Raw genomic sequence first — 288,358 nt, 5'->3', positions numbered from 1 at the left:
TGTGTATGGCTGTGCTTGTGCAGAGTCTCATTTAACTGCCCTTTAAAAGGCTGTGATGGCACACTTCTCACCAACGTGGGAAAAAGAAAAAAATAAACGTGAGGAAGAAAAAAAATTGACAGGGTAGTGGAGCTCTCACTTAATGAAGCTGTGCTGAATAAAATTCTCCGTGTGTTTGGTTTGTGTGAAGATTTGGTGGATGTGTTGTATAGCATACAGTCACTATGGTGATAAACTTTGCATGACACAAGCATGACATGACTCCTGCTGGCCCTGCACCACTCTGGTGTGTTTCAGGACACACAACTACCACTACTACAAGCTGTGACTTACACAGTATTAGGTCAAAATGTCTCAAAGTCTTGTAATTGTACTAACTAGACAGGCGGAGGTAACATTAAAAGAAATCTTTTTGCCACTCAAAAGTATTTAGGCCACAGGCTCCTGGTGTAAATGTCAATCTGAGGAGCCTGCTGGAGTTCAGCAGGTCTTGTTGCCCTTTTCAAGGTTTATATTCATTCTGCAAGATGAGGCACATGAAAGGGAACAAAACTAAGTACTTAGGTCAAATCATGACATAATACTAGGAAACAAGAGACTGTATAATACATCTAATACAGACAAATAAAAAAAAAAAACAAGGATAAAAACAACAGTGAAATGTGAAATACACCAATTAGGCAAAACATTACGACCACCTTCCTAATATTGTGTAGATCTTCCTTGTGTCTTCAAAGCAGTTGCGACTCATCAGAGAATGGACATGGGCCTTCTGAGGGTGTCCCGTGGTGTCTGGTAACAGGACGTTGTTAGTGGGAGGCTTTTAACTCCTATGGGTGGAGGGGGAGGGACCTCTGTCGATCTGGCAGTACATTCCACATCCACTTGTTAGATTTGGGATGTAGTGAATTCGGAGGGGCCAGGTCAACACCTTGAGCTGTTTTTCATGTTTTTTGAGTTGTTCCTAACTATTTTTGTGCGCGTGTCTGGCTGCGTTCTGCTGGGGTGAAGGTGCCTGGTCCGACCTAGGTGGGTGGTGCATAACATCCACATGAAAACCAGGTCCAATAGTTTCCCAGCAGAAAGCTGTACTGTCATAAGATGGTCAGTGTTAATTACTTTTCGTGTTGTGGTCATGATGTTGTGCTTGATTGATGAATCACTGACTACTGATAAATACATTCATAAATACTCACGTAAAAAGGGCACTTCACATGAAGGAGAGTCTTTAATCAGTCAATGAGAGTTTCAAAGGTTTGGTATATTTGGCATATGTACCACAGACAGATAAAGAAACAACTCAAGAGTAAAGCGTGAATATACAATGACACTAAAGACAAAATCTGCTCCCGATTAAAAGCAAAATGAGGCCAGTTGTCACTGGCCAATACTGAGAATGACCCACAGTCAACAATATACTAGACTTCGTTTAGCTTTTGCTGTGGCCCCTCTCTTGTTTTCTTTGCTGTTGTTGGGTTTGGGGTTGGAGGGGGACAAGTTCTCTCGGGGCACTAAAATGGCTGTTCATGCAGTGTTTACAGTGGCCTCAGAATCAGAACGACAAATGACACTGTCAGGGACACATCTATGCGGGATGAAGAGGAGGAGAAGCTTTAAATGTTCACCATTGAACACCTTCAATGGCTGGTAATACAAGAGGCGGGGCTGCACCTATTAAAATATGTGCCTGAATCAATAAGAGGCATAATTAGAGTTGTTAGAGCAAATTATAACATGGCTATTATGTGGCTGTACAATGTTGCTCCGTAAACTGTTATTACAGGGGGAGAAGCTTTGTGTGTGTGGCTGGGTGTTTGGTTGTGTGTGTGTGTGTGTTTGTGTGTGTGTTGATAGAGTGAGGATTTGGAAAGTCGGTTACAGATGGAGGATTAGATGTGATAGTTGCCTCCTTCTACTGTAATTACCACTCCCTTTATTGACAGACTGCTCACTTTTCTCTTGCTTTTGTCTAAACTACAATTTCCTCCATTGTACAGTAGTAATTTTGAAGTGTATTTCTGCAGTAGCTGTGCCTTTTTCACAGTTTGAAATTGTTGCTATGCTCACCTCAGATGAAGAGCAGGCTGCAACATCAACCACACACACACCATTGAGTCTTTAAACATTCACTCTGTGTATGTTTTATGAAGACACATGCTGGGAGGATAACGTCATTCCTATGTAAAACATATTTCTTGACATATTCTCAATTACTGACTGACCTCCTTGGGGATTTTCCAGACTGTTACTAGGGGGAAACCTTATGTTTTCAATTCATTTATTAATTTTGAATAAACACTTGCATCACAGCAAGGATGGAGCTTATCGGAGCTCTGGGCAAGAGGTGGGGTACACCTTAGACAGGTCGCCTGTCTATCACAAGGTACACGTTGTTCAAGCCTTTATGTTTTCAAGGTATGCTTAAAGTTTATCCAACCGATTTGTTTCAACTGGTTACATGGATAAAAATAACTGGGTGCCATCTGTGTAGCATTGGGAATTTATGCAGTGTTCCCTAATAATACTGTCTAAGGGACATCTGTATAAGATGAAGTGTACTGGAAGTGATGGCATAGCATGGCCATCACTTCCAGGACTTGTTCTTCTTTATCCTGAAGATAGTTCTTAATGACCTTGGCTGTGTGTTTGGGGCCTTTGTCCTGCTGCTGAATAAGTTTGGGGCCAATCATACACGTCCGTGATGGTATTGCATGATGGATAAGTATCTGCCTGTATTTGTCAGCATTGAGGGCCATTAATCCTGACCAAATCCACCAACTCCATTTGCAGAGATGCAGCCCCAAACGTGCAAGGAACCTCCACCATGCTTCACTGTTGTCTGCAGACACTCATTATTGTACCGCTCTCCAGCCCTTTGGCAAACAAACTGCCTTCAGTTACAGCCAAATGACTCATCAGTCCAGAGCACCTGCTGCCATTTTCTACACCCCAGTTCCTGTTTTTGTGCACAGTTGAGTCACTTGGCCTTGTTTCCATGTCAGAGGTGTGGATTTTTGGCTGCAAGTTTTCCAGGAAGGCCCCCTCTGGCTTCTCCTGACAGTAGATGGGTGTACCAGGGTCCCACTGGTTTCTGCCAGTTCTAAACTGATGGCACTGCTGGACATCTTCCAGTTTCTTAGGAGGAAATAAGCTTGTGATGTGTTTTTCATCTGGTGCACTAGGTTTCCTTGGCCAACCACTACGTCTATGATCCTACAAAATCCCAGACTTTGTACAAGTGTACCTATAAGGACTGATGCTGATTTGAAGGCAAAGGCTAGTAACACCAAATAAAGAATTTTGTAAATTGATAAAACAAACAAAAACAATCATTATTTATATTTTTGAAAGCATTCTTAGTTGACAGCATTTTTTCCACACCTCAAGTTTTTCCTTGCCACTCTCACTGTAGTTCTTGCTCTGGGGGTTTCAGGCTGTTCACTGTTGTATTGTTATTGACACTATATAATTTAAATTGACTAGGACTGTAGAACTCAGGTGGTGGTTTTGTTAAATGTGTGTTCTGCAAGTGAAAAGTTTTACTTTTCAGTGTTGACTTATCAAATTCTCACAGTTCCCCAACATAGCCAAGCAACAGCATTCCTGAATCCCATTATGATGCAGGACAACATGGGGCATAATTGTAGAGTGCTCACTGACAGAAATCAATTTGATACGTGGTAATGGCCAGAGTCCTCCATTGGAGAGTGCTCTCTTTGACTGGTATGGTGTTCTATCAGGTACAGAGCAAAGTTGAAACAATTACAGTAATCTGCGTGTGGAGTGATGGTCCTTTACGTGGAGTGGAGCTGAGGTGAGTGGTGTTCAGTGGTTATCAGTCTGCCGTGACAATGAGAGCCAGAAAAGCAAGCAAGGGAACGTTTGGAGTATATGATGGGATGACAATGCTTAACAAGGACATAGGGTATTGATTGAGAAGACTGTCAAAGACTGAAATGTTTGCTCTTATCAAAAATTTAGTAGACAGTAAAATCCAGGATGAGGACACAGGATAATATTAGTTTTTCTTTGCTTTGCATTAAACGTTACACCAATGGTCAACAACATTTGGCCCTACTAACTGCTAAGACCAAGGTAACTACGACAAGGGCCAAGTCATTAGACAAAGATGAATGACTTCAATTAGGAGTCAAGTGGTTAGATCAAAATGTTAAAATAAGACTGATTATTATTTTTTATTTGTTATTTTTGCTTTCAAATATTCACCCCTTGATTTGTGGCCGGTAAAAGTAAGAACACATTCCTTTGGTTTGAGGAGGAACAGACCACGCATCAGGGCTTTTGGTGGATGTGCTGGAACGAAGTCCGATCAAACTGTGCATCATAATGTGTGACATAAAGGACAAATCAATGGTAAGTTATGGAGTTACTTCGTACTTTTACTAATGTAATGAACAATGTACAGCTTCTGTTTTCATTACCCATACTGACTGCCTGTGATCAAATATATGATTCATTAGGCTTCTGCTGCACAGAAATGGGAATGCAAATATGGCTTTTATACCAACTACTATATTGGTACTCAAACCACCTTTCATTCACAGTGACAAATATACCCATAAGTTCACACAAGCCCGCACATATCTGGGGGCAACCCGAGATTCAGTGTGTTTCTCATTTGGCATATGGCCGATGTACAGAGGATCAAACTGCTAACACTGTAGTTTGTGGACATTACACCCAGCTACATAAATATAGCAACCAAAACGTGAAACATGAAAGATAAACTGAAAAGCCTGTTGTAAGTTCTCATCTCCTACTACCACCACTTATCCTCACTGGGGTCATGGGGGTTGCGAGCCTATCCCAGCTGTCATCGGGCAAGAGTACACCCAGGACGGGGTCGCCAGTCTATCGATACCCACACAGACACAGGTACATGCAAACTCCACCCACAATGGACCGACTTGAACCCAGACGTTCTTGCTGGGAGGCATCACTGCTAACCACCGAGCCTCTGTGCTGCCCTGTTGTAAGTTCTAAATGTGTTAAATACGTGAATTCATGGTATAAGAACACTGGTAATGTATGGTATGAAAGGGTTAAAATACACAATAGCCTTTGGTATAATAGGGTCTTGGAGTTAAAAGGTTCCCGCAGGGGGTAAGCATCTACAAGAGCGCTTAACAACCATAATACACAGTTTGGAACCAGTAATGTAAAAAGAGATTAAAATGCTTTCAAAAGGGTGTTACTCTTTTTCTGCTTCTTAATGTAGCTGCGATAAGACGTTCTGTTATTTGCCAATAAGTAAATCTGTTATTTTGAGACCGACTGCACATGTCTTCACCCACACACTGAAGGGGTACCCCTGCATTTTTCCCCATTCCACTTAATTTCAGTGTGTGTCTGTGTAATATCTTTGTCAAGTAGAAATAACTGTGTGCCCACTTGCTAGCCGAGTAGCAAAAGTACTTATCTGATGAGTTTAATATTGTCACGCTATTATCTCATGACTTTTTTTTTCTCCATATTGTAGGCTGTTGTTTTGGCACCAGAAAAGTAGTTGTGACCATATTCCTGACTGTTGGGAGTGTATTTATGTAATACTTTTAAAGGTTTTTTGCGCAGGATTGTGTCTAAACACCACGTAACTTCTAGTTCAGTACAAGCTCTTACCTGGTGCATACCATCAAGTTTAATATTGTCATGCCATTTACATGCATTTAATTTTTTTTAAAAGGTGTTCATCAAAAAAAAAAGGTATTCTGCTCACTCTCATGATCATTTTCCCCATTTTCAGTCATGTAACACACATACTACTCATTTTCTGCTTCTTGCTTGCCTGTCTCTGCTTCTTTCCTGAAAACTATATCATACTCAGCACATCAAGGCTCAGCACATATAGGATAAACAATGCCACTGTCAAACCCATCACTTGGCTGTGTCCCCAAATCAATTCCTCACACTCTTCCCGGATTAGCCATGGATGACTTAATTGATTCAGCACAGTCAAGTGATCTTCAAACAAACAGGCTCTCCCAACTTGAAAAGGGAGTGACAGCCACAAAACCTGAACTCTCTGTAAATGACAAATCATTCCTGCAGGCGACACGTTATTCTTAACAATGGCGGCTGGCGGTTGCTGCTGGAAAGATATCTCCCGCCTGTCCTACATTTCTATAGGCTACTGCATAAAATAAGCATAGCGCGAAGCAGAACCCGCAACGGATCACTCGTGCCATTCACTAATCGAGAAGTTCTGAAGATCCATTTCTGCGATAACGGATATGCCTCGCGGCCGGCCCGTGGACCTGAGCTGTTGCAGAGAGTGAGACATAGTCTTTTCAGAGGTTTTTCTGACTTTGCTTTTATACTGGAGATTAATCTTGCCTTAGAGTGGTAGGATAACAGACACACTGATCAGTAATAGCTCTGCCGTGGCTCAGTTAAGGAGGAACTGCTTTCAGTGGACTTCGTTGTGCCAATTCCTGGGGAAACAGTGCTCACATAATGATTCACAGTAATCATGACTTATTCGTTGGAATATTTCTCAGCACACATTCAGCATATTTAGCGTGTGGATAATGATACTTTGATATAATCACATGTCTGGGTATCACTGCGTTGCCAAAATCAAGTTACATTTCCAATTACCCCCACAAAATGTAAAACTTCCATCAAATGGCTTTGACAGAGTCATAGGGAGAGAGTGATATGTATCCACAGCTTTGTAGAACCTCATCAGACAGGAAGCAAGGGAGTGTTTACTGCTCTGCCAGGAGGATGTGCTAGGACAGGTTTGTCCCACAGCAGGCAGAATGAGGAGCCAAATATCATAGCTAGGTGGAAGAAGGATAAGATGATGTGTGGTTTGGAGTAAACAGCAATGGAAATAGAGTTAAAGTATACTTAGACACAAATACTCCTACTTTTCACAAGTAGTCAGTAGGGGAATATTTAAAGACAGTTAAATGCATTTTTTAATAGACTAGTATCAGTTATATCATGTTTTTTCTAAAACACTTGAAAATCTGTGACCGAAAGGATTCTAAAATTTCAGCTCCGATTTACAGGCAGTATTATGGTTCAATAAAGATTTTCCGACCTCCACACAAAGTTTTGGGGAAAGATGGCCTAATTGTTATTAATGAATCAAAATGAACACACTCAAGGGAGCCCAGATAGTTGTTAGTTGTATTTAGGGAGGATCTCCAGTTCGATTTCCATCCAAATGCACCTTTTGCTGCAAGTCAATACCTTTTCCTCTCTCTCTCTCTCTTTGGCATTTTCTCTCCGAGTCTTTCAGAAATATTTCACCAACGCAAGCTACAAAAAATTACTTTTACACCTGCGTACTTACACAGCTGTATGTCATCAGTTACGTTATCATGTACAGCATGCATTGCCTTCAAGCCGCTGACATGTCAGTGCTGTCACTGTTAAACATAGGCCTTCACTTCAGTCACACTTCCTTTCTGGACTCTTCCCCACACAGGCAGTAGTTTACAGGTTCAGTCGGGTTTGAACAGGTAACAGGGTTAAATATGTTTTAACATTTTGTGGTACCGCACTGTGTGTATGTGGGTTCATTATACTATTGTCACTGCTTCATATAATGTTTAAGTGCTGCAAAAACTTTGGAGTAGGGATGAGTGGTATGACCAAAAATATATATTGTGGTATTTTCTCGGTAAAATCTGATGGATTTTTTTTTTTTTTTCCCCATGCATAATTACATATTCACAACATTTCCTACTGGTTGAGAGAGGAATTAATGCAGCACATTGACTAACCAATCCCACACTAGCACACTAGTAGTAAAACTGGTTTGCATGTTCTTTTGTTAGCACTGCCTGCTGATATGGAAATCTGGGAACATTTACAGTCAGAAGATAAAAACCGAAAAAACAAAAAAAGAACTAAATGTTATCAATATGAAATGAAGAAACTGGGACAATTACAGTTTCATTTATTTTGACATATTTATTCATACTTAAAAATATTTAAACTGCTATGTCTGTAATGTCAATAGCAGGGCGACTGGCTACCGTAATAATTGTAGTTCATGGGCAACATTTTTTTCTCATTCATAAAAACGCTAAAATTGGGGACACTTTCGGGGACAGCTATAGCCGGGGGACAGTTCTGCCACTTTTTATTTTCGGACCTTTCCATCTTCACGACGTCTCACAGTGACTCATTCGCAGAAACGCTGAAAATGGTCCGGTCTGAAACAGTGTCTCTGCACAGGGTACCGAACGCTGTGAAATTAAATACACCAGTATATTAAAAATTCACATTAAAAAAAGAAAGTATTCGGTGTGGACCAGTATACCGCCCAGCCCTAGTTTGGAGCAGAGCCAATAAACTGCTAACCCTCTGGTTCATGGACAGACCGCTCTACCAAATAAACCATAGCTGTCCCAGTCCATGACGCCTTCAACTATAACTAGGCATGGGGAGCACGAATAATCGGTGTGCACGTGAATACGTATTCTGCTCTGAAGTCTATTTTTAGCTGTGTTTTTGGAAACTGTCTCAGAGGTGGAAGTGGAAATATGAAGTGGTAATTCATTTACATGTTGATGTGACAGCCAGTGGTGGCAGTGTGCTGGGCTGCTGGACTGCCCTGGTCATACATGTAAGTGCAAAGGACACAGCATTGTATTACATGAAATAACTGAACAGTGTGAGCTTTGAAAATACAGATGTTACATCAGCAGTGTTGTATTGCATTACGCAAGATTGTTCAGGTGTACCTAATAAAGTGTCGGAACGACAGAATGCGCGGGGCTGTTTATGTGACCACTTGGTTGCACCATGGGGAATGTATTTTGTTTTAGCTTCATCTATACTATACAACAAAAGTGAGGGTGTCTTCATCACCGACTGCATGAACTGAGATCGTTCTTTTCAAATCTGTCCCTCGTAAGTACCTCAACTTAATTGAATTGTAATACTAGGAGAGAATACCATTCCCCCCGTTCTTTTTAATATGGCAACATAGTCTGAGCAAATACATTATAATCTTTACAGAGAGGGCAACATTTTGTGCAATTTCAGCTCTCTCAGAGAATACAGCATTACATATTGTGAACATAAATAGCCTTTAAAGAAACATTTCCTTAAATATGAAGGCATTTTATGTGCGAGGTAGTTGACAGTACAAAAAAATACTAATTTAATGTATGATGAAGTCTGAGAAGTAACCTCATACAGTATTTTTTCCATTAATAGAACAGGAGATATTCCTATGGATGTTGTTTAGTACAGCCCGCTATTCCAAGTACATATTTATCACAAGACAAGTTCTATGCTAAAAGAACGCTCATCAAGTTGCTGAATTAAGAGACAAGAGCGTATGAATGAGCCTGACAGTGAGAAAAAAAGGCTTTATAGAAAATTGTGAGAAAAAAAAAATGAGGTAGGGAGATGGAGGTAGAGAGGTGAGACCATCAACATCGGTGGAGAAATAGAGTGAGCTAAGGTGCGGGGGGCTGGTGATGAAGAGGAAGGTGGTGGGGTTTAGTGTGAAAGGGGTTAATAGCAAAGTGGAGGCTCAGAGCTGATCGAAATGCAGAGCGTGTCCCCCCAGCCCTGTGCTCAGTGATGAGTTGGAGCTGAGATCTGGCGCCCGCTATAAAGGAGCTCATTGAAAATAATTCAGAGTGACGGCTGTGCAGGAAGGGAAACATGGGAGGAGGGGGGCGGTGGTAGTGGTATTGGGGAGGGAGGGAGGGAGGAAAGGGAGTGGGGGTGGAAGGTGGGGACGGAGGGAGGAGGTGGTGTAGCTATGAAGGGAGCTAGATCAAAAAGTGTAGAGATGGAAGGAGAGGTGCAGACTGACAGACGAGGGGGAGATGAGCATGGCACAGTTGATAAGGTGAGAGGGGTCAGCATTGGGGAAAGTAAAAATAACAATGAGTGTGTAGTGAAAATGGAGTTGTGTGTGTAAAGAAGTGTGCGACAACACAGGGAATGAATTATACAGGACTGAACACTAGACTTAATTTAAAAATCAAGAACACCGCCACCTTACAATGTGGAAGGATTTGACAGAAGGAACAATACAAAGACTCACGCGGTGGGCTGTTTGATGGTTGGCTGCGGGCGATTGTAAAGATTCCCATGTTTTTCAATGTCACTGGACAAGTAAAAATGACAGCTGCCGGTTTTATTTCGGAACTGCTTTTCAAACGAGTTCTAGAATCTGTACATCTATGTTATCAACACTGGAATTCATTGAAGAGGAGCTAGTGAAACATCAAGCATCATCATGAATGGACTGCACCCAAGACAAGGAAGGTGAGAATATACCGACACGCTCAGGGAAAATTCACTGATAACTCTTACCAGATGTGAATGTTGCCACATCTGGGATAGGCGCTAACCTTGCACAGATAGTAGCCCAGTAGAATTGGGCAAGAGGTGATCTGGAGAATTTCTACAGTATCTATCAAAAAATTGGACACACTTTCTTATTCAGTGGTTTTCCTGCATTGTTGATTAATAATGCAGGCGTCAACATAAAGGAATACATACAGAATTGTGTTGTTAAAAAAAAGTGTTAAACAAAGCAAAATATGTTTTATATTTTACATCTTTCAAACTTGCCACCTTTTGGTTTGATGACAGGTTTGCTAATCGTTGGTGTTCTCTAAAATGGTTTTCAACTAACAGATGTGCCTTGTCAAGAGTTAATTGGTGGAATTTCTTGGCTTCTCGTCGTCTTGTGTAGATGTAGGGTTGGTTTACAATACAGGTGAATGGTCCTCTCACGGCACAAACCGCTCAACTAAGTAAAGAGAAATAACAGTCCATCTTTACGACTTTAAGACATGAAGGTCAGTCAATACATAACTTCATTCAAAGGGCTTTAAATGTATTGACAGCAGCTCAGATTGTGGTAGACACATTAAGAGGAGCCTGAGGAAATCAGGACTTTATGCGAAAAGTGCGGCAAAGTAGCCACTACTAAGGAAGAAAAATCGACAACAAGGACAAAGAATGGACATCAGACCAGTGGAAATCTGCACTTTGGTCTGATCATTTTGACTCTAACATGGTTTCAAGCCCAAAGCTAAAACCAAACAAAGCTTCCTCAGTCAACATTTTGGCCCACGTGCCAAAGTCTCTGTTCAAATGGAGGCTCCTACACATCAGTACAGTGCTAAAGGTAGCGCAAGTCGCCACCTAACTGTGGCTGTTTGACCACTGCCGTCAACACACAGAGATGAGACGAAGAGGTTATACCCTAGCTGTTGGGTTAAAGTTTACATTGTAGCATCAGCGTGAGGAGGAGAAATTACTAGTCTCAGAAATGAAAGAAATTAGAATAGAAAAAAGGGGGTCAGACAGCGTGTAGGTTGGGGGGAGCTTGAGGTGTAAGTCGTGACCTCCTCTCAGTGGTCTTACTATATTAATGTGGACCTTTCCGAGACCTCTATTAAACTGTGCAAAGCTCATCTAGAGGGGCAGGCACATCTTTTCCGCTAAAGCCACTGTGTTAAGCACACAGGGAGCCTGCGGAGAGGCAGGCGGGGGGTTAATGGGACTTGAAGCACGGCAGGGGGCTGAGATGAAGATGGAATGGGATGGGTGAGGCATGGAGATGGAGGGTACAGCGGTGCGTCAGACCACAGCAACACCCAGCTGGGACTTCAACCACTGTTCCAGAACTGTGGGCCCTCCATAGGCGTAAGGGGTGCCATGTGTCTGTGTTATTGTTTTTATTATTGTTGCTGTTATTATTGTTGGTAATAGTATATCTATTACTGCGTATGCTCAATAGTCTATTCCGACTATCTTCAGGCAAAAGGCAGGGTACACCCTGGACACGGCCGTCACACAAAGGAGGAAAAGTACTCACACTGACATGCCTGACTTAAGTCTTTTCTGCATATATACACTTTTGTGTCATTTATGAGCCATTGTTTATACAGTTCTTATTGTTCTTTGCGTGTTTATGTATCTTTACTACCTCTTCACCTCTTTTCTTTTAGCTGTCTGGTCCGATAAAAGGCCAGAAACCACATGTTAATATACCCATCCCCACACTTTAAGGTGTGTTCTGGCTGCTATATACAGTATGTGTGTAGGGGTATGTGATTGGTTGGCCTGATGCAACATGATGAAGCTGGTCTCTGAGACAACGGTTTGGATTTAACTTGACTTCATACGTTATTTAAAATGTCCTTGATGAAGGCCACAAGTCAAAACACGCTGGTCTAACAAAGTGGTCCCATTTACTACAAGTGCTGCTTGAGTCTTTCTATAATTTATTTTCCTTCTCCACGTCCTCCACGTGACGTCGTGGCAGAAATACTTTCTCTTTTTTCGACAGAACATGCAAACTCCACACAGAAAGTCTCCAGATGACTGGATGAGAATTAAGAGAATGTGTACACGTGTTGGCCAGTTAAGTGAAATACTTAAGAGATGATAAAGCAGTAAGTTTACCGACTTCCATATACTGCTTCTCATTTAATGAGAGTGAATGTGTCACATCCTCTCCTCGCTGCAGCCGTTGACAGGTAGGCCACTCATCAGTGATCCACAGCGACCCCAGTCAGTTCGCAGGTATGTCTGCGTTCATTCAGCTGCACGCACTTTAGCACCTCTGACAAATGAACCCTTTTTACTGTGTGTAAACTGCAAATGCATACATAAAAGGATTCGAGACTCATGAAAACACATATTTATAATTCAGCGTACAGTGGTGCATTCCCCGGTCAATAGAAGCGCCATACGGACACTAACACAAAGCATGCACACCAACCAAATAGATAGTTGAGCCTCAGTTCACCACTCGGGCCACTTTCTCAACACCACCTTGTCTATGATGAGATATCGAGCTGGGGCTTCACACTGCACTCTGATTTATAAAAGACCATCTCGGAGCACGCCGGCTTGCTGTGTAGTTCACTTGCAGCCTTTCAACTTTGAGAGGCGAGGGGAATTGGAGAGGGGCGGCTGTGTTAAAAGAAGTGCTTGGAAGTTTACAGACAAATTTGAACTTGGAAGAAAATCTGATTAATTTGAGAATAAGTTTAAAAAAAAAATCATATCAAACCGCCTTGAATATGCTAACAAGAAACAGATGAAGGGGGATGGAGGTTGCATTAGAACCAACCTCCACACACCCCCCGCGCCCCATCTTCAAGTGGAATCACATCACAGCAGTGGGCTTTTTTTTCAATAGCCGATCAATTTAGAGCTGCTTGGAACATTGTGGTAAACATCGGGAGTCATTTTCTGGCATATTAATGTTTACATCCAATCAGCAGGATGTGGGGGCGGCCTAATTAACTCAATCAGCTGTAGGAATGCGCCAGCAAACAAGAGCCCCACCTAGGGACCGCAGACAATTGATCACTTCAACCAACTCTCCACTCAATTGTTTCTTGACAGCACTTCAGAGCACCTGAATTAGTGAGGGTGCATGTGGTGATTAAAAAAGACAGTTTTTCTTTCTTTCCTTGCTTCTCATAAGCACGTTTGAAAGAGATACTGCCAGCATCACAATCTAAGTTTGTCGAAGGAAGGAAAAGAAAAAAAAAAAAAAAAAAAGTTGGTGGGAAGGGGCAGCAGCAAGCAGCGCAATAATCCTTTCAGTTATTCCACCAAGCGGTTTAATTACAACTGGAAGAACACAAATGATGTAACTGAACATGTTCTCCATTTTGGAGAAATGATTTCTTTCTTTGGCATGAAATTGATCAGGAATTGATTTGGGATGGGATGTGAAGGTGGGATGTGGATGATTGCCGACTATCCGTGAGTTACACCCAATCAGCCCTATCAGCTTCTCTCATGTAACAGAGCCAGAAAGTAGTCTGTGTGCGTGTGGTCTAGTTGGGGGGGGAGGTTGCAATAAAAGGCCAAGACAAAAAAAAATAAGTCCGAACCCAAACACAATAATAAAAACCATGTCGTTATCTTCTATGTTCCCGACAGCCACTCTGCCTCTGCCCATTTCTCTGTCTTGCTCTCTCGCATCTTTTTTTTTTTTTTTTTTTTTTATAAACTAGCCTTGCTACCTTTCCTTACCACCCTCCCAGCATATGAAAAATCAGCAAATAAAAAGTTACATTAACCCCACAATGACCTTTCCCACGTAATACACTGCAGCCTGATGGGCTAACCCGGGAGCTTCATCGAAAAGCTGTCATTCTCTGCTATCCCAAGCACTGCCTGGGGAACATTTACCGGATAATTAATATATTAAATGCATGAAAAATAGTTACACAGGGGCCCCTTTGTCAGCTCTTCCGCCGCATGGGGGAAGAGGGATACAGCCTGTGAACCATCAATATACAAGCATCCTACTTCAATGGGCCATCATAAAAACTGCTCATAATTTTATGGCTTCATTCACGGCCCCCGCTGTAAAGGAAGGCCATATTTTCTCGTAATTCACTGGAGCTCACCGTGGCTTTTTTATGATTTGGCGGTTTTAAGCGGACGCTGCCGCTGCAATTATGGAGGTGCTCCTGGCCCCGGCGTGAAGGACGGGCAGGGGTCAGCGGTGAGCAGAGGCGTGACGGCGGAAACACACACAGACTCACACACACACACACACACATACACACAAGCACCACCTTTAGCTTTCTGCACCTCGGAGCTGATGGCGTGCAGCTGTCACAGTGCCAGCCAGCCCACTTGTCGTCCGCTCGGTCATTAAGAGCTCAAATCAGACACCGTGGATGAGCTGGTTTCTGAGATCTTCTTTTGACTGTAAGATACGAGCCTTGACCTGTCTGCGCGTGGCCTCTCCTCACTTCGCTGAAGTGTTATCGAGCCAGGCGGTTTTGCTGATTTATCCATCCACAGGTTAATTCTTTCTTCATGCCGATACACTGAAGCTGAAACAGTTTCAGTTTACTCTGAAGCACGGGTTGCATTATTGACGATACAAAGTCCACGTGCTTTCCTTTTGGGTTCCTTCCAGAAAGTACCACAAGTCTGTGAGAAAGGTCCCGTATCCCTTTGAACTTGTTCCCTTGAGAACATCAAAGCCTGCCAGATTGCCGACCGCCTCATTCAGCTGTTCTTCGGAGTTGGAATCCTAAAGGAAATCATCGCTGACCAGGGCACCAAATGCACTTCAAGTTTGCTGAAAGGAGCATGCGGTTTGCTGGAAACTCAAGGCGCAAACACCAGTTGTTGTGGCTGGGCTGGGGAACTTTTTGAAGGACTCAGATTGTCAGATTGGGACCAGTTGCTTCGAGTCGTGCAACAATCAACTGGACTCTCGGTTTTCCAGCTGCTATGTCATCATGGAATAATATATCCAGTGGATGTCCTTAAGGGAGAACTGTACAATGCCACCGGAGAAGTGAGGTGTGTTGCAAGTCCTCATGGTGAAAGAGCTCTTCAGTCTGAAGCTAGGTTATACACACCTTCGTGAACATGATATCAGTCTTTGATTTCCAGAGCAAAAAGCTAATTAGGGACATGATACTGCTGTGTATTGGTATTTGGTATTTGTATGTATTGGTTTTGGGTAGTGGTTCAGGAACTCAATGTTACGTCTGTCATTTACTTTACTTGAATTTAACATCTATGATAAATGTGATCCTTTATTGTTATGGAAAAGTTAAACTGAAAAACTTCTTCTGGAATGAAATCATCCTTCATGTATGTTTGTGCCTAAATTGTCTCCTTTGGGTTACAGGTGTAGTGTGGTGGGACTTTTTGTGAATTCACCAGTCTTTGTAACAGCTGGACACAGTTCATGCTGCTTACCACAAGGACCAAAATAATTGTGATTCCTACATCTTTCCCCCAAAACACTCACATTAGATCAGGGGTCTTCGCCAGCGTTTTTCAGGCCAAGGACCCCCAAACTGATGGAGTGATAAAGTAGGGATCCCCTACTTACTGTATGTGCTCTATATTAAACTAGCTATTGATAAATAATTACAATTATTATTGTGTTGCGGTAATTAATAAGCTATTTAAATAATACACTGGTTTAAACGTATATATTTTTTATTGAGTTAAAACTGTCAATTTGTTAATTAGTTTCTGACAATTTTATATATGTAAAATTATTTTCTGAACAGTTTTCTAACTTTAAACATAGCTAAGGACTAACAATCTAAAAAATGTGTATTTAAAGAAATTTTAATTTGTGCGGGGAAAATTAATAAAAATAGATACAGAAAAATGTCTAATGAACCAAAAGTTTTGTGACCCCCCTGCAGTACCTCCCCCTGTTGAAGACCTATGCGATAAGGCTATTACAGTTAGCATCAGTTTCACATATCTGTGAGGTGCAACACTGAGTGAACCCAGCATCTTGTGTGACTCTCTTGTGCAACAATATCAGGAGCTGAACATTTCCAGAACTGCAGATCAGTCTTTTGAGCTTGGAGGAATTTTAGCCTGTTTCTCAGCATAGAACGGCTTCAGACGTTAGTTTCCTCACATAAACCGCTTGCTTTAGTAGTCCTTCCACAATATTTCTATTGGACTTTGACTTGGCCATTACAAAACACTAATTTTGTTCTTTATCCATTCTCTAATAGAACGACTTATGTTCTTGGGGTCGTTGTCTTGCCGCATGACCCAGTTTCTCTTCAGATTCAGCTCACAGACAGACAGTATATTATATATATATATACACACACACATATATATATATAAATAAATGTCTCTAATCGCTGAAGTAATTACCAAAATATTTGTCTGCATTTCATGAGCTGTATTGTTCTTCTTGCAATCTGGCACATGAGAGACACCCTAGCACAAACTGATCTATATGATATATGATGATACATATCTATATCATCATCATATTGCACTTAACAAAGAAACAACTGCTTTAGTTTTACCGGTTGTACTGAGGCAGCTGGAATTGTATTCATTTATTGCTGTTCCTTTTATGATGCGGCGAAAAGGAAGCCTTCTGATTGTACCATTGATGGGCCGAGGTAGGCAATAGCTCCGTGCCAACACTTGGATACCAACCTGATACAAATCTTTAATGTGTTCAGTGCAACACTTTAGTGTTGATTTTATGTTCTGAGTATTGAGACCTTGGATCTACTGAACAAGAAACAAGTAGTTGGCTCATTCAGTACGTGTAAACTGGATGCAGTGGAAAAACAAGAGGGATTTTACAGCACTTTCTAAAACAGGTTGAACAGAGATCGTACAATAAATTAGCTCTCACTTATCTTCTACATGACTAGTATTCTATCAAATATGACAGAATGCAGAATCAGGTGATTCTCTCTCTGTTTGGAATGAAAAAAAAATATCGTATTTGATTTCTGAAAACCTTGAGTTCATTATGTATGAACAATGCACACATGCTCCATTTCTCTGTTGTCTGGTTTTTGTGTGATTAAACAGCAGTATCCTATTTACATGGGAAATTAACTTGAGACCGTGTGATGGCTATTATCCTCCTGCAGACACATGAACAAACACCCACACACAGTGCGGCGCACAGACCAGGGGGCGTACATGCGCGCAGACACATAGACGAGCATATGTTTGCTGGCATGGAGTGCAAATACACACAGTATGCTTGTGCACGGAGCACATATTTGCACATTCTTATTGGGAATTGACAGACAAATTCACCCCCGTGTCATATAAAAACTATATATGCATATTGCCTGGCATGTGTTCCCATGCCTATGAATATGTGCGTGCTATCTAATTATCACAGCTATGATTAGCTGATTTCCTCCATGTACAGTAAAAAAAAAAAAAAAAAAACAGACTTTTAAAGTTAATGTGTAACATTATATCAACGGGAAAATAAACTGTACAGTCAATACTGGAGGATGTATAAGCTCTTCTTACTGATTTGTGAATCCAAAGAACACAGACAGATAACCATGTTAATACCTCTGAAAGTCTCTGTTCCATCCTACATACATACTCACGCCTGCGTGCCTATTTGTTAGCAAGAAATATACCCTAAGACCTAGACGTTGATAATAGTCCTATTCATTAAATATTGCTCTTGTCAAAAGATTGCTGCAGGTAGAGGGCATTTCATTTCTGATGAAATGCAACCCTGAAGAAAAAGACAAAGATCCTGAAGGAAACTGCATTAATTTTCTGGAGAAAATGCCCCCGATTCCACCAAATGACATTCTGTACCTCTAGCATTTTATAATGTGACACAAATGGCATTGAGGTACAATTTAATGCGAAAATACTGAGTCAGTAGAGCTTTCCATTGATTCACCGAGGGAAAATCACCAGAGTGGAAGGTCAAGCTAAAACTCAAGTGCTGCTTTTTTTATTTAAACATGTTCACCCAGAAGTAATGTATAACCCTAATAACAAAGGAATGTTAAATGTAGCGGCTCGCTACAATGAGTGACTGGCAGTTAGGTGCCACACCGTTCGCAGGCGGATCTATATACACAGAAATTGCGTAAAGATCTTCAGCTAAAGATCTGCAAGTCTGGGAAGAATGTAGCTTGATTCAAATATTCCATAAATAGTGCAAAAACAACAATATTGGAATCTGCTTGAAAACATCTACAATGTATTGTTACTTAGTTTTTTAATTATGCAATGTAACTCTCAATTGATTTTTTTTTCAATGAATCCAAATGAAAGAACATGATCAGCCACAACAATACAACCACTGACAGTCACCCACACTCCTCGATCGCCAGCAGGATGCAGCCTGACACAGACACACACACACAAAAACAGTTTAGAAACAACTCACAAAACTGATCCACACAGGCTCCTCCCCTCAGCCCCCAGGACCCAAATGCCCCCACTAACAGCATCCTGTTACCAGACACCACAGGACACCCTCTGAAGGCCCATGCCCATAGTTTTGGAGGCACAAAGGAGAGCTACACGGTATTAATTATTGGTCATAATGTTACGCCCGATTGGTGTATGTGTACATCTATATAATGAACCATGAATCGTATGTCCCTGGTATCCTATAGTATTGTTAAGCTCATGGTTACCTAGAGTCCCGCTAATTTGCCATTTTTTGCCACAAGTGAAATCTTTCACCACAAAATTTTTTGTATGCAAGATGATGTATTTGAATCCAGACAAATATCACTTTTCAGAGTGTGCTTGTTTGTAAAGTCACAGTCTGCTTCATACACCACTGAGACAATTTAATGAAGCAGTGTGGCATTTATGCAATCAAACAAAGCAAATCAAAATTCATTTTGTTGTTAATGAGAACATTTAGTGACACAAATTGAGCAATGTTGCCAGTTTGATTTAGTTTGAGGGCTTGCTGGAGTGCAGACCAGTTTACTTGCCTTTCAGGTCTTACCAGTCCTGCCTTTACATTAGTAAAGATCTGATACAGCAACCAACCAGTGTTTTTAGTCTATTAAGATTAATCCTAATTTGTAAATTGCATGGCAATTTCATTCAGTTCTCCCATTTAGGCCTGGATACGATTTGCCTCTGGCATCCCTCAATCCTCTTCACTTTGCACAAGGGAACCACATGTATATACTCTCAATTCAAAGAGGAAGAGGAGGGGAGGAAGGAAGGAATGGAGAAAAAAAAAAAAAACGTCTGTCGTAGCCAAACTGGGGAGCCAGCGTTGGGAGTGTACAATATGGAGTATAGGTGATCCTGTAGAGCTCACACTAAGCAAGCTTAATCCTGTTGACTAAGAATGGGCACAGGGAGCCATGCCAGGCAGCATTGAGCTGTGGGTGTATGGAACGATGACAAGGGAATTACTCGACATGGCAAGGGTGGTCCTCCAAAGCACGAGCGGCGGCTGCTGCTGGCTGCCAGTGGGCACCAGCACTGGGACAGGCTTACCAGCTGGCTGGTTCAATGCCACACATATCCCATTCTCACTACTTAGAAGAGCTACAGGCCAAGGCTTTCATGACTTGTACGCATGGGGAATTTGAACCGTACATACATCTGCAATGTATGACATCAGTGGTAATATCACATCCTCTGATAGAATCTACCTGTATGTTGTGAATGCCGTCTGATATTGGGATATGTCTGATGTTATGAGTTCCCAGAACTCCACAGAACAACTTACTAAGTATCTAACACAGGTGACTGACCTAACCATGCTTCACCTTCTGGTCTCCCATATGTTGCCCAGTCCATTGTTCCCATTTTGCTCCCATTTTTTATTTAATTAACACGACACATCCGTTTTATTACAATCTCATTCTCACACAAAGATTTGACATCCAGCTTGCAGCTGTATGATGCAAAATTAAAGGTTTAGTGAGAAAGAAGGGTGGTATGCCGTGTGAAAAGACAAGTGAGATTCTGTCAGATTGCAGTTTAATAAAACATACTCCTCCTCCTTCCTCCTTCCTTGTAGGCCCTTCCAAGAAACACTTTGCATTTGATTTTTTGGGTAAGGTCATGGTGGTTACAAAGAATCTACAATGTAAACTTGGGATTGTGGTCACCTTGACCCGCTATCCTCAAAAGCCTCATACTAGATGTTTCTGCATAAGCAAAAAGCCTGTCTTAAAACTAGTGTCTCAGGACAACATTGGACCTAAATATGGCGTTAAAGCCACAAGTTCAGTGGGTGTCATTTGGTTTGTAGCTAATTAATAAAAACACATCATTTGGTTGATGAAAGTGATGGAAAGTGCTGAATATCTTCCCTTGAATATGCTAATATTTCCGAAATTAAACTGACATGCAGCAAACTGGCGGTGAACGTTGTTATAAATAGCTGTGACTGTTGTTTCATGAATTTCACAAACCTCTTGCTATCCCCCTTAAGAGACGATTGCTAAGGTGGAATCGGTTTGAAGAGCAGAACGGAGCTGGAATCAATGGTGTCCAGTGACAATGTTAATGTTTTTTAATACCCCAGAATCTGAATGGCTTTCAGATACCATATTCTTCAAGAACAACCATCTCTGAATGGTAAGAAGCATGATTGGCAGAGTACATGCCCTAATTCAACGTTCACTCGCGCTCTGAAGGTCAGGCTTTAACGGCTTTAACAGAAAAATCCTATGGAAATGTGCCGACCTGTTGAAATCTCTCACTTCAGATTAGCGCTGTCTAACCGATTAGTACATTCTCATACACTCTGAGCCATGAGGAGCAGAGACGACGCCACTTAAAAGCTACATTGTTCTGCAGAGTGAACATGTCAATCCTAATTCCTTTTGCTGCGGTTAACAGCCCATCAGCAAACTGGCAGTTGCAGATTGAACACTACTTGAGTCTTAGTCCTGAGCTGAGATCTTCTCGAGGCATTACACCAGGGTGTCATCCTCTAATACTGTGATCTAGATTGAGGGAGAATACACAAAAGGCAGATATTGGTCACACTGTCAGTGCTCTTGTAGGGCTACACCGCCTCCACCCCCGCCCCCGCCCCAAGCTCCTGTACCTCTTCACCCTTAAACGTCTGAATACGAGCCGGTTAATCAGCCTCGCTTAAGGTTAGCCAGGTGATGCAGACGACGCCTTCCCCTGTGACCGCCACAAAGCGGCCTACGCTCGGTCCTACGGCGGGAGCAACGAGATGGGAGGGACTCCTCGGGGGGCACTAAGAAGACATCACTTCCACCCCTCCATTAAATCATCTCTCCCTCCTCGATTCCATCAGAGGAGGCTCTTCTTTATGAGCTGTGTCCTGATGGGCCAGCAGACTGTCGGCTAAAGGCCAGCCGTGCCACTTGGGTGCCTCCTGAAGAGCAGGGCAGCGGAGGGGGCAGTAAGTGGTGCAAGCACATGTTCCCAATACACACATTATGAGACGCACACACCGTTCGGCCAAAACATCCATTGGAGGAATTCCCTTAAACTGTTTAAACTGTATGATGTACGCTTGCGTGTGCAATTAGAAGGGCTATAAAGACTTGGTTTTATGTCAACCCCTTCCAGACACAAATGTTATTTGATGGGAAAAATTTGCATTTTGATTGCTCACATTCAAATGCTAACAATTTGAAAAAATATTTTTGTTTGCACATAAGATAACGCAAAGATGCAATGTCAGATTTTATTTTTTTTATCATGACATTACGGTTTCTGCAAATTATAGTTTGCTCTCCTCTAACTCACTCTAGCATGCACCAACTCCACTAACCCAACGTAGGGAATACATAGGGCAGTTTGATATGTAAACAATATCAAATAACATGCATAACACACATGTGCAACACAGGTAACAAGTGTTGCTAAAGTTTTTCCAAAGTGTGTCCAGAATTTTCTGCAGGATGCTTAAATCTAGAGTTATTGTGACTGGGGGGTTCAGACGTCAAGCTCAGGCTAATATTTTTATAACTTTCATCACCTGCTTTACATTTAAACACATTTAAATTCATCAGTTGTTTAGATGCTAATGGCTGAAATATGAAATATGATGCTTGTAGCATGTTGTTCAAATATTGTTGAAGTTGTCTTCAAGAAAATTAGGAATATTATATGTATAATTAGCAACCTGTGAAAATATGAATCAGTTGATTGTACAAGAGAATCAAGTGTCAAAAGGATATTTATTAAGAACTATATACATGATGTGTCCGTAGAAACGTTTCAATAAAAAAGTGGGGGGTGGGGGGTGGTGGGATGGGGTGAGGGGTTGTTATGGCCAAAATGTGACAGTTTACACATTACACATCACACGCAGATAAAAAGCAACATTAGCGTTCACCTGTTGTCCTTTTAAAGAACAACTTTCCTGTTTTAAACTATTCGCTGTCCTTATCTCTTTTTTTAGTCTCCATCTGTCTTGGAATTTAATTTAATTTAATACATATTCTAATGTAAATCATTTTAATGATTACTTCACTTTAGAAGTTCTCTTTTTATTAACTAATTAAACAGTGAAATCTAGATTAGTCACTGTCTAACTATATTATTTTATTATTATGTCTGACTCCATGATTCAACACTATTGCTGCAAGGTTCAGTGTTTCACCACCAGGTGACTTAGGCTTAACTCAAAGCTGTGACTCTTAGTCATTAATGACTGTCATTAATACTTAAGACTCTTCACATTACATCGCTTTAAATATTTAAAGATGTAAACAAAAAAAATAATAAGCAACAGCTTCACAAATCCTCTCTACATGTTACACTGGGCTCAACTAAGAAGTGGTCACTGCTAAAGGCGCCTTGCCTGAAACCAGAGGGAGTGTAGTCTGTCACTAGAACTTAAGGCTACGACGATAAAAGTGTGCCTGTAAAATGTTGTGTATGCGAGCGATGAACGCACGTGTGTGTGTGTGTTTGTTCACTTGCGTGCACGTGTGCTTGCGCGCATGGGGCAACCCCGGGCCGAGCAGCTGTGAGCAGATGTCAGTGTAAGTGAGCGAGGGACTTGGGAGAGAGAGAGAAACGTAGCTGGGCCAGCCCTCTAATTTACGCATGAGTGGCGCTGCACCACTGATATTTACATTTAAATTGATGTTTCAGATACTTAATTAAAGACGAGGACTGGGCTCTTCTGGTCGGCGGCACCCTCTTCCTCATCTTCCTCCTCCTCGGCAGAGTGCACAGACTGCTCACTGGAACCCACAGCACTTCCCTGAGCCCTGTCAACAATATTTCACTGGAGGCCAGTTAGTGACAATACACCCTGTTTTTCTTTTTTTTTTTTCTTTTTTTTTTGCATCTATGGTAATTTTCTGGGTGCATTATTGAATACACAATGCCCCCTGGTGGTTTGTGATCCCTGGTCCATATGCACACACAATGCAGCTCCTCCTCCTGCCCTGCGGTTTATAAATAACGGCAGCAGTAGGACAAAGTATCAGACACACATGAATTGGGCAGTTGTTGCCGGGGCTCAAGCTGGGAAAGGGTCTCTTGCTTCTGCTATCAAACCATAAACTCCATGTGCCACACAGGTGCATATACATGGAAGAGGGAGGAGTCGCATGAAACCTTTGCAAAATTAGAATCAAAAATATGTCTGTTTTATTAGCTTTACGAGATGCAAATTACAACTTTATTCGACTATTAAATTGTCTGCTTTTTAAACTCATGTTTTCTTCAGAATTATGGATTTTCAGAGCAAAAGAAAACTTAAAACTATAGTGAAAGCAGGACGCAGTTACACATCCTGCAGAGATGTGCGACTCCATCGAAGACTGTAGGCCCAAAACTCTCCTTTTAGGTTTGCTTCATCTCGGGTTCTCAACCTGCAAAATACTCCACTGTGATTGATAGTCGTTCACTTTGTCTGTATGCAGTTTCAATCTCAGCACAAAGTGAGCCGTGCTTGATCATTAAAACCTGCAGCCTGCTCCACTTTCTACAGCAGCAGAGTTTACGGGCCCTTAAGACAAGACAGTGAGCTGGAGGACGCTAAAGCGCGAGGTAATTCTCTGTGGGTTCGTGACTGTGAGTGACGCATCACATGACACGCGGCTTTTAACGTGAAATTTGTTACTATTACAGGAGTAAATTCTTAACAAATCCACCTGTTCCCAGTGCGCCTCCTCATCTTTCAAGAGGATTTCAGTTGATTTGTCACGCAAGATGCAAGTCAACCCGTGCTCTTATTTTGATCCACAAATCAGGCAAACCCAAGCCCGGTCCTGGGCGGCGCGAGAGCAACACCGCTCTGTGTTAACAGGGTCTCAAATTAGGCCAAAGTCTTAATGCAGTGGCACTCCAGCCCTGATGAACCGTACTCCCAGCATGCTCAGCTGTCCTCGCCGGGGCCCTCAGATGGGCTGCCTGACTGCCCACAGGCCAACTCCTCTCCACCACTTGCTCCCAAACAGCCTTTTAATAGGTTTTAAAAGAGGGTTATTAACATCACCTGCTAATTATGTTAAGGACCTAATTAGGGAATGAGAAAAAAGGCCTTTTTGTCTAATTAGGTTTTCTTTCTAAGTATACTGATAACCAAGGGAATGCTGAGATCTCTGTAGAAATGAGAGTGCAATGAGCCAGTGAGAGGATGCTTCAGAATAAGAGTTAACCCTTTCATCAGAGCCTTGACTCTATTAACAGGCCACTGGCGGAGTGTAATTACCACCCAAATCGTTTATTTGGGACATGTTTATCTGGAGTGGGAGTCTGCATCATTTAGCGCATTATAAACTCAATAGTAGCTTCATTAGCGATTACAGTCAGTGGGTGGTATTACCTGCCTGATAGTCGACCGCAGCCTGATGGTATCAGCTCCCACCGCTGAATTACAAGGCAGGGACCTAATTTTTCAGCCTACGCTGCTCGATCCTCGCTGTTTCCTCCACTCAAGCGCTACCCGCCCGGTGCACTGCCAACAGCACTCGACTGGGCCTTCAGCCGCAACATGGGAATGGGAAGAGACAACATACAATGGCTTAATCACAAAAACAGGAACAGGAGATGCTGGAGCAGGTAGGGGAGTGCGCGTTAGAGGGATGAAGCGATATTCCTGGTTGATCAAAGTTGGTGACACTGCGGCGGTGTCTCAGTAAATCTCTAACAGGCAGACATTTGATAGTTTAAATAAATTGCTTTAGAGGCTACGTCATCCCCGCCTTATTCAGTGTGAATGAGAATGCGCAGCAACAAAGAAGCACCTTAAAAGTGGAGACGGTGGCGCCATAGTGCTAGTACGAAGGTGGATTTGTGAAGTGTGATGCAGATTTTTTTATTTTCTATTCCGAAAGTTTGAACCCAACGACATCTATCCAACAAAATTAGGAAGTGGGAATTGAGCACGGAAAGCGCGTAATGTTCTGAATGTTGGATAAAGTTAACATTGACGGTGAAATTAATGAGCTATAGTACACTGTTATGGTGGCATACCTCCCACCTTCATGTTTCCTTTGGTAGGCCCAGTGAATACTTACAGTGCAGTGTCATGCACATTCTCAATAACTCAATAAAATACTGCCAAGTCTCAACACACGGTTTCACTATATGAATATGTGCTATACACTTCTCATGCTATAACATGATACCAAAATGAGGGTAATTGTTTTCTACCATGCCAGCAACAGCAGCAGATCTATTACACAGAGGAAAAGCACAACCTCTGTACACTTAAGAGGATCAAATAATTTCTAGAGAAAGATTACAACCTGGATACAAGAAATAGAAACCTATGCTTCTTATTTGTTGAGGACTTTATCCAAAAATCATCAGACTTCAGTAGCGAGGTTTCTGCGTGCGTCCAAGAAGGTCTTCGATTTGAGCTTCCATTCAGACAGTCTTCCTGTTTTAGTTTTCCTGTCGACATTCTGCCTCAAATCCTTACATGCCTCATCATTCTGCATGTTGTTTTTTATGACGTGTGCTTTTGTATACTGGGAAAAAGATGATACCAAACTGATTTTAAGCTTAAAAAAAAAAACATTTACTGAGAAACTATTTCATGTTATTTGTGTTTAATTATACCATTTAAATTGAAAAAGAACAATTAAAACTTGCAAGATAAAGTATGTGCCACCGTAGCAGCAAATAATGATTTTTTTAAATAACAAAAGTTGCTATCGCTTGATGTTCAAGAAAATTCACCAGTCTGATTTACGGGAACTGCGGCTATGTAGGCCTTTGTCAGAAAACAGAAAGAATGGGTGGAAAAAGAGATTTGTTTGAATTCGAATTACATGATGAATGATCATTTGAATTATATCAGACATTGAAATGGTAAAGGTTACCATAGCTCTAACACTAACTCTTCCCTTTACCTACTTTACTCTGACCCCAGTTCTAACTTTAACTGCAGATTTCTAACCTTTCTGGCCCCCTAACCTTTAATTTTTTGCATGTGATATGATAATGATAAAAATCACCAAAAATATAGAACACACACACACACACACACATATATATATAATTCCAAAGCTCGTTGTAAATCAGCTTGACCAGTATCCCAGTAACTGACACTATAGCCTCCACTGCAGCCTCTTTCAACTTGAATTATCAAATAAGTGCTAAGGTGATGGTGGTTAGAAAAAAATTTAAAAAAAACCCCAGCTCATTAGGAGGGACCCATCAGCTGGAGGCTGGTCAGATAGACACAGAAAAAAAAGAGAAAAGAGAGGAGAGGAAGAGAAGAGATAAAGTTGAATGCCACATAAGTAAGTTACAATTACTAAATTGTCTGCAATACAACCAAATACACAGTAAGTAACCACACATAATGTCATGTGTCAGCTACGTGTCACCAAAATTGCATAGCATGAAAAAACTAAACTCCAATGACAAAGTTTCTGTCTTTATCAACTCTATTACCGGTGACATTGGCATAAATTCCCTATTCAACAGCCGAGAGCAAAGTCAGGGGTTAGACATCACAAGAGTTTGTCACGGCAGCCGACGCCTGCTGTCATTAAAGGTCAGCACATCATCCTTTGCGGGTGCCACGACAGCCAATAGTACAATATAATTTAACAATGAGGAGATGGAGGTAAAGATAGGAGGGTAACGAGTAATGAAAATGAGCCGGTGAGACGCCTCCGGCCGCTCTGCAACCGGAGTCAAGAGTTGGGAACGAGCGGCAGTGCTTCCTGTGTGATTACATGTTTAATTTACTTCACATCTCAAAAATTGTCTGCTATGACAGAGCCAATTTACAGTGATCCCCGTGCGAGTGTCGGGCAAACGAAAGGAAGACTGCAATGAAAACTGCTCTCCAGAGCATCTAATGGAATCTGAATGAACCCCCGAGCCAGCGGGTCCGGGAGTGCAGACAGCCCCCGCTATTAGAGCCGAGGACCCGCTTTACCCCAACAACCCTCGCCTCGGCCCGTGTGTTATTATCACTTCACTCTCCCAGGGTGAAACGGCGCCAGGCTGAATAGAAGGGGGGGAAAACGGCGCAGAAAAGGGGAGGTTACTCCAACTTAGACCTGCGTACTGTGACATTTGCTAGATCCAGCTTGGGTGGGGGGAGGGCGGCGAAATAGCAGCTTTCTAAATTGGACAGTGTGTCGGACACTGTGTTTAAACTGATAGCTGATCACCAGGCCGGCCCTGACGTCCAATCTCAATTCCAAACAGACAAGTAAAGCATGGACATTGCACATGGTAAGTATCTATCTGCCTGTCATTTTAAAGGCAGGTATAAAAGAAAAATCCATCTGTGGGGAAAAAAAAGAAATAAATAACATTATTCAGATGATTTTAATGTACCACTTCTTGGGGGAAATTTCAGGTCAAATTGCAGAGCTGCCGTCGAAGGCTTGTGCTCTTATCTCAAAGTCATAAACATATTGTCTTAGAAAAGGTCTGCCTTCCACCAAATTCAATCCGAGCAGAAAATTAAAGACTACCATCAGAGCAGCGGCAATACATATGTTAATTCCATGTGGCTTAAACAAACAGGAAACATTCAAATTGAGCCCAATTCAACTTCAGCCACTTCAGTTTACAAATACAGCATGTGATCAGTGCTGCTTTTTTTTTCATTTTCAAACTCGCCAAACTGTGAGAAAGTAATGATCGAGAATTATTTTTTTAAAGAAGTTAAATCTGTTGTTTTTCATAGAAATAAACAGAATTAAGTTAAAGCTAACGTGGAAAGTAACAGTGTTATTCCAAGCAGGCTATTAGAATCCAATGTGCATTTCCCAAAAAAATAAATAAAAAGTAGCCCAAATAATATACTTTAACATGTCAGTATGTATAAAGCATCCTAGGGCGACTCTAAATGTCAAGACTTGCAGACCGATAGACCAAACACTTGTGGGGAAGTTTCCTATAATAAAACTGCAACGATTCTCAGTCTACACAATATAATTAAGGCTTCACAATGTTATTCTGTAATTCGTAGTAATGTGAAGGTGATGAAGCAAAAGAAAGGGATAATAGGAGGAAACAGAAAAAGAGCAGAAAGTTTATATTATGATGACTTTTTTTTCCATTTTGAAAAATGGTTTGCTTTAGTAAGGTGGTTTTGCACACACACAAGTCTAGGACAACTTTGTTATAGTCTGCAGTTACACAGCCAAAGGACGGTTTACATCCAACTCATAGGCAAAAAATTACAAGTGCTGCTAATGAGAGGACCCTGTGCTAAATCTAGTATCACAAACCAGTAAACATAATAAAACTGTATAGGTTTCTGTAACTGTCTCATTCTTAATACCACTGAAGACATCCCTTCCTCGTAAAGATTTGTATGTTGTCGAGTTGATGCTGAAAAATAGGCCTCGCCAGGTCAGTGTAGACGGCACAGCAGCGTTCTTACAAAGCTGCACTCTGTTCATCCACTGTGTTCTCCCCTTTGTTTTTCCCCGGATAGTGTTTTTGCTGAGGCGCAGTGACTGAAAGTGAGAGTTTAATGCTAACGAAGTCTGCAAGAGTCACAAACCTGCAAGTCGGGGTGGAGGGAGTTCGGGTGCAGTCACACGGACGAGGAAAAAAACTTAACTGGCTAAAGGTGACACACAGATACAGTATTAAACCAAATCCAGCTGAGTAAAATGTGCAGTTACTCCAGCGCTGACCATAAAATCTAACTTCACCATAAATTATTTATTATAAATATTATTAGTAATACACACAAAATTACTAATTACATAGTAAAAGTGTACACTTATGCATACTTTAAAGCACTATAATAAAAATATGTAGCAGTATATACGTAAATCAGCATATTTTAAGCTACATTTTGACCATAGGGCTGATAATCTCTGAGGATGATTTGATTTTTATTGTCAGACACAAAGCCCTAAATTTGGTTTTATATAGTGAGACATGTATTTAGTCTGTCCTGTTGTTGTCATGTGCGCTACTGGCGTCCCCGTGACAGCGCGACGCCAGAGCTCTCCTTCCTGGACGTGCTGTGAAACCAGCCCGAACGCATTTCTATCTGTCCCATGGAGCCATACTTCACAGAAAACAAAGCCCATTCCCATGGGGGGTGTTGCAGACAGGGTGCTGGGTGTTTACTGTTTGCCGCGGAGAGACAAGATGAATTTGACAGCTAATGTAAAAATAACAGACAATCATAAATCAGGGAAGCAGGCGTTGTGAGTCGATGATGAGAGTTAATCAATACAGGCCTGACTTTGCCATTGTGCGAAATGGCACTCCATTTATTACAGGGGAGACTTGGAGGAGAAACATTATTCATATTAGAGTATGCACACGCTGTGAGGAGAGGGAGAGGGAGAGGGCTGCAGGAGGGAGCTGCTTAGTCATTGCGCTGGTAGGAGAAAAAAAAAAAAAAAGGGGCCTGCACTCGGAGCAAGGGTCGACCCCAAAATGAGAAATTACTTACCTCAACCTCATTCAGTATAAAACACAAACCGTTCCACGCGGCGGGTCACTAGCTGCACCATGTAAGCCCTCAAAACAACTAAGGCAGGAAGGTTAGCGGAACATTGTGATAAAATTGTGATAAAAATACCAACCACTGTCAAGATGGTCGAACGTAGGATCCTTTACAGAGAAACAAAGTTCTGTTCCCCATCGTGAATCGATCTTAACTCTTATAACGAGAAAAGTCATTCGTCTTTAATGCAAACTTTAAGTTAATAAAGTGGAACTTAAAATGAAGTGAATATTAATAAAAACTACGGAAATAAAAACTACTTTAGTGGAAAAAAAAGTGAACTGGAGCAATCATGACTCTAAAACTAACTAAGATAAATATACAGAGAATGTCTTTAGTTTAGTTTTAGACCAGGATGTTGGAACAGCTGTATTCACAAAAAAATGTGTTAAAATACTGATTGTAAACTTTTTAAATCTTCCACCTGGCAGCCATGATAAACACCAACAAAAAAAAAAATTACACTGAGTATGGAAGAAAGAAACGAGCGGGAAAAAAAAAAAACATCCTGGAAACCGAAATATTAAATTAAATACAAATAAAAGCAAACAAAATATACTAAATGATAACACCTCTGCATACTGCACATGGTTCACCGCGAGGCGTTATGGCAACAAAACGTTACGCAAGTGTCGGCATCTGCCGCCCCCACCCGCACCCCTCCACACACCTTTAACAGCACATTCGGGATATTTGCAGTAGTCTTGCTCTTTTGGAGTGTCGAAGCAAATGTAGAGTTAGGAACAGGAGATTACAGACAGCTCTCTGGCACACGGGCTGATTTGAGTGGCTGTGGCTGGCCTCCTCTGGGGAAATCGGGCCTTAGGAGTGGGGCTTCTGATTTACTCCAGGCTCTGGCATGTCTCACTGATGAGCTCCAGGCAGCCCGGGCCCCATGTGGGGATTGGCTCCGACCAATATGTTCCCTTCCACTCAAAAGGACAGGACTAATGTGTTAGAACCCAGGCCCCGGCGCCCCCTCGACTCCCCTCAGCAAACCCCCCTTCCACCTTCATTTAAACCTCTCTCTATCTTACCTGACTCTCCTGCTCTCCCATTGCTTCTCCTTCATATCAGAGCCTCTCTATCTGTCGCCACCTCTCTCCGCCTCACTCATATCAGGACCTCTTTTCCCATCTCCTCTTCTCGCCTTTTCCTCTCCCTCATCCCTCTCTGTTGCTGCATCCTGGTGCTGCAGTCATTTTTCCTCACCTGAGGCTCATTCCTAGGTCTGGGGGAATGTATGGCTTTATTTGTATGGTGCCTGCATTTTATTGGATTCCTATTGCTTTGCAACAGAGGTACCACATTCCAAATTCATCAAGGGCAAGTTTAATTCAAAATTCATGAAGTGGGCATCCGTCAAGGTGCCGGCTCCAATGTGCTCTGTGTGTTCTCCGGGTGCCTCCCCTACGCACTGGAGACCATTCGTAACTCCAGTCCCATTTCCTCTCTGATTAGAACCTACTGGATGGTTTCCTTTGGCTCAATAGTGGATTTTAAACAAAAAAGACCTCCTTCCTTTTTTTTTTTTCTGTCAGCCTGATACACAAGTATCTCCCAAGGCTCGACTTGTATGTAGAACAGTCAAAACAGAAAGGCTGGAACAATTCATTTGAAGCTAACGCGAAGCTTTTTGATACGTCACATTTGCATCAGTACACTTGTCTGCTCTAATTTCTCCAGCTATTCTCGCTCATTTTTATGTATGTCAATACGTGATGTGCAGTTGTCTCCCGATTCCTTTCACAGCGGCTGTGTTTCATTATTGCGTTAATGACCTGCCAACATTTTGAAGTACAGTTCTCCATTTCCAGCCCCCGACTTTTTATGACTGTATCCCTGGGCTTTCATCGGAAACTGCCTGCCTTGCAAAGTGAAAGTGGTCATTTGGGCCAATTATTTGCAGATTTACCAAGCTAATATTTGGAGTTTAACTATGCATTGACAATCTTTAGAAGCTTAATGGCTGCTTCTGCTGCAAGGAGCAAACTTAGATGATAAGTCCCTGATATGGCAGAGAAGGGACACGTGGTGTATGGTTTCATATCAAAAGCCAATGCGAGGCTGCCGTTATAGGTGGATGCACTGTTGTACTAACACTTATTTCTCTACACTGACTTTAGTATGTTTGCTACAGTTATATTCGCTTACTTGCAGCTAAGCACGTCAACACATACATACTAAATGTACTATTATAACTTAAAGGAACTCTGGTACAAGAACACTGTTTATATTTATTTAAACCAAGATTCTATTGCATCATAAAGAAGAGCATGTTTTCTATGGATTGCTCATTGTTTCTTTCATGCCACATGCCACAGAGATGAATTACTAAGAAATATGTTGTTCAGTAGGATTTTTGTCATTTTTACATAAATGCATGTGACTCAGAAAATAAAAACCATCAAGCTAAAACATACAAATATGTCTACCATACCGACAGTTTTCCACAAATATGTTTACAGTTAGAACTCACCACACTTAAGACAGAAAGCAGAGCGTGATTGTTAAAAATGACGTGATCTCTGAATGCATGTTATGTCACCTGAAACAGGATCAGACCAAACCAACATGTGAAACTACGATTAAGGTCTATCAGCAAATGTAACCAAACTTAGACAACTTTAAAACTCAATGTGGAATATAGAAATAAAAAAAAATAAAAATAACAAAAAAAAGAACATTCAATGATGAAAAATACATTGTCAATGAGCAAAAACAGATCTCACTAAGCAAGACCATATTAATTAATCCAGCCTTTCATTGATTTTGTTTTGATAGCTCTGTTTTTAGGTTTTTGTATACCTGTACATACTTGTATTATATATTCTATGTCATGTGTTTACTATAACCGTACTCCTGCCATCAGTCACACATATTTACGGGGTTGATCACGGTGACCTTAAAGCCCTTTCATTCATCAACTCCTCCTCAGAGAAGCAGACATGGATCCTTCAGCGTGACAGCAAATCAAGTTGACAGTTTGCAGTATTCTAACTTTGATAACAGGTCAACAACTCACATCACTCTCTGTCCCTGCCTACCCTGCCTCTCCCCCAACCCTTACTGCCCTCAATCCAGCTCTTTATCCCAGCTGTCCCCCCTCATTCTGACCACCAAAGACCATGCTGAAAATTTCACACAATCTCCCTGCACAGCAGTGGTTGCACCAGCACTGGGAGCCAATATGTTGCCATAATTGGGCCTGTAGTGGGGGCAGAGTCCAAGGCAATTAATCCTTTCCTCCTGTTGTTTGCACCCTGGTTGGCATTGACAGGGTGCAGCGTAATTGGACAGGAGCACACTTGTCCCCTCCATTTTACATTAATATCCCTTCAACTCCAGACTCTAATCCTGGCCAGGTAGAGAATCCCACTTCTGCCACCAATATCCACTCAGTCTCTCTTTCCTGCTCTCCCACTCCCACCTGTCAACTCTCTTCCATCGCCATGCTGGGCTAATCTACGGCCCAGATGAAGTGAATGGTTAGCCGAGATTGAAGTGGGCAAAATGGGATGAGGAGGAGGGGCGGCGCGTGGGTGTGTGTGTGTGTGTGTGTGTGTGTGTGTGTGTGTGTGTGTGTGTGTGTGTGTGTGTTGGGGTGGGCATTGCAAAGGTTGGCTCTGTCAAAGTGCACAAGAAGGATGTGTATCATGGAAACTTTGTCGTGTGTTTATGGCAGCAGGTCGAGGCAGTTAAGGTCACTACACTTTAAATGATTCAGCTTTTTTACTGTTTCTTGATTAAGGCAGTGGAACAGTGGCACAACAATGTCAACTAAAACATGAAAAATAATATGTCCTGTGAAAAAATAAAACATTCCAGTGTCTGTAGGCAACATTCATATCTGGGCATGTTTAAAGGTGAACTGATGATGAATACCAGAGTATTACGTGAATACAATAATTCACTCGATCTAATTGAATACAATAATTCAATTAGATCGAGTGTGATATATATTGTAGTTCCACTGGAGGCTAAATACTGTAGTACTACTATTGCCCCAGTGTATCTATGTTTGGAAATGCGTCAACAACCCTGGATACCTAAACCCTGGATACCTAAACCATCCAGGTAGGGATTACATGTTGGTACCAAGGCAAAAATGAGGACAAGGCTGGATTACATGTTCAGAAGAAAACACATCACATTAGCTTAATTAAAAGTCACATACAGAGTAGAATCACAGTAAAATCTTTATACAAGTATGAATAAGATATCAAGCCATTTCAAAATAAAGGTGATGTGGTGCTTCATGAGTTTTTTTTTTATAATCCTCGCTGCCTCAGAGGGAAGTAAAGAATAATTCATCTCTCCATTGTAACCTTACATTTCTGCTTTTACACAATCAGAGTTTACACCGATCTGCCACAAAATTATAACCACTGACAGGAGAAGTAAATAACTTTGACCATCTTGTGACAATTCAGTGTTCTGCTGGGAAACTTTGGGACCTGACATTCATGTGGATGTAGCACCCACCTAGACCAGACCAGACCAGGCACCCCCACCCCTTAGCATGACAGTCCCTGGTGGCAGCGGTCCTCCCCAGCAGGACGCAGCCTCACACTAAGCTTTCCGGCTACAAAAAAATAAAAGAAGACATTGTGGACGAGGAAGTTTCTCTGACCTTCAAGTCAGAACCGTGGATCAGGTTAATATGGCAACAGCACGCAGAACTCAGTTTGAATGCTGATTCTGTATGTGTACTCTGTATCTAAGGGTTAACGTTTCTAAAATCAGAAGCTGTGCTGTTTTGGTAAATACTGTTCTGACTTGGGGTAACGTCAGTAGGGACTAACCAAAAAAAGTCAGCGATGATGTGTGTAAAAAAAAAAACAAAAAAACAAAGAGTTTATTCCCTTATCCGTCGTATGAAGAGGGTGTAATGCTTCAGCATTACTATGCTTACTTCCTTTAACCTCGGAACTTTTGAATGGCATCATCTCCTTCTTTCCCTCCCTCTAATCCCCAAATTCTCATATTATTTTTCCCTCACCAACACCTCACCCCCCCGACACACACACACACACACACAGACACACACACACACACCGTCCCCACAGCCTCGTCTCTCTTTCCTCCTCCTTTTCTGGGCCATTTCTAATCTCTTCAAGCGACTCTTCTAAGCCTAGGTGTGCTTCAAAAACAAATCAATAGAAGTATAATAGCACTGTGCACGCTTTGTAATTTTTATATCATTAGTTTTTTTTTCTCTCCCTCTCTCGTTTCCCCCCTTGCCATGCTTACTTCTCATGCATCAAGAGACAGGAAGGGTACGGGGGCGTCGGGGGCATACAGTAGAGTGCTCACGTAAACTTTATTTAGTATTCTATGAATTTCAGATCAGTTATGTTTCACAATGACACAGCGACGCAGGCTGCAGGTGGAGAGGAGAAGGCGTAAGGTGAAGGGGGCAGGTGGAGAGGAGACAGGCAAGGCAGAGGGAGAAAAAGGAAAAATCAATACAACTAGCACACTTTTTTTCCCAGAATGGCAAAGAGAGGGGATCTATTGTGGGGGAATGATGATTTATGTCAGGGGTGGAAGGGCCGTCAGGGTGCGTCGGGGACGAAGGTGTGCGCCAATAATGATTAATGCCCCCCCTCTATTCTGGAGACAACCCTGCCAGCACTCTTTCAGTCTACCCCCCTTACACACACACACACACACACACACACACACACACACACACACACACACACACACACACACACACACACACACACACACACACACACACACACACACACACACACACACACCTTATCCCGCCTCTCCCTCGCCACCATCCCCAACCATCTCCTCTTTAACACAGGACCTTTGCCTCATTTTCCAGACTGCAATGCTAACCTCAACATACATGTGGATTTCTGTGATTAAAATCAATTGATAATTAAAAATAACACATTTTTTAAAAAATAACCTCTCAAAACTGTTATAATGGTCTAATAAAGCTTTTATTCCAATGGGATTGACTTCTAAATTATGCAGGGCGTGCCTTTGAAAGCATGGCTCGCAATCTTAAGAGCGTGGATTGAAGAGTAACCAACAAACCCTGAGACCTTTTTGGTGACATGTGGTTACAATGGATTTTTAATGTAGGCGATTGTTTAAAAAAAAGCCTCAGCTTACAAATCATGCAGAAATGCAGAAATGAAGCAAATATCTTACATCCTCGTTCTTAGTCAGGCCAAAGTGTGCCGCCAATATTACTGGCCAAGCATGGTACACCTCTCCTCATCTCCTCATCTCAACGAATATCTGGAAAGTGTTGGCATTTTTGTGTTTGTTGACTTTTTACAGAGGGAGTTACAGTTAATCTTCTGATGATGCTTTTATTTCCTGCGATAACCCCTGAAGTCCATCCAAAAATGTATTCACAACAGAAACAAACAAAACCATGGTTCTGTTTGATCCACAGAGGCACAACCTCCATTTAATTGACCCAATATAAACCCATGCATTACAGAGGTCTGATTATTTGGGAAGTTGGAGGGCTCAGAGATTTTCCACGGTTTGGATGTTCCTTGTTTCTCTAAATCTCTCAGTTGGGAAGTGGAAAAAATAGCAAGACCTATAGAGACTCCATAGCCACATGCATGGAAAATCCACCAGATTAAGTGTTATTATTAATTAGAAAACAATAATGTTATGAGGTCAAATCCAGACTTCGTGCATTTTTTTTCAATAACTTTATCACTTTTTTTGGCAAAAGTGCAAAAGCAACAACAACCATGGTCACTCCTTCACTTGCTCCACTGAATGGCTGAATGGTGAACTGCATGTGTATATGTTAGATACACTGTATTTATATATGTACACACAGATACATCGACAGAAAGAACAAGACTCTGAGATGACAGGAAAATTTCTACGTTTAAAGTGGCTAGCAGAACGAATGTATTAATGTAAACACTGACAAAGGAGCCTTGACAGCGCATTGTTAATTTGCTTTCACCCATCACATCCACCACACATTTGTCATCTCTACTGGACTGATTGGCCCACTCACAAGATGAGGCATTATCAACAACATGATGAACATTAAGGTCAGGCATCGGATCATATTTTTCTATTATACCATGTCCCTTTTTCCCAGTGGATCACACCATTAGGCTTTATCATCAGACAAGTAAAAGAGTTAATTTATTTCTGTACTTATATCTGCTGTTTAAGAAATGAGTCCCAATATCCAGAGAGCTTAATGCCGTGTTCAAACTACGGGCCACGGAAATGACAAAATGGCCAAACAAGGCTAGCAGTTCTTGAGTTGTGGTTCAAGTAGTTGTTGAAGTTGTGAGTGATACCATGCAGTGTTCATTCCACAAAATTTCATTAGATCTTCAAAATATAAGATGTTACAACATTGCTCTTATACAATCAAGCTAGTTCACGCTACATCAGGAGTCGTTTCCTTTGTGATTTAACCAACTCTCTTTAAATAATTGTTACTTTTCATGGTCTAAGAATCAAGGGCACAAACATCAGATTTTAAAAAAGCCACAGTATTGTTGAGTGTTATTAGTGTACAACACAAATAATTTCACACGCTATGTTAGTGTGGTTTTCTCTGACAGGTTCAAACTAGAGAGCAGCTGAACGACCGGTGTTGGTGGAGGGTCTGGGGGGAGGTGGGAGAGATGCTTTCAGGAGCATCAGGAAAAACAAGGCAAGCTCAACGTTGTTTGAAACCTGTTTGAAACGTGCAAAAAAATCTCAGGTCATGGTAATCCAATAGGCGTTGAATAATGGCAACTGGACTTTTTCGCCACTCATCCAAGTAGCTTCTTCAGTTCTCCAGAACTTTATCTAGTTGCCTTTATTCAACACCTTTTGGATTAACGTGCAAAAATATTTCCAATTCCTCATGAGACCCTGGCAGAATAAATTGGCTCCTGGTGGGCCGCCATAGTGTTGACAGTACATGGGGAACCCTGACATGGTTTTAAAAATGAACTGGTAAAACCAATGCTATCTTTGTTTGACAAGCCACTGTGTCAGTGCAGGATTGGACCTATTGAAGCTAACTTTGATCTTTAGCGCATCACACCTGTCACCTAGCAACAAATGTCAGACGTCAGTTTAACTCTTAATGTTGTTGGCTTCTGTTAAAAGTGACTTGAGTCTGGTTCCTGTTTCACGGCAGCATGAATGCAGTATCCTACGACCTTATACCTGACAGACAATAGATGTTCCAATGGAATACTAATGGAATACTACTTCTAATCTTTTGTCGTCATCCTTTGGCATAAATATATGCAATACACAAAGCAGCATTAAGTCAGGGGCCAAATAATGGTGGAGGAGACTCAATCTCTGGAGTATTCCTTTGAAAATGTAATTCATTAAGTCAAATTACTGTCCAACTGTTAAGTCTTTTATTGCATGCAAACACCTGAGTCAGAACTGACTTTATTTTACACTGTGGTTAATGTATGTATATGGAAATAAAAAGCACCACAATGCCACCTCATCACTCTTAATTAGTGGCCCGAACCTGTGCTGACCACTTTTCACGTAACATGCTCAACTCCTATTGACATTCTGCTGTATTGGGGTAGTTCTTGCATTTGCAGAATGTGTTGTTGTTAGTCTTCCAATTACTCTCCTTCCACCTGCCCTCTTGGTCTCACATCCCTGCCTCCCTCCACCTTACCTCCTCTCTCTCTCTCTCTTTCTCTCTCTATGCTGCTCTGAGCATGCCATGGGGTGATGGATCTCTGGCTCCCCAGCTGTGTGGCTGCAGGAGAGGGGCGGTCACTTTTAAGCCCGGCATCAGCACTTTGTCTCTGCCAGAGCTGTCAGCGCTCGCCACTCAGTACAAAGAAAAAGAAGAGAGGAGCAGAGAAAGAGGGAGGTGGGGACGACAAAGCTGGCCGAGGTTTAGATGGACAGAGTGAGAGATGGCCGCCTGATGAAGGAAATGAATAGATGGAGGAGACTCAGCAGACAGGAGATGGAAAGAGAGATGAAGGAGAGGAGACAAAGTGCTTGTCTCTTTTGTCTCTTGTGTCATGCCACAGCTCAGAAGGGCCCTGCAGACTGTGTGTATATGTGTGTGTGTGTGTGTGCGTGCATTTAATTCTAAGATCATGAAATGTTGTCATAGGAATACAAGTGTGACAAAAGCCCTCCAAATAAGGACATCTCCACTCTGTCAAACTCTTTATGCTGTGGGGTCATTATTCAGCCTATGCCATGTTAATCTACATTTATTATAAATACTATCACTTCTGCTGTTTTTCCCTCATTGTAACAATTAACCCAACATAGTTTAGATTATCCTATCATCATGAGATGGTTCAAGGTTCTCTTTATTATCCCCAATGGGGCAAATAGTTTTGCAGCCAGCAGTCAAACAACACCCGACAACACAAATGAAACTGTTTAAAATCTTGTGCAAGGCGCTGTAAAGAGTACATTGGGCTGACTTGTACTAAACTGCATCTCACAAATACCGAGCTTTTTCATCACTGAAGACATGCACAACCAACAACACAGGGGCTGTTGGCACAACAGTCAGTGCTTGTCCAACATTTAGTTGGAAGTAAGTATAGTGTCGGTCATTTTGCATGAGGCACAATGTATATTATTACTGTATGACAACTGGACAAATACTACAAAATAACTTCATTATAAGTGCAAAGATTAAGCTTTGCATTATGTGAGCTATCTTGAAAATGCACATTTAACATTTAATTAAAAATTGCAGTTTCTGTATTTGATGTAATTTTTCACTTTGCAAAATTCATCCCACGGACCAGATTAGCCCTCCGAGTGTCCTACAGTACTCACCTCCTACAGAACTCCACTTTTAGTCATTTTATTTCTTAAGATTCAGATGTTTACATGCAGAATTAAAAATATATACGTTGTGAGCGACTTTTAAGGTGTCAGATGGGTAAATGAGTCCCTCGTTTGTCATACACCGAATCATTTTATCAGAAACAAGAGGATGGGCCATGATGTTAAACAGTGGAGCCGACAGCAGAATCACAACTCTCTCTTGTCTCCCATGTTATAGTGTCCAACAGCACCTCTTGCATACTTGCTATAGAATCTACTAATGTATGAAACAAATTCTCTCCACATTGATATCCAGTGTCATTTTTAGTGCAGTGGCATCGTTTTAGAAACAGCTTTTCAATTTAGACCCATTTCATTTAAGCAAAACAAAATGATAATAGATTTAAAAAGATATTATATATGACTATGGGTAGAGTCTAGATAAATAGTACTGTAAATATAATCAGTAGATATAATCAGTCCAAAGACTACAACAGGCTGTGAGCTCACAGAGATATGACAATGTATGAAAAAAAAACTTAATACATTGACAATCTTTTTTGATATCACCTTTGGTCCACTTAAAGAACAAGCATGGAGATTGGATTTCCCGCGAATGATGTGGCACGCTCAAGAGGCCATTCATACCCTGCGCATGTTCTCGCTGTGTGTTGGCTATTCAAGAGGAACCTCCGTGTGGAAGGCAGCCTTTGGAACAGGCCTTATTATTACCTGTGAAGCAGGGAGCGCCCCTGTGAACTATTCTAATGTGTGAATGGGACATGGGGTTGGTGGGGAGGAGAGGAAAGAGTAGCGGAAGAGAAGGGGAGAGGAGGGGGCAGAACAGAGGTGGGGAGGATGGAGGCGAGAGGAGGAGGAGGTGGGGAGACCATTGTGTCCTCTGCTGCTCGGCTGCGCGTCGCTGCGAGCGCAGGACAATAGTTGTTAATAGTGGAGTCTGTAGTGGCCACTTTCAACCTTTAGGGGGCATCCCAGGGTCGCTGGTTTCCTAAAATATTACATAGAATACAACAATAGACGAGAGGAGAATGACTCCCAAACATGTAAACGAGTCATGCTGAGTATCTAGTTTGCCATTTGTGGATGCGGGTTTAGATTTTGTACGTGAGAGTGAATGAACAAGGGGGACTGGGGAAGAAGGCTGAGTAGGGAAGCAAGGTGGGAGAGGGCTGACAACCTAATTTCCACCCTCCACTGCTTCCCTCTGCCTCAGTGCAAGAGATTATTCCACTGCACAGCAACCTACTGCTTGGTTTGAGTGTGTTCGAGTGTTTGGTTTTAGGCAAGAGAGTCGTACCCTTAGCACGGAAAAGGGAAGAATTATTGCCTGATGAGAAATGTACATGCAGTACGAGTCTGGAGGGCTTTGCTTATCTGTATACTGAGAACACTGAAAGAACAAGAGGCTAAACTGCTTCTGTCCTAAAAACAAAAAAAAGAGAAAGATCTGAATGATATGATTAAACTCGATCTGGGCGCAAACCTTGAGACTTTTGCTATTTAAACGGACAGTGAGTCTTGGTTGAACAGGTGTAGGAGGTGTTTCCGGTAGAACAGATGTTTCTAGGTGGCTTTGTTCCCCAATTTTCAACATGTTTCATCACTTAATGCTGTCTGATGTAAAGGTATGTTCTTTTTTCTAATCTAATACTGACAACATAAATTCCATCATACATTTTTTTTTTTTCATTTCCACATCTGGAGTGACACAGGCAGACAGCTGTCCATTGACTTTTTAAGCACTCTATAGTGAGTCTGGTACAGATTTTCAAAAGATGAAGGGAATAATGTTGAGGCGCGCGTGCGTGCATGCATGTTCGGCAAAAATGTTCGTATACAATGCTTGTGGAGGTCCAGCCTTGAGCCTTAGCCTTGGAGATGGATCTCTGGAGCCGGAGTCCAGTCTGCTAATCAATAGCAAATCAGCCCACGGGGGGGGGGGGGACAGGAGAAGAATAGAAAAGGACAACAAAGGCCTGCCCTGCTCTCTCCATTTCAACCAACGCCATCTTTCTTCTCTCACCTTGCTCCATCGACCCCTGGCCCAGCACAGGCTGAAGAATCTCCGAATGGCCCCGTGTAAACACCGAGCTCCGTGCTATTCTCCATCTCTTGACTGCGCGAGTGTGTTTGCGGTCCACTGCCCTTCAACCATTCATTACAAACAAGGCCCAGCCTGAATTCTTAACAAAATCACAATACAAACTCAAGCCACATACGGCTTTTCTGACCACGCAAGCTGAGAAATTCCAACAAAACGGCATTGTTTACTCTCAAGTGTTACATATTCACAACCGCATTCAGCAGCTTGCGGACGTTTGAGGGGCTGTTTCCAATACTCCTTTTGAATTTAACAGCGCATAAGATTTAGTACTGTTGTGTGTAAAGGATGATGTTTTGACATGGCAGACTGGCTCAGCAAGGACATCGTTTGACTTTCAATAATGTCACATCTCTACAGCGTAATATATTCAGGGAAAAAAGGATGGAGGAAGTGAATAGACAATGACACAAACAGTAAACAAAGAGAAGATAAACATGCTGAAGAACAATAATCCAGCTGTACGACATACTGTAAATGGTGAATGACAAAGAACACCTTTGCTTTTCGTTTTGTTTGTTTTGCTTGTAAAACGAATGGTGCTTGAAAAACAAAATGTTGAAGGATGTATGGAAAAAAAAAATAAAAAAGCTCCACTCCCATCAAGATTCACAAAAATACTAATTTTTAAGACAGGACTTTTTAAGAGAAGCAACAACCAATGCCAGGAAAGATTGTAAAATGCCTTCATCAAGAACCCTAATGGAGCTGTGGAAAATAACCCTAGAGGCCAAGTTCAAGCTCTTCTGCATCGGCCTAAACTCCCTCAGCCTGATCGTAACCAACAGCAGATAACACCCTAAGCTACCTCCTCCACATGGAGGAGAACAACCTGGTGTCGGGCTCACTCCTGGCGTAGAGCTCAATCAGTCCTGATCCACACCAGCAGGATGTAAAGCGCATTGGGAATGTCATTCAGACTTGATAAGTGCGCTCAGATAATAACAAGGAGAGAGAGGGTTATCAGATTTGAGGGGCCTCTACTGCCAGAAGGCAACATAACAGATGTCGAGATCTACCAATGCTTTGGGATCCCGCAGGCACAAGGGAAAACCGGGGGAAGCTCACAAGGAAAGCAGCCACGGCCGAACACCTACAGAGGGAAAACGAGGCAAAATAAGCTGGTCAAGGGAGGACATAGATGCCACTGTGATCAAGATAGGGAAGTTCCTCACAATGCACGAGCTGTACGCTAAGCAGAAAACGGAACAACAAAGACCTATGAGTACATCAGTGTCCACTAAGCATATTATCAGATGTGCCTGGTGGATACCTCGGGCATATCTGAGGGGGAAAAGAAAGATGGAAGAGAGGGAACTATTAGAGAAGAACAAAACTCTGCATGGTAAATACATCTACTGTAGTAGAAGCGTCTCCTGTCAAAAAATCCCTTCAGCGGTTGCAAAAGGACGGACTGAACGACAGCACAGAGGCACAAATCGTTCCACAACTGGAGCATGCTCTGAGAACAAGGTGAATAGAAGACGGGGTCCACCACACCAGGAGTCAGTTCAAAGTTATCCCTGAGACAATGTAAGATGGTGATAACCATAGAACATAGACATAGTCACACTTCGTGTGAACACAACATCGGAAAGAAAGAACATGAGAAGCTCAGGAAATACCAAATGATGAAAGTCTACTTGGCAATAGGAAAAGATGCGAACGATGAAAGCAAAAGTGGCTCCGGTAGATTCTAGAAACAACATCTGAGATCTCTGTCCAGAAGAGTGTAGCACTAGGAACAGCTACAATACCGAGCAGGTCCATCAAACTCCCAGGGCTTTGGTAGAGGACCCGAACCTGAAAGGAACAAAGGCCCCCAACAGGGGTAAGAAGGGAATTATCACAGTTGGGTCAATGTTCCATTTAAAGCACATTGAAACAGCACACGTAAGGTGGTAATTCAACAGTATGTAATTGGACCATATAGTTTGTTTCGCTGTTAAACCGCACTAAATAAAATAAGCACAAAAGTGCCATTGTTACATAGCCTGGACCCCTGACTAGAATGAGGTTATCAAAATAATACAATGATGTGCCAATACAACACGATATAATTCAATATTACTACAAATCACAGCCTCAGAAATGAAAACACAGTCTGAATACCATAAAACCATAACCTTTATGAAGATAGAACTTAGTGCAGGCTAGTTTATTTTTTTTCAAATGCATTTGTATTCACTGTTGCAAGATAAAGTGGAGGTTACACGTGACACACAAAGGGATTTTTCTTGTGCAAACAATAATCACAATTGATTCATCTCCCCACTAACTGATTAGTGTGGAGGTAACATCAAAGTAAAGTTGCGTTAGCAACTCCGGAAACAATTTGATAGTTCTCTCTGATAGTATACGTGTACAAAGCACGCAGAGTTAACAAAGTGAAATTAGGTTTATTTCAATAATGTTTCCCAGTGTAACTGAACAAAGATAGTTTTAATTGAAATGTAATCCTTTTATATCTGTCTGCATAAAAATGGATTAAGAGCATATTTCAGAATAAAGGAATCAATACATATACAGTTCTTTTCCCTAATAGGGCTGGGCGTATCGATCTAAATGTTGATAGTAACGATACCAAGACTAGTATCGGTATCGGATCGATACTAGCATGATGAGATCGATAGTTAAGTTACAGTTTCCAGCAAATTTTTATTTTCCATTGTTGTGTTGTTTACGTTGTTATATTTTCTTATTTTGCACTAATGACTGTTTTCCCATAATAATTGTATGTAGTAAAAGGGGAATTATTTATTTTATATACTGTTAAATTGTTTTATATTGTAATTAGTTAAAAGGTTAATTTGACAAAAATATTTGTCCTGTGTTTTATCAAAATAAGTTATTCAATGATCATGACATTTTAAGTAGATAGTATTAGTATTAGTATCCGCGATACAAGCTCAGTATTTATTTGGATCGTATTGATACCAAAATCCCCGGTATCGGCAAACCCTAATGTCTATACTTAACCTCTTTAGCATGCTACAGCTGCAATGAATCACTTCTATATGATGGTTGACTAAATTTAGCCCTGCACAAAGAAGCATGTTGCAACTTGCAAACACATGGGACGGACGGGAACTGGAAAAAAAAAGAAAAAAGATCACCCCTAAGGAGTTTAGATATTTCCCAGAAGACAGAGCTCTCTCATCAATACAGCCACATACAAGTCCCTCTTTTCTTCACACATAAAAATGAACTACTTAGCAGCTAAATATAGAGGTGAGTTGGTCTATAAGTCTCTGGGTATCTGGATGAAGCTTATTTGATAATTTGACCTCATTTTAAGGACCCTATATTACCCCTCCTTAGTTGAATTACAAGTAAAAGCCGCCGACTGTAGGAGCTGGAGGGTTAGTGATTGCATGTGTGAAGGGTTAAAAGGGTATATACTCTACAAATACACCCATACTATATAGCTTTGTATCTCTCTCTCTCGTGTGTGTGTGTGTGTGTGTGTGTGTGTGTGTGTGTGTGTGAGAAAATGTGTCCCCACCACTGTGGCAGTTTCAGCTCAGCAAGAAAAACTGGAGCGGATCCCAGTGGTGAAACTATTAGAGCCTGTGAATTATAAAACTATTAACCAGAATGTAGCTTCCAATTAAAAGATGATTCAATATCAAGATCTGATGGCTGAATTTTGATTAAGCAGAGACCCCATTAGGAGCAAAGGGAGATGTGCAGCGGTCGGTGACTGGCCCTCCGCTTAAGAGGCAGTGGTCTAATACAGATTTGTCTCTTTTTGGGCAAATTAAGGTTAATTACTTTAAATAGCATTGCTGGGAGGGAATGGATGGAGATTTTTTTTTTATTGTTAATTCTCAGTACAATTGGAGGGCAGGTGGAAAAGTTGGACTCGCTTGTCTGCCGGAGCATATTGTCACGCAAGGGTGAACGGGCATACACACACTCACACGAGTTTTACTATACTTGATCATCCATTTACTTCTTTGTAAAGGCTCTTTGTTTTAATGTTGACCCTAAACCTTAACGTGCTACACAACATTTTGTCCGCAGCTAAGAGTAGGACTTGGAATTCTGGTTTTATTTTAACCTGGTTTAAGGACCTTAAAGAGATGTTTGTCTTATTGATATCTAATGATGTCGCCTGGTGCAGGAAATCAGAACAACAGCCAGTATATATATATAGTATAGTGTTTTCTAAAGACGTTTAACTCTAACTGAAAATGTCCAAATGGATGAGTCCTAATAGCAAAATAAGTCTTGCCACTTGCTTAGAATTTAGCTAGGTAACATTGTTAAGCAGTTATTATCAAGTGATAAAAACAAAAACAAAAAAAAAACGAACAAAAAACCCCTTATAAAACCAGTAGTCAAATATGACCAAAACTGCTTAAAAGTTTGGTGAATTTGAACAAAATTAAGGTTTCGCTCTATTACACGTTTCCTTCTGCTATGCATGTCAAAGATTTTAAGATAGCGATTTAGTTCAGAGCTAAATGAAGTATGGCTGTTTTTCGCTCACCTTACCTAAGAACTTGAACAGATGCAATGCTAATTCACGTTACTTTGGATGGAGTAGGCCAAGAAGAGCAAATTGTACAATTTAAAGTCTGCCTGCACCTGCTACAGCGACCACACAGCTGTGAACCTGAATTGTGAGTTTGTGTAAGTGGAACAACACCATTGGTTTGAAATGTTTATGTTATGTTGGTTGTTCTTTTTGAGCAGTGGAGTAGGTTTCGTACAGCTTCCTTAATCTGCAGCGCCGTGGAAGTTTCCCACTGATTTCTCTTAAGGATTCTTTTCGTGCTTGGTCTCTCCAAGAGCTGATGGCAAAAATGTTGAGGTCTTACCTTCACTGTGATTGTTATCTAAAGAGTGTTAGAGACAGCGACTCCATGTAATCAATCTACATTTCCCAGCCACTGACTAATCTCAATTTTGCACAATGAAAGAAGCATAAGCTTTGTGACCCGGTGAGTCCAAACCTGTGGGAGCACACATGCCTCCCCATCCCCACCCCATCGTCTGGCAGGGTGTCGCTATCCCATCATCCTTATGTGTTACTTTTCAATTTATAGCAGAGAAGTAGACTCTGGTCCCTGCCAGCTCTTCGTAAGGGAGATGAAGAGCAGGAGTGAGAGGAAGATGGGACGGGAGGGTGGGCTGTATAATTGACACTGACAGAGAGCAGTCAGCCTTGATTAGTTCAGCCTTGGTAAGGAGTTAATTAGCAGCCTGGGTTGAAGGGGAATGGCAGATGAAAAGAAAAGATGGAGGAAAGTACGAGATGTGCAGAGACATTTGTGGGAAACACTGTATCTGAGGACTGAATGATAATTAAAGCTGCAATTTGGTGACCTCAAGTGGTCACAAATAGGTTATTAAAAGGTCTGTTTTGTCGTCACCTAGAATGTTTCTCAAGCAACCAAAGACTTTCCGAAGGCCTAGTTCCTTTTCTTTTATGTTTCCAACTTTCTAAGGACAAAATGTCAAATATCATCACTGGGACAGGAGAGGTAAAGTTTTGCAAAGTTAATTATTATTAAGTGTCCAGCAGGTATCTAAACCCAGAGGTCACAGATTCTACTTGATCTTTACTATGTAATGTTGACTTGACCGTGTTGGTCGTTCATCTCGTGGAGACAATACTGAATTCAGTTTCTGGTGTTTTATTACAAATAAACAAATAAAACAGATGGGTTGGACAGATGTACCTTGAATGTAGAATAATTCGCCAACAGTATCGTCAGCAAAGAAATCTCCTCCAAATTCCTCCGAAGAAAAAGGAAGAATCACCTTTGTAGATACAGATTTCCACTGGTCTGTTGATTAATGAAGTATATCTTTGAAGTACTGATAAACTGAACTTGACAGAGTTTTTCTTGCCATAATATGGATCAGAACAGCAGTCAAAATGCCCACTGACTGTAACGCCCTGATGATGTCCGACCCATTAACAAAGCAAGAAACTCTGCAAATTCACTCTTGATAAGTCGCATCTGTTAACTGAAAATCATCTGAGGTGATTAACTTGTGAAGCTGATTGAGAGTTAAGTGTACAAAGCTGTCATCTGATCACTGATCAAGATTTCTGTAAATGTCAGTATTAGCCAGCATTAATGCAATACTTTGGTAAGTGTTTTGAGAAATGATCAAAATTACAATAAAACCATAAAACTCAGCAACATGTCAGCCAAAAATTGGTCCAATAACACAAGGAAAACCTACATTTTATCCTACATTCTAGGAAGACACGAAGCCCGGAATGGAAAAAGGTCAACTCATTGAATCACTACCACCTGCCATCGCTGTAGTTACTCCTGTAAATTACAATGAAGCAGTGCTGGATTTCAAGTTAAAGTGTGAACCGTTTCAAATTTTATATATTTTGTTAAAAGCACAAGAGAAGAAGAGAAACTCTTGGTGTCCGATTGTTAATCTACATAAAATGAAAGCAAATGAAATAACTTAAAGCTGGCTGAATCTGTTCACTCTGGGCCATGTAAGGCCTGCATCCTTTTCTCTTCGTTGAAAAGCAAATGTATTCCGAGTACACTGTGCATGTTATCATTTGGTAGATGAGGCCGTACGGCTGTGGTAGTAATGAAACCCCTCAGACCTTACAACAAAACATTTTACAGGTACTATCATGCCATAAACAAATGTGTACTCAGTGAAGCCTGGATTTTATTTGGATGGGAGACACCAGAAATGACGGCTGAAAACACAGCCTACTCCATTAGAACTCATTTGTTCAACTGAGCGCAGCATCGTGAATGCTTTCAAATGGCGGTCGTCCTAAAAACACGCAGTAATGTGCATTATCCTCTGTTGTGAAACTCTCCACGTCTTTTCCCTCTATACGGCTAAGTGACATTCATATTAATCAACAGAACTACTAGGATATGTTTTTTGTAACATAGTGTGCTGCTCCCTGTTGATTTCAGAAGTATCAAACCTTAAAGTATGATAGGACTACAGAATTTAGTTTGCAAGTATGAGGATAGTCTGTGTACTGCTTCAGAACATGGTACACATCTTGGTACAATCCAGTGACCTGTCCTGAATGAACGGCTAGAAAACAACTTTGCCAAGAAGAAACGGATTTAATCTCCAAAGACCTCACATTTATGAATGTACAGTTTCAGACTTTAGATGCAATTAATGTAAGTTCTGACGTAAAAATATGAGCGTCACCTCAAAAACATATTCTAATGATGCCTTTGCAACTACCTGTGAAAGACATCTTTACTCTGGTCACCTAAGAACGATGGCGCAATCGTTGTGGAATCATTTGAAGCAAGGGACGTCTTCATTACAAAAAAAATTAAGCAGAGAAACAGAATGAAAATCTGAAGGGCTCTCCCCGCCCGTGGATAGAAGACACTGTAAGACAAAAGGAGCGAGAATACATTTCCACCCGAGCCCGTTTGAAGCAGATGAGGCAGTGGAGAAATTGCACAAAAGGAGGAACGCATCATGATGTCCTCTCAATGGAGGCTGACGTCAACACCTCTGTCCTATTATGGTGAACAGGATGTGTGGTTAGAGGGGAGAGAAGGGATGATAAGGATTACATTACCAAATTGGTGAGTTTGTGTGCGAGTGTGTGTGCACAGAAATATATTCTGTGTTGCTAAAACAAAGGAAGATACTGGGAGGACGAAAAAAACGAGCAGGGACGGCAACACGTGCAAGAGAGAAACCGGGCAAGATAAGACGGAAGCAAAAATATATATATGAAAGGGATTCATCAGGGGAGTGTAGCTTTATGAATGGTTTTAACCCACTAGGTGTTCGGGGTAAGTTGAACATTTGTGCTAATATATCAGATCTTGTTCAGTTGTCCGACTCAAAAAAAATTGTGAGACTTTATAAAACTGCTAAAGAAAAAGCATCGTCATGAACGTCAGCACGAAAAATTCCCCAGAAGAACATTAAAGACAGAAGTAATTGTAATGGTTTACACTTATTAATGATGACACCTCTACTTCTATGAGAGTGTCATTAATTTGTGATTAAGATGAAGAAATATGCTCTAGTCTCTCTAATATCATGCTTTAGGACTGACTGACATACTGTATCACTGGTGACTTGTCTTCATAGTCCAAACAAAAAAGTGAGACATCCACTTAAAAAGTTAATGAGGATTAAAACATTGACAAAAGCAACGAATATTAGAAAAAATATATTCAACAGATGGACACAAACAAGCTAAACCTGGCTATCAAGATTCAATGGCGTTTCTTTCCTTAATCAAATTAAGATGCAAATGTACAATATGTCCCAGTGATGTGTGGAGGTTGTGTGTCTGTGACCTGGTTTAGATGTTTTCGTGCTCCTTAACGGCCAACAGCAGACTAACAAAATCTTATCATGTAGACAAACAGCTTTAGTCAATCACCACACATTTATCCAGAAAAACAATATCCAACGGAGTTAACAGGTCCAAATCAATGACCTTTTCTTTCATCAGACGCAGATATTATGTCAAATAACCTAAAGTAATACACACTCACACACTTGTCATACATACACACGATGGAGCTCACAGACAAATGTAACGAAAATCCTCCGAGGCTTGAGTGAGCAGACGACAAAGGGGCCGTCCCGACCAGTTCCATGATCTAAATCCTAATCAAACATCATTTACAGCTTGTTTTATTTGGGGCCCTGGAGAGACTGTCCCTCCTCGCTTTTTCGCTATGGCAACCCGGCTCTCATTTCAGAAGTGTCATGCCACATTATCATCCAGCAGGCTCACATACACTCTCGCCTGACAACTTCACCATGGACCCCGGTGAAAAATAGCCAGCCTTCTTACGCTGCCTCTTCACCACCTCCCTCTCTCTCTATTTCTGTCTACTTCACTCCCTGCTGTACCTTCACCTATTTGCTTCCTCCTCCCCCTCTTCCTTCCTCCTCCTCCTCCTCCTCCTGTGCGCCCCTTTCTTCTCTCTGCAGGTAACCGGTGAAGATTGAATGCGTGATATATACCTTTTCTAATTGGAAACAAGCCCAGGCACTGGCATCGGTAACAGAAATAGATAATGATTAGTCAAAAGATGGATAGGACATATATGGTGTTTAATGCGCATGAAAGTGTAATGATTTTTCATCAAGGTCACAGTGAAATGGTTATAATCATAAAACATGTATACAATAGGCTGGTGGTGCTGTGTTGTGGATTCATTAATCAATGCTGGAGAATAAATAGTCCAGTACGGACCCGGTTGGTGTTGCAATATATCAACCTGATGATCTAATGTGGAACATTTGAGAAAAAAAAAAATACAAATCACATATCTATATCTGATATTTATGTCACTATTTAAAAATAATCTCTAAATATAAATTCTTTAAATAGTGCTATTTGGCATCTAAAAATAATGTTTAACCTTCTCGTCTACGGAGGTAGAAAAATACAAACTGAACTTATGAACAGCTTTTTAGTTTTTTTTTGTTTGTTTGTTTTTATCTTACCTCGCTTACATGCTCCCACTCCATTTCATAGACTTTCAATTGATAGAAATGAAATAGAAAATCTTCATTGATCCAGATTGGTATCCGGCCAACCGTACAATGCCTCTTTTCTAATGGTGGGCTACAATATGCAGGGAAATGGTTTTTAGTTTTCCCAAAGCAAATGGGAATGTAGTTTGATAGTTGTCCATTGTTGTGGAATCCTAACACAGACCACATGTAGCTTTCCTTCAGAAATCTTTTCAGAACTGAAAAAGCATGCCCGCTTTTATGATCTGACATCGCCCGCCGTCGCCAGCATTAACCACTGCAGAGAAATAAGGAAACACCCATGGAACTTTTCAAGACACATTGTGCATGGCGTTAATTCAGGCAGGCCACAGAGTCCATCCTGACCTGATAGTTTCTACTTCAGCCGAACTTCCTTTGTCGTTGCTTTCCGAAATGCTTCAACCAAACGCTCAGCGCTCATGCTTCAGCTTAATTTGCTACACATCACGTCTTCACTGGAGCTTGACCATCCGTGGCAGATCTACTGTGTCATGGAATCACAGCTTCAACAATCTGACGCAGAGGAAGCCATCTAACAACAACACCTTCCAAAGCTATTGGTTACTGTAAAGCAGGGCTGGGCAATTATTTTCTACAGGGGGCCACATAAAAAATCTGAGCTGTGTTGGAGGACCGAACCAAACAGTAACTTGAACTTAAGGCCCAATTTCAATTCTCCCCCTTAGCCCTTCCCCTAGGCCCTCTGTTTCGAGTGACAAGGGTGAGGGGTGTATACATTCCCCTAGCAAGAGAGACGTCACTTGATTGCTGTTACGTCATCACGCATTGCCGTTTGCTTGCAGAGGTGACAACTGTAAACAAAAATCCAAGATGCCGCCGCCAGCTGTTGTGGCGTTTGTTTTGGCCCTTCATGTGTATTTACGACTTTCTGCAGTACGCGGAAGACGTACGAGAAGACGACGATGTCTGAGGAACCTGCAATGGAAACAATCCTGTTCATGCACAGCTGTAAGTTACCGGCGTTTGGACCGGAGTGAAAACAAACTTGTGTGAATGTGAACCGTGGCTGAAAACATGTAATTTTCCCATCTGATGCACAACCTTGGTCTGCAATAACGTACATTATTAATGTTAACGTTAGGTGACTACATAACTAGCAATATTAATGGAATAAACAGAATAAGACAAAAGAAAAGCTGGTTGAATAAACAAAAGCTGCCATCCCTCTGGGAACCGAGGTGTATGATGGGAAATGCGTTGTACCCCTTCGTTTCAAGTGAGCTCCCAGATAATCTTGATTTCTAGGGCTATGTAGCCCTTCCCCTTAGTCCAACCTCTCAATCAGAAGTAGAACTGGGACACCACTACCCCTCACATGAACACGCAAAATTAAGGGGTAGGGCTAAGGGGGAGAATTGGGATTGGGCCCAATTCCGTTCAATATTAATTTTCTCCCATTGTAAAAAGCAGCAATTTATATATGTTGGTAAGCTGCTACTGGTAATCAGAAGTATAAGAATATATAAACACAACGGATCTGTAGTGTTGGGTATAACGCATAAGAATGCACCAAGGAGGGTCCATGTAGCTACATGAATCATTTTCTGTATCTCAATAAATCTCAAATGTTTAATACGTTGCAAGAAGCTGTTCTTTTCGAAGAATTAATGAACCCAGATTATAACAGTGCCATGACATAAATAATATATCATGGCTTTTCAAAATAAAAGCAACACAGTCGTGTTGCATGCACAGCATAAATACTTGTTCATTTATGACTGACACCAACACCGTGGACCAGACAGGGATGCCCAGGGCTGTATGTGGCCAGGGGGCTGTAAAATGCCCAGGTCTGTTCTAAAGGCTGCTGCATATATGCAATCTGATCTGGCTAAATACACTTTAAAAGCAATTGGTTCTATACATAATTTGCCCTGTTGCAATCCATCCACTAGTAAAATCCGTCCATTTAACTCATGGCTACATGTCTCAAATAGAACAGACATTGATACTGTCTCCATTTCATCCTTCCACTTGTGCAAAAAGTTATCATACATTTAATGGATAGGTATTTTTGTTCATACAAAGACTGACTCTTTGCATGACCTCACTTTAGCTGCATCACAATGAATCCTCACCGCTTCTCTAGATTCTTAAAAACATTAATACTGCTTTTGTCCCTTGTCCTCTATAACTCACTATATGATGATTTGACCTCAGGTGCAGAAACAACCACAGCAACTGCAGCTCCTGACGCAAAACTCGAGGCCAAGGGTCTTCATCGGCCTGTGAATGCTACCTCCGGCTAAATCTCGGGCTGTCTTTGTAAGTCCATTTAATATCTTTTCTACCAATCAGCACTCCATATTCATGTGCACATGGTGGAAGCTTGGCTCGGTATGGTCCTTTTGGGGTCCTTACTGCTCTCCCCGCCTCAGGCTTTCCATGTAGGCATGTGGAAAGGGCAGGGAGGTCCCATAACAGAGTCACACTGGTAGAAATGAATTACTGCAATGCAAATAAAGTTTCTTTCACTGAAGTGGTCCGAACAGAAATCTCGACATATTCAGACCACCATTCACAATTCACCATAATTATCATACACTTCACATATTGAGGTAATCTTAGCACCGACTGCACAGTGCAGCTGATAGCTGACACCATTAGACTGCTGTAGGAGAAAGTCCCTCATTTCATCAAGCTCTCTCAGAAATTCAAAATTAATTATAAATTAATAACAATAATTAAATAACTGCAATTAAGTTATTCTATAACTGCTCTGGCATAAGGTGCAACAATAAGGTACTGCACAAAAGTGTTAATATATAAGATGTGAAAATAGTAACACAACTATATTTTGTGGCCTTTTATTAAGAAATAGCAAGACAAAATATAAATATATAACATTAATATAGAGAGTAACTGTTTGATGGAAAATGGTTAAAAACTGTCTACAGAACTTCTAATTGGCAAAAGTTTGTATCATCTTAACATTTCTGATAATTAAAATCATTTTAAGAGAATTTGTAGAGCCTGGGCTCTTCCTTGACATGTTGGGTTGTTTGGTGGTTGCTCCCCAGATTGTCACAGTTTTAGCATATAAGTACAATGACATAATATGCTATTAAAATGAACTTCAGAAAATTCCACTTTTTTTTTTGTTTCTCATTTAGTATGTGGTGTTGTGTCAATATGAATTTCCCCTGCGAAGGATCAATGGAGGCACTTCTTATCTTATCTCGTGTGTGCCTTCATTTACCCACAATTGCCAGTCATGTTTTTACCTGGAAAACACAGCGTTGCTACCCAGCGGCGTGTGAAGGTGAACGTCTCAATTTAATCTACATGGAGAAGGAACTAGTGCAGTTTGGATGATCCCCAGAGAAGAGGATATTCAAAATGGTGACAAAGAAATAGTGAAAGCGACAAAGAGTGCAGTGTGAAATACATTGTCAATGGAAGGCTTTACACCAAATGTCTTCATCTGGGTATTTACACTACGTACTCACTGTCCAAAGGCTAATATTTAATTATTTTTGAATGACATGCACTGAGTTTCTAGGTTTAGCTTGCACCCAGACTCCTGATCATGGTTTTGGATCAGTGTAATCCAAGAGATTGGATACGTTGCATGTATAAACCATAGACAGTATAAAGACAGAGGCGGAAATGCTTCTCTAAAGTGAAGCCAAAGCAAGTAGAGCTCCCCCTGGTGACTGGCTGCAGTATAGGTCATAAACTCCGGGACTTGGGCTGAACTAAAACACTAAAATATATACAGGACATAATTTCTTTTCAAGGATGGTTTTGGTCATTTTAGGGAGCTGACACGTAAAATGTTGATGCATGTTCAAGTGTCAATTTGTTGGATAAGTATTGTTAAAGATGTGACATAACGCCGACTACCAGTTGCCATGCCAACTCCATAATGCAGACCGTGATAGTTGCAAAAAATAAATAAATAAATAAAATTTAAAAAGTACAGTGTATAATCCAGTCTGGCGTCGGCCATATCATCAGGAAAATAGTGTCAGTTTGGCCAATGCAAGGAAGTGGATGCACATTGTCCATAGTTATATAGTCTATGGTATAAACAGTGGCATCCTTCATTTTGTGAACTGACAAACAAACTAAACTGTTGTTTTTTGCCTACAGCCCCCAGTTGCCCACAGGATTGCCACTGGCTATCCCAAAAAACCCAACACACAACATAAACACAAGGCCAGATACAATGCACAATTGATACACTGTTATTTTGAAGTGCTCTGGTTTTAAGACACCTTGTGGGCTTTCCACAAATGTGAGTAGCCTAATAAGCTCATAATCAAATGCACAACCCGCTGCATCCTGTAAATAAATTAGATGAAATCAAACTATAATTTGTGCATCTGATAAGAAATTAAAAATACTCAATCGCTGCTCCAGCTCCAAAAGAACACACTGGACTATTCAGCATTGCTCGAGAAAAACACATTGATGTTCAGTCACAGGGACAAACCTTTGGGGTGTCCTCTGAATCTCAAATTATATTTCCCAGTGTAGTGATATGTTGAGCAGCTGGTAGGCCCTCCCTCCCTTTGTCTAATCATCCTGATAGGCTGCCTTCACACCAGGCTTCTGCACATACAGCCAGCTGGGATCTCCGTTCCGACAATCATCAGAAGCGTCTAACAAAGTGCGCCTGTTTGGCTGCATGTAAATAAATAACCATATTCACTTTCAACTCTTGTATTGGCCCCATGACAAATTTACTGTAAAATCAAGCGAGGATGCTCCTGGGTCGGCCACAATAAAGCCGGCAAATTGCGTCGAGATGCAAACATCCCAATAAAAAATCTCATTTCACCCCAAATAAACCACAGGTTCCATTGATTGCAAACCACCACTGTTTTCATATCAAGCAAATCAACAGATATGACAGCCCCCCTCCCCTCGCTTACAACCAAAACACAGCACGGGCCCTCGGTTAATGGGCCTGGTTCATGCATTTCAGCATGCAATGCAAATTAGGGGTGGGGAGGACAGAGATGAGGCTTTTGCTTCCTCTTCTGCCGTTTTCTGGCATCATTGCGGTTACAGCCTGATGAGAGCCAATCACTTTAGCATAATATTTGCTCGCATGTGGATCAACAACATTGCTGCACACCTCCATCCACAGTTATGCCACAGAGATGAAACGTGTCAGCATGGTGGCCAACTGGAGGATGCCACCCCTCCATCCCATTACCTCCCACTTTAGGATACCGCAGGCGGATTCGCAAAAGAGGGGAGGGAGGAGGGACAGGAGTGAGTTTTTTTTTTGTGGCAGCCAGAAGGGGCAAAGGCGTGGAGGATATCGGGGAAAAAAGTTGTAGGGAAAATGTAGGAAGAGGGTGGAAGGTGGGAGCGAGGGAGCTATAGAGGTGAAGGACAAATAGATAGGGGAAGCAATTCCAAGTGGAAAGATGGGGATGTGGGGAGGTTTTGGAAAAAGGTGAATAGGTTGGAATGGAGGGACGGGATGGGAAGGAGGTGGAAGAAGGAAGGGAGTTGGGTTTTAAAAAGGGAGGACATAAAACAGACACAAAAAGAGGGGAAGCAAATAGAAAAAGAAGGAGAGATATTAAGAGGAAGGAGGAGAGAGGAAGCAGTAGAGAAAGGAAAAAGAGAAATTTGGAAGGATACCGTGGCTAAGAGTGAATAAAGAAGTTTAGGAGATGTTGTGAGAGGCAGGAAGAAGAAAGTTGGGGTTTCTACGTTGCTTTTCCACTCTCTCTTTTTCTGGTTTCATCACTCCTTACATTATTTCAGCCCTTTCCCGCTTGTTCGTCAAACCCCCAACACCATTCCTTCGCTTTATTCCCCCTCCACTCCTCCTTTAGTATATTTTAGTATATTTTTTGCTGCCTTGACCTTCTCTCCATCCCTCTTTGCTGCGTCCCTCCAGCCCCATTATCATTTTTCTTTCCTCCGCTCCCCCTTTCATCTCTTTTGCTCACAATAGCCCTTTGCCTTCACTCTCTTGCCCCGTCTCCCTCCCCCTCCCTCCCTCCTTCCTCCTTCTCCCCCCACATCTCTCCCGTCCTCTCCTTTCCTTCCCCTTCTCACCTCCATTGCTTCTGCCTCATGCAGAGGCGAAATGAAATTCTCATCATCAGAGACCGCAATTTTCACAAAACAATGTGAGATCACACGGCATGCTGGAAAGCCTCCCTTCCTCCCCACCTCCTCTCCACCAGTCCCTGAGGCGACCAGTGCCTATGTAGATTGGAGGATTAATGTTTTTTTTTTTTTTTTTTCCTTTCTCCTCAGCGCGTGTGTGCGTAAGGCAGAGCAACAATAGCAGTAAATTTAATAGTATTTTCAGTACTGCATGTATGTGTGCGCACACGTGACCGGGCGCGCGTCTCTCCGTGAAGGGCTGGTCGGCTGGAGGGAGCGCACACACCTGCCAACAGGACAGGAGGTTCAAACGGGGTAAATGGGAGGGGGCGAGGTGGGCTGCGTCACTGTCTTTCTTCTCAGCATCTCTCTCGTTTAATATCAGTGTTTTCAAAGGATCGAGCTAAGCTGCCTGGGTCCTCTTGAACATGGAAGACGCAGATAAGAAATAGGATTGTTGAGCAGAGCAAAGAGAGTCAGAGTGAGAGCGTGACTTTGCCAGGGGAAAGTTTTTCTCAGATGGAGAAACAAAGGGACGGAGAAGGTATCAAAGGACGTGAGCCCGGAACTTCAGAAAAAAGTCTTTGTGTCACTGTGCCATGCAGGCAGAGGCGAGGGAAATGTTCAGAGGAGGACGTTTTTGCATTGATGTCGCCCTCCGTGGCTGAGTAGAATGTTGAAAATGTTTATTTTAAACATGCTCAACCAAATGTCCATTAATGGATGATAAAGTGTTGCCATTTTTCTTAAATGTAATTTGATCTAATTTGATGTAATTTGAACTACGTAATCTATATATTAACATATATAGATATTCATCCATGTCATTTTGGGTCTTTTCCTTTTTCCTTTCTTCTTGAATTATTTTACAATTATTCATAATTGTGTTGCGATTTGACCACTCTATAATAAGAATAATGGATGAATGGACATATAAGATACTGAGACATCAGGCAAATTTAGACAATAATACAGAAGGTTGCTTTTCATCAAAACCCTATGCTGGAATAAAGAAAAAGAATAATAGAGTGACAGGTTTCTTCAGACATGACTAAATATAGTTAAGTTAATGAAGCCCATGCACCACCTAAAGACACGTGCACTACAACACTAGTGGCTGTGCAGAGGGACGCAACACCTCCTCCAGGAGTTCCACTAGGACACCTAAAAAAAATAAAATAAATAAAAAATACAAGCTAAAGGGGCTCGACAGTGTTGTTGGATTTGACATGCAAGATCTTATCTGAAGACATTACAACCACGAAATGTGACAAATAACCTTCCCAAGAGGGAACAAATCTCCGAGTCACAACCACATGAATTTATGCATCATTAATTATGTCTGTGCAAAGACGGCTGAATTAACTAACCTACAGTAATAGGTTATTTAACTATCATCTTACCTATTTTACCTGGATTTCTCTCCAACAGAGTAAAAATCTATTTGATCTATTTGAACACACACACAACATTTCTAAACTTAAACTTTCAAGTTCTAAGAATAAACAACCTGCCTTGTGTGAAAGTCAGCTTGAACCTACTAATGCAAATAAAATACATCTAAGGTCCTAGTCAAACCATAAGAATAAGAAGGAAGAAAACACATATCCTGGATGTAACTGAACAAATTATTTTCATCAACCAAACTCCCAAAATACAGCCTGACTCTTTACCAAAAGCCATAATACAAAAACACAACATACATCGAGAGTGACTGTGTCTAAATACCAGAACAACCTCGTAGGCTCGTTAGTACTTGTCACAGGACTGAAGTTCAACTTACACAAACATGTAACAGAGCTACTTAAATAGGGCATCACAGCGAGAGGAAATCATGGATGGCAGCACTGGAAGAACACCAGTCAGTCTGAAGTCCAGTCAACCTCCAGGACCAATCACAGGTGAGGCTCGATGAAAGGGGAGTGGCGAAACTTAGCCAACCACAGACAAAGGAGTGCAAAGCGATATCTGCATACATAACACAACTGACACAGATTAATGGCAGGGGCTTTAACAGGTACCGCACCAGAATATAAGATGTCCCCGATTATGATAATACACGAGTAAAGCCCACCTGAGAATTATCAGCGTGTGCCCGCTTCGTAGTTTACGGGACTCCGTCTCAAACGAATGTCGGCGCACACACGGCGAGTATGTGCTTTCAGGAATTTGTTGCCCCAAATTGTCTACATGCACACGGACACACTTTGCGAGCGTGTGTGTGTGTGTGCGTAGTGGAGAAAAGCAGGGCGAGAGGGAGCCGCTTCTCGGTCCCTGCTGTAATTTCCTGGAAGGCTGGCAGCAGCGAGGTCAGCCCTGGGCTGCAGTCGAGCCGAACAGCCCTCACCTCGCTGACCCAAGCTGCTGCTAAGCTTTTCCCACAGTGGGACGCTGGGTCTCCACCAAGTACTCTGTCTTTTGTTTCTCACCTAAGGACGCCTGGGAGGTTTTACCTGAAGCCACTTTTCTCTAAACCCTACATTTGCACACGCACGTGCTCACACGTTCTCTAAATCTAGCGTGAAGAGAGAGGGCAACAAGAACTATCCTCCGTATCCCCTCCGATGTTTTCTAGGGAAGGAAGGTTTAGTATTTATCTAATTAGTATTAGGAATTTGAAAAATGGTGTCCAAGGCACACTCTGTCAGTTAAAAGCCTTTATTAACATGGCTACGTCATTAGAACCATTAAAAACTTTGTAGGAATTTGTAGTAGCTCAGTCTGACAATAAAAACTATATCGACATGACATATATTGAATTCTTTCTTATCTTATATTACATTTCATAGTTTGAAAAAAAAAAAAATAGATATGGTTTGTTTGTTTTTTTCATTTACACACCCAGATCTTTTGTGATGTGACTTCAAACATAGGGTGAGGTGCACTAGCTTACTGGCTTGTTGAGTTCAGGGTTTACAACCAAAGATAATTACTTGAGTTTTGTTACTGTTAAGCTGAAGGAAATGATTTGCCATTCAGTCTTCAGTGTCCTTGACACAGTCCGAGGAAGGCTGTGGGGAACTCTCTGATTTTAGACCTACGTGCTCCGTGTGTCACGAGCTTAGAGGTGAAGCAGATTTTAGACTTCTTTAATGTATCCAAGCGGGATTGTATACAGGCAGAATAAAACAATGACAGTGTTCCCAGAGTGGATCTCTGACACGTGACACAGTATTAAGATTACAGATTATTCTACTGTTACAGACAGTCAGCACACTGCTAGATTTTTTACAATGAAGCAAAGAGAAGAGAACAAATGAGCACAGAAATACGTCAAAACAATTTGATAGAGTATATTCGTCCTGTATATTTAAGGTGTATGTTATGAAGTGTTTACACACGGGTTAGCCTGGTATGTGAAATTAAGCAAATAAGTCGCTGTTAACCGTCCATCCTTCAAAGTGCCTCCACAGCACTAAGATCTCTGACACATATATGACTTATGTGGCTGTTCTCCTGTCTACCTGCAACCAACCGATTTGACTGATTTGGCCGGAGCATTATTATTTCCCCAATGCAAGGGTCCAGACCAAGTTTCCATCAGAAAATAAATGCAGACAGGGAACTTGATTTGGCTTACAAGGTATACCATTTGGATTTATAGCAAAGAATGTAGTTCTTTAAAACGAAAACTGCAATAACCTGTAATAGTTTTGTGTCATGCGTTTCTGTTAACAGAACCATACCCATATTTTTTAGGAAAACATTACAAATTCCATCAACAATGGCTCCATCTGTTTACACGTCTTAGTGTGCCTTCCCTCAAGATCCTGAATGACACCTAAATGAAATCAGGAATTCCCATACAATGTTAATATTATGGCAGTCTGCCACGGTCTAATTTACTCCACCACGGTCTCATAACGAATCGGAAATATAGACCGGTCGCTCCCCTGCTTGGTATTGAATTTAACCTGAGAAAACAGCATGGACAACATATGGGACTCACGTAGCATGTGAAGCTATTTGTGTTGTTCACAAATAAAAATGGACGTTACCACCATCAATAAAAATCCAGTATTTGTGTTTGCAATTTTTTCAAATTATTTTAAGAGCATTGCTCAAAAGCTGGAGGAAAAGAATGAGCTAGCTTAAGTTTATACGAATATACTAGCACAGTTAAATTTGCTCATACTTTACTTAATCTCACATATATTTGTCCACAGAATGTCACGTCTAAACAGCATCATGTTCAGTATTCATGTGTATGTATGTATGTACGCACTGCACAGGCTGCTGCTAATTGTTACTAAATCCAATATTAGCGTCATTATGGTAATTAAACGATGGACTGAAAAAAAAAAAAAAGGCATGCTTATTCTACATGTAATATACAGTATGAATTCAGTATGCCCGCCACCCATCTCCAAAAAATGACAGGTTCTCACAAAATCTTGTGGGAAACACTGGAAATGGAATAATCACTGATGCCATTGATTATATCCTAGTAAAAAAAAAAAGTTCTAATGTCTGCTCTAAATTGTTTTCATAATGTGTGTGTATATATATATATATATATATATAGAAATGTCAGTAAAGCTTTATACAACGCCAAATCAAAACATAAATCATCTCAAGGCAATTAGACACCCCCCCTCAGGCAAGCAATTGCCGACAGCGGTGACATGAAAAAAAAAAAAAAACAACAACTCTCGTTTAACAGTGAGAAACATCCAACAGATCCAGACTCAGAACAGGCAACCATCTGCCTCAAGCAGTTGGGGAGCGACGAGAGCGGAGAGAATAAAACACAAGCACTGGCAAACAGCAGACTATAAACGGAGAGCGGGGTTGGTGGGCGAAGCAGCCGCAGATCAGAAACATTTCAGAGACACGTGCAGGAAACGTTTAGGGTAAAGGGGCACACAGAGAAAAGTAGAAAAGGATGTAAAGTGGCGAAAATTTAGTTTGAGCCTCCTCTTCAGGCATCCTACTGCTTATACCACACACAGTGAGAGTGCAGTACGTCAGACTCAGTTTACAGTTGTTTAGACGGTCGGAGCGTTCAAACATTTGTTTGCACAACAGTACAACAAACTCCTAATGCATTTTTGAGTGTATCCTTGCACTTGTGTGGTGGAGACAGCCTTAGATTAAAATGCAAAGGGTAGTTTGCCACCATTGTATATGATAGTAGCCTCTCTATGACTTTATCTCTAAGGCTGTTGTCCAGCTCCAACACATTCTCTTTGCAGACTATTCTACTATACTCACCCTTTCCTGAAGGCGTACCAATAGCTCATCAAACAGATTGTTCTGTTTTTTTTGTGTAGATTGTTAAGCATGCTTGAGATCATTGTCCTGCTACAAGGTCCAACCATGGCCCATGATGTTCTGGCAGATGCTATCGGGTTTACATTCACTACAGGTATCAATAAATGTGTAGGGCACGGTACATGGCAGTTTGCGAACCGTGGGCTGACCATGACTGACAAAACATCACCCCTGGTGGTGATAGGCTGGTCCTTCTACATAACTGGCTGAGTAAAACAATATTCATTTATCTCCATGTTCACATTAGTTATGTTATTAGTTAACTCGAATCCATATGCACTTGTGCATGTTCTGGTAATACTGCACTGTTGGCAGTAGTGAAAGAAAAATATCTGAAATATTTATAAAGACGCCAGCCATTAGTGAAACACACGTAACCAGTTCTCACCACCACACCACATTGCTAATTGCATCAAAACATGGCGATAGGTTGTTTAGGTTGGAGTTACACGCAACGTACTCATATTCATTCATTTCACTCGTTAAATCTTGTTTAACGTTTCATTAGAATTGTGGTTGGTTAGTAGAGAAGAGCATTGGGGGAGGACTGTAAAAACTATTCTGTCATGGACCGGCAGTCCCAAGACCACAACCAATCTGTCAGGGAAAAGCTGTTGTGTAGCACGCGAGTGAGACGGCTAGGAGTTACTAATCATTTTACCTGGAAAAAGCTAAACATAACGCAAGAGTCCACATCAGCCTGAAAGACTGAGGTGACTCGGCTGTATATAGTTCAAAGGGTATGTGTTCACGTATGGGGACCAAGTGTCAACTACCCAGGCACCACTGCACTTTAAAGGATGACACCAGCACAACATTTGGGCTTTACATAACAGTGCGCTACAAAGTAGTAGCGCACTATTGAGAAAGTCCAGGTTCTGATTTGAGGGTAATACTCAAAGTCTCAGAAGATGCAGATTTGAAAAGGCCTGAAGGTGGCGCTAAATCACAAATCTGGTTTAATGACACGTTTCCAAGCACAAATGCTGTTAATGTGTTTTGTTACCAAGAGTCTTTGCTGCATTTCCAAAATAGCCACCTCATTTTAACAACAAACCTTACAACTTTCACTTCTGTTTCCAGGAAACAAATATATTTTAACATGATTAATTATTATAATTCCTGTAAGAACAATTGCTGTATTGTTGTAAAGGTTTGAGTTAGGTTTGCATGATTGACTGTGGTGTTAAAAGATTTATATCACTGTAAGAACTTGGTACACTCTGTTGCAAATCGGTGAATGCCTCCAACCCCATTCTCTCTGTGTCTGTTTCACTGCGTCACACACACACACACACACACGCATGCACACACACACACACACACACCCATCTACCTATCCCGGAGGTGCCCATCAAGCATCAAATTCCACACACCACATTTAGCCAACTCTTGACACCTCAGTTCACTCATAGTGGTTAGAAATTCCACAGCTGCAAATTAGCTAGTAACTCATGGGTCGTAATGAACCACGGGTCTGTCATGCAAAATTTATGCTGTATTCTCAACTGCGTGTGTGTGTGTATGTGTGTTTGTGTGTGTGTGTGTGTGTGTGTGTGTGTGTGTGTGTGTGTGCGCGCGTTGGTGGGGGCGGGAGGGTGGTATATTCATTTAACTCCGGGAAGAGAAAGGAAGGGGGTGAGCAATAATAAAAGGAGCAGAACTGGAATAACGAATCTTGTCTATGTGGTGGCTAGACCTCTGCTAAAATCCACCTAATCATCAGGGACACTTTCTTATGAATAAAAGCTTCATTTGGCTCGTCTCTGCTGGAGTCTCCTGGAGCAGGCAGTGAACCGAACCTATGGCGAAACACCCACGCGTTTAGGAACCTTCAGTTTGTGTACAGCAGTTGAGGCCAAATGACCACGGGTGGGACCGAGACATGACAAGGCTAAATTATGTCCCCATTTCACATCTACTGGGAACATAAACGCGGCTGCCGCATTTGTAATGTTCGCGAAGCAGCAAACTGAAGACGCCACAGAATCGCACGTGTGCACTGACGCAGACGACCGCTGCAAATTTACTCGGCGTAAGATCCTCTGACAAAACTCAGTATATCAGTTTAAGAGCTCTGCCGGCGAACGCTCGCACGCAAAATGTATAAATGTGCTCATTTCAATCAGGTGACATTTGTTAGCCACTAACATGAGGGAGGAGCAAAGCGCACCACTGGCTAACCTTTCAGCTGTGAATTATGGGAATTTACCTTCATGCCTCTGTGCATTTGCTGCCAGCCTGCCTTTCGTGTCTAAATCAAAGGCTGGGCACTTTCCCCTTCCTACAAGGGCAGGCGCAGCACAAACAGCTGATGATGGGTGACATTTACAGTGTGCCGAGTCTCGGACTGCAGCTGCAAACAAAACAACATGGACAAATAAACACACACACACACACACACACACACACACACACACTATGCCTCTCTCCTCATAGAGAGAGTTGAAATATACTGTAATACATGTGTTGCAGCAAAGACAGTCTCACAGTAACAGAACCAAGATTACAAAAAGGAGACAAACAAATCATCTACCGCGTGATTATTTCTAATTATATACTGATCAGCCACAACATTAGGACCACTGACAGGTGGACTAAATAACATTGACCATCTTGTGATCAGACCAAACACACCCACCCCACAGCAATGACACTCTTTGATGGCACAGACACACACACACACACAAAAAAAACGATTTAGGAACAACTCAACCTGGCCTCCAAATTCACTAGATCCCAAACTGATCAAGTATCTGTGGGATTCAAAGACTCCCACTAACAACATTGTGTTACCAAACACCACAGGACACCGTCAGAAGGTCCATTTCCATTCTCTGATGAGTCACAAAGGAGACCTACACAATATTAGGAAGGTGGTCATAATCATTAATTCTTGTATTGCAAATCAAAGGTTTGCAGATAAAGTCATAATAACGTATCAGATACTTGGTTGCACACTACTACTAAATTGTTAACATGCATCACTGTATGAACTTTAACTCAGTACTAATGATAATATAAGATTATAAGTATGTGTTCTAAGTTGGTAGGTACAATCTTAGTTTTGTCATTTTTTTCCATTCGTGTCAGAAGTGAACAAAGGACATTAGTTTGTAGATATCTTTAAACTTGGGTAGAAACTAAACCTTTCAATCAGTTTTGCACCAAACACATCTGTATGAAAAGCATATTAAAAGTCTGCGTAGTACCGCGGAAACGACTCTAAACAAATCATTTCCATGCAAATAATCTGCAGCGCTATCTAAATTGTGATATATCCAAGTAGTTTTGCTGTGAACTAGATGCCAACACCGAATCAGTCTGAGAATCCTGCCTTGTGAATTACATTGCGTTCAGTTGGTGCGATACAAACTGAAGTGCCTTTGAACACATACATTGCCCTTGATTGCAAATCTGTCACTAGCTGAAAAGCAGGTTTCTAAAGGTATATCTGAAATCATCATGTGCAAGAAACACTACCTGTGTTTCACATTTCCACAAGTATAGCAGGAGATGAGTAAATTAGAAAACGCTGCACTGATGAGTGACCCATGTTGATCCTTTTTCTGACTTTAAACTGATTGCTAAAAGTCATCCATGACAGATAAAATTGGTGACTCTAATGTGTGAGGTAGCAAAGGCTCAAAGACCCGAAAAGCTGATAGCAACAAAAGATGCTCAAAAAGCGAGTAAATCCATTAAAGAAAATTGTCCTTGGGGGAAGGGCAGGGGGTGCAGAAAGGAGTCGCACAGACGGAGACTGAAATACAGAATGGGAAACTGAAAATAGGTGAGATTATTTCTTCCCTTCCATGTCTGTCACGGCGCCTTGGGAAAGCAAGGCGACCGGTGAGCCTGACTTCGCAGAGCTCCGCGTCTCTGTTTCCCCACTTCACCGAGACATGGCTCTCATTTATTATTTGAACAGCTCAACAGGTAATTTTCCAGCTAAAATCCTGATTTCTGCCTATGTCTGCCTCTCTTCAGCATGTATTCTAATTACCGGTGGCTCCCTTTGATCTGAGGCGTCTTTGTAGCTTCACAACTTCCCTTCCAATCGCTTTTCATCAGGCCGCCTAATTTATTTTTTATTTTTTGTGGCACACTAGCTTTTTTTTTTTGCTTTTTTTTTTGTGTAATGGTGGATATGCAGCTTCAGTTACATGGCTGAGATAAAGGCAGACGGATGGTGTTAATAGAACCAAACAGCGGCGGGCGAGATATCAGGCGGCAGCGTCTTCCCAGCCTCCCCGAGTTGGACACGGTGTTACGACAATAACGTCTGGGATGGAGTGAGAGGTGGAGAGTCTGGATTAGAGTTTCACCTCATTAAAAGTTGGAGCTAAAAGCTTGAGTTGATGCTAAGCTCATGCGTAATTTTCATCTGCCTCAGAAATCAATCACGCGGCCCGAACGCGAACGTGCCACACGAGAAGTGAGGGATCAGTTGCTTTTGTTTCTTTTGAGGTCTTCTATGTCGGTTCGGGCGAAAAAGCAAAAGTGACAAATCCCTCCCCCGAAATATCTTTGCTCTTAGTGTCATCATGCTCTGAAATCCAGTTGTGACTCCATTGTTTTTCATCCTCGGGCCAGTCTGGGATAACAGCCCGATCAAAAGCTTAACCTAAGTCAGAGTATGTGCACATTACGCTCCGTGTGTTATGCGGAGGATAAAACGGGGTTAGTCCGAATCTGTAACACAGTAAAGACTTTGAGGGTGAAATCCTGTGCAGAATTATCACACACTCCTCTTATGTCATTAGTGCCCTGCCTGCTCTGTTCACTCCTCGGCGTCCGCGCCGGACTGTCAACGTCAATGAGGTGTCCGCTGTCTTCAAACCAGGCAGGGCACTGAGGAAGGGGTGGGGTGGAATCTTTTTTTTTAGTCGGAGTGAAGTGAACAGTTTCTAGCCTATCTCTTGGGGACAGCGTAGTTACAGAGCACCACATGCCGCAAACCTGCGACCTCCAACCCTCCCCAACTCTGTCTTGCTGTGCACCCATTAAGGCAGAGTTAATTAAACCACAACTCATTGCCTCAGCAGGATGGGGGGGTGGGTGGGGGCGGGGGCCCGGGATGGCGGGGTGGGTACAATTATACATTGGCATTTACCTGTCATCTTTAATGTATAGCGCTCGGCTGGCAGTCGCCTCTCAGTGAACATGCCTCACTCTTAGCCTCACGCCGCTCTAGCTGAGTGCTTCTAGAGGCCTCCTTCGAACCGCGCATCTTATGAGGAATCTGGGCGGCGAAGGAAGCTGTTTTGCTTTCGAGCAGCAACGCGCGAAGGGACACACTCCGTCCATCTGCACAAAGTCATCAGGTGTGCCGGGGGTGCGGAGGAGGGGGCTTCAAACAACATTACCGTGCCACGCCAAGCTGACGACTCGCCCCGCCGCCCCCCCCACCCCCACCCCCACCCCCACTCCTCCTCCTCCTCCTCGCCGGTCATCAGATATACAAGGCCGCCTTTACCTGCTGCGATTCCATTACCCTGGCTGCCTGTTCTGGCACTCGAATGTTTCTGTAGCATATTAAACAGATTAATAGAACAATGCTCCAGGGAGAGAGCAGCCTGTCAATCTCAGCTAAAAACACAAAAGCAGAAAATTAAAAAGGCCCATGGCTGAACTCCAGTACTGATAAAAAAAAGAGAGAAAAAAAAAAAAAAGTGCTGGGATCTTGTGCGGCGAAGAGAGAGAGGGGAGGGAAAAACACCACAGATGGTAAATATTTATTCTCCTATCCTGCTTACAGAAGACACACATGCACAAACTCGCACAAACTCGCGCACACGCACACACACACACACACACACACACAGACAAACCGCAGTGGTAGAAAAAATGACAATGGGGAAAATTAGCTATGAAATAATCAAAGAATATAGAGGAAAAACACAGGGCACATTGTTCCCTTTGTGCGACTATCTCTATATTGGGGATCAGCTATAAGAACCCCAATCTATAAAACAAACTCCTGCTCTCCGAGGACCCTCCGTTCCACGCCAGACGGACTTCCCTTTGTTTATCGCTGAATTCCCACTGTTGGCAGGATGTAAAAATCTAAAGTGAATCCGCCGCGTTCCCGCAGCACGGGCGTCGCCTTCGCCGCCATCTGGGAAAAAATATCTGATGCGTGCATCTATAGGGCCCGCATCCGCAGCCGGAGAAGGGGAAGTATCCTCATGCGACTTCCTCTCTCTCATCCTGAGAGATTCAGCGGTAAAATTCAATCTGGTCTTCTGCTCGCAGAGATATTGGGAGATTGAGTGAGGTCTGCAGATGGCAGCGAGGGGCTGCATCACAACAGGGGGAATATACTGTGCGTGTACACGCCGTGCCGGTGGTTTTGTTGTGCAACAGATCCTTTGCATTTAAATTAACGAGTATTTCCTGTAATTCTTCTTCTTCTTTATGGAAAGGACTGAAGTCTCACAGTCAGGTTTCTGGAGAAGGTTTTTTATGTGCTTTAGTCCAGAGGATGGCCGCTCCACGGAGTCAGAGAGACGGATGAACAATGGCTGGGTTCTCACTCACGAAGTCTTACATCACGCTTGGAGGTTGGTGTGAGTGCTGGTCAAATAATGCATCATAACTCTCCATACTACTTAAAAAGTCAATACTTGTGGTGAAAAGGATAGATAGGAATGGCAGCCAGGGCCAACTAAAGCCTGGGTTACTTCAGAAACTCCAACTCCAGCTTGTGCAAATGTTTTAAGGCAAACAGTAGCGCTCGAATTACTTGAAGCATTGGGCTGATTTTGGTAAACTACTATCGGAAAATTAATCTTTCACAGCACCACTAATCCCCAAATTAAGCTCTGATGTAGGTCTTCCTTTGCTGAGTACTATAATACATCTGAAATTCAGTTTTCCTCCCTGGCAATAATATCACTCACGGATTCAACGGTGAGCCACGGACTAGTTGCTTAGTCTAGACGTCGGTTTTATTCCCCAGCTTTTCATTTGTTTTCCAATCAGTGCAGAGCCTTTTCACGGGAGACATCTGGACATAACGTGGCATAGCTGCGTGAATAGAATCAAACTTTTGTGCATCATTGTCCCTCATACATGTTCGCAACACACTGGTTTGCAGGCTGTGATGTGTGCAATACCCTAAAAACTCCTTCCACCGTTCAACATAGCGCGGACCAGCTTGCTCCGTTTATTGTTCCCTTATGGTGTGTGAAGAAAATGCTCTTCTAATCTTTATCTGCCAACAATGAAATACACAAGAGTTAACGCTATCCGTCAGCCAAACTCAGGTCGTTGTTCCTACCTCCTCTCCGCACTGGAGGACCGCAAATCATCTTTAATAGTCGTCATCTTGATGGTTCATTACGTTAAACTATCTCTGCTAGCATCCTCTAATCCAATGGCTCTCCTATGGCCTGAGGGGCTATGAGCTCAGGGATGGAAGCGTCTGCATGTGTGCATATGCGCGTGTGTGTGTTGGATGAGGAGGGGGAATTGTGCTCATTGTGTTATTAGCAGGTTAATTGCCCCAGTGCAAAAGAGTGGCCGGACGGCAACTGGATGCCATTTTGTTTTAATTGTTAGGCATCCCGTACTGTAAGCCCCTTGTTGTAGATCATCAGCCCCCCCACGGGCGCTCGCCCACACACCACCAGAGGCTGCAAGCCGTGTCATACTGTATGTGATGTGAGGATCATCATATCAGGGGAGTGTGTCAGAGAGAGGAGCTGGCACACAGCGCCATCTAATGGGGGCTTGTCTTCTCTGCAGGACGGTTGGATGCACACCGGAAGGTCTATGAGAGAACATTTCAGTGAAGAGAAACATGGAGAGATTTCTCACAGTCTCGCAGGAATGTGATACGTTTTGCTTGATCGCAAAAAATGTAAAAGCAAAAAAAAAAAGTCTAAGAAAAGAAGTGAACTCCCGTAAAATAATTGTACCTGGACGACTGCATCCATGATTTACGCTGTGATGCTTTTGATCGTCATACTGTGAGGCAGCTTTCTGAGACGGTTTTATTCTATTTCTTTAGCTTGTTGTACGTTGTTTGTTTCTAATGAGTGAGTCTGAATGAGTCTGTAAGTTCATGTCTATTAAGATTTATCTGAGCTTGGATTTGCATTCCATTACATTTGTGAAAAACATCAACCACTGGTGTAAACAAATAGGGGTCTGATTAAAGATTTGACCTTCTTTTTGGACTCCCAACTTCTTTTTTTTAACCATATATTTATTGGGTTTTTTCGCATATATGATACATATAACACCCTTTGATTTCCCCTTGCATGAAGGTGTCCCATATTTCCTTGAATTTACTGATTTTCCCTCCGAGCATGTGTGTTAATTTCTCCAAAGCAAGGCAATAACTTCCAGTCTTTTCCATTTCAACAAGATCCTGGACTCCAACTTATATTGTAGAGCAGTATAGTCCAGCAGGAAGAACTTTGATTTTACAATAAAATTTACGCTTAAATGCATTTACAGCTTTGAACTGTACACTGACGTTGTAGTCGATAGCTTTCAGGTTAGTCTGTACGTGTCGCCTCAGGTGAAGCTGAGTCCTGCTGGTGAACTTGATTCCAATCTAAAACAAATATTTTACAAGAACGTCAGCTTGAGTCCAGTGAAACTCCAATGAACAGTTCGAACCCCAAAGGAATATTAAAAGCCTTTTACTTACGGACAACCTGTAAAGGCTGACCTTTACTACTACATGGATAAGACGATGGTCACATCATACCGGACCTAAAACTTCTTTCACTCTCACTGTCATTGTTTGCAGAAGAACACAGGACTAACACAGAAAGACATACAACCAGCCACATCCACACCTACCTGCATTGGCACCAGCCCTAACCCGTGGATGGTTTGAGCCAAATTGTAAAACTCAGTTTACATGAGTTTGGCTACAGTAACAAAAAATGTTCTGCTAATTAAGTGAAACCAAACAGTCTGACTATTACGTCATGTTTACACGAATAAGATTTTTGGGTGAAACCGCATAAATCTTGCAGGTTTAGGCCGACTACGATGCAGCTGTTGTTTCTTCATCTTCGACTGTATGTTTGAATACGTTGTGCAGGGTTGATACGCATGCTCCGGCTCTTCTTCTTCTTTTTTTGGCTGAGTTCTGTAGCAGAAACAGCCCCACGCATAAGCCTGGGATATGCAATGGAGCCATCTTTACAGAGAAATTCTCAAAATGACGCCAAGTGAAACCAGAGAAAAAAAGATGGTTTTGGTGAGAATGTGGCCTTGGTTTAGCCTTTTAGTTCTACAATCCTGCTATAATGTTAAATCAAACCATTACAAGGCGAGCTAAATTTTACTTTAGGCAGTCTAATGAAAGAACCCGTATAATAAATGATCAATATAAAGTCAGTGTTTTTCTGTCATAGCTGATTGAACTGCAGTGCTGCAAATGAATAATGAATGAAATTATGTAGAAATAAACAGAATAAACGTGGGCCATTTGAGCAGGACAATGGTCTTAGGTCCTTGTGCGCTTGCCTACTTAACCCACTTAGTAATTGAGTCTTTGATGGATTGGGATACGCAGCCCAGAATCTGCCACATGCACAAATAAACAACTGAAATGAAGCCTCCACCTTGCATTCAGACGCACCACCGCCATCTCTGGGACTCCACTCTTGCCTTGACCTTCTGTCCTTTTTCCTACAGCCTGCTCTGCGCACCTGTCTCAGTCTGACACCTTTACCAGTTCCCCCTCTCTGATTCGCACACCTGATACTCCCAACCCCCCACCCCCCATCCTCCTCCTCCTCCTCCTCCTCCTTTATTTTTCACTCCCATCTTCTTTTCACATTCTTCTCCCTTGGGCTCGCCGGCCTTGCGGATCATCTCCCAGTCTCCCAGTGCCCAGGCCGGGCCCTGTCTGTTTTGATTCCCCTCATGGAGGACAAGTAATTTGGGAGCGAGAGAGGGAGAGCAGATGACCACTGGCTCCTGACCTTTTTCTCCCTCAATTTAACTCCTCGCCGCTGTGCCCGCCGAATGTGGCAATCAGGCTAGGCAGAAGTGACACCCTCATCTGAGCGTGGCCAGGCCCCTGCGCACAATCATGGTGTCACTTTCCATCTATATGTGGGGGCCGCAGGCAAGTGGTAGTGCTGGAGTAGGGGATAGCAAGGGAGGAGGGGGACATGGTCCAAGCTTCATCCCTGTTAGCATACTTCATGGTCCTGGCAGGCATGCTAGTATCCTAGCCAAAATGTGCGTGTGATTTTTTTTTATTTATTTATTTATTTTTTTTTTATCACTCTGTCACCAGTTGTAGTTAATTCTGTGTTAGTTGCATTTAAAGACAGATTTGCAGTGTCGAAATGCTGTTAGCGCTCATGCTACATGGGACTTACTCTTCAGCGTGAGATTAAAGCATCAATCACCATCTTCCCCACACAGTGGCTGAACCAATTACTAAGCCAAGAGAGGGAAAATTGACTAGATATTATTTTCACGGACCTACTCAACATGAGGCAGCTTCTTGGCCGGTAACGTCGAGCAACCGGGCCAGCGTAAGCCAGTGTGAAATACAATGAAACACAGAAAGCAGAGGAACATGTGTTGGAACATGAGTTATCGTGTAATAGACTGACTAGGAAGAAGGCTGATGGGGGAAAATGGGAAGAGGCTCGGTTTGGTAAGTTAGCAGTGTAGCATTGTCTAAAGAGACTATGTGTCACAGTAACGCGCTGGAACAAAGGATGGAGACAGAATGGGGAAAAAATGCGGACGATAGTTTGTTGATGGCATGGAAATGTAAGAAAGAGGTACTATTCGCTTTCCATTTCCTCTTTTAAGTGGGATTTATCAGACAGCATCAGGCGGGAAAAATAATGTGAGGCAGAAACTGCTTGATTAACATTCAATAAAAATCTCTTGTGTGTTGCATGTTTATCCTTAAATTCCTTCAACGCTTTAGTCTGGAAGCCAGGATGAGTTTTTTTGTTGGAACGCTGGGAACTGGTTCTGCTCTGGCAAAGGGAGGTGTTTTTTTCCTCTGTATCAGTTGAAACACGTACCATAATGAAATCTAAACGCTAGCAGACTCCTATTCTGATAAGAATTGAGTCTGTCTTCACCAGACCATCAGTGCTAAGGTCTATAATGTAAAAACGCTGGACAGAATATTATAAGTTTAACACATTGGGAACTTTTTGATTTTAATCCTTTAACGTTTACTGTTTTATTTGGCGTTTGTGGAACAATGTGAAATATGATCAATCCTCTATATAAATTTAAAAAGTAATAGCTGTAGCTTAAAAATACAACACAATTTACTCCAAAAAATAAGAATAAAGAAGAAGTGCAATCATTTCCAAATCATCTCAACTTTAGTTATGATGGAAATTGACGAGACCAATTGCTGTGATTTTGAAAATGAAATAAGGTCAGTGCAGAATCCGCTTTTTTACTGTGAAGGTATTGCTATATGATGAGAATATTGGTCATTTGGTCATCCCTGATAAAGGCGCCATCTGGATGATGGCATGTGCATATATGGTTACATGTTATGCTGCCTTCGCAGATGTACAAGTTGCCCATGCCTTGTGCACAAATGCCCCCGATTCTTTCTGATAACAAGCCAGATGGTTCCTCTCCTATTTACCTGCCCATGATTTCCAGAAAGAATTTTAATTTAGCAGACCACAGGACAGTTTTTGACTGAGGTTTTAAATGAGCTTGGGACTGGTATTGAGATTAAAAAGAAAGAAAACATTTCTGACTTTTCCGAAGCATTTGCGGATCCTTCCACAAAGTTTTTAGTCATGTTAGTGGATGCAGTGATGAACTGACATGAGCCAATGCAGCAATATCCACTACAGAACTTTGTTTGTGTTTAAGGCAGTGGTGTCTGAGAGCCAGGTGATCACAGTCACTCAACACATTGATCACTCTGCATTTTCTGCAACAACAACAACCTCGCACAGTTCAACCATCCAACACTAGAGATGACATAGAGAGACAAACAACCATTCACACTTACATGCCGATTTAGAATCACCAATTAACCTAACAGCCAAGTCTTTGGAATGACATGCATGAAGGAGGAGGTAAAGACAAACCGGACAACGGAGGTACAATGATAATGTCAAACTCGACACAGAAAGATTCTCTGCAGATACAAAACCCAGAACCTTTTGGCTGTCAAAGTAGATCTAAAAAAACTGTAAAATGTATCAGAAATTACACTATTTTCAGTTAAATCTAAGGTAAATTTCGATTATGTCTTTTTTTTCTAACCGTATCTTGGAATGTGACTGATTTGTAGATTGCAATGACAGTATCTGCCACGTAATTATATGCAAGTCTCTGACCATGTCGACGCCAGTTCTAATTTTGTTAGGGACCTTTGTTAGAGAACTACTGACTGACATTTGAGGGATAATTATTTTACACAACGTACACTGTGTATATTTTCAGGTCGTACGTAAAACTGATCTGTGCTTCTCTTGACTGCATTGCCCCTCTGAGGAAGGGTTATGAAAAACAGAGACACACAACTGTTGTTGCTTATCAGGCCGAGTTTACATGTCGGCATAGAGAGGAACAGACTAAGAAAATCTAAATGATGATCCGCCTCTGTGGGGGACATTATCATCTAAAAAGATTCCAGGTATTGTGCGACTCGTCCCCTCTGTGCCGAAAATGAAATTGTCTGATGTGCAAGATTTACTTTGTGGCATTGTGGCCCCTGGATGGGCGCTGAGGGTCGTGAGTGCCATGTGTCATTTGCTGGTAGCACAGGGGTGCCTCCAATTTACACACTGAGCTGCTCTGCATTTCAAAGGAGCCCCAGCGCTGGCCTCCTGTTAGCGATCGCTATCTGGACCCCGCAGAGGGAAGATTAGGGCCAACAGAAAAACTGCTAACCACTACCCCCTCCTCGACAACCACCCCTCCCCTCGACACATTTACATTTACATTTTCATATTAGATTTTCCTCCTCTGCCCGACCTCACCTGTCACAGCCCCGTTTCCATTTTCCACCCCCTTCCATGGATCACCATTGCTTTCTTCTCGGTTACAACAAAATAAGACTTCATCCACTTATGAAGAAAATATTGTGTATTTATTAAAAGAAATTCAACAGAGTGATGAAATGATGCACTTTGCTGCTATCAGTACAGCACCAGTTGCCCTGAACTTGAACTCCTAATGAAATGTTCTAATGGAAGTATGTATTTAATACTACATACATTTGAGGGTGATGTGGACTCAGAGATAGTCTTGTTGTTTACGACCTAGTTCCTGTAATCATGACCATCATTTCACAAACTGAAAAGCATTTGACCATTCTGAGATGAATGGTCAAATGCGTATAACATAAAAAATGGCACTTGTCAAGGTCTGGGATAAACAGTTTTTTAAGTGAACTGTTCATGGTCAGCAACTTTGACAAGAGCAAAATCCACGTGGTCACATGACTGGTCAGAGCTGTTCTGAAACACAGTAGTGGGTACACCAAGAGCACATGATGTTGGGGGATGTTCTGAAATAAGCCTGATTCAAACTGATGATTGCCTCCAGAACAGTTGTGACTCAGAGAATGGACATGGACCTTCTGAAGGTGTCCTGTGGTGTGTGGCTACACAATGTTGTTAGTGTGGGGTCTTTGGGTCCTGTGGTTTGAGGGGAGGGACCTCTGTGGATCATCCCACAGATACTTGATTATTTTAGAATCTAGGGATGGCTTTCAAATGAGTTATAGGATAGTGATCTGGTGGGTCGACCCGGGTGCAGTGTGAAAGGGTCGACCCGGCATTTTGACCCAGGTCAAATGACCCGGCTATCAACCCCGGATTTTTTTTGGCTCGGCTGCAGGGTCAACAGACATCCTGCGCCAACCTGCTAATTTACAATGACGATGTTGATGTTGATGTACCCGTCTGCCACGTTCTGATTTAGTCAATGGACGGCCGGTCAGACTGTGTCATTGTAGACACTCGGGAGCTATGAGCAGCTCAGAAACAGAGCACTAAAGGCCAGAGATTTTTGTCCACTTTTTCAGTCAAACAAATCAAATGTGTTGTTACACGATTGTTAATGGAAGCGCATGGTGAATTAACCCTACGTCATGTTCCACACCGATTGGGGAATGCATGTACGACAGTGTTTATATACAGCTTGTATTGCAATATGGCACATTTTTTTCACTGACTGGAAAGACCATGAGATCCACGAGCTGCCTCCGAGAAGAAGAGGAGATTCGGGGGCAGGACACAGTCACTTATTCATAAATAATATCACCAGCCTTTTGAAAGAGCGGAGGTTTGTCAGGTCCGTTTGGCAGGTCATCAACAAAATGAAATAAATGATGACGTTGTCAACGCGATATCGTATGAGAGGGAGAAAAAAAAAAACACACAGGGAGGTCAGACCCGGGACTGCTGCAGTGTGAAAGCACACCAACCCGCTATTTTTGATGTGAAAGCGATGTGTGTCAGGCTCCATCCTGCTGGGGACAGCTGCTGTCATCAAGGAGAGTCATTGCTATGGGGTGGGGGTGTCTGGTCTGGTCTAGATGTTGTCCAAGTAACATCTGCATGAATGCCAGGTCCAAAGTTTCCCAGCAGAACACTGTATTGTCAATGACGGTCAATGTTATTAACTTTTCCTGTCAGTGGTTTTAATGTTGTGGCTGATTGGTGTATGTTTCAGGAAATATGGACTTTGTCAACAGACTACAGTTATAGTTTATTTAAGGAAGTAAAACTATTCATTAACATAATTATATGTCAGACCAGGCTTTCGTGTGTTTAAACCATGTTCGGATTAGTGTCCCAGTGCCCTCTGCCAATAAAATGAATCGTATCACCTGAACAGACATCTTGTCCAACACAGTAACATTACATGTAGCAGCATTTTGTCTTGGGGCATTTATCTTTGAAATGTGGTTTTCACTTTCCAGAATATATATTTATGTGACATTTTCTGGACATTTTTTACTGTGTATTATTTGAACAGCGCCAAACTGAATTCTAACACTCTACAGAGAATGTCTATTTTTCAAAGTCCTAATAATGGCCTTGAAAAACCCATCGGTCAAACTGCAGTCTTCCCCTGCAGCTCACCTTTGTCCCTCCTTCAGGAAGAGAAAAGCAGAAGAGGAAAGGCATTCAGCTCAAACTCCCTTCAAATCTTCTCTTCTGCTCCCTGCGTTTCTGTCCCTTTCTTCCAGCAGCCCATTGCTTTCAGCTAATGGAATAATTAATGAAAGTACTTGATGTAAAACAAATAATGGAACTAGTTGGCTGGGCTTCTTTTAAGTATTTTCATCTGTCGAAGCGAGAAGAGTGTTTGAGTGAAAACATAAATAGATCAAAGACTCACTGAAATCTAAGTATTAAAAAGAAAGAAAGAAAGAAAGGGAAACACATTCAAAAAGTATGAAGAAATTAAACGAGCTCCAGATAAGGGACATTTTCACATATGCTCATGAGAGCAGAGGGGACGTTTCTGTGAATGGAAGAGCAATCCCAGGCCGCTGTAAACTCATGATCTGAAGTTTAATACACTTGAGAGGAATAGAAAGATATTTAAGGACACACAAACTGAGGAGGACATGAAAGCTGACAACTTTTTTTTTGATGCCCTACTCGTCCAATCGGACGTTCGTGCCTTGGGTGATAAACAGTTTAAATGCACCGAGTGAAGGGAAAAAAAAAAAAAAAAAAAAAAAAAAAAGAACGGAGGCACACCAAGCTATTAAATCATGCAGCTCTGAGCGGAGGAGAGGCTGTCAGCCCAGGCAGGCTATCCCAGTATGGTCCGTTCTGTTACCATCCAAGACAGACAAGATGCTAATAGAGGCGAGCGAATCCTCCATTCTGTATGCCTCCGTCTCTCTGCCAGACATTGTTTACTCTCTCTGTGGGAGATCTCATTCAGAGAGATGGTGAATAGACTTAAATACGAGGGTGCACTGGGACAGAGACTAGGACAGACAAGGGGGAGATGAGGAGACGGAGGGAGAGAGACTTGGACAAAGAATGCAGAGCTGGAGCGAACACACCTGACTCTTTTTTCCCTCCCAGTAGTTATTTGCATTGATGTCTTGTAATAGTGAGGATCTGAGTTACCTTCAGCCTGGGCTGCACCTGAAGACTGTTTGAAACCTACAAAGCCTGAAGAAACTTCCAACCTGCACACATTGTATTCTTTGACCGGAGGGGTCCTCCAGCCTTAGTGTCCATATTCTATTTTATATTGCGTATCTTCATCCTGCCCCTTACACAGGGTTTTTATTGGAATTTTCACTTTTTATCCAACATATACTCACATTCATGTAAATGACATCCTCAACACTGAATTTAATTATTAGATTAATTTGGCCTTTATTTCCTCAAAATATAATTAACTGGTTCACCGTTGTGATCACACCCTTAATCACTTCTGACACATCCAAACTGAACATTTAGACCGTTACTTCATCCCCTGCTCTGAGCTTAAAGACGTGGCACGCCGTTTGTAGCATGTGTAAAAATAAACACGAGACCCCACTGTGCCAGACATGCTTTTGTTTTTTTTTTGTTTTTTTTTACCACTGAATAAAGCCTCTCTGTACATGCAAATGTCATCCTTTAACTTTAGTTAAACTTTTCCCTACATTAGACCTACCGCCTACCTTGGACATGCTATCAGCTGTCGTGCAGGCTCTGTTAGAGAAACTGGTCGTCTTTTAAGTTTCTTAATGGCCACTGAAACTCTGTTTTTCTCTTTATATTGTCAGCACTGGTTGGACCCAGTTTTTCGCTCTACTTCAAGAGGGAGGTTGTTCACAAAGTCATCCTCAAAGCTTGATGACTTTTGACGTTTGTCTATAACACAGGTGTCAAACATACACGGGCCGAAAGTGGTCCACCTGAGGGTCTACCCTGGTCAGCAGCATAAAATTACTCAGAAGACTGTGATATTTCAATGAAAATAACTACTGTTCCTAATTTGGCCACTGTTTCAGAAATGGAAGTGGACGGAACACAACACTGAGACCCAGGACTAAACAGCAGACAGGAATATGCCTTATGTGTCCTTATTTTTTTGAGAAAATTTCTTAGAATGTTTTTTTAAGGGACAGTTTTTAAATCTAATTTCTAATCTATTGGTTCTTCTTTGCACTGAGACAAATAGAAAAAGTCTGGAGTCGTCGTTACTTAAAGTTATTATTCTGTTATGTAACTGGTCCGGCCCGCTGTAACGAAAAGTAATTTCCCCCTGGGATTAATAAAAAATTCTGACTGAGATCAGATTGGGGTGTATGGGGCCCCAAACTAAAATGAGTTTCACCCCCTTGGTCTATAAGGATGAAGTCCTTAAAAAAATGAATAAAATATATGAAAAATAAATACATATCTAAGAAAGTTCCAGGAGTGGTTTCCAGTTAAGTGGACTTTGTGAAGACAGTATTGTCTACTACCTAAGCTGCCTGTGCTTTGTGACCTGGGTCGTTTACTCTCTCTGTTGTAGGGATGGTGTCATTATTCCTTCTGTTTTGTTGCGCTTTATATTTAAATTCATTACTTTTCGAGTTATTTTATATTTCAAGTCTGTTTTTACCACTTTACATGTTAACACCTCGATCTTTATTTGTTGTGTGAATCTTTGTTGCCAGTTTATTTTTACTGTTACTCCCATCGCCCCCTCGGCCATCTCCTGGGTCTTTACACACACACATATACAAACTGTATTCTAGCATTACCACTGCACACAGGTTGTGCCTTACCATTTCTACTACACTATTACTCCACTATTCAAATGATTATTAAATGTTTAAATTTAATCTTGTTTGTAGTAAGATTCAGACTCACATAAGGTTTACCACTAAACACAAGGTAATGCATTGGGGGGTAATCACACAATTTCTTACGGCAGCAGAGTCTTGGCAGTAATCTCTTATAAAACACTGTTATCACACACAGGAAGCTATAATAAAAACTACAGCCATAATAATAATCATTGTATTGTATACTCTAAATGTAAGAGAATGAAAAACATTGTTTAAATTTGTATCCCTTTTCTTTATATAAAAAAGCACAAAATCAAGAGGACATGGCTTGAAAATGAAGAAAAAAAAACAAAACAAAAAACACAATGAGCCCGTCTTAACATGAACGTACGTACACACAAAGGCAAACCCAGCTGTCTGCGGATGTGTGTGTGCTTGGTTTACGCCTGGGATGAACACTCGGGAGAAGAAAGACAGCCATGACACTGAGGGAAGGGAAGCTAGGAGGGAGGAGGGAGGAGGGAGGAGAGAGGCAGGGGGAGGCTGATTTTACATTTTGTGCATGTTGTCCGTGGCAGACAGCTGACCTTCAGTGCAGACACGCTCGGCTGGGTAACAACGGCGAAACGAGGGGCTGTTCCAAAGGACTACATGAAAAGGGCCACATGCTTTAAAGTTGTTCAATTAGATTATCCTTTTCATTTTGCCTCCTCATATGCAATTGACAAGCAAACATCACAGATACATACGCTCCTGAGCACACACAGAGAGGGAGAGGAGGCGACAAAGGAGAGAGGTCTGAGTCAATTATCATATATTATTAGAGCTGGACACTGGCAGTTGTTATTCCCCGTTATTTGCATTTGTTTTTATTTATTTTACTAACTGTGTGACTAAACACAAATACATAAGTTGCAACATAAAGCCAATTTCTTGTTTTGTACGAAGCATTTTTTATTCATTATGTTTTATTAAATGCAGAAAAGATTAACAAAAGACCTGAAATGTACAGCTTGTTTTATCCAACACTACTGGACTTACTGTATCTAAAATAGATTCAATAAAGGGCTGGAAAAATATTGCATCCAATCTTGTCAGGGTATAACCATAATAACACAAAACTGTGTGTGAGGAAACAGGGTTAGCGTGGACATATAGTGGACGACCAATGTTAAAATAGTTGGACATTTTAAATATTCTGGTTCAGTGAATTCTCAGCTGGAGGACATCCAGGTACAGTTCAATCAACCTATGAAAAGATGTACTGAGCCACACAAACAGCACGGCCCATGTGTCCCATTGTTAGATGCTATATTTCAATACAAAAGTTGAGATGTCCGTCAGATGTTTGCTTTTCACTATTCTCTGTGTTATTCCTAAACTGCAGTAGTCCATCAATAATATGCTCATTCAGATAGAAGTTCAACTCTGCAAGCTCGTCCTTATGAACATACATGCTAGTCGGCTGTAGCCTGGTTAAATTCTTGTGAGGATATGTATCTGGAAACACAACATTTGGATACATTATGGTTTATGTTTCAATGCAGAGATAAAGAAAATGTGTCTGCATGCAAGTGGATAGTCTGACAGCCAATCAGATGTACTGTTTGACTTCATCGCCGTTAACTCTGTGTCCTCTGTTCTGTCCATCTTCACATAATCCAGTTCCAATCATACGACTGCACCGACAATCTGGGGCGTAATCGGTTCACGTACAGCGCGACTTCAGTTCAACTTTCCACCAAAAACCTTCAGTGGGAGGGGAGAGTTTGGGCTGGCTTCCAGGCTAAATACATGCATCTATCTGCATACAATGCAGTGTGTGTGCATGCGTGTGTGTGTCAGGTAGTGGTGGAAGGTGGGTGGAAGGGGCCTACTTTCAGGGGATTTGCAGTAATTATATGACAAAACGCTGGCAAGTCTCTCCGGATGCTGAGTAGAGACTCACCGGTCAAGGGACCAAGCACTCTGGGCCGGGTAATTTGTAAATGTCATCCAGGTGGAGTCCTCTGTCAGCCAACTGGGAGGGGAGGGGGCACTGGGGTGGAGAACAGAGGGGTTGGAGTGGGGGGGCTTCGAGCATTTGTTTTTTTTCCCGTAGATTATTCCACGACAGATGTCGCGTCCCACTCTCTGTGTTCGTCTGCAGCGGCAGCTTCAGGTTTCCTGATGTGTGCAAACCGCACTGTCTGACATATTGCATGTTCAGTGATGTGGATATTACCAATATCATGAATAAATATGAGGTAATGTTTTCCCTGATGTTGGTATTTTAGTTCCTGTGCCAGGTGATTTTACTGATCAAGGAGATTTTTTATTATTATTTTTTTTTTAAATTAACAGTTTCAGAGTTGTTTGGCAATTGTCATATGTGCTGTTTTAGTGAAATTCTGTTCTAGTACTGGTGTTATTAAGGATATAAGTATTAAATAGACTTATACAGTACATTGCATACAACTGATGTATCATACAAAGAGTCTATAAAAAGGCAAGTAAGCTCTAATATTTACTGGTCTTGGACACGCATTTCTATGGATTTTTGGAAATATGGATATGACATGAGTAGCAACATCATAATGTGCATTAAAAGTAGTTTGCATAAACTGTTAACTAGAAATATATTAAAATATATTAAAAACCTTTTGTTTTAGCTCGGAGTGAGCGATTGGTTAACAGCTACACTTATCCCATACATGGAGAAGACAAAACAAAGGCAGAAATATGGGAAAGAGCATCAATATGAAGTGCTGGACAGAACCAAGCTCTGACATGATCCTACTGGCTAATAATACAATACAAATACAAATGATACATCCTTGGGACACAAACTGAATGGCTAACCAAGGTCCTCATTCTGAAAGATCCGCTTCAAGAAGCCGTCCAACCCAACCACTGGCCAATAGCCTGCCTCCTGCGCAGCATGGAAGCCCCTGTAGTAACTAGATTTCAATGTTTTATTTATTGGCTAAAACGACTACACACGAGGGCCCATAAAGGAATTGGAAGGAAAACCAAAGGAGCAAAACCTCAGTTTTGAGCACTGAGAACAGCCATTCAACACTGTAAGAAAAATTGTCAGAAAAACCATCACCTTGACCGACTACAAAGTCTTTGACAAACGTGAATCCTGGAATCCTTGAAGCTATACAACATCAACAGGACTCTGTGGCCTTCATGAAGAACTAAATGGGGAAGTAGAAAACAACCATGGAGGCCGACTTCAAACTTAGTGTGGAAGTAAACATCAACTGTCACATACTAAGGAGATGCTCCGTCCCCGCTACCTAAACCCCCTATACCCAAGATTGGTTACAGATATCATCTATGGAATCAAGGAAACATCCACCACCTCCTCTACATGGATTACATTACATCCAACTGTATGCAAGTCATCCTTTCACTGATCCACATCCCCATGTTCTACGGCAACAACACTAGAATGTCATTCAGGCTGGATAAGTCTGGTTGGACGGTAACAAGGAGAGGGAAGGTTATCAGAACCGAGGGGACTGATCTTCCTATGGAAGGCAACATGGCAGATTTTGAGAACTACAAATACCTTGAAATCCCACATGCAAATGGAAAACAGGTAGAGAGCACAAGAAAAGCAGCCACAGTCAAATACCTACAGAGAGTAAGGTAAGTCCAGAGTTAGTGACAGAGATGAAAAGTTCTTTTTTTCTGTAAAAATAGAACATTGTGTCAAGAAATACCATCAAACTTGTCAGCGAGCAACATTGTGCGTGTTATCAATATCAAACTTCTTTAGATCACTTTGAGACATTTACCAATGACTTTCTCTCTAACATAAAATATTTACATTTTATACTCAGTCTGCCCACAAACTACAAGTAAGGTTTTTTTGTTTGTTTTTTTTTTGTAAACAACAGAAGAGAAATCAGCCTATGTCTGCAAACACCCTGGACTCAAATAGCATTAAAAGGGAGCCAATTCTTTACCAAGTGTGTGGAAGGACAAATAAACAGCATGACATAAATTTCTGTGCAGCAGTTGCAGCATTCACTGGTGACTTTTATAGCTTGAAAGTGAGAGGAGAGGCGCTATCAGACTATTGGGCTTTATTACAGTGAGTATAATAGGGCTGGCTGGAGAGTTTTATACGTTTCTGTCTCGCTGAGCGCCATCGCAGCTCTCCATTCTCCAGTGGCGTGATTGTTGCAGCAGCAGGTTGTCTGTGATAGGCTATTGTGCCCACTCTCCAAAAACCGTTCACCTCAGCCGCAATGCCGCCTCTTCTCTCTTCTCCAACCTCTGCTGATTTTCCGAGACCCCACACACATAAACACACGCTCTCCCCTTTTCTCCCTCTCTGAATAAAGAGCTCTATCTATCAAAGCCAGCCCAAGACTCAATCTCTCAGGCTCTCCAGCCTTCGATCAACTATCTGTGAAAACAGCGGCTTATAGAGCCGAGGTATATGCGAGGGCTGCCATGATTACATTTTAGATCTACCATAGGAAACGTCCAAGCCAAGAATCTCTTTAACACACGCGCACACACGCGCACACACACACACACACACACACACACACACACAAAAGAAAATCACATAGACCTTTACCCTCGCTGCCCAAATCCCATATCTAAACAGCTTTAAGGCTAACAAAAAGAATAATTTTGACTGTCTGAGTGTTTGTTAACACAGAGTTAAATAACCAAAACTAATGTTTGTATGGCTGCTTCAGATGGAAATATTTGTCAGGGTCTCGTGCAGCTGCCACAAAAAAGTGTTCTCTAACAATAATTTTATAAGATAATACTTTAAGAAAATGCAACAGTTAATAGAGCCTCAGAAAACAATCCTTACTAAATAATACAGTCAAGACTGTCAGTTTTGTCAGTTCTTTGAGTATCTGCATGTCCTAAAGTGAAACAGTGAGTTTTACTCCAGTATTTTCCACCATTAATTTGGGTTACACTTGGACATGAAGTATTTTGCCGAACGTTTGGAAAACTTCGATAAACGACATGAATTTAAAATGAAGCTCTGTGAACAAAGTTTGGTGACAAAGTGTGGGTTGAACTGAGCGGGTCAGCCAATGAGGTCAACGCGGCTGAAGAGGTTAAAAATACAGTCATGCTAACTGCAATAAGTAGCTTCAAATTGGCGAGGCAACCTGTGAAATTGAAAAAGGGTAACTAAGTCACAAAAATCCCTAAACGTCCTGTGAAGATTATGACCACTTGAATTAACTTGCTTTTAATTAGTTTAGTTAAGGTATGATGGTAAATAAATGTGATCAAGTGGGCACATTTTTGCACCGCTATCGACCGCTGAAGAGGATACTTGCCCTCTCGCTGTGTGTGCTTTCTTCATCTGTGCGATGGAAAGATTGGCTAAAAAAGACACAGAGTGGGAGGGAGCGAGAGAGAGATATATAGGTGTAGAGTTTTAAGCTCGGCAAGGCTCAATGGTTTGCTCCAGTCGCCTCTTCACACTGCAGGCCTGACTGCAGCCCAATATGGTAAGAACTTAATGCCACCAGGGACCCAGCCCATTTGAATGCTCAGGCTTCCTTTATCACAGGCACAAGTGGTGCAGAAAAATTGCTTGGGATTAATTCTGGAGGCCTTGCAAATACACACAGCTGGGATCAGTGCTTACAGCTTTCTCGGAGGTGGCACTCTTTAAAAAGTGGGGCTTTTGCGGATGCTTTTATAAATGGTGGGATGGGCCTTTCCATTGAAGCTTCGCCTTTTGTGGGGATGGATGGGGGTTCCCGAGTTGGTAATGCAACTTAAAATGGTGTTATAAGACATCATAGCATACAAGTACAAAGTGATAAGGGAATTAAGGCTTTTTCGGCACTCCCTCTCCCAAAAAACCTGTTTCATTCAAGGTTCCTAAATCTAGAGTGTTCAATCGCTTTGCTGGCTGTGAACTCTGCTATGTTAGTATATATCGTCTCCGAACACAGCGTGTGTCAGGAATTGGGCGAGTAAGATACAAAGCACTACAGATGTGTGGTGGCTTTCTTTTGGTACTGCTCTTCTTGTAAGGGAGGCAGAACTTCCCTGGACCCAAGCAGACTCTGGTCTGTGGACAGAGTAAGAACTCTCGGTTACCATTTAACCCTACATCGGGTAGGGTATATAATATACAGTATATCAATGCACAGTATAGCTTTGTAGTGATGTGATTATACTGTGAAGAGGTTATGATAGCAGCTTTTTTTGAACTGGCTACTCCTACTTGTCTTGGAATACACACACATACACATACTCCATTCAGCCTGAATGCAAACTACAGTTGTGTGTTCTGAACATTATAGATATGATCGTGCTTCTAGTGACTCTGCTTAATCAGTATGTCAGTAAAATGTTCTGATATCAGTCAGTCTGCTGAACACAGTTCCAGAATGTCAAAACATTGTTTTGTGTTGTTGGATTTTCAACATGACTGCATGTGCGTTTGTGAAATTGGCGAAAATGTGTTTTAATTTAGTTTTTATTCACTTGCAGGCTTTTTTGTCCATTTGCATGGCTGAAACGGCGATATTACATGACCACCTCTGTCCATTTTAAAGGCATTTACTGCAAAAATAACATTTTATAAACTGATGAACACTCACTGTATTAACAGTTTTGCCTGTGTTGCCGTGAGGATAGTTATTTATACGCATATTAGCGCTTACAGCGGCTTCTAAGTATGTGTTTTAAGTATGTGTCTCTGCAAGAAAAACACACATGCACTCACTGCCTGACTGCTCCAGCTGCCTAAAGGTGAACTGCCAGAAGCACAGACTCTTGCCCATCTAGTGGAGTGCACTTTGAGCACCAGTCCACGCCACACAGCCAAGCTATCATGAGACTAGTCAGCGTGAATGCACACACACACATTCACACAAACACAAACACACAGTTCAATAAACACAGACAATCATTCCCTCCCCCATGGCGTTCTCTTGCTTGCGCGCACACACACACACACACAAACACACACACACACACTGGGAGCAATCAGCATGGGCATCCCCCTTCCCTTAATGCTGATGACACCGTTTCCATTTCTGTGAAGACCATGTTCTGTAGCTGTGGCGATATGGATGCTTATGGCCGACACACTCTATCGGCCAGCGGCTTGCTCCCAGCCACATAGCTTTGTTTATGTGGAAAACCATATCAAAGTGAATTACTATTGAGAGGTAGCTAAATCAAGTATGTGGTGTGAGGCGAGAGGAAAAAAAAGCATCAAGTTTCCCATTTCAGAGTCGTTTGCCCTTGAATGTTATTTTAAAGCTGTTAATAATGAGTGCTTTTATGATGTAATAGGGACGCCAGAGACATCCAGAGCTCAGCTCCCCCGAGGTGAAAGATATGGAAGTGGACAGACTCACTAACCATCAAGAAAAGCATAATTTCACTCAACTCCACCGCACCATGTTACTCCTGCACTTGATGAAAGGTCATGTTAAAATAAGCGTTGTATTTGTGCCGAGATATATGCTTCGAGAGGAATAAGAGGTAGAAGCAGCTGCTGTTCTGTACAAGTAAGAGTGCTCTCATCCAACACCGTGAGAGAATGTTTGTCACGTAATGAACGTTGTTGTCACAGTCGTTTCAATATCCCACTCAACTGTGGACAACAAGAAAGGTCTAACGCCTCATTAGTAATGGTCTTACACTGATCTTTACCACAAAACCGCACACAAAACATTGGAAAATATATTATTTTTTATAATATTATTGAAAATAATCTCAAGTCCATCTAGTCTGGAAAGATTGCTACATATGCATTTTAGCCTTTCAGCACTTTAGCGGGTATGTAGAGCCATGCATTCATTTAGCTCTCTGTAGTTTATTTTATTCTTACTTGTAACCATAAGATTTTAACCATGAGAGAAAATATTAAATATATTCTTCCCATAAACTTTCATAGATATACCATCAAGTATAATGTTATTAAAAACTCTGCAAGACCTTATCTGGACATATTATTCCTGTATATCGCTATAAATCAGCTTCAACTATTGCTTCATCTAAACCATCAACATATCTTTAAGCTCCCATCCCACCCATCCTGACTACTCTGCAATGTTCTGGACTAATCTATTCTTAACACGTAACATTCAGCAACTATGGACATTTTCTTCAAAATAAATCTTCTTTTCATGGGGTTTCATGGGCTTCTGTGCTAAGTAGGGATGCACCGATCCAATATTTGTATCAGTATCGGTACCGATATCAAACCAAATACTATATCGTGTATCGGTGACAATGAGCCGATCCATATCAGTAATGGATGTTTGATTCCCATTTGCACTAAACTATATTAAGAGCTGATTGCTATTTTGAAAGTCTACCAACCAAGCTAGTGAAGCTATTGTTTTTTCTCAAGTTCAGCTCCTTTATTTATTATTTAATATTTATTTTGTTTGACATTGGATTTTGAACCCATAATTGCCCTGACTGAACCAGTTACACTTGTTAGATTTTTATGGTTACGATTGTTTTACTGGTGCATAATTATTAAATAAATAAGTAATTCAGTACATTTATATCTGTTTATTTGTTTTTAAAAAAAAACAAAGTAAAGAAATGTTTAAGTCAAGTCTGATGTTGCTTTGCACAAAAGAATGATCCCAGTCTTTTCCACATAACGAAACTTACCATTTGTTTCCATAATTCCGCGCTGTTTTTCTGTATCGGTATCAGCCGATACTAAACCTCAGATATCAGTATCATGGTGAAAAAGGCAGATCGGTGCATCCCTAGTGCTAAGACTGACACCTCTATGCAGATGATTCCCAGCTATATATATACACACACACATATATATATATATATATATATATATATATATAATATATATATATATATACACACACATATATATATATATATATATATATATATATACACACACACACATATATATATATGAAGCAAGTGAGCAAATCAGTCAAACACCATGTCCTATGGTCTGGATGACCTATAACTGTATTCAAAAATAAAGTTATTGTATGTGACCTTTAATACCCAAAGTTACGCTGGATGTAGAAGTAGTGTAAGAAAGTTATTTTTGTTGAGGACGTTGACGTCCATTTACAAACACAAGCATGTTTCTTGGACCTTCTTTCACCTGCAGGTAGAATTTCCAAAAGTCTTGGAAAGAAGAAGATCAAGAAGTTTGTTTTGTACGCTACAGAATAGGTTTAAATTGTGTTTTTTGTTAAACCCCATAATTACGACTGGCTAATCCTCAGCCATTTATTAGTTATACTGCTAAAGAGGTTGGCTGCTGGGGGTCATGCACTGACCACCCCTTTGCTACATTGTCTTACTCTCCACTCTTTTGTTTGTCACCATTTCATTTCATTTTAAACACCACTATTGTATAAATGTAGTATCTGTATATCATCACTTTACCCTATTTGATATTCCTCTAAAACTTCATTTTCATTTTTGAGATTTGGCATAAAAAAACAAGGCCATCATGACCTTGACCTTTCTCCACCAAATTATAATCAATCCATCCTGGAGTCCAAAAGAATGTTTGTGCAAACTGATTTCACAGCAACACAATATTCATGCAGAAGTAAAAGCTGGAAACATAATGCCTCCAGACATGGCTCTCTGTGACGCAGAGGCATAAAAAGCAGACAGAAAGGAACAAGCGAGGAGAGTAAACACAGCGTTCAGGAAGACAGAGATGAAACAGACGCTTGCAGCCTTTGAACTCAGCGAGGCCGTTAGATGTGTCCATGAAGCTGCTATTTAGTAAATATGTGTGATAGCAATCAAACAGTGTCTGGCTCAATTGTTCACTCCCATCAGGATGAGAGACCACGGTGAGGTGAGGGAGGTCTGATGGGAGAGAAAGGACTCAGCTACAGCAGCTCTCTAATCAGGCAAAGGGCTGCCGTAATTACCTGCTACCGTCTATTCCGCAACTGCCAGCCCTGGGCCTCTTCCAGCCGCAGACAGCCCGGTTCATTTCAATACACACTACGCCGTCAAGTGCAATTGGCAGAGTAAATAGGAACTGCTGTTTGTTTCCTAGTCCGCCACAATCTTCTTACTTGATTTCAAACACAAGCTCGACTTCTCAACTCCTAACACACTGACACACACCTCCTTCCTCCTCTAAAGATGAGGGGGGAAAAAAGGGATGCCATTAGCTCATGATACACAATCCTCCCCAACTGGCGGGAAATTACTGTCAGCGGGGCAGCCCGCTGCACTGCGAGCTGCAAAACAATGGATGGGGCCTCGATCAAATTAAAGCTCCATAAATCAGAAGGTGTTTAACTGTGCCACCCATGTGGTGGTTTCAACTCATCGCGAAGAACGAGGGTGGAAAGAGATGGAGAAAAATGGAATGCAGATGAAGGGGTGTCACAGTGTGAGCGTTTGGACATGTGTGCGTTTGCGTGTGTGGATAATGACAGATTCGCATGCGCGCTTCGGCAGTGAGGAAGTGGGAAGAGGAGCGCTTATCTGTGTTTCCTAATGGGACCGTGGATCATTCTGTAGCACCAGATAGCAAACTTTGTTCAAAACAACAGACATTTATGAGATGCTAAAGTGTGCAAAGACACTGACGATGACAATCGTGAATTCAGTGGAAATGGACCGTTCTGTTACACTTTGAAATGGAACACAACTGTTTGATATCGAGTAGGTTTATACAGTATGCTAAAGGACTACCGTGATGTGACATGCTTATCTGCTGCTGAGCCGAGAACAGGTAGAGAGGTTGGTCTAAACGTGCTCGCCACTGTTGCCTGGAGTGATTCATTTTCAGTGACAACGCACTTTTCACACAAAAATCTTATAAAGATTCTAATTATATGTATAACCAAACAGATTAACAGATGCACGTTTTAAAGATTGGTGTCACACTGCACTGATATTCTGAAAAAGGTTAATATTATAAGTATTCGACTGACTTGATGGTCGATGTAAACTGCTGCTGATTGCAGAAATGGAGTATACAAAGACGTACTCTACATCACTTGACCAATATCATCAGAAAGGTGGTAAAATGATCTGTAAAGGTGATTAAATAATGGTGTAATGGGACGTTTTATGTTTTTTACATGTTATTCTAGGCAAAGCCATGTTTATCCCTTTACTGGCCACATAATAACGGTCAGACAACATTTACATTACTCTTTATTCCACCGAGAGTATGCAGCATGCCAGCATTTGGCACTTGTGTCATCACACCAAAAGTAGAAGTTCAGGCCAACCTCAAATTTGTATTATTTTATGACTCATGAAAGCAAGTCTACATGTAGGGCAATGGTTCGAGTAACAGCTTGATAGAGACACACAGAGAGAGAGAGAGAGAGAGAGAGAGAGAGAGAGAGAGAGAGAGAGAGGGAGAGAGAGGGAGAGGGAGAGGGGGAGAGAGAGAGAGAGAGAGAGAGAGAGAGAGAGAGAATATACTTAATTTATTTATGAATTATTGAAAGCCATAATCTGCTACTATCAAAAAGAAAGAAAAACAACAAAAACTAATCTCATGCCACAGTTTGTTTGTTTGAAACACAGCATGCATCACACAAAACCAGTGTATAAACTAGAATGAGAATAAGAGTAAACTATATCAAACGATACAGTAAAGGAATTAATGCCAATGTAATATCAGCACATTTTTATATCTTATATATGTATAATTAAGTGCTTAAATAGTCCCTTAAAATCTTTTAATACCACATCTCTCTTTATTTTCACAGAAGTCTTGAGTTTGAATGTTACATTTCATACATATATCATACAGTTAGAAAAAGAAACTGCACTGATTTCATAGGAGGGTATGGGGGGAGTCAACATTAAACAAGAAATCTTCATAAATCAAGATAAAATTGGAGAAACAGAATAAGTATTAGAATCATAAAAATGATACAAGACAGAAATACACTGTCTATTAGACTGTGATGATTAACTGATCCACATGTAGACAGTATACTCTTCAGTATACAACACACACACATAAACAAACGTTGCAACCACAACACTAAAGCAGCCCTGATTGCCACTAGCTGTCAACCGTAGCTATCATGGTCACAGTCATTTCCAATAAAAGTAAAACTGTCTATGAATTCTCTCCCGCTTCTGTTTTTATTTTTCAGGTGAAATGAGAAGTTGAGGTGCCGCTGACCTCAGACAACATTTTGATAGGAAGGACCGAGACATTTTTGTATCATTTTTCAAGGGCACTGTGCTGCTTTCAAGAAGGTCCTCGTGGATTTTCAATCAGTACTAACAGCAGTATTTGGTGACTACCACTTAGGAGAGCAGTTCATACAATGATATTTGACTTGAGGTTCAAAAGGCCTTAGAGTCATTCAGACTTTGGCTATCTCTTCTTTTCCCTCATTGTGGCTGAATGTACCATTTCAGACAGAATGGAAGCCTTTGTGCAGTACACAGCCACGAAAATGACTTCTTATTACTTAAAAGATATTTGCAGCAATCTCTTAAATTACACAAGGCCTTACAATTGGTCAGACCTGGAATTCGTTTTCACTGGAAGAGACAGATGGACAATTTTCAACTCACTGAGAGAGAATGAATCATTTCACTGCAATAAAGACGAGGACCATTCTGTGGACAGAATTGTGGGACAGCTTAGTACAGTCGAGTCCCTTGAGGTCCAGTCAGAGTTCAGCTCGAGACAACACAAAGCAGCCCTGGTTCCCTGAAATCAGCTCTGACCAAGCTACACCACACACACCAGTTTGTATACGGTTATGTCATTGTTAAAGCAGATTCACAAAACGCTGTCTTCCAGCAAAGAGATGACATCTGATGCGACACATCAGGAGCTTAATGTCTGTATTTGGAAAGTCACAAATATGTTTATAGCAAACACATAATAGGAAGTGTTCCAGTACAATATTCCCCACAGCATCATTCATTGGGCTCAGGCTCCCCTCAGTGTACAAAGGACGTGAGATAATACAGCAGTAAAAGCTTTTGTGATTGTGACATTTATTTTTTACTTGAAATAGTTGAAACATGTTCAAGTACTTTAGTGGTTTTGTGTGGAATTTGTATGAAAGTAAGTTAAAACTGCCTTTAGCATGAAGACGTGTGGTTGAAGCAAGTGAGGGTAAAAAATATCATCCTACCCTTCGTCATCAAATCCATTTACTTAACACTTACACACTTACTTATAATTTTAAACATGCTTTTACTGTTACATTGTTTGATTTTTTGTAATTTTTTATGCTCATTTTTCATGTACCCCGCTTCACCTGATGACAGCTGGGATAGGCTCCAGCAAACCACGACCCTAGTGAGGACACGTAAAAGATGAGATGGGATGTTTTTGTAAGATGAGCTTGAGAGACACGAAAAAAAGCATCCACAAATAAAAGGTATTATTAGTGTTAAGCAGGTCATAATGCACAGACAGTGCTGTACCTGTGGCATTTTCAGGAAATTACTAGAAATCCAATGTTTTTGGATACCCATTTAATTCTGAAATGCATTTTCTAGCTAAAAAAAAAGTATTTATTTTATGATGATTGAAAGGAAGGGTGTTGACTTTAGCCTTTTTCAGGAGAAATCACTTCACATGTGTCTCCACTTGTTCCTGCAGGTTCAGGCAGCAGTTTTACACGACCTAATCGGTATTGAGAAAGCAATTGCCTCCACAGATCTTACTCCATTACAGATACTTTAAACAAACTTGTGATTCAATACATGGGTTTCGTGTGTGTAACAGTGGGGGATGGGGTCGGTAAACTAGAACAAAGGTGAGCTGGATATTGGACGCACAGAGAAATGTATTTGTCCAACCAATTCATCTAAATACACAAAAAAAAAACAGTAAATTATCTCTTTAAATTGCACATGATAATCACCACTCACCTCTTTTTCTTTACTCGGTATCTCAAAACTACAAAAATATTTCAAGTGATAAGATATATTTAAAAGAAACCACACATTCTTCTTATTGCAAATAGAAAGCTGAATTTATGTACATTAAAGGAATCAGTACAGTGAGATGGGTAAGTGGGTATGGTACCAGTAGATTCTTCAAATACACCAGTTGCAGCACACAAACACAAACTATTGTGCTAAACTCCTCATTCTGTTGACATGTGTGTATGGTACATAACACTTGAGTCCAGTGGATAAGAGAATATGTGACACAGAGTGCGTTAGCTAGGCTAACCTTGGACCTCAGAGAGCAACTGACAAAAATGCATTATTAGTCAACTTTGATTATGATTATGCTGGTTCTCAAGTAACCTGAGAGACACTGTTAGATACGCTGGCTGACGTCGTTACAATAATGTGGTACTGAAAGAGGAGAAGTATGTGAAGGCACATGTAAGTCTGCTTCTCTTAGAGGAGGCTATGCAGCTCTTTTCAACATACCTAAAATATATATATATAAGAAAAAATAAAAAATAAAAATATAAGAATGGAATTTGCAGTATATGCCTGTAAGGTAGGCAATGTTTTTATTGTGGCTGTATGTGATTTGTACTATACTACCTGCTGCACAGCAAATAGCCCGATTAGGGGAACAACAAAGTAATTTGAATTTTAGGAAATTTTTGGAAACTGAATTAGCCAGAGACAGTTAAGTCACACAGTATAGTGCAATCACTAGATACAAGGACCTTTTTCTACCGTAGAAACCACAGAAAAGTGCAGAAGTACACACGATATACTAATTTCACTGGGAGGAAAACAAGAAAGTCCTATGAGAGATTCATAAAGCGTGCACTGACAGGCAAATCTGTTCCTACCGACCCAAGTATTTAGATGAGTTGGGACTTCTCTAAATGATATGAGTGTTACACTGAGTCTGTAATTAGCATGAAGAAACGCCAATAAACCTACGTAGGTTTAAATTTAGTTAATGAACATTGTAGAATGTTTCTCTTTTACGTTTGAATGAAGAAAAGTTTTAGTGAGCAACATTTTTACCCTGGCCGAGCAGCAGCAAAGTATGCCAGTATGGCCAAATTATCTTTCTTGTGTTTTTTGTGTTGTTTACTTTTATGTGCAAGTTACAGGGACAAAGTAATTTCCCTCGTGGATCATTAAAGTCTGTCTAAGTCTAAGTTTAAACTGTGCATGCAAAGATTTTAAGATAAAATCTGTCGACACTCACAAACGATGCGTGTATCCCTAAGGCCTGCTGCGTTTCGTCGATATGGGTCGTCAGGAATAACAATAGCAACATTTTTGGAAAGAAGTGGAATTTTGCGCCTTTTCGTAGCAGCATTTTGAACTAATACGGCTGACTACGTACGATCATAGTGATGCATCAGAAGAGCTAAAGAACAGGTAATAAAATTACAACTCCTGTGTCACGTGTGTCTGTATATTGTAGGCAGTACCTCTCATGTGGGAATTTGCACGTTTGTGTTTTGGGAGACATTTAAAAAGTTTTGTTCTTGTCATAAAATCCCGCAAAAGTAACATATTAAACTGTCCATAACTTCCTACCTTGTGCGTAGGTCACAACCTCGAGCTAGCTGGTGTCAACTAACCATCTTACATCTAAAAACAAGTCACACATACAGATACATGCACAAGGCAGTATTTGTCTGAAATTTAAACTGTGGACTCATAAGGGACTGTTTTCACCTGGGGATTAACGCACAAGAAAGTAAAAATCAAAAGCCGCTATCTCTATCCAAATTCACCCACATTAGTCATGTGACAGGTCTCTACCCTTAAATTTAAGGTCACATTGTTTGGCTTTTCACAAAATCTGATCAACTCTAAGGGCAGGGAGAGGACACAGGCTCGGTCAGGAAAGCAGACATTAGACTATCATTGGGTCCCACATAAATCAGCCTGTTACTGCTAAATCAATGCTGCTTATTGTCACCCACCCAACAGCATCAGGTGAATTCCAACACAGTCTCTGTTTCAGGGAATAATAAGCTTCTACTGCAAATCTCTGCATCCTCCTAGCCCTCTGGGGCCTTGGAGTCTAATCTCTGAAATACATACAGATGTTGCAGCAAAGCAAAAACCTGGAGAACATGGATGTTTTACACTTATTAGAATGCGTCTTAACGTTGTCCTTTTCCCCTTTTTGCCACTTTCTCAAGTTGTTTTTCACCTAAAGAAAATGCTGCACACAAAAAAAAAACCCAAATTTATCACACACAGAGGCTGACATTAGGAGCAGCCAGCTGTGTTTCTTGTGTTCTGCATGCGGGAGGCTGGGAAAGTGGCAACAGCAGCATGTTAGTCAGTGAGCGAGCCGTCTGTGGTATGATCGCAGCTCCATCTAGTGTGACACACTGAGAATGCCAGGCTACTTCAGCCAGCTGGAAGGAGGGTAGGGGGGTTTCACATTTTACTTACATATCATTTTTAGCATTGTTCAGTAGATCTTGTATCGGCTTATCACTGCAGTCATTGGGGCATTTATCCAAGCTGCAAAAGGGAATTTAAAATATAAATGTAAATCAAATTATACACATACATATGGTATTAGAGTTGACGTATTTGACAACTACATATTTCTTAAACACTATTTTAATGTGTTTTTCTGATACAGTACATATTTGAGACATGTACAGTATGTATCTGTCTTTATAAGAGAATTTAAATAAAGGGGGGAATGTAATGCATGCAAATGTATGCATTCACTATATATTCAAAGCTAGTAAAATTATCATGCATCGCTACAAGTTCATATACCTTTATATACAGTAGATCCAGGGGACTCATTGTGTGGGGAAAATTACAATACTTGTACACAATACCGGTTCACATATATTCATGCTTACAGACGTTCACAAAAACATCTCACTAGTCCTATCCATACCATAGGATTTCCACCAGTATTGTATTATGAATGTTTCTTAATAGCTATTTTTCACGTTAATTATATTCAACTTAAAAGACGGCTACTTTGAAACTTTCTGTACCTTCTTCTAAGCACTGCAACAATTATATTATAATTGTTTCTTGTGTATGATGTTACATAAACCAATAAACACAGAACCCTGTTCACATTATTTCAGATTTATTGATTTTAACGTTTTATATCTTTGCTGTATATGTAGGGAATCCATTGGCATTTTATTCAAAGCTTGAATTTTCTGTAGTTAACATGATAATAATCCGTTTTCAGATGTTTTTTAAATTTGTATTTACCACCTACACTACCAAAGAGTTACTGGAGTGATTAAAAACCAAGATAATGTTTTATGAGTTGCTTATCTTTTAATAAATAAAAATGTGTTCAAATTGTGAAATCAAAGTCATTTTTGTTTTGCACATTTTTTTTTTTTTTTTTTGCAAAAACAATTAAAAGACACAAAATAAGCGTGTTCCAAACTCAAAGCGCTTCCAGCAAAGACATATTTGGGGATGCCTATTACTCTACAAATGATTGTCTGGTCATTTAAGATAAGGATTAACGCTGGATAACATCTAACAATAACAACTAAACAAACATTTGTGAGTGCATTTGAAAAATAAGGCTAAAAACATTCTGAGTATAACTGCTAAACCTACACAGTTTTCTGTTGTTAGATAGAAAATCACTTCACTAGACTGCTGATCTCTTATAATATGTTTTATAATATGTTTTAGTAATGACATAATGCTCTTGATTAGTGGTAATAAAATACAAAAACATTAATATCATGCAATTTAGTTGAAAAGAATAAAAGAGCGATGTGAGTTCAGTTGCATTAGAGGACTGACCCAGCCAGTTTCTAAGCTCCGCTATAAAATATGCCCGTCTGTCTGGGAGCCTCTGCATGGTGAAAGACAGATCCTGTCAATAGCACATACACCTCTCACCCCCACCAACTTCCCCTTCCTTCCCCACTGCATCCCAGTCTGGGCTCGCCCATCGCTGCCGCTGTTGCCGTCGCTGCAGCGAGAGGGAATTTACATTTTAATAGGCAGAGCTGCTCACCATCTCCGAATGAAGGGTATGTGTTCAGGCAAACAGCAGGAAACGCACCCAGCTGCAAGTTTCCAATGAACCCTCCAGATAATTTCTGCGCCAGAGAAAATGATATTTTTAGCTACCGGGCCTCCCTGCTTGCAGCTTATGGCAACATACTGTATGCATAAGCATACAACATACACACGCGCATGTATATTTACAAAACAAACTAGATCTCCGCTGAAATGAGATTTCATATTGTGCCAGTTTAGATTAGGGGAGATAAAGTGAGAATGCGATACTCTGTTTGACCTGCAGAGCTCTCTCTCGTGTGGAGAGAAGATAGAGATGGAGAAAAAAGCGGAGCGGCAGCGGCGGCAGCAGCAGAAAGGAGGCCTGGCTGCCGGGCCGGTGTGATCACAGAGCATGACGGTTCCATCACAGCTGTCATTAGGCACCAAACAAAAGGCACATCAAGAGCAGGACGGAGAGGAAGAGGCGGAGGAGGGAGGATGGTCCTCGTCACTCCTGCTCTGTCACAAGGCCTCTTGATGAAGTGTCAGCCCCGCAGCGCAGGGAGGGAGGTCAGGCTGAGTGCAGCTCTGGAGGACGGCTATGGACTGCAAATGGGGATTCAGACCTAATTTCTTTGGAGGTCTTGTAACACTGAGGCCGCGTCCCCGTGATGTTTTCGCTTTAGCACTTGTGGATTGCTTCATGCCATTGCTTCTTTTAAGGCTTGCGAAAGTGATCATATCCAAAAACTAAACAATATAACCTAGAATAGCATATCTGAGTAAACTTTTTTTTCCTGTTTTTGCATCCCATGTTGAACTGTCAGTAATTGTGAAATGATGGCAGGGTACTAACGCATTCTGAGATTTGACCCTTGGTCCGACCTGTGGTTTGGGGAACCAGGAAGCAGAAACAAAGAAAAGGGTCCTCCAAAACCAGCTCAGCTCTAAATCCCCGTCAGACGGCATTTACGGTCAATGAGAACCGAGCCACCACCAGAGCACTCAGCAACCTCAGTACATTTGAGGTAAGTATGAAGGAGATATAAGTATTTGTCATTATTTGGGACCTTTGTTTGCATAGGATGAAAAATATGAAATATGAAAAACTAAATATCCCTCAGGTTCACTGAGGACAAAAAGTGTAATTAATTTGAGATTAATCATGCTTTAACTATGGACAATCATGCGATTAATCACGATTAAATATTTGAATCAATTAACAGCTCTAGTAAATATGCAAACATTTGAATACCACATTGTAACATATATTATCAGAGGGGGACAGTTCTGGTCTGGTCAGTATTGTACGTCAGTAGGTAAAAGGACATCTTGGCACGTCCTAGGAGTCCCTCATTCTCATACATTTTGCAGAGAAGAGTTTCCTTGAAAATAATTCAAACCCATCTTTACCACCTTACAGTAAGAAAATCACTGAGAGTCCCTAATCTAAGCGTAGAGTCCAGTCAAATGTTCGCTACAGGGGACATTTGATGACTGAACTAATGACGTAGCAGAGGCCATAGCAAATGACATAATGTGAAACAGAGGAGAATGAATAAGGGCAGAGGTGCTAAGTGCATCGTGGACAGCTCAACTGAGATGTGTCAGGGTTACCGGAGCTTAGCTGAGGGGTCTGCCTCCCATTCTAGTCGATGAACCACAAGTACGACTGCACAACGAGAGCAACACATTCAATCGGGGCGGTGGTACCATCAAATCTTAAATATATCACAAAGTTTGGTCGCTATTTAATTGAACGCAAGGAGAAGGATTTTAAATTCTATTCTGGGTTAAATAAGGAAACGACAAAAAGACTAAAATTGGGGAATTATGATCTTTCTTGCTAATTCCCTTCCCAAGCTGCAGTATTTTGGATCAACCTTTGAGACAGTTCTTTGGACTCCCCAATAATAAGGTATTATGGACGTTGGGTCCAAAAGTGACAAATGTATGAACTATTTTTTCAACGTCGCTGCTCCTTATTTTTATTTTTATTTTGACGGTCCTGTGTCAGTCAAAGAAGGTATCCCCAGAGGTTTTATGAGTGAATTAAATGATATATCCTTGGAAGCTAGGGCCAGTTTTTTGAAGTCGACCGGTTCGTTGACGGCGTCGTAACAATACAGTAGAAAGTAATGCTTTGCAACAATGAAATTGTCTTCATGTTGGTGCCCCCTTATAAAGACACTCGACTCACAAATGGTGGCTCAACATGTCAAACGTTCCTTCATTACTACAAACACACACATCAACTTATATTGACTGAATCCTCACAGACAGAATCCTGCCGCCTTTCTCACTAGAGCTGTGAATGTATATCCATGGCTGTAGTGAAAGAGGCACCAGGATTCTTTCTGCGTAGTCCCCAGTAGTTATGGTCCAGCATCAATGGACTCAACCCACATTTCATTTAGGTCTCTGTGTGTGGACTCTAACCATCAAACAGAAATGACTTGTAACTGTCCACCGGGTGAAACGCGATTGCATTTAAATGCGAGTCTCCATAAAAGCAGGTTTACATATGTAGCACAATACAGCATGTGCACATGGAAATCCCAAACGCAATTAGCCAGTCATTGCTTTCCAGCTGGCTAATTTCTTCATTTCGGCTCGTGAGACTTTAGATGGACTTTTTTTTTGTCACTGTATTATATTGCATACAAACAGCAATGTGCAATCTAACCTATGTAACTTGTGTTGTAATGACTTGTATAAGTATCTGAGTTAAGTATCGTTAATATGCTTTGTCCATGAGACACTGTATCGGCAGAAGAGCTATGTTAGTAGTTTCTAGCAGTCCCTGTCCAATGTGCATTGTGTGGTAGACCAACACTAACAACAGACATCCCAGTATGGGCCCAGTGACTGGCAATTTATTGAAATTAAGTCAAGATGTTAATGAACCAAATTTCCTATTGGTGAGAAATCTGTCTTCTTAGCTTGCAAAGGGGGCAGGTAACCTGCTGCTTAACAACTCTGAGAAATCACTCTTTGTATTGGAGGTGAAAGAGTGAAGTGTCTGTTAAGGTATAAAACTGGGATGTGTGTATACCAGCAGTCAAAATACTGTATATGACTCTTGGGATGCTTTCTCAGATGCAGGGACACCAAGTTAGCCTCATGTTGGCCATGTGAGCTCAACCTCCAATGCACTGTCCAAACCACTGTAGCCCCATAGTTTTCCCTTCCATAGACAGACTGTATAAAGACGGACGATACAACAGTTTCTGGAGCTGAAGCCAGCAGAGCTCCCCCTAGTGACTGGCTACAGTCATAAGCTCCATTCCCTCCATGTTAGTGGAAGAGACTTGGGCCGATCTAAATTCTAATTCATAATTTATAATTTAACAACAAAGCAGTGGAATTAAAAAATATATTGTAAGTTAACCAGTCTGTGGTGCCAAACCAACTGAAGAGCATGGTTCATTGGAGCATTTAAGTTTTCTGACAATAGGTAACGTTACTCACAGTTCCTTGGATGCAGAATCCTGTTAGTTTGGTCAATCCTCCTTCACCGGTGTCTGTTCGAAACACGTCCTCAGGTTCCGTCCACGTTCAGAAGCATCCAGTAGGTTAACAGATTTTTTTTTTTTTTTTTTTTTTTTGCTTGGTGCAACTGGTGCTTCCCAAACAGTCCCTCGTCCTGCTAGCATGAGGGAGCTAACTAGCGACAGTCACCGTGAGGTCGCGGTTTAGCGTCAATTAAGTAGAATTCACGATGGAAACACGCTCTCCAACAAACAGAAACACTAAATTGTCACAGTAACAATCTAAACCATGAAGTTTTAGCGGTGACTTTCTTCCTAGTTCCGTCTCCCTCCTCTCGGCCTCACCTGGAGCCCCGGTAAGGCCAATCAAACAGATCGACACCTGTCCATCACGATTTAATACACAAGGTAATGGTGCGTTCAGGAACCACGTTGAACGTAGGACATTGGACGTAGAACATTGGACGTAGGACGCAGGACCAAGTTTTGGTTTTGGTCCGGGGCCCATATCCAATATGTTTGACAAACCTGTTTTTTATATATATATCTTTTATATACAGTCTATTGTTTAAACGCTATATGTTGTGACATGTCATTAACTATCTGGCTCTTTTGAACAGATGAACATCCCTTTATTTCATCAAGACAGGGAACAGGGCTCTGGAAAATCTAATGTATGTCTTTAATCAGTCCAAAACTAAGATTGTAATTATGGAAGATTTACAGGATTTCTAGATAATATGGTGAGTCTAGCCTAGCAGGCCTATACAAGGAAATAAACCCAAAAAGAATCAGTTTAGTCCACAGTAGCTTCACCGCACAAGGGCTGGATTTATTTACTGAGACCTGTCAATGCTTCATAGTAACTGATCAAAAGGAAGAAATAAAGTACCTGAAGTACAAACATGGGGCTGTATCTTCAGTTTCAATTGTAAGATTATAAAGTTTAAAACGTTGTAAGTTAAGGATTTAATGGGATTGGAGGGAATTAGAGTAAGCACTGGTGCGACTCATGAGAATTAACTTTAAGCACTTCAGAGCATGTTAGCATCGACTGCAAGGCAGACATTGAGGCAAAGACTTGACCTTTGACCCTTTTATGGAATGCACTTGATGGAATTTTGTTTTTGTTTTGTTTGTTTTTAACCAGCTAGGTTATACTTATGGAACTGAGTTTCGTTGGATACACCAAAGTCTAAGCCTCAATATAACAGCAACAGAAGTGAACTGAACCATATTTACTAAAATTACTGCAAACTGCAGGCTATGGCACAGAAGATTCAATTGGTGTGGATTCCCAAAAGTTTCTGCTGCGGTATTAATGAGCACCGGAGCAACAATAAAGTAATATAATAAGGCATTTCTCTGACATTTACTTCTAGAATTCCTGCAAGTATTGTTATAATCAATTAAAATCAATAAATCATAAGGCTCTCCCTGTCCACATTTTACTGTTTAATCATATGTTCTTAGTCCAGAAGACATCTAAGGCGGTACAATCCCCACATGCCCACCCGTTCCACCGCTCTTTTATTTTTCACAGCATCACTGTTCTTCCAGAGTGCGAGACAACACAATGCATCACAGCTTCGGGCGTGCAATCAAGACCAGGACCCCTCCCCACTCTAATTAATAACTATTGAACATGCCAGCAACAATCAACACTAATTAAAATGTGCGCTTGCTGACAAGGGTACAAGCCTTATCAAAATACAGTGCATGTGTGTGTCTGTGAGTGGGGGGGGTGGCGTTGGTGGGGGCCTCTGCTCGCCGTAATAAGTTAACAAAGTGCCCCGAGCCATAGTGTTAATTCAAAAGCTGCCATGACCGCCGCTCTGTGACACTGACTGTTGGCAGGAAGAACCAGGACGGCTCCAACAGCTGCAGAGGGGGCTGAAGGCTGATGCGCGTGTGAACTTCGAATGTTAGCCGAACGCAATTATCGCAGCATCACCGGCTTTTACGGGAGCAACCACAGTCTGCGGTCAAAGGACATGTTTTTGTCCGTGGCGTTCCTGAAAACACTTCGTGTCTCGTTTTCGCATCACGCCGCACCCGAATCGCGCAACCCAGCTGGGTGCCACGCTCTTCCTGCTTTTTAAAATTCAATTTGAGATCTAATTACGACAGTGAAACTAAATGTGGAAACAGACTTTGAACATTTATTTCACACCATTTATGTATGTACACGCATTCAGTCTCTCCAGTCTGTTGTGGTCCTGTTTTCCCGTCTAACAGCTCAGCTGTTTTCTTCATGCATGTATCTCCTTTTTAAGGGGGCTCAACTTTAAAATCTTCATTGCCCTGAACGCACACGGTTACAGTTAACTTATTTAGGCTCAGCCCTTGCACACACCCATCTTGCTGCGTCACTCACTAGAGCCGTAGATGTGTATCCGCAGCTGAAAATAGTCTCCAGTAATTGCATTTCCCACTGTTTGTGACACATCTGTTAAAACCCTATATTTCCCTTTAAGCTTCCGCATCTGTCGGGTAAAAGCCCTCCAATTCCTCTTCTAAACTCAGTGCCTCCAGATTGTAATGCGTGCATTCTGTTCCAAGACAACTGTAGGTTCAAAGCCACATTTATTGAAAAATTGATCATGAACATGACCTAGAAACCCAGGTTTAGTCCTGCCGAGGTCGTATTTGAGTGGCCTACATTCAACCCCTGCAGTGAAGCCTCGGCAAATGAAAAACAAGTAGCTTAGCCTATTCAAGTGGGACATTTCTAGGATTTGAGTCACAAGGGAACCCCGGCAAACAGGTGTACGTGTTAGTGCATGTGGAGGAACTGAGGTACATTAAGGTTTAAAGGAGTCCTGCAAAGCCAGGGAGGAGCTTGTTTTAGACTTGAGAAAGGCGTTGGACAGCTTTAAGAAGAAGAAAAAATCAAAAGCCCTCAAATTGACCCTGGCATGGCTATAATCAATGAATCAGCACTTTACACCATGTGCCAGCTTGGTGGACAGAAGAAAACAGACAAGAGAAAAGCAGTAGTGGGATGTAGTACTTTCACTCAACTACTGTACTAAAATAAAAGTCTTTTCATGCCACTTTATACTGCTTTATACTACTACATTTGAGCAGGAACTATTGCACTCAACTACATTTATCTTTCAGCTTTAATTTTACAGGTTCTTAAAAAAAAACTAGAAACATTTATGTGACAAGAACTTTTGGACAAAATTCCTCTGCTCTGCTTCACTCATAGTAGAGGATCTATAACATTTATAGCTTTTTAAAAGAAAAAAATAAATATGTTGACCATTCTGCACGATTTAAAGAAAAGCAGCTTATTTTAGAGATAGTCAGAGAGTCAGTGGCATCCCCACCATATTCTATACATCTCCTCCCGTATGGAGCTGGCCGGCTAACAATGCAGCACGATGAAGGCCTAATTCTGACTGACAGCTACAAAATGGACAAATTCCCCCATGAATCAACAACAGCCGCTTGTTCCCATGAAAGGCCCTGCCTACAGACAACCCGGGCTGGCCTGTGATCCTGAATGAACATTCACATCAGCCAGTGCCATTCACTTCAAAAAGCCATTCAAATACACACACACGCACACAATGCTTCATCAATGAGTCAATCAATAGTCGGTGCAGTGACTGCTATTGACGGCTCCGCCTCAGACGCTCCGATGGGGTGAGATGAAGATGTCAGTCACAGCACAGCATATTCGTACGTGGTTTTTCACTGAATGTATTATTTATTACAGTTGCTTTTTTTTTTTTTTTTTGCTTTTTTTAGATTCAACACGTAAAACATGATGCACCTGAAAAATATCTACTGAACAGGCATAATTAAAAGACTGTCATAAAGATACAATAATTCTGTAAAAGTAGGGAGTGAGTTCAACCAGAAAAGGGGAAAAAAGCTAAAGCTTGCACCCTGAACTAAACAAAACACATTTGGAAAATACACATTACATTTGGAAAATTTTCCCGAATGGATGAAAAGTCGGCTGCCAATACCAGGGATCATCTACAGATCAAGTGGGATGCACAAGAAGAAGCCTGATCCACAGAGGACCCTCCTTCTTTTGCCAGACGCCACAGGACACCCTCAGAAGGCCCATGTCCGACGAGTCACAACTGGTCCAGAGACACAAGGGAGGCCAAAACCAAAACTCTGAGCTTTTAAGGGGGGAAAATGGATAAGGCAAGAAGAATGACATAGGTAAACACTATACACTTAGGTAAACCATGTGTCAGGATCCCAGTATTTTCTCATACACAGAATAAACCATATACACAGCAGTGTATTTGTTAGCCTTGTGCATCATTTGACTAATTAACCAACTTAAAACAACAACAACCTCTCACAACTGAGAATTGTCCAATCCGCAACCTTAACCTCACTCCAGATGCCGTGATTGAAAGAACGAGGGGCCGTGTGCTGTGTAAACAAGCCCGGCTCACAAAGGGAACTAAATTCCTGCAGCACACTCGGAGGAAAATAGCAGAAAATAGCCTCGCACCTACAAAAGGACACTTCTTCATACAAGCCATTGTGTATCCAGTGAGGTGTTAATTGTGCAGATAGCTGACTTCGATCCGTGACTGCCTGCTCGGGATGTTTGGCTTTTCTCACCCACCGCAATCAGCGTCTAATCGACAGTGGCGCTCTTGCGGAATTTCTCAATCAATTTTCAATAAAAAGCAGTGAAAACCAGTAGCCTTGAGGAGCCTGTGTTGGTGTCAGCGTCCCATCCATGCGCTTCAGAGGCCGACGAGCTGTAAACATCGCTTAAGTTATTATATTGTTTCTGCTTTAAGTGTCGCCCACATACAGTGTATACGTCCAGTCAGGCATAGACTTTAGAAAGACCCGTTTTCACACGCCTCAACCTAAATGGACAACAGTGCTCTTCACATTCTTTAAGAAGCATTTACATGAACCTCTGACTTTTAATGCCTCCTGATTAGATTGGATACCAGTGACCCAAGTGATGGATAATATAGCTAAATTAATTCCTAGTAGACATAACTATGAAAGAAAAATTAACTGAATTTAATTCAATTAATACGTTAACAATTAAACCTCATTCGTTCAAGTGCTGATGTAAATGGTGAACAATGACCTGCTCATTCAAGATGGTTTATGGTGGCTCAGTTCAGAGTCGGAGCCAGAGACGTAGAGGTGAATGAAAAACCTGTCAAAACCTCTGTCTGCTCAAACAAAATGAACTAGCAACCTGCAAGTCCGTTTTTTTTTTTTTAATCAATCCACACCTGCACTAAAATGCAATCAAAAATGGCACTTTCACTATTTTAACAAATAAATAAATAAATAGAAACCGGAAGGACTAATATTGCCCAAATGCATGACATGCATACACTTTCCTGTGCGGCTAATTGGTAATATGTTACCATAGCAACATACAGTAGAACCACTTCTATCTAATTAATACTTTATGTGGAGGTAACTTCTCAGGTGTGGCTCTGTTTTACAGTCTCTGCTCAGCAAGCAGCATTTTCTCATTAGATTATTGCAAATTGCAGCGAAAAAAAAAAAGAAGCATGAAGGCGCACTCATTTAGGTGATAAGTGATATGACAAATTCTTAAGAGGCTTTTAAAATGCTGGATGTTTGCTTTCTCCCCACTTCTGTTTCATGTTGTTTCCTGACACAGTGGGTGACAGGCAGGATAATGAAAGCACCTACAAGACAAATGAAAAGATTAACATGATTAAAACTTCTATTAAGACCCGCACACTGAGAGTTTCATGCGGCAGTTTGTCACAAAATCTGAAATCTGCCTTTGCTCACGGAAAAAGTGAATAAATAAATAAATAAAACTTGTCATTTCAGTTTGGGCAGTGTGTATGTGCTACGAAAGTGCTCGAATGTAAGTCAATGTGCAAGACCGCAACAAAGACCTTAACAAAAAGAGGTTCCATGCCTGTGATACAGTTACTCAAGGACAGTTAACGGCTCAGACGATTTTAAGCCCCAAACCCTGTCAAACCAGTGCAGTTCATGAGATTTCTTTTTTGTCATATTTCTCTTTTATTTGTAGACTACTGTATTAACTTTGACACGCTTTGTCCACAGAGGCTTCTGCACCCAAAGTAACAGAGGGTAAAAATGCAAAATGACAATGAAAAATGTTTCCTATTTTTTTTATTATTATTATTTTTACAAACATGTTCTTTAGACACAATGTGTCCAAGTGTCGATCCATTTCCAACTGCAAAAAAAAAAAAAAAAAGTGGACTGGCAGTCTTCAAGCATGAGGCGCGAGCGGCTGCACAGAGAGAATTAATCTAAAATTCTCTCTCAGGAGCGAGAGTAATAGATAGACGCAGGTGTGGTGTCTGCTCCTCGTTGCCTCGGTGAAGACAAAGCTGAGCGCGGTGACAAACGGTCCGAATTCTAGCGCTTACCCATCACCTGGCTAATGGTCACAGAGTTACAGATGGTCACGGGTTAAAATAACAGGCTCACAGGCTTGACGTCAAAACGGTGCAGACGGAGGAGGTCTCTGAGGCTTTTTGACTCGGGCTGAAGTGCTTAGACCTTTGGAAGATGTCGCACCTTTTGAATGAGAGAAAGCCTCTCTCTGTGGGTTCATCTGGAAAAGTGCATCTTGGAGGCGACCACGGGACAAACCTAGAACACACTCAAGTAATTGTTGGATTATACACTGAAATTGTGGCGCACACCCACCTCCACTCATATGGCCACACATCAAGAGAAAAATTTGCCACTAGCGATTGTGTCCTCCTCTTGGGCGTATAAATAAAAAAAAATTCTAGCGCAGTCTCCTAATATTTGAGTAGTACTTTTGTACGAGTGGAACTGCCCTGATGGGTGGTTTCTTGACGGTGCGAGGCAACAGAGTGAACAGAGCAGATGTGGCTCCGTCCGAGCTCCGCGGGCTTTGCCCAGATTTACAATGAAATGCCCCAGGTAACAATCACAATGGCAGAAAACTAATGCTCCAGAGACCTATGGTATCACAGACAAGCGAAGGAGACAAGATTGGAAGATTTGTGGGAAATGTGTCTTAATTAAATTCAATTTTAATATTTATCGTGGCTTTTTTTCTTAACAAGCATTGGTATCAGCATGTTATATCTGCCGTGCACTTTCCAACCATTAAGTCCAAAGAAGAATTTAGACATAGTGGCTGCTGACTGGCTGGGTTGCATAGGTAGGGCCTGGGACACTGAGGGAAAGGTGTGCACTGCGAATAAAGCAGTTGAACGCCGTGCAGCATGTGTGCACTGTGAATCACAGTTTAGCAGATGGGAATGTTAATTACAGCGGAGGAAATAACAAGACCCAGAGGATGCTTCTATTTATTGACACCCTCTGTCACTGATAAGGGCTGGACGGGTGGTGTGTATGCGTGTTCACACTGAAAAGGTGAAGAGCGTCTGGAGGATCAAGGTGACAGGGCGGGTTAATGTTGTGTACGAGTTCGCCGACACTTTGCTTCGCTGTTTAGATGCCTCCCGCCCACGCCGTCCTTACAAACAGAACCCCATGAGTCATTTTTAAAGAATCGCACACAGCCGTTATTTTTGAGCTTATATCACTCCAAGAAATTCTACAGAAAAGAAAATCTGGACAGCACTGGTCGATGTAAAGCCCTTTTTATGTCCCATTGGAATAACCAATAATGTTTGTGAATGATGTGTTAATGCAAAGGTCTCCTCAACAGATAATAGCGTGTTCCATGATGGCGCCCGAGTCAGTCCAGTCAAAGCTTCCCACTGGGGTCATATGATGAAAAAGTTATTTATTTAATTTTTAAATGAGTGAAAAGAAGCACAACATTTAATCTAGTGTGAAAGACACATTTGGGCTAGCAAGCTTTAATTCAGTTTAGATAAAAAAGTAGTATGCTTGAACCATTTTGCCAAAAGAATTAGCTTTCCCAATCATTTATTACGCAAAATCTGTGGAACATAAGTCCACCCTAGTTGATGTTTCAGAAATAACTTCTTTTAGACGTCTTGCATACCACTGAGCAACCCTGAACATAACATTTAGGGCCTGTTAGGACTTTGTGTTAAGATCGGATCTGAGCTATCCTTTCACAACCCTTTTTAGTGAAGTTTCACAAATGCATCGCCAAATCCTATCTCAGTTTCGCACTCTGCAGGAGTATTGCATTGAGTATTGGCAGCCTTTAATGTGACCCAGGATGCATTGTGTTCACACTACTTTGTCCGGTAGTCCTTGGCATTGAGTATTTCTCCATAAATGTTGATCCAATAACAAAACTGCATCTAATTGTAGAATAAATGGCGTTGGCGCTGTTTCTCCTACAGAACTCAGCCGAATAAAGAAGAGGCAGAGCATGTGCATCAACCTCGTATGCCGTTTACGATCATATAGTCAAGATTGCAGGCCGTAATCCTTTTTAGCTCATTGTATTGGTGAAGCAACAGTATATATTTCCCTATCCACCAAATAAGGGTCAATGTCTGATGCAGCACCATCACAAGCCTGTAGTCCGCCATTGATGTTGTCATGAGACGTTCGGGGGCTGGAGGGTCAAGGCGATGACATCATTGTGTTCACACGTTTGAAAAAATTAATCTGCCTAGGTTCTGTATTTTTCTGTTTCATTCTGGGATCTGGATTCATAAAGGTGCGGTTTCAGTCACAAATACGTCATGGACGGCTGACACAAAACATGCAAGACTTGTGCACTTTGACCCAAAAATCCGATAAATGTTATCAGAGATCGCATCTCTCAAATGTGATCTCAATGCGTCCTGGGGGTGTTTACACCTCTCTTTTAGGTTATTGGATCATTCAGATCAGATTTTTTTTCTTTTTCTGCCACACCTCCATCTAGGTCAAATGTGTGCAATATCTTTGTGACTGTAGACACTTACCAACTACCAACAGCTGTAAAAGATACTGGAGATGCTGTGATAGGTTCTTGGAGGCAAACTACAGTATCTCCCTTTAGCACCAACTTGCTGTGTCGACCAAGCCATGTCAGATTGACATACAAAAGTTTTAGAACACCACACTTCTTCTATGTTTTTTTTTTTTTTACTGAAATGGGTGAAATGAAAGCATAGAACAAATAAGCAATTTGAGTTGAAAAAGAATTCATGGAATCAGTTTATAGACCAAAATGTATTCTAAACTTTTGACTCAAAGTAGCCACCTTTGGCAGATTTAACAGCTGAACACACTTGTGGCATTCTTTCTACAATAGAAATCAAATATTCTTCAGAAAGTCCTTCCCAAGTCTGTTCCAGAAGTTCCCATAAATGTGTAGCACTTGTAAGTTGCTTGGCTTTCACTCTTCTGTCCAGTTCATCCCAAACCAGCTCAGTGGGTTTTAAGTCTGGAGACTGTGCTGGCCACTCCATGTTTTCAAGCTTACCATCTTGTTCTTTTTTCCTGAGGGAGTTTTGGCATAGCTTGGACTTGTGTTTTGGGTCATTATCTTGCTGTAGGATGAACCTCTGACCAACTAGACGCATACCAGAGGGTATTGCATAGCGCTGCAGAATGATGTGGTAGCCGTTTTGGTTCAGGCTGCCGCTCACTCTGTACAAGTCACCAACCCTGGATCCAGCAAAACAGCCCCAGACCATCACACTTCCTCCTCCATGTTTGACAGTTGATGTCACACACTGTGGAATCATCCTCTCGCCTACTCAACAGCGTACAAAGAGTCTGTGTGATGAACCCGAAGATTTTGATTCATCAGTCCATAATACCTTCTTCCAGTCTTCAGTAGTCCAGTGTCGGTGTTTCGTGGCCCAGGAGAGCCTCTTTGTCTTATTCTGACATCTTAGCAATGGCTTTCTTGCTGCAACTCGTCCCGTCAAACCAGCAGCTCGAAGTCTTCTCTTCACAGTTGAAACTGAGACTTGCTTACTTCGACTACTATTTAGCTGTGCTTGAAGCTGTTGTCCTGTGAGCCGCCTATCCCGCAAGCTGTTAACTCTCAGAAACTTGTCCTCTGATTCAGTTGTGGCTTTGGGTCTGTCAAAGCCACAACTGGGTCCTGTCAGAGTTTCCCCCAGTTTCTGAGTGCCTTTTGATGGTGAAGAAAACTGTACTCACTGACACCTTGACTTTCTTTGCAATTTCCCTGTAGGAAAGACCTACATTTTTAAGTGTTATGATGGTCTGTCTCTCTTTCATTGTTAATTGCCTTTTCCTCGCCATTTTTGTAGCAACACACTACTTTGTGCAGTACAATACTGTTCACCTGATGCTCATGAGGGTCTGGTACCACAGTGTGTTCCAACACTGCTTTTATGCAGACAGAGGGGGTTGTAAGTAATCAAGAAAAGTTGGAACAACCTGTAGGAATTAGTAGCACCAGCTTCCAAGGCTGATTCAACCTTCATTGCTGCAGAACAGCTTTAAATTGTTAACCCACTTCGTGTTCCCTGAAAAGGGCCTTTTTGTATAATTCTGAAATGTACATTATTTTTCGGTTTTGGGTAACCAAACCTTATTTTTTTTAACCTCTGGCTGTTCAGTACTTACCTTTGTACCATTTCAAGCTATTCATTGGGCTTGCATGACTTAAATTGCAATAAATAACTGGAAAAATTAGGGTGTTGTATAACTTTTGACCGGTAGTGTATGTCTGAAATCAACACCACATGTAGACGACTTTCCTTACAGAGCAAAGGAAGAATCAAATAATCTAGAGATATATTCATTCACAAACCTTTTTGGTGAAGACCTAAGACACCTATTTAGATTTTGGCGTAATGATCTAACCCGACACTTCAGTAGAACCAATTGACCCTACATGGCAAAGGTTTAAATAAGGCAACCTAAAGCAATTTACTGGTGTGATATGGTTTAGAGAGATCATCTCTGCATCCCCTGTTGCTTCCACTACATTGTTGAGTCTGTTGACCACCATTCATTTCAACTGAAAAATCCAGTCGTTAATCTGATTGATTGTTTATGTAAAAAACATTTTATTTATCTGGCAGCATTTAAAGACAAGCTAAGAGTAAATTATTTCAACTAGTTACTGAGGTTAAAATCTTATGGAACAAATGAATTAAATCAAATCATTGCTTGGTGGATGTGAGAGTCATAGAAATTATGTGACTGAGCGATTTCACAGTTTGCCGATTGATTTTATCTTTCTAAATTAGCAATCATGGTTAAGTGGATGGTCCCAATGAATTGGTTTTTTTTTTTATAGTGTGGTTTTTAGTACGGGCAGAAAATTAGGCGCAAGAGGAGAAATGGAAGAGTTAGTGCTTGCTTTCTATTTTTTTAATTTGTGGAAGTGTATCTTAATTCCTTACAATACTATAATGATATATCTTAATGTTGTTGGGATGTACATGAAATAAATATTGTTTTGGGTACATTATACCACAAAACAATATTTATTCCAATTGCCAGCGAGCAATTGCTTTATTAAAGCAATTGGATCATGGAGAAAAAAAGGCCAAATAAAATAAGAAAAAACCAAAAAGAAAAAAAAAGGTGAAAAAAGGCTAACCAGTAAGTTGTAGGCAAAATTTTTTAATTAATTCTTTGTGGATTTAATACAGCATCTAGGGAATTATTTTAGTTTTTGAGTGTGCACTGTTTTAAAAGTTATAAATTGATAATATTGTAAGTTATTAACACAGGTTGGAAAATGTCCTCTCAACACCTTCTGAAATTTGAAAAAAAAAAAAAAAAAGATTTACGTGATCGGCTAGTCTCCCATTTAAATGAAAGCAAATTTCTACCAATTAAATTTGATTTCAAAAGCATCAAGTCAAACTGTGTTTTTTTTCTGATTGAGAAAAAATATTTTTACTATTTGGTTAAAAGTTTGTGATAAAGGTGGTATTTTTTGAACTGATGTTTTAGATTTGAAGAACAAGTCAATCATATTATTTTACTTTTAAAATTACATTTGATTTTTATAACCCTACAGACAAAAAAAAAGACACAGTGCAGGCTAGCATTTCCTAGCGTTAACGTAAGCTACATGCACAGGTTACGGGACCTATATCCCTCAGTACCCAAAAATGAGCTTGTAATAACACAAGCAACTGTGACTACTCCTAGCCTGTGTTTTTACTCCATTAATAGTCCTGGACAAAATAATAATAACAAAAATAATAATTTCCCCCAATTTTGACTTCCTGTGCTCCACCACTGAGGTAGATCAACTACTGTACACCAAGTAGGCTTATTATATGGTGACACAAACGTAACAAAAATCTACAAACTTACTGTTGGTGTGTTGATTTTGTCTGCGTGCACACACCTCCCTCAACATCTAAATCAATCTGCATGACTCTGTGCATCCAATAACTGCCTAATTGATGCACTAATCCAGTCACTAAGTACTGCAGTGCTGTGGAGTCAGCCCAAAGCAAACACAACGCACAAGTCATCGATGAGCTGCTTCTCAAACAAGAGAGTGAAGCAGGACTGACAGAACATCCATGAACTATAGATCAAGCAAGAGGCGAGCACGCCAATGAGCTGCGCACCTCTGGCCTCAAACAAGGCTGTGTCTTTACCTAATGACCCATCAGTTCATGGAGCTGCAGCTCGCGTTGAGGTTTTTTGGGGGGAGATTTGGGTTTTTTTGCTAATCGTGGCGCGGTGCATAGCCAACTGTGTTTGGATCAGTCACTGCATATTCTTATCGTTTCTACGGCAACTTTCCATGAAGGAGCAACATCACTATGTTCTAATTAAACAAAAAAAAAAAAAAGTGAAGAGGGTGGGGGAGTACAAAAGAAGATCATCGCTTTTCTGATGCTAGATTAAGTATTATTTTTTGTTTTTCATCTTTCACCACTTTTTTTTAGGACTTACGTCTCAGTTTAATCATCATTAGCAAACAAAAGCTATAACTGTAATCCCTTTATGCTCTTAACAAAAAAAAAACTAAACAAACAAAAAAACGCTAAGAATTAATAAATAATAAAACTATTTGTTCAGTGGTGTGTGGAGGATGAAATTAGTAATCTAAAAGTATGAGGAACTAAAGGTCCTTTAAGCTGGGAGTACATCAGAGGACACCGTCTTAAGATAAGATATAAGATAACATATCTGTATATCTATATAAAGCTCTTCATGGTCCGACCTGACTTACACGCATCCAGGATGTTCAGTTGGCAGGGCCAAAGTTCAGAAAAAATACCTTTGGCGAGATAACTTTTAATTTTTATGATTTGAGCCACTGGAAAACTCTACGCCTACTCTACATCTGTCATTTGATTTTTTTTTTATTTTACATTTTCAAATTAGAAAAGTTTAACCTTCCTATTGTACTTCGGGTCAAATTTGACCCGATTTTTAGTGTCTTCATATCACACAGTTTAAAATAAATGTGGTCTACTGCCTATGAATTCTGCAAAGAAGGATCCAATATATAGTAATTACTTGGCTAAAAATGTGTAACTCAGAATGCATCTACATTTTATTTAACTTTTTCTAAATAGTCACACAGATCCAAGAGGACAAAAGTTGCACGGTTGATGGCAAAATAATACTGAATGTGTTTCGTTTGTATTGTATTAATAGTGTAATATTGTTTATTTTTCATGTTTCAAATGTTTTTTTTTTTTATTCGAACTGTCAGCTTGTCAGTAAAGCACTTTGAGTTAGACAAAAAAAATCTCTAGTATAAAAAAAAAGATATCCTTTACTTTTAGTTTGTTTTTCTGGCCATGCGGTATAAAAAAAAAACAAAAAAAACACTTTACTTTAGATTCCAGCTTCCTCCCAAGTGGGAAATGAAATTCAGTTTGTAGCGTGAACATCAGTGAAAAACGACACTGCAAACACAAACTGTATTTTCTATATGTGCCACTGAGCGTTCTGCCCCGCAGTTGTATTTTTAACAGACTATTTCTATGTTAAACTTTATGTTTGGGTTGATGTTGAACTTAATGACCTGAAGCCTGTACGTGTTCACCCAGCGGTTTCTTGACCAGGTGAGGGGCAACCGCAACTCGACAAAGAAGAATGCCATTAAAATGGCAACTCAAATTTAGCACAGGTCTTTTGAACAGGTTGTAGAGACAGCGGGGGGGGCAGGCGTAAATGAAGGGGACAGAAAGGTAAAAAGGCAGGAGGAGATAGGAATCAATCGTGGAACTGCGTTCTTTCCCACCAATGTCGAGGTTAAAGGAGAAGCCTGTGCTGAGGAATGTCCTACTGAGTAATTATAAGAGCACCTCTGTTAACACACACAGCTGACCTGGCTTTCATGCCTGCCCATGTTAATAATCTGTGCTCATAATGAACAGAATCCATAGGTCTGCTGGGTTAAGGTCCTCAACAACCTTGCTCCAAGCAACAACAGCAGAAGAGCAGAATGAAGAAACTGCGGTTTCCATTGGAGGAGCTGTGATGCACTACTGCTCCCTTGTGGACATGCTGGGCACAAACAAGTTCATGTGGCTGCCCTTGGTAGCAAGATCAAAACAGGATTTTTGTACCAAGACACATATGACAGGAAAAGTCTCAGTTGGCGAACTGGAACCAGAAATGTCCAAACAATATTATTAAGTATTTAGCTCAAAGATTTATTTCAGATGTTTCATACTTCACAAAAGCTGTTTGTTAATGTCCCGTGCTGCTGTTTCCTCTGAAATCCTTAACAGAAACATTCATGCATCATTTGACTGTGAGAAAAGCGATAAAAGACGAACAACAAGAGACGATGTGGTAACATTCAGTAAGACACTTTAAATGTGCTGCTTAAGACAGTCCATGGTGGTGATTTGATCCCCAGAACACGAACCACATGCCCAAGTGTCCTTGGGCAAGTCACCGAACCCTGAGTTGCCGTGTGAATGGTTGTGTGTTTGTGATCACAGATGAACATGTCATTGGGTCTGTAAAGCGTATCGGGTGCCAATAAGTAGAAAGCACCATTTAACATTTTCAGAGAAGAAATGTATGCTGAATTAAGCCAAATCTAAGGCAACCAAAAAACAAAGAAACAAACAAAAATATCAGTAGTACCAATTAATGCACATCATTAAAGCTCTATTTACTAGCTGTTTGTCTTTTCAAAATTTAGTAGAACTTGAATTATTCATTTCTATAGAGAAAAATACAGAATCTTGATAAAGAGACATATATTAAAATGTAGATTTAGTGTGCGATGCACTGACTTTGGACTCTATGACATAAGGAGTGCCTCAAGGTGCTGTTTTAGATCCACGCTTATTTTCTTCATACATGCTTGATCTCATCATAGTACACACCTTTGCTCTTCATAACACTTCTGATATCTCTTGTGTGATTAAATAATCTTTTAGCAGACATAAAGGACCAGTGTTTCTGCAGGTAAATTCTAACAAAACAGACTACTTTTATTTGTATGTAAAATATGCATATGCCAAACGATGTATGGCATATACTAATAATAATATTATTAGTATTCTGGTCTCAGCTCGTATCATCAAGCTCGTTTTTAATCACCTTAACAGCACCCATACCATTTTACTGCTTTTGTGTTTTAAGGAAGTATAAGATGGCTGCACAGAGCTTTTAACAGGGGTTAAACAATAACTCACTGAATAAACTTGCTAGTACTGAATACAGCTTAGACTTTTAACTAAAACCAGGGAAGTCTGCGATAATTCGCTAATAAAGTTTATCAAAGTCACTTACTGCATAAGTGTCAAGAGAATAACACTGCAGCTTTGCATTTTTAATTTAATTTAATATAATTTAATTTTTAGTTGTCCACCACAAAATGCAGGTAGATGTACATGTGCTCAATTTTAGCATCAGACTGATCTGGAGCAAGCACCTCATCAGAAGATCAATACATCACATTTTGTTCTCTGAGAGATAGAAAAGTAGCTCGCCAGAGACTTCCCATTGTGTATAAGTATTAATAATGCAGCACTATAATGAGCCCAAACACACCTCAAGTGCTGACGTATGGCACCTCACAACAAGCCTACCGGCATTTCACATGTGCAGATGTCCAGTCCTTGGAGTTTACGCATTAGGATTCTGTCTGTTATGATCAGCTGGTTAACCTTTCACTCACTTCCCACAACTTTTTTGCCAGGGCATCGTCTCGTCCCTTGGCTCCCACTTGTTGCAGCTCACAATTTGAGAAGTAGCGCCCGCTCAAAGGCTCGATGCCCTCTTGCAAGGCACAGTGCAGTGTGGTTTGGGATCCCTCTTCGGGGTTTAGGAAGAAGAGCTTGGCAAAGGGCATCATGAGGAGCTGCAGCCACAGGCTCATGCTGCGACACACTTCTGTTTGGATGACTCCTGGGAAAGAACAAAAGTGATCCAAACACATTGAATTCTGTGTTGTGTAAAACGTGACTTGTGCTTGTAAGTACTCTGCACTCATTCACTGATTGGAAACAGACTGAAAATTCTCTACTGAGACGGAACAACAACAGTATAGAGTGTGCATGTAGGCACTAACCTGGGTGCAGGCTGTAGCAGGTAACATTGGTGCCCTCCAGCCTGTTGGCCAGCTCCCTGGTGAAGAGCACGTTGCAGAGTTTGCTATTACAATAGGCCTGAATATTGTGCCAGGTAGACTGACCCAACACTAAATCCTTATTGGAGGCCAGCAGAGGGAAGTTAATTTTTCCAAGGCGGTGCAGGAGAGCGCTCACTGTGACGACTCGACTGGGACCACTCTTCTGCAGTCGCTCCAGGAGGAGGTTGGTAAGCAGGAAGTGACCCAGGTGGTTTACTCCAAATGCCATTCCAAACCCGTCCTCAGTGCGTCCTGGACCCATCACACCTGAAACCGAGCATCGTTTAGTGTGCGTGATGCTGCAACTACCCAACCGATTTTGTTTCCATCGACTGTCATTTTCTATCGTTTTCCTCGTTTGTCACCTGCATTGTTGATGAGGATGTCCAGTCTGGGTTCAGTTTTCAAGAAGGTTTCTGCAAAACTTCTGACCGACTTCAGACTCGCCAGATCCAGCTGCATGAACACCACCTGGTTGTTCCCACTCTCCTAGAGGAGAGTCATTGCAGCTGTGATACACATGTCTGACAGAACTGGACATTTTGCTGACACATTAAAAATGAAAACACAAAAACACCTCCTCAACTTAGCATGGCAGTCATTTTGAATGTACGTTTGCTGGTTCTTCGTCTTTACTCTCTTGTATGTCATTCGTTTCATTTTAAAAGGATTACATGGCCCGACAAGTCTACATTCAGTAGCCCAGCTCCAGGTCTGAAAGAGTAATAATCTTTATGAGCGGTTTATAATGGTGCCATGGAGGAAATCAGGAGGTAAGAACAGCTGGCCTGGAAGAAGTGCATGTGCCCTCCTTGAAGACCCAAAGGTGACACCAGGATCCTAGGATCAAACCTAACCTAGGAATGCCACACTAGTTTGCAGCTCAAGTGATAGTGCAGCTACCACTAGGGATGTTGGTCCACAGTGCTTCTCTCATTCCTAGCCAGACACTCCACTTGTGTAACCAAGGAACATGCATCACTTCAACATCACAGACACAGCTGTACTATCAACATGAGCAAACTCCTAGCACCATTCCCAACTTTCATGCAGAATTCTGACTAGTTTAACAGAGCCCTGCTTGACACAGGACACAGGACCTCATAAGCCTGAGCAGCAAAAGGACTGCAGCATTGCCAGGGCTCCAGCCAAACTTTGTTGAAAAAATCCTTAAATCTTTTGCTGACATGGTTGTGTAACCTACATACACACATATATGTATGTGGCATATAGTCTTGGAAAGGCAGTTCAGATCTTTGTAAACTCTCAGAATCTAGAGATTCACCCTCCAGCTACCACTGAATGTTGGTTTCCGGAAACGCAACGCATGTGCGCCACAGAACATCACCAACATCCACCTATCACGACACGCTCTCTTGACTCACCTTATTTCATAAACATAACAAAACAACAACTCTTTCCACCTCTGTTTTCCGATACAGCTCTGGGTCCTGCCAAGTTCTCTGATGACTTTGCAGTGGTAGGGTATATTAGAAATGGACAGGAGGTGGAGTATAGGACACTGATCACAGACTTTTTGGAGTGGTCCCAGGCAAACCACCTACTCCTGAACGTGGACAAGACCAAGGAGCTGGTCATTGGCTTCAGGAGGAAGAGGACACCAGTGAAGCCCATCACCATCCAGGGCCTGGAAGTGGAAGTAGTGGACCATTACAAGTACCTGGGAGTCCACATGAACAACATGCTGGACTGGAGGGACAACAGTGATACCATGTACAAGAAGGGCCGGAGCAGACTATACTTTCTCAAGAAGCTCAGGTGTTTCAATGTGTGCAGTGAATTACTAGAGTCTTTCTACCAGTCTGTTGTAGTGAGTGCCGTGTTCTTTGCTGTGGTTTGTTGAGGGAGACATACCAGGAAAAAGACATCAGTGGGATCGACAAATTCATGCGAAAGGCTGGACATGTGATTAGTAGGGAGTTGGAGTCATTTGAGTCCTCCATTTGAGGTACAGGAGGACATTGGATAAACTGCTCTCCATTATGGACAATCCATCCCATCCACTACACCAAACATTAGATGGTCAGAGGAGCTCATTCTCCAGCAGAATGATTCAGCTCCACTGGCACAGTGAACACAACAGAACTTCTTTTATTCCATATTCTATCCAGGTGAATAACAGCTCATCTTTTTGTGTCAATTAAGCTACTATGATCAATTAATTTCCCTTGTGGATCATTAAAGACTGTCTAAGTCTAAGTCTTCAGCTTTCTCCAATTAAGGACTTTGCTGCAACCTCAGCATCCAAGCAGTCCAGAAAATTAGGGAAAACCACTGTACTGGTGTGTGAAACCTCAGCGCCCTTCATGTTGGCAAAACAGTGTCTCTGCTCCTGGCAGAGACGGCCTACTTACTCTGCGGATATCGAAAGCGGCGGCCTCAGCTCTCTCCTTGCTGCGGCAGGCCAGGATCACCCTGGCTCCTCTCTTTGCCAGATCCAGAGCAGTGGACTTGCCGATGCCAGTGTTGCTCCCTGTGGGGACAAACGGTTCACAAACATCAAACTCCAAACAGACCAATACCACGCTGAACTCAGTGACACCAAACCCAGGGATCCCACGGGTGTCGATAGCAGAGAACTTACTGATTTGGCACAGTTATAGTGTATGGTGTTTTTTAAGTACCATTTCAGATTTTGTTTTGCTGTGGCCAAGTAGAAAGTAATAGATTTAAGTCCAGTTATAAGTGAAAACATTAATTTAAGATGTATGGTTTTAGTTTTCAAAAATATTCACCCTGTGAAATTAAATATATAAAATGATATTGAAATTAGTTTTTAATTTTGTCCAAATTTGGTTTGGCCCATATATTTTTATTCATACAAAGTCACAGTTTTGTTATTTTACATCCCATGTGTCAAACATATGGTCTGTGGGCCAAAAGCGGTCCACCAGAAGGATATGATAATCTGGCCCACAGTATGAATTTGCAAAAATTTTCAATGAAAATAACTGCTATCCCTAATTTGTCCACTGTTTTGGAAAGAGAAGTGGACAGAATACAACACTCAAATTGCTGGTATTTTTCTTAAGAAAGTTCATTTTAAAAGGGTAGTTTATTAGAATGTAAGCATTTTCTAACTTACTTTTTATTCTGTGCACTAAAACGAGTAGTAAAAAGTCTGGAGTTGTCGCCCTTTATTGATTATTATTCTGGCATCTTACTGCTCTGGCTCACTTGAGATCAAATTGGGCTGCATGTGGCCCCCGAATTAAAAGTTTAGTTTGACGCCCCTGTTTAAGATCTTCACCAAGACATAATCAAGTTACAGTTGGACTTCCGGTACAGATGACCATGACCCTAGATAGGCCACCTGTTCCTAAAGATGAAGTTACCTGTAACTATAGCCGTCTTTCCCTTCAGCTTCACTGAACTCGAGCATCTCGCTCCTCTGATCAGGCCGTAGTAAAGTAGCACGTAAAACGAAACTGCTCCTGCTACGAGGTAAAGCAACGCCGACATCACTGCAACGGAGACGAGCCACTAGAAAATACTTGTGGTGATTTAAAGTGCATTACCGCCACCTTCTGGATTTTAGTTCACCGCTCGAAATAGCTCCTAAAACGAACTATATTCTTCTGCTATTCTGGTGTTATCCATAACATCCGTATACCCGCCACCATACCACAAATTCAGTAGTTCGATATATTTCCTAAAATTACAACATCCGACCCACATCATTCCGGTAAACGCTTTCAAAATAAAAGCGTTGTCGTTTTTGTTTATAGTGGATCAAACCTGTTTTCCGGGTTGTTCCGTATGAATGCACCTGTGTTATTTTAAAACTGACGCCGAAACACACGATAAACGCGACAGGTCGATATGTTTTAATAATAATATCTTCATATAGCATAAACCACGTTTTGTTTTATTGTCGAGTCATTAATAGCCAACTAAATCCGGTTAGTGCTTGATACAACTTTGAACGCTGAAGGTGTTGTGGTCACGTGACCTCACACTATCGTTTAATTCATAACAGCAGCATCGAGAAGAAAGTTTTTAATTTTGCTATAATTTGAAGAATATTGTCGGTATTTTTATTGGAATACGCGTTTATTGTTGCTCACATTCAAACTCCCAATGGAGCCTTATCATGCCACAGACTGACTTTTATTCCAACAAGAGGCCTTTTATTCCCTAAAATGCCAATCCTCCTCTGAATGTGTGCCAAAAGCAGTGACACGCCTCATACTGGCCAACTTACAACAACAAACGAGATAATAGAAGAGAAAAAAATGCATGCATAATGTGCAGCAAAAACAGAGATCGCTAAACAAATTTTCTTGAAGAAAGCTTCATTCTATATATATATATATATATATATATTTAAACTGAACGCAGAACTATTCTGCAGAATATTAGAGTTAAACTATTGTCAAATCTGAAACATAAAATCTACTGACTGTTAACAAAATACCGCATCAAAGTTATCTATTTTTCATGTTTTGTGGTGGTCCATTTCAAAAGCACTTTTAAAAATGTAAAAACTGTAATCTTTTATACTTTTACAAAACATGAAAAACTTAGACCTTGTGACTTATCAAAGACTGTGTGCTTTCTGTTGCGTCAACATCTCCACCAAGAAACGCTGAGAAAAGCGTCCATCTGACCTAAAGCTTGTATGTGATTACTGCAGTGTGCTTGGCATCATAACCACAACCTCTTGAGACTGGGACTCATTCGTCATTCGGTGTTTTGCAAATTTCCATTTATGTGTATAATGCACTGTGCCACACTTTTATCCTGTCAGCAACCCCATATTTGCACACTCCCATTTCCATTATACACCGCTGGTACTGTGCATTCTCTAGACAGGTTCAAACATGGCTCACCCTATCTGAAGCAAAAATGTTTGCTTTCATCTGACTAGGGAACACGTAGCCAACATTCATTAGGTTTTCTTCCGTATCATTTTATGAAGTTTGTGAGTAATGGATGTCTTCTTGGACACCAAAAAGAGGTCAAATTTATTTCCTTTTTCCCCATCAAATTGGCCAGACAGTGCAACTCCTAGTAACTTTGATGACATCAGTCCATTGCTGCACACACACCAGGACAAAACTAGCGCATACTCAAACTACAGAAACTACACTGTCAAATGAACCTACCCAAACTCACTTTGTCACTTTAACAACGCAGGCACGGACGAGTCCCCACAGTAACGCAACGTTAAAGAACTTTATGTATAACAAACAAGGTTAAACATTGACAATGAAAACATACCACATAGGTGGGGTGTTGATATCAGTGTTTATCAGTGTGTTTGTTGATGGGAGAATGTTCATGTATTCACTGTAAAGTGTTGGATGAAGTAAAATAACTAAGAATCAAGCCGAAGCCAACGAAACAAAGACGTGGTGCTGTGAGGATGGAACAAGAGAGCGGATGAGAGCTGACGGCCAGGTCTTAAAAAGGACGCCCGCTGGGAGACTGGCCAGGTGCTCCCAGTTTGCCTAACTAGGCTCCGCCTACCAGCCAGGTACCTGAAAGACAAACAAACAACAAAGAAACCACGCAAAACAGCCCCGGCTAGGCGGGAGGCCGTCACGGACTGCTGCAAGTTTGCTGCACTGACCCACTGGACTCCTCATCTGTATTCTCTGAGGTTGTTATTGTCACGTGATCGGTCCCAAGTCGACTTGATGCTTAAAGCGTCATGGCACAGCAGTAAAGTTGACTGATCGACGAGTCTGTACAACCTGTACTTCCTATATCAACCTACCACTGCCACAGCTCTGTTACTGCGTATATTTAGTAGTTTTGATATTTGATGTCTTGATACAACTCCGATTATTCTGCTGTTTCACAATCTTGGTTTATAATTGATTAGACAGTTCCCCAACCAGGTAAATCCAATTCAAAGTACAGGCTCTCCTACAACGTCGTTCACGGAGTTAGCAGCAATTTATAGTTATCATTTCAGTTACAGTGCATATGGTTTGTGGTCGATTAAAGAAAGGCCAAACACAGAGAGGTGTTTCTGACAAGATTGGTGGTTAAACAGGTTTTTAGTGTTGCGCATCTGGAGCAGAGTGCAACAATCTGACAATCAAGTTCCTTTACAGTCACTAAACCTGTGAAACTGGAAATCCCTCAACATTAATAAAGATTAAAGTCCACTTTTTGAGAGATGAACACAACTTGATGTTACACTTAGATCATGTTGAAGACATACAACACACAAACAAATCATTAACTCACTCTCTTTTTTTATTATGTCGTATCACACCATAACATGCTGCCACGTGGTCAGATATTAATAGTATCAATGATCATAAAATAAGTTCTCTAAAAACTACTGAGTCATGGCAACTAAGATAATCTATCCAGTCAGACTGGGCTTTTTAGTAGTATTGACACGGGGCAGGGAGGGGCTTGCGAGACCTTTACCTTACTGGGCTTGGCTGCTGTCAGTTAACCTTTTCATTCTCAAGCCTTGAATTAAATGTGAAGCTTTTTAGGCAAGGCCACATATTCTCTCGCTGAGCTCCCACAGCTTCTTTGCGGCTGCATCGTCTTTGGATTTAGCGTAGACCTCTCTCACAGTGCAGTTCGAGAAGTAACGTCCGCTGAGAGGCTCTATACCCTCCTGGAGGGCACAGTGCAAGGTGGTCTGGCATCCTTGGACAGGGTTCTTGAAGAAATAAGCCGTTATTGGCACCAGGAATAGCTTCATTAGTGGGTTTGAGTACCGGGCCAGCTCAGTGTTGATAGCACCTGTAAAAACATAAAACGAATTTAGTTTCCCAGTCTTTTGACATTGTAATAATTAGCACCAACTAATGTCTTCTGGGGATGCATTTGCCATGGGTAAAATGGAATTTGGACCAGTAGCACTTCTTCTAATATCCTCAGTATTTACTGAGCTTCTTGACCACACTAGTGAATCAAATAATGTACTCACCTTTGTCCTCCTGTCAAAGTTTTCACTGGACGATATATAACAGTTACCTACTGCTGGTGGCTAGGCTAATTAGCTGGGGTTTTATTTCTGTGGCTAGGTTAGTTAGTAGCTGACCACTGGTCTGCTGGTTGGTTGTCCAGTTGGACCTGGCCTCTAAAGGAGTTTTGCCTTAGATTTGGCACAAGGGATTGTAACATCTCGTCCTGTGTATTAATGAATATTTGTTATGCCGCACTTAATGGAACCAGTGTACTATACAGTAATGTAGTGTTTATTTTGCGTTAATTGTAATGGTGCCATATTCTGACTGCTGACCTGGATGGAGGGTGTAGCAAGTGACCTTAGTCCCCTGCAATCTCTTGGCAAGCTCGTAGGTGAAAAGGACGTTGCACAACTTGCTATCAGAGTAGATCTGGGTGACATCCGTGGTTGAGGTCCCCAATCCCAGAGCTTTGTGGGTGTTCAGACAGTCAAAATCAATTTTTCCAAAGTGGTGGAACACAGACGACACAGTGACCACCCGGCTCGGTCCGCACGCCTTCAGTCGCTCCAGCAGCAGGTTGGTCAAGAGGAAGTGACCGATGTGGTTGACGCCAAACATCATTCCCAGTCCGTCCTCTGTTCGACCCTGCAAGTAAATACCTGGGACAAAACATGGACAAAGAGTTAGTCTGTTTCCAAAGGTGTCAACATCAAGACAAGGGAGGTTTTAGTGTAAAAAAAGAATGATTACAAGTCCTTAAATACACGAGAAAACCTAGCATAATCCAGATCCTCCAGAATTTAGACGTAAGGTATATTATAAAATCTTGATGAGCTGAAAGTGTCAGCTAATACTAATACATGCCATTGCCTGCATGCATTGCATTACACTGTTGTGTGGATGAGACATAGTTAAGGTGACATTCTTGAGACTAATAGCCTGTGTGTATGACGATCGTCTACATCCAAGAAAAGAAAAACGAATGAATTTTACTGAACATAATTGTTCAAGACAACTGTGAATTCAACTGCGTGACAAGGACAAACTCAAAACATGGATTTGAAATGCTGGTTGGATTTTTATACTGCAGTCTATGGTCATACCTGCATTGTTGATGAGGATGTCTAATCTGGTTTCGGATTTCAGGAAGGTTTCGGCAAACCTGCGAACAGACTTGAGACTCCCCAGATCAAGCTGCATGAACACCACCTGATTGCTGCCGCTCTCCTGTGGGAGACAGTGATCACTGGATGAGTATTTACATGGGAAAGGGACGCAGACAACAGCATCCATCTACCTCTGACATGACAAAGCCTGCTGCGTGCACATTTCTGGGAAAAGGAAATAAACCGCTAGTGTAAAACTTTCAGGCACAGCACCATCCGCACAGCATCCAGCAGCTAGACGTTGTTGTCGAGGAGAGGGAATTGAAACTAATTCGACTTTGACTCACTCTCTTGACTTCCTCGAGAGCAGCCTCTCCTCTCTCCTTACTGCGACAGGCCAAAATCACTCTGGCTCCTCTTCTAGCCAGATCTATGGCCGTGGTCTTCCCGATGCCCGTATTGCTGCCTGAAGGCGACAAGGAATAGAATTTTATGCCACGCGGATTCTTAATTTGCATCACCATACACAGCGGAACACCACCACTACAAATCTGAACCTTTACTCACCGGTTACAATCACAGTTTTCCCATGCAGCTTTGCTTTGCTCGTGCAAGCCTTTCCCTTCACAAAAATATGATGGTAAATGTAACCAACTCCTACCACGACACCGACCACCAGCAGAAAGGTAGACATTGTTCCGGACCTTGGCGCCTCACAGCAGACTGCCTTCACCAAGAAAACAGGCTCTGCTATATAAACGTTCAAACAAACGCACCCAGTTCCGCCCTTTGTGGGCGTGACTTATCAACACACAGCAGAACGGAAGAACTGGAATGAGGCCAGACACAAAACACATGTATCATAACGACAAATCAGAGGGGTCAGACGATACTGGAGTCCAGAGAGGAAGAGATCATTATTTAAAACCCAGTGAAGAGTCTACCTACGTGTCCTCAAAGGCCTTTACAGTCACAGTGTCACCTTTAAGCAGCCATTCACACGCCAGCGCCAACTACTAGGGGCTCCCCCTATGTCAGATGTTGGTTGTCATGCAACTAATGCCATGTAACACGGTTAAGTTTTAGGCGGCAGCCCTGTCACCTCATTCCAAATGTGTTTTGAGGCTTTTAGGTTTTTGTTCATCTCCTAGGTAAGTACTTTTTGAAAGGAGTCAGGTGACGGTGACCCTTGTCCTCCATGGCTCAAACATAACAAAGGGAAATCCAAAACGTCACACAGGCAATTTAACAGACAAACTGGGGAGAGACTGAATTCGCCAAAGGTCGAAAAATGAGGGACACGCAGCCGGGGTGGGAACAAAACAAACACAGGAGGTAAATTCCAGCAGGTACACAGGAGAAGCACTTCTTTCAACATGAAACGGGGAATGACTTAACAAAATCATTGAACCGTGACAGTCTATGAGTTTGGGTCCAAAACCGCATCACACGTGGGCATGGAGGTGCTTGTGCCGGTCAGATGGCTGTGGGATGCCAAGTTCTGGCTCAGAGGGTGATTATATTAAGGGGGTTATCTGTATATAAGGCATTAGGTTTTTATTAGGTTATTTAGACATCCTGACAATGAGGACTAATCCAGCCACACTCCAGCATCACATAAAACATTACTGTGCAGATGTGTGTGAGAGGTCAGCCAAAGTTACGCCCACGGGACCTGACATGTTTTTTTTTTTTTTTTTTTTTAATCATGTCATAGTTCACAAGGTATTGCCACTATGGATCACTCGGACTGTTCTGACACCACCACTGGGTGGCGCCAAAGCTACACTGGCTGCCTTAATCCAACAGCTGCCAAGAAATAAGTTTAAAGAACGCAAACAAGTGAATCATTTTCCATAAAGTGTTGCATGAGGTTTGGTCTAAATCCCAATGTGATTCTTGAGTGCTGGGCTGCTGGGACTGAGCTTCAGACCTTACCATAAGATCTAGTTCAGGCACTCAGTAGGCCAGTTGTGGTCTGACATATCATAGGTCGTCAGGATTGACACTACCCCTCATTCGCTCTCAACCTTCACGGTTGCATATACCTGCAGATAACAGCAGAAGAACACAGTATGTCAGGAACCGTTCATTTTAAAATCTGAAAACTGCAGTGGACACAGACTCACCGAAACTGGACAGCTGAAGACTGGACTGACGAATCTCGACAGTCCAAGCTCGGACCAAATTGTTGGGTGTAGTGGTTTGCTTGGCACACTTTGCGCCCTTCAATACAACCAATAGAAACTTGGACAGCCCCGCCAAGCTTGAGTATCACTGCCAACTATGTGCATTCTTTATGGCCAGCTCTGTCCTTGAATTGCTACTTCCAACAGGAAAATGAAACATGACTAAGAGGAATCTCGTACGGGTTTGATGAAACATGGCAGTGGACTTTAGAGGCCTCCTTAACCAACAGATCAGAATCCAGACCAAAACCTTTGGGATGGGGCAGGATGGGAGAGACGAGAGGTGGGGGACGATCTGAAGGAGAAGCAGAATCTCAAATAAAGATTTTTAAGATCTTGGCTTGTTGAAAAGGGAAAGGGAGGCCCAGCCCACAGTTGTTCCCATTTACTGAAGAAAGCTTATGGTATTTATCTAAGTTAATGTTCCAAGAATAATGCAGAGGATTGCTTTTGCACACTTCTTGTAAATTAAATGTGGGAACAAAAACAACCTTTATATATATGCTGATTCACAGCAAAGGCTTTAATTTGTGTGTAAGTGTTTTAACCAAACACATGAAGACGACCGTGGGCCATCAAAAAGCATAAAATAAACAAATCCGCAGAGTTTGTTCTTAGAAAATCTTTCTGTATTTACAGGTTTGAATAGACAAGCAAGTACAGACAGAGTGCCTATATACAGAGCAGCACAAGATGTTAAAATGAGTGCTAAAACAATATGGTATTTACAGATGGACTACAGCGGAAAGTACAGACTAAGAACAAGTTTTATCACAAAACTTCTGGAACTCTACACGGTATCACAAATTCCATTAACTGTACAGTTAAAAACCAAAAAATGGCAAATCTACATGAAATCCAATGTTTCTCCAATTGAGAGGCACTGAATTATATATATATACAGTATATATACATATCATAGTGTATAAGCATGTATGTTTTCATACATATAGCTACCTGTGGTGCAAAAGCAGCAAAAGAAATTACAATGTATGGAATTCAATACTACAAAATAAAAGGTTTGTGCTAAATGGGCTGACTGACAACATAAGGAGGTTACACCATACATAACTAAAACACTGGCAAAAAGAAAAAAAAAAAGAAAAAAGAAAATTGAGCACAGCTAAATAACGTTTGCCCAAAGTCCTAACGGTCTGAAGTGAACACAAGGTTACTGTCAGTCATTCACAAACAGAAGAGATTGTCAATAATACTTCAAGTTCATGCAAAGATATAAACCATTAAAAATGAAAAAAAAAAAAAAAATTTTTCCCTGTTGACCAACCAGCTGTGCAGCTTTCCCTTCATTGTGACTTGGAAGGTGCAAAACAAAAAAAGAGGGAGGTTGGGGGCTTCCTGTGTGGGCTACGGAACCGAGTTGGAGCGCAGTACGGGCACTTGGTGGGGAGGGACAGTCTCAGTGTCAGCCTCATCCTGGCTGGAAGGGCTACTCACGGCGGCAGTGTTAGGTGGTGGGGTGGAGGAGGAGGTGGAGGTGGTGGTGGTGGTGGTGGTGGTGGAGGCGGTGGAGGGGGCGCTGCTGGCCACGCTGATGCTGCTGCTGCTGGTGACGCTCGTGCAGCTGGCAGCAGGAGCGGCAGTCTGCTCTTCTTTGGGCTGCTTACTGGCGAACTCTGTGATGCTGAAGATAAACTGGAGGCAGCCCAGTTTGATGTAGCTGCCGTGGTGGAGCAGGGCCGTGCCCTCCCAGCCCGCCCCGCTGCCTCCGATCAGGCTGGAGCTGCTCGCCTTGCAGCTGCACGTTGGCTCCGCGGCGCCCTGAGCCTGGCTGCTCATCACTCCGCCCGCTGGCAACACGCTCACCACGGAGCCGGGGCCCTCGTCCTCCTCGCGCTTCCTGCTGCGACCTGAGCAGAAGACAGATGGTAACTCGGAGGCATGCAGATTTTAAAACTCCAGTCCAGCTTCGAAACTGGAAACTGTTTTTCATCAGTGAATAAAAACTAAATAATGAACTGAAGGTTAAGTGTTTCTGCAGGAGTTACAGAAGTGACTAAAAATCATGACAGCATCAACCTGGGTGAGTCTTACTCTAATAGATTCTAACAAAACAGACAGTCTGTTTCTTTCTGGGAGGAAAGACAGGAATGAGCTGCACTCACGGATGATGCCTTGGACCTTCGCCACGAGGCCACTGGGCGGAGACGGCGAGGCCTTCTCGGAGAAGTCACACGAGTAGAGGACGTTGTCCACCGTGGTGCCGTGCTCGCTGTAGTTGAGCAACTCGTAATGCTTGGTATTCTGGAGGAAAAGGACACGCACGAGCCACTTACACAACAGTGAACAACAGCGATGCTTTAGTGTGTTTAACCGTTGGGGAAAAAGCCCTCACCTCATCGTAGAATATGCAGGCGTGTTTCCCCGATATGTAGTTGCAGTGACCGTAGTTTGTAAGGCACACATCCATGTCAGCACCTGCACAGAGCGTTACAGAGGGAGTGTCAGCTTTGCAACAACGCACAGGTAAAATCATGACATGACTTCAATAATTAATATCTGTCCACATGTGTTACATGGGCATATTTGAAATACGTATATATGACAAATATATGCCTCTTTAAACTCTAAACTTTGGTACCTAATTGCAATTTACGAAAACTAAATCATTAATTAGGCCAAATATGTGTAAAACAATGAAATTCTTAATCCATAGGAGCGGATACAATTTCTCACAGATTTAACTTGTTTTATGGTGTTAAATTAAGTTTTACTTAATACGACAAATATCTTGAATTGGTGAAAAGATTACTTAAAAATCAGAAACTGAAAACAACAACGTTCCTCATGTAATGATTTATCAGAATCGCTCCAGATTTAGTTTGTTTAATAAACACTTGTGCCCTTATCACTCCAAAATGCACTGGAACTGACTCCACTAAAGGTAAACAGGTGCCACCCATTTTCAATTTAAAGTGACTGCTGGTGCAAATCAATCTATAGATGAAAACTGAAATGCATTTTCAAGGGGCAAACAGAGCACCTGGAAACTGGAAAGATGTGCCATTAATTTGTTCAAAGTGTGACATCACTGTGATGAAGCAAGTATGTCGTACCAGATCCTATGTATAACGTCCTGTAGCACATGCTAACAGCTCCTCCTTTTCCTGTCAGAGGATAGAAGACAGCTCGGGCCTGCACCTTCTTTAAATCTAGAAAGGAGAAGAAACAGTTTCAGGAACACTTTGAATTAGACCAAACAAACAAAAAAAAACAAAAAAACAACGCTGACAGTTTCAGAGCAGGGAAGTTAGTGTCTTACTGTCGGGGACGGGGAACAGGGTTTTGGGGGCAGTGGGGATGGCTGGGGGAGGTGGAGTGCTGGGCACTTTTGGGGGGAAGAGCTGCTGGATCCTTTGATAGGCCAGGAGCTTGATCATCTCTGTATCCAATTTGTCCAGCTCGATCCCTGCGCACACACAAACGCACACATCCGTTAGGAGACAATAACACAATTAGTTTGTTTCTTGAAAGTCGTTCAAAGCTGTCACACCACAACCAAGTGAGCACGCTTACCCCCATCCTCCTCCTTTCCATCCTTCATGTAGCTGGACAGGTTTGCGATGGCAGAGAGAGTGCTGGGAAGTACTGAGTCCATAAGTCCAGGACCAGACTTCTTGTCTGAGGAGGACGAAGACAACAAGAGGTCAATGAACTGACACAGAGCTGGAGGCGTGAGCATCTGACTGGATGGCAACATCATCCATTAATGTAATGTAACTTATTTTAAAAGACCTTTACTTATTCAAGTGTGCTGATACATCAATCAGCCACAACATTAAAACCACTGGATTCATAGACATGAATAACGTGACAATACAATGCTCTGCTGGGAAACTTTTGGACCTGGCATTTGTGTGGATGTTACTTAGATATGTAGCACCCACATAGACCAGACGAGGCACCCCCACCCCATAGCAATGACACTCCTTGATGGCAGCAGCCATCCCCAGTAGGAGGCAGCCTGACACACACACACTCACAAAAACGCTTTAGGAACAACTCAAAAAACATGTCCTCTTAATTCTCTAGATCCCAAACGGATCAAGTATCTGTGGGATGCACAGGAACAAGCCTGATCCAAAGAGGTCCCTCGACCCATAGGACCCGAAGGCCCCCACTAACAACATCCTGTCACCAGACACCACAGGACACCCTCAGAAGACCCATGTCCCACTTCAACAAGACATTATAAAGATCGATAAAATATCCAATTTCTCGTGGCAATCTTGAAGATTTTCATTAAAGCTGTAAAGTCTGTTAAATTGCCATACGAGGTGACAGAATGGCGACTGAACCAATCTCCCACAAATACAGGATGTCTGAGAGTTGAGCTTGCTGCTAATGCGAACCATATGTTTCCTATTGCTGAACATTCACTAAAACACAAGATGACTTTTATTATGAAGTAGTTACTGCAGAACTCCAGCGCATTTTCACACAGAGCTTAGGGCTTACAGCGATCAGTGATCATAAATGCCTCAATAAATCTATGACTGTTGAATAATTTGAGAACAAATCAGTCTGAAACATGTCAGGCGTTGATGGAACGAGAAGGCGCAGCCACAGTGAGCTGTTAGATGAAGAACTGCACATAGCACAACACTTATATGTATTCACACATAAATGTGCAATGACTGAAATCTTCCAAGATTGACACTTTTAAGTCTATAGCAGAATCAACTTCCTCTTACTCTCTTGGATGTTTTTGTAGAAATAATCCAAGTACCTTAGTACTATTTCAGGGGTTATTGAAGCCATTATTGCTAAAAGAAATTTAGTTGTAACTGCCACAGTAAAATAACTAGCCTGCACTTATCCATCTATAAAAGCAAGGTGTCCCCGTATCTGCCTGTTCTCTCACTGGACGACAGGTAATCATAGTTGTAGTACAAGTTGTTTTGTCACTTTCACAATGGTTTATATTGGTCTGCAAACTTTCCAGTTGCATATTACACTTCCTAAAAAAAGTAGGCAATTGTGAACAGACAATGCACTAGTTCACATGATTTCAATCATACAGCTCTGTCCTTTCACTGCAGTTTAATACGTCACGGCTGCTTACTTACAACTCTACCACCTTACCAGGTTAACACTAACTTTTCTGCATCACATTTAACACAGAAAAGGAGAATGAATTTGGCCATCCTGAGGTAAATGCATGAACACAGACGCAATGTTTGCAAACTGTTAACCAATCCCACAAGTCTAAGTCAAAAACTCCAAACACTACTCAGAAAAGGAAAGGTTGAACTGCAAAGAGGAATTGCTTTGGTTGTTTTGAAACTTTATCTGATTTGCCCCAGAGTGCTTCCAATATTTTGACTGGAAATGCCCTAAGTGTTGGAATTCACTAACAGAGACCCAGTGCATCGCACGCTTACTAAAAATGGAACAGCAGCTGTTTACGAGCACCTCGCCGAGCTCCCGACCTCAAAACAACGAGAGCAGCGCCAGCATCTGGACTACTGCAGCGAGTTTAGTCTGATCGTTGGTGGGTGGTCAGTATCTGGCAGCTATGCTTGGGTCTCTGACAACAACTCAACAAAGAACATTTAGGTGGGCAGCACTGCTTTCCAGAACATTTACAGGTCATAAGTGGGGCTGTAACAAAGGAGTTTTTTTTCCAAGTTTTTCAATCGATTAATGAAGATTTTTGTCTTTTCTTTCTTTTTTGAGTAGTCGAACAGTTTTTTTTTTTTTTTTTTTTTACTGTATTCTGTCATTACATAGCATGCCAAATATGATTTAACTTCAGATTGTAGTTGGCAATGCATCTGTATTCCTGTGGAGCTTCACCAGCCCTAACATGCATGTCTATGTGAGAGTAAACACAGCAGACACAGGGAGAACATATCAACTCCACACAGAAAGAACAAAGAGCCCTCGAGCAAGTTAGAGCCCAGGACCTTCATGCCAACAATAAAAGTTGTTTACACCGCCTGTAAAATGTTGACTGAAATTTAAACTTTTCAGAAGAAACAATCCGCTTGCAACTTAGTAAGCAATGGTGAGCAGCGCCGCCATGCTCGCGATTAGCATCTGCTCGAGTCTCTTCTCAAACCCAACTAAGAAAGACACAATGTCTCCCGGGCTCAAACATAAGACGAAGTTCACTGCAAGTCCAAACACTCAACGGCTCAGCTTCAGTTGGCAGGAGTTTCAATTTTAGGAAGAGTGCCACCACTCTGTCTTCTTTCGGGATTCTGGCAGCTTTAATGAATTTCCTCACGACTGATGCGTCGGTTAGGGCTTATTCAGTAAATATTGCGACTCGTCAACGTGTTCTACTCCAAAAGCAGTCAATAGGTTAATTGAAAATATAATCAATAGATTGATCGACGGAGAAAATAATTGTTTGTTGCAGCCCTAGCTGCCAAACTAAAGATTATTTAATTATTTAACTAGCCTAAAGACTCAATTAAATTTAACACAGAAAACAAGCGTTTTAATCACAGCGAGACAGAAGGAAAAATAGGGGAACCTCTCCACATCAGGCTAAACACTTGGGGAAGAAAATAGCTTAAGTCTCCCTATTTCAGTCAGATTTGTCTGGTTTTCCCTGTCTGAAGAGAATAGCAACCTTAAAGACTTAGACTCAACTTGATTGTTCCCTTTGGGATGACTCCCTCACCTCAGGGAAATTGTATAAATTTGTTAATGTTAAATGTATGTAGCTTAAGAAAAACTTTTTAACATTGCTTTAAATGCTTGTTTTTCAAAATAACTGGATGTCTGTATTTCTTCAGCTATATATTATTATCTGAGGACTCAAGTGAAGATGATACAAGACGCAACAAGTTGAGGTCATGAAAAGAGCTGCAATGAAATTTCTATAAAAAATGATGACGTGGACATGGTGAAAAATGTGTCTGTGTGTTGGTGCCCTCCGGCTGTTTTTAGAATACGTGTGAGGATGTGTACCTGGAGTTGGCGACGATGACGATGACCCCAGCTTGGTCAAGTCCTGCTCCTGTTTGCCTTTAGATGCTTTTTCTGTCGGGGAACTGCTGGTAATGGAGTCAGAGGGTTTCTCATCTCTGCTCATGCAAACACCCTGGAGCTCTGCCTGGCTCCGATGGTTCTGCTCAATGCTGTGGGGCCATATCGTGGGAGCAGCCGGGCAGTTTTTCTGAGCGCAGGACTCCGTGGAGCTCTCGGGCTCCCTTTTAACCGTCCCTGTTCCTATGTGGTTCACCAGACAACTTGCAGAGGCTGTGTTTGGGGGTGTTGCACTGGGCTTCAGTCTATGCTGCAGTTCAGCCTGCCTGCAGGAGCCTGAGGCAGCAGTAGAGTCTACAGGCCCGTTGGCTTTGGGAGGCTGAACCTCTGCTAGAGGTCCGTTGGGTTTCCTACAGTTCTGACATGGTGTCATGCTGCATTTACAAACGCCCAGCTCTACTGGGGTATTCCTGGAAAGAGAGTCCCCGTGAGGGTCATCGGGTGCGCCGCAGGCTTTAGAGCAGGGGTCAGGGGAAGAAGTCCTTCCTAAAGAGGTCTGAGATTTCATATCCTCTGATGTTATGCAACATTTTGTGCTCGCATCCTGCTTAGAGTCCCACTCCGCTGACGACACGGTGGATGCCGTGGATGAGGCCTTCTGCTTGATGGATAAGTGTCGCATGATGCTGCACTGGAGTGCGATGACGTCCTGAAGCCACTGTTTAACAAAGCAGAACCACATTTTAGTATTAAGAATCAACTACCACTCTCTCTCCATTCTGAAGAACACATTTATTTCATAAGCCCTCGAGTTCTGTTAGAGTAAAAATAAAAAATTTCAGACTGGTTAAAATAGATTTTAGACAAACTATGGAAGCAATTTTTTGTTGTGCCTACCTCCTCTTGATCAGCTTCTGTGGTGAGGTGTTTTAATGGCTGACGCTTGGGAACGCCACTACAAACCAGCTCTAACTGACGCACCCCTGCAGGTAGCAGCATGGGGGGAGGATTCTGGTACTGGGACTTAATGGCATCGGGAACCTGAATAAAAAAAAAACAACTGTTAAGAGACCCTTACCACTTTTATCACAAGTGGCCTAACAAGTCTGCGAACAAACATAATTTTTGCTGACACGGTAGGTTAGCATCAGCGCACATTCTTTTGCAAAACACAAGTCAGCCGCTAAGAGGTGATAATAATGATGTTGCGTATATTACAGCAGTTTGCTGCAGTTTTCCTTGTGTAAGTTTGAAGTTCTGATGACGAGATGTGCATAAAAACAATGAATAACTATAAAAGGAAAGAGTCTCAGGCACTGTCAGACCTTGATGGTCTTCTTGTGCTGGTGAGAGGTGCGACGGTTGGGTGCGTTCTGCCGATGGACTCTTCGCAGGAAGTCTAGCTTGACAGCGTGCTGGGACATCCTGTCCTGGAACTGGTCAAACAGCTGACAGCGGCTGGACAGGCTAAGACTCCTCTGATTCAGCTGGAAAGAATACGAAAGCAAGAGATGAAGAACTAATTGTTCTTTTAGTACGGCCAGACAAAAACAAACAAACACGGAAAGCTTAGCCTCTTACCACTAAGTGCTCAACGTGGTTTGGACACATCCATTTGCCGGCAGGTAAAGCTGTGAGTGGAGGATCCAGACAGTCCATGTGGAACAATAGAGGACAATAATCGCACTGGATCAACGGCGCCAACCTGCAACTCCTGGGAGAAAACATACAAGGAAAAGCTGTGAAACACATGCCTCTGTGTACTTCTCTTAAGATACGGTAAATCTGTTAGTTCTAACCTGTTGCATGAAAAGCAAACTTTGACTGGAAGAGGGACCAGACCATTGGGATCCAGTTCGTGCTGAGGCCTCCTGAATGGTTTTCCTAGTAGTTCCTCTTTTCTTCTTCGTTTACTGGTGCCTAGAATTTCAAACAACATTAGGAACATAAACTACTAAATACACAAGCCAACATTGATGTATTCAAGATTGTCACTGCAAAAATCCTCAATGCCTCCCACAAGATTATGACTAGAGTGTATCTTACTATTTGAATACTTAAAAAATTAAAAACAGCACCGTGAAAGAGACTGACCTGGCAGTGCAGTGGTGCAGGTGAGCTCGCTGGGCAACTGGAACTGTGTAGGGTTTCTCTCCATGGCGGCTGCTATTAGGAGCTGAAAGGGCCTCTTGAGAAGGCGTGGTGTTGGAGCAGATAGCGTAGCACCTTCGAGCTCTGTGCCCTGAACCTCGTCCTCGGGCTCTGCTGCCTCCTCCTCCCCGTCGTTCTGCTCCTCTGAAGGTGTCGGGGTGGACGATGTGTTGGAAGTTGGAGTCCCAGGCCGGCTGCTCGGTCTGCTGCTGGTCCTGCGTTCCAAAAGGCGTACCTGGGCCACCCGGAGACCAGGTCCAGCCGCTCCAGCACCCGGAGGCAGCCCGTCGAGCCGTAAAGGACCAGTGCTGAGGTCCAGCTCCACCGGCGGGGAAGCAGGGCGTTTAGACGAGGACTTCTCAGGTAGACCATTGGTCTGTTCGGACTTCTGTTCTCGCTTCTGGCAAGAGGAAATACAGACCAAAATACAGACTTTTCAGTTCATGCAGAAGACAGCTCACTGACAACGGCACGACAGGAACACTGACTTAAGTGTGGTTCTGTAAAAGGCAAAGGTCGGTAGTTTGTCAGTGTCAAGCCATTGGTGAAAATTTGTCGTCCCAGTTTTTTCCCCTAGTCGTGCCCTTGCCTGCAGCTTTTCATCTGATTCAGCATTCTGAATCAAGAACACAATTATTTTTTCCCCCCACAGGCACTGTGAGGCAACATCACAACCCGCCTTTGTTGTCGGTAGTCGTATATTACACTCACCTTTTTCCGAACATTGCAGCGATGACACATCCATTCTCCAGGGGGAAGCATTTCTTCACTTAGAGGTGGGTTGCTGTTGTGAGAAGAGAAAACAAAATAATCAGTAAATGGGTTCATGCAATAAGTAATATAACACAATAAGTCAGTCTGTGCAGTAATTAAATGCTGTTTCACAGTTATCTCACATGTAATGTTTATAAAACACATTACATAGAAATAGGACCTTTAGTAAACCCTCTGCCTCCATCTGGTGGACTTTTAACTAAATTACGATTCAGCAAAATTCTGTGCAATGATGTGCTGTCAAATGTTCTAAATTCATTGAATCGTATGACATGTTCATTGATATTAAATCCCTCCTCTTAGTGAAGCTTAAAGGATTTGAAATATTCTATTCAACTGTAGATTACGATTATCATAATACGGCTCAAGGCAAATGTTTGGTCAAAACAAAGTCAAAAACAATATGATGCTGCCACTGAAGATGAATCGGAGTGGCAAGTGGCTGACACAACAATAAGAATAATAAACCAATGTAGTTATGATAGGCAGGGCAGTCATCCACATCCCATTTACAAGCAATGATCGCCAGAAATCACTGTGCAAGATATACACTAACTCACACATGGATAGATGAAAACTACAAATTATGAACCCGAGGCCATCCACAAACAATTTATGTTTGGTCGTTTTGCAGCTGACAGTAGGGGCTCAGCTCTTTCAAAAGTTAAAATAATCTCGCAGGCAGATGTTTAGCAGGACCGTGCGAAACGACACCAGAGAAATCCTACAATGGGGGCGATCTCTGTGACACGTCCACAACAAACGCTGGCATGCTGCTTGTTGCTTACTGCCGTTATCGGGAAATGACGCGACGTTTTCTCCGTGGAAATGGCAAACGTGTTTCGCCTCAAAGCTTAATTTTAAAAGGTTGATAAAATGGCGGTGGAGAAGAAAAGGAGCAGGGAGGTCGCCATATTGTAAACAGAGGCTGAGTAGCCTCCATTTTTAACAGCAGCTGCAGGACGGCTGACTGCAGCAGGCTAGCTCTCGACAACAGGGCCATGCTCGGTTTACCCGCAATTTATTTGTCAGCGGCGAATAAACTGTTTACTCTGTATAAACCTTTGTCATACGACCAAATGCGAGAAGCCAGACAACACGTATCTAACGGCCCACAGTCTCCTAAAATGTTGAAAACGTAACGGGCTGCTACGGAGTCACCCGAGAGATCAAATTAGCCGTGCTCTCTCTGCGCACCAACCTCCAGTAAATAAACTTCAACATTAAGCACTACTCGGCTTTTTGCTACCAAGGCACACTTGAAATGAGACTTCGGGTGTAGGTTTTAATTTATTCATTCCTGCTGGTAAATTCGGCATGTAGAAAAACTCCCAGGGAAACGCTGCAAATGTATATTCAACTTCACAAATGGCAACACATAGCTCACTAGCGCCCTCCTCTGTTTAGCTGCATGGGCGAGTACAGTGGATACAGGGGAACAACAAACTGGGGACAATCCTTACTGAAGCTTGCATTCAGCCGCTTTCCAACTATGCAAACAGCGGGAGCTTTAAAGTTGCTCTCTCTCGTCCGATCAACACCTGGCATGCACAGACACCTGCATGCCACGGCCGGAGCGTTCTGGCTGTGGTATGTGCAACTTACCAGCATTGGAGGTGGAAAGCTGCTGGACAGTGGTCGCAGCACAGGAGGTCTCCCCCCTCCCGGCAGCTATCACAGGTGTCGTGGTTCGTGGCCCTGCCGCTCCTCCGGACGTCTCTCACCAACTTCCGACTCCTCTTCTCTACCTCCTCTGACTTCGGGGGCGCCAGCAGCGTTTGGATTTGCTGTAAAAGCCATCAAGCAGCTTAATCAGAAATCACGTCTACCGGGTCTGACTGCTCGTCCACAAAGTTGGAAAACACACAGCTTCATGTCCGCTACGCCGTTTCAGGCAAGCTTTCAGAAAGCGGCAACATTTACTTGTGGCCTCCATTCACAACTCCATATTTTAAGTTGCCTAGCTGCGTGTTTGACAGCAGGGTGAATAGTTGATGTCGGCTGTAAATGCAATTGTAGGAAATACACTAACGTTTATACATTAAGGGAACATTTTCATTGATAAAGGCCTTCTAGTAGTGCAGCAAACTCACCTCCATTAAGCCCCCAGAGGTATCCAAATCGTACACAATCGTCGGGGTCTCCATTTTGTCCCACATTCATCCAGGAACACACGATAGGAATTAGCGACACAATTACCCCGGGGCACACAACAACAACGGGGCTGAATCCAACAAGATTTCTCCCCCAATGTCTCTGCCCTGTGGGTGGCTGGCCAAGCGACGCTAGCTCTCGTTAGCTGGCTAAAGGAGCTAACTACGAAGGCGAGACGTCAACCAGTCAAGGTTGAGAAGAAGCTAGCGGGCTCACTAGCTTGTGGTGTTGGCCCCAAAAAAAGACAACAAAAACGAAAGGTGACCGCGTTAACTAAAACACAGACTACTTAGCACCGCCGTTGCGTGCAAGTACCACGAATGCGTACAGTGTTTTGTATCAATAGGCTGTTGCTCTTGGCTGCAAAATCCATCTGCGGCCTAGCTGGCCAGCCATGATTCTTGTTTCTGCTCCTGCAAAGAGGAGCCCTGTAAATCTGCAAACCTCTCCGCTCCCATTGTCAACACGAGATGAAGCCGAAAGATACAACGGGGGTTTCAGCGTGTCGCGGTCCAAAGCTCGGTGTCCGACAGCGCTCGGAAGGTACAATCCTCAAATCGGGTACGGGAAGATGGAAATTTGGTTGATGTTATTGTTGTGAAAAAGGCTGTGCATCTACACTGGCTGCTAGCAACATCCTCTACCAGTTGGCGCAACCGCGAACCGACGGACGCGCATGCGCGGTGGAGCGGATATAGATAATTACGAGGATCCATAGAGAGCAACGACAGGAGCAGGCAGTGCTCGGTACTCGGTTGCAGCCATTGTTCTAGTTGTTCGAACAGACATCATTGCTGCTGCTAGTATCGATACCATTGTCTGTTAGCGTAATAATCTAATGTTTTTTTTTGTTTTTTTTTTATTTTATTATACTATTAGCGGCGTTTAGCCACCGGTCAGCTGTTATAGCGCTCCTAAAATAAACCGTTATTATGACACTGCACTCGTGTTTAATTTCTCCGCTGCAGTCAGCTAAGAAACAAAACATAACAAAATATAGTTAGTTCACGAAAAAGCAAGTGCAACAATAACTTAAAAGTAAAAACGTTTATTTTAGCAATATATATTTTTCAAGTTTTTATAAGAACGCGGTATTTTAATTTAAAAATCGGCAGTGACTTACTAAGATCTAAATCACACTAAAAATCAGTAAATTTTACACTGCCTACACACCCACTGTAGGGACAAAAACACACACACACACAAAGTCAAATAAGTAATTTTCTTTATAAACAACACGGTTACTCTTTTTTGTCGTTTTGTCACTGTGGATTGAAGATATTTCCATGTCTTCGTGTAATGTGTTGAGGCCTCCTTGTTCCTCTCGCGCTTGGCTGTGGGAAAGATACATTTATCTTTAACGTGGATGAAAATCCAGGACCAATGCCTTTGAGGCCTCCGTGATGGTGTTGTGTTATGTTTACAAATGTATACCCATATGAGTATGTATGCATGTATATATTTGACCAAATGGGACCTACAATTGAGCAAAAGGATACATAGAAAAGAACAGGTACACACAAACAGTGAATCCACTTTTCAAAAGTGCATTTTACATTAAAGGCAACAAAAATAGAGAAAAACAAAGGAGAATGGGACTACAAACACCAAGTTCCTAGTTGGCTGCATCACACTGGCATCACATATTTAAAGACAATCCCAGAAACTATGGTGTGAAATAAGTTTTCAGGCCACGCCTGGTTTAAAATGAGCTTCCCGGCCAAATGGATGATGGGTAATTTGTAGCTATCGCCAGCAGAGGGAGGCACTGCTCTATTGTATTGTGGATGCTCAAGTTTTCCCAAGTGACAATGTACATGAAAGATGAGAAGTAGAAAAAAACGGTTTACTTTTCCTAATTTTAAATTAATTTTAATACATAAGTTCCAGTGTTATAAGCCCTCACATAACCGAGTCCAGCCACGTCCCACATAGCAGATTACAGTTCATTTATTTATGTTTCAGTGTTCATTGGTGTGACAGAAAACCGTTAGGAATATTCACTCAAAAATATGTTTTGGCTGTTCGTTCTTTGGGATGTTTGGGCCACACTATATGTTGTCAGCAGAAAAATAATTTCAGGTGCTGAAATTTCTATCACTCAAAATCTTGATTGGACGTGTGTGTATGTGGGAGGATTTACGGCTGGTTTGGAAAAGTTATCCGTAGTCCAGGAAGCAGCTTACGACAGTGTCTGCATTGCACAAAAACAGAATAGCCACAAATGAGAAAATATTAGCATATTTCATAGATTCTGAAAGGAGAGTGTGGACGTTTCAGAAACTGTAAGACACCAAATTAGCTATAAGCAGTTTCTTTCTTTCTTTCTTTCTTTCTTTCTTTCTTTCTTTCTTTCTTTCTTTCTTTCTTTCATTGTTTTTGCATAATATTGTAATGTAATATTTGCAACCATTTTTGCTCAAAGCAATGTACAAACAAAACTAAATATATAATACATTATGTACTGTATATAATCTATAGAATCCAAAACCATGACTGTATAAACTCATCGTTTGCACATGTGTCATTTTCAATTTGTTTAAATAAAACAAGTTTTATTTAATTGGTAATAACCTTTGCTTTTTGAATAATTTTTTTCACGATCACAGGTCTTCCGCATCTCACTTCTTCACATCTAGCCTAGGTGGCCCTCACTCTTACTGTGACAAGCGATGAGGTTGTTTCCAGTCACATGAACACCCAGATTCAACCACATACAACCTCCTCAGAGATATGCTGGGGCCTTGACAGACATCATGCATCATGCCGAACACTAAATGCATAATAGTGTATTCACGCTAGGACACTGTTAATTAGCAAATTTCATTTATAAGCCTACTGCAGCCTGTCACAGATTCCTTTTGTGGAGGCGCAGAGAAGACCAAATGAAAGAAACCAGAAATCACTCCACATTCAGTTCTATTAGATTGCATATGGTATGACTGCATTTATTACAGTGAAAAGTAAGTAATGGACTTTAATTTTAATATCTGGACCAGCCAGGAGACTGTATCATCTACACAATCAGGCAAACCCACAGGAGAACACACAGGTCACACCAGTACAAATTAAATTAAGTCCAATTCAGTTTATTTATATCATCCATAACAATGCCAATTTTCTCAAGATGCCTTGATTTTTTTTCCCTAATGCATATAATTTGTTTGTAAAGGGATCATTACCACTGAGGGCTTAAGGAATAGATGACTCACTGGAGCTGCTCAAAAGAAAGTCATGATTGTTCTTGTTTTTCTGGGCTGTGATGAATGATATTTTGTTCTAGCATCACAGACATTTTGACAAACTGTCCACTTCATGGTAATCCAAAAGGCGGTGAATAAAGGCAACTGGACTTGTATAATTTCTTGCAGACGTTTTGACACTTTTCCTAGTAGCTTCTTCAGTTCTGTTAAACTAGTGACTAGTGTTCACTCACCAGGAACTTGCTTGGCTAGAAACTGGTGTCACTATTTCCATAATGGTTGGATACTTACCAGTCTCAAGGTGGAATGTTGTTGAAACTTCTTCAGGGTGGAAGTCATAACTGAATTGTAAATAGATGGTAAATTAAATCTCAGGCCACCTCCTCTGTTTAGAGATTGGTTTTCTACTTTGACATAGATGGCTTCCTTTACTCCTCTCTCAAACAATCTCTCCTCTCTGGCCAGGACTTTGATGTTGTTATCTTCAAAGGAGTGTCCTTTGTCCTACAAGTGGAGGTGGCCTGCAGAGTCATTCCCTGATGAGCTGGCTCTCCTTTGTTGAGCCAGGTGGAACCTGCAAAGGTGTCCAGGGCTCTGGTCTCTACTTCTTCCAATCAGTGATTGGTCCATGATCGGTGACACGGGTGACCCCATTTCACAGCTGTGTTTCTGCCTGCAGAAACCTCCATTAAACTGGAAATAGGTGGAGGTCAGACACAGGTCGAGTAACAAGCAGGCTTGTTCTGGGGTGAAGTTGACAGGAGGCAGCAGTCATCAAAGATCTGCAACCTGCTGCCTGGTCTGTCCAGTCTTGATATTTCCCCTGGTTCCACTGGGCGGCTGCGAAGGGTTCTCCTAGCCGCCTCAGTCAGGATCAACTGTGAAAGCCAGACCAGACGGTGAGCTTGGACAAGGATGGACATCAGCCTTTAAATGTCCCTGGATATAAGGTCAAATACCTCCAGAGAGGCATCACAGAAGGTGACGGCGTCAGCAGTCCTGCTGCCGTCCTGCAGTGAGGCCGAGAGGGCCAGCATGAAGTATGACAGGGACACAATGAGGGAAGCCATGGCAGGCTCAAAGGCCGGTATGCACTCCAGGCCAACCATCACAGAATCATGCATAACTGACAAGGTTCGACCATCTACAAAGAGATTGGAGCAAGCTTTAGTGTCTCTCCAACAGGCCTGCAACTCCCTCAAGTAGTCCGCCAACTTGGGAACCACAAAGGCAGTGGGGGCTGGCACTTGCACTTGCAGGTGTCTGTTGCATCTCCACGCATGCGGTCTATACCAACAGAGGTTGATGCAACAAAATCAGATGCCGGTGGCCACTGAAAAAGAGTCCACAAACAGGCCAAGACGACACCACCTCCTTCTGGTCATCCAGGGTCATGGACTTTGTTGGTATACATACTCGAACTGCACATGTGCTGTATTTATGTCATGATTCATTGATCTAACATTATGAAATGATTATGAATTGATGGCGGCTGTCATATATTGCCCAGTGATTCAATGAGGCAAGAGTAAATGTCCGGTATGACTACATACGACTCCTATTTTTTATTTTTTTTTATTTAAAGTTGCTGATCATCGCTCGACAACGAGATTATGTGTCTGCCTGACTAACGGTAGCCATTTCGCCCATTTTCCAGCTGATGAATGCTAGCAACATAAAAGCTAACACATTTATGGCCAATTCACCAGCATTAGATCAACAACACAATAAGTAGCCCCGGTGTTCTGCTTCCACAGCAGAGGCTACTGTACATGAAGCTGGTTAAAATAAAAACTGAACTTTCCACAAAGATTTTTAACAAGTATTTTCTTGTTAAAATCCATATGTGAATAATCCCTGAAGACAAATGAATAAGTGTGTGTTACTTTATATCCACTTCACAAGGGGTGTCTCTATCCTGTCCTAATTGCCATTTCTTTAAACAAAATATTGCCATCATAGGTTCATGTTTCTGTAGTCAGAATGAAGTCAATATCTGGAAACAAATTAAAATTTTCACTTAAACCAAGCTAAATGAGTGACATGTTAGACAGGGGTTCGAGGCTTTTTTGACTCAGAAGTTTTTGTGATTTGTGGCAAGATGAACAGGATCCACAGACAGCTGTCATTAGCTTGCTCTGAGCAAGCTGACTGCAAGAGATTCAGTGTTTCTCAATCTTTCATATCATTGTGCTCTGATTGACAAGTAGTGTTAACCAAACAAGCACGGGCGTTTATTTTTGAAATATGACCAATATTTAAGCCTGTGTAAGTCATGTATGACTTTATAGCTCACAGAGGTTTTAGTCGCTACACACGCACGTCTCTCGTCTGCAGGACAGTATGACGAGGCAACGTACACGCGAGAGAGCCATGGATGTATGGAGAGAGTGTGCAGCCCTCTGAGCGCGGGACAGCCCCGCCCCTCGGTGAGAGACAGAGGAGCAGCAGAGAGCGGCAGCGGCGTTCAGTGCGGAAAAGCCGTCCCCGTCACAAATCGGTCAGAGAGAATTAGAACAGGACTGAGTGCGTCCCGGTACACCAGGGGTTAAAATGTAGACGTGCCAGTAGCATACTCCGTTTCACACATTTTCCACCAAACTCAAGGTATGCCATACCTTGCCATGCCCAAACGACGCCACTGATGTGAAGCACCTTATGTTGCGATTTATTTGTATGAAAGGTGCCATACAAATAAAGTTTGATTTGACTTGGTAATCCGTATGGGCAGCAGTGAATTTAAAATGTCACAACAGTGCTGACACCATGTTTGTGTTGCGGAACGTTTTATCTTTTATCGTCATTGTTTTGTATCAGAAGCACAAAGCTATTCAGGAAGCGTTTGAAACCAAGAATATGGTTTACAGAGTTTTATTGAAGCACACAAACCACCCACTCGCCAGACACATTGTCAAAGCAGTCCTTGTTTTTTCTGAACAATAACCTTTATTGAAGATGCCTGTGAAACCTCTTAATCCATACTGTACAACGAATCAAAAATAGGTTATATTCATTATCGTCATGGATACATATTATCGTCTGACATTATATACTGTATGTTTGAACAGTGGAACTTTAGACACTATCTCCAAACAGGGACGGCAATAGGAGCAACGGCTCATCCCAGTGTGCGTTTTCTTTATATTCAGAGAAAGTTTCTGCATGAGCTGTCGCTAAATGTGTTCAAAAGTAATTTGTAAGACAGAACAGATGGCGATGAACCAAATTGAAAGCAAAACCTCCATGTCTTAAACCCTCCACGTTTCACACGAGGAAAAAGATAGTAGTTCAAACTTTGACGATCCCCACTGCGACTGGATGTTGTTTATGGAGTTTAGCAATGTAATATATTAGTTTATATATGTTAATACTAGTATTTAAAATGCTTAAATGAGTCAGATTTCCTTCTGAGTCAGATGGAAAAAACAATTTTGTGTCTGTATGCTATAAAATACGGCACTGGAGAAAGGCTGGGTTTTGCTTAGCAATAAACACTGGAAGGAGCAGGAGGATCCAGCAAGCCTGGCTCTAATCAAATTTGAACACATTTTAATTATAATTATGGGTAAAGCCAAATATCTTGGAAACGGGCACTGCCCTTTTATTACATTTCCGATCAGAGTCAATGGAGAGGACATATAGTGTATAATGTACATGAAATAACCTAATGTGTGCGTGTTATATAATGACAGTAGCTTCGCACTGATTCCCTCTGCTTTCTGAAATGGTACTCTACACTGAAAGTCCTCAGGAAGCGAGTCCAGGATTAAAAACTGTACAAATTGCTGCTGCTGCTGCTGCCGGACCGTTACAGTTGAAGAGCTAGAAAAATAATCCAGTGGCGCTGCTTTTTCTGCTGTGGTGTCCTCTGTTGGGTAAATAAAAGGGAGGCTGATATAACGGGGTCGGAGGGATCAAGGGAGGAGTGAGTCTGGGTGATGACGAAAAGGCCAGGAGGCTTCTCATCCGTCCATCCTGAATCACGCACTCAGATCGAAACCTCATATTCTCTCGTTTCCTGTGAAGAGAAGGAACATAGGTTCACAGGGGGAGTTGTCATTTTTTTTTTCTCTAGCTCTAAAACTGAAAGCTTTAAGACAACCAAAATCAATGTTCAGAACAGCTTATTACTTATTTTGTAAGAGAGAGTGTACACCTGTGCAGTTTTGTTTTGTTCGTTTAGCTGCATTGCAACGCAAGAAAAGTGTTGTATATTTTTGCACCAGTGAGAAATCAATAAAATCCTTTACTTCACTACACATGGAACCAGAGTCAACAAGACATACTAAAAAATATCATAGTTAATACTATTTTATTAATATTCCCAATTTAAATGGAAAAAAAATGCATGTACCCCACATTTGAACCTTAGTAAATGAAGTTAGTTAATTTCAACCACTCAGTTCTTGCTGTTTCTTTTTTTGTTTGTTTGTTTTTTATAAATTCCTATAAATTGTATAAATTACTATAGATTATTTTCAGTGGTATTCTAGTAACAAGGCAGATAGGTCTGTAGTATTGAGTCAGAATAAACTATAAGGTAATGAAGGAACTGGAGCTGGAGCTCTAAAGCACAGAACAATAGTATAAGCATCTTTGACACACACTCCACACACTACTGTTAGGACAATATATCCAGTTGTTGTTTTTTTGTTTTTGTTTTTTACGTGCAACAGCATTCATGACAGGATTAACTCACCTCATTGTTCTTCATGATTGCCAGCATGGGAGATGAAGAAAACAAATATATAAATGATTAAACACAGAAATAATGTCATTTGCTCAGCTGAGGCTGTACTGGGCCAAAGAACCAAACAGTGGTCACTGTTCTGTTTAATAATCCTAGATACAAAACTGCTGCTGGTCCTGAATTTGACCAAAAAAGCTTTGAGGTGAACTCCACCGTGTTCCAGTGTGAACCCGAACCCAAAGTCAGTCACCAGTTAAAATGATTAACAATACCTCACAACATATCTGGTTTGGATGGTACATATTGATTTTTGCATAGATAGGTTTTTGTTGCACAAAATAATGGAACCATCCATTAGTATAATGTAATAATATGCAACACCAACACAAACTGGAGCCCCCCCACACAAAAAAACAAATAACATATGAACTTTATAACCTTAACAAAGATATGGTTTGCAGCTAGGCTCATGAGTTTATATACAGTGTCTGGATTTATACTTTCTTTAAGTACATACTGAGGTGCCAGTTCAACACGATAGTTGTTATTTCTCTTAGAAAAAAACACTTTCAGGTCCAATTAAGTCCTGGGACGAGAATTCCTGAAGGTGGCTCAATGATTTTAAAGACCATAGACCTTGGGAACCACTCCAGTAAAATGTCCCTTTTTTTTTGCTGCTGCCACTGAAGTCAGGGCGTCGCTTTGTGTTTTGGATAACTGCAATGTCGGAAGGCTGCAACGTTTTCCCATGCCACGCCTCTAGGCTGATGAATTCAAATTGTCCTGCGATATTTTCTAACATGCTTGCAGTCATCTTACCATCAATTTTGAGTCAATGCCCAGAAGCCCCCCCTCCCAGTTCATCAGAAATCCACATCCGTGCATCACAGCGGGGATTGCCTTTAGTTCGAAGTACCTCCGTATTGTGCATGTTTAAACAGCCACGCCACTGTTTTGTACTTCAGCTTTTCTCGAAGGAGCTTTGACGGTGCAACTCAAAGTCATAGATGTGAAAACGTACCACTTAAACGTTTGTGCCAACCAGTGTATATATTATACATATGATTATATAAACCTCAGGATAAGGATCATTTTTGTTGTTTCACAAATTAAATTTGGACAGCACTGTGGAGCAGGGCTGTTGGGTTAGACAGGGTAAGTTTTAACAGACAACCTGAGGGCATGCTGACTCACCGTTGTCTCATAAACAGAGTTGTCATATGCAGATTCCCCGGCAATGTTTTTATACGGTAAGTTGGAGGACAGGGACAGGGAGAGCCGTTGCGGTTTCTTATGGAGCCTGGACACAGACACAGAGGCAGCATGACAAGAACGAAGAATGTATCTTGTACAATGTTCTGCAGGAATGCTGAAATTCATTTCAAGTGTGGAATTATGCCGCATAAACTGTTACGCTGAGAAATCAGTGCTGCGGATTCTAAACTTCAGGATGTCATGCACGTGTTTCATGTCTGGGTCGCACTCTGGCTTTCCTTTTTTTCATCACGGTGTGCTGACATCTGCTTCAGAGATGACTATTTTTAAAATATAGTTGGTCCTTTTAGCTAAATATAGTTGCGTTTGACTGTCTGAGTTCATCCATTTCAGACATGAGACGTCTAAACCTCCTTTTTTTGTGTGCGAAATATCAGAAAATAATTTTGTTGCTGAAAGATCACTTGTGCAGTGCAGGAGCCGCAAGAGACATTCAGCAAAAATGTAGAGTCTATTTACTGAATGCTAGGAAAGATGTCCCGTGTCTCTTGGCAGGCATTTTCTCACTACTGGACACATGCACCTGTTATGACCCAAATCACAGGTCAGTTTTTACCATTATGCAAGCAACCTGATACTTATATAATGCAGATGAAGTTGTACCACAACTTGTAGTGTAAATAAAAATACAAAGGAAATTGTGATTTTTCTGAAATTTTACAATTTTGTTGACTGTATTTATTTATAAAATCTGGAATACCTTCTCACTGTTATCAGATATGCTGTTATCTGTTGATGTACTGGGTGATTTATGAGTAATTTCTTCACTGGAAAATAACGTCCCAAAATGAACTGTATTAAACACATCAAAAAATATCCATGAATTTTAAATAAAATCCGTACAGCCACTGGTAAATGTACCTTGAGAAGTAGAGGTAGATCCCAGTGAGGAGAATGACAAGGAGGGTGACGGGGATGAAGACAGCAATTGCTACTTGAGCTCCTTCCATCCTCAGGTCTGCAGTAGACACTATCGGAAAAACAAATGTGGCATTTAGAAACATTTGAGCGGCAGCATCCAAAGCTGTCGCTAATGCAAAGTGCGGTTACTTTGAAGAATCTAAAAAAATATTCAATTTTTTTGGTTCAGTACATAATCCTACATACTGTAAACAGATTTGATGTCTTATGTGGCGCTCTGTAAACATAATGTACAATATGTGATGTGAGCATAAATTAGGAACAGGCTGCAGCGGATCGTGGACATATGTGGTTTTCTTCTTAGTATGCGGTTTAAGTATTGCTAGACAGTAGCAAAAAAAACAGGTGAAACTTTATCGGCAGGTGAAACTTCAGATGGAGTTAAAAACAAACAGACACTATACAGGCCTAGAGTGCAAACACCTTTTAGTATACTGTTGGTGAAATTAATTACTTGGCAAATCTTACCGTCTAATCTGTGCTCATCATACTCTGCCGGGTGGGCTGAGGAGAATACAGAACGAGCAAGTGTAAGACATGCTTGATGAAATGAAAAAGTGAGTGGCTGTTTTAGTTTGAATTAATTAAGCTCAACTCTTCCATCAGATACAACATATTTGCGATGACGACAACAAACATTATTCATTTGACTTGTCATGGAATCACACTGATAAACTTCAGTTTTTCAAGTAAACTGAAAGGAAACTGAGCATATATATAGATAATGGCTTAAATTTAAATGATTTCTACATTATTGTTGAGAAATCGCACAAAGAAAAATCCATATGAGCAAAACACTTTGAGCATTTACAACTACCCACAAGATAATGATAAGTGCCAGATGATAATAAGATAATAAGTAGGTTCTAGATCAGGCTGCAGTTCCTCACCTTTGCAGACAGGTGGCAGCCCACTCCACTGTGATGGGTGTCCAGGGACACACTGAAGAACAGGTTCACCCAGGAGCTGATGGTCAGTCAAGCAGGAGTAGTGCAGGGTCTCTCCAGCCTCGAAGTGGAGCTTGCTCGAGCTGGGGATCCCATAGGTGGGGGTCCCTGGGTGACTGCAGGGCTCGAAGGTCTCAGCTGGACATAAAGGGGAGAATATGATCACACTGACTGTGTAGGAAAAAGCACTTCTTTACAGGACAGGTCGTGTTGTTTGTCTTTAACAATGTTTGTTGTATATTAGTGGAGGGTGGTACTACTATCCAACTGACCAATTGATATTGGCAATCATATCATCATCAGGCCTTAATTATGGCCAGTAATAATTTCAACTACCTTTATTGTACCTTCATTGTAAAAACATTAAAACCTTCAAACAACCTCTGAATATAGTGACTGCTTTGTTGTCATTTATATATATAAAAAGATAAAATAAAATTGTTGATGACAGTGTGTCATATTGTGGGGGGATTCACATGCTGATGAGCCTTTTGATTGGACATGCTGTGGAGTCTTTAAAGCCTATTACGCACAGCCTTAGTGATGTGCAGGTGAAAATATAAAGTCACCTTGGTTAAAACTTTCCCCTTTCATGCTGCCTGTTCAAGGTGGAACTGTTGCACCTTTATTCCCCTTCATCATTCTGCATAATAGGTACGGACAGCGAATGTGGTGCTGAAGGTGGAGGTCATAGACTGTAAGTAAAGATGGATGGCGGGACAGCTCCTCAAACGTGAAGCCAAAGGAAGTAGAGCTCCCCCTGGTGACTGATTGCAGTATAGCTCATAAGTTCCACCCCCTCCATGTTAGTGGATGGAACTTGGGCCAAACTAAAACACTAAAATATATATATTTTTTTCAAGGATAGTTTCTCTTTTCTCTTTTTGGTAGTTGATATAATGCTGATGAATGTTCAAGTGTTAGTTTTTCTAGGTATTGTTTTGATTTGAAAATACAAGAAACAGGATGTGACACGATGATGACTACCAGTTGCCATGCCAACTGCTCCATGAAGCAGTCCTGTAGGTCCAGGAGAGTGGGAGAAATAAATGAATAAATAAGTACAATGTATAATCCAACATTTCTTTGTAACTAGGGGAGAGCAGGTCATTGATAATACGGCTCTGCGTCGCCCATATCCCAAGAAACTGGCATCAGTATGACCAGTTCAAGGAAGTGGGGACTGGTTCATATTTATATACAGTCTATGCTGAATGTAGTCATAGATCAAATTTGTCAAATCTCAACTCAAAAAGTCAAGGGTTGGGCACTCTTCACACTAACTGGTTATCTTCTTGGCAAAGTAGAGGTTCAATATTCACCATAACTGGGCCCATCAGGTGTATGTATACAGCAAGAAGAGCAGGCAACATTTTTTAGAAATATTTTAGTGTGACATAATAATTATCTTTTGCTTGTGATCCTCATCTCATGCATGAACAATGACCTGGCTTGTCTTCCCCAAAGTAATTTCCGTTGCCCAGTTAAATTAATTATTAGTCAGTGCCAGATTAGAGTAGATCTCTCCACCTTGAAAAGTAGGTGAGACAGAATATGAGACGTTCATGCAAATGAGGTTAATGCCTTCAAGGCCGTCGAAGAGGAAATTATATTTTAATCAGACCGTCGCACTTTAAGCCTGCCAGTTTTATCGGAAACAAAGGAGTGGCAGGACATGAAGGCAAATGGTGCTGATGGTGTTAATGGTTTCATTAAAAACCAGACAGACACACTTGAAATAGAAAGTACAGAAGGCTCACCTGTCAAAGTACAAAACATGTCTATTAATAGCGTACATTTAATTTTACACTAACATCTAAGTATTTTTAGGTATGTATAACTGTTCACATTTTTAAGTGAAGTCAACAGCAGCTTATTCTTTGTTGACATTCAGTGTATTTTAAGACGACATTTGTTTGATTTATGATGTTGGTTCAATCTTGTCAGATAAAGCCACTTTGCCATCTTGTTTTTTTTTTCCGAGTTGGAAATGTCAGTGTGTTCTTAGTTGTGTTGTAAAAAGTGTTTTCTTGTTAAAAGGAAGAGAAAGGCATTTAGGGGCATTTTCATTGTGTCTGTGTTTGACTGACAGCAGCTGGAGGGGCACCGCGGTGTCTTTTTGATTGCAGCAGTTGAACGTGTATCTGTTCCAGACCTACTGTAGATATATTTACATAACCGGGTACATGTTTTATTTTTATTAAAAAAAAAAAAAAGGTCGACTAAAACTAGGAACGTTTTTCTACAATGCATAATTTTTCATCTTAATTGCTATCAGGGTCCTTGCGTAAAGCCCTTCAAAAATGGACAATTCTCAGCAACGACAGTTTCCACAGTGTGGATTTAAATTAAGAAAGCTACTTAGATTTCAACATACGAAGTTTAATAATAACCACACATAAAATACGATATTTCAATGAGATATGTGTAATAATTGAGTACCAAATCTGGCAATTTCATTTATTTTCCATATTATGTAATTTACATTGTCAATTCTAGTAACCTGATGCGCACTGGATTTTAATTTTTTGGTCCGTTACATTTACATGCTGTTAAATGGCTGCAGCTGAGGTAGCTAATTAGTTATGTGGCCATTAAATTGGCATTAGCGGTGCACTTTTCCACACTGTGTGTTCGGTGGCTCATTCAACAAGCCGCTGTTCAGGACAAGAAGTGAGTTCCTGTTTGTAAGTTAGATAAGAAGGAGACTTTATCAGTGAAGCTAATGCGGTTTGTGGTTCGAAGTCTGTATTTCTCGTGTCGTAAGGCAGCTGCTGTCTCGCTCAGCGTGACCATCTGTTCAGTTCAGGCCCATGGTTCAGTGTTCAGAGTTCTGACGATTTAATGTGAAACTAAAGCCTTCCACGATGGCACCAAAATAAGGTCAAATATACCAGAAAATATGCTGATCAGCCACAACATTTTGACAGGAGACATGAATCACACCGGCCTGCTGGGAAACTTGCATCTGGCATTCATGTGGATGTTACTTAGACATGTACCACCCACCTAGACCGGACCAAAAAGGGTTTAGGAGCAACTCAAAAAATCAAAAATATGGTCCAAAGTTGGCCCAATCTGATGAAGTATCTATGGGACGCACAAACAAACCTGATCTATAGAGTCCCCTCCCTTCAACCCATAGGACCCAAAGCCAACTAACAACATCCTGTTTCCAAACACCACAGGGCACCGTCAGAAGGGCCCAGTCTATTCTCTGATGAGTCACAGACCTACACAATATTAAGACGGTGGTAATATAGTTAAGCCTGATCGGTGTATAATGTACAGGCCGTAGCAGACTAAAGATTCTTGGTGACCGCGAGACACTGAAATTCAAAAGTAGGTTAATTAACCCCCTTTTTAAATGTTAATAGCTCGTCAAGATAGAAACGTCTGTGATACATTAGCAACAGAACTAGAATAAAATCTAAAGTCCCTGGTGGACCCTAGAGGGTACAAATTATAAAGTAATTTAAAAGGGTCAAAGAATTGATGAGAAGGACGACCACATTGATGATTTTGATTTTTGAAGATATTTTCTGTGCCAAAGAAAAGGAAAGGGACCATCCTGTATGGCCACAGGAGCAAAAAGAAAATGTAAAAAATCTGTTTTTGCATCAGCAGGTGTACACCTGTGTGAAACTAAAAACCCATGAAGATGTCCGTGTGTTCAAAAAAAGACAAAGTGTGTGCTCAAATTATATTAATTATCATAGTCAAGAAACGCCTGATACATACGTAGGCACGTTGGCAGCTTCTGGTTCCACCTGGGGCCTAAGGAGCCGCGGTTGTAGCATGTGAGCAGGCTGTTTCCAGACAGAACGAAGCCCTTGTTGCAGATGTACTGGATGGTCGAACCAGCGGTGAAACGTGGACCCGAGAGCACCCGTCTACTGTGCTCCACCTTTCCAGGATCAGAGCAAGAAACCACTGGGCGGACACAGAAAGAAATAAAGAAGGTTGGTTATGGTCTGTCTTCTTCTCCTGAGAAATTGTACTTTGACTTAACATGTACAGTGTTAAGTGTTAAGAGAAACCAAAGGGTCAGGACAGGCAGTCTAAAAGGCTTTTAAAGGTAGCAAGCAGTGTCGCTAACTTTTTCCCATCTGTATAGAAGTGGGCCATAAACAACACTCTATGAAATGCAGCAGAAGAGGAGAGTTAAGCACGAAACACAGTCTGGAAGTCAGCCATGCTGGAGCTGAGGTCTATATAGCTGCCAGTAGGGCTGGTCAGACACCAGAGCTGCTCTTTGTTGTTGTCTGTCTACTCTTGAGTAATAACCTAATCAAAACCAGACTTTCCTTTACCAACTTTCTTAAGAAGCTGCTGTATAATTTAGATTAGGATTCAGGGAGAATAACTGCTACTTTCTAGATATCAGTACAGAATGGCTGCAGATTTTGCAAACCATTCTCCCATAGAATATTGCATGAGACAACTACACAGTGCATTTGACTTTATTTCGAGTGAACCGTTCCTCGCCCCCTACATGAAAAAATGGACACCTCTCTCTGACCTTGTAAGGAAATAGATCCATGTGTTCTTTTGCGAACTGTTTATTTAGAAACAGCCAGCGTAGGACACATCTGTCCAGGCACAGTTCACACACAGACCTAATGAGTATAAGGCACATTACAAATGAGGCCAACATGGAGATCTGGGTTTCAGTTTAATTTTAACAAAAAATAATCATAATCATCAACAGACTCTTAACATTAAATTATGTCAATACAAACCATTGGATCTTCTCTGGATTGCAAGCATGACCCGCTAACTGGCGTTTTTTTTTTTTTTTTTTTTTGCCCAAGAATCATGCATCATACACAACCCTTACAAACACTAAACAACAAAAAATACTAGCCCATCGGAGCATAAACATTGAACCACAGTACATTGTACTGAATGGTACAACATCAGAGGGGATTTAAGAGAGGGTACTATACGCAGTACCAGCTGCCATTTACCAACTTTGGGGGTTTCTGCAAATTGATCCGCACACCCGCAGTCTTTTCACCACTGCTTTGCCATTCTTGCACAGGCTTTACTTGACACTGTTCAGGGATTCTCGCTCACAGCAGGACACCAAAGGAAAACGGCCACCGTGCAAACATGTCGCGCGCTCCCTTTGATACGGCCGACTACGAAAGAGGACACAATAGCAGACATTATAAATGGCCCCATGTGAGCAGCTGCGATAAATACCGGGACTGTTAGAGAAGCGATGTAACGATCCAATCACCTGCTGAATGGCTGGTTGCTATGGTGACTGACCTCCCCCCGGGATAGGGAAAAAAATGGTCATAGGTCCAAAAATTAACAACTGCCAAGCACCAAATGAGATCCCGGGGGGCTGTGGGCGAGAAAGGACTATGCGGAATCTGTATCCATTCTGAATCTATTATTTTGATTAATTATAACAGTGTGCATCTTTACTGATGACAAAGACCAAATCCCATTATGAATATCAGTAAAGAACTGATGGAGCACAAACACAAATTTATGCACAAACCACGCCACTCTGGACCAGAGGCAGATGGAGTCCAATAGAAGCCTGATCAATATAACAACAGGTAACAAGTTAATGTTTATATCATTACAAAGAGCTGTGTTGACCCACCATCAAGGACAGAACTATAAATGGCGCAATGGGGGCAGCTCTCATGGATGCTGGACTAAGAAAACACTCCAATCAGCCATTTGTCTGCTGGGTTGCTATTTGTGAACAGACTAAGGCCTTAGTAAGTTCTGAAGACATCAGAGGCACGCAAGACATTAGAGGCAATCGTTCTCATCATACTACTTTCTAGATATCAATATTAAAGAGCTTGTCTTGCTTAAGCATTAGATCATTAAATCACTTGAAAGTGCTAGACTGAGTTTATTTTCCATTAAAAATGAGATAGAAGTTCTGGACAGGACCTCTAGATGTTCTCCCTCCTTTCCAGACAACAAAGAATTTATGAATATGAAAACACTTCTCATTTCCTCAGTTCACAGGATATGAAATGTTTCAATTAAGGACATGTTGCAATAATGTTTACACATTGTTTTAAGATGTGACAGACCAGGACCTCCAGACTGTAATGACTCAAATCCAGTGTAATTGGAAATTGGATTTTTTGGTAAGGTCAGACAAACTTTTTTCTAGAATTTGAAATCTTTCATAATGTTGAAATCTTTAACATCCAAGGGAAGGAATGTTAACCAAGATGGGCTTTTGAGTGGTAGGCGTTTACATTATCTCTTTTCTCATTGGTTCTTCACGTGAGGTAGACACTCTCTGGCTGTGCCCTTGCATCAACCGTCTTTCCCATCTCAAATGGATCGAGCAGCAGTGGTGGCAGTGTCTTTCCTCTCACCTCTCTCACAGCTCGGCAGGTCGCCACTCCAGGTGAGGTCCCATTGGCACATGAGCAGCTCGGCGCCAACCACCTGATAACCCGGATAACACTGGTAGGTCACCACGGTTCCTTGAACTAGCTCCGGGTGAGATGTACTCTTCCAGCCATTGGAGATCTCTGGGAGCTCAGGGCAGGTGTCATTACGAGCTACTTCTGCAGGGGTGGAGGGAACGACAAGGGACAGAATGAGAGAAAGAGGAAGACAGGTAATCAAATGAATGAATGTGCAGTATGGTTCCAGGGATACAAGCTCTAAGAGGCCAATGATATTGTTTTATAACATCATAAACATACTAATATCGGTCAGTCACTGCCTGTCACTACCAGCGACAAAAGCTGAAACACTGTTGCCAAGTCTCCATTGGAGTGTCAGTTAGATGCTCTGTGATGTCATCAACAGGGGTAGTTTTGTTTTTTTTGAAATGGCACTGACAGTGACAAGGCAATGATTGAAACTAATACAAATGAGTCTCAGAGGACAAAAAAGTTGAAACAGACTCAACCTTCATGCCGTGCCTCTTGCCCCGACACATTAGCTACGTAAGAGCTTAGCAAACGTTTGCTACAGATGCTGCTGCAAAACTGACATGAGGCGAGAACGAGCCAGAACACCAGCGTCGGACAGCGATGCTCATGACTCTTCCATTACTACAACAACACTGCAACAACAGCATTTGTTGGTTCTGTAAAGATACGAGCAGTGTCAAGCAGAAACAGCAATTTAATTCCCTGAGGTCTTTCCACCAGAGCTGAAAACACGGCTTCTAGCCCTGGCCTCATCGTAGGATTTTTTAAAATTTAAATTTGACATTTTCCTCTTAAGCTGCTTGTGTTTGAGTTAAGCATATTAGCACAAGCCGGATTTGACACCTGTTTGCGTCTAAAGATTTGAGTCTATTACCAGAATTTAGACTAATGTTCCTCAGACTGTCCGTGAAACTGCAGTGGTGCTGTAAGCGGAGGTGTGGCTGGACCACTGCTGCAAATTAACAACCAGAGATTTGACATCTTTATTGTCACTGTTGCCACCGTTCCCCAAGATCAGTGTCCTTAATTAGCAAAACTGTGATAATGATAAAGACATGATAATGAGAGTAGGCTATAAATGATAACAGTGGATAACATGGATCCATATTTTTATATCTTGAAAGCTAAGGATACCGAGGACCAGCATGTATCCAGCAACTCAAATAAGCTCTGCTGTGGGGAATCTGTAACCTGCCAGGCCTATTGGCTCATTCCCATGCTCCCAGCAGCAAGTTCAGACCCCCTGCTTAGGACTTAGCTTGGACAAACAGGGCAAACCGCCTGGGCACTAGCAAAATTCTCCAACACCTGCCCGTTTTACTTGTGTTTACAATCTACCAATGAGATTCATGAAGAGACTCTAACAAAATAATTCCCTACCTTTATCACTCTTTGCTGATCATCTGTATTCTGTGGCCTTGTCTTCACTGTGAATTCATTAGATTTCTATCAGATATAGTGTGTGGGCTGCGCTGATGGAAAGTCTCAGCCACCTCTGGGAACAGCCGCTTTTTCATGCAATTTTTTACTTCCATGTTTTCCTTTTTCTTGTGTCTGCGCAGGCCCGACTTTCCTGATTGTCCCTCTCCGTTCTGTGTTTGTGTGTGCAGGCGTGACGCCTCCTCCTGGTTACCTGATTGATCACACCTGCTCTATTCAGTCGAGCTGCCGCGTATCTACAACAGCTTTTCATTCATTCTTTGCCAGATTGTACAATCTACCAATATTAAGATCACCAGACCCCTAGATAAGTTCACTCTAGTTACTCTAGTTTGTTTGCTTTTCCTTGTGCTTCAGGAGACCTCTCATTAATCAACCCAGGCCGCCCATCAGCAGCTACACTGCAGTTCAGTCACCATACCAGCCATCCGTTGCTGCCTTTTCGCTCTATGCATCCCTGCAACTTCTAAAGAAGTTAGTAACATTGATCATCTTGTGAAAATGTTTTGCTGGGAAACGTTTGGACCTGGCATTTGTGTGGATATTACTTTGACCTGTACCACCCACTCACACCAGACCAGACACCAGACAAACACAACAGCTCAGTCGACTCATCAGAAGCTTGTTCAAACATCAAAGATGCTATTATATCATACCAAACTACACCAGCAATAGCCTCAAAATATCACGTGTATGGCAGTGCATCCTGTGAGTGTGTCCTGAGCTGTAATATTCATGTTCCTGAGACTTACCAAAGAAGTGGACGATGAAACCATTGCCGTAGCCGTAGACATTTGTGGCAGGGTCAGACTGGAACTGGATGGTGACATCTGCGCTGGAGGTGTAGAGCTTAAAGTGAGACTTTGATCCTCCGTACTGACCCAGTGCCTTGGCTGTGAGGTCATCCCCATCATAAAAGGTCAAGAGGTCATTTATCCCGATGTTCAACCTGAAAGAGCATGCAAACACACACAGAATAAAGTCTTTTCTACATCTACTGACCTTTCGTGATATTTCGGATTCACATTAACGAGTTGGATATAGATGTACCGACTGATCTCTTTGGCCTCAAATTTAAACTCTGTCTTGCAGAGAACATATTCAGTACATGCATACAAGTATCTTTTGCCCACAAGAGATGTCTCGCAGAACCTAATGTTAATGGTACACTCCACAGTGTGTTCTTGCATTTTTCAAGCGAGTGTAATTGCTCAAAGAAGGCCGTAACAACTCTGAGTCAAACCAAGGTTACATATTGCCGAGAGTGACTGTTACATCATTCATGAGGGCCAGCAAGGTTCCTGTTTCCTTGCTGCAGAAGAGAACATTGTTAGGATAATAATGTGACTATAGAAAAGGTGAAGTCCTGTGGCTCACATCATTTCTCATTTATGGAAAATTAGTTTTTCTGTCTGGCTTTTCTTCGTATATTTAGGCTGACTGAATCTAGTGGTCACATTAAGATCGTCAGCATTTCAAGATCACTACAAAGATCAGAAAAATAACAAATCAACAAGCTAGTGGTGGAGCCTATAATTTACAATTGTAGTTTCTGATGCCATATTTAAAGAGGGCATGACAGAGGGTTAGATAGAGGGCAGTGATAGGAGCCCAAACACCCACACAATATTGCATATTAAGTGGATAAATGCTCATGCGCAAGTCTCGAGGATATTCCAAAGCTGTGTACTAATAGAGAGTAGCTCAGTAAAGCGATTATATTTGGCACACTGAAAATGAATGAAGTAATTGGGCCTAAATCAACTTATGGAGGACTTCTTGTTGTCTTTTGTGTGTGTTAAAAACAATGGGGAGTTTATGAGTTGCTGTGATGTTTGTATTGCCAATGGTCATCGTCCATTTCTGTGATACTTTGTGCTTTGATATCATTTGTGGCAGCCTCATAGTGACTTATACAAATTGGTGTGAAAGCATGATGACACTATAACATCATCTGACTAGATGACCACACTGTTAATAATGTATGCTGTGCGGTTTGACTGGATAGCTTCAGGAGTCGGAGCTGGTCCCTGCGACAGCTGCAGTCCACTGATTTATCATTTAATTTCCTTCGAGTTGGGGGACTTATGAGAGAATAATTTAAAGAACAGAATGGTGAAAATCAGTGTGATGGAAATCTCCACTTGAGACTGTAACAGGCTTTCAGTGGGGCAATCAGCATCCTCATAGGCAGTCAGAAATCACCTTGGTAACAACCCGGAGCAGTTGGTTTGGGCCATATCGAAATCATACTAAAGATATCTGTGGTCACCAGAACATTAAAAATGCATAAACTGACCAGTCAAATCTGTTACAGGGGTTAAAAAGGTTGTTGACCTCACTGAAAAAACAAGTTTTGAAAAGCTTTTCCACACAACTTTTACTTCTGCTGCACATCAACTGCGAAGACTTCATTAAACCAACTTAATTTACATCTAAATTCCGAATGCCGTGATTTCACCAGTGTCTGTGATGTGACACGTCCATCTGTGTCTACGAATTCCTGTAACCACATAGTGAAAACTGTTGTGAACCTCAGCTGTAGACTGGGATCACTGCAAAACATGACAGGCCTGACGTGCTTCAGGGGTTTCACTTTTTGGGGGAGGTGTGGGATTTCTGTCAAGAACCACTATCTTTGGTCGTAATGAATGCTGAATAGAAATCTATTGGGAGATACATGCCACATAACAAAATCCCTAAACCCTACAACAAAAGTATTAAGTGACCAACTGTCAAAATGGTCAAAAAAGTATTTTTCCAACATGTTTCAGCACAATGTTGTTATCAGTAAGTTGTAACGATATTCCCCTCCATGTCATGCTACGTAACCACGTTAACGGTCACAGGCTAGCTGGCAAAGGGCCATGTATTTGTTCTGATTTCACCATTTAGCTGAAGCTCTTACAAACCTCAGGGCTATTTGAAAATGTCACCTGGGGCTGAGCTGTCTCATTGTCGACAGAAGATTTAGTGCATGGAAGAAATGGTTTAGCCAGAATAAAGCAGTGACATGCTTTTTGCTGTCGCTAATTAATCACCAGCAGCTCCTGATAAAACTCATTAGCCGGCCTGAGATTGAGCTATTAATCACTATGGGAATGCTGGAAAATCGAAGGTTCAAGAGGCGTGGAATGAATCGACACAGTGCCCGACAGAGATGAGATGTTTATTTTATTATATAATTTTATTATATATTTATATTTACTGAATGAGGGTATTATGGGTTAGTCTCAGAACAGATGAGAACTATAGTGATCATGTCTATCCACAGCAGAACCATTTGACTACTACAAACTGTAGACAAAGTTTAGTCCCACACAATCTAATTGCTCTCCCACACTGATCAAGCATAACATTATGACATAAGACATGGTTTATTTATCCCACGTACGGGAAAGTTCCTTGTAACAGTAGTGCAGAATTAGCCAAAAATATATGTGTGTCTGGTCTGGACTGGTCTAGGTGGGTGGTACATGTCCAGGTAATCTAAAGTTTCCCAGCAGAGCGTTGCATTGTTACAAGATTGTCAGATACAGAACATCTAAACAGTTGATGCAGCACCAGAGCAAAGTAGACTATCGAACACTCGCCACCCCAACGCTAGCCTTTTAAAGTGGCTACCCTGTGGGCAGATGCTCCACTCCATCGTGGCTGGGACTAAGTGGCTGAAAAGGAGCTTCTTCCCCCCTGAGGCCATACAGACTACGATCAATCCCACACATCACAGCTAGGAGCCACATCATCACACAGACTTTTTATGCCTTTTTTACATGCAAAGAGCTATCCCTTCTCCACCATCATCATAAATAACATAGCGATTTATATTTGATTTTCTAGTCTAGTTTGATAAATAATTTATTGCATCTACAATCGGACTCTTTGTACTCTCATCTAATCTTTCATTACAGCTGCCATGTTTGTTTACATTATTCATACTATAGCTGCAGATATTTTAATCCTTTTTATTTTCTCATTTAACTTTTACCTGCTAATTTGCACAATCTGAGTTTGCTGCAATCAAATTTCGCTGCTGCCGTGCCTGTACATTATGATAAATAAAAACCTCGAACTTTAAACCTCTCTTCTTTAAACAGAAGTCAGTAAGTACAGCAAGTATAATGACATGGCATCACACATTGGATTTTCATGAAGTACTTGCACTTTGGGTTTAATTATGTGTGATTAAAACTTAATAAACATTAGAGTTTAGGAGATGGTACACTATATATTTTCATACTTACTGCCACAGCACTTGTAGAAATCCATAGTTTTAAAAACAAGTGCATAAAGGAATGTTAATAAAACACACACAAAAATACAGCCAAGAAGTTAATTAAAATCTAAATTAAAACTTCAAGTAGAAACAAGGAAAGGCTCAGCAATAAAAGTATGATTTAAGCAGCGATTTCACAGAAATCCCAGGCAGGTCAATTCACACCTGAGGGGCCCTAAAGGGGTGCCGAGGGGTGCTAAAAGGCAAGAGATACGACCATGAAACGCTTCAAAACCAATCATTAAGACTTCAAACTTGATTCTAAAACACAGAGTAGAAGGAACGCTTGCTTAGTATAAATATAAAAATGACTAATTTTCTGACAAAGCTTTGGTTGATTTGTTGTTTCTCAAACTAGTAAAACAGAGGGCCTCTCTGAAACTCTGAACAAAGGATAGAAATTTTCGTGTAGAATAGTTCCAAAAGAAAATGATTGAAATAAAACTGATTTACTATCAACAACACATATATTGCTGCCAAATAGTTTCCCTTTTAAAATTTATTTAGTTTGTACTAGGACGGCAATCTAAATCAGCACGCCAGTTGCGGAAAAACGGTTTCATGGCAACTAGTCCTGAAAAACTACAAGATGTCATTTTTGAACTCTATTCCGAGACATGTTCTTTCTCAGGCCTCCCAGCCTTCGTTTATGACCAACTACAAAGAGCATTCCTGTAAATATTCCCACCTCAGAGTCCACACTTGACAAACGCAGTCAAGTTATGTGCTTAGATAGATAGATAGATAGATAGATAGATAGATAGATAGATAGATAGATAGATAGATAGATAGATAGATAGATAGATAGATAGATAGATAGATAGATAGATAGATAGATAGATAGATAGATAGATAGATAGATAGATTTCAACCGTTTAAACTAAGTTATTAATGTTAAATCCTACACTTAAACTCACACACATAGAAGAGAAGTTGCCACGGCTTGAAAAACAATACAGTGTATTTTTGGACATCTGCAGCCAGCCCTCACAAGAATAGTCAGAGAAGTCTCCCAGTCTTCCGGGCCTCACAGCGTTGCACATTTATTTGATTGCTAGCACATAAAGCCTCTCACCTGCGCAGAGAGCGAGTCAGATTGAGAAATATTGTTGGCTGGCGTCAAATTTGTTGTGATTAGGCAAAACAAGGCTTTGTGCGGCTCTGCGGTGCATCTGTAGAGAAAAATCAATCACAGCCTCTGTTCCCTGACTCTAATTTGATTTAGTCAATTTGAAAAAAACAAAAAACAAAACAAAAAAAAAAACAAAGCAGGGCTGAGCAGGCTGAACTGACAACCAGGATCAACAGTGACTTTTAACCTAACAATTCACAGCACTTAGAAGATGGTAATGATTTTACATTATATATATTAACTGACCTTACGTGCACAGGTAGTAGGGAGTAAAGTGAGTTGTCTTGACTCTCACATTGTAATAACATTGTAACTTGAGAAACAAGAAAAGGGAATAGCTATGTGGCTCTACACAGACTACTTAACTGATGTAAAATCCCAGTGACACGTTCACTGTCCTTGTAAAAACCTTGTGCTTCATTGTCCCAGTACAGAACTGATCAAATAAAAGTGATTTCCCCTACAAAGATAAATAGATAATTGATCAAAAAGCTAAGAAAAAGAAAAGAAAATATTTATGCTAGACACCAGCTCTGTGTTAACATCTTCTTTAAAAGAGCGCCTGTAAACTATTATAGTGTTATTATAGTATTGTGGTGTATAGTGAGTATATCCGAATACTAGCATAAATAACATAAAGTCTATCTGCAATGGTAGACATGCACATTTGACGTCACCTGTAGTGGTTGTGTAGGTCTGTGTATGGCTGGAAATGTGAGCAGTCTTGGTCAGAGCCCTACAAAGTCATTTGGAAAACATTTAGAGTAGGTGGTGTCAGAGATTTTAACGCAGTCCAATTTTTCAGTGAACTCTCTTCGTGTAATTTAAGCTAAGTCCAGAGCCAAATCATTTTTTAAAGTGTTTAAGTCAAGTTTTGAGATCATTTTCTTCGCTTTTGTGTATATTTGGAGGAAGTCAACATGTTTTTTTTTATCAATCTGACGCAGACTGGGAAGCATTTTGACAACGCACAGCCTCCGCAGCGTCCTAATGTTCTCTTCAAGCTCTGTTTGCCATTTGTTTTGCAGTGTTAATCTTCCAACAGCCGTGCAGATGTGCAGGAGAGATTTATCCAGGATGCCAGTTGGGAAGACCTTGTAATTCTCACTTTCTCCACATTCACATGCACACCGTGTGCAGAAGCAGTGGACAGTGGTCTACCGTATATTTTGGTTGAGAGACGATGATTTCACTTATTTTGCCTTCGCTCTCATACACTTTAGCCACAACTTTCTTTCACCCCTCCTCTTTCACTTGAAGGCCATCCATAAAAATGATTTGACACACCCCAGTGATAATGCCACTGGGGATTAAACAGATGGAACTGGATGTAGTGTACGTTCACATGTGCACAGGTGTCTGTGTGCAACAAATACCCGGGGACCTTGTTAAAGGCCTCATATATCTCTATACACCGACTAACCCTGAGAGCTCAGGGAGAACAGCTGCTATTGATAAGCTTCGTATTAATGTTCAGACACCTGCTAGGCATATGGTTAGACAACGAGGAGGCTTTGTGTTAGATTAGGATGCTTCTCTCCATGGAAATGTCTGTTTTGGTATATTCCCATGTGCTTTCTTTTGGAATCTAGACCACAGTGTGTGCTGAAACCCTGAAGTTTAGGTTGTACCTCGGTCTTTGCAGAGCTTATCCCGGTAAAAAACGATGATTTCACTGACAATAACCAAAGTGAGCGAGACCTGAAGTCTGTATCCACTCTAACCATTTCAAAAGACTGCACTGTTTGTTTCTAACTTCACATTTTTGTTTAACTCCAGAACGCGGGGCGGCACAAGGGGTTTTGGCATTACTCTTTTTAAACCTGCAAAAAATGTAGTTTTTCACATCCATTGGTTCTCGTTTTTCTTCAATTTCAGAATCAGTATTAAAAAACTTGCCAAAAAAAATTACATTTTCATTCAAATTCCTCTAGAAGGCAAAAAAGTGTTTTCTGTCTAGCAAACTAAAAAAGGCAATCAACCGTGACACATGAACATAGAGCACTATATTGAAGTGAAGCCAGTGTTTACTAGCTCAAGACTTGATGGAAATTGATCTTTTGGTTTGTGGTTAAATAACGTGGCTCTGAGGAGCTGAGGAACTTGTAAATATAGTCAAGAATGAGAAAATTTCACAGCAGATGTTAAACATGGCTCCAGGGAACTGACTGAATGACCGGTCAATAATTGCATACACTGGTATATACTGAGACACTGAAGATATTTCAAATCTCTAAAAGGAATACTTTCGTAGCAGAGGACTGCAATTAAGACAAAAGTGCAAATTTATCAGTAGTTTGAGACATTTATGCTGCTGAAATTAGAGCATTTAAGCAACACACCTTACCTGTGTAGGACAAAAAATAAATAAATAAATAAAAGCACAAATGAATTATAGAAATCCCTGGCAAATGGTGGTTTTAGCACAATGGATATGAATGAAATCTGTACAGAGTTTGACATAATGGAAAATATTGGAGAAACCTTCAGTTTCTGCATAAACACTTTGCTTCATGAATTATTTGTTGTAATTTACACTAGGGGGCTGCGATTTTTCAAAATGCAGATTACAAATCATGCTAGATTTCTGATTTCGGGGAACCTGCTGCCCGTGCCACTCGCCGTCACACTGCAGAAAGACGCGATGCATATCTCATCTGTGTGTCAGAGTGATGAGTGATTTCACACAAAGCAGGAACGTGCAGGGTGCTGTGATTGTCCCCTTTATAAAGGCTGGAGCTTCACACGAAGATCCAATGGCGAATTAAGACAGGGTGGTGAAAACGTTTTGTGCATTCTTCAAATCATTTCCTGTTTTTTTTTTACAGAAGCTATACAGAAAATTGTTCCGGCAGTAATTGCATTATACAAAAAAAATGGACATCTTTTTCCTCCCGAACTGGCGTGACAACACCGTTCTTCTCTTTAATTTGGAATCATATTTAAGTATTTAGCCTGTGTGGGTGCCTTCACTTTTACTGACATCCCCTGCTCTGCTGAAAAACCGCAACAATTACTCATGTTGGCAGACTCCCTTTCAAAAAAAACAGAGGAAGCTATTAATCAGCACTTCTCAAAGTACAACACAAGCACAGGTGCGGTTTCGGCGAGAGGGAGACAAAGAGAGAGAGGAACGGAGCATAAGATGCAACCTATGCAAATGAGCCCTCCTTAATTTCCTTGCAAATGGCAAATGATTTTCTACAGCTGACTGACTTATCGGGCTCTGACACGGCGGGATGTGTTGTTCTGTCGCTTCACCTGGGCGCCGCAATCACAGGAAACACACACTGCCATGCTGTACACTTGCACCCTCTCCTACCAGCCATTACAGGGAAGGGGGGCGTTGGAGCGAGAGCAACAGGGGTGGTGGTGGTGGTGGTGGTGGTGGTTGAGGGCTTGCAAATAATTCCTCCCTGATATAATTAGTTTTCTCGGCTGCACTTAATTAACCTTTGTCTGTGTGGCACTTACGCATCTCATTCACAAGCCGAGCACTCTTTCATTAGCAGCTTGTAGTGTTTTTAATGTGTTTTACCAGTCATGGTGAGTTAGCTCTTTGTAATCTTCAGGCTGCTGCAGTGGGTGCGTTTGAAGCTGGGGACTAGTGCGTGCATCAGCACAGGAGATGAAGCGGATTTCATGATGATTAGATTCAAAGAGGATGAGAAAATGGTTTGTAGTAATGTGGTTTCAAAGGGGGTAGGCAGAGGCGGATCAGACCGCAGTATACGTACACTTGAATGTCCAGCATGATCCTCTTGTCCTCCTCGACGTGGATTCCCCAGATGCAGTCCTGGCCTTTATCGTAGGCTTCAGGCCAGTTTGGAGAGAGCACCACTCCGGCTGAGTCTGTGATCTCGCCACTGCACACAGCTGGAAGACACACGCGAACGCACACACACTCAGCGTATGCTCAGAGAACATTTCATTAAAATCAGCGCACATGCAGTGGTGGAGACGGTTCTTTGAACAGCTCGTGTTTGATGACTTGTTGTCGTAAATGTGGAGCGCTGCTCAAATGGTGACCTGAAATGAAACATACACTAGAGTCCAAGGTCGTTTTCTGATTGGTTTGTCCAGGCATAGAAAGACGGTAATATCATTCAGCGCGGCCATGACTTTGTGTGAGCAGTCTGCCTCTGTGAATCCATGTTGTAAGCATTTGTGTTGGTACCACTTAAATATTGTTTAGGATTTAGCCCACCTATCAGGCATAACATTATGACCACCTTCCTTCCACCCTCCAAAACTGTTGCGACTCATCAGACAATGGACATGGGTCTTCTGAGGGTGTCCTGTGGTGTCTGGTAACAGGATGTTGTTAGTGGGGGCCTCTGGGTGCTATGTGTCAGGCTGCATCCTGCTGGGGATGGCTGCTGCAATGAAGGACTGTCATTACTATGGGGTGGGGGTGCCTGGTCTGGTCTAGGTGGGTGGTACATGTCTAAGTAACGTCCACACAAATGCCCGGTCCAAACATTTCCCAGCGGAACATTGTATTTTCACATTTTACTTCTCCTGTTTGTGGTTTTAATGTTATGGCTGATTGATGTATATAACGCTATCTACGCTGCAAGGCTAATACTGCACTGTGGTGGAAGTGCTGGCCCACACCACCTGTGAAATAGCTTGGAAGCTTGACCTTGGTTAGTTTGAACACTCTCACAATGCCATCTTGTTTTTTTTCTCATATCTTCTTTTTTGTTGAGTCAGTGTTTTTCTTTGGATAGGCTGTATAACCTGTGCATTATAGATAATATTACTGTTTTGTGTTTTCTTTTACAGTAAGGTCGCTCACTGAAGTGTTCTTTAGCTACTTTAGTTTTCATTTTAATTACATTTTAATTTATTTATGGCCAAATTACAACAACTCTGACACAAAGACATGCCAAACTGACACAAACTGATGGAAAACCCCCGTAAATATATACAGTACTATCTGCAGAGAGGGTGGGTACAAAGAGATGCAACAAACCACTGATTTCTGATTTGCAGTGACACAGACCTGGCCAGTCTCTATGGTTAGGTGTCTCTCATCTTTTTTCTCCTCTTTCTCCTCTCACCCCAATCAGTTGAGGCAGATGGCCCTGAGGCTGGTTCTGTCTGAAGCTTATTTTTGTTAAAAGTGTTTTTTTTCTCCCCTCCTCACTTTGGGAATTGGGAATTGTTGGGTTTCTCTTTATAATTGTGTGCTCTTGACCTAACTTTTTAAACTGTCTGAGATGACAAATATTGTAATTTAGAAATACATAAACACAATGAACCTAAATTGGATTGAAGTAAGCAGAACTGACAGACCTCTACATGCAGGCTCAGTCTCATTCCACTGTGGGTTCTTGGGGTCCATGCATTCAATGGTGACGGACCCCTGTTCCAGGGTATAGCCAGGATCACAGGCGAACTCCACCACGGCTCCCACTGCCCAAGTGCTGTCGCTGCTTGTCAGGTTTCCGTACTTCACAAAGGGTTCATAGCAGTGGCCTGCAGCAAAGGCTGTGGAGAGAAAGAGCAAGTTATGGCGCAAAGATTTTATCACTGACGGAAACTGCTAAACCTTTTTTTCATGGATATGCTGTATTTGTGTTACCATAGACGTTAGAGATACAGTACTGCAAATTATGAGGAACAACAAAAGGTCGAAGCTGCGAGAGCTTTTTCGTGTAACATTGCTGTGCTGTTGCTTAGCGCAGTGGTTTCCAAATCCCTTTTCCTTGGAGCCCTACTTGTATCTAAGAAAAGGTGAGCCCAGAGATCACACACATACACAAATCTATTCTCAGGTGTATATACAAAAGCATTAAATGCATCTTTACACTGGAAGACATTTTTTTGCCACATTGTATCCGTTGTTAAAACCAAGGCAACTCTCGGCATGTAGCTTGTCTTTAGTTTTTGATACAGGTGAGTCATGAATACTTCTGTTAGACAGGTTTGTATAACATGTGCTTATCAGATTCTGACAGGGGTATTGACAAGAATGCCCTAATTGACTCATACTCCCGGTCAAGACGCACCGAAATAAATTGAATTGGAAACCACTGTCACATATTCTTTGTTGTAGAGGAACCCAGCGTGTTAACATTAAGAACAAACCGTAACCTTTAAAATGAAGATGTATATAACAAACATAGCAGAACTGCAGTTAGCGATGGTTGGATGGTTGCTCATAAATGAGGTTATCTGCTCACCGTGGTGGGAATGGCAAAGATGAAGGAGAGACCATCAAATTTGATAAAGATGAGCTAAACGGTATTACGCCTTGTTAATGGCCATAATAAGGTCCATTAGAAACACGCATGGCTGTTCCCTTTGGACGTAATCCCATCTGCGGCAGTAAAGCAGAGGACTAAGCAGATTACACTGATTGTGTTGAGTAGTAGTAGTAGTAGTAGAAGCCCTCATAGACCAGGGATGAGCCTCGTATCTGATTGTGAGAACTGAGACAAATGTGGGAACCAAAGATAAGAGAAGATCAGTGATAATCTCCCACTTGCCGAGCGATGAATCCCTGATTCCGTATTGTTTCGACTTTCTCTAAAATACATGATAGGGACTTTAATGTATTAACTTATACTGGTAGGTGCTTCAAGTTAATATTTTGGCAGAACATCTGTCCCTAATACTTTTATTCCCAAGCATCAGGGAAGCAAGAACTATGCAGCAGCTTTACAATTTACTGGTGCAATGCACTCCATTAAATGGAGTGAAGTGAAGAGAAAACATGACAAAAAAGTACTTTTTTTTTTTTTTTTTTTTTTAAAGGAAACCATTATTAAGGTTTAAAGTCATGTCTGATGGCATTAATGACAGTGGTGGCCACTTTTCTCTCCTCAGCTCAAACTAGGCTTAGCCCCTTAGGAGAAAAGTAGGAGGTTTAGTTGTGCCAATGGGATGGCTACGTTGGTCAGTTAGTTGGTTAGTTGGTTGGTTGGTTGGTTGGTCAGTCCTTTACTACTCTCAGCAACTAATGGATTGATTGAGACAAAACCTTCCTGGTCCCTAAATTGTAAATCATGTTTATCTGGTAGTTTTGGAATATAGAGGTCTGTAGAGCTGCCTAAGAGGAGGAGTTCAGCATATTAAGATTCAGTAATCATATGTTCTGCCTGATTCCATGTTCCTGGTTATTTTTCTGGTCATGTATCGCTGATAAGAGAGGGGGCGATGCAGGATGCAGTGAAGATTACATGTGTTTGCCAAACAACATTCTTTTGGTAGGTCACTGAAACATCCCGAGGGTGATGTGGGAGTGTTTGAAACAGGAGGAGACTTCACAGAGCTCCAGGGATCTGCTTAAGATGAGAGCAAAGATTGGAGCCAATTGGTCGCACATGATTTAGACAGAAGGATGAAACAAAGTCAGAGCCCAGTACTTTCCCAGTTTTCTGTCCCTTGAGTGCGGCTTGAGTATCAGGGTGGATTAGAGGTTTCCGATGAAGGGGGACTCTTGTTGTTGGGCTCAAAGGAGTGAGGTGCGTGGCTTTGTGTCTCTCAAACTTGGAGTAGAAGACATTCAGGTTGTCATTGTTGTCTTTGACCCAGCAGGGAAGATGATTGTTTGTGGGGCCTCTCCAAACCGTTGCAGGGTCCTTGGTTGAGCACATGTTTTTCACTGTAGCTTTTCTTAGAAACTTTGGCTCTGTTCACACTCGGTATTAACACGTCTTCTGAGACATCCGATCATCCAATCACACATGTACAGGTTTAGGTTAAGTGCATTCACACCTGAAAATAAAACAGGTCTCCTAGATCCGATCCCTGACGCTAAATAAATGCTCACTGAATCTTAATTTATTCATTCCCACCCTGACAGTAGTTATTTTAGAGAACCGAACAAAACTCAGAAGGAAAACTTGAACCATGGAAGCTTTCATACACAGACTAATTGGAGGTACACTTACATCCACACTGCATCTTGGGTGTGTTCACTCCTGTACTTAAACCTCACCACTTGCATTGAATTTGATCATTCAGGAACAGGGCCTGATGATCTCCCATTTGTGAGTTCCTGGTCTCCTGGTACACGGCTCTATCCCTTCCTCAGCTGCCAAATAAATATAATATTTTCACTTCAGAACCTTTCAACAGGGGTTAGAAATCTGTGGAGATACCCAGCACGTTGCAGGGACATAAATCACCAAGGCATAAATGAAATTCCAGAGAAATTATTTTTCACTCAAGAAAACCACCGGGGGCTAGCATATTTCAAAAGTAGAGGAACTTTGGGGGGTGGAGTTTGTGGCGCTGAACATTTTTGAAAGGTTAAGAGACTGCAATATTTTATTTATGAGTCTAATGAAATGCATGCGCAGTTTAAAATTAATTTGCTCCCCTCAAGAATCTTAAATCTGCTTTGCAACTACTGCTCATCCCTTTTCCAACTCTGACTCAATGAGTCCAATGAAAAAAGCAGTAAATTATGATCAACAGCAGGAGATGGCTTGATTTGCATCCACACTTACAGTTCAGTGCTGATGACTTTCCTTTGCTTTATGTGGCACAGTCGTTGTGGCCACCTACTAGACTGGAGTGGGGAGGGTCTCGCACAAGAATGCGTAAAAAGAGCCTTCACTCTTAAATTTGCCGGCCTTCACACTGCAGTGGAAATGCAGACATGGAGCTGAGGGAAAAAAAAGTTTTTATGGACCGAAGGTTGTGGGTGTTTTGGGTGAAAACACAACTAAATAAAGTACCAGAGAGTGCAGTAAAACGACTGCCTCTTAATGTTTCTGTGTTGAATAAAAGGGACATGAATTCTGTGTTTTTCATCTTGGCCAACCTGGTTTTAAAAGACGGAGAAGGGTTTGCAGCCTTCAGAAGAAAATCGTTAGTTTTCTGTTTATTGGTGACAAAGAACTGCATTTGCCTGAATCATCCCTTAAAGAATGTTCTGCTCTGTGTGTTTCGCAGTTGAATCGGTATGAAAATTAAACTAGCACGCAAAACAAATAGGACACTGCTAGGCCTCTTTTCTCTCAAGCTGCTCTGTGATGTGTGTGTCAGTGTGAGAGATCTGCGTGGCTTGAAACATTATTTTCCAAGTGTAATTAGAGGATTTTTGAAATGGTTTACTGAAGTAGAAAGATGTTAGGTATGTCCATGATTATAACCCCAGTGTCAGTAGTATGGAAGAAGACCTTAAGATGTGTTTGAGTGATTAACTGGACTCGGGAGGTGAGGTACTTTATGGTAGCAATGAAGGACTTTTGGTTAGAAGAAACCGAACAAGAGTGAAATGAACTTATTGATCAATGTCGAAAAAATTGAAAAAAAGGAGTGCCTCTTTTAGTGGATGAGTAAAAAAAAAAACTTCAAGGTGCTTTTTGGTGCACGGTGATAAATTGTGGCAAACAAAGAAAAACGTGACCAAGGGACGAACATTTAAAAAGCCTTTATTAAAAGTGGCTACAAGGGGCAAAAAGTTCTTCATCCGTGTTTAAATTTAAATAGAACTGATCTTATGGCATCACGTTATATTATACGTTAAGAGCCATCACATCAATAGTTTCTGAGCCTAATTTTATGCTATGCAATAACTTATTTTATTTCCCAGTGAAAAAAAAAGTTATTTAATTGTTGTTTTAGTTTAGTTTTTAGTGAAAGTAAATTTAGTTTAGTAAAAGTAAGTTTCAACTGTTAATGAATTACGTTTTATTTGCATTTTATCTTTTCTTTGTTTCCATATTTTTTGATTAAAAGTGATTTATAGCAACATTGGTTTTGTCATGTTTGTCATGAATAAATACAAGTTTGAATAATCTCTTCCAACAATGTTATTACCAAAAAACATCTCTTTTCAAATCATGAGTTTTATACCTTATACTACTTTATGAAACAGGAATTTTTCGGCACTACACATCCACCCTTTGTGTAAAACCATCAACATGTTTTCTGAGTTATTTTCATATTCATTTTTTTTTTTTTTTTTCTGTTTTCAAATGACCGTTCTTTCGGTGGTCGTGCAGAATCCTGATTGCCTCATTAATCATCAATGCAACTTTTGGCCTTGATTCAGCAGTCAGCACCTCCAGCCATTCATTCTGCCGTAAACTTTCACACTATATTCTGCTGAAGGACTTTGTTTATAATATATTTGAACTAATTATTCCCCCAGAAGCAGGTCTGAGGTGGAACAAGCACCTTTTATATATTAAGTTACAGAGTAAATTCTTCCTTTCTTTCTTTCTGTGCGGGTATTGATGCCACGTTTTCATGTTTTTTTGAACTTGAGGCTGCATGACACAAACATGACGATCATCACGCCACCACATCTTGCGCTGCAGTAATCCTTAGTTCAGGTGCTTACCTTGGTACCTGATGGCGATGCCAGTGGATGTGCCGGTAGCATCTGTAATCAGTTCAATGAAGAGATGCCTGGACGTGCTGAGGAGACCTTCGTTAGGCAAATATTCCACCTCGTATGAATCATACAGGACCGCTGCATCTATGCTGTTTCCATTCCTGATCAACAACCTGGAAGACAGGGTACAAAAAGTCCTTTAGCAAAAAAAACACCCACAACACATGCACAGAATTTAAATTAGTTTTTTGGAATTGAAATCTGGCTTTATATTAAAGCTACACTAATAAATATTTTGCCTATGGGTAATCAGCTAATGTGCAGGGGTTGCTCAAGGTTATACACCCACAGAGATTTATCTCCAAACCATGCCTATACACAACTGCTTTATCTCTTTGACTCTCCTTATTTTGAATATCAAATAAATCCTTCTTCTATCATTTTCACCACGTGGCAGCTGTTTCCAAAGTAGGAAGACCTAAAAACCCACTCTACACAAACTGACAATCACAAGACATATTGATTTGCTGGTGTACATCGTGGAATATCTAACAGCTATTCACCTGCAGATTCAGATGGCGACACGTCGCATGTTGACATGACATTATGTTCAAACTGTTATTAGGACGTAGCTTCTCAACTTCCCACGCCAACAAAGTGTTTTTCCAGGGAAAACTGGTCAAAGATTTGCTGGGGCAATCAAATCTTTTGGGCAGACTTTATGCAGTGATGGAGGAGTCATACACATCATCCGGGCATCATTCAGTTAGGTTTGTTAACAAGAGATGGGTGCCTGTGACCGTCTGGGCCAGAAAGCAAATCTTCTAACCAGCGCTCCACAGCTGCAGCTGAACTAGCCTGTGAGGTAAAAATGATTGGGAACTTATACTGTCTCAGCATGTCAGTAAGTCCGACTCGCCTGTTTTTAAGAACAAGCTCCTGATGATCCAGTCATTATTTCCTCACAAACAAACTCTGTTCAAACGTATTCAGTCATTATGCCACTCCGTGCCACAGTATCCAGCATCAGACATTTTAGATTCTGTGGAATCTCGGTGGATATGTCATTCAACTCTGAGCAGAGGCTCTGTTCCTTTTTTTTGACACATGTGAGACACGGCTGACAGGGCAGCACACTAAAACTTCAGCAAATTGCCCAAAATGCTGCAGCCAGACAGCTTTTTGTCACTAGGTCTCCATTGCGGCTGACATTGAGTTTGAATAACTAACAGCTTTACAGCTGCTGTGTCTCGTTCAGCCTGATCTGTAGACAAATAATTACCATTCCTATCGTCCAACTCCTGACCCTTTCTCTTTCTCTCCTTTGCAACTTAGCAAAGTGTCCAAAGGGTCCAAGTTGTTCACACATCAACAAACTTCATAATATACACCTTCAAGCATTGTGGTACTTTTGTCAAGGGGTCAAGTGTGGCTTTTAATTGAAGCTCAACCAAAGAGGAAACTAATACACACATACAGGGACAGCTGGTATAAATGGGCTAAGAGGGCTAAATCCACCCAAGCTAACACAAAAAGGGGTTGGGTTGTTTTAAGTTTTGGTGAAACCAATGACCGCAATGGCACCAAAAAGTCAAAAGAAAAACACTGAATATCTCTAAATGAGCTGATTTATTACAGCCGCTGCTTCCATTCATTCATTTCGTTTGTCAATATACCTCCCAGAAGTTTCACTTTCACTTACCACTTTTCACTTTTTCACATATTTTGCATGAGTCTGTTAAAAAATGGCTGTTACTAAAATGCTGTGACTGTCACGTCAGCCTTATGATTAATGCTTGAAGAAGCGACTGAATAGAATAACAGCTAAGAGAGAGTAAAAGGAAATAGTTCTCTCGACTGTCTCAGATTCAAACTGCACAATGACAATCCCTTCATTCAATAAATTTGCGAAGTTGAAAATTTTCTTTGATTTGGGTTGCAGCTTGTCATTAAGGGGTGATTAAGGGGTCCTGAAGCAGGACCAGTTAAGAACCACTGATGTAGAGCACTAAAGAAGTGTAATACCTGTAATTGATGTAACTGTGTGTATTTGTTAGCCCATCCATCAAATTTCACCACCCGACTGCATATATAACAAGTAACTGTAATTGTTTGTGTTTCAGTGAGTACATGGTTGCATTTACTTTATTATTAGACAAAGCGAAGTGCATAACTAAAACAGACGCACAAAAAAACATTCAGAATTTATACAGATGTAAAATTCTGTTGCAGACAGTTTGGACCCAGCTAATGTTTTTTGATGGATTGGACATGGAGATCTATTTAAGCAGTCAGAGTGTTCATTGTGCTACAGCCCTCCAACCAGCAGCAGCCTCCACCCATGGCATTGTTCCTTCATTGTTTCCGTGGAGATCCGCATTGATCTCCGCTGGATCTGACTTAAGTTATTCTTCTCGGGTAGGAGGAGGAATGTGTAACAGAGAGCAACGCGCCTTGGTGTCAAAATAAAACCTATATTTACATCTATTCTTTATATTCCTATTTACACTGACTCAGCTAAACAGAAAATGTTCTCGCTTGTGTGATTTTTTATTTATTTATTTATCCAAGGTGAACAGTCTTGTTTTCCCTCCACAGTTCGGTTGAAATGCATTTTGTGCTTTGAATACTGAATGAATACACACCAAATGCATTTTGCAAATACTATATATATATATATATATAAAGTATAGAGTGTTTCCCTGGAACAAGATATCCCATTGTGTGGTGATTTACAGAGGTGCTGCCATTGCGCTGCATTTCTCGGGTCATCTTCAATGGGGGGAAATAACACTAACAGCGATCCACTCCTCGTTTCTGAAGTGCAGTGTCCTTTTTCCTGTGCATGCAGTCTATCTAGAGGCTCAAAAATCTGGTGATCTTCTCCACGCTGTGACGCAGTGGTAACTGATGTGATTTTAAAGAGACAGTTTCACTATAACCAAAGGTCCACGGTGTCTCGTAGGAATGGTGGCACCATTTTCCAGGATAACTGATTAGCCGCTACGCTGTGCATCTGCTATATCAATCACACCCTGCTCCGGAGCAGGTTTGCCGCATCAGAAGTGGATCCTATTTTTCACACTGAAAACCAGTATTAAACCTGAAATTACTCTTCAAACCCTACTGTGTATGACCAGCCTCTGAATATTGTTTAAATATGAATAACTTTGCAACTACTACCTGAGCCAGTAATCCACATATTGATGATTTTGATGTTTATTTTATCGAGCTAGGAATCCACAATACGACGCTCCCCGAAGTGGTATACAGTATATAGAATGAAAAACAAAAGCAGATGGTGTTTAACAAGGAACTCCGAGCTGTGAGAAGCCAACAGACCTCAGCTCATTACACTAATACCTTTTACACCCTTGCCAAGTCTCCATCCTCTCCACATCATCACTTTCTCTGAGCTTTTCGGATTCCTCAGAGCTGTCCAGATGTCTCTTTATATCTGTGAGGTCTACATTTGCAGCAGGAGTGTTAGAGCAGCCCAGAGCAGCTATTGGCTGGAAGACAAAATGGATTATTCAGCTAATTTCCCCCATGTGGCTCTCCCTCTCTGTCCTCTGTAATGAGAGCCCCATGCTGCTAAAATGACAATCTGCTGTCATCACCATACACCACACCGACAGCCAGTTGTTTCCCCGTGGAGTCCTCAGGAAGAATGTTCTTACAGGGACGAGGCAGAAGGTATGAAGCTCGAGGGGCTCGTTGATTGAATATAAGTGATTGCCCGTGCACAAGTGAGGAGGAAGGCAATGCATCACAGTTAACAGGGCATGGACTAAGATAAGGGTTGAACAAGCGGCTAATTTTTTCTTACATTCTTTTGGAAAGATTTGGAAGAATTTAATGTCTAAAGATAAAGCGTTTAATTTTTTTCACTTTTTTTCTTTTGCCTTTGTTCATAAAATATACATCCAATAACTCATACACTACATTATTTTTATTCTTTACAACTGTAGTATTTTAGCCATTTGGGGCATGTCCAACATGCCAAAGCTGATCTAGCTAAAACATTTCATTCATACATCCATAAGCAGCAACATTCATTTGGTGTCCACTAAATTAACAAACAACCCACAAAATATACTTTAGCTCTCATTTTGGTCTCCAACTCCAAAGAGCAATATTTTCTCATCTGACAAAAAGTCCTCTATGTTAAATATAGTCAAAAGACAATAACTGCATTTCGTTTGATGATGAACAGGTAGTATAGTTATAGTCACTCAGACCTATGGCCAAGTTAGAAAACTAAAGAGCATGTCTTTGGACAATGGGAGGAAGTCGGAGTACCCAGAGAGAACCCATGGAGACACAGGGAGAACATGCGAACTCCAAAATGATATACTTGGAGTCAAGATAGAGTCAAGATGAGCAACAAGAGACATTGTTGTCATATCAGTTACAGGCATATTAATTTAACTTCCAGAACCAGCGGATATTTGAGACAGAATGGTGTCTGGCAGGCAATAAATCTCTGGTAATTCAAAGTGCAAAAGATCAGCTCTTATTACCACTTTTACCTTACCGTAACTACTGGTGACCCTAGAGACCAAGGCAGCCAAACCTGATCTGATCCAGTGGTGCTACTCAATGGACAGCAGACCAGTATGAGTCTGAACTTTGTTGCTTTCAGATACAAACGTCATTAATGATTGAACTTTAAAGCTCAATAATTTTTTTTTTCCCTTTTAATTTATGGATTGAAAGCATTTGGAAGTTATTAATCTCACAGACATAAACATGAGGCTACTTTCTATGCATCTACTAGCATCTGTGTTTATTTGCTTGTATAAACTACTGTCACCTGCAGTAAATCATTGCGGTAAAAGCAACAACAATATTGTTAGGATGGAGTAACCCCACGCACAACGCACAGTGTGTTTGTGTAGACTGGGAGAAGTTAACAAAATGTCAAACCACTCATTAAACTTCAAACAGACTGCTTGTCAGCTGGTTGCTGTCACTGTAATACATCACTTTTAACAGTAAAGGGCAACGTCTTAGTCAGACACAGTGTCAGTCAGTGACTGACTGCGTGTGAACTGCATCCATTCGTCATCGCGCGCGAGCTTACCGATCGTCGTCCTCCGCCAGCGCCACCTTCTCAAAGTGGACGTGCAGCCTCTGTCCCTCAGGGGCCTCCAGCAGCCAGTGGCAGGTCAGGTTGTTGCTGTAGTTGCTGGGAAAACCGGGGGAGATGATGCGGCCCACTGTGACATTCTTCATCAGACCCCCACAAGCAGCTGAAAGGGAGAAGGAAGACAAGGAGGGGTAAAGTAACAGTAAAATAAATCTGCACTTGATATTTCGCATTGAGAATGGACATTATCTTAATCAAACTTTAAAAAAAAATGGTTCTGAGAGCATCCCACATGGAGAACCTGAGTACAATCAGATAGAACTAAATGGCTAAAATCCCAGCGGGTATGCCCAAGATTTATTTTATTTATATATTCATGTGGCTTTTCTGTAAATGTTATCATGCTTTTTTTTATGATCTGATAGTGGTTTGCTGTGACTAGTATTTTCCAGCAAAGCCAGCATTGTCTTTTTAGCACGAGCACCGTTCCAGTGGCCGGCCCCTTTTAGCATTTAGCGAGAAAGGCAAATGGCATCAACAGCAAATTAGAATAAAAAGCGCCAGAAAACCGTTTGGATGTTTTTTTTTTTTGTTGTTGTTGTTGTTGTTTTTTGCTCCTTGCAAAGAAAGAAAGTGCTTTCCACCAAGAATTAGAACCCTCGGATGGATCAAGATCTCCAAGTGTGAGGACACACGCTGCTTTAGATTTTCAAAATAATTACTGCAATTGTCCGAGAAACTTTAAAGTGCCGATTTATCAGCTCACTTCATCTCCTCTGATTTTAAAGTGGAGCGCGAAAGTGGAGAAGGTCAAACAGAAAGTGTCTAGATAATCATCTGTTTACCTTTTTCGAGGAGGGAAGCAGGACGTTAAGTGAAAAGGAAAACATCATGGGAAACTCCATCAGATTTAATACAGAAAAAAAAAATCCATCTGCAGCTCAATGGAGGTGTGTGTGTGTGGGTTTGCATGTTTGTGTTTATTGTGTTTGTTCGGGTGCATGTTTTTTTTTTTTTTTAACCCCAGCTGATCGGGTCAAGGTTGCTCAAGCAGACAAAGCTTAATTAAAGCGGAGCGGGAAGAGTAAACCCAGTGGCATCCTGCCCAGCCTTTAGTAATCACACCTCGATACACCAGCTTTATGCTTTTACACACACGCGCGCACACACACACAATGAAGATGGCAGAGATACAGATGCACAGCCACACAAAAGTCCCTCTCCGAAATTGCTTTCAGAAAACATTCCCTGTGTGGATCAGAGTCGATCATAGCGGTCAGGAGCAAAATGGTCACTTATTATTCATCAGCCGGCCTCATCGGACCGGCGACGGGAAAAGGGGGGGAAAGAAAAAAAAATATTCATCATCCACACACACTCCTGTGGGAGCCAAGGTCTGTCTGTCTCTGTGCCTGCCCGTCATATGCAAATTGGCCCAGAAGGTCAGATAGATAACTCTGAGAATATAATCCAGGGGGCCGTGATTGCTGAAGAAAAGTGACAAAAGCTGGCAGAGAATGTAAATAAACATTCAGAGAGCCAACAGGCAATCATCTCTAGTGTTTCAGATGTAACACAAAACATGTCGAAACTGAGTAGGGGAATATTGTTAATGTGTAAAGAAAGGTTTTAGGATTCGATTAAATTACATTAATCCATTAAAACAACCAGATGATAGAGCTAGAGATAGTACTAAATCGATTTCAAGTGCCTGAGTTATTTGCTTCAGGTGAACCTCACCTTGGCAGCGCGGTTCCTTGCCACTCCAGTAGGGGGTGCTGGCATTGCGGCAGGTCAGCAAGCCGGGGCCGTGCAGCTGGTAGCCCGTCAAGCAGGAGAAGAAAGCCTCGCCTCCGGAGTGGAGGCTGCTCACGGTCACATCGCCGTAGAGGGGCCGCTGGGGGAAGACGCAGCTCAACACGAAGGCTGCGGAGGCACAGACACAGACATGAAAGTTACGGGGATGGGCGGAAACCGGGAATGAGAACGAAGAGATGGAAGGAATTGTGCTGGAAGGTAGAGAGATTTCAGTTTCACAAGGTTGAAAAACAAAAGTAGCTCTCTGCACAACCTGCAATGAACCCCAAGAACAGAATGATCTCATTCAGAGTTAGAATCAGGAAGATGGCATCAGGGGAAGGAAATGAAATGAACAAAGGGCAAATACCCTCCAAGCCTCGGTTAGAAGAAGCCTCTTTTTATGTCCACGTGTGCATACATTAAAACTCTATCTTCATTTTTTTTTTTTTTTTTTATCAAACCAGCATATTCACGTTGTAGCACTGAGCTTTGGGAGCTTGCTGACGTCTCACAGATCTTCACACCGTCTCATTTCTCCCACGTAGTACAAAACACGCTGACTACCACAACTAACTGTTCACTCGCTGTCAGATGTGTGCTGCTGCTAGATACATAATCAGCATTCATTAGTGAGCGGTCAGGATGTTTTGGCACGTCGGTGTGCGTTACCACTTAACCGATTCCGTCGGCACAACAACAGAGTCGGGTCGGGCCCCGATGTTCTTACTCTTCTGACACGCTTACTTCCAGCATTCAGTAGCTGTTTCAACGGATGTAAAATGCAATTAGCACAATTAGTGGAGGAGTACAGTCGGGTATTTTTTTCATGACTCGATGAGCAACAATCAAAGTTAAAAAAACCCTTAACACAAATTGTTTTATTTGTTTGTTTGTTTGTTTGTTTTAAACAGTGCTAAATACTAATTGGTGCGTGGGAGTTTCGTCTGTGTCATAAACAGCTATTGAGCGGAGAGATGTGAATAAAAGCCAAACAGAAATAACAAACACGAAGTGAAAGCTGTTCTAACTTTAGCAACCCGACTGACAAATATCAATTTGCAAGACATTCTGCAAGATTTAAAGATAACCTCAGGAGCAGGCAGGGTAGCGACTACGACTGTGTTTATGTATTGATTTTACTTAATTACTTTCTGCAGAAAGTTCATTCAGAATGAATTTATGGAAAGATATATATGGGGGAGAGCTGAATTGCATCAAGAGCATATTGAAATGGGTGCAAATTGGAGTGTCTTTCTAAAGTCAAATCAGAAAATGTGCACAGGCAGTGTTCTATACAAACACTGGATTTCTGGTTTGTCTGGTGGCCCACATCTACACGCATTAGATCGTTGTCTTAAATAAACACAGGGAATCTTCTAAGCTCTTCACCTGGAGATTTATTTATTTTTTTACCTTAGCATCCATGATTTTTTTTGCTTAAAAAAATGCTTGGAAACATTCTGCTTGTTGAATGACTTCTAAAATGGCTAAAAGGAATACAGGAAGTTGTGTTGCCGTCATCTCGGTACTTTAAAATGCTTTGCATCATTTGTGTCATAAGGTGCTTTCAACCAATTTGTGAAATTGAATCCAGAATATGCTAATTTGATTCAGGATGTTTATTCTACATTAAAAAGAACAAGTTGTCCACCACGCCGTGCCAGAACAGCGACGCGTCTACAGCCCCCGGTACACAGGACAAAGAGGATGTTATTAACCTCAGAAAAACTCCGGCACTTAGCAGCCACAGCAAAAACTTTTGCTGAGGTCCACTTCAGTACATTTCAGGAAATCTCAACACTTCTGTTAAACGTTTGCCAGGGATCTATATATTTCTACCCACTCTCAGGAAAGGCGGCTCTGCCTGAGTTTAAAAGTCATGCATTTTATTTCCCAGACACACCTCTTTCAGGCAATACTTGCAGTATTTCCATATTTGGTGTACATAAGGGAACATTTGCATTTCAGAGTTTCCTCATTCTTCAACTATTCCTCCATCTGTGTTCAGACAGTCACCACAAGTTGCTGCTGCTGCTGCTGCTGCGTATGCATCCTCATACTGTATTTATAGGAGCTTATTTTTGGAAATGTGACAGAAAGCCCACAGGCCCCGACTTCCCACATTTCTAATTTAGCTGGTGTCTGTATAAACTGAGGTAAATGAAACTATAAACGTCTACTGTAAAACCACTGTGACATTCAGCGTAGCGGCGTCCCCTTTGGCTACCACCTGCTGGCACACGCACACAAAGACCTGTCACGCCACCGCTGACACATCCACAACATGTCCGCACTGGCTCTCGAGTGACCGGCTAACTAACCGGCTCCTTCACCGCCGCTGATCTGTCTTCCTGCGGCCGCCTGGAGTTTGGCCAAAAGCGTTAATAATATATTTCTGCTAAAGAGTCTGATCCGTCTCACTGTAATTGTCCTGGTTTTATTGTTTAGCCCCTCGTGTGGCTTGGCAGTACCGCTGCTATTGATTCTGTCTGCCGGGGACAGCAGTGCGCCGCGGGCGAGAAAATATGTAGGGAGATTAAACAGGCCAATAAATGACAACCTACGACCTCGGCTGCTTCCAACACTCTGTTAGCGCTGAAAGATGCTCGCCGGCTCTATAGTGCCTCACAGAAATAGAGATAAGAAGAGCAGCGATGATCTTTATAGTATTTCTCATTAGAGCAGCGTCCCGGGCTCGCGCTACCATAGCAGCAGCTGCTGGAGCTGTGTCCTATCACTCCCTGAGCTAGTCATTACCATGGTCAGCTGTAGCTATTAATATCCAAGCCAACTGAAAAAAAAAAACTTTGAAACACACAGGCCCACTGGAGACAAGAAAAGGAGATAAAAGAGCCATCATGGCAGCATTGTGGCATCATAACAGTGGTGCTAACAGGGTGCTTTCACAGAGACAAATTGCCCTCAGAGCAGCGAAAAGGCTGCTATACGCTACATCACTTTGTCATGTCTTCTTCGACCTTACGGCCATTTATCATCTTTAAGCTTTAATGAAAGCTTATTGATAAACACAGCTTTCATTTTTTTTTCTTCTCTATACTAGAGGGTGACACTTGACAGTGTGGTGCTTAGCCTCATGTATCGCCTTTGCAAAGAAAAAAAACGCATAAATAAAACAGCTCCACCGGACTACATTTAATTGCAAGAGCCCTGGATACCAAGTTTCAAACAGCAGCAGCAATAAAAGAAGTGGAAAAAAGTTAAAGAGTTTTTTCAGAGGTCAGGGGTCCTCAGTTTCCCTTTCGGAAACCACTCGACTAGTCCAACCACCTACACTCCTTCCCGAATCTCTGCTCCCTCTTTTTAATTTATCAGACGGATACCATGTGAAAGCAGATCTCACAGACGGGAGAACGTGTCCCCTGCATTCGTCCCGTCCGTTTGTGCGCACAGAAAGCACAATTGGCACGCAGAGTTTTGGGAGCAGCAGTGCAAAGTCTGCATCTCTAGCAAACAGTCCACAGGCTCCCCAGACTGATGGAACTACGAACACGCTTCACAAGGCAGGAACACTTATTTCTTGACTGCAATTTTCTGGACAAAAATTTAAAATAAAAAATGGATGCCTTGGAGCGTTTCCTTCATGGCATTAGATGGCTGATATTCCAGCTCTGAAAATCTTTCTACTTGACTTTATTTTTTTCAGAAAATATCCAGGTACTCTGGGCCTCCTGCACCAGCTGTTGGGTGTGAAGGTCCTGACAACCATGATATTTCGTCCCACCCCATTTTCCAAACAGTAAAACTCTTCAATTAGATGCTGCTGACTGTCCTATAATTAGACAATCATAATTAATTCATTCAAATTTGAATGAGTAATTTATTATTCTTTTTTTTATCCTTAATAAAAAGCTCTGATAAATGTGTAATAGAACATCCGATGAAGTGTGCGTTGTGATTAGTTTGTGGACCAGAGGAGCAGCGAGTGCAAAGTAATCACTACAGCAACGATTCCCACTGAATGAGGGCACTGTCACCACGTTTCACCACGAACAAGTGGCGACATGGGGTGGTACACCCTGTTAATGTGGCCCACAAAAGGGTAAAGCTAATTTTATATTTTTAGTTTAGCGGAGTGCCGCAGAAAATTCTCGACAAGACCTTAAACTGATATTTTGTCAACGGCGTTTGGGATCTCTGTTTGCGGATACTTGCTCATTGAATTGAATTAGTCGGTCAATGCATTCATACATATTGAGAAAGCTAAAATAAAAACCTTGCTCACCCCAGGGTACTGGAGTACCATTCTGCACATAAACCTGTTTACAGTGCTGTCTATGCTGACAATGTTTTCAGTGTTAAATGCTTTCAATGTCAGTTCTGCTGACATTAAAAACTGCTCCCTGCACCAGGAGACATTCTGATCACAGCATTAAAACTAAACTGCAGCATACTGACCCAAAGTGGAAAAAATCTCTTTAATAGACGTATTTACTCTCTAAAACAGTAAACTCAGTAATTTATTATCTTATTTTACATTAGAAATTCCAATGGTGCTGTGACTGTAAAGTCTCTGCAGAGCCATCTTTGCTTGTACATCACTTGGATTCGTTACCATTTTGTTTTCTGCTGTTAAACCAAGCAATAAAAGAGGCGATAAGCTGGCTCTGTAAAACTGTGAGAAAACGTTGGCCTCCACTGTATCTAATCAGGCCTTGTGGACAGAGTGTTAAGGGGGGTGGGGGCGAGCAATAATTTGAGATGTTTAATGGTCCCCTCTAGCCAGTGAATGTAAATTGAATTTATTTATTTTTTCGCTTGCATTGTGATATGGCTTTGATGTGGAAGGGGCTCCACCCCGGATCAAACTTTTATCTCATTTGCTTTCCTCGCAGCGTTTATTCCCGCTGACCGTTGGCCTCGCGCTGCCGCGAGGAGCTGACACACTGTAGAGATTAACGCATCTCACTGCTCTGTTTCCGGGCGTCGCTGGGGCGCTGCTGGTATCTCGGCACTGCAGAGCCCGCGAGCAAAGGACACCAGACAGAGACCATCGTGCTTCGTTTGTTGTGCATGTGTACGCTATGATTGTCTGAAAAAGACACTCAGTCGTTGAGTCAAATGCCAGATATTCTCCAAACATAGTAACTTAGCTTTAAGCACTCGGTCAAAATTGGACTTGGCCTTTGTCACGTTCCACTCTTGAGCCCTGGGTCTGATGTTTCAGGAAGCGTTCTTTAAGCAGCTATATCCCGACCAGGCATAACATTATGACCACCTTCCTAATATTGTGTAGGTCTCCCTGTCCTATGGTGTCTGTGGGCCAGGCTTGTTCCAGATACACAGACACTTGACCAGTTTGGGATCTAATGGATTTGGAGGTCAGGTCAACCTTGTGCTGTGTTTTTTTTTGAGTTTTTTTTGTGTGTTTGTATATCAGGCTGCCTCCTGCTGGGGATGGCAGCGTCACGGCACAGCAGTAAACAGGTACAACCCCTGCTGTCCAGTATGTAATGTATCACCGCCGCCTTACGACTTAAAAATAAATTCTACATTTTGCAAAATTGTTTTAAAAAACTGATACAACAAGATATATGACTAATTAAGTGGCGCATGAATGGGAAATTGCAGAAAGCATCGTGTCTGTTCAATCCAGTGCCAAAGTTTTTTTTTTTTTGCATGAAAAGAAAACATCAAATCTGCCGCGTGTAAGATTCATCTCAGTGAATTAGCAGCTCTTTGCGGTAGAGACTTGCATGGTGTTCCTCACAATTTAATTCAGATTGTTTAGTGAATTCATCTAGAAATACAGTGGAAACTATGCTCTGCTTTTTATATCATACTGAACATATTGCAAGGGCTGCAATAAGTATTCAAGGAAGACCTGTCAATAGATTAGAAAAAAAACATAAAACATTCCTCACTCACACAATTCAGACGTCTTCAGCACTCTCCTAATTTTATGGCGATACAGTGAGAGAAGCCTGAGTGCTGACACAGTGCAAAGAGAAAGATGGAGAAGACGTACAGAGACTCTTCAGAGGAAAATCCACTGGGGCTGAACCCCTCTTCTCTCCAACCCCCCCAAAGCCATCAGCTCTGATAAATAGCCCGCAGAAAAGAGAAGATGATCATACATAAAACAGAGGACCACAGATGATGCAGGGTGAGCTGAATGGAAAAGAACATAGAGCCAGACTGCTGACAGACTCTAGTCTAATATATGTTGCAGTGGAAATGCAGCACTCATTCCCACACTCCCTGAGAGTCAATGAGCCAATGAGGGGGCTTCCGACATACTGTACAACGACCACCCCCACCCTTCGCTCCTGCAATCTATTTTATTTTCGCTTTATTGCAGCAGCGTCTAAGCTCAGAGGGAGCCCGTTGACTGTAAAATGTGAACATGTTGGTATGGCAAGATCATCCTGCCGATTCCCCTTCAATTAGCCTAGAGTAGTGTGGAGCCTCCCACTTAGAGGCAAATCACCCAGTAGCAGCGATGACTCGTGTTCGCTTAGAACGAGCTGCTCTCACAGGGCAAAAGGATATATGGGCTTTATAACAGCAGACACGAAACTCATCAGGTGAACCAGTAGCTGCTCATGCTAATGCTTTTACCACAGTCGCTCCCATCACACACTGTCCACTAGTCCTCTAATGGGCAGAAAATGTAGTGTGTCCATTAGAGGACAGTCATTTTCTGTCTTGGACAAAGATTACTTTTTTTTTTTTTTTTTTTTTTTTAATGACAAACTGCTTACTGTATTTTCTGTTAGTAGCATCTTTACTTTTGGCAAAAGTGAAGCAGTGACACTTTAAAGCGCTCGACCGGGTCATATGCAGCACGTAGATGGGGGACGGGACCACGCAAACGAAATGTAAGCGAGCACTGGAATGAATTCACAGTTGCTGATCAAGAGGAAATTGTTTCTGTGGAGGAGGTAGAGGGAGATAAGACAGCGTTGGTCCTTCTCGTTATTAGCATTTCGTTAATTAAACTCACACAATGAGAGACGTTTCAACACAGCAGGAATATTGCAGCAAATTAAAAGCTGATGAAATAAGTCACTTTGCCGGAGCTCTGTGTTCGGAACAAAAAGACAAAAGACTAGCTATCAGAATGGTAATGTGTTATCTTTGACATTATATTTTTTTTTTTTTTCAGAACCACCCCACCCTTGGCTTAAGTGTGTGAATTGTTTTTTCAGTTTAAGTGACACTGTGAGAAAAATGAGAGAGAACAAAGATGCATAAGGCGTGAAGTTGTAGCCAGAGAGCTACACAGAAGGTCAAGCTTTGTCAAACCAAGCAACACTCTAGATTCAGCTGGTAATTGTTCACATATTCATAAGCTGCAGTTGTATCAACTGTGGAGAGAAATATGAGTGGATGTTATGGCTCTACAATAATAATAACAGCCTGGACTTTGACTTTAATAATTACTGAGAGTCCTGCCTATCCAAATTGTCAATTTTTAACTTGGATGTTGACTCCAAAGATTCACATTATCCATACGCTGAAACATTATGACCACCTTCCTAATATTGTTTCAGTTTCCCTTGTGTCTCTAAAACAGTTGTGACTCATTAGAGAATGGACATGGGTCTTCTGAGGGTGTCCTGTGGTGGAAGCACAATGTTGTTAATAGGGGCCTTTGGGTCCTATGGGTTGAGGGGAGGGGCCTCTGTGGATCAGGCTTGTTAAATATGTTGAGATGTTGACGAAAGTCCCACAATTTCAATGAAACACAGTGTTAAGTCACCCTTGAATTAGCCTCTTAACAATCCCCTTTTTCAAGTCATACATAACTCATACACTTACATCAACACAGTCTGAAATTGTGTTTTTACAGAAATAATTTAACAAATGAGGAAATAGCCCGTGAAACTCCGTCTATATGCCAGTGTGCTGTTATATTATTTATGCGCTTAAAGCATTTAAAAGTTCTCATGATACAGAGTGAAAGTTGCAACAGCAGACATTGCCCCAGTTTCCAGCCCCACTCTTTTAAATAAGGTCATACACCTTTAGTTTACTGTCTTGCATCCTGACAGCCCTGCAGATGTTCTATATTTATAGTGCCGTGAAATTTCCTCTCGCTAACAGAGACAAATGGTCTATTAGCCGCCGTGCATTTCACATGGACTGATGAAAAATAGATACATCTTACTCTGTGCCAAGACATCAATAAAGAAACTGACAGAAGGGGATTCATTTATGCCCCGCTCCTCAGAGCTCATTCAGAATAATTGGGCGTGACAGGTTTGTACAGGACAGGACACTGTGGGTGGGAAATATCCTTCAGTGATGAGATTCAATTTCACACAATGTCATAACCTCCCCCACGTCTGATGGGGCCTGGCTTTGAAATGTGGAGTCTGGATGAAGGTTTTACAGTTAACAAAGCGCTGCTAAATGCTGCACAGTTAAATATCACTGACCATCTGGTGACAGTGTCCTGCTGGGAAACTTTTGGACCTGGCATTTGTGTGGATGTTACTTAGACACGTACCACCCACCTAGACCAGACCAGGCACCCCAACCTCATGGCAGTGACACTCATTGATGGCAGCAGCCATCCCCAGCAGGATGCAGCCTGACACGGACACGCACACAAAAACGGTTTAGGAACGACTCAAAAAACATGAAAAACAGCACAAGGTGTTGACCTGGCCTCCAAATTCACAGCATCCCAAACTCTATCTGTGGGATGATCCACAGATGTCCTTCCCCTCAACCCACAGCACCCCCACTAACAACATCCTGTTTTTAAGACACCACAGGACACCCTCAGAAGACCCATGTCCATTCTCTGATGAGTCACATCTGTTCTGGAGGCACAAGGGAGACCTACACAATATAAGATAGGTGGTCATAATGTTATGCCTGACCAGTGTGAGACTACATCAGTGAAAAATGTCGTGTGTCAGTGCTACTTGCGTGTTTCCCTGGGCATCGCACACCTTTCATCAACAGCTTTGCAAATGCTGCCATGGGTTTTATTATTGTTCCTTACCAATTGCCATCAAATTTAATTTCAAAATGAAACTTGATGGCACTGTTACATTTGCGCGATGAAAGCTGTCAGTTCTTTTTCACAGTTTCCATTGTCTCCGAAATGAACCTTATATCATCTGTAGGTCCAGTTTGGTCATGCTTCCCTTGGCTGGTAGCACCGGTTAAAAATAACAAATGCTCAAAAAAAAAAATAAAAAAGAGAGGGAGAGCGAGAAAGTAGACACAAGAACTTGCACAAAGAACAACTAGACTGTCTTTGCCTTTGTGGTTTGCTACAGATGGCCTCCATGGCAGGTGCGCACAGTGCAAATGGGATGACTCATTTTCAAATGACGAAGGAAAAACATTTTTCAGACTTAGCTCTTAAAATGTGCAAACCTTTCCTTCTGTTATGCTTCAGATTTGTGAGCACATGTGAGGTACACATGTTCCATAAAAAGAAAAAAAAAAACTAACCACCAGTTTTTGCCCCTGAATTGGTTCCTCTATTATTATCTTCAGTTTTTTTTTTCTTTTTGATCAATACTGTGTGACAAGCTCTTATTTTTCTTTAAGGACATATTTGACTTGAAATGAAAAGAAGATTCAGAAGTTTGAGTTTGTGGAAGAACAGTACATGCGTATATCAACCTTTATAAAGGATGTCAGTGACAATCAGTCACTCACACATAACAGGTCAAGACAAGGTTATGTAAGAGGCATGGATTTACTGCCTGCAAGCAGGGCTGATTCTGTGCATTTTTGTAAACACGGAAACAGTAGTGTTTTCTTCCCTCTGCAGCGGTGTAATTTGTTCCCAGTGAGATCACCCCACGCTTTTATATGCTTGACAGACTCAAGTGAATTCCCAACCTATTTGTGGGTGCTGTTATTCACGCTCATTTCTGATATGGTTGTAATTTAATGCAGGAGAAGAAAAAAAAAGAAAAGAAAAATCAATTTGGCTTCCTCTCCTAATTATTTAATGAGAAAAAAAACCCTGTTACAATTACATCTTCATAATAACCAAAAAGAATATGAGATACAAGGCCACTTTAAATTAATTTGTCACCATGTCAATGGTTTGTAATTATTCAAGTTGCAGAATGAGCTGACATCTGCTTTCGGGGGTTTGAAATTAAAATATTGACCCCAGTGATTTTAATTTGACGCAGTCACTGGTAGGTTGTGCTAAATCAGCGTATAGCCATATTAAGGGAGAGGTGGATGGAGTTTTGCTAATTTTAGGATGCAGTGTGCATTGACTCACAGAGGTCCCTCCCCTCAACCTGTGGGACCTAAAGTCCCCCGCTAACGACATCCTGTTTCCAGACACCACAGGACACCCTCAGAAGACCCACGTCCGTTCTCTGATGATTCATAACTGTTTTGGAGGCACAAAGGAGACCTACACAATATTAGGGAGGTGGTCATAATGTTATGCCTGATTGGTTTATTCTCACAAAATCACAGCCCAGTTTTTAAAGGAACAATAATGAATGAAATAACTATCTTCAGGGACAAGCAGTGACACTTGTAGCAACACGGGGTATGACTGTATCACAAACTGCTCTTCCCTTTAGCTTTGTGTAGCCTTTAGATTCTGTTAGATTGTACAGATGAAAATCTTCCTGTTCTACATACAAAGCGTACTGATCCTGATTAGTGCTTCTTTAAATGCCCATTAGCCATTAGCTACAAAAAATCTATAATGGAATCAGCTGTAAAAACAAACACTATCCAAACTTCCTCCTTAAACACAAATCATCATGAGTTTTTCCCCCCACAAAACACTAGGGACCGGAGAGTCGATGTTTATTCATCAAATTTGAAACCTGGGGGAAGCTGTAAGAATTCAGATTCTAGTCAGCGACGATGTTACTATGATAATTTTCCTGAACAAAGGGTCATTTAGAGAGCACAGAAATCCCCCCTTCACCGAGTAAAGTGCTTTGAGTACCACTGAGGTAGAAAAGTGTTCCACAAGTGCATCTTGTTGCTTGCCAACTGCATGCGTGCAAATGTGGTAATAGAAAAGCCATACAAGGATGTCAAAATAAAAATGCCTTGTAATGTAACGATTTCATTTAAGATTTACTCAAACAACACATATATGTGTGGAAACGCTATTTTAGATTTATATGTGCTATTTTTAATTTTACCTTATCTTTCTCATATAGCCAGCCCATCTATAAACTAGGAATATTGTCTTGGGGTGTGATTAGAAACTTGAAAAATATATTGTTAGCCATTCTCCTCCCCTGCTACTGCCAGCATGCACTTTTCTTTCTCTGCCTAGGAACAATAAGTGGCACAAGCAACCCAGTGTGTTGAATCGTATCTCAGTAAACACACATGCTTCTTCTCGGCTCCAGCTGTTGCAGTCCAAAAACACTGAATATATTGATCAACAGGCTTTTTCAGACAGACGGCCAGTGAGAGAGTGGAAAATGGGAAGGAAGCCCCAAATTTTGTGTTTCTGCTGCGCACAGAGTTTTCAGCCCAAGGGAGACTGGAAAGGAGGACAAACACATGATGTTGGTTATTATGGGTTTTTAAGATTTTAAGATAGATTGTACTCCTACCTCTGAATGTTCATATTCTTACTATCAGAAATTTCTTTTTCACTTTTTCCAGAATGTCAGAGTATTTACAAAGGCTACATGGTTCTACAAATACAAATCCTTGCCACTACACAATGTGCCATACTGCTAGTATGTGTAGCCTACAATGTCTTCGAACCTATGGTTACTCCCCACTTCAGTCCTGCTAAACTCTCACTGAAAATTGCCATAAGAAGCTTTGCTCCCTGTGTGCCCAAACAGAAATGTTGCCACATACACTTAAACTGTGAAAATAGCTCGTGCTGGTGTAATTAATCAGTGAAGTGGGAGCACAGATTAATTATAACAAGAAAGGGCTTGAATATAACTCACATTCATTTGTATGAAACGTCCAGGACTCTGGCTTTAAACTGCTTCTTGCTATTCAGGGACTGCAATCCCCAATGTCTTCTCCTCCTCATTAGTCAAAAGAACATTTTGGCCGGATGGTGGCACGAGATTACGGTGGGGTAGATTGCATATGGAACATGACATGCATCCATCAAGGAACAGACCGTTTTAGTTTGGTAAGAAGTGTTCTTTAAGCAGCGCCTATACCTCGATCAGAGATCAACATTATGTCCACCTTATTAATACTATGTAGGTCTCCTTTGTGTCTCTAAACCATGGGCCTTCTGAGGGTGTCCTGTGGTGTCTGGCATGGATGTTGTTAGTGGGGGTCTTAAGGTCCTGTGGGTTGAGGGCTTGAATGTTGTTGTGTGTGTGGCAGTTTGCATCCTGCTGGGGATGACTGCTGTCATCAAGGAGTGCCATTGCTATGGGGTGGAGGTGCCTGGTTTGGTCTGGATGTGCGGTTCATGTCTTAGTAGCATCCACAAGCTAGATGGTTGTCTATTGCAAGGCATTCTGTCTTATGAACCTTTAGGACAGAGGTCTTCAATGTTTTCAGGACTCCCGAAATGATGAGAGAATAAGTAGGGACCCCTACCTACTATACAGGTGCTGGCCAGTAAATTAGAATATCATCAAAAAGTTGAATTATTTCAGTAATTCCATTCAAAAGGTGAAACTTGTATACTGTATACTTTCCTTCCACACATAGTGATATATTTCAAGTGTTTATTCATTTTCATTTTTTTTATTACAACTGACAGCTAATGAAAACACCAAATTCAGTATCTCAGAAAATTAGAATATTCTGAAAAGGCTCAATATAGAAGACACCTGGTGCCACACTAATCAGCTGATTAACTCAAAACGCCTGCAAAGGCCTTTAAAAGGTTCCTCAGTCTTGTTCTGAAGGCTCCACAATCATGGGGAAGACTTCTGACTTAACAGTTGTCCAAAAGACGACCATTGACACCTTGTACAAGGAGGGCAAGACACAAAAGTTGATTGCTAAAGAAGCTGGCTGTTCGCAGAGCTCTGTGTCCAAGCACATTAACAGACAGGCGAAGGGACGGAAAAAATGTGGTAGAAAAAAGTGTACAAGCTCTAGGGATAACCGCACCCTGCAGAGAATTGTGACGACAAACCCATTCAAAAATGTGGGGGAGATCCACAAAGAGTGGACTGCAGCTGGAGTCAGCGCTTCAAGAACCACCACGAAGAGACGCATGAAAGACATGGGATTCAGCTGTCGCATTCCGTGTGTCAAGCCACTCTTGAACAAGAAACAGCGTAAGAAGCGTCTCGCCTGGGCCAAGGACTGGACTGCTGCTGAGTGGTCCAAAGTTATGTTTTCTGATGAAAGCAAATTTTGCATTTCCTTTGGAAATCAAGGACCCAGAGTCTGGAGGAAGAGCGGAGAAGCACAGAATCCACGTTGCATGAGGTCCAGTGTAAAGTTTCCACCGTCAGTGATGGTGTGGGGTGCCATGTCATCTGCCGGTGTTGGCCCACTCTGTTTCCTGAGGTCCAAGGTCAATGCAGCTGTCTACCAGGAAGTTTTAGAGCACTTCATGCTTCCTGCTGCTGACCAACTTTATGGAGATGCAGATTTCACTTTTCAACAGGACTTGGCACCTGCACACAGTGCCAAAACCACCAGTACCTGGTTCAAGGACCATGGTATCCCTGTCCTTGATTGGCCAGCAAACTCGCCTGACCTTAACCCCATAGAAAATCTATGGGGTATTGTGAAGCGGAAGATGCAATGCGCTAGACCCAACAATGCAGAGGAGCTGAAGACGACTATCAGAGCAACCTGGGCTCTCATAACACCTGAGCAGTGCCACAGACTGATCGAGTCCATGCCACGCCGCATTAATGCAGTGATTGAGGCAAAAGGAGCCCCGACTAAGTATTGAGTGCTATACATGCGCATGCTTTTCATGTTCATTCTTTTCAGTTGGCCAACATTTCTAAAAAAAACATTTTTTTCATTGGCCTTTTCAGAATATTCTAATTTTCTGAGATACTGAATTTGGTGTTTTCATTAGCTGTCAGTTGTAATAATAAAAATGAAAATGAATAAACACTTGAAATATATCACTATGTGTGGAAGGAAAGTATACAGTATACAAGTTTCACCTTTTGAATGGAATTACTGAAATAATTCAACTTTTTGATGATATTCTAATTTACTGGCCAGCACCTGTATGTGTTATACTAAACTTGGCCTATAATGCCATTTATAAATATACATTATTATCATCACTCATTGGCATAGTGCATTCCCTAGCCCCTAACCCTAACCCTAACCCTAACCCTAACCATCTCAACTAAATGCCTAACCCTAACCCTCATCATAACCAAATTGCAATCTTTACCCTAAAACTGAGTTTTAACCTCCAAAACAGCCAAAAATTTAGCCCAAAAAAGTGAGGACCGGCCAAAATGTCCTCACTTTACACAAATGTCCTCAATCTGATGGTATAAAACTTAAACTGGCTCTCGGAAAGATAGCTATACAAGTACATACACACACACACACAGCTGAAAGCTTTATTTAGTTCCTCTCCTGCTGAGCAAACATGGCACAGATTGCTTTTAAGCTGCAGGTAATGATGATGCCACCTTTTTATCAGGGGAAACGCTTGCACATACCAGCTGTGCCTTGAAAGGCATTAAATGGAAACAAGGATAAATGAAGAGATATCAAGAAGTGCAATCTGACAGTTTTTAGAGGATGAAATCTGATCAGACCTGACCTGGCCTCCTCGGGGCTGTTAAAACGCCAAGTCACATTTACGTCTCACACTTCAGAGTACTTGATAATTAAAGAGGTTAATCGTCTTGATAGCACGAGTCATTGCATACAGAAAAAAAAAAACAAAAACAAAAACAAAAAAAACACATCAAGTATCCAGCTGATAACAAACAATCTATTTCCAGAGCCAGTCCAAAGAATACACTCAAGTATTAGACTAGATTAGGTTATTTTATATATTCTGGTTATGCTTCTTTCATCTCGCCTGGTGAACAAATTGAATCAGCAAGATCAGTCCGTATGGATTTTCACACCTGTGCATCCCCAGCTTCTTTACCGCTCCCATGTTTTCTGTTATATTGGAAAAATGATTTGGAAAATTACAGTCGATCTAACTTGCTTCATTGTACGTTTACATTTATACTTACCAAGGACGGGGATTTTTAAAACTTTCTACGAAACCTACGCACAATACTAACTATAACCATTATCTTTGCAATTTTATGTTTTTTAGTTGCCCAAAAGCTCATTTATGTTTGATCTGAACATGCAAAGAAGACCTGCAACATTAAAACAATGTACAATATTATGTAGCTCTGATGGAACTGGGACACCAGCAATAGATCCTTGAGTCTGCAGCCCATTAATCATCAGTCATTTTGTACTACCACCTTAGACTGTGATGTTCCTGTAACAGAAACAGCTCTTGTGGTGTGGAAGGGCACGGTCGAGAGGCGCTATTGCCATTATGGTATGCAACAATGTTGCAACACGTCAAAGTAATCCAAAAGGACTGTCAGGTCCAGATGATCCAATCAGTATCAGTATTAGTATTTCCATGTTCCTAAATTTATGACCATGCTTGAGTTATAAGAAGAGACAACATTCAGACGTACCTTGATATCTCAGCAAGACTGCACCAGTCTGAGACCTCTGGCTGTGGAAGCGGATAGAGAGCTGATTGCTGTGGCTTCGTACCACCAACCCCTTCATCAGAATGGACTCGTTTGCCAGCATTGTGTTCTCGCCGTGGCCCACGTCCTCGAACACAACCTTGTCTCCCTCAGACAGATTCACATTCATCACCTGGCAAAAAGTAAAGAGCAAAAGTTTGTCTTGAGTTAAGGGATTAGGCGATTTGGACGTCATATTAAATACACAACTGAAGATCCAGATTTTGAGAGAGTACAGTCGAGACCTGGAGCAGAAAACCTACAAGACTGTAGCCTCTGCCAGGTTTTCAGTCGGCCATAGAACTCGTTCCACTGAGCTGTCACTCTCTTCTTTTTCACTTCTCCTGAATTCTGACGAAATTAAAAAGCAGCTGGCTGTGCAGGATTTTGCATCACCGTAAAATTAACTACTAACTAGGCATCCACTGAGGAAGACTGTTATATGTATCTAAAGGCTCTGGGGAAAAAGTGTATTAAGTGTACCTGGAAGTTACTGTCGCCAATACAGAGACAGAACTTTTGTGCTTTAGTTATTTAAGCATGCCAAATTTATTTTAGTATTCTCAGATACATGTGTGCAGTTTGGCTCAATAGGCAGAGCATGTTGTTTCCATGTGAACTTGGAAATAATTGCCTGTAATATAAATAACATGGAAAAAAATAAAAAATACTTCAGATTTTGAAGATAGCAAATGTTAACGCATTAGTGGCGCTGGCCATGTTGATCTCTTTCTAGTAAAGTTTCAAAATCAACCTCACCCCAACCAAAGAGAAGTAGCATCCTATTCATAACATCCTTTGATTTGCATCTCCATAGAGAAAGATTCAGGACAACGAGCCATTCCTGAGACAACAAAACTGGCAGATTGAGACACAATTGGTTATCAGGTTTGAAAAATGTGGAAATACCACATTTACCATTGATGTCTTCACTTATTTGACAATAAAAACTGATGTCATGTAATAAATGTAATAATACAGTACAATACTCCAACTTGTTTAACTAGTAACTGTTGGTTAAATAAATAATTAAAATCTAACATCCAACAAATAATAATAAAAAAGAATAACTCCTTAGCCAGTATGAACTCACTTCCCTGTCAACATTGCCTCAGCCCCAAAATTAATTCGGCAGCATGAGAACAACTCCAGCCTTCTTGAGCATAGCTTCATCACAAATCACAAATCCCTAGAAAATCAGTAGTGACCATATCAGAAAGTAAGAACTGAGAACAAAAACCTGCCATGTTTCTGCCCGTCACAACAATGCATATGAAGCAATATGTAAAATCTACTATTTACATAATTTGTATTCGGTGTCATGAATTGCATCCACGCTTTGCAACAGCAGTACCTCCATATTATTCTGAATAATTTCAAAAGTGACGTTTTCTACAGTTTACCCATTCGAAATGGTGATCATTCATACTGTCACGCCGTGCACCTTCATCAACCAGAGAGACGACAAAGCTCACTTCAGCGATGAGACGTTTGCTGACCTGACCTTGAGGATTCAAATAATGTGCAGTGAAATACATTTTACTCTCAACATTGCAAGCATGTATTTATATGAGACTGCATTGGGAGTCTGCTTAGCATAACGCTCAGGCACAGATCAAAAGAAAGAAATATGGGGAAAGCCAAAAGGACAATGTAGAGCTCGGCGATTTTGCCGCGGATAAGCATGATAATTGTCAGCTTGTCTCCTTCGCTGACAGCGTGTGTGGTGAGAAATGTCGCATTTATCAGCTTTTTATCACAGCGGGTGTATCTCTATTCAGCCGTTAAAGGGAACGAAGGCGTCTTGTCTTCACGTGACCCTCCATAGATCATATCAACGGCATCCTGTCTAACCTAGCTGGGAGATGAATTCATAGCTCTCCTGAGAAAAGCTGCTGAGGGAGTCTTAAGGGATGTATATGCATACTTCAACTATACTTGAAAAAAAAGACGAAATTTACTATTGCAGATTAGGTGTGTTACGTATTGGCTGGGTTAACACGTAATATACCTTGTGCAAAGTCACACTTGACACTGTCAATCAAATCCGTCAGCCCCAATCATGCGTTCTTTGTTGTTTTGCGTACAACCTCAGATGGACAGACGACGCCTCTCTGGATTTCTGGAGTTATTTTGAGGGGAAGTGGTTGTGATTCTGGACAAACTCAACACTCAGCTTTTGGTTGTCGTGACTGCTCCTTGCTTTCATTCCTGCCATGTTAGATCTTCTTGCATCACACGTTGTGAAAAAATATATATATAGGTGAAAATATATATATATCAAAGAAGCAAGGTCACAGCAGTCGAGGTAACTGCATCTGGTGCGGTTTGAGGAACTCGGGGGAGAAGTGGCTCTCCGTATCCTCAGAGATAAGCAAAGTCCCATGCTTAGTAGATGACAACTGGGATAGCACCAGGACCAGCAAACTGAACCTAAAATCCAATTACAAAAAGCTATTAAGTGGATGTTAAGATTATTTTGTTACACAATTACATTTCCCAAACTGTGACTCAGGCAAAAGGCAGGACGTCAGTTAAAAATGTCAAATGAGGGAGGAGCTGATGACTCTTACGACTAAAATCCACTTATAGTGCTTACATAATGTACAGCACACACCGTCCATTATTCAATTACGGTGCCCTCGCTAAACTGAGGCTTTACTTGCAGCCCACGTACAGTGCAAGCTCTTCCAGCCCAGTGCAACACAAATTACTTATACTGTACAAGCTGAGCGGCCTCTGCAGTGTGTTTGAGTATAACAAGTCATAATGTGCCGTTAATGAACTCATGGAGACGGCGTCAGGATACTACTGTGCTGAACAAAGGGCATCACCAAGTAATCACATTATGCCTTCAGCGCAGGGATAATAAAGCACTTGAGGGAACATTGCGAGACGTAATCCAATTCGCCTTGGCACCAGTCCAGCTTCTATGTAACTGTACCTCACAAACATAGTCATGAGTGTTGAACCCATGTCTGGAAAGAAAAAAAAACATATTAATCTGTCAGATAATGGATCGCAATACTGATTCCGATGTGAATCGCTCCCTGCAGTAAGCGCAGCTTCAACTATCTGATGAGATTGAGACATGTCAATGAGTTCCCGCGGTAACGTCTATTGATAGCTACAGAGGCGGTTTTGGAAGCCGATTGTTGTCGTAGCTTCGGCTGTTAAGCTGAAGTTGTGGCGTGAACAGTGACCTGATTGAGGCCGACGTGTCTGTCTGTTCCACACAATCCTAAACTCTTCTGAAACTGTCAACTCCACCTCTTGCTGCTTATTAGATGAACTCCTTTCATAAGCAGTAGAAATGGTAAATGCCCGTAGACATTAATATACTAACCCAGAAGTGTCAAACTCGTTTTAGTTTAAGGGCCACATACAACCCAGTTTCATCTCAAGAGGGCCGGACCAGTAACATAATAGCATAATAACCTATAAATAACAACAAACATTTTATGAACAACCTGATATTTCTAAAGGAATATAAGATAATTTGCAATTTTAGTGCACTGCTTTCATCTGGTGTTTAGTTCTGGGTCTCAGTGTTGTGCTATATCTGCAATATTCGCAACTCTGACTAAAACAGTGTGACCCCTAGTGGGCAAATTATGAATAGGTGCCAATTTTTCGAAAATATACAGTTAAAGTCTTCGGCGTAATTTTTGCACTTTGCGGGGTTGGTTTTGGCCCCCGGACTGTATGTTTGACACCCCTAGCACAAAATACAAGGGAGGCAAGAGTGAATGTGATCAGATTTGACATTCTGACCTGATAGCGTCGTTAGATGAAAAGCCAAAGCAGAATTTAAGTTACTGTGTTCATCATGTGGGGATAAACTCAAGATATTTTACTCAGGATCAACGTACCAAACTAACCATTACAAAGTAGTGCAGCCTATGGGAATATTAGAACGACATTTCAAACATTCGTTGGCTCATCAATTAAAACCAGCGACAAACTGGCATAGACGTTAATATGCTAACCATATAATACAACATAAAGCCATGGCAGCACTTTAACAGTGTGGTGTGTTAGCATGCTAATGTTAAACAGGTGAGGTTACAGATGAGGCTGGAGCGAATGTGATTAGATTGCAGTTCCTGATAGCATTGCTACTGCATCCATCATGTGGGGATAAACTCAAGATATTTCACTCGGAATGAAAATACAACTGGGTGATGTTGCAGAAAAAATCAATCCCTAAATCTATCATAACACAGTGTAACCTATGGGAAAGAAGAATGTCTGTACAGAATTTAATTTCAAACCATTCACGATTCATCAATTAAAACCAGCGTTGGACCAAGAAACTCTGCCAGTATTAAAGTCACTGAGTTCATGCTGTTTTATAATTCACATCATGTAAGCAGTGCATTTATTTATGCTAAAGATCTAAATAAAAGTTCAGTTTCTGATAGAGCTGTTGCAAACGCAGCTTATGTGTAGACACATATATACAGAGAGAAAGCAAGTGAGAGACCAGATATCACAGTCAACTTCAGAGTCTTAACCATCTTAACATTTTTCTAACTAGTTTGATCTGTTTTCCTCATGTAAACATAGAGATGACACATCAGAAAAACACATACGTAATTTAAAAGGATCATCTGTCAACCTATTTTCACCAATATGACTATTAAGTGAAGGGAGTCACACATTTTTAACACTTATCATAAAATTAAACTAATGTGGTCTCCGGTTTTGGACGGACAACATGTTGGGCTGTTGGTCATAATATTTTAGCTTATGTATATTCTCAGTTACCCTCGAGTATATTTAAAACTCATCCTTTAGTTTTGATCTGAAATACATCTGCTTATATCCCATCATGTAGCTTACATATTTACATGCCAAATAACAAACCCCCGTAGAAAACTCTCGTCTCATGCAGCGACGTGGCAGAGAACAGGGAGCGCTGAGCGCTGGCGGTGTGAAGAGAAAAGCCTGTCTGACATCCATTTACTTTATAAAAGCAACAAATGACAGCTGAATAATTCATCTGACACTCCCTCATTAAATATAAGCTGACAACTTTGGGGGACAGCATGGAGGATGAGAGCAAAACAGGGACAGATGGAACCCTGGGATACGACGTTGACTAATGGATCAAAGTCTGTATATGCATGTATGTGTGTGTGTGTGTGTGTGTGTGTCTGCGTGTGTGGGTGTGTGGGTGACTGAAAATGAACGCATCTCCGAGAAGAAGACATAGAGAATTGAGGGGGGAATCCACTGTAATGCAAAATCTTGTTGAATGTTGCGGAGCGTATTTCTGTATTATACCGACTCTTGCTCTGAAGCTCTTTGTTGTTGTTCCTCTTTTGTGTACCACAGACAGATACCCAGACCAGCACAGTAAGAAAAAAACTCTATTTACCTCTAATTGGTTCCCTCCTTCAAAACATCACATTCCCTCCCTTCATCCATAATTACAGCTTTATAAGCTGCTTAACCTCTCAAATGCATCAAGCTGTGTTTTATATATTGATGCATCACGTCCCTATCGTGAGATGTAAATGTTGCAGACTCCGAGGGTTTCTGTGAAGAGTTGTGCATGTGTGTGTGTGTGTGTCTGAGTGCGTGTATTTGCTAATTAACGGCAGTAATTAAGAGGGAGGTGAGTGAATGGTGGAGTCGAGGGAACATCTGTTCCTGTAGGAGAAGTGGGTCATGGTGGAGAGGGAACAGAAACAGACTGATGTGTCTCCCAGACTGTCAGTAAACGCCGCAGAGGATTTTTTCTCCCCCCACTAACTGTCTAAACTGTCTCATGAAAGTTAGGACCATAGCCAGGAAGAAATTATCAGGAAGATTTTTACCTCGCAGGAAAAAAGAGTTCAGAACAACCTCTAGATCTACTCCACTAAATTAATAAGTATGATATAAGCCATCTTGCTTCTTCCAGATATATCATATCAACTGCACATGATCATAACATGATTCACATTAAATCCTCATGTCCTGGTTTTATGTGTGCAACACATAAAACCAGGACACGATGATTTAATGTGAATCATGTTATGATCATGTGCAGTTGATCTGAAAAAAATCCATGTAGGTTTGTATAGTATTGTGTTATGTCCTTTTGCTCTTCTCAGGCAAAGCATATGTGGATGTGCACCTTTGTTCTTCAACAATCCATCTTGTACATTGAAGGAAGTTGAGAGCGGGAAGAGGGGAGAGATCTCACCTTCAAATTAAAAGGTGTCCATTTCGAACAGTGTCTGCGGCAGAAGTCAATTTAATGAGGGCTTAACTAAATAAACATAATAATGAACATAATGGTGCTGGAAAGGAGGGTATGATCAATAGCTGAACCTTGGATCGAGGAGGAACAGTGCGGTTTTTGTCCCGGGCGTGGAACCATGGACCAGCTCTTTACGTTTGCTGGGGTGCTGGAGGGGAAATGGGAGTTTGCCCAACCAGTCATTAGGTCCCTGTAGTTGGACTCGTTTCCAGTGCGGGTTGGACTGGTGGAGGGTGTCGAGTTCGGTGATCAGAGGATGTTGTGTCTGCCTTTTGCAGATGATGTGGTTCTCATAGCTTCGTTGAGCTATGACCGGTTTGCAGTCGAGTGTGAAGTGGCTGGGATGAAGACCAGCACCTCCAAGTCTGGTCCTCAGTCGGAAAAAGGTGGAGTGCCCACTCCGGGTCGGGGAGGAGGTCCTGCCTCAAGTGGAGGAGTTCAAGTGTCTCGGGATCATGGTGGTCTTATGTGACAGGGAGAGACTCCATATTGTCTGTACGGGAATTTTCAGCTATGCCTTATGTATGCATCTCCTCTGATTAGGTGAACCATGCCCACCTAAGACACTTGCCCTGCCAGTGTTAGGGCCAATGTGGGTGTAAAATGAGGAAGCAAGCACCAAAAAATTGCTACTAGGTCACAAATGGTGGCACAGAAATCTATGCTGTTGTGATTTGTGTGCTACGCTAGCAGTCCTGTCCTGAATAACTGGAGTCTTACTCTTTGGGCAGAATTTGTTTGTCCTCACTATAAGACTGAAACACATTCCCGTCAGCACAGCATCATCAGAGGAACTTCCATATCTGTGGTAATGACATATTTCCTACATTTGATTTGTAAGGTGCTCCTAAATAATTTCTTACTCCATTTTACTGTTTTCTTTTGAGCGCGGCCCACAGAAACAACCACCACTGCATGAAAAAATGTGATAGAAAAATTGAAATTAAACTTTTTTATGATTTAAACCTAAAAATGTGTAAACCGGATCTATAAGGAGTAATGGTGATCCAACTTCATCTTTGTCCAGATAATCCGGATTTATTAGTACAGAGTGCCAAGAGCGCTACGAAAAAAAGAAGCTAAAAGTAAAAAGGAAATAAATGTGTAAATGCACATAGGAAGAAAAGAACAAATAAATGTGGTCTTTTCTGTATTTGCTTTCCCTTTTCATTTTGAACTTACACTATAATCGTCAGCTTTTTGTTTTACTAACAGACCAGTTCTGTTCCTGATACAGGGACCCACACAGTGGAAACAGTTATATTGGTAAGTTTAATCTAGACGTAGCTAGTGAAGTTTATTGTGTCCTCACACTTCAGCAACGTGTTGTAAATGTCAACCACTTTTATTGTATTGTGTCAAAGTGTTTTTCTTTTTTAACATCAGCTGCCACTAAGCAATTCAGGTTAATGCTAATTTTTCTCAAAATGACCACTTACGAATAATCAATTGGGTATTTGAAGCTGAGTGGTGTAAACATTTCTAACAGTGGGAATAATAATAATAATAATAATAATAATAATAATAATAATAATAATAATGATACTTGTCAAACATTAAGTTAATAGATTACTACTTTCAAATAAACACAAAATAAAGTTTTTATGGTGAACAAGCTAGTATGGACAAAATACTGATTTTAAATACATACTGATAAGGCATGCATTGCCCTTCACTGTGATTTCATAATAAATGTCGCTATGTACAATTAGAATTGGTCCATTTCCAGGTGACTTCCACTCTGGCTATAAGAAAAAGTGTTTTGTGAACCGGCAAGCAGCAATAATAGACCCTACAGTACTTATCAATAGTGAATAAATCCTATTATGTATTAACCATTGAAATGCCTTCATCACTTTCCCATTGATGCAATAGATTGCATCCATGTTGTTGCCATTTCTAGAGTAGGCAAATCTTCTCACAGTGGGAGACACACTAGTGTTTCAGTAAAAAGACCCTACAACAGTCTGCCTTAATGACCAGACTGAGAAAAGACTACTGATGCAGCCCGGCATTCACTGTCTGTAGTTAACATCCAGTAATCTGGTTTAATAGCCTCAGAGTTACCTTTAATTGTATGAATTGTATTTTGTCATTTTATAACTGCCGTTATTCTCATGGGAATATTCATTTTAACAGTCTGATCGATTTCTTGTAAGATTTCTACACGCTCTACTAAATTGTATTCATATTGTACTTTCTTTATCAAACTCAAGAAGCTTTCTAGTTTTAATCTCTATTGGAGGTGCTGAAAAGTGAACTCATATCCGTTACGGCCTACAGGAGATGAGGAAAAACAAAACAAAACAAAAAAATCAGCCAAGACCTCGGAAGAAAAAATGTGGACCTCCAGTCTGTTTCTTCCTCGGGAACAATTTCCAAACGCCTAAAAGTACCACGAGCTGTGCAAACAATACTGCACATCTTGATTTCCCCACGATGTCAAATAAAGAGGCACTGTGTTTTATTTAAGGGCACAGTCAAAAGAGTGTATGCAAACATCCGACCCACTGGAACTGTGCTAAAAGCAGCCGCCTTAACTAGCAAGCAAAAACTAGTTGTTAACATAAAATCTGCAGATTGGCAATCCTAATGGAAAACTACCATCTTCTGGGATTTATTGTTACTTGGAAACAGGGCCCTGGCCCTTTGATGTTGAGACATTCTAGGATTTGCCGGTAATGAAGCAAAAGTACAAGCAGGTTACACATCTGTTAACTCGTGTGCTCCACGCTTACAGGAGCATACCAGCTAATCAGCAAAATGTTCAGAGGGGTGAAACCTCTGTGTACACTAAAATACGACACACTGTGCTGTGTGTAATGTCGATCAGCCACAACATTAAAACCACTGACAGGAGAGGTAAATAACATTGACCATCTTGTGGCAATGTTCTGCTTGGAAACTTATGTAAGACCGGAAGAGGCACCCGCAATGACACCCCCTGAATGAAAAAAATATAAAAAACAGCACAAGGTGTTGACCTGGACTCCAAACTCACTAGATCCCAAACTAATCGAGTGTATGTAGGATTGGCTGGAACAAGTCTGATCCACAGTGGCCCCTCCCCTCAACCCTCAGGACCCAAATGGCCCCACTAACAACTTCCTGTTGCCAGACACCACAGGACACCTTCAGAAGGCCCATGTCCATTATCTGATGAGTCACAACAGTTTTGGAGGCACAAGGGAGACCTACACAATATTAGGAAGGTGGTCATAGTGATGTAACTGATCGATACATTTTCAGTCCCACAGTGTGAAATGCTGCTGTTTTCCCAAGCACAGGCACACCTCCGAGGTGACACTGATGCCATGGCACACTGGGTTTGCAGCTGACTCTGATATTCACCCACAGCAATATTGGAACCCAACACCGTGAAACAGAAATAAATTCCACACAAAGAGTTTGAAGGAGAAGTTGCATAAATCACAAGATGTTCAGTTTTGCTTTGCGGTTAGGTTATGTTTAGGCACAAAAACCTCTTTGGCGAGGCTTAGGTTTGGTTTAGGTTTATTTGGGTTAAAACAGACTTCTGGTTCAAAGGAAAACTTGACTAGACTAGTGACTAAAAGCAGAAAGTGGCTGCAGTCTGATGCTATTAACATGCAAAGGTGCAAATAGGAATATGTTGTTATGACACCTGCTGCTTAAATTAGACTAAATTAATTAAGTGCGCTCTCAGCTAGTCACATCACTGATCTCATCACCTTCTCCGGTAAATAATATTTTCTGTCTTGATGGTGCAGAGCAGCAGAAGGACAATATTCTACACAAAAACGCAACCATTGTTATAGAAAAGTAAAAAGCTGAAAAGAAAGTTGTGAAGGAGGCAATGAGAAATTGTAATGATGATGTCTTTCACATACACTGGCAGAACGCTGAGGCCGGTCTGTGAGAAGTGTGTGTGATTATTTCTGTTGCAGCCTGCCATCGTTTGCATGTGATTTAATGAAAGTAAACACTGTGGATGGCTGCGGTAATGGCACCGCACTTTGGAAGATGCACTTCTCTCACCAGAAGCGGCAGATCTAATAACATGCAGTGTGTATTGTTCTGTAACCCCAGGGATTTTGAATGGCGGGGTCCGACACGAAATTCTTTAGAAACACACCTTGCTATGGAGTTCAAGATAAATGCAGGCCGGCTGCAGTGAAAATAAACAATTATCGTCCAGCTACATTATTGCCAAACGGCTGTTGCTGTTGGAGCGTTGCTTATCGGCATCACTAAAAATGAACTTGTAAAAGAAGGATGGAGAGCTGAAAAATGCTGAATCCAGCTTCAGCTTGTAGCTTCCTATTGCCCCATCTCCTATTCAAACTCAGTTGTAGCCAGTTACGCTTTCACCGGCAGTGTGAGGACACAAATACTTCACCAAAGCATTTGCCTTTAATGTCAAATATTGCCTCGTGCACATTAACACTGGAGTCAGCTGTGCACTTCATGGCAAAGACTCCTACTGCATCAGTATTTAACACCCTAGGTTTGATGGTGTTGGCTCTATTCTGGTACAAAAATAGCAGGAAAAACCAAACTGTCATCTTGCGCAGGTTGTTGTAGTGCAATACAAACACTAACACATTTTAATATTGCATGAAGTGGTTACAAGTTAAAAATATGGCACAGCAAACTGAATATGCAATTCCCTTGCCGTTACTCAACAGGGCAAACTATTCGATATTAACAATCCTTAGAGCAACGTGATGAAAAGAAAAAGTGCAGAAAACGATCAGGCCTGTTTTTACAGCCCTGTCCTTGAGACGCCCTGAAGTCTCCGCCACGCAAGTTGCTATCACACAAGAGCCTCTGCTACAAACACAAAAGAGGGAGTAACTCGAGATTAGGCTGGCTCTTTGAAAGGAAATTGAACATTGTGTCACAGTGACCATCTGAGATGGATTCTTTCTCTGTTTTTATTCCCCTTTTCCCTTCAAGACAGCCAGGTGATCACTGCTCAGGTGGACAGCATGAACGCAGACGGCTACAAGATTGTCTGAAGAAAGGAGAAGCTGTGAAGGTCAAGCTTGGAGAGCATGTAAAGCCTTCACAGAGAGCTTGTAAAGCCCTCGCAAACTCCAGATCAAACCCGCTTAGCTGCAAAAATAATGAAAGCGATGTTTCTCTGACTGAAGTTGTACTCAACATTACCCGCATTATAGCGTAACGCTTCTGTGCAAGTACCATGATAAAAACTTCAATTCAAGATTCAGACTCACTTTATTGATGCACATGAACAAAAAATAGACATAACAATAAAAAAAAATGAAGAATACGACGCCCAATTCGCATGAAATATAGTAAATTGTAATATAGTAAAAACATTTAGCTAAAATGTCTCAGTGTAAGACCATCTTCTAGACATAAACGTAATGTGATTAATTATGTTTTTTTCTGTCCTTGACATTAAACTGACACATAAAGTCAATGCTGACTGTTATGTTGTTGGGTCTGATTTATGTAAATTTATGAACACTTTTACATGTGAACATCTGGCATTTTTCCAAGTAGGCATCATAATAAAATTGATATTTTTGACCGTGTTGTAACCAGGGAATCTGCATTTCGCTGCCTCTTGCCTTATTCTATTTTTATGTGCGTCAGATCTTTAAATAGAACATACAACAACAACAAATACAACAACAAAAAGACAACACGAATGAACATACAGTGCAATCTGCATTTCCACAAAATCAAAAGTTGCTGGCTGCAACGAAGGTGGAGACATCAGGAGCTGAAAAATGACTTCAATCAGTTGACCAGAACGGACACCTGAGACCGTCTCCAGTAGTGAGTCAGTCCCCATAGACCTCAGCCTTAACATGTCCAGCTTCATAGCAAGAAACACATTTACAGGCAGTCTATAGGACATCATGACGGCCTTACCAGAGTGACAGTAACGTTGTTGTCATGAGAGCATGTACTTCGTTATTGTCGGACAGTGCACGTTTCAGTTCATCGTTTCCTCAGCCACAGTTTTTTTGAATCCCTCTGCTAGCTAACGAGTTGCCACACTTTTAAATGAAATGGTTTCAGAAAATGCTCGCAAAAGTCTCGCTGGTATATTAAACTGAGACCCTGCACCTTCAATTCAAGGACGTATCATCCTCATCAGATTGGTAGATTATAGCTAAACCTCTATACTTACTGAGATGACTAGCCTTCAGAAACGAGAGGATCAAAAATGAATTCAAACATCCACCTGTCATGATGATATTCATTATATACACATGTATACACGCGTGTACAAGTATAAAAACGTGTGTACACACAAGTATGTCTACACACATATAAACAAATGTGTATGCGTGCATGTGTGTATTTGCGCATACGCGTGTATACGTACACACGTAAGGTAATGATGATGCGCAAACGCGTGTGTATAAGCGTGTACCCATATCTGCACATACCTGTGCTTATACGCATGTGTGTACATGTGTGTACGCGTACATGCATAAGGTAAAGATGATGCCCAAACACATAAACAGAAAACATCCTTGGTAATGGATGCCAGGCTGATGAAGGTCAGGCCGCCTTAGAAACAGGAACAACACTCCAAACTACACGCATAAGGTTAATGATGATGCACAAACACGTGTGTATAGGCCTGTACCCTTGTACACATACACGCGCTTGTGTCTAAACAAACATTTGATTTTAATGCAACTGTGCTTTTGCATTGGAAGTTTGAAAAAAGTGCTTACCTCCTCCCTTATTTCTTATTTGTTTGAGATAAGATAACCCAAGTAAACACATATTTTAATTCTGTTTTTAAATGAAGGTTGTTGTTGTTAACAATATCCAAGGCTACTTGGCATTGTGTGAAAAAGTGATTGTCCCCTAAACCTAATAACTGGTTGGGCCACCCTTAACAGCAACAACTGCAATCAAGCGTTTGTGATAACTTGCAATGAGTCTTTTACAGCGCTGTGGAGGAGTTTTGGCCCACTCATCTTTGCAGAATTGTTGTTATTCAGCCACTTTGGAGGGTTGTTGAGAAGGAACCGCCTTTTTGAGCCCATGCCACTGTATCTCAATAGGATTCAGGTCTTGAACTGTGCCAGTAATCTGGCCTGGGTGTGGCTAGAGAAACTGAACTCAGGACTGATAAACCACAGTTATGTTTTAACTGAGGGTGCAAACACTTTTTCACATATGATCATGTAGGTTTGGATTTTTCCCACTTAATAATGAAAGCTTCCATTTAAAAACTGCATTTTGTGGTTATTTGTGTTGTCTTTGTCTTTTATTTAAATTTTATTGATGATCTGAAACATTTGGGCATATGCATATGCATGGGCATAACCAGCAATTATTATTATTACAAGTTATTGTTTAATTTATTTCTTTATTTTTTTGTTCACAAAAAATGTTTCTCTGTAGATTTGCAGATTTGCAAATCAGGCGCTAGAAACATTCTAAGTGACATTTATGAAGATGAATGAGGTAATATTGAACAGATGTTACACTGTTTGGAACAACAAAAGGATGTTCACGTGCAGCGACTTGAAGGCAGCTGTTTGAGTGAGAGCATCGTCCTAACACAACTGGGCCGTAGTTGGCATACATATAAAATAGTTGTTGTCACCAGTGCTAATACTAAGGTGGGGAGTTTATTTTAGGTACTCCACAGTAAATGTTTGCTTGTGATAATGCTGCTTTCCATTGCGTTTGCAAGTTGCAAAGCTGTGTTTCCAATTAGAACCAGTACAAGCCAGTGAAGTAAAACCTTGTTTAACACAACCTTATTCATAAAAGCGACACCTTTCTGATGGTCAGTTTCAAAAGATTGGATTATAAGATGTTCTTGTGACAGAACATTTCAATAAAAGGTGGAAAACTGACATGCTTGTTAGGTTAAGTTAGCTTTTTGACGATTTTTTTAATGAGTGTAAATAGTTAATGTCTTTCTGTGTTAGCCCCACGACAGACTGGCTGCCTGTCCACGGTGTACCCCTATAGCTCAATGACAGCTTGTCGATGGCGTTCCGCCAGTAGATTGTGAATGTAGTGCGGGTAGATCGTGTTAAATTCTTATTGCAATGTGCCCACACTTCAGTAGCGCACATCCACAGTCACACACAACATCAGCAACTGAAGACTACCGTCTTCCTTAGAAGGACAATGCAACAACTTTTCTTCTTAGAATATTAAAAACAATGATGGATAGAGCTTTAAACACTATAGCAACAATTACTATGATTCAGGGTAGGGTAGAAGCAGTTTGAAGTCTCTTATGATAGCATTGTAATCATCAGGGGTATTTTCACAGATCTTCACTCTCTTGTGCAAGGCAGAGCAGCTCTACCAAGTAACCCGACCCTAGGGAGGACTGAAATGAAAAGAACTGCCATATTTTCCAAGTTGTGTCCAGTACACAGTCTGATTCAAATTTCTGAAACTGTTTCCGATTCAGATTTCTGAATATCAACACAGGTGGTAGCATCATGCTGAAGGGAAGCTTCTCAGCAACAAAAGCGTCACCTCCTGCACCAACACAGATGCCCAGCGTTACAGAGGTCACCCCCTGTGGACGTCTTTGTGCCTCCGGACACAGCTTTGTGTCCTTCTTTGTATTTGAGGACACAACCCTGAACAAGACATGAGAGCAAACTAAGTAATATTTTTGTGGCTTGTCTTGTGGTCACAAGATGGCCAATGTTATTTACTTCTCCTGGTCATAATGTTGTGGTTGATTGGTGCATATACAGATAGGTGTTGTACTTTGTTGTCAGTGACATAATTAGCAACAACACATCTTTAAGTAGTTTTTTTAATTATTATTTTCTTTCTCTTTGGCTCATATTTGTCAGGTAACATGTGGTGTGTACCCAATTTTTCCATTGTTTACCTCTTTGTGATTTTATATTCCACGACCTACCACAATCCCTACCTGCCTGCCCCATTACTAGGTTTACACAACAATGAGGGGGGAAGAATAATACTGCGCAGGCTTAAAAAACAAACAAAAAAAGGGGAACAATGGGTAAAGTGAACGTGGAAATGAAAAATAAATTCAGGCACACTGCAGTCTATTGTGTGTAAGAACCAAAACAATGGAGGTTACCTAGGCCAGTTTGTCACTAGAAATGCCGTTCAGAATAAATTGCATAGAGGGACATCGGATACATATGGGGCGAAGAGAAATAGCATGAAGAAAAACAGCTACGGAGCAGAATTAGAAAACGGTTAAACAGTTAAAGTCACATTAGGAACTCTCACATAGTTTACTCAAGAGTTTAAATACAGTGTTATCAGCAAGTGCAAAAGTTTGCTCTGAACACTGCAACGTGCAAAGCAAATTCACTGGGAGTTTTTCAGACTCGTTTTAGATCTTGTAAAGTATTCTTTACGACGGTGCTTGAGATTTAACGGAGACTTTCCTTTCTTTTGCTGTTTTCCCATTCTTTTATGGGCTCACGTGAGGTTAGCGGAGCTGCCACATCTTTCTCACTGAGTCAATACAATGTTAACACAAGATCAGTTTTAATTGACTGAGCAACTTGTAGCAGAGAAGAGCCCGCAGTTAGCTTTATTAACACCGATCTATCGGTTTAGTCCTGACTTCTCACATCTTCGATCTTTAAAGTCACTCATCAAACACTGTTTCTTTTTGTATTTCAAATATCGTCTTAAATGTGGCATTAGGGATTATTCTCTTTCCAAAACAAAATCTAGTTTTTAGTTTGTCTTGATATGTATGCTGGGTGCTGTCTATATAAAATAAGCCTGTGAAAGGCTGAGGTGGAGCAGGCTAGTGTTTCCACAAAAAAACAAAGTGAAGTGAAAAGTCAAGGACATAGAGAAGGGCATTGTAGAAAGGTATCGGGCTCTGTAAGGTGCACAGTAGATGTTTATTATGCATGTGTGTTGCGAGTAAGCATGTGTCTTCGAGTGCCGAATCAAAGGCCTTATGTGGCGGGCTGCACAGAGCTGATAGCTGACCCATCAAGCGTGGCCCACCTAAAACGGAATAAAAAAAAAACAAAAACAAAAAAACACCCACATCAGAAAAAGCCCCAGCGGAGAAAATTTCTAAAGTGCAGCGCTGCACTGTGCACATCTAAAAGACCTACCTCAGCCTTAAATCTTCAGCCAACAATGGGCCCTCACAAAAGGCAGAGCTGAGGGCAAAGACACTGGTGAGAGAGAAACAGGTAGAACGCAGACTCATGCCCTTCAGTCAGTCTTCACTCCGTAGCTTCCCATGCTACGGTCACATGTTTCCTGACAGCAGAACACCTGCACTCAGTGTGATGTGGTATACAAGCATATATCCCCCACTCCCCATCTCATCAGATGCACGGAGGACAGTCAAACTCTGAGTCAGCAGGTTCATAGAAGACTTGAAATTTGATCTGGAAGAAAATGACGTAAACACAACCTCACATAACCTCAAATTTAAGCTAAACTCTTAAGTGCATCCTGTGAAGCAGTAACACATTTTTCAAACGTGATGATTTGAAAAAGAAAAAGTACTAACATTGCAACTGTCAGACTACAGTCCTTTAAGTGGGTGCTTCTCGAGCCAGCACAGCCTATCTGCAGAAGCCTCCATTACTGTCATTGCTATGGGGTGGGGGTGTCTGGTCTGGTGTATATATTTGCTATGACTTGGAAGAACGTAAATAGGTGTTAGCTAACTGAACTTGAATCCAAAGGCAAACGATCAAATCTGTTGCCCAGATACTAATAATTAATAAATAAAACAGTCATTGTATCAAAATCTGTCTGCAGCCATTAGCTATTATGAGACCCGCTAGCAGTCATCCCAGAAATGTCCCGTCAGAGCAGAACTGATGAAGACAGATAAAGCTGTCTTTTCCACACATCCAGCTCTCTCCGTGCTTGCTCTTTGTAGAGAGTAGTAAATTCACAACTGACAACAACCCCGATCGGTGTCGCTGCGTGCTTTTCACACCATCGCTCAGGTTGACAGCGACAGGAACAGTCACAACCAGATGATACATTCACGACTCCCCCGCTGCCAAATTAAGTGTGACTCCATGTTTCTCTACTCCCCTGGAGTGATGTTAAGTAAAGCTCCACATGGAAGTTCTATAATTGAACCTATGTCAGGTTTTTGCTGATTTTTCCGGGGGCTATGTTACAGCTAATCAGGAGCCAAAAAAACAACAACACATGTTACGGAGGAGGATACGAAATGGTCATTGAATCTCCCTGAACAGGTCAGACTAAAGTCACGTGATGATTCTGCATGGTTCACGTGATGGTCTGGTCTGCGTGGGTGTCTAAATAACATTCGCATGAATGTCAGGTCCAAACGTTCTGCTGCATAACACCGAATTGTCACAAGATGGTCAATGTTCCTTACTTCTCCTGTGGATGGTCATAATTTTATGCCTGATCGGTCTATATCCTGCAACATTTTAGATACTCGAGTGGCATGCTATAAGCAATCAAGCAGTGACAAAAGAATAAGGCCAACTGACCAATTAGAGCGGGCTGGTTGCTAAAATTGAGAGCTTCAGAACTGTATTCTCATGTTATTTATTCAGCGTGATCCCAGTGTGCTGCGTTTTATTCATTCGGTGTTAATTAACTCTGACCTCATGTCTGTTGTACAAAATGTTTATTTGTTGCGCCATCACGCTGCACTACATTTTGTAAGAGCATGTTCTTCAACGTCTGTTCGTTGGTTGTGGGGTCCGCTTGCGTTACCTGTTGTCGCGCGCATGCGGCATCGCGTTGCGGAGCGCTCTGATTATTCACTGTGACATTTTGCCTGCATCACATTTTGGAGGGTGTAACATCACGTCTGCTTGGTCTGACGGATAACAGGGCACGGGGAAACTATGCAATGGTTCCACTATGTCATCATTTATGATGAAATAGCTGCACTCACTGTAGGTAACTGGGATTACGTCAGCTATGATATATACAATAACACTGCTCGTTTTACTTATACTTGTTTCTGTTTGTTGATGTTGCCTTGTCAATGCTCTAATTTTGAATAAAAACTGCTTGCAGCAATCTCTCAAACAGATGATGTGAAGATGTAGTATTTACAGCTATACAGGCAGTACATGATTTGGGAAAATTATAGAAATTGTCGTAATCTCTCAACAGGCCACAGGCTCAATCCTTATTCAGATAAAAAGATTGTTGCTTTCAATGAGTAAATGACTGAGAGAGATGAGCCTGGTACCACACTAGACAACCCAGGGCAGCGGCAGGAGAGTTCAGAGGTTGTTTTATTGAATGCTGCTGCTGTCTATAGAGCTGTTTGACTGCTGTTCATTGAGCCGCTCGCTGTCTGAGTGTAAACACCGGAGTCATGAGGGAGAAGCAGAGGCAGCTTTTCTGCAGATGAAAGGGAGATTGGCCTGGTTTAGTGCGGGATATGCATCATGGGAGTTTGAACCGATACAGCGCTCTGCAGCTGCAGTGCCTTTCAAACCAGGGGCTGGGAGCTACCACAGGTCTCTGCAGCAACTGGTGATAATATGATGCTGTAGCTGGTCAGAATGAGGTCAGGTGTTCGTTTCATTTATTCAGGCATTTTGCAATGAAGAACGGGGAAAGAGTCTAGAAATAAAAGAAATGTTCAGATGGTACTAGAATTCAACCAGAGATCATGTTTGGGAAAAGCTGACATTAATGTCAAAGAGCCTGAAGGGAAAGGTTATGAAAGGAGATGGTGGGGAATCAGAAATTCTGAATCCAGTTAAAAGGCATGGGCCAGTCCATTTGTTTCTCTCTGTAGCTGTGATTATTACATCAAATTAATGGTATGATACTTTGATAATACAAGATGGGATTTGTATAAATATATAATACGTACAGGTATAAGCTAATATAGGTACCTAACTGGCCGGACACTTTAGCTCCACCCTCTTCTGACCATTAATGTCTGACCATTTAACATCAGTAACGATTTAAATGAACCAGCAGTATCATATTCAAATGTCTTTAGAAAAAACAACAGCTTACAACATACCTATAGGGGAAATATTTTATTCAGTTACGTTGGCTTCTATTCTTTTTACAACTTTAGTCCATATTTATTTACGTGCCTGTACGGAATTGGGTCGAAGGGCTTTTGTCCTTTTGCATTGTTTGGTGTATTTATACCATGCTTTTCCTCAGAGATGCAAGCCAGGGGCTAGCGACAATGGATAAAGGCTCTGCTAGCTGTGCTTATTTATGTTAATCTAAATAACGATAAATTATATAAAAGAGTTTCTGTCTTTTATATATTCACCAGTTTAGCTCTCAACACTGTTATTTTGTCTTTCACTCAGCAGCAATTCCTGAAAAAAATTAAAAAATCAACGACAATCTACTGCTGCCCATAGAGAGGGACGAAGGGGTTAAAATTGTTCACTCTCCGGGCTTGTGTGGGGTCCACCGGGCGGCTTCCTGACAGTGCATCCTTTCCTCTGGTCAATGAGATCTTGACAGGCTGCTCGTATCTAATCAACCCCTCCACCATTTTAATACTCCGACCCAATCTATTGCCTTCTCCAATTTCCTCCTCTCTGAAAGGCAATCACCGAGTGTAGGGCATTTTAATAGCTATTTGGCAGAATGCACTTGAAGGCACCATGATCTCAGTACAAGGATCTTTCATGCGATTGTCATCTCTGAGTGATTTGAAGTACTCGGATGGCGCACACGCGCAGGAGCAGGGGAGGGGCAATGGAGTGGAGGGTAGTCCTTTGACCTTGCTCACATGATATCTCTGCAGATGGATAACTACAACAAGAGAAGCTAGCGCAGTGTCTGAAATGGATGTACGTTGTGATTAATTTTGACAGGTAGTCCTCAGTGGAATTGCTCAGGATTAATAATGACTGAAGCAAAACAAACTAAAGATCGAGTGTTACCGTAGAGACATTCTCTGAGATTTGTTACTCTAACTATACCGGTCAGCCACAACATTAAAACCACCGACAGGAGAAGTGAACATTAACCATCATTAACATTAACCATCTCCCGACGATATAATGTTCCACTCTGAAACGTTTGAACCTAGCATTCGCGTGGACGTTACTTACACATGTACCAGCCACCTACCTAGACAAGAAAAAACACCCCCACCCTGTAACAATGACACTCCTTGATTGCAGCAGCCATCCCCAGCAGGATGCAGCCTGACACAGACACACACACACGCACAAAAATGCTTTAGGAACAACTAAAACAGAACAAGGTGTTGACCTGGCCTGGCCATCCCAAACTGATCATTTATCTGTCGGATTCACTAGAACCATTCTGACCTGAAATCTCTTTTTATATTCAAGGTCAAACTCTAGCAAGTTAAGTAGTCATCCCTCCATTATATCCATGGAAGATATCCATAGATAGAAGATACATCCATATAGTTTATATCTAAGGCTAACTTAAGGCTGCAAAGCTGCATTCATACTCCCTACTCCTGTGGTAAACAAAGACACGTTTTCCTTCATTTACTTTGAGTTTGTTGTCCCAACCTTGTCACCATATGTGAATATTGAGGATTTTGTTGTGTAACAATGTGATGTGTGCAAATGTAACGGTTACAGAAAAATTGTATATTTTGTTAATATTCAGTGGCAATAAAGGCAAATATCTTCTGAGTGAAAGCCTGATGTCCAAGGCACCCACAGTCCACTCTGACCTCCGCACCTTTCATCTTACGTTTCTTATTGCCACATAGGGGGCACACTTACTGTGCAACTGTACTGTACTGTGACTTCAGATTAGGTACTGTAAGTGAAGCGTGACATAAATGGGATGCTGGGGAAGGCCACTGCTTTTCATCATCCCCTTGCATTGCACAGCATGATCTGAAGGTCACACTAATCACTGCCACAGAGGATTCCTGTTTAATGCAAATTGCTAATGAAGACTGACCACATGTGAATGTAGTTTATAGGAAATTTGACTGAGATCACTAACAGCTTTCAATTAACGACTTTTATTCTCAAAACTCGATGCCCTGAAACAAAATGAGGTAATTACTTTACCGCAAACATAAGTTTAAACTCAGTTTATGTGCTCAACTTCTTCTTTTTTTTTAAACTGCAGCAATTAACTCTTTAAAGGAAAGCTGACCCTCTCCTTCTCTGGAAATACACAAAGACATGATGGAGCTAAAGGGTAAAGATATGCACGGTATTATAATGAAGCTCATGCATTATGCAGCTCTGACGTGCAGCTTAGGTTGACTCGGTTATTAAGTGCTTTAGGTGTCCTGCCTCAGTATGCCTCTTTTCAGCTCCTTCAGTATGAATCAGACTATAAGTATAGGAGACAACAGGCCTCAGCATGAAAGACGGCAGCAGCACCACTATTATCACAACCTAACAACCAAGCAGAGGATGTTAACTTGTGACAAAACTACTTGCAAATGAGAGGAAAAATACCTTAAAGTAATACAACAACTGCTCCCACAGCAAGTGAATGTTACCTATTCCTCCCAGAAACTGTCTCAGCATTGACAAATGTTTCCTAATCAATCTTTGCGATCAGTCCAGACAGGGACTGAAGATAGAACTGTGCGTTATTGAGCTGAGGAGGAGTCTGGCTCAGCTAAAGCAGTTGAGGGTATCGATCCACCAGTCGATACCCCGCACTATCCGAGGCCAAACCTTTGCTGACTGTTGTTTGTATCTGTTTCAAGCTCTCTACGGGGAGATTGCAATTTGGCCTTGGCTCTCATCTTTGTACGGTAAGCTGGGAGACACACACTGGGAAGGCTCTCATTAAATAAGAAGACTGTCAGAGTAATCACAACACAGTGTCACATCACACAGTATTATCAATAGCGAGGCCCATTTACTTATAGATCACATTTAAAAACCACACACGTTGACCGGAGCGCAGCGCAGGGAAGGTTCTCAAATATCTAACTAAAGCTGAAGAAATATATATCGCCTGGTGATCAGACTGGCTCTGTTCAAGGGGAGCCAGAAAACCTTGCTAATGAATACTTTACAACAGAGGTCTCCAACGTTTTTCAGGCCAAGTACCCTCAAACTGATGGTGAGATTAAGTAGGGACCCCTCCTAAACTTGGCCTAGTGCTATTTATAAATACAGTATTATTATTAGTATTATTAGTATTAAGCTATCCTTTATCCCTTTACTAAAATAGGTTGGATTCATGTTAATGTGTGTTTTAAAAAAAAAAGAAATTTGTGAGGGAAAATTAAAAAAAAATATATATATAAAAATGTCTAATCAACCAAAGGTTTTGCGACCCCCTCCTCCTGCAGTACCTCCATGGACCATCTAGGGGTCGTGGACCCCCTGCTGAAGACCCGTGCTTTACAATATACCTTGGTATCTCGGTTTTGTTCATTTTCACATAAAACAGTGTACACATCACCATCCTTTACCATAATGTACTGTGCTGTTTATTTTCATTTAGTGGCCCGAGCCAACAATAGTCCAGTTTCCACTCTCACAGGTTCGGTTACGAGAAAGCAGAACTGGTGAACCAACAAACACAGCCTCCTGTTTCAGTATAGCATTTTGCAAAGAGGTGTCCTGAAGCAATTTTACAGAATACTACACTTTTAAATTGAAATGGGGCACCTTGCCAATTAAATTGATCGCTATCTCCACCCCAGAGGACCATGCAGTACAACAACTTGGTATAGAAGAAAAAATATTTGCTGTCTAAACCGCACAGAGCCAAAAGAGACTGGCTATTCCGTAAATAAACAATGAGAGTGAATCAAATGAAACCGTCTCAGATCGGAAGGCACTGCAGAGGGGCTGCGAAAACAGCACAACGCACGGCCGGTGTGCCGCTACCCGCCATCGAGGACATACAGAGTTGGCGAAGCGCGTGCAGGATTGCCTCTCACTCCACCGACAAACTGTTTGCCCTCCTGCCCTATGGGAAGCAATTTAGAGCCAGTATAGGTTCAGGAACAATTTCTTTCACGCAGCTGTTTCCCTGCTCACTCAGCTCCTCAGTGACACCACACAATCACAGTCATTCGTCCGTCCTCCATCCTAATGTCGCACTACTGGACATACGGTGTATTTAACCCATAGAATAGTCATAGCTCGTACACTATCATTGGTTTAATTATGCACTGGATCATTGTGTATGTACCCGTGCCATCAGCAATGACAATAAACCAGATTTAATCTAAAATGAAAACAATTAATCTTTGGAAGCTACATCTAAATATTCCTTCATCAATCTTCATCAAACCTAAATGACTTGGATACATACACTGTCATCATAGTTGATAAAAGTGTGGTCAAAACAAGACAGAAAAAGGAGGTAAGACACTAAAATAAAGACAAGGTAAAGAACAGACTTCTAAGAAGTCTTGGAGAGTAGAACTGGTGTTGGGACCAGAGAAACTCCAAACGCACTCCCTCTGTGGTCACTTTCTTCAGTGGTAACACAAAACCACCTTGACTGCTCGCCTCCAGGCACCTGAACACCCCACGACGTCCACTGTTCTCCCGCTCCTTTGGTCTCCTCCAGAACATTTTGGCAGAGACGCAATACCCTGTAGTGCCGACTATACATTGGCAGTGAACGTACAGATGACTGTCAGCAAATGAGGCCTTGAGCACAGCCACACATGTGCAGGAGAGACTCAGATTTCCCTTCGTTCCAACCGTACATGTGTCCAGATCCAGCATTTGAACTGATGTATCTAAGCTACTTAACATTGAAATACTTTAATGTTCAGTGGGCTACCTTCAAAATCCCTCAGGCTTCAATGTCTATTGACGTGGTCATAAAGAGTGTACATATTCATTCATTCATTCATTTATTAATTGAAACTCAAAATAGATTTTGCGATATGTTATGAGACTGATCTGAATAACAGGATGCTCCAACATAATTGCCGTTGGTATGAAACAGAGCTGCAGCCCAATATTAATTGTTGCCGTCCATGTAAGCCACACTACAACACTACAGTCCTGAATAGACACTTGAACGCCTCACGGCCATTATCATATTGATAGTTACAAATAGGATGCTGAAGGATTATAAATCACCACTTCATGGCAGAACATGTTCGTCTCTATAAAACTGTCTGTGCGTCTTTATACTGTACGTATACAGGAGCTCATTATCGAGAAGTGGAAAACACATCTGAAAGTGGTCGGAATCTCAAATCTCACAATCACAGCACTGTCAGCAATCAGACGTGCAGTCTCTACATTGCCGTGAGGTCTTATTATGCCTTGTGATAAGAAATGCGACCTCTAAGGACCTTTGCATTTCTGAGGTGCTTGGCCAGATGAGGGAAAGGAGATTGAACAAAGCTCACCCCGGGGCTGCCTCGCCAAGGTGATGAACTCTCTTTTTCTACTTTGCCGACAGCACTTCTCGCATATTCTGTGTGTGGCCCCAACCCAGATTCATACACCGAGAGTTCGGCGCCCCAGGACCTGCACAGTGAGAAGTTACTAAGGTATATGAAATGGAGTTTACTGGAATAAGAAATGACCTTCTTCTTGAAAATGCATTTCGCAGTGCAGCCTTTTAGCTTCAGTTTCAGCCACAGGTCGGACAAAAGCAAAAAAACACAAAAACGGAAACAGAACGTTCGTCATCTGTGCCATAGTAAATAAAATATTTGTTGCTGCTGTCACATAATACGAGGCTTCAGCCAGCTTCGATCTTTTGTAGTTAATTATTTTAGGGCTGCCACGAACCAAAACCGCAAAATGTCTTATTCATCTTCATTGATAAGTGTCAAAACTGCCACAAAAACGGACGACACCTTCAACTGTTTTATTTCTTGTTGGCTACCATCACAGCTGCAAAAAATAGAGTGACTAAACATGTCTGCTGTTTACTGCGTTAGCTTTGACAACCCTATTTTGTACCTCTCAGACATATAATATTGGTTCATTTTTGAATAAACAAATACACAAATATAATATTTCTGTTTCTCTTCCCTTTGTCTACTTTCAGATTTTAAAACTTTAAAAACACTGATGTTTTTGGTCATTCTAATGAAGAAATTCTTGAGGTCACATCCTATATGCAGCACTATATGACTGACTGTTACTGTTCTCTCCATCACCACATAAACTCTGTCAATCATACTAGTTATGTGAAATTATTTCACAATTCAAATGTTATTAGTTGACGTATTCATGTGTTTTTTGTCTCGTCGTACAATAAGATTATCAAATTAGGCAGCCAAGATTATTTGGATGAATAAAAACATTAGTAAGTACATCAGTGAGGATGATTCATTGATAAAACTGATCAGAGTCCTGCTCATGGTGCATAGAAAGTTCCACACAACCAACCAGGAGCTCCAAACAACCTAAATGATCCACCTTAATGTCCAATATCATTTGAATTCCTCGTCTGTTTAAGTCTGTCTATCCGAGGGGGGAATCCTTTCAATTTAGTTAAGAGAAGCTGATAAGACATTTCATTCAGAGTCCATTTAAAGAGGTCGGTAAACAAACAAAAGTAGAAGACAGATAATCCATGAGCAATTAATTAGCTGCCACGTCTCCGCCACATCCGGACACTGGAGTCACTTTTAATAATTAAAGTAAATGGACAAGGAGAGTGGATTGCATTTATTTAAGCTCAGGTGGTATTCACTTAGTACTGCCCTTTCTTCTTTCCTCATGCTATCTCATCCTCTCATCGTCTACACACACTTCTTTCCTTTCCTTTCCTTTCCTTTCCTTTCCTTTCCTTTCCTTTCCTTTCCTTTCCTTTCCTTTCCTTTCCTTTCCTTTCCTTTCCTTTCCTTTCCTTTCCTTTCCTTTCCTTTCCTTTCCTTTCCCATATATTTTCTGCCTTCTAAGTGAACTATTTCAGCTGAGGAATGGCAGCTTGACTAGTTGCCGTTGTGTTTCACTCCATGATGCAGACAAGACGCTGTGTCAAATTTAGCTCATTTCCCACATTGCTTTCTCTCAATCAATCCATAGCCAGAGACGTATTCATCTAAGTGACTTGACAGCAATGCAGATGTTGTTCTAGTCTATCACTGGGCAGGGGTGGCTGCTGTTGAACAGTTCCTTAAAATTCAGACTTTTAGATGCAGTGTCAGTGTTTCTTCCCACTTGCTGGCAATTTATTAAAATATTTTAATTTATGTCTCTGTATTACACAAAATAAATGGTGTCTAGACCCACAGGTCGCTCCAGTGGTTCAAGACTGGTCCTATTTTGCCAGTTGGAGTTCTGTGTCATTAGCCAAAGTCTAATAATATTCTCTACTTCCACAGCAGGGATGCTGGAAAACAGGACACAGAAATCGCAGACATCTGGCCTTATCCACTCCCCCTTTGTTCCTCTTCTATTTGCCTTTTGATTTTCTGACACCCGCATCCCCCCTCTTTCCTTTCCTCTTCGCATTGCTGATGGGAAGCAGCTGGGGCACATCATTGACAATGATTTGCAGCAACATATTCATTTTTTATCCTAAATATATTAGCCCCGGCATCTGGAAGGTCAGCTCGGTGATGGCCATTGTATATTTTATGAGCAGCAGGAAGCAAAGCTCTCTGAGTTAATCATGGATGAGGAGGTTTTCAGGTAGAGACAAGGGCGTTGCTTAAATCGTCGGGTATGCAACCCCCAAAAAGGTCGGATGCTTCAAAAATGATACTGAATGCCCTGGAGAGGATAGAGAGGGTGTAATCATTTGGAGTGGCTGCCACTGTCTACGAGCCAAATGTATTTGTGGAGGTGACATTGGGCATTTACAGTACATTTCCACAGCTGCTTTATTGTAGGCTGGGGAGAAAAAAAAAAAGTTCCAAAAGAACTTGAGGGTACTCTCTGGTGAGTGACAGTCTGGCCACGTTAACTCACAGACTACAGATGGTTTGAAAGCTGCTAAATTTAAAAAGCTGCTTTGTCGACTTTCTCCCTTCTCCCCTTGTGGATAAATCAGAACAAAATCCTGCAAAACCAACAATACGGCACTTCTTCAAGAAACTTCATCTAAACCGTTCCACCATGACATACCACCAGAAAAGCCATTTATCTAAATGAAAACCTGGGAATGCAAATTAAGCTGCAACGCATACTATGGGTCTATTATTCAGATGCAAAATACAATGTGGTATGACAACATGAGACCAGAAACAAACCACATTATTGGCTTTAGTTTCACTGCCACAATGTCAAGAGGCAGCACAGGCAGGGACAGTGCAATGTAAAAGGTAGCCGCACTGTAATGTAATGTAAAATTGCACCGATGCTTCAAATTGTGAGTGCTTACTGAGTGTAAATTGAGTCTAATAGCCTCCCTGGGTTCTGTAAAAAGTAAAATGGTTAGAAAAGAAAAAGAAGAAAGTAAGGGTGCATGGCGACGTGCAAGAAGGATGTGGCCACTCATGTCACTCAAATATCAATGGAGTGCTCTGGTGTGGCAGACCTAACGTCCAGCGGAAAATTATACAGCATGGGTATTGGTGACCTAATTTCCATGAAGGATAATGGTCTGCCTTTTCAATTAAGAAAAATTAAATGAAAACACAGCCTGTCCCCTTTCTCATGTGGCTCTACTGATAGCTTCTTGTGGAGGCCTCTTATTTTAAATTAGAATTAAAATTTCTTATTAAATTGGAATTACCATCGTTGTCCAACATTAAAATTTATATTGATAATATAAAGACATTCAGCAACACAAAAGTGACATCAATCTGAATACATTTGGAATAGTTACAATTTTGCATTTGCTTTTGCCCCAGTGCTTAATATACTAGGTTTGTCTCTCCCCTATATGTAACGTCTCAGGCCTGTGTGACAAATTACTTGCCTTCTTAGTAGGCTGCAGCTGTTAAAAACACATTCACGCTTGATTACCGCCAGCCTGGTTCAATCAAATCATTACTTATGTACATTCATCATTTCAAGAAGACTAAAACATCTCAGATTCGAGTTCTACAGCTCCACGGTGCGGGACACAGTCTATAAACTATAAAGACATCCCAGAAGTATCTGACCTTCCAAAGTTCCTTCAGGAGCATGGTAATTGCTCATCTAAGATTTTACAAAAATGCAAGGAAAACATCCCGTCTGTGGGCCTCTCATCTCAGTGTTCTTGATTCCTCTATGTAGAAGACAGTCCAGCACTCTACGGCATGAGGTGAATACTTTAACCAAGAAAAAATGGGAGAGTAAAATCCAGACGAATTAAAGAGATAAGGGATGTAATGGAGCCATATCTTAAAAAAAAATGAACCATGAACTGCTCCCCTGTCAGAGTCACTGCTGTGTTAACTGTATATCACTGCACTGCTGGGAGGAGATGACTGTTGTTGATGAATAATTTCAAATCTAATTGAAGCCAACCATCTGACAATAGGTCAGCGCCATGCTCAGTGTTGTAACAGTCTAAATTGGCACAATGATTTGGGCACAGATGGACTATGGTAATGTGTCCATCTGAATAAAATCTAAGCTTGGCAAAGCTCTTACACACATTATAAATAACGGTGTCAGCATGTCATCCTGCTACAAAGGCAATCAGTTTAAATCCCTAAACACCACATCCACGGAGATCATACCCTTACAGTCAGAGGGAGATTAGTACACAGTTCTATGCGATCCATGTCCACTGTCACATTAAATGTAAATATTACGCTTTAGTAAACATAGCTTGATAAATAAGAGGTTATTAATAGTGAAATAAATGAATAATGAATAAATAAGAACTTGCTGAGAGTTTTAGAAAATGCAAATTCTCATCAAATATTTGAAACGTCTTGTTTTAAAGTGAGATATTGTGAATCAGCAGCACAGCAAAACCACCTGATTCCTAAAAATGGGATTATCAGTGGCTAATGTGCAAATCAGCAAACAAAAGTACACTACAATGGTGGGAGGAAGGAATTTCTGTGACATTGACATCATTAGATAGATAGATAGATAGATAGATAGATAGATAGATAGATAGATAGATAGATAGATAGATAGATAGATAGATAGATAGATAGATAGATAGATAGATAGATAGATAGATAGATAGATAGATAGATAAAATTCTTACCTGGACCTCCACTCCATATCCCATGTAGACTAAAATGATGTAGCTGCAGTCCACAGCGGAGTGGAAAGCAGACGTGGACTGTGGTGGAGCCTCTACGTATCCTTCTGGGCCAGTCAGGTTCAGGTGACAGGGAACTAAAGGAGCAACAACAGATTTCTATAAGTCCATCAAGACAAAGGACAGACAACTACAGGCTGCTAACAAAAAATACTTTCCTATTCAAGGATGCAAGGTAATTTAAAAGGCAAGCTGACCTAACATCTACCTAACATCATCACTGTATTTATTCCTATTGTAACATTGATATTCCTGTCATGTGAGGCAACTTGGACCATCTTGGTTATGGACAAACAACCCTGATGCAGGCCAGACATCCGTTACTGCTCTGCTCACAAGCCATAACAAAAATGGAAAAGAGAAAAAGTCATAAACTGTAAAGGGCCAAATGTATTACCAAAACCACACACACACACAGACACACACACACACACACACACACACACACACACACACACACACACACACCACACCACACACATAGTGTAGGCTTTACACATAGACAGGAGACTCCTGTCTTCCTCCTTCCCGCTGCTTTGTCTTTTTACTGCCTCTACCTAGTTCACCAGTGTACATAGATTTAACATACAGAAATTAATTTGTTTTTGGCCCCAGTGGCTTGTTTCTTCAACTGCTCTGCCCTGACGAAATGTTTCCTAGTGGCTTTCACGGAGTTTCTGCACCAGCGCCTTCATCCCTCTCTGAGCCAAAAAGTAAACTTTTTCTCAAGTGCTACTTTATGAAGAAGAAGATCCTCTCTCTGTGCCCTCGGCACTTCACCTCAGGGAGTGTCCACTCCAGCATTATTACTGCACTACAGTGCTGTCATTCACCATGTTCCTGGATGTCTGTGTTATGCTAGGGTTTTTGGGTACAGTACTATCTGTCCATGAGCCTATTAATCAACTTGCTTCCACATTACACTTCTTGACCCACAAAGTCCAGAGGAAATTACCAGTGTGCTATTTATTTTCCCCTTCCGCACTCTTCTTAAGCAGAGGCCTCTGGGCCGCTACGGTGCTGTCCCTGTTTGGACCCCTTGATTAAGGGTTAGTGATGCAGTGATGCTGTTGTAATTTATTTCAGTCCCATGGCTGTGAGATTGAGTAAATGCAAACAGGGAAGACATTAGCTGAGGCTGCGAGGTCAGCATGGGCGCAATCAAAAGAGAAAACCACTCGTTGGTAGAGTCACGTACGGGAGGACAGATGTGGGGTTTGGATGCATCTCTGCTTTAAATGATAAGTGATAAATATTCAGAATATTTTATGGAAAATATCACAGATTGGAGACATTCGCTACACTTTGTCTCACAAGAAAATGCATTTTCCCTCACCCACTTCATAAATGGATATCAAGGCACAAAAACAACAAAAAAACATTTGGGAATCAGATATTGCATCAGTAAGACATAAAATATGCAGCATGTCAGCCTAATGCAGGATCCTAAAATTATTAAACACAAGCAGACACACAAATGAGCACGATATTGCATTTTATATACAATAAAATGACACAAAACTGTATATTCTGTTGTCCATATTGATTTAATTACAAACATGCAAACACATCATAATGAACATCATGACATAATGTAATTTATGCAGTGCCGTATACACCGGTCAGCCATAACATTATGACCACCTTCCTAATATTGTGTAGATCTCCCTTGTGCCTCTAATACTGTTGTGACTCATCAGATAATGGACATGGATCATCTGGTGTCATCTGGTGTCTGGTAACAGGATGATGTCAGTGGGGGCCTTTGGGTCCTATGGGTTGAGGGGAGGGGACTCTGTGGATCGCAGATACTTGATCGGTTTGGGATCTAGTGAATTTAGAGGCCAGGTGAACACCTTGAGCTGTCTTTCATGTTTTTTGAGTTGTTCCTAAACCCTTTTCGTGTGTGTGTGTCTGCATCCTGCTGTCATCAAGGTCTCTGCTGTGTTAACTGCTGTGTCTCCCCCTCTCCTCCTCCTGCATCTCCTCCTGCATGTCTCCGACATGTGTTTCTGACCTGTTGTCATGGTCTCATCAACCTCTCCAGTCTTCATGACGTGCAGTTATCCACTCCCACCTAAATGAACAATGCTCCAACCTGTCTACTTCTTATATTCTCAAACTGTCGTCAGCTATATTGTGTATCTGTATCATCTCCAGATTCTACATGTTTGCTTTAGTCAGATGCATGACAGATGTATGTTTATTCTCATTTCTCCTGCTGCTCTCTTTTCTCTCTTTTGTGTCTCTATCTTATTCTATATTCCCTCCTTATGAGCAAGGTCCTGCTCAAGGTTTCCTCCTGTTAAAAGGGAATGTTTCCTTGCCACCGTCTCCTTCAGGCTTGCTCTGGAGGTTTCAGGCTGGATCTTGTAAAGCATCTTGACAATTTGTATCGTTATTGATGCTGTATAAATACTACTGAATTGAATTGCTTGGTCTGGTCTAGGTGGGTGGTACATGTCTAAGTAACATCCTCGGGAACGCCAAGTCCTAAAGTTTCCCAGCAGAACACTGAATTGTCACAAGAAGGTCAATGTTATTTACTTCTCCTGGTCATAATGTTGTGGCTGATTGGTGTATATAAAGATGGATGACGGATCACTGCCTCAAGTTGATCAATGTTGGTCCTGTCAGTGGTCGTAATGTTATGCCTGATTTGCATACTTAATTAATTTAATAATTTATACTGTATTGGTCCCAGAGGGGAAATTATGTTCCTGTTGTTTGACCCATCTATTTGTTCACACTGTAGTGTGTTCAGTTGGAGTAGAGGGCTGCAGCCTCAGGTGGACCGTGCCCATGGAGCAAAATATATGGAAAAGTATTCTTACCTGGACTCTGCATGGTTGTTGCCATGGTTGTGGTGGTGGTGGTGGTGGTTGTCTCCTCTTCATCTCTGCCTGGCCTCCCTTCTTTCTCCCATATAGCCACATGTGTGGAGGGGGTGAAAGTAGAACGCTGTCGATCTTTTAAAGCTGTGCCGACGACCGGAACAGGGGTGTTGAAGTGAGAAGTGGCTGCTAATGTGTGTGTGGTAATGGTGGTTTGCCTGCTGGTGCTTTCAGTCCTCCCGTTTGAAACCCTTTTATCACCATTATCTGGTTGATTCCCAAAAGGCGGGTTGTAGAAGTTGGGCAGGGAACTGGATCCTCCGCTATCTTCAAAGTAGTCCGGCTGACCGTGAGGGCCAAACGGGGCCTGGTGTTGTGGGGGGTTCCGGTAGAGCGAGTGGTGATTGGGGACATTGATAGGCGGGGCGGTGGTGACGACAGGGAGTCTCCTGTCTGTGTCCTGGGTCGAGGGGTACAGGTTTGCCCCGTTCTCTGGAGTCGCCCTTTGTGTGATCGATATATGATCTTCAGTGGCTGAGGCTACAGAGAATGAAAGAGAAATATGGATGTGGTTTGAGTGAGGCTGATTCATTCCAAAGACTTAATCATTACTTATCAAGATACTTTTGCACATTCACTGCTCTGCCTTTTAACCTCTCCATCTACAGCACATCGTCAGTATTCATTCTCACTTGAGCAAACTGTAGCAACCAGCCAGGAGCAGACGTCAGCAGGTTCTACCCAACCTTTACTGAGTATGACTATCCGCATTCCCATCTGCTCCTGCCTTTCAACGTCCCTCCTGAAACCTACTTCACACAACTGTTGTGTCGATTTGGCATTTCTCCTACTCTAGAGACAGCCAGAGACAGAAGCTACTTATTCTGATGCCACCTGTGGTATAATGTTCTCAAATTAGAGCTGTTTAATGTCTAGACACCACATGGGCCAGTGCTGCCTTTTGACCACAGGGCTTGCAGTCCTCTCTGAGTCGTGTTTGCCAGTGTGCTGTTGTCAATCAAGGACTGTAAGCAAAAGGATATACAGAAGTGCTTCAGTCTCCAAAGGTCTCCAGGGCCCCAGGACACTCAGATAAAATGGTTTTCAGCCCTTAGTGTAAGATCTGATTTTATCCCGGTGTCCTGGTACCCCTCTTCCCCTGGGTTCCACAGTAAATATTCAATAAAAAATTTTAGCTTACCAGGATCAAAGGATTTTTTCCCCCTCCATAGTAGAGAAAACATGCAAAGCTACCATGTGTATGAGCATCTGTTTCCAGGAAACTTCAACACAACACTCCCTTCCAGGAGAAAAAGGAGTATTCAGGTTGTATCATGCCTGACTTTATAATAACGCGTCATATTTTATAAGCTGCATGTACTGTATGTAAAATCTAACAGTAACTTCAGTTCATTACTCGGTGGTCCACCCACGGCTGAAGAAAGTTCTGAGGACAACAACGCACCCACTTTAGCTAGAAACAAAGGTTAGAAAGGGGAGTAGTAAAAGAAACCACCAATATAAAACTGGAAAACCTGCCTCTAAACGGGGGAGGTACACTAATCAGGCATAACATTATGACCACCTTCCTTATATTATGTAGAGTACCTTGTGCCTCCAAAACTGTTGTGACTCATCAGAGACCGGACATGAAACTTCTGGGCATGTCTTGATGGGGCTGGAAAGGGGCCTTTGGTTCCTGTGGGTTGAGGGGAGGGGCCTCTGGGGATCAAGCTTCTTCCATTGCATCCCACAGATATTCGATCAGTTTGGGATATAGTGAGTTTGGAGGCCGGGTCAACACCCTGTGCTGTTTTTCATGTTTATTGAGTCGTTCATAAACCGTTTTTGTGTGTGTTTCTGACACACACGCAGCCTGAGTCAGGCTGCGTCCTGCTGGTGGATGGCTACCACCATCAAGGAATTTCATTGCTATGGGGTGGGGGTGCCTGATCTGGTCTAGGTGGGTGGTGCACGTCTAAGAAAATCCACATAAACGCCAGCTGCAGAAGTTTCTCGGCACACTGTGTGTCAGATCTGAGATATAAGTTTCATTTTGCAGAGCTACTGTGATTTTGTCAGCAGAAAGTATGACTTCATAGTCAGAGAATAAATCTAAAATTCAGTCAGACTCTTTATCTTTCCCTGTTCACTGCTATGCTTCACTGTGCTTCTCTCTGACATCAAGGGAGAGAAGAACCTGTCTCATGCTTCTGCAGGGAAACATCAAGATTCAATCACACTGTTCTGCAATCTTTAAAGCAAGCCATTCCTTCTCTCAAAGCTGGATTTTAGCCATATTTTCTTTCGACACTCACAGCGTTTACATGAGGCAGTGCCTGAGCGCTGTGAGCCGATTGGCCGTTGACTCGCAGCAGACATGAAAACTGCCATTATAAAAAGCCAGCCCATAAAAGCCAAACAATTTTCACAAATTGCACAAATCACTAACTTCTCCCCCCTCTCCCCTCGTAGTATGACTTAATATTCATTCCCAAGGAGATCTGATGAGCCGCTATAATTCCCGGCTTGTGATCATCAGTGCTCCCCTCCCAAGTGCACCTGTGAGATCTAATCTGAAGCCCCTTCAGGAGGCCGTCATCCGCTGAGGGAAGTCTTATGTTTCCTTAACAATGCTTCATTTCCACCATAATGGGTCCCACTCTCTGCCGACTAATAGCTATCTGCTTCAAACAATCAGGCTTTATTGTAGCTGTGCCACTTCCCGCCCAGCACCTCACTTGTCGAGCAGACATAGCTCTCTGCACACAGTCAAAAGCACTGCAAGGCGAATCAACAAGAAAAATAAGAAATGAGTCTGAGTCTCACAATGACTGACGAGAAATCCTTTTTTTCCCCCTTGCTGTACTATATATACTATATGTATAATTAGGATTTTTTTTCTAACATCTTTGGGAGTTCAGATGTAGCACCAAACCCTTTAACATAAATCACAATGATAATTGCATCACCAGAAGAGAAATCTGAATTGCACTTCACTGTAGATTGATATGATATGTTTGTTGGTAGATACGCAAGAGGAATTAGAAAGCACTAGCGATGCATTGACCAATTTTTACTGACCATGAAGTTGCTCAGGTTCTTCTGCTTAACATGCACACTGATGCATCATTATTCTCCAATACTGAACCAAATTCTTCTTCCTCTAATCCTTGGCATTCCAATGTGTCTCAGTATTGAGTTTTCAAAGGGATGGGCTAATAACAGAGCTGAAGCAATGCACATACTGGACAGAAAGCCACAGAACCCCAACACCGAGAGGAGAGGATGAAGGGGTGGATGGAGGGGTCGATGGAGGGGCTGACGAAATGTCTGTTTCCATTTTAATTCTGATTTCATAGATGAATATTGGTTTATTTTAGCCAAGATCCTGATCTTTTCCTAACCCAAACCACGGACCTCAACCCAGTTCAGTTCAAGCCAAGTATTTTGATTGGAACCCAATCAGACTTCAAAGCACCAAACTGCACATGCATGTGTAGATCTGTAAATCTATGGAGGTCTATGGCAACTAATGTTATCTGATCAGATCAGAAAACTCTCTACTACAGCATGTTTTGCGTATGTATTTTGACATTTACAGCATTAAAATCTCCAACGTCCATTGTATAATTGTCTCTGGACTATTACTTGTTTAGCAGAATGATCTGATCTTTGCTTCTTGTAGCGCTGTCAGTTGTGCCTGTTTCAAATCACTATGGTAAAATAACGCCATCCAAGACTGATAGTAATTTTGGTTTTATTTTTTGGATAACTTTGCTTATTTGCAGATTGAACCTTTTGTTGGATCCATATTATCAGACTTCCTGCTCATCACTACAGTAGCCTTCTTTAAAGGTTATTTTGTTTCCTGTCCCTGCCTCCCCCTGTGTCTTGCCCCAAAATGTTCCTGTAAAATGTTGGACAAAGCCCTGACCAAAACCAAGTCCCTGCACCACTTGGTTGAACACACAGTGAAGGTCATGATTTCCTCTGTTTGTGTTTGTGTTAGTTTCGGTTGAGCGGCGCGATGGGCTGTGAGCAGGACGTCCTAAAGGTTCCACCACAGCAAGGTGACATTCATGGGGCCATAAAGGCGGCATCCAGAAAGCAAAAATCCATTCAGGGTGATGCTATCCAAAATGCCAAAGTCTGTTCGGACAAACATATTAAATAATAAATAATTCAATCAAAGAAGAATGTAAAACCAAATGTTTAAACAACAGCCTATGTCAAATGGCCTGTTTGATTCCTTTTATTTGCTTTTTCTTTACCTCGGTGTCAGTTTTCTTGTGTTTGTGATGTAGCAAGAGGACGAATTTGAAAAAGGGCAAAGCACCTTAAGGTACACTTTGATGTCGTTCCCGAAAGCAGTCAAAGAGCCACCACAGATTTCAAGCCCCCCTTTGGATAAAACCATGATTCCGATACAAATCCCTATCTTTAAAGTTCAGTGGACTTTACACTGGGACACAGAGCAGCGAGGAAGAAAGGCTCTAGCATTTGCCTTCAAAGTCTGATCGCTGAATTATTTTTAAACACTCGATGGATCCCCAGTCATTTGTCTACACTATGGTATATTAAACAAGTTTCTGACATAATAAGGATGAATGTGTTTTTTGCACCGTGAGGAGCAAAAGTGATCCTGGATGGCCTCTTTACATATATATATAAATATTAAAGCCACCGACATTAATGTACCGGGGAGTGTTTTTTTTTTCTTCCCCCTGGAATATTTGCCCAAAGGACAAAACAGAGCAGTATGTACAGCAAGGAGCATATGAATCAAGTGCTTTGCATGAACTAAAAACAGACCTGAAAAAAAAAGAGAAGAGACGAAAGGAAAAACTCCTCCTGTGCCTTTTAATGGGATTTCTTTGATTTCATTTTCTCCAGCTAGACTGACTGACCACTTAATGCGAGTGCAGCCGAAGAGAGGATTTGAAAGCGCTGAAAGGATTCCAGCAGGACACGGCCATGTGTTTCTGACACACTGGGACTATGGTTGTGAAAGGGTCAAGTGGGAGTGTGGGAGTTGCAGTTTTGAGCTCTGAAAGATCACACAGACCCTGTTAATGTTTTAACAGAATAATCTAAAACATAACCTTGACGGCAAAACATTAGAAATTAAATAGAACATAAATTCTAACATGACAGCACTAATTCAAAACACATCCTGCACATGTTTCACATTAGACGTCTCGCAGGAAAGCTTGAAATGTGAAAAATGAAGGGGCTGATAAGAAATGAGGAAACCGACTTTAGATTCAACTCACTGAACTTTTTTCCTGTTTGGCACCAGACACAAACATATTATTTTCATTGTCCCGTTTATGTACTGCATACACACAACGTTTGCAGCATGTTTTGGGATTTTATACGAAGCAGAATTGATTGCATGGCTGCTGTCTCGCTCCGTGAATACAAACTAGACTCTTAATCTAGTGTTGCCCGTAGCAAAGTGTTACCCACTTTAAAATTTCCTTCTTCGTATTGATCCAAAACCCTGCGGCCAGGGACACTCATTCATGCAATCTTAATAATGGCAAGTACAGCCACCGCCATTATGTCCAAACATAGGCCTCGTAGTTTCCCCTTGAGCCCATTGAGGAAACTGAAAATCAGCAAAAACCATTAACAGGGTCAAAGTAGTGACAAGGTCTGGTTTACGGAATCATAACATCTGCAACAGAAAAGATTTCATGAAAAAATATTCTGTTGAGTGAACGCAGTGTGTTCTTTGACCTCGTTCGAAAGTAAAAACCCTGAGAGACGTCAAGGGTAAAGTTTTAAATTTAGAGTAGCTTACAACTAATTTTAAGATTTGAGTATTTATTTGATTAAACAAACAACAGTGTTTGATCAGGTTGAGTATGTTTACTTTATATCAAATGACAGTATGAGAGAGAGACAAGTGAGGAAATTGGGTATTACACAGCACTGATGTAGTATTTACTTACTTGCTTTACTTTAATAGTGGCTGCTCACACTTAAGAACAGTCACAACTATAAAACCACTGACAGGAGCGGTAAATAACATCAACCATCTTGCGACAATAAATGTTCTACTCAGAAAGGCATTCGTGTGGATGTTACTTAGACGCGTACCACCCACCTAAAACAGACCAGGAATCCCCAACCCACAGTAATGACACTCCCTGTTGGCAGCAGTCATCCCCAGCAGGATGCAGCTTGACTCAGACACACATGCAGTTTAGGAACAATAATCAACCAATAGGACACAACGACCCCCACTAATAATGGATGTTGAGTCCGTCAGACAATAGACTCATCATCCATTCTCAAATAAGTCTTTACTGTTTTAGAGGCACAAGGGAGACCAACACAATATTAGAAATGTGGACATAATGCCCAATCAATGTAAAGTATTGCTTTAGTGTTTGAGTAATATGATTCTTTTTTTTTTTTTACTGCATTTGCAAACATCCCCACAACAGCAACAACAACAATGTGCTTTCTAGGTAGTATCTCATAGATGTAATGAATCATGATAGAGAGAGATGAACCTGCCAGTTAACCCCATCATTAGGGTATACTATACAGAGAAGTAACCAGTAAAGAAGCAGCCGTGTCTGTGGGTCTCAATGCCTCGGGGGCCTTATTCTCACGGAAGCAGTTAAACAGTCTCCTTTCCACTCCAACACCTCCGGAAAAGGTCACCCTCGCATCTCCTTAATGGCGGAGGACAAAGACGAGGAGGACGAGTGGATCAATAGCCAGCGCCAGCCTGTATCAGACGCATTGATTGGCATCTCGGAGAGAAGGCAAGATATGCCCTGGGTTATTCTTTTCATGAATGGCAAGACTGCTCTGTGTGTGCGTGTTTACTTTAATTTTCTCTTTCGAATTAGTCTCGTGCTTTTAGCAGACTCTGTAATGGTTCCAGCATATCAGTAATTACAAAAAAAACTATGCAAATTGAATTAAAAAAAAAAAAAAACTTTCCAGAGCCAGCGTCTCCAATTCCGCCACAAGCCATGTAAAGCGAAGCCCTCACTGGTGAAATCAAGGTATTCTGAATGAAATGTGCAGTCTCACCGCGTCACAATGAAAAAATGTAACATCCCGCCAGCAACCAATTTGAGCCTGGGCGTATCTTTATCACCATTTCTATTCAAATCCGCTTTCCTGGAATGCGCCTCTTTCCCATCACCATACTTTACGTCTACGCTAGTTTAGTCACAAACATTCACCCTTGAGCTACAGATTAGCAACGTCTCTTTGTGATGCTGCACAAAGCCAGAGCAATTAAAGGCTCTTCTCTTGCTTAACAAGCTCTAATCCAGACATGCTTTTATTGCATTTGATTTTGCTCGCTGCTTCTGCCAAAAAAAATGAAAAAAAAAAAAAAAAAAATGCTGAGAGACAGGGACGCTGCTTTTGCTCAAAGTGTGGCAATAATCAGTGAGGATTCAGACTCAGCTCAAATTCCGGTGGCTGTCACTTTCCCAGCCACGGATGGCAAACAAATTAATGTTAAAAAAAAAAAAAAAAACAGCCCTAGAGTGAAGCGGGGACCCACCAGTCAAACAACAGCAAATGGAAATTGTTTGGCAGCCTTACGTCTCAGCAATGCCAGGAATTGTGATTTAGAGGGAAAGTACTTGCTGAGACAACACAAAGCAATGCCATCTACGCCGGATATGTCTGACCTGGCATAAATTTATTCCGACCTGTGAAAATGATTGAATGCTAACTGGAAACAGATTGATAACTGGATGTTGCGGCGAGCATACAGGTGTATGCCGTTACGGAAAGCTAAAGTAGAAGTAGGCTGTCGGCGTGTGTGCGGAGAACACACGCCTCTGTGAAACCACACATTAGCATCTCTATAGAACGATGTATAGAGTGATATGTAACTGGGAAATAATGCTTAATATTTCCAACATACTGAAGTCAGTTTAATCAGAATCAGCTTTATTGGCCAGGTATGTGAACACATATAAGGAATTTGGTCGTTTTGCTCAATGGTACAACAAAATAAAAATACCACTTGAATAAGCATAAAAATACAAATATACGCAAAAATAGATATACTGTACAACATAGACTTTCAGTATAAAAAATAGTATATATATACTGTATAGTGAATATGAACATGAATATGAGCATGAATATGAACAGTAGTATGTACAAAATGTAATGAGAGTTATTGGGAACGGTCACATGCTCTGTGACGGGGAAAGAAAGGTGGTTTTGGCGTACAGTGCTCTGTAACGCCGGCCTGAGGGGAGGAGTGTGAATAGGTAGTGTCCGGGGTGTGAGGGGTCAGTGGAGATTTTACCGGCCCACTTCCTGACCCTGGAACGGTACAGGTCCTGGATGGAGGGAAGGTCAGTGCCAATAATTCTCTCTGCAGACCCGATTGTCCTCTGCAGTTTGTCCCTGTCCTGTCTGGTGGCTGATCCAAGCCAGACCGTGATGGATGCAGTAAGGACAGACTGGATTATTGCAGAGTAGAAGATGATCAGCAGCTCCTGGGGCAGGTTGAACTTCCTGAGCTGACGCAAAAAGTACAACCTCTGCTGGGCCTTCTTTCAAACAGTGTCAATGTGGGAGGTCCACTTCAGGTACCGCGAGATTGTGGACCCTGGGAACCTGAATGAGTCCACAGTGTTTAGGAGGGTAAGGGGAGGGGTGGATGTGGGTCTCTTCCTAAAAACCACTGCACCAGAGAACCAGCTGATAATATTTTTGACTCTGACTGAAAAGAACAATGAAAAGATTATAAGTCCATTGTGATCGGTCTCCCAGCATTTGGAACTAAAGACGCGCTTTAATCTGTATCAAATATGTAAAGAGGTTTAATGCCAAGCTCTACATGTCTGACATTACAATGAGTTATAATAGCATTTGTAATGCTAATGTAGTTCCACTAAGATCTATGAAATAGTCCCATTTTGAAAGGATAACAGATACTACAGAACTATAGAAATAAGATTGTTTTGATAAATCAGGCCAATAATGGAATGAAGCATAAGATCTGGGGCATCCGTGCAAATGTTGGATACAACCAGACATCGTGACAAGCCATCTCAAAACCATCGTATGTTATATTCACTATTTAGACACATTATGACCACTGATAGGAGAAATTAACAACAATGGTCTCAGATGGTCTCTATAGATCCTAATCCAATCAAGTATCTGTGGGATGCACTGGAACAAGCCTGACCCACAGGCTTCCAAAATTGTTTTGGAGGCACAACAATAACACTCTGTTTGCCAGATACCACAGGCCTAATAAGTGTCTTTCTCATCTCTGTGTCGCTAAAATCAAAAATTTCAACTCTGACCACACGTAAACGCAGACATTGGAAAAGCCAAGAAGCTACTACTATAGGGACAAATGTACAATTTGTCCTGTGGGTCTCCTCATTTTCCATATCAAAGACCAATTTTTTTTAGATGATGATTTTGGGAGCACTAAGAAATGGCGAATGAATTCCATGTGGGCTAAAAAAGACAGGTGTGTTTTCTTCAGGACTGCAGCAGTAATAGCACACAGCTGGTTCTTGGGCTGCTGTGCGTTTAAACATCACCTCTGACAGAGCCATTTATCCGAACTGAGCCTCAGTCAAACTTCTGATGTGGACTTTGACGTAAATTCGGCCTCATTCGAGCTTCACAGTATCGGCTACCAGCCTGTCAGCTCCACTGTACTGTACTGCCACTGTTCAGCCACTACAGTCCATCTGTCACCCTGTATCTATCCACCTACTGTCTCCATCAGTCCTGCGGTCCAGCAGCAGATGTTCCCCGCTGACAGATCGCCACAAAAAAACAGTGTGGGGCCTCACCGCAGACTATTTGACTTCATCAAGGGCTTCTGGGGGTGGTGAGATGAAGAGAAAGAGTGAAAGGCTGCAAAAGAAAACCACCGGGGATGGAAAAGGCAGATCCAAATAGGCAGTGAGATGGAGGACAAGACAAGAAAGTGACAAATGTGAAGGGATGGGAAAAAATTAGGAAGCCAAGTCATTACTTAGGCTGAGTCAGGGAGCCCCCAGCTAAGTAATCAATGGCAGAATGCTCTAAATGTGGAGGAGGCGGTGGTCGTATAGAAATGAGTCGCTGACAAGCTGCAATCCAATTAGATCAAGAAATATGAGGGGTGGTGCGCGGAGATGTGGGACCTATCAAAGGCTGGCAGCTTTGGGGAAGATCAAGCACTTCATCGGCTTGGCTGCTCACAGCCAGCAAATGTGATGGATAACCTGACACACAAATACTGTACTGCAGCCACACGCACACACAGTAAACTCATCACTGCCCGCATAAGATACATTTTCATTGATATAATCATGAACATTGGTGCAACACTGCTGCTGATAGTCATCATCTTTGGGAATGATTGGATGGAGATTTATTCCGACATCAGGCCTACAAGGACAAGTCAGTAAATACGGACTGAGATGTATTTTATCTAAAAGTCTAAGGTGTCATACATTATTCAAGGACGCTTGGTAAAAATACACCAAACACAGTTATTTTCTATATACATATATACTTTCTTTTTAATTGACTGGGTCAACACCAAACATTCAATCCCTCCAGTAGTAGCAGCAATTCTGCAGTGTCCAGTATCTCCAAGATAACTGTCACAATACTGAATTTCAACAATGAATTTGAAATTTGTTTGAATGTCCGTCTGAATCTGCACACACTTTGTCCTCCTCCTCTTCCTATCGTTTATGCCACTTTTCAGGCTCTGTTGTGAAATGATTTAAAAGTCTTATGAAAAAAAAAACAAACAAAAGGACGAGAAAGAGTCTTTGGAAACAGAGGGTCTGGAAGGACAAGGAGAGTGTACCCCACTAAGAAGAGGAGAGAAACCCGACCAAACTTATTCCAAAGAGAACAGAATCCATTTGGAATTCAATATAGTAATCCCCCTTTCTTCATACACCCCCACCGTCAGTCCAACCTCCGGTCCATAGCTGCCGTCATTAATTCTGTAGAATGGAGTGAAGATGAGAAAGGCAGTGAGTCACAATCTTCACAGTCACATATATGGAGCCCCAGCCCCCTTTCATCTCTCCCAGACAAAAACACAAAGATACTATCTGCTATGCCTGAAACCCATTTCTCTGTACCATTAGGAGCTGAAATGGGGTCCTTCAGAGGACCTGTGGCACTGGAATCATCAAAGCTCGGATGTTACCGAGTGATTCACCTACATGAGTGTTTTCGACTCGCGGTCTGGCTGAAAACCAAGGGACGGAAACTGGATGCAAAGATTAGCAAATTGGTTTGGAGCCAGCGGATGAGATTGGCGTGTTGACTGTCTGGTGACAGAGAGTTTTATTTCCCGGCATTTTTTGTAAAATCAATAAAGCGTTTAAACCCATCTCTTAGGCAGCAGCAAGACAGTGAATACGTTGAAAAGTGAAATACTGTTTAGGCAGCAATCAAACTCTGAAATAGTATTTATGTATTGGCTTTTAAAGCATCATTGAACAATATAAATCCAAAACACTACCTGGGAACCAGCTATAAAACAACTGCGCTTTTAATACGCTAATGGACTAACTATGACAAATGTCGCAGTATTTCTTACGAGCACTTTTGAAGTTGTTGGGGGTGACACGTTAAAACAGAAAAGCAGGGAAGTATTTACCTCATTAGATGCAGTGATTCAACAACCTCAATTCTTGTGTCCCTCTAGACACCAGAAAAAAAAAGATACTGCTGCAGCGGTGATGTTCTTTTCACTCTGCTTGTATTCGGGCAGGTGAGGTTTTACATGAATAAGACTCTTAGATACATAGCAACACAAAATTCTCTGCAAACTGATCACTTTCTAGAAACTTGATAATAACACGGTTATACAAAATCAGATTGTTTTGTCACAAGGTTTAATCCATACGTCAGTTTGGGGGGTCCCAAAAACGTTGAAGACCCTTTGTTTAAACCCAAATTATCAAAAAGGTCATATAAATACCATTTGCTGTAGTTTTTACGATTTCAAGGTCCATCTTTCCATCATACCTCTGTATCCAGTGGCATCCAAACTAGTAGTCGGGTTTTCTAACCTTTTATTTCACCACTACGGTTCTTCCCAGCACTGAATGTATAATTAGCTATGACAGCGCTTGTTCACCAGTTTACAGACAGAGCTAATTAGCTTTCTTGCTGAGCTGGGAAACTTTGTGCACTTGGAACAAATAATTAGGCAGGTCACGAGGCAGAAACATCCAAAACATTTGGCAGAGACAAACTGAAAAAGTTTTGCCAGTACACCACTCAACTTAAAGCTATCGAGGCCATCGAAGAATGGCAATTAGAAAGATTTAAAAAGTTAAAACAAATAAAAGATGTAGTGTGTATTAGGGCAGGGCAGCAGTAATACAACATTTCCTACTGATTGAAAGAGGAATTAATGCAGTACATTGTCCAAGGATGAACTGTTTTACTGTGATGATGAGTAAATATTGTAGAATAATTCCACACTAGTAGTAAAATAGGTCTGCATGGCCCCATATTAGCACTACAACTTTAGCCAGACAACACATTTTTTTTCTTTTTTTCAGATTTTTAAAAGCAAACAAAGAACCAAAGTTCTTGTGTGTCTTCATGGTCTTCTCATTCTGCCGCTTAATTTTTGGCCCTTTCCATCTTGCAGTGACGCAGTCTAACCATGCATATTTAGAAGCGCTACACTGAAAACGGTCCTGTCTCAAACAGTGTTCCGACCATTGTGTCATCAAATGCACCAGTATATTAAAAATTCATATCATAACAAAAAAAATGCTGCCGTGCCATGACACTTGAAGAAGGGAGTCGACTAGTCGTCAATCATGTGACAACAACATTCTGGAAGTTCACCCAGTGTGTGGAAATACTTCACTAAAGGTGAAGCCGAACAACCTGCAGTAACAGAGATACGGAAGCAACACATCAACAATTTGCCTGTGAATTTCATTATCTAAAGTCCTCAGACCTTTAGCTGATATTAGTTGACATTGATGCTGTGGTTGTAGAACGTGTCCCACGTTAGGAAGTGTCAGACTGACGTTTATGGTGTTGATGTGGTCTACGGCTGACAGGAGCCTGTATGTTCGAGCTTCAATTAGCTTTAGTGTGAAACTCTACAATATGTATTCAGGTCAGAATATAGGTTTCATTACTTTCTGCTGTGTATTTATGTGTTTTTAACGTCATCGACCAGTTCACGTCAACTCAACTTTCACCAAATATTAGTTGACTTTAAAAAAGAACCCTAGTGTGCATTAATTTTGTCGCACTAAAGTTACCTTTCAGATTTCCATCAGTTTGGGCTAATGGCATTTTGATACATGCATTTAAATGCATTGAAAGCTTATGCTGTCCTCCTTTCACTCTGATGTACGTGAGGCTCTGCCAGTGTCACTGTTTTCAGCTCGTTCCTCCTGCAAGTTCCTGATTTTGAAGAGCTCCCATTTTTCCCAAGTCATGAGATCTATTTTAACGCTGGAACGTAATAACCTTTAGTTTCGCTATGCACGGCCTTGAAGGTTGAAACTGTCTTTTTTTATTTGCTACACGTGTACACGATTGTGAACGACAAAATCATGGTGAAATCATCGTGCACAATAACACGACCCTCCACGTGAGCGCAAGAAATAGACACTCAAAACGAATCACTCAAAACACAAGCTTTAAATCAATACGTGGCAGGTTGAGAAGCAATAACGTAGTTCCCTGGGAGAGGAGTGAACAGAGGATAACAGCGGCTCTTGCAGCCTTGAAGCCAGCTCTGTTTCCACTGCTGGGAATGCTGCTGATGCTGCGCTGCGTTCCACATGGCTGCCCGCCTTCACCAAACTGACAGCCACAAAAATGAGTGTTTACTACTCTCCGGCGAAGCAAGATAAGCTCACAGATGGGCCTCTCCACTCCAACAGGTCGAGAGGAGAGCCATCTCAAAGTGACAGAGGGCAGGATGAAGGAGATGAGGGGGCGGGGGGGGGTTGGGGGGTTTCTGGGCGACAGAGAGTTCGGGGGGTGGGAGGGCAGACGGGGAGGTTTAGAAAGCAAATGGCAGCATCCAAACCGCTTCAATGTGGCGCGAGTGCTTCTGACTAAGACGTGGTTATCGTATAAGAGCACACCCTGTACCCTGAGCTCAACATTATCTGCCATGTAGAGCTGCGATTTCGGGTTGTGCAATGCGCCACGACTGTCGCACACATCACACAGCATGAAGCATAGGATTAAAGCTACAGTAGCTGCTGCACCTGTAGTTAAAGACGACAAGCACTTATTGTTTGTGACAGAACTGCATCTCTTTAATTGGCCACTGAATTGATGGTTAAATTAGAAGCACACGTAAAATGATTTTCTAATTTATATTTAAAAATAATAGGTAAAAAAAAAAATATGAAATTATTTTAGAACTGTGGTTTAAAAAGCAGAACATGTCAATGTCTAACAAAATAATTAACAGTTTTTACTATCTTCAAAGCTTGATCACATGTGATTTACACCTTTACATAGGTTCAAAACATTACATGCATTGAATTATAATTATTTCATTATTCATTTGCAATAGATACTAGTTAGCAAGAAATTTATGTGAAGCTCACTTTCACTCTCATGCAGAATGCTTATACAATTTTTTTTTTTTTATAAAGAAAGGTGACAGTTTCATGTATAACATGAGAATTGACTTGTATTTGTTGTCTGTACTGGGATGCCAGGCTTGTTTTTATTTCATCGTTGTACAGCATTGCTGTTTAAAAAGTAATATGTAATCGTATATATATTGCTTAACGAAATTAATGTCCACAAGGGATTGGTGGGATTGGAATTAGCTGTGGCGCTGTATATATATACAACACAGTGGACATTGCTACTGTAAATGTCACCATTTCCTGGTACTTGAACCAAATAAACTACTAAAAAGACTCACAAACATTTTTGTAGAGGATTTTGTTCACGATGAAACTAATAATTTAGATCTAATATTATCCTTTCATATTTTGAGGTGCTTCTATGAAATTATGTCATATTTAGCTTATGTATACTTGAATTACAACAAATAATGTTGAATTTTGATCTCCGGGGTCCAATAATAACTTCCTTAAGTTCAAGTAGATGTTTGTGCCAAATTTGAAAGTGTTGACTTAGGCATCATTTATTCTCTGGAGGCATAACCTGTGCACGTAGCCTACACTGGTGTGAGCCATTTATACTTGTGCACTTGTTTGGGATGTTTGGGCCGATCAGTAGAAACTCCACCCAAACACTAGTTGGAGCTGTGTCTTTTTTTGTCCGTCGGGTTCATTTATATTTCTCCTTCCTGCTTCACTTTCAACAATGGCGACTGAAACTTTCGCTGAAATCTGCCCAAGACAAGTTCTACAAATATTTGATTCTCCAAACGTCTTCACTTAACTTTTCCTCTGTGTGCTCCATCTATGGTGATCCAAAACAATCTATTCGAAAATTGCAGAGATGGAGAACCAGCCGGAAATACTAAAGCAGAAACAAGATAAGCGGACCAATCACGCGTAGCTACCTTTCTGGAGAGGTGCATGTCAGGCTATGGAGGTATAAACCCAGCATTACATACACAGTCAAATTAAAGACTGAAAACAAGTTATATTAGGGTATGTTCCTTTACTAAGTTACGACTTATTTAAATTATTGAGTAGAAACTTTCTAACTTGCAATTTTGGTTTAAAATGCATTTTTCACTTTGACCGATGATGAATGCCTTTTTCTTTTGAGCCCTCTCAAGTGATTCACAAAGCAATAAACTCCACAGCAATACTCATTTCATACTACACCGTTCCATAAATAAGATATTAGTCTGCTACATTAATTTAAAAAATGTGTTATTTAAAAATAGATGGGCAGGAGAGGAGAGAGCCCCTTGTGACCAGCTTTAACCTGAAGCCGTCCGCGCGCTGAGAGGATGGGATGGCTGCGCTCAGATGTGCTTGTAGCTGTTTGAGGATTCAGGCAGCCTGACAAGTGTGAAATTTGAGTGAAGCCAGTGGAGTGGAACAGAAAGGACTGTCAACATCCAGTGACTCAGAGAGCGGAGGGAGCCCAGATGAAACACTGGCGCTGCAGAGACCTTTGAACTTGAGAGGGAAAAGGACACTGGTGGCTACGAGGGCACTCAGTGGGAAAATAAGCCGTACTCTGATGTCTTACACGGCTCCGGTATCGTTTCACAAGCCAGAATGAAGGAGATCCTTGATTTCCCAAGTGCAATTTTTAATCACTGAAGTGTGGGAGAAGGGTAGCTGTAGGGATTAATCTCAGAGAAAAACAAACAAACAAGCCAGTATATGTTTAGAGGGGAGTTTAACCATCATCTCTAACAGTAAAGCAATTAGAAGTCTGCTTATAAGTCGAATGAAAAGTGGAAGGATCTTACTATGGTGTTATTAAAATTCCCCCTCGCCAGGCAATCTTTATATATCAGCGCAGTGACTGGAATAATTCAAATATTTGAATTAGGTGCAAAGAGTGGGCAGCAAGTGGAAATTGCTTTTGATTTATCAGGAGCAGAGAAAGCGAGAGAACAAGGCTTTATTTGCCTTTTGTCTCGCAGAAACCCTTCAGCGGCGCAATCAAGTGCGTGCCTGCCAGTCTCAATATGTCAGACGAAACCCAAGCAGCTCTACCTGACGATTTCCCCAAGACATGGCAGATAACTGACGGCAGACGACTGATGATTCAATCGTAGATGGCCATGCAATCTTGCCCCCTCGAGTCCCTCGTCTCTGCAACAGGCAGCTACACCGAGCGGAGATAACAACACAAAAAAAAAAAGAAAAAAGAAAAAAGGGAGAGTTGGGAAGTCCTGTTGTGGTCCGTGTGGATACATTTCTGCCGGTTTAATCAGACACTAATCGGAAGCAGGGGGAGGAAAGGGAAGGGCAGAGAATACAGTAGATGCTGGTGTGACAGCTGCACCACTACTGACAACTTGCGGAAATCTAGTGGCAAAAGACAACATCTGTTGTGGTGAGTGGCTGCTGCTTGTAGTGTTTTGTAAAGTTAAAGCTTGGACACGCACCAGTCTTGCACCACATTATGACCACTGACAGGAAAAGTGAATAACATTGACCGTCTTGTGACAATACAATATTCTGCTGGGAAACTTTTGGACCTGGCATTCACAAAAATTTAGACAGGGTCTGCAACACAAAAGCCGTGCCATCAAGGGGTGTCATTGCTACGGTTTGTGGGTGCCTGTCTGGTCTAAATGGGTGGTACAAGTGGTCTAAGTGGTCAACGTTATTCACTTCACCTGTCAGAGGTTGTAATTTTGTGGCCGCTCGGTGCAGATGTCTGCTTTGTACAGGTAGTACGGTCGTGAACACCTGTGAAAACACACTGAGGATGCATTTGAGATCATGTCAGGAAGCAGTCTGGGACACAAACAAACAGACAAAAGAAAAAACAAGAACTGTGTTTAGCAGAAACAACACACAGCAGCAATTGCGAATGACGGACTGCAATACAGGCAGAAAGCCTTTTAGAGCCTTCTATATCTTTTGTTTAGACATCTAAAATGACGAGCAAACCTGAACACCTGACACAAGTAAATGGTGCTTCCAGATTCATGATCTGAGCTTTGTGTGGCCCTATCTAATGTCAGGAGAAGTAAATAATTAATAGCTCGACATGTGTGTTTTTGGTAAGCGAGAGTGGCTGCACCGCTCTATACGTTTCAGTTTTGTATACTGCCCAGCCTGCGGTTCGCACACAAGAGCACTTCGTGAGTCTGAAATTGAAGCAGTCCATTTTGAGACGGAGGTTTTCAGATTTGCATATAGACCGTGGAACCGAGATCCAATTGCGGCCAGCCACTCGAGGCTCACACGGAGGCATATTTTAACACCAGATGTGAACACGCGCAGTTGGAAGCTGTTGACTTGTTCTCCATCAGCCGGAACACATGTTAATACAAGCGCGAAGATTACTGGAGATCCCGAAGCACGGGAAAACAATATATTGCTATACAACGCAAAGAACTGGCGCGAGCGCTGGCTGAAGAATCAACACACGGATGAACAAAGAGAAAGAGCAGGGGACCAACAACGGGAAACAAAAGTGAAGGGGAAAAGCAGTGCAGATAATTAGAAAGATGTGACACACTAATCTGGCATAATATTATGACCACCTTCTTAATATTGTGGAGGTCTCCCTTGTATCTCCAAAACAGTCTGGTGAATTTGAAGGCCAGGTCAACACCTTGTGCTGCTGTTCATAGGACGCAAAGGTCCTGTGTCTTAATAGTACATTAGAACTAATTATCATTATTGTTATTATTAACCAACCAACAAGAACTATAGTATTAGTATGTAAGTAGATATGAAAATTACCCACTTCAGTCACAGTGTAGTACATTTTACGGATACATAAAAAATATACTTAAACTTAAATACTACACTTAAACATCTGCCAGTTCCACATCTGTATACTGACAGTCAAGGTTCAAGATTCAGTATAACAGTATGATTATTATTTTGGGAAATTACAGTGAAATTACACATGTGTACAAAGTACAAATTTCACATTACTCATGAAATAAGTTGTATCAGTTGTATCAATACATGAGCAACGTTTGCGATGAATAGTTTTTAGTTTTTGCATTCACACAGCATAACACTGCAGGGTTTTAGCTGCAATAACAATGTCCTTAATTAATGCGAGCAAAGTTTTGGGTCTAGCTCAAGAAAGCAAACACAATTACTAAATCAATTATGTTCCGCTGATTACTCCTGATTTATAATTACCGTGCGCGTGGCTCATTCGGCTTTTTAACATTAATTCAATAAACTTGTTTGTCCACAGCGCTGGCTTGCACGGCCTGACTGGCAGTTCGCAGGCTAAGCAGGTGCAGGTCTGCAGCTCGAGTTTCCCGTCTTAGTGACAAGACGGCCTATAAGACTGTAAGGCTGTATGTCATCTCTGAACAGCCCGGCTTCATCTGAATGTGCTGAAAGTTTTAACGGAAATAAAGAGAACATGCAGATTCTGCTTATTTCCATTTACCATTACTATGCATTAATTTAATGGGTAGTTGATTCATCAATATAAATAAATTATCATGCTAATTATCCAATGAGTACAATTAAGCTGACATTGGCTTATTCGACTTGTCTGACTTGGAAGTTGGAATGACATTAAACCCTTCAAGGGGCAAGGCAGCTAGGTTTACAAAGAAGTAATCTATAAGAGGTCTTTTATAAATAAAGTATATGGTTTCACAATAAAACAGAATAGAACCTATTTCTGGATATGTATATCCATTTTGTCTGAACTACTTCCGGTAATATATTGTATTTTTAAACCAAACAACACAGTGATATGGTCCATGATAGTGACAGTGGCTGTGATTTGGTCTTTTGAGTATTTTCTGTGACCGTGTTTGGTTTTTCTGGTGTTTCCTGTTTTATTTTGAAATCAGTTTTGCTTCCTATATGTCCTTTGTCAAGTCATCTGTGTTATTAGCACTGTTTATCCTACCGTGCTTTTCTTCACGACTTTTTGTCTTGGTTTTGGTCCTGGGTACCCTGTCTTTCCTCTGCAGGCCCCTGTGTTCCTTGGACTTTGAGTTTTCATTAAAGTCATCTTGGCTTCCTTCTCCTGCCTCCCTCCGTGTCCTCTCTCACTACTAATCATGACACACAGAACAGCTGTTGACTTTTTCTGCAATGAGCTCTGGGAAGTGAGGTGATCCAGGTGGCAGTGATAAAGGAGCAATGGGCTTCTGACCGTGGTGGCATATTGTGTATTATTATAGTTGTAAAATAAAAGATTGTGTAAAGTTTTATCTCTGTAAACCACTGAAGAATGAACAAAGCATTGCCTATGATAACATGTTTAGAGCATCACAATCATTCATGCATTTTTTAATCTTGATTTGTGTTCACTGTTTTCTCCATGCATCAACACTACAAATGCACCTATTTCATCTGTGACAAAATAAGTAAATAAATAAATAAAAATGGTAAAGGCGGAAAAATCAGGCATTGTTATGAGCACCATGAAATCAGTCGAAATCAAGAACAAACTCTGCTGAAAGAGCATTAGCACTCAAACACTGAATGATGAAAAAGATTGTGGAAGCCATTTGGAAATGTGGGATTTCTGTGATTACATGTGTGAGTATGTGAAGGAAAGGTTAGTCCTCTTGTCAAACATGTGTTGTGTTTTTAATTGTTGCTATTTCTCTCTTGTTAAACGGGTGCTTCAGCAGAGAGTGAAGTTTCAGAAACGCACCAGACGGATTTTTCATTTACAAAAGATTCGATAAAGAGAGGATTATGAAGATGAACGTGGATCAGATGGGGAATAACCCGTCCAATTTCTTCACATTTTGCAGACTTTTTGTTGTCATTTTCTGTATGGATCTGCCTTACTGTACATTCATAGCGAACGGCACATTTTTAATAATTTATCACAAGCATTCTCATCAACAGCGGGGCGAAGTTCTCAAACTGATAATTCACCTGAAGGTTGGCTTGATAGCTGTAACTTTGCCTTCAGACTTTTTACACATTTTTCCTGTTTACAGAATCCAAAAGTTAAAATTGGCTCCATGTCCAGCAGATTTCAAACCATATTGGCAGCAGGCCCAAGCTAAAAGCTTCACTAATGTGTCATTTTTACATCATGTGTTCCGCCCAACGTCCCAGAGCAATTATGTTGTCGCTCACATGACTGAACCGTTGAACGTTGATATTCGATGATATTAAATTAAAAAATGGATTTTTAACCTCAAACTCAGCTCTTACTCGAGTTTTGAAAACAAAATACTAGGAAAGGAAAAACAGATTATCTGCTATTAGATAATAAAATGTCAGCATGGCGGACATCTTGGTAGAAGTTGTTCTCCTGAGAGTAAGCGATTCACTTGGAGATGGAACTCAAAATGTCGACTCCGTGTCTTGGTCGGAAATGACAGTTTGAAGTTCCAATATCCCACATATTGTATGAAGCATATAGAATGCCACATTATGTTTCTGCAAGCTAGGCATGAAGGCTGACACAACAGCCTTGGTATTCAAGCCACGCGTGTGTGAAGCAGTGTACATTTCTCTGTTAGAGATTTAATTCAACATTGCACACAAAGAAATGACTGACGACGACAAAAATGCTGAAAAAGAGAAAAGAACAAATGCGACAATAAGAAGGACATCAGCTTTGTCTTTGTGTGATGGGACTGTCTTTCTCTACTAAAATCATGGACCATTTCCAGGTAGAACTAGTCTGTTGCCATTACATGTGATAACATTGTAATGGCTAATTTAACGTAACCTACGTAATGATGTACAATATGAGGTTAGTTAGAGTAAAAATATGTATTCTTGTAATAAAAATGTGTGACTATTTTTGTATCATCCACAAACAGGAAACATGGTGACATGGGTGTCATGAGTGGACAAGAACTAAATGGACTAAATTCTCATTTTAGAGAAACACAATTCTGAAATGTCATTATGGACATTTGCTGAAAAAAAGGGGTTTAACCTTCTGGGACCCGAGCTTTTATTTAGTCTGCATTTTTAATTTCTCCAAGGTATTTGGGATTAGTAGGACCTAAGACGTATAAAAACTAAGCATCCTCTTTGAACAGGAAGTAGTAGTTTTAGAAAAAAAGCAATGTCCTCATATGTGGACACTGGGATTATTTCATTATTTATATTACAATAAAGTCACCAATGTGTGACAAAATATAAAAGTGTTTATTTTAATATCTGAACATGGCTGAGCAAAGAAAGAATTGCGAACAATGAAGAGTATTATAATGAAAACGAGTATTTGATAATTAGCGATGTTGTAGCTCGTCGCTATTGATTTGTTAAATTTGCATGTCATATCAAACTAGAAACATTAATAAGCATAAATGACTATACAACTGGAAGATTTAATGAGATTACGCTAACATGTTTTTACACCGACTAATGTATTGACCCTTTGCTACCACTAGATGGCAGACTGAAGCGTCCACTAATGAGGACAATGGGTTTAAAAGAGCCAGAATAAACTGCAATAAAACCTAAAACTTAATGTCCCCATATGAGGACACAGGGTCTCAGGAGATGAAATCTATACTGTTGTTCCAGAATAAACTGATCCACTTGAGAACCAGTTTATTCAGGTAGTACCAACAAGTACCAAACACAGAACCAATTGGCGTCTCTGTTATTTGGAAAGTCCTACATGGCGTTTGTGTTAATGTAACAATACGTCTTCTTGGGTATCAGGTAGGAAACATAAAGACAACCGAGGAGGCTCAAGTGCCATACTCCCTTTTCACCTGCACCCACAGAAATGTAACTTTCCTCCAATAAACCCACCTTCACTTTCGTTACAAACACAGAACTGGTCTAAATAAGTTCACTGGCTCAAGTATTACAATAAATCCCGAGATTACCACTATCATGAACATACTGCAGATTTTCAGATCTGCTCAGTGAGAATGTGAAATGAAAACTATGATGGCAAAGGCTCTCCCTCTTCAATGACAAGTCACAGGAGAAGGGCAGAGTGCATCACAATGTGAAAGAAGAAGAACAATAGATTAGTTACAGGCTGAATAAATAATTCAGGCTGCAGCGTCGGGAAAGCAGATTTTTATGAAGCCTCAGAAGGCAAGGTGACACCTGTAAGGAAAAACAGCTCTGCCTCCTCCGTTTATGGAAAGAGGTTAGTATGTTATTTTTCTTGAATAATATTAATATACTGTACCTCTGGCCAAAAAAAAAAAAAAAGTATTAAAGAAAATCCAAATGAGTGCTGTGTGATCCAGATTAAACGTGCTGTGGAGCAAAGAGCTCTTCAGATCAGATGGAGAGGTGGTACACGTGAGATGATAAACTCATTGATTTGGGGAGATAACTTGACCGAGAGATGACCTGCAACGATTTGAAACTAATATAAGGCACAAAACAAAGACCGCAGCTTGAACCATGGCAGAGTGATTGAGTGTCCAATTTAGAAAGTCAGCGATATTTCAGGATAAGGTGACCTTGTTACTGTAAATACTCAACGCTCCTTGTGAATACTGCATATTAGTCAGGAGAATGTAACACTATACAACAATATTAACTGTGAATATTGATGATGATGACGTCGAAGTGTCTAAAAACATACTGAGCCTTCCTTACAGAGAATGCCATTTTTAAGACCACAATTAAGACCTAGCTTTTTAGTTCTTAATTGAAATTATTTTATAAATTTGTTTTGTTATTTTGCATTTTTTTTATTCGATTTTAAGCAATTGTAATTCCTCACCGATTTATTCACCGATCCACACGAACACAGAGCTGCACTGCTATGAAATGTGAACTGAAAAAAGTTTACATTTAGAAGAGGAATAACGGGTTAAGGTTTCTGGCTGTGGTGCTGCCTTCCAGGTTCTGTGGAGCATGTCTATTTTAGAATAAGGCACACTTACCTTTCGCACACACACACACACACACACACACACACACACACACACATACAGGCGCGCACACACGCAGAGGACTCACACCGAGGTAATGGAGGCATTACTGTGAGTGATGGCCCACGTCGGGCTCCTCTACTCCATCACCTGCCCATCTTGAAGACATCTCCATTTGCACAGCACACCTCAGGACCACTCATAGAGGGACTGACTGAAAAATACCTGCACAGTGAAGCAACTCTGCCACGTCCACGACAGTTAAATGTACTGTATATACAGTATATTATCTGCACAGTTTTATCCAATGGCATCTCATCCCTTTCGACTGAGTTCAGTAATTTGAGCTTCGCTTGCAGCTTGTTTAATGACAGGTTCAGAAATTCACACCGCAGCTTAGTATTTTTAGTTGGACATATACCACACTCCTACATTTATTTCTACCCGCCAGAACACATCAGTGGCCTGCTGCGAGCTCTAAAACACACCCCGGGTTTCTCTTGCAGAGCAATCCATCTCTGGAAAAACTACAAAAATGCTTCCAGGACCAAAGAGCTGTGAAACACTGAAACAACCACGAGTTCTGCTTCAAGCCATCAGCAAAAAGTCTCCTGTCCAAACACCTCCAAGTAAACAGGATCTAATACTGAATATTGTTGAATGGTTTTTGTGTTTTATTTTGTCATAGGTAGTAGTATAAAGCAAACAGTGTCAGAATAATTCATAAAAAATGAACTCAAACGTGCACTAAGGTGGCTGTCAATCGTTCATGTCGACAATAATTTGTGACTGACAGTACATTTATTTCTTTTGTTAGTTCTTATGTTCATATATTAGGAAACTTGATCCAACAACACATTTCCTGCACTTCTTTCTGCACTGAAATATCCATGTACTGGTGACACCACCCATTGCTTTGCATCGGAGACTGTTTAAAATCAAGAGCTGCCAAGAATCATCATGATATTTTCCGTTCGGAGACAGTTCTAATAAAAAGTGCACAGTTTTGGTCATGGTCATGTTACATGGACCTACCATCCCACCGTCGTCCACATGTGTGCCAGTTGTCTTCTTTTAAATACGTCAACACACATCGTCCCACACTGTGGAGGATGGCGAATGTTATTAGTAATGCTAGCAGGGTTCGGGTTAGTTCTGCAAAATCGTATATTTCTACGCACCTAACCCACCATGTGTACATTGCAGACATATTTAGCCTCACGGGGGGTGAATTTCACAACTCTGGAAGTTGTGAAATCCTTCATGTGTTGCTTTTTGCACACAAAGCTTTAATATATGATGAGGGTACTGCAGGGCAGAAACTACATTCATTCTGGCTGTGCAAATACATACATTTGGTAAGATAAGGTTTGTGGCAAACATTCACTCGCATTCGCCTCTAAAAATCAATACGTGTGAACTGGAAAAATAATAAATAATGTAAAATTACAACCATAAGTAAGTTAAGTTCTATGTGAAATGCTAGAGGGTTTTTCAGTGATAATTATTACATTATTTCAAAGATGAAGCCCATTCGTTTTTATTTTGGTCAAAAAAAAAAAGAAGGATTCCAACTGGTGGAATTCACAACAAGGCACAAAAGTATCTGAGGTGGTTTTTGCAATCACCTGGGCTAACACAAGCGTTGTCATGTTGGCGTGAGAACCGCAGCGGAAGTATAAATTTAACAAAGACTGGCTCAACATTTACCCTGTCAGCAAAGCTGAAAACCATTTAGTATTTGACTGATATAACAGACGGAGACACTGATGTATCCAACATCGAATTTGAGATTGTCAAAGTGTTGCTGTTGAAGGATGGGAAGCCTGTCAATCTTCTGGCTGGACACTCGAGCACTCCCATAGCATCGTTCATTTTTTTTTCCTCTTCATTGGCTCTGTTAACAATTATGAGAGTCAAAAAGTATTCATGTTAAACAAATGCGCTCTCCAGTCATGGCTATTATTTTTGCCATAACCACGCAGCTGTAAGGATAGAATTCAGTGTGCCTGAAAGACTTTTGTATTTTTTTATCATTTAAGTGTTTTGGTTGTCACCAAGGCCACATTTCAGGCCGTTTGCCCGAAGGAAGATGGAGGGTCTTGGATGAAGAAGTGCATCTCCTTCAGGGCAGATGGCGCCTCAGTGAACATGGACGTTCTCTGCACGGATAATAAGACAAGAAGCTGCCTTGGGGTCTCCACCGCTGAAGATCTGATAAAAATCAGCCTGGAGGGGCCTTCTATCGACGAGTTTGATCCTACTTCTGCCGTGGGAAAGAGTTTGGAAAGAGCCCTGCACATCCACAGTCACAATCCTGCCACCTAATTTCCTGTTGGAGAATTGTATTTCTTCACCTCTACTGAATGACATCACGCTTTAAGACATTTGAGCTCACTTCAGTCTTCTCAAATTTAGAAACAGCACAGTGAGGCAAATACAATATACTGCAGTGTTAGCACTTGCAGTCTGTAAAATATGGCATGGTGACCACGTAGGCTTTATGACTGTTACATTTATAATGCATTGCGTGGCCACTTACATTAAAAGGAAAGTCACAAAGCTGTGGTTTGGAATGTGCTGATATGTTGATATGTCAAAGCATGATGAGTGCATCACACCTTGACCAAGCATGAGTCATTTCTTATTAATGCCCTTTTTGACAGAATAGTGGAAAGATGATTCCAAAAATACATTTTCATTTCCACAGTGCGCGGAGGAAATTTTCCTCCACCGAGATTTCTCTGTCGTGGCGGAGAGAAGGTCCTCGCAGCTAGCGAGCAATCGACGGTTCGCAGGAAACACAAGAGTCCAAACAGAAGAAGCATTAAGTAAGGCTGCTGTTTTGTCTCAGTAAACACAAGAGGCTTAATGGGATTTCACAATTATCCTCTAAGGCTAGATACTGCAAATCTCTCACACAGCCCCAAGTACAGGTGGAGAATATTAATGAAAACTGGGGAGGCTGAGGACATTTTCTACAAATCTGGTCAAAAGCCAAATATGACTGCAGGCACTCCCACAGAGTCAAATTGTCTGTGGCCACTGAACAACAAAAGGAAAGGTATTTAACTATACCGGGACTGGGATCATTTGATGGTGACAAAAATAGCTCTGTAGTGATTCTTATTCATTCAATGACAAAGATGAGTCACTTTAAAGATGTGTTAATAAAGATGTAAGCATACACGTCTCTTAAGCAAGTGACATTCAGGAGCTCAAATTACAGTAATAAAAGGACTAATTATAACATCATACTATATGAAAATTTAAAACGTTGCAATGAATGGAACAAATTCAAAACAGAATTGTCCAACTAGAACTGAGACGGGTTGACTTTTGTGGGGCTTTCAGCTTCTTCTCGGCTGATCTACTTCTTTGAATACATAATTTTCCTCACGAGATGATTTGCAGAATGAACAATAAGAATCTGTAGAAAACTGACCCTCAGCTGACGCTGCTGTGGTGATGAGTTCTAGCCTCATGCCATTCATCCATGTAACACAGCATTCTTGCAGCGAGACACCATCCATGACCACGGTCGCCTCTCCTGGACTCGTTCCATGGAGTTTTCCCATGTAGACATATCTGGAGTTTCATTTTAAATCCAGCTGGTGTTATTGAGCTGTGTTTAAGGTATTAAGTAAAGCCCTCTGGATCCGTTCACTGTGCAATGATTCTCTTTAATTAAAGAGTGCACTGAGCCGACTGGAGGTCTCAAGGGAGAATCTGCTGGTCACACTCTGCTCAAAAAGTCAAACACTGCCACAAGTCAAAGATCCGCTTTAGAGCTCATTAATCTAACCCAACCTATTCGTTGGGAGAACCCCAAGGGACGTGCAGGGATTCGGGCCGGCCAGTATTCCCTAAAGCAATACCGAACTCGAAATCCTTGGGGAGAGGTGGAACTCCTCTCGTCTCAGATTGTTTTTTTGTTTTTGTTTTTTTCACAAGAAAAAGCACAGAATTGATGAGAATTTTTAAGAATAATGTGCTGAGACTGATGTAAGTATACCTCATAATAATTCTCATTTTTTCCCCCCACATCCCGATGCATGTGCGAGTATAAAGCTTCGACTGCAAGCTATGCTGTATGAACTATGACACCCAGTTGAGCAATAGACCGGAGCATCTTTACAGAATATGATATGAATATAATTTTTCAGAGTTTCTGAAAGATAATCAGATGGAAGAACTGAATGCAGATGCATAAAAGGCTTTTCCAGTGCCTTTTGACTGACGCAGTCAAAATAATATATATGAAAAATAGTATATATGCTAGAATGGATGCTGAAGGGAATCCATCAATTGAATTTTTTATTTTTTTTTTTAAAGCAGAGCTACACACTCAGTCATCACATTGGGCTCATGTGGCTCAGGTGCTAGAACGAGTTGTCCACTAATCACTGGGTTGAAGACTCAGTCCCTGGCTCCTGGGTGAATGTGAGAAAAAGATTGCTACTGCTAAAGTTAATAGATGGCCTACAAGTGCCGTCCATTTATCAGTAAGTTCCTTCTCCAGTCGCCTAAACATGCATCTGGTGTAGCTTTATTGTCTTCACCCAGACAACTATTTGTACTTGGGCTTGTGCCCAGCAGTTTTGTCGTTTGGTATTCAAATGATGATCTGCTTCATGTTGGTGTCTAGTATTGACCCCAACAGCAGGGAGAAGCCTTTTATACGGAGCCCTTAAATCTCCTTTTATCCTCTTTCTCCTCACACTGACCTTAATATTCCATGTAACTAAATAATGAATGACAAGACCAATTAATGTACGGTATGTGTCAAAAGCTTAGCATGTTGCTAGCATTGTGCAAAATGGAGAACTTAAACAGAAAAACAGCAGAACCCTATTTGACAGTCACTACGCACTCACTGGACATCTCTCTCTCTCTCACACATACACAGACCTAATCAACCAACAGGGCGGTAAATAAAACTCTACAGTTGCAGTATGGAGGCCACTTGTCTTGTTATATTAGCTATCTGTTCTAACGCACTCTACAGTATATCTGCTGCATCTGCTCTGCTGTCAGAGCTGATACAAACTGGCTGCATCTGAGGTCAGAGGTTAAGTTAGCAGCTTTTACGTCTTAGCAGGCGGTAGGATTATACCAGTCCTGATCTTGAAGGTCTTACTGTCAAACTAAAAGTGACCGGGTGTAAAACATGTCTGACCTCTTCATTTAAAGTCATAGCAAAACTTCATAGTAAAGGACAGAGCATGAGATGATTTTGCCATCAAGCTTCTAACTAATGCTGCTCGTCATTACATCTCAACATAATCCTCTGCACTGTTCAGTCAGATAAGAAATGCACACTGATCAGCCACAACATTAAAACCACCGACAGGAGACATAAATAACATCAACCATCTTGTGGCAATTCAGTGTTCTGCTGGGAAACATTTGGACCTGGCATTCGTGTGGATATTACTTAGACCTGCACCATCACCTAGACCAGACCAGACACCTCTAACCCATAGCAATGACACTCCAGGATGCAGCCTGACATGGGCACACACACACAAAAACTTTTAGGAACTGTTTAGGAACAACTAAAATCACATGAAAAACAGCACAAGGTGTTGACCTGGCCTCCAAATTCACTAGATCCCAAACTCATCAAGTATCTGTAGGATGATCCACAGAGGCCCCTGCCCTCAACACATAGGACCCAAAGACCCCCACTAACTAATGAGACAGAACTGTCTTGGAGGGAGACCTACACAGTAACATGAAGGTGGTTTTAACATCGTGGCTGATTGGTATCCATTCTCAGTTGGTAGGATGCAGGACAATCTGACTGGCAACAGCAACAACAATAACAACAACAACGTGTCTTACATAAGACTGCCATTACCCGGTATTTTCATAGGAAAAAGGGGACGGAAAATTACAAGAAAGGATTTGCAGTTTGGTCAAAACACAACCTCAAAGCATGCAGAGCAGGGAAAACAAAATAAAACAATGCCCATACTCTCATTTTGTAGCCTATTTTATTATACTACCCAATTATTGCGTCAATAAAAAAGCACAGGCTTTGTTATAAAACATACAGTATATTTATTCTGTTGCAGTATGTAGAAAAACAAAGTCATGATGTGCCATTCAGACGAGGCAAGGTCATTCAGCATTTTTTTACTTGGTGATACTGGGTAACAAACTGGGTAAAACTAATGGTGTGCTGATATGTCTCCAATAAAATGGACCCATTAAAACGCTTACTTCACTCATAGTACATTTATTGAAACACATAAAACAAGGCACTTTATTTTCAGCAGTTGTTACAAATATTCAGCAACAGAAATGTGTGTCGGTGAAAGCATTTGAATGTTGCATCTAGAAACATCTGTTCAGACAAGTGGAAAGGTCAACAGCAGACAGCGGTCTAGTCTGAGACGTCTTAAAACGCGTCTCCAGCAGTACTGATGCACTTGCTGGGTCCGGGAGACAAAACAAGACACTACGGAGGGAGACTCATAAACAAACAGGGCAGGTTTGGTCAGCACGCATCTCGTCAACCCTGGAGTGATGGATAAACACCAGATATTACCGTCTCCTTCACCCCTGCTTGAGCATCACTCAGTCCATCTATGTGGCCTCCGGAGAGACAGCAGCTGTCACACCGCCTCTCTGGAGGCCAATTGAAACGCTGTGACCTTGGGAGAGTAGATTGAACTAATATGTTAGGTGAGGACCAAGAGGGGATTTCACCTTCCTAATGGAAAGCTTCCCTAGAACTGGCTGAATGATGGCTCGGCGTAAGGTGTCAGCCATTTGGATTAATAAGACTCAGAGACGCCATATGAGTGGAAGCCTCACTCCTGTGTACATCCATAAGCCGATAACGTGCGCAGTCACACACACACACAGACATCCACACATGATACTATGGTATAATGATATACACTAGATCCAGATGAAATTGTATAACAATGCAGAATGTTTGACCTAGCCTTTATCCAAGAACACGGGCTATAAGTAGGCATTTTGCGGTTCTGCCGTGTTATTTCATGCCTTGGAATCTTAATGAAGGATCACCGGCCGGAGTCCTTGGACAAAACGTGACATTTAATGCCACAAAGCGACACATGAAACGCTGAAATGTCTCACCACGGCATGCAAAACGTGCTTTTTTTTAACCATGTCACATAGTTATACGTGTCAGTGCTTATTTTTTTGTTTAAGCAGGCCACTACTGTAAATAGTCAGTGTGCATTAAATACGCTTTATAAATAAAATCGTACCAGGATCCAAAGTATACGTTCAGATATCACAGATTTGGAAATGGCTCATGCCTTTTTAGAAATTATCCCCTAAGTTTATTTTTCCACTGACATTTATATTTTAGTATATTATACAGTCTCTATAACTGGCAACAAAATAAAATATATCAGTCGTGTATCTAAAAAAACAAACAACAAAATATGTGAAAACAGAATGTGGAGAGATGGATCCCACTGAGCAACACTGCTTGATTTGATTTGCTCTTAAACTAGAGGCCATGTTTCTATATCCGTTCTGTTTGGATTGGTTTACATTGCTACTCTTTGCAAGGCATCCTCCTGCTCATAACTAAGATGGGATGGTTTGGGTTGTGTATAACTCCACTGTACATTCTCAATGAAATCATTGAACAATCGTCATAATGACGTCTTGTGGCAGTACATAAATAGCTTGTTCACATTCATGAAAACTTAAACCCAATTTTTGGGGAGGACTGAATCTAGACAAAGAAAAAAGTATCATAAATGAATGCAGTTATCCTCCAGTTTCAGCAGAAAACAAAAACACATTTGTGGGCATAGTTCCCTCTTAGCATTTTATCATGTACGTCATACAGTCACACCACTGGCTGAAAGAAATACAAGGGGCATAAATGTGACACTGAAAGGAAGTGAAACAGATTAAAATGTTTCATGCATTCATTTTCATGCATAATCCTCATTTCCCACTCCCCCAGTTTGTCGCTGGTGAATGTGGATCTGCCATTAATCGATCAATCACCAACGCTCAGCAGTGGGCCCTATAAAAAAACACAAGATCAAGTTATCAGTGTAACATCCATTCTGTGGTGTAACAACCACAGAATTGCTTATGGTTAGGTATTTTGAAGTTGTACCGGAACATCCTACATCAAAAGATTCACCTGAACACCTCACTTCACTGTGTTCAATGACAGGACCCAGCAACGTGGCCATAGCTAACCCCAGCTTTCGTCACAAATATCCTACGAATTGTGAACAGGAACTTGAGCTAAATGAAAATGGCAGCAACTGCAGATCTCGTCGTCTAACTACTGAAAACACATTTTTGACACTTTTGACAAACTGAATTCACTAAAAAAGTTTTTTTTTGTGCAATTTCAGAGATTGCAACAACCACAATGAAGAAGAAGCCGAGCATAATTACTGAGTTTACCCCCCACGTTTACTTTTCAATACAAGTAAAGGATGAGACGGGATCATTGGGATTATTCTGACTTTGGCAGTCTGAACAGCTACACCATGGAAGCTCTTATACACCGAGACTCGTTGGCGATCCTCAAATGGATAAAAACCTACTCAGTGATCACAGCTGGACAAACAAGGCTGTCTTCTTTAACGTCTCTCTCCATTGAAGAAAAATTGCTCAATCAACTGAAGCAGAAAGGACAAGTGCATGAGAGTGTTATTGAACCGTTTGTTCAAAAAGACAGGCGCACAGACTTTATTTACAAGTGACGGGCGAGTGCTTCACTATTTATCGAGCATTATGTCATGCACACTGTGGTTTGGCATCTGTTAATGAGCACTGTTAATCACTTACGCACATGGTTGCTGAGGTGTGCGCGGTGCTTTGATAACACCGGCACGTAGATATCCAGAGTGGACAGTTTTGTCGCATTTGAGAGCAGCGCCAATGTGCCTAGCCACACGTGTAATGGCAGATTACTTTATTGATCCACGTAGGGAAATTTACTCTGTATGAGGCGCAGTGACATGTAAAATGTGGTCTACAGATTCTTACTGAAGGCCCCGACTGCAACGCCCTGGCGCGCCGCTGCCAATACTCCCGTCTACTTCGCCAGGCATCCAGCTCAAAGGAGAGGAAACCATCACACCGTCATGGATTGTGTCACCGTAGACGACTGAACTATCTATGTCGCCGATTTCCTCACTGACCACTGAATTTCAGAATGTTAATCAATGATTCAGTTAACATATATGAAAAAAACAAACACCAAGCACCAAAAAAAATAATCCTTCCAAATCAATAGAAAAACTGATGAAACCAAGCACCCAGTACTAATCGTAGACAACCCAATTTAACCTCTGCTCTGAAATATGCATGAGAATATTTTGTCTTCATGTGGGAAGGGATGTTAATATTCTGTACATATGCATTGAGTGCATGTTGCACACTAACATATAATTCATTCATTCATTTTCTGTAACCGCTTGTTCTCTGTCCCAGCTGTCATTGGGCGAGAGGTGAGGTACATCCTGGACAGGTCACAAGTCTATTGCAGGGCCAACCCAGAGAGACAGACAACCATTCCCACGGCCGATTTTAGAGTCACCAATTAACCTAACGAGCATGTCTTTGGACGGTGGGAGGAAGCTGGAGCACCAGGAGAGAACCCACGCAGACACAGGGAGAATGTGCAAACTCCACCCAGAAAGGCCCCAGTCTGCCGCTATAATACAATGTACCCTTATAATTTAATATCTAAATCAGCTCGTGAGGCCGTCAGCTGGAGTCAATTACAGTTCACATGTGAGCCTTGTCCTTAAGGCGTATTAAGGAAGTAACTGTTCAGCTTAATCCTTTTTTAACAAAAGCCCATTTTTTCTGTAAGTCATGAAGGTCAACCAGAATCAACAACTTTGAGACGCCTCAAAAATACCACAAAATGACCGGCTCTCGTGAGAACTCCCTCAGAGTCGCCCGTGCTGGAGAGAAGAAGTTCATTAGAGTTACCAGCTGCCATAAATCACCGGTTAACAGCACCTCGGATTGTTTTCAGCCACCATGTGTTTGTGGGACGCAGTGAAGATACTATCTGCTGTGTGGTTTCCACTGCGAGGCGTAGAGAGTCTGTGATTGCGATTTATTTGAACTTTGTAGAGCAAAATGCATCACCATCCATGAATACGTCATTCATCGTTTATTACTATGATTATTATCATAACTGTGTTTATATTAGTAATCTCTATTAGTGAGATGAGAGTTTTTTTTATTAATGCTTTATAGTGTTTGGTTGTTACCCGCAGTTCTTGTATGATGTTTACATGGGGTCATTTAACATACAAACTGCAGCATCAGCTCAGACAATAGAACAGAAGTTAAAACTCGCTATACAAAAAGAAGCTTTTATGCACGTACAACATAAAATTTTAATGTACTATAAATAATTATAAAGTGCATTTCTCCTGCCATTCATACTAGATAATATTTCATTCACATACCAAAATCTATTCAATATGAAGAACAACTAATTGATGAAACACTGAGTTGGACATAATGCGGCTGCCAGGCTTTTAATCGGAAACAATGAAAGGGATCCACTCTGGTTCTAGCTGGTCTCTACTGGCTCCCAGTACGTTTTAGAATAAATTTTAATATCTTACTGATTACGTTTAAAGTTCTCCATGGCTGAGCCCCTGTGTATATTACTGTAACTTAAGAAACATACATATTTTATCTATTTTATCATATTTTATCTGATAACCTGCCAGAGGAAATGTGGTCAACATCAGGTCATTGATCCCCTTTAAATCTCTCTTTGAATCATATTTTGTTTACAGGAGAGCCTTTCCTGCTTTTTGTGTTTTTGTGTTTTGTTGTTTTTATCATTTGTACTGTCTCACATTTGTCATACGTACATACAACAGTCTTAGAACACATGGAACCGAAGGAGGATTTTGAGCTCAGATCCAAAACAGAAATACATTTACTGCACTGGTGAAACACTGAAGTGTGCGCGGCTTACGCCTTCCAGACATTGCACAAAGCACACGCAGCCAGATCAACACTTTTCACGACCTTCCATTTGAATCCCTAAACTAGATGCTGACATGTCAGCGTACAACCTCCAGATTTCCCTCAAATGTCCTTGAAGTCAAGGGAAAGCGGCATCAAGTAAACGTGACCTGAGCAGCCCAGCCGCTGACACCGCAGCTTGTCTCACTTTGACGCCTAGCTCGTTTCGCGTGATGGGTGGAGCACTAAGACAGCAATCCATCACTGCTAATACGTTGGACTCAACCAATCAATAGAGCCATTCGGCGTATGTGAGCTAAGAAAAGAAGCTCTTAAATGAATGTGAGGCAGACAAGAGCATAACTGCCTGGAGCAAAGAGAGGTCTCCCAGCTATTAATATGAGCAAAGCAGACATCTCCAGGAAGAGTCTGTTTAATTTATATCTTCTGCTTCCAGCCATTATGGACTCCAATTCAACTCTACAGGGAAATAAAAGTCTGGAAAGTGTTGATTGTAAAATATATTAAAGATGTCAATAAAATGAAAGTTTTCGCAGCGCTTATGAAGGAGATCTCGAGGCAGCTTTTTGGCTTTGTGGCTAGGTAAATCTAGTTATCCATCAGGGCTGATGATGTTTTCCCAAAACATGCTGCAGTGAAGCTATTAGAAGACTCCTGGTAATGATAAAGCAAATGGCTAATGGTGATTGTGGCGGCATTACCCGCAGCCCCACCAATCATAATCAAGACGGCGCTGATTAACATGCCGTGCTCCTGCATAAACAAACCCCAGTGTTGGCTAACGACAGAAAGCACTCTGCATTAAATAACAATTACACTCACTAGGATTGATTCAGCTGCTGCGCTTCATGACATTTTTAAGAATCATGAGCCAGCAGGTCCAGTTTTGTGCGTTCGCATTTTAGCGTATTGCTGAGAGGAGCCGACTGAAAAAAAACAAAACTGCTCCATGAAATACACCATAACCCAGTTCATTTGGATAGACGGTTCTAAACATACTATTAAACACTTAGCGCACAGCGATGGTGGGCTAGACGTTTAACTGATTTCCTGTGTTGCTCCGTGGAGCTTTTTATAATCTCATTTTGAGAAGTTACGCTGTTAGTTCTTCACTATTCACCGTTTGCAGCGTTAATACTGCAAGGAATTCTTGAATAAAATAAGTCTCAGTCTTCAAAATACTGTTCACAAGAAACCCACAGGAGCTTTAGAAAAAAAACAAACCCAACAACTATCCATTCTTTTTCTCAACAGGGAAAGGTGCCCACACACTAAAAAACACACTTTCAAATGCTCACCCAGGAGTAATGCGTCATTAATTCACAGTACACACTAAACCAATATTTCATAACAATGGAAAACAGAGGTATAGAGTATATGTGTGTACATGGAAGTGCTCATGACAAACCTGGGCTTTGTTTTAATGTATATGTTTCATATTTCCCAGATAACATGACATTTGTTCCCCAGTACATATGCTGTAATCAGGTGTAAGCTTCTTTCCAATAAGAGCAACACAATTACAGCACAGTTGCTGACATTTGTGAGGGAAATTGAGTATTAGGACTAGCAGGAAATCACTCGGAATTTATACAGCTTAGATATGATTGTTACCCTATATAAACATACCTGATATATTGATTGATAGAACAATGAGGTGAGTAGATGTAAGGCGCCAGATGTAAAATACTGGAAACACCCAGAGCGTGCGACCATATTATTCCTGAGTAAACTCTGACATACGCAGGCAGCAGAGAAAAAAAGGCTCTGCAGAGGATAGCAAGAACAGCACAAAAGATCATCGCCTGCCCTCTTCCCTCCCTGGAAGAAGCTGCAGATGCTCAAGACCTATCTAGAGCCAAAAACATTTTAAAAGACTCCCCACATCCCGGTCATACAATGTTTGACCTCATGCCCTCAGGCAGGCGCTGCACGGCCATCAAAGCTCACACAAACAGACTCCTGAGCAGTTTCTTCCCCGGAGTCATCCCAGTCACTAAACGAATCACGCCGATAACCATGGGACAAAATGAAATAAGAGACCGTGCAATAATGTTTTATTCTATTGATTTTATTCCAGTGTTTAAATTATGCAATTGCGACCTGCAATTTGGTTTTATTACTTACACAATGACAATAAAGGCATGTTCTAGTCCAGGGGTCTTCAACGTTTTTCAGGACAAGGACCCCAAACTGACGGAAAGATTAAGTAGGAAGCCCCTACCCATTATAAGTGCTCTATATTAAAGTGCTACTAGTGCTATTTATAGACATTATTATTATCATTTGGCATTCAATATTAAGCTATTAAGCCCTTATCACTTTACTAAAAGAAACTTAAAGTTAAACTTGCAGAAAAGGCTCCGTATCTTCCTTTGTGTCAAATGTTACAGTATCTTTTCAGGTCAAGAATACATGAATATGGGTTTTTTTTGTAAATTCACACAAACAGAAAAATATGCATGAAAAAATATTGGATCTTTCATTACATCAACCCTGTTTAGCCATTCAGCACACATAACTTTTAATTTATTTGAGTTTTTCCACCATCGAGACCTGCTACAGCTAACGGATAACTTCCTGGTTGTTGTTCAGTGAGGTGAGTGCTTAATCCTGTTTTGTAAAGTTATATCCGAATAATGCTCATAAAGTATACCACACTGGTAACTGGTGGTGCACAACAGCCTATAATGACGCTGACAATACCACAGTTCTTAGTGCTTTCTACATTCTTCTCGTGGCAAATGATAAGCGATAGCGACCCAGGTGAAACAGATCAGTGTATTGTCTCTAATGACATTTTAATGGGAAACTAATGGGGGTGTCTGTGGACAGATCTTGGTGGGTTCGGTGGGAGGTCAATGAGGCATGAGAAACAGGCTAATTGCTGCTTCATAAAGACTGTGGACAAGAAAAAACTTTTATGGTTCTGCTCGACTCTCTCTAGGAGGCGTCTACTCTGGGCTTTATTTAACTTTATTTATATAGCACCTTTCATACATAAACAAAATGCAACACAAAGTGCTTTACATTAAAACACCCCTAACCCCCTAATACCCCAAACCCTTATTCATGCACACACACGCCGCCCCAAGGTGAAGGAAACACCATTCTTTAGGAGCCGTCAACATGATCCCCAGACTTCCAGGCCAGGACGACCCCCAGGACAGCCCCATAGGCAGACCAGACACAGCTCCTGGTGTGGAGCGCCCCTACGAGGAAAACCGTGCTCCTTCTATGTCTAGCTGTGCTTGCTGATGCAAAGATTGAAGTTAAGTACATGTCACAGCGACGATAGAAAAATAGAGAAAAGATTTTCCACCTTCAACATGAATCACAATTTCACGTTTCATGTTTCATGTTTTGTGATTTGATTCTCAGGCTTCCTGAACAGTCTATCATGATGTCCAGGAGAAGACAAGAGAAGATGAGGAGGAGTGAACTTCGCTGAACTCGAACCAGGGCCTGATTGCGAAGACTGGATGTTGACGGAGCAGAGGAGAGGGTTGTAGTACTTCGAGTGAAATGACAGCTGACAGCAGCGGAGGAGAACTATTTCAAGTTTGACAGCGATGACATGATTAGCTGACTGGGATCGTTGCACAATATGAATGGATTGTCGGGAAACTGCCTCAGTCATCTGATTAGATAGGACGAGAGAAAGAGAGACAGGACAATGATAGTCCTTCTGACTGAACTTATGCTCAGCTTCCTTTCTTCTTTACCGCTTCATCACGGGGAACTGCTGCTTGTTGAGACTGCCTAAATTTCAAATAAGAAAAATCCATGATCTGTGATTCTACCTCATTGTGGATTTTGAATCAGGAAAGAAGTGGAGAAAACGCCGTGGTCAAAAGAAGAAGAAAAGATTTACTGAAAACTGAACCCTGAGTAATGTGAAGGAACATTGAGTATATTTGGACTATTGTACAAAATAGAACCAAAAATATTTCATTTGTATATATCTTTTTCCAGTGAGACCCCAGTAAACGTTGGGTTAAGAGGCATTTTTTATGTGCAACGTTTAACTTAGAACACTTTTCTTAAAGTATTGTCATTTCTAAAAATATATATATATATAAAACAATAAAGAGGGATGGTAAAATAAAGAAACGATAGAAAAATAACTGAATTTGTAATATCTAACTGGATTCTCCACCAGAGTAGTGATAGGTCATTATCTGTGCAACTCAAGCACGAGGCATCACTGGAGCAAGGACAACATGGAATTCTAGCATTCGCAGCACAGTCCTTAATAATCCCCTTTTCTGTAGGAGGTCATCAGGTGAAAGAGTCCCCGGGGAAGTGTGTGCGTGTGTGTGTGTTTGTGGGTGTTACAGCATGCTTTTCTTTACTCCAGCCGCCCAGCAACAGAGAGTGTGGCTGTTCCGTCTAAAGCTTAAAGCTCTCGGGTCAGAGGCCAGGCTGTGGTTAATGCTGTTCTAAATTGCCTTTCCTTGGAGATTTGCCCCCATCGAGACACCTGAAAGAAGGTGAGAAGGTCGCGCCGGGAGGAACGGGGCGAAGGAGGCGGATGGGAGTTTTAAAGAAGCGCATGCAAAGGCCGGTTAATGTGTCCGCCATGCAGCCTGACACAGACGCACAAAAACGGCTCAGGAACAACTCAGAAAAACACGAAAAAACAGCTGAAGGCGTTGACCTGGCCTCCAAATTCACTAGATCCCAAACTGATCGAGTATCTGTGGCCCCTCCCTTCAACCCAAAGACCGCCCCCCGCCCCACTAACGACATCCTGCTGACATCACAGGACACCCTCAGAAGACCCACGTCCATTTTCTGATGAGTCACAACTGACCTACACAACATTAGGAAGGTGGTGCCTGTTAGTTTTTTTGAAGGTCAGGTACGTGTAGAGGTGGACATCACACATCACTTTTCAGACTACATCGCATTGCAAAATAATGTTGTACATGAAAGGTCAACAGCGTCATAAATGTGTCATATTTTCTCCTCATTTTTAACTCATTCCTGAAGGGTGATGTACAGTATTTTCATTTGTGCCTAAAAAGAGCTCATCAACTACACAAACACACTGCATATTTTAACTGTCTATACATACTGTACTCGACTGTGCTGGACTCTATATTGCAAGTGCACATACAACAGACACGAGCTTCTCGTCCGAGCTAAAGCTGAGCTGAGTGTAAACTGGCATTACGCTGCCTCTGTGGACCCTCCAGTGCTCTCTCTCCATTCACTTTGAATCTAACAGAATCCGGTCTACGGTGTTAAATATTTCATCGTACCTTTCCATGTAACTGTTTTCCAGCTACAGCAACCAACGAAAAGAAAAAGAAACAGCAGCAGAAGCCAGCGCGAGGCTGACACGCGTTCAAATCTTGCTGAGGCTGCTGTGGCGGTGCGTTTACCCCCTCAGCGCCGTTCTGTAGCACGGCACCGCGAGGGAGCTGCACTCGCTCCCTCATCTGTCAGGTCAGCTCTTTGTTTATTTATTCGAATGTTTACTCGTATTTGGGATATTTCTTTTGTGTGGCTTAACTAAACATGGATCCTGTTTAGCTGAACAATACATTTGCTCAGGGTAAATATTTGTTTGATGGGTGTTTTAGTTTGATTTCTAATCATTCTCTCTTTTGGAGCTTTTCCTGTTTGGAGCTGAAGCTCAAGAAGCGCATTTGAACGCCACATATCCACCAGTCTGGACTTTGCATCTTAGAGAAGGTATTTCCTAAAGGTATTTAAGTTCATGTGTTATCATTTTTTATTTTTTTTCCCCAGAGCTCTGAATTCTGCTGCTTCATGATCATTATTTTGAGGAACATTCTGCTTCTTCAGAAGGCTGCTCTCATCCTGCGCGGTTAAAACATCAATCCCTAACAGCGAGGAAAGGTAAACAAGTCAGTGAAGGCAACAAGGAATTGGGAGACAATGAACGGAGGCAAGCAATCCTTTCATTGAATCTGCTGAAAAGTGACGGCGGCCTTGTGCTCCATTCACGTTGGATAATTTCAGTAGTGGATGATCTTAAAAGAAGAAGCCCACAGACGACAAAAAAAAAAAAAAAGAACCGCCGGTGGTTGACCTCGCAGATGTAGAAATAAACTCCAGACATTGGCACTGATCCTTAGTGTAATTTGTGGGGGGCCATAAACGCGAGGGTTGAGGAGAACGGCGCCGAAAGTGCCTTCCGTCTGCACTATGGAGCAAAAGCCATTACTGGCTATAGTGTTGTCAGCCGTTCAGCATCAGCTCCTTTGAGAGTGAGGCTTTCAATCAATGTATGAAAGGCCAGTATCTCTGTGGAAAGAATGAGTCAGAATAACTCACGGTGGGGGCGGCGGCGGCCCTGAGTGAGTAGGTGTTCAAAAGCAGCGCAGCCGTCTAGGAGGAATTGTCTCGTTTTTATCCGTGCCATCATCCCCGCCGCATTGTTTGTGGTAATGATGGTTTTCTTGGCGGCTGTCAGGCATATTTACAAGGATGGCACTCCTGAGAGAAGTTAGCGTGGATGGACTGTATTGTGGGGACGGGCTCTTTTCATGTGTCAAAAACAACAGTTATTTTCCGGTTTCAGCCTATCACGACTTCTAAAGCAAAGTGTATCGCTATCGTAATAGTGGTAAAGGAAAGAGCAAGGCAAAAGGGGACAAACAATTAGCAGGAATTAGCAAAGGGCTAAATATGTTATTGTAATTGCTGTTTGTGTGTTGTGAACCAGTTGAAATGGGAACGATTTTGTTTTATTCTCGTGAATGATTTTAATTTTTTTTCAGGCTTTTGCCTACAGTCACATACTGTCTGTCACTGTGGCCCATTAAGATACAAAAAAACACTACAACACATATGGTTTAAAATACTGGTTCTGACTGAAAAGCTAAGAAAAACAATACTTAGAGGTGCTACCACTCTCTTAAATGTTTTTTTATTCTTTGTGCAAGACAGAAACTCTGCAATTTTCAAACTGACTGCTCAATAAAGATGGAAGGCGTCGAGGAAAAAGATTACACTGAAGACGTTTGGAGATACAAACATTTGACTCTTCTTCTGCAAATTTTTTAAATTTTCAGTCAGTAGAAAAAGGCAGTAGAAACTAAAACAAACCTGACTGGCAAAAAAGACAAACCCCCGTATAGCGTTTGGGTGTCGTTGACAGTGGGAGCCAAACTGGCTTGGCTACGTGCATAGGTTACACTGTCTATCTCCTGCAGACCTCTAAAAAAAAACCTTGAGGAGTATTTTTTTTTATTTTGTGTACAATTTGTTGATCTTAGTGCACCAGGTTCACTCATGATGAAAATGAAAAACGTAAGGCATCAAATTGCAGTAGTTAGACGACTATAGATCTGTTTTTCAGTTGCACGGCTGAGCCCGAAGTCACAATAATTAACACACTGACATTTATTTTTATTTTTATTTATTTTTATCACACATGTTCCATCTAACAGTCATTACAGGCTTCCATGTTTAGCCTCCCCTCCTGTTGGCTGTACAGTGTGTAATCACAACACTCACAGGAAGGAACGTGTCAGCTTGTTATTTGCTACGTGGGAGTTCTGAATTGCAGCCTCTATGGAAACAGGTGCCATTCACTGTAGGGGAGCAGAGCAATCGAACTCTGTCCTCCTCACTTCCACCAGCCACTCCGAGCGCTGCAGCCGGCAGCGTGTCCTTAGCGTGTAATTAAGCCTCAGTCAAAAATCACTGCACGACTAATACAGACAACTGTTACAATGGGATGCTCACAGACGCCTCACTGTCCTGCAACACCACACAGCACGCCACTTTCATAGTCTGCATTACTGTTATTTAGTGAAACTCTGAGCAGCTCCGCGCACAAAGGGACATTTGTCTTACTCTTCCAGATGTGCAATGCTGAGCATTTGCAGGCCATTTGTTTAGCCCCAGGCAGAGCTCTCGCAGCTCGCCCAGCAACTCTAAAGGTAAGTAATGACGTAGCTGATTTCTTCTGACAGGATTCTGTTCTGCTCTGCATTTGCATGTTTCATGTTTATTACCGCAACAATGAGAGGCCCGGGGGTGTAATGTTAGCGGCACTTTACTTGGTCAGTTCGTTGCGTTCGCAGCGCTCAGTTCTCCTGAAACTCCCCATTTGGTGTACGACGTCTCGCTGAATTTATGAAGACCATCCCCCCCTCCACAATTATATAAAAATATAGCAATTTAGTAATGTGGCTGAGAAATACTGTCAACGGTATAATTCTAGCGTTTCTGGCAGCTCGAACACATCCTTGGCTTCAGTGTGCGATGCGTTCAGCTGCTGAATGAAAAATGATTTTAATATCGGGGTGAAAAGGAACAAAAACGCTGAAGTAGCAAAATGAGAGCATAAATTCACATTGCACGTCAGGGCTGATTCCGCTTTTTCTCTTTGTTACCTTCATTTATATGGCATTGTTTTGCAACAGCAGCCTGTGAGAGTCTCGGCTTTCATATCAGTTTACAGCAACAGGGTTTGAAAATGGTAGTGCCGTACAACACGGCCTTAGAAGAGAGAGGAGAGGGAAAAAAATTCAGAATCTATAGTGTCTTTGAGTTACGCCGCGGTTCATTTTGACAAAAAAGATGCCATGGAAATGTAAATAATATGTTCACTGGTAATGACTTTTCCAATCCAAAAACTGCAATATCCTTTCAACATACACGCAAAGCTGCCACAGCTCCCCAGACGCATACAACTGTGTCTGAATTAAATTAATTAATTTGTTTGTAGTACCGCTAATAAAGTACAATTAAGAGCCAACAGGGGTTTACGCTGGCTTCTGCATTATTACCAACATCCTCAGACTTTGCCTTGTACGCCGTTTTGAATTAGATTTACTGTCGGCGCAAACTAATGTGCTGCAACGCACAGTATTAATTTCAATAAAGTGTTTTCACTGTTGCTGTTCGTGCAATACATGGGATGGTGTGGTTTTCCAAGAAAAAAAGGGGCACAGTGCAGATTGCCTACTCTAGGTGACGCATCCCTGAGGAAGATAATCGTATTGAAGACAATGCAATATCACCAGAGGTCATTTGTCCGGGATGTGTTATCTGCTACTCCCCGAACCTGCGAGGCTTAACTCTCTTTTGCTCTGAAGGATCGACACCAACTTATTTGATACCACAAACAATCTCCCTCCATGCTGTAAAAAAGACATTGAGCTCATTTTCTGCCTGATCTCACCTGAGGTGAGCCGAGCAGGCCGAGCATTCCTCCTGTCTGGTATAGATATTGTGTTTTGCTGTCCGACTACTGCGCATCAATACCTATGGTCCAAGAAACACACTGTATATTTGACAGGCAACTATTATCTTGGATCAATGGCACCTGAGTAATCTAAACGATGTTAAATGGAGGGAAGAAAATATTGGAGTTACATATTGATGCGCAGATAGCTCCTTCCTGCTTTAGTCTACGTACATAAAAAAATGTGTGTTGAATGCTCCATGATATATGTAATGTGTGTCAGATTTATGCAGAAAATAGTCAAAGAGAAATGCACTTCCTCAACTCAAAATGGACAAATCAAATTAAGCCAAAGATCTAGTTTAACAAAGAGCCTTGCTCAGAATAATGCCAGTGAATTTCATCGAGTAAAAGAAATATGCAGGAGTTGTTGTTGTTGATGTGAGCGTTGCAATTCCTATTTTAGCAGCTTGTAACAAACAGGCTTTTCCCACAAGCCCAAGATAAACATTCACAGCTTAATAGAGCATGCTTAGTTGAGTGACAATGTTAAGAGAACTGACTGCAGGGTTTGAATGGAGCTGTGTCTTTTAGAGAGAGAACCCAGTCACGGTAGCAACAAGTTAAAAAGAGCAGATGCCCCAGATGAAGGAGAACGAGCACCGTTGGGGTTAGTGTTAATGAATGTAGCAGCTAGTTGTATTTCAATTCCAAATGGCTTTCAGGTAACACAATCATTTAAAAAACAAAACAAAACAAAACAAAATGATCAGGCATAACAACATGACCACCAGCCTAATAGTGTGACTCATCAGGATGTTGTAAGTTGGGCCTTTGGGGTGAATGGGTTGAGGGGTGGGGCCTCTGTGGATCGTCCCACATATACTTGATCATTTTTTTTTTTTTTGAGTTTTTGTGTGTGTGCCTGTGTCAGGCTGCATCCTGGAGTGGCATTGTTAAGGGGTGTGGGTGCCTGGTCTGGTCTAGGTGGGTGGTATATGTCTAAGTGACATCTACACCATTAGTCCTCAATAGAGGGACCGCGGAGGTACTGCAGGTACTGCTGATTAGACATTTTACGTATATATTTTTTAAATCTTCCCCCACAAATTTAAATTTCCTTAAATACACAGTAACATGTTTGAGATAAAAAAAGAATAATATTTGAACCTGTGCATTACTTGAACAGCTTAATATTGGATGCAAAATTAAAATAATAATGTATATTTATCAATAGCACTAGGCCTTTGATATAGAACACATATAGTAGATAGGGGTCCCTACTTTGGAGGTCCTTGGCTTGAAAAACGTTAATCTACAGTTGATCTTCATGAATGCTATGTCCAAGAGTTTCCCAGTAGAACGCTGAAGTGTCACAACACGGTCAGTGTTATTTACCGTCAGTGGTTATGATGTTGTGGCTGATCTGTGTACTTCCAGTGATAAGTCAAGGCTGGCCCTCCTCTAAGGAGCAGCTTGGCAACAAGAGGCTGTCAGAAATTGAAGTCTGCCTTGCTAGCTTTAACAAACCTCCAGTGTCGCTTTCATCTTTCCACTGAGGCAGTTGTGTATACTTTTGATGAGATCAGGCGAAAAGGAAAAAGTCGATAAACTAAACATCTTTGTGCAGCTGCTGAAAACCCAAGCATACATAAGCCCATAATATTTTACGGGCAAACGACTTTTGCTGCAGTTCCATAGTAGCGTGTCTAATTCTGAGAAACGATTATAAATAATGATACACTTTTTTTTTTTTTTTTTTTACCTAAACCTCAGAAAGGAACACGGTATGAAGATGAATCACCCCATCACTGTTAGCTGTTACTATGGTTACTTTTACACAACAATGTCCATAAAGTGAAGGAACTCCAGCAAGAACGGCGTCTCGTTAATTTACTTCTCTTCTGTTCATTTGCTATTACTTCCCTTCTTCAGGAAGGTTCTGATCGAGCAAGATTTCCACGAACTGGGGCCGGGGCACCTTTAAAACTCAGCTAAACTTTTAAATGTCAATCCAAAGCAGCATTTCAGTCCTTCTCTTCCACACACACACACACACACACACACACACACACACACACACACACTTTATACCGAAGTTATACCGAATAAACAACGTTCTTTACAGGAACTTCTTTCTCTGCTGTCACCGAGCATGAAACCACGACCCTCCTTCCCCGTCCTCGCCCCGAACAGTTCCGCAGATGTGAAGCGGCAATCTAAAAGAGAGCCAAGCCTGTCAGAGTGCTAATCATTGTGGAGAGGCCCTTGGCTCTGTATGCGCAGCAGACGCCAGCCCCAATTAGACAGGTGTACACAGCCTGCCAGTGCACGAGAGGAGAGCGGACAGGCCCTTTTCTCTGCATAAACACCGGTTCTGCGCCGCTGCTGCTGGATCGATGTGCCTCCAGGACTCGGGGAAGAAGTGCTCGGAGGCTGTGGAGCAGGTGGCTGAAAATAAGCCTGAGATCGACAGATGAGATGTTGATAGAGGGGGAAATAGGAGATTATCCAGGAAAAGAGAAGCAGTTAATGCCAATTATAAATGCAGCTTGTCAAAGCTGGCGTGCTGAGCCGCTGACATGTTTTAAGATTTTGACAGTGAACCATCACTGTGTGTCATCACTAAAAGTGTGTGCAAATATAGAGCCATAAGGGGATGTGTGACAGCCTCTGCAGCTACTATATTATATCACATCAGGGTGTCTTTCTAATTTCAGTTTAAAAATTGTCTTAGTATTTTTTTAAGCAATTATTTCCAGGAAGCATTTTGTACTATGCGAAGACAATTGACTACTTATTCATAGTAAGACAACAGAGCTACACCAATCAGCCACAACATTAAAACCATCGACAGGGGAAGTCTAATAACACTGACCATCCGGTGACAATACAACGTTCTGCTGGGAAACTTGGACCTGGCATTCGTGTGGTTGTTACTTAGACATGTACCAGCATCACTGGCTTCCAGATTCACTAGATCCCAAACTGATCAAGTATCTGTGGGATGCACTGGAACAACCTTGATCCACAGACAACCCTCTGTTCAACCCATAGGATCCAAACACTCCAGCTAACAACATCCTGTTACCAGACACCACAGGACGCCCTCACAAGGTCCATGTCCATTCCAACATGATAAAAATCATTTCTGGTTAGTGTTGAAGCGAAGTGTTAATAAACCGAGTGTATGATTTTATAAAATATGTTTTGTGTATCATCTCAGTTGTTGCCATCCATCAAATCCCCACAGGATTGTTTCGGTCAATTACATTTTTCTGAATCAGGCAGTGAGAGCGAGTCAGCAGAGCCGTGCTTAGGCTGGCGCCGGGCTTCAAGGCCAACATAACTCAAATTGGCTGACTGTTCCGCAGGAGACATCCCCAGGACGTTATATTGATTGACAGCGCCAACATGACAGCTATCAATTAGTTCGCCGTGCGCATTAATACGGCCGCCAGGACCCTGGGAATTAGTCCAGGAGTTAATGTAGATTTAAGGGGTGAGTGTGTGCAGAATTTGATTTAGGGAGTGCTCTCTTGTCAGACTTTACTGTGCGTCTGTTCGCATCGCTGTGTCTTATTCAAAGGCCACTACAACCGGGAGCGTTCAGAAGATGACACGATATGGGATGCGGCGACACATAAACCAGGTGCAGTTCAAGGCACATCACATCCTGTTTGCGCCCTCTCTAATTTAACTCAGAGAGGCGGCGTCATGAGAAATCTTAAACAGAGGAGAGTACCGAGATATTGTAGAGCGGATGAATGCCGCTTACCGGAAGCCAGGAAACCAGCTTTGACTGACAGAGATGAGGGTAAACACTTCACAAGCGCAATTTGGAGGGACTGTTATGCAAAGAGGGGGGAGAGACGGATGAAAGCAAAAAAAAAAATGAGAATGCTCCACCCCTCCGCCCCCTCAGCTCCTTTCAGGAGGTGTCAGGAGCCGTGTGTAAAGAACTCAACGCCCCCATTTCCTGTGAGAGGGAGCTGCACTGAATTTTGATAACACTCATTTCCAATTGAGCGTTTGAAAGAGGAAAAGGCTGGGAGACAATTAGAATGAAAGCGTAGCCTCGGCGCCCTGAATAGCCCTTGATGAGAGCCACGGGCGAGTTTGGATAGGTTAATCAGCCGTAATCGGAAAGCAGGTGTTGAACACGCAACCCTCACAATCCTCCACCCCAAATTATATGATCGTCACATTCACAAAAGTACGTCTTTTAATTAAACACAGTGTCCTTCCCCACTGTCTTTTCCTTATTCAAAAGCGTGAAGCAGCGCTGATTGCATCAGATCAGTGACACCAAGAACAAATTGCTTTTCTGCCGTGGCAGGGATGATGAAGGGGGTGGGAGCAGGGTGTGTGTGTGTGTGTGTGTGTGTGTGTGTGTTGTGTGTGGCTGTTTTTTTTTTTTTTTATCACAGAAGAGGCACAATGGTGAATCAAAATACAGTGAATGTTTTGAACCTCACAGCCTGGTGCGCTGCGACAAACCAACAAATGTTCTCGACCGGTTGTCCTTTAGTCGCGCCATTTGTCAGCCTACAACAAAAAGAAAATGCGCCGTTAGGGGATCACATGTACAAAGCTGCCGTTACGCGTGTTTTTTTTTTTTTTTTTTGCGGATAATTTCCGTCTTTGCAAAACACTGAAACCATGAACGGTCGATAGGTCGAGCGACGCAAAGAGCTGTGATGTAACAAGACCTTGCGCTGTGTGAGTGTTTTTATTCCGCTGCCAGTTGTAAAGAGAAGAAATAAATGAGAGACACTCACGGAGCAGGAGCAAAAAAAAAAACAAAAAAACAAAACAAACCCTGCTGCTTGTAATGAACGTCATTACTGCAGGTCTGGGTCCTTTGACGGCTTGTAGAGGTCATAATCAAAGCCTGTGCTCTATAGCAATACCGAGACACAGCTGTTGGCTATTGAGCCGGCATGTGGGGGTGATTTTCCAGAGAGTCACATTGTGTGACACAGAGGACCAATATGGGAGAACAGAAAGGGGTATGATTAGGGCTCCATAGTTCATTATTTTCAGCAAAAAGCGAAGCACGAAGCACAGCTCAAAAAGGGTCTAACATTTCATAGTTTTTGTATGAAGAAAAAATAAATTTAGGATTTGTACATCACGCGCTGAGAGGTAATTCTGTTTGTACCCACCCGTGTATGTTGATGAGTCTCTAATAAACTCATAAGTGGAGCAAGTTTAATGATTTAAACTTTGAAGTCAGAAGAAAAACTACTGAAAAAAAAAGCAAAAACACCCAAAATAGAAAATAAGCATTTCTTCTGCAGACACTGCAGACAGACAATTTAATTAAGTCTAATTTCAAGTGTGAGCTGTTGTGTTACTCGTCTGTAAATGTGCAAATCAGCAAAGATTAGTGCAATTAGAGCTGTACATACATACCGAATGGGCTTTATTGAAAAATGTAGTTGGCCAAAGAGGTGGAAAAAATATGACGCTCTCAGCCTGTCATTTAAAATTTCATGAATCTGATTTAATTTAAGAGGGAAAGCCGGGTTAGCACGCTGCCTCTGCCACAAAAAGGTAAACACGAAAAGGAAAACACGGCCAGTTTAAATTCAGTTCCATCGAGTAAATTATATGTATTCAAGCCACATCGCAATCAAGCCGCCCAGTGATCGAATCAAACAGTTATGGCTTACGTTCAAACGCGGCCTCACAAATACCAAAATAATCCATGGATACTCCATCAATTCAGAGGACTAATATTAAAATAAACAGGGCCTCAATTAAACAAAGAAGCGTCAACATTTAACATTCAAAACTAAATATGCGATGATTTTGATGATGTGTGATGTGTGTATGGGGAGATAGAAACAATGAAATCTAATCACTTTCATCACTATATGAGCAAATTAAATAAAAACATACGTATCAGCAGTCTTTATTTTATCCTCTCCAGTTAATTCGATGCCAACCACTGCAGGCTGGTTCGATCAACTATGTCCATGGTTTAGGCGCATTTTGGAAGCAACTAAACTCCAGTAACAGCTCTCCCAGCGCCTTGAATGGCTGCCCACTGCCCCAAATTTGCTCCCATGTACTATATACATGGCAAATTAAGCTAATTAGATTAGTTTTTTGTTTTCGATCGACCAGATCATGCCCAGGCTACCAAAACAATCCACTTGAGATCTGAGAAATGGTAAATTGCCTTTTATTTATATAGTGTTTTTCTACTAATTGGCACTCAAAACACTTCACAAGCATGTGACACATTCACACTTAATCACGGACCAATGCCAATCACTCTGGGTCCCGTGTAATGTTCAAGGACACTACGGACACTTTGGTCCATGTTCTGGGATCAAACCCCTAACCCTCTGGTTCGTGGAGAACCTGTTCTACCTACTGAGCGAGGGTTGCTCAGCCGAGTCTTTAGCAAATTTCATCCGCTTATTCACAAATTAATGGCATTCTCAAAAAAGAATGTATGTGAATGTGTTTCCAGTTAAAGTTATAAAGTCATAAACGACTGAAAGGTCGTGTAATGTTTTTCATCTGTATCTTATTGAAAACTATTTTATATTATTAATATTTCTGTGGCAGATGCCTTTAGTGCGTACTAGCCCACGTGTGGTCGAGGTCACTCTTTCATTCCCAGTGATCTGTGCTCACGCACAATTCAAGGCCTAGCCAAGGTAAATCCAAGATAAGAATAATAGCATGTTTTTTGTTCATCATAAAGAAGGTCATCGGAGGTTGGCCGATAACACTTGTGATAGGGAACCACAAGAATAATTTCATTTACACATCTGTAGGAGGACAGTAATAAAATATCACACCATGAAATCATAATTGATTTAGTTTTTGTGAGCTGATTAGGATGTAACTGTGCTAAATGGATGTTTCATATCATCTCGTATCGATCTCAGACCCATGAGATGAACTGAACCGACACTGTGTCTTGGCAGACTTTGTGATACAGGTAAATGTCAAAGCTTTGGACAATATTTTATCATATTGATGTCCTTGTGTATAGCATGATAATATTCCCTGGCTGGAATGTACGTGAGGACAAAGGCTTGACGCTAGTAAAGTGGTGAGATAACGTTGCATATGTGCTATTTGAAACAACACCAAGACCCCTTTGCACACCTGGAGGGTAGGTTGTTCCAATTATCTCGGAGAACTTGCCACAGTTCTTCTGTGGATTTAGTCTGTCTGTGCCTGCTGCCTCTGCATGTAATCCAATTCCATAATGCTCGGATCAAGGCTTTGTGGAGGCCGTTCCATTTGCTGTAACTCTTGTAGAAGAGGAAAGTCCTTTATGACACTCGAGTGTTTGTGTTTGTTATTTCCTTCCTGATGGTGTTTCGTGATGATAAGAACACAACGCTACTTACACAATGTTAATGCTGGCACATAGATGTTTACTTCCGCAAGTATAATGTTAATTGAGTTCACTATGTTAATTCAACGCGTGCCACTAAACTTAATAGCTGAGGATGAATGAGTTGTCAGTTTTGCACTTACATATGAAGGAACTTAAAAGTCAAAGTCAAATGTAAGACGTTCACAGAAGTCCCTGACATCCCTAATCTGGACACAATCAATGTCTGCTGAAAATGTAAGAGCAGTCTATTTAATACGTGTCAAAATATTTCTGTCTGGACCAGAGATGGACCAAGAGGCCAACCCATCAAATCTCAGATACCATGTCTAAGCAGCACCGGAGCAACAGACAGGTTCAATCACAGACAGACAAATGGTATCATATGTTTTCTTTAAAACTATTTAAGGATCGATAGAAAATTACTAATAATTTTTTTTCTAATGAGTAATGACAGACTTCCTTTTACTTTTTCTGCAAATCACTCAATGAAATAACTAATTAAATAAAATCAAATTTTAGAGATATATCATTGTATTTGGTAAAAAAAAAATATTTCATACTTCACCCCTGACAATTATATTCCAGACAATCTGAGGAGGCTAAAGCAACATCTGTGAATTTAGGAAGGCAGGTCTGGAATAGTCTACTTAAACCTGGAATAATACCTTCTGGTAGACTCGTATGCAATTATCTCACATTTATTTTCCATCTGTGTAACCAGCTGGAATTCAGACAATGGTGGCAAACTAATCACCCCGCTGGACACGTTGTTAAGATTTTGTAGGAGTACACAATTCTGCAGTCTACAGTCAACCAATCTACAGTCTTTTTTTGCACTGACCTGCAGAGACTCGGCTCTTTAAAGAAGCCCTGAGTTGTCGGGTTGGTTTGGTTATAATTTGGATGATTTAAGCATGTTTATTGAAGAATACACTCTATGTTAAATCAAATATTTCACATGTCAATAGCAGTCAATAACAGGATTCTCCAACCAAATTCATTTCAAAGTGCTCTATCTGTAAATTGAGAGGCAATTTGAAAGAAGCTTCAAACAAGTTCACATATCTAACCTGTTCATACATTTAAAAAGAAAAATCTAAAACATAAAGGAAAGACAATAATTGAAGCAAGGTTAACAAAGTCGACTAAGGTTAACAATATCTGGCATTTTCCACTCTTTGATAAAGGAACGTGAATAGCCTACATAAACATAAATAAACATATAAATGAAACGTAATATTAACATTTTCGTGTTGAATGATGTGATTAAATATCTGAAATGATGAGATGATTACATTCTCCTTGCAACAACAACAACAGGAGAAATTTTACGAGACCTGGCAACGTTTGTAGATTTCAGCAGCCTGCAGCCAATAGCTTTCTCGTATTTTTTTATAACGTTTCGAGGAAGACTGTAAAGTGGAACTGCACTGTAATGAACAGGATGTGTGTGTTAATTACAGTCTTCTCCCACGCTTAAAAAAAAACAAAAACAAAAAAAACAATAGGTGTAAGCCCAGAACGTACAAACCTTTATCCTTTCTCATGATTGTCACATAACAATTTTGAATTTGGAAGGCTCTGGAAATGGTGAAAATGGATTTACAGCAAGAAACGATGGTGTTTCTTTCTTGGTGCTTGGCTCTTATTGGCCTAAAATAAAACCCCTTTAGCTTAGTTGGCCTTGTGGAAGCCATTAGTTTGAGGCTGCTCTCCAGGCAGAGTGCTGACAATGTTGACAGCCAGTAGCAATGCGAGTAATGCCCCAGGGGTGAGACTCCTGGGGCACTTCTTGCTAAGGGTCAGCCATTGCCAGCGTATTTATCCGGGCAGTAATCTGAGGGAAAAAGGACACGATGCCTGACCCGAAAATCCTTAGGGACATCATCAAAACGGCTCCTATTTCAGGTCCGCCGTAACTCGCCATGTCACTTCCATGTCTTCTGTCAGACAGTAGAGAGTACTGAGCCCGGAGAGAGAAGTCCAACTGATGAATAACACGGCAGCAACCAGCAATGACTGTAGCAGTTTCAGCTCTAAGGTGCTGAAACTGTCCCAAAGCTGAAAGAAGATCATTGTTACCACCTCAATACTAGTTCCAGGTACATGTTTACAAGTGTGGTAGTAGAAATTATACACAGGTAAAGACCTTTAAAAGTGCACCAAGGAAATAATGAAGCAGAAGTTCAGTCACAATCTCTTTGCTCATGCCCTCTAAGTTCATCTCTAAGTTCCACCTTCTCACAAACACAATCTCACACCTACTGACACCTTGAACCAGTCACTTTTAAGCTGTCGATTTTAAAAGCACTCTCTCTCCCTGCTGTCCTTCTGCTGTCATTTCAGCTCTGTGGAGATTTGCAACCCAGCTCCAGCACCTCACCGCCTAAACTGTGGAAGCCTCGCTTCCTTCAGTCAGAACCCTCAGATCACATCCTCATGAGTCACTCACCACCACAACCAGTGTTTATTGTGAGATTACCATTTATACTGGGAACAACGCATTCACAGAACTGTTTACCATTCTTGACAATCTTCTTCCTGCCTTGTCCTTAAGGCTCTATTAGAGTACTGTGGGACTTACACGGCTTGACCTACACATGTAACCTACGCCAATGAAAGACATTCATACTTCAGTCTGACCCACTCTGTAAAAACACTAGTCAGCCCTGTGTCTTTTTTTTGCCAGCGGGCTTAATTTTTGTTTCCACTTCCTGCTTTACTTTCAACAAAGACGACTGAACTTTCGTTGAAATTTCGCCAAAGACGATTTGTACAAATATTTATATATCCAAACCTCCTTAGGTAACCTTTCCTCGATGTGTTCCATCGTCTTGCAGCCTGGGTCGACACAGTAGTTACATTTATGGGGAGGTGCACGTCAGCTATGGCGTTAGGGTCTGTGCAAAGCTACGGTGTCCAATCGATGCATAAATCTAAACCACTGATAAGTGCAAAAGACATTCCCCTTGCATACAGTTAATTTAATATTACACCTCTTTATGTCTCTCACAAGTCTCTCATGATTGAAATATATGACTATATATTAACCACAACTGACAATGTCCTGTAACATTACTAATTATGAGTAGAAACAAATACCTACCTGGAAAGACAGATTTTCTTTGGAAGAACCCAGATTCTAAATCGTCTTTTTTGTGTAGTTTTCTAAAGCAGAATCCGGTGTTTTAGGTCATGCACGGAAACTGTCTACCTTGCAGTGAGGTCAGAGGTGAAGGTCAGCTACAGACCACCTCTCTTAAAACCAGCAGTGAAACAACAAAAAGCACAGTTCCTCTAAAGTTTGCCATTCTGCTTTGCAAAAGACTTTTTTTTTTTCTCATTTTATGCGAGTAAAGGTCACAGAGAACAAGATGTTTTGTGCATCAGTGAGAGTGAGGAGCTTTGAATCAGAATCACAGCAAGAAGTGGAAGCCAGACGAAGAGGCTGCAGGGTCCTGGCTCACTGATTACAGGCTAATCAGGGGGCATGGTGAAGGGTGGAACTTACTAATGTGAGGTATCACTTGCCTTCGGTGGTACTTGTCCATTAGAGCAAGAATAGCATCTCATAAAGTTGATTAATCTTAACAGTACAGGCGACAGATACACGCCGAACAAGTACATGCACAAACCATAAAAAATTGATGGATTAAATGCTGTAGAATATCATAAGTGTGACAAGAATTCGCCAGTAAAGCAGGGGAGTTTGAAGGATGTGAAAAACTGAGGCTTGCGTGTTCCTCAGCTGGTTGAGTTTTATCTTGTTCGCCCGTTCTGCACCCACTAATGGGATCGTTAAGTTATGCCAAGCATTATTCAAATTGACAGAATGTCTTTTCACATCCTCTGTGAGATCCTAAAGTTTTTGATGATGGTAAACATGTCAGGTTGAGTAATGCATAAATCTGTCTAACGTTTACAGCTTGACGTTCAGTAACGTGGATTTTAATGTTTCACAGAGCGAGTGCGTAACAAACGAAGTAGCCCGGTGTTGTTGTGTGGGGATAAAGGAAATATTAAAAAGCATTAAAGAAGTGACTGAACATGTCAGTCAACCTGACAAATATTAAAGGCTTCAGGCAAAAGATTTACAACAGATTTGATGCCTTATAGTAATCCATGTACATCCCAATGAGATGTAGATGAGTTACAGGTATATTTCATGGATATTTTGCCACTATGATGATGCTGACGTGGACATTATGAACACAGTTCTACTCAATCTGTGGTTTGTATATACTGTGATATGTTTTTTCCGTGTTGGTGGACACGGTCCCTTCAAGGCAGTGGGTTTTGGGTGGAAAGTAAGGTGTTAAAGTAGCAGCGTTGACTCTTATTACTTAGTCTGGGGAATTAACCTGTAACAAGAGAAATCATCTGTCTCTACAGTCCCACCATGTGTGCAATATGAAAAATAATATTTATTACAGGATGCCATCGTGAGAGCAGTTTAACACACAAGCAGCAGATAATGAATTGCATCATATTTGGAGGATGAGGACTCAAGCTGATCTCAAGTATATTCCCGTGAAGCTACTTCTGCGCAGTAGCTCCCTTCTGAACTTCTCTTCCAGTAGATCTCTAAATGCTCTGCACCAATCTTTCCAATCACACACTGGATATCAGTTGGGTCTTTGTTCAGCCGCAAAACAACAGTCGTGTCTGACAGATATGAGCAAACACTCAGACCCAAGTGGGAAAACATTACAAACGAACGTTTGCTCACTTTAGTGCACAGAGGCCGTTCTGCTGAAGCCCAATACAAACTTCACTTTCACTTTAGAACTGAAATTTTTGCAGATAAAGAGGCCCTCGGATTTCGTACCTCATCACTCACACTTAGAAAGAGACATAGTGTACAAACAGCTCATACATAATGTTTGAAAGCTCATATAAAACAGTTTTACAGTTGCCAGGTTGTGGATGTCATGTTATCCTCCAAGGCATCACCTGGACTGTTTGACCTCTGACCTTAAGAAGAAGAAGCACGAGCCATCTGGGCCCCAACTCTTTAGTTTTTAAGAATGTATATATGTGTGTATTTGCCACTACAGAGCACACATATTACTGTAAAATCCCTTTATAAATGAATTAGTAAATTGAAAAGATGACGACTGCAACTTTTACTGTTTACATAAGACTCACGACGTTACAATTAATGAGTCTCCAGACAGAGCTTTAAAAAAAGCCTCCAGACCTATCGGCTGTTGTTTTAACAGCACCTTATAAATCCGCGCTCCTATAACGTTTATAAGAAAGTAATCAAATCAAACAAAATACGACTTTTTAATAGGGAAAAAGCAATTTGTTGAAGGCTTTCATCGCTCTCTCTCTCTGTACCCTGTTTCTGTGGCACATAAGCAAACTCTTAAAACTGACAAGCGAGCTAATGAATGCAGTGGTCCATTGATCCATTGATTTATTCTGTGATGTTCTCCCTTCTCCTAGATCTCAGCCTGCCCAATACAACCCAGTAAATGTATACAACGCTAAATGCACTACTAATCTTACAGTATTGCATTATCAGTATGTAAAACAAAACCCACTATTCTCTGCAGTATATAAACATTGTTTACCATTTTTCCTCTTTGCCCTGTGAAAAAGAAACATGTCATGAAAACTGTGCAATCATATTTAGTCTATGTATTTATTTTTTTTATTTTCCTGCTTACACTTAGGTTTTGTGTGGGAATAGAACATGGCTCGGTTAATGAAAGTGAACATGGTGGTGGCGAGCGCCTCATTACTGAAGTAAGTAAACAAGGAACACATCGCCTTCTCATCATAGCATCACATTTCTAGCATTAATCTTTTCACGCGTCCTCGATATTATGTCAGAAGCCAGCGTGCAGATTTGAATGCACAAAGCTTGTCAACACATTTTCTGTGATGCCAGGGTGATTATTCAAATGCAAATAAGGAGTACCAGTGAAGCATCGCAATCATCTCCTGAATCATGAAGGTTGTGGAGTCAGCCAGTGCCTGCTGCATCTACACAAACACGTCCAATTAACAGATGACTGACACTGCAGAAGCATCTCTTTAGATAACTTCAGTTTTTTCACAGGCTTAGTTACTGTCATGAATCCTGCACAAAGAAGTACGTATGGTATTGGAACAAGAGTTTTTAGGTGCAAGAAAGTAGAAAATGTTCTATATTTGCAGTATTGTCCAGGGAGACATCTCGTCAACATCACCCATGTTTAGCTGTCTTCTCTGTTTTGTCAGTGATTATGAATAATGCAGGGAGGCTGAAAACAAAAACACTATCAGCCATTCTGCTATAGTGAGAAAAGCACCAGGAGATAGGCTGCAATTATTCGGCTTTTTCTTTTTGCGAGACTGGCAAATGACATTTTTATCAGGCTGTTCGCCCACTTGACTTTTCTGTTTTCCTCTTGAAAATTGAAAACGTGAGGCTAGGGTAAGGTCAGAAGTTGAAAGCTGCTCTGCTATATTAAATGTGTTCTGGTTAATAACTTTGATAGGCTTTGAGGATATTGATGGGAATGAGATTAGTTAATGTTAAAAAAAATAAATAAATAAAAAATAATCACATCTCCGTCAGCGATAACGAGTGTGTTTTCGGAGGAAGCCCGTGAGCACATGGAGGAGCTGACAAAAGAAAGCAGGGGAAACGGCAAGAGTCCCCGGCAGATATTTCGACAGAAACCCCAAACAAAAGCGTTTCTGCAATCCTGGAGTGATGATGTCGAGGACGGAAAAGGCTCTTGTGAACACTCGGGGAGAGAACAGCAAACAGCGAGTAAAAGAAATGTTTGGTGTCTCTTACCGTTGTCGCCCATGTCCGTCACCACCGCCACCAGAACAAGCAGGAAAGGAAAATCTCCGATCGCGTTCATCGCGTCTTCTCCCGGTTTTTTAAGCTTGTAGTAGTGAACGTCCTTGGGATAAACACTTTTCCTGAAGCACCGAGAGCTCCGCGTAAAAAATAATAAAAACAAAAACAAAAAACAAAAAAGCAAAAAAACAACTACGCACAACGAGCGCTCCTCTCGATGACTTCAGCCTGGGGTTTTCTGTGTGAATTTCGTCTTTGACACAGACGAGGGGCTGCTAGTTTCGCTCCACCAGCGCGGCTACAGACTGCTGACTGGACTGGATGCCGGAGTGTGTGGAGCTGCTGCCGCTGCTCCGCTCTCCGCTCTGCTGGGAGCCTCCTCTTCAGGGCGCATTCAGCACCACGGACAGCTCCTAGCGTCAGCCAATGGAAACACGGGGAGCCAACGGAGCTCAAAGTTTGGGAGATTCTCAACAAATAAATAAATAAATAAACAAACATCCGTGCAATTACAGTATAAGTGCACCCGCTGCAAGTGCTTAAAGTGCACTTTGAACACAATTTTTGTTTAACTCCCAGGCATCAGTTTAATTTAC

The 288,358-nt window shown here is 41.4% G+C and overlaps 4 protein-coding genes and 1 long non-coding RNA gene across 5 annotated transcripts; all 5 read right to left on the bottom strand.

Moving 5' to 3' along the window:
- Positions 1–98,029: 98,029 nt before the first annotated feature.
- Positions 98,030–102,398, bottom strand: LOC125013918. The gene is made up of 3 exons (XR_007113411.1): positions 102,040–102,398; positions 98,582–98,666; positions 98,030–98,416 (listed from the first exon to the last, which is right to left on the bottom strand). It is a non-coding gene; the product is annotated as an uncharacterized LOC125013918 (long non-coding RNA).
- A 14,156-nt stretch (positions 102,399–116,554) lies between these two features.
- LOC125013925 (dehydrogenase/reductase SDR family member 13-like) lies at positions 116,555–122,181 on the bottom strand. Its single transcript, XM_047594879.1, has 5 exons — positions 121,869–122,181; positions 120,888–121,006; positions 118,878–119,001; positions 118,453–118,779; positions 116,555–118,289 (listed from the first exon to the last, which is right to left on the bottom strand). Exons 1-5 carry the CDS (start codon positions 121,993–121,995, stop codon positions 118,036–118,038), a joined length of 951 nt encoding a protein of 316 aa, XP_047450835.1. The 5' UTR covers positions 121,996–122,181; the 3' UTR covers positions 116,555–118,035.
- Positions 122,182–124,725: 2,544 nt separating this feature from the next.
- Positions 124,726–127,282, bottom strand: LOC125013924 (dehydrogenase/reductase SDR family member 13-like). The gene is made up of 5 exons (XM_047594878.1): positions 127,094–127,282; positions 126,874–126,992; positions 126,524–126,647; positions 125,753–126,079; positions 124,726–125,250 (listed from the first exon to the last, which is right to left on the bottom strand). Exons 1-5 carry the CDS (start codon positions 127,218–127,220, stop codon positions 124,991–124,993), a joined length of 957 nt encoding a protein of 318 aa, XP_047450834.1. The 5' UTR covers positions 127,221–127,282; the 3' UTR covers positions 124,726–124,990.
- A 2,040-nt stretch (positions 127,283–129,322) lies between these two features.
- On the bottom strand, positions 129,323–141,521 carry phf12b (PHD finger protein 12b). The gene is made up of 15 exons (XM_047594998.1): positions 140,694–141,521; positions 140,206–140,387; positions 138,538–138,610; positions 137,770–138,226; positions 137,475–137,595; positions 137,257–137,389; positions 137,001–137,162; positions 136,573–136,716; positions 135,658–136,393; positions 132,250–132,354; positions 131,996–132,142; positions 131,790–131,885; positions 131,069–131,151; positions 130,839–130,977; positions 129,323–130,583 (listed from the first exon to the last, which is right to left on the bottom strand). The coding sequence occupies exons 1-15, from the start codon at positions 140,757–140,759 to the stop codon at positions 130,081–130,083; spliced, it is 3,147 nt and encodes a 1,048-aa protein (XP_047450954.1). The 5' UTR covers positions 140,760–141,521; the 3' UTR covers positions 129,323–130,080.
- A 5,291-nt stretch (positions 141,522–146,812) lies between these two features.
- Positions 146,813–288,145, bottom strand: sez6b (seizure related 6 homolog b). Its single transcript, XM_047595015.1, has 18 exons — positions 287,754–288,145; positions 230,003–230,542; positions 227,112–227,245; positions 197,837–198,026; positions 182,208–182,393; positions 180,462–180,630; positions 175,382–175,548; positions 170,374–170,568; positions 168,810–168,948; positions 160,417–160,613; positions 158,156–158,350; positions 155,532–155,723; positions 151,734–151,928; positions 151,312–151,347; positions 150,784–150,892; positions 149,842–149,947; positions 148,657–148,665; positions 146,813–147,975 (listed from the first exon to the last, which is right to left on the bottom strand). Exons 1-18 carry the CDS (start codon positions 287,821–287,823, stop codon positions 147,946–147,948), a joined length of 2,859 nt encoding a protein of 952 aa, XP_047450971.1. The 5' UTR covers positions 287,824–288,145; the 3' UTR covers positions 146,813–147,945.
- Positions 288,146–288,358: the final 213 nt, after the last annotated feature.

This window comes from Mugil cephalus, chromosome 9 (assembly GCF_022458985.1).
Source record: "Mugil cephalus isolate CIBA_MC_2020 chromosome 9, CIBA_Mcephalus_1.1, whole genome shotgun sequence".
Classification (NCBI taxonomy): Eukaryota; Metazoa; Chordata; class Actinopteri; order Mugiliformes; family Mugilidae; genus Mugil; species Mugil cephalus.
The sequence above is the reverse complement of the archived record's forward strand: the minus strand, read 5'-3'. Positions and strand labels throughout refer to the sequence as shown.

Bases quoted from the DNA above. Each gene is read 5' to 3' on its own strand.
- LOC125013925 (XM_047594879.1), bottom strand. From the start codon at position 121,995: ATGTCGGCGTTGCTTTACCTCGTAGCAGGAGCAGTTTCGTTTTACGTG. The intron at 118,780-118,877 runs GTGACAAACGAG...GCTCGGTTTCAG, and splicing joins CATCCTCATCAACAATGCAG to GTGTGATGGGTCCAGGACGC. The intron at 118,290-118,452 runs GTTAGTGCCTAC...GTTCTTTCCCAG, and splicing joins CTGCTACAGCCTGCACCCAG to GAGTCATCCAAACAGAAGTG.
- LOC125013924 (XM_047594878.1), bottom strand. From the start codon at position 127,220: ATGTCTACCTTTCTGCTGGTGGTCGGTGTCGTGGTAGGAGTTGGTTAC. The intron at 126,993-127,093 runs GTGAGTAAAGGT...TGTCGCCTTCAG, and splicing joins GAAAACTGTGATTGTAACCG to GCAGCAATACGGGCATCGGG. The intron at 126,648-126,873 runs GTGAGTCAAAGT...TGTCTCCCACAG, and splicing joins CTCTCGAGGAAGTCAAGAGA to GAGAGCGGCAGCAATCAGGT.
- phf12b (XM_047594998.1), bottom strand. From the start codon at position 140,759: ATGTGGGACAAAATGGAGACCCCGACGATTGTGTACGATTTGGATACC. The intron at 138,611-140,205 runs GTAAGTTGCACA...TTCTCACAACAG, and splicing joins GCTTTCCACCTCCAATGCTG to CAACCCACCTCTAAGTGAAG. The intron at 137,596-137,769 runs GTCAGTCTCTTT...TTGAAATTCTAG, and splicing joins CTGCACCACTGCACTGCCAG to GCACCAGTAAACGAAGAAGA.
- sez6b (XM_047595015.1), bottom strand. From the start codon at position 287,823: ATGAACGCGATCGGAGATTTTCCTTTCCTGCTTGTTCTGGTGGCGGTG. The intron at 182,394-197,836 runs GTACGTCTGAAT...GTGCCTCCGCAG, and splicing joins AGTCTTGCTGAGATATCAAG to CCTTCGTGTTGAGCTGCGTC. The intron at 151,348-151,733 runs GTGAGGAACTGC...TATTCTCCTCAG, and splicing joins GCTGCCACCTGTCTGCAAAG to CCCACCCGGCAGAGTATGAT.